General features: G+C 44.3%; 7 protein-coding genes across 10 annotated transcripts in view; 4 read left to right on the forward strand and 3 right to left on the reverse strand.

Annotated features, from left to right (window-relative positions):
• The window catches only part of col13a1 (collagen, type XIII, alpha 1), an 86,508-nt gene extending 83,674 nt beyond the window's left edge, over positions 1–2,834 (reverse strand). Inside the window, exon 1 of the mRNA XM_084470516.1 lies at positions 2,132–2,834. Within this exon, the coding sequence (XP_084326642.1) occupies positions 2,132–2,434 (303 nt within the window). The 5' untranslated portion in view covers positions 2,435–2,834. The remainder of the gene's footprint in view (positions 1–2,131) is intronic.
• A 44,989-nt stretch (positions 2,835–47,823) lies between these two features.
• macroh2a2 (macroH2A.2 histone) lies at positions 47,824–54,678 on the forward strand. 2 transcript variants are annotated; one of them, XM_084470517.1, is made up of 9 exons: positions 47,824–47,974; positions 49,536–49,734; positions 49,871–49,977; positions 51,185–51,379; positions 51,893–51,997; positions 52,501–52,600; positions 53,047–53,136; positions 53,491–53,665; positions 54,029–54,678. In XM_084470517.1, exons 2-9 carry the CDS (start codon positions 49,563–49,565, stop codon positions 54,192–54,194), a joined length of 1,110 nt encoding a protein of 369 aa, XP_084326643.1. In that variant the 5' UTR covers positions 47,824–47,974; positions 49,536–49,562; the 3' UTR covers positions 54,195–54,678. The 2 variants fall into 2 exon arrangements, with proteins under 2 accessions (XP_084326643.1, XP_084326644.1); XM_084470518.1 differs by having other exon boundaries at positions 47,831–48,041.
• A 158-nt stretch (positions 54,679–54,836) lies between these two features.
• gbf1 (golgi brefeldin A resistant guanine nucleotide exchange factor 1) lies at positions 54,837–136,960 on the reverse strand. 3 transcript variants are annotated; one of them, XM_084470511.1, is made up of 40 exons: positions 136,666–136,960; positions 135,645–135,745; positions 133,267–133,333; positions 103,046–103,177; positions 93,560–93,678; positions 93,068–93,176; positions 92,378–92,438; positions 89,772–89,826; positions 88,269–88,401; positions 87,786–87,985; positions 87,213–87,381; positions 86,584–86,795; positions 86,298–86,396; positions 85,725–85,919; positions 85,052–85,247; positions 84,649–84,795; positions 84,128–84,216; positions 83,695–83,897; positions 83,334–83,457; positions 81,814–81,939; positions 78,396–78,478; positions 77,343–77,579; positions 76,476–76,569; positions 75,730–75,906; positions 75,317–75,381; positions 75,018–75,141; positions 74,108–74,179; positions 73,755–73,849; positions 73,005–73,158; positions 70,901–71,126; positions 70,364–70,524; positions 69,765–70,041; positions 66,523–66,740; positions 64,758–64,905; positions 63,833–63,963; positions 63,514–63,615; positions 60,680–60,793; positions 59,776–59,953; positions 59,194–59,382; positions 54,837–57,176 (listed from the first exon to the last, which is right to left on the reverse strand). In XM_084470511.1, exons 2-40 carry the CDS (start codon positions 135,738–135,740, stop codon positions 56,920–56,922), a joined length of 5,634 nt encoding a protein of 1,877 aa, XP_084326637.1. In that variant the 5' UTR covers positions 135,741–135,745; positions 136,666–136,960; the 3' UTR covers positions 54,837–56,919. The 3 variants fall into 3 exon arrangements, with proteins under 3 accessions (XP_084326637.1, XP_084326638.1, XP_084326636.1); XM_084470512.1 differs by having other exon boundaries at positions 66,535–66,740; positions 135,645–135,748; XM_084470510.1 differs by having other exon boundaries at positions 135,645–135,748.
• Positions 136,961–140,106: 3,146 nt separating this feature from the next.
• pitx3 (paired-like homeodomain 3) lies at positions 140,107–154,318 on the forward strand (the record flags this gene model as incomplete). Its single annotated transcript, XM_084470519.1, has 4 exons — positions 140,107–140,252; positions 147,068–147,194; positions 150,640–150,845; positions 153,749–154,318. The coding sequence occupies exons 2-4, from the start codon at positions 147,086–147,088 to the stop codon at positions 154,316–154,318; spliced, it is 885 nt and encodes a 294-aa protein (XP_084326645.1). The 5' UTR covers positions 140,107–140,252; positions 147,068–147,085.
• Positions 154,319–161,175: 6,857 nt separating this feature from the next.
• LOC311350661 (inactive pancreatic lipase-related protein 1-like) lies at positions 161,176–169,173 on the forward strand (the record flags this gene model as incomplete). Its single annotated transcript, XM_084470722.1, has 12 exons — positions 161,176–161,230; positions 161,519–161,670; positions 162,063–162,185; positions 162,297–162,431; positions 163,450–163,558; positions 163,707–163,829; positions 164,316–164,432; positions 165,715–165,833; positions 167,175–167,304; positions 167,890–168,004; positions 168,355–168,519; positions 169,076–169,173. 12 exons carry the CDS (start codon positions 161,176–161,178, stop codon positions 169,143–169,145), a joined length of 1,413 nt encoding a protein of 470 aa, XP_084326848.1. The 3' UTR covers positions 169,146–169,173.
• Positions 169,174–176,482: 7,309 nt separating this feature from the next.
• Positions 176,483–206,853, reverse strand: hspa12a (heat shock protein 12A; the record flags this gene model as incomplete). The annotated part of the gene is made up of 12 exons (XM_084470090.1): positions 206,601–206,853; positions 192,558–192,634; positions 191,645–191,772; positions 188,144–188,330; positions 187,467–187,571; positions 187,088–187,204; positions 184,043–184,214; positions 179,314–179,400; positions 178,404–178,508; positions 177,779–178,037; positions 177,373–177,476; positions 176,483–177,114 (listed from the first exon to the last, which is right to left on the reverse strand). The coding sequence occupies exons 1-12, from the start codon at positions 206,638–206,640 to the stop codon at positions 176,483–176,485; spliced, it is 2,013 nt and encodes a 670-aa protein (XP_084326216.1). The 5' UTR covers positions 206,641–206,853.
• A 14,864-nt stretch (positions 206,854–221,717) lies between these two features.
• On the forward strand, positions 221,718–238,995 carry eno4 (enolase 4; the record flags this gene model as incomplete). The annotated part of the gene is made up of 12 exons (XM_084470196.1): positions 221,718–221,897; positions 222,216–222,344; positions 226,658–226,836; positions 228,176–228,315; positions 228,425–228,588; positions 229,197–229,319; positions 234,354–234,524; positions 235,143–235,268; positions 236,214–236,229; positions 236,511–236,572; positions 236,968–237,085; positions 238,919–238,995. 12 exons carry the CDS (start codon positions 221,718–221,720, stop codon positions 238,993–238,995), a joined length of 1,485 nt encoding a protein of 494 aa, XP_084326322.1.
• Positions 238,996–243,410: the final 4,415 nt, after the last annotated feature.

Genomic DNA, 243,410 nt, shown 5'->3' on the forward strand with positions numbered 1-243,410 from the left:
ATCATTCACATGTAGGAGATAAAAGAAGAGCCGTTTGATTTCACACGCTCTTTAGACGTACAGCCATGACAGATGCCTAATAATGGGAAACTAATTATATTGCTAAAGCATATTCTGGGAGGGGCAGTGGCTCATCCCGCTAGGGTGCTCACCAGGAAGGCAACATACCTGGTAGTGACCCAGGTTCGATTACAGCCTGCACTACATATCAGTATCTATTCACTTGCTCATTCCCTCTCTCTTTCAATTCCTGTATATTTTCACTGTCCTGTCCATGAAAGATGGACAACATTTATATTAAAAAATATATGTATTTAGCAGACCAAAAATCAACACTGTGTACTGTTGAGATGAATCATCTCACTTTTTTTTTTTTAAGAACTCAGGGAACGGCAATGAATAAGTTCTGAGAGTTGTGCCGAGAAATTGTGATTAAGAATTCTTCCCTCTTGACGAAATGATTCCACCAGGCAGAAATCAGGACTTCTGGTGCATCTATCTGAGAGCGAAGAAGAGACCATTCTCTTCGCAATGTCCTCATGACTCAGTGTGCTCTGACAGAGAGCAGAGCTGGTCTCTCTCTCCCTCTCCCCCTCTTTCCCACTCTCTCTCCCCATCTCTCTCTCTCCCTCCATCTCCCTCTCCCTCTCCCCCCCACTCTCTCTACCCCTCTCTCTTTACCCCTCTCTCTCCCTCCCTCCCCGCCCCCTCTCTCCCCCCAGAACATTCATTCTGCAGGATGCTATTGCAAGTTATTCCAGAGCAGAAAAATGCATTTGTCTGCATATTCCACCAAATGATACAGTGTTTCCCACTAGTGTTTCTGGGGCATGCGTGCCTGCTTTTATTGTTCAACACACTGGCCTGTGCAAGCATGCAGAGGTATCTGTCACTGAGAGTGGGGGAGCCACCCAAACGCATGCCGCAGGCTGTACAGGGCTGAGGGGTCTAGGGGGGTCTGCAGGGACCTGGGTGACGAAACCAGGACCGGGGGAGGCTGTATTTCTCCCCTTTCCACACCTCAGAGTCTGGCCGCTGCGCTGCACACACAGCTCCTGCTCTGGAAAATGCACAGCCAGTTCCCTGGCCATAGAGAGGGCCTATGGAGGGCCGTCGGCCTCATAGCTAATTGTGAATTCTCTCTTTTAAAAGCTTGAGCAACATTTAAGGATCAGAGTAGAGAATGTGGATTTCATGGAAACTGTATATTTTAGATGCTTGGTTGAGACATTAATTAACATTTATTAAGCTTTTTATTTTGATTTATTAACCATTTATTTAGGGTGAAATCCTAAACTCCCATTCCCCTCAGTGTGTAACATCTGACAGACTACAGAGCAGTGACAATCTGCACATTGTTGCAAAGTTTCCGTATAAACGTTTATGTAAGAGTAGAAATAGGTTTACTTTTGCCAATTGTTCTGACTTGATTGTATATTTTAATCAATTAATATCCAGTCAATGTATGATTTGTTTTGATGTTGTTTTGTTAAAAATCTCCCCCGCGTGAAGGCCGACGTTTAATATTAAAAAGGTCAATATTGTCACGGTGTTTCTGTTGCATGGAGTGGACTAACGCATATAGCTCCTCTTAATATTAGGAGATGCCCAAAGTGAAAGTGGAGGTGACTCAAAAGGTTGTGTCAAAGCAAACAAAAGGAAAGGAAAATAGGCTGCCTACGGACTTCAATCACCGTGGAAGAGGTTGTTAGTGTAGCTGTGGAAGTGGTCAATTAAAGGGCAAACCGGGGCCAAACAACTGTTTTACACAACAGATGGTAAAGGAGAGTGCGACTCAGGGTTATACCTACAAAGTAATGCAAAGTGAGTGGATCTGAAAACGGAATGCGTTGTTAAGGAGGAGACATCGTGCAGGTGTCCCTAAATACAAAAGTAAGAATGTATTTCTCGCCGTTTGTGTATGGGCCATATTGGTCATATAAAATTGCACCATGTCAACTGCAAGGGCTTCTCATGCCTGTTAACCTTTAAAAATATAAAAAAATAAGTCAAGACTTATAGAACGGACGAGTGCATAAAGTATTGCACAATTTATCATTAAAGTTGCACCTCCTGTGGCCCAGAATTTAATAAGTAGGCCTACTACATCTTTGCGACCATCGGCGCTTACCTCTTCCAGAATCCGGTCAAGACGGGCCAGGATAACGGGTTCCACCTGCTCCGAGGACATCCATGCGGTGACCTGCGAGTCCCGCTGCTGCTCCAGGCTGAATATCCGTGACTGCAATTCCGACGTCCGCAGAAAGACCGCCGTGCAAACTCCCAGAGACAAGAGGCTTAATATTATACAAATTGTTAGGCCGGCAGAATCTCCAAAGTTTCTCCAAAGCGGCTTCTTGCAAGCGTCCTTGTCGTCACAAGTCCTCCGCACTTTGGGGTGACCGGTAGCTCTCCACTGTTGTTCCTCTTCCATTTTTCATGCAGACCTACTATAACTTTAAGATATTTTCCCCCCCACAATGAAATCCAAATATGAATCAAGAAGAGTAAAAAAAAAAAAATACTACTTTTGGTAGTTAAAGTCTTGCAGTTGTCCTCCTTCCAAACTTTTTCTTGCTTGATATTCTCAAATAAATAAGTATTTATAACAAAATCAAAACACGACACAATCCTGTGGTGTTGAGCATCGTTCAAGTCGGTTAAGTAACAAAACCGAGTATAACAAAACCCAAGTCAACTCTCTGATCACTTTGCACCGAGTTGCAGCCGAGCCATCTGATGGTGCTGTCCGAGCGGTGTAGCTGCAGCTCTCTCTCTCTCTCTGTCCCTGTGTACTGGTCGATCAGCCGTCAGTGCGCGCGCTGAAATCTGAGCCGCTCTCTCTCTCTCTCTCTCTCTCTCTCTCTCTCTCTAGAGCGCCTTTACACTATGCGCCTTTTGCTAGGCTGCTGCGCAAGTGCACGCTCCTCCTATCACTAGGGTGTAGGGTTAGGCTAAACGTTGGGGTGGTAGGATGGGCTGGGATTCAGCGGCGGCGGCGGCGACGGCGTTGCCCCCTTTGATCCGTGCGCACTCGCGAGGGATATTTTTAGGGCGAGCGCTGCCAGTATGCAGAGTAGCCGCGCGCCGCACGAGCGATTGTGCTGTCTGAAGTATTCCAGCCCTCCTTCTCAGGCCTGATCCACGGGGCAAAATGAACATACATGAAAATAAAGATAAACGACGGATTGTATTTAGAGTAGTTAAAAAAACAACTTTACAGACTTTTTTTTATTGAACTTCTTTTGTCAGATTTTGTTGAATTACATCATATTCTTTGCAGTTTATTTAATACAATTCTCTTAAAGCAGTAGTCTTGAATCCATCATAGTGATAACATTAACATAGGCATACGAAATAGAGAGAGTGTGTGTGTGTGTGTGTGTGTGTGTGTGTGTGTGTGTGTGTGTGTGTGTGTGTGTGTGTGTGTGTGTGTGTGTGTGTGACATGTGTAAGTGTGTCAGTCTGTGCATGTGACATGTGTGATGTAGGAATAACTGACAGGCCTGATACCATAATTTAATAAATCAACCTGCCCAAGATAAATGACGAACAGCATGAAACTGGTTCTCAACCAAGGAACCAAATATTAATGCAGTCAGAGACTTAAACCGAGTCTGAACACTTTAAACACCACAATTTATAATCTGATCACTTCTCCTTCTTCCTTTTGCGGGAAAAGTCAAGATGTCCGCCCTCCCTGTGATCAGCTGTTAAATAACAGTTCTCAGGTCATCGCCGGTAGCCTTTGAAGTCCTCGTCTAGCACCTCATTAAAATAGCCGCCCCAGCCACACAGGATCAACATAGGCGTCCAAGCTGAACTCTTTGTTTGCTTCTTTGGCCCTCCCTTGTTTTTGTGTGTGCTTGTGTCTGTCTTAGTGGGCTATGTGTTCTTGTGTGTGCTTGTGTCTGTCTTAGTGTACTATGTGTTTTGGGGATTACTGTGATTGCATACTTGCGTTATGACTACAACTATCAATTGTTGAGGACTACAACTACGGACAGCTCTATTCCCATTTAAACATGTCAATCGCAGACAATCTGACTTAACTGACTTGCAAAGCACAAATATTGCTTCAAACATAGTTTCATATAAGCAGGTAAATTTCCAATCACATTCAGTAAAATGTTGGCTGTCGAATATTGTAGTATAAAATGAGTTACTTTTTACTTTTCTCATGTGTGTGGGGCATTCGGTTTGTCTGTGTGTACACTTGTGCATGTGTTCAAAGTTCACAGCACCTGTGACGGTGTGGTGTAATTAAATTTAACATCCACAGAAAAAGTCGTAGTTTGTCCATCACTGAGAAGCAAGACCCACTGTAAAGCAATGGAAAGTGCTGCTGTTCAACAGAACAAGCAGGCATTTTGTGCTATAGGGAAAGTGTATTAACATCTTTTACATACTCAACATTTGTTTTTGGCCAATCTTTACCATGTCCTTAAACTGTCAAACTGACACGTGTTACTTTAACGTCCAACGTCTGCCCCTCCATTTCATTCCCGCAGCTCGAGTCATTTTTGTAAAGTTCACCTTTAGTTGTAGAGAATTTACAGCTTGCTGATAGTTTAAGCATGTGTGCACTGTCGCCCATGCACAACACACACATTACTGGTATATTGGAATTACCTTTTAGGTGTAAGTAAAAATGTTTGGTTTTTTCCCACAACATGTATAACAGTACACAACATGACTTATAAACAGAGCTGTCAAATGATAGGCAACACTGGGTTTGTGAGAGTTTACGTCTAGTTTATCCAAGGTGTACTCAAAGGGAATGGGTTCCATTCTTAGCAACACTTTGGTTGAATTCAAGCATGGGCCAACTCATAAATGTCAGTACCTCCAACACAAGTACCCTCATCGCCACCCCCCAGCATATGAGCTGACTTGATGGCAGATGCAATCAGGAATCAAGATAGTTTAACTCAAGGGGATGGCTTGTTTAATTGGATTGACAAAACCACAAGAGTGGTTTCTATTATCATATACTGTTTTAGGGGCCAAAGCCGCAAACAGAGTTCAAATAATAACGGAGAATTTCCTTGCTTGTGTGTCTCTCTCGTTCTCTCTCGGCGCTGTAATTGCATTCAGAGCCAAAGTGACGGTCGCTCCGACGGCCGGCCACATCTTAAAAGACGTGAGACGTTACCAAAAGGCTTTATGACTATGGTGGGATGGGCTGGGATGGAGTGGTGATGAATGCCATGCGTTACCAGAACTTGTAATTACAAGTCAACCGTCTGTGTGGCCAGCTGGCGTTGTCATTCTCCAAGATGGAAAAAACACACATTTGGAAATGAGTCTTAAGAGGTCCAAGAGGTACATCGCCATCAGTCGGACTGAAGATCAAATCAAAAAGTTGCTATGACAGCTGTGATAAAAGTTGGAGTGGGAAAGTAGCGAGAATTGATTCCTCTCTCATTAAGTCACTCCAATACGAAATGGTAATCAAAATGAGATATTACGTATTTCTTTGCTAATTCCAGTCCCTTGTTTCCTATTGATCTATATATTACAGGTCATATAAGTAAATCAATGGTAATGTTAACAAACTTCTGCTCCAATATTTCGGTGTCTTTCTACTTTGTCTGTTTGGAATATTAGCCCGGCACTCGTAATAAAAGCAAGCCAACAGTGAAAACAGTAGGATACGGCCATTATTACCAGCCAATTTTAACAAAACAAAACAAGAAAAAAAGTATCCTATATGAAATGAGTAACATATGCCCCTAAACTTTATCACTCACAGAGCCCACACCAGGGCATCTGTCTTGTGGATAAGTGCATAGTAATCTTCCAGAGAGTTCAATAGCTCAACATGTGCTGTGGTTTGAACAAATCTATGTAGGCTCTACCATTTAATCTCAGAGAATTCAGCCCCCCCCAAAAAAGCAATCCTACTAACAGGCTTCATTGCACAGCTTAAATTGAGCAGCAGAATTGTTTGGACTCACGGACGAAGGAACACGTTTCAGCATTTGTCTTAAGTATGGTTCTAAATGCCCTGTAGTTCTTATCTGTAGCTGCCCGAGGGGCCCGACCAGGGCACAGGGTCACTTTAATAGTTCAGGGACCTGCAGTAGGCCCCTGAGATTTAAAAAACAACCATACAGCTTCTTACTGCAGTTGTCCTGGTGTTATAATCACCACACACATTTGTTACACATTAAAGTCAAGTTATCAGAGGAAGTAAGCAGTGTGTGTGGGTGTGTGTGTATACAACATGCTGACCAGGAATTGTCTGTAACCAATTAACGAACGCTCTGCTCTACAGTGATGGAGTGACGGTGGTATAGAGAGAATATGTGTGTGTGCGACCAATAAGAAGAGTAGGAAAATAATGACAAAGAAAGACTCTCTCTCCCCCTCTCTCTCCCTCCCTTTCTCCCTCTCCCTCTAACCAGTGTTTGAAGGTTAGTAAGATTTAGGATCTTCCAAATGAACGTGTCCGTCTGTGAGAGCCACCTTGGGTGGTAAGAGTGTAACAGAGAGGATGGAGGACACAAAGAATGAGGCAATTTCCACACTAAATGGTGGAACCCAATGCTAGTGCTGGGACCCAGGGTTAATAAAAACACACGACACATTCTGCCACCAGAAACACAGCTGGGAAGTGAGTTTGAGAGCCAGTGGCCGAGAGTATGCAGTGAAGGCGACTGTGTAGAACTTCATCTACTTGGGAGGCACACAATCACAGCATAGAAGCATACAAGTGTCCTACCACCTGGTCACACTTCACAGGGGTTTGTTCTATTGAATTTCATTTATAACCAACTATTTTATATCTTTGAACTCTTTGCACTCCTTTCTCCCTTTAAATGATGCCAATGCCAATTCAATTCTCCAGCCGTTTGGCAGGTAAGTATAGCTTAGCTGTGGAAAATCCTTTAAAAGTTTTAAAATACAGTAAGATCTATGATAGACACCAAGACCTCCGACTATGAACTATATTAATAGTGCCTAGAATAGAGAAGAGGCTTGTGTCGTGGTTCAGCTCTGTTATTGCTGAGCGGTGACTGAACGTATGGGAAAGGAGAGGGTAAATGTCTCAAGGTCAAAGAGCGAGAGAGAGAGAGGGATGTCCACGCTGGCCCAGGGCTAATCACTGGTAATTACCTGCAGGTGTGTCCGGAAAGGGGCCGTGTCCTTTGACAGAGTGGACAAATGTGTCTGTCGTATCACTTGAGGTCCATCAAGATCCGGCTGAATGAGATGGAAGCCATGCTGGTGGACCACCATGAAACCACCACAAGCATTTGACCCCGCCCTGGCCAATTAGGGTCCATACATTTTGGATAACGAGGTCAATTAATAATTTTTGTAGTGCTACTTAGTGAGTGTAATGGTATCCCTACTTAATTTTTATATGCTCGGCAGTTGTATGAAATGGAAATTTGAAATGGTCTCCTGTCAAACATCTGGATTAAGTTTTATCAAAAGGGCATTTATGTAAAAACATTAGAAGGCCGAGATGTGTACGTAAAGCAGATATTTTCTCAGCATACGGGTGCTGCTAGGCGTAACTTTGAGAGGTTTTGCCCTTTATTGTTCCATCTGGCATGACCTAGTGAAGTTTGGCTCAAACCTGCACTCCCACAGCCCACACAGTCAAACACCATCAACTTCTCCGCTGCGGGCATCCTTGTCTTTTCCATTAATCTGCTTCTAATCATCTCCAGAGCCAACAGAATAACGGTTTGGCACCAATTACTACAAAATCACCTAGCAGATATTTTTATCCAGAGCGGCTTAGAGTGAATTTATTTAGAATCATGTAATTAACAAGCTGGGTCACGGCTCAATGATGACTAACAGGTAGACTGTGAACATTGGGGCAGAAACCCAGAGCCTTTGGGTTGGGAGTTTGACACTTGCATCCCATAGACCATCCAGCCCTCCTCCTCACAGAACACAAATAACCTTCTAGAAGAAGAGCCAAATTGCTTCTTGCTCATCCCTCCCCCTCCATCTGGTGGACCACTGTATCAAGAAACGGTGGTTTCTAAAAGTCTAAATTATAACCTATGGGTTCCTCCACCGGGTGATTAGACGGTGAGGCTGCAGCAGGCTGCACTTGTTCAAAGCAACGCGTCGTGATGCTGGATGGCCATGAGCTTATCAGGTCTCGAGTTCCCGCTCTCTGCAGCCATGCGTGTCCACACTGTGTCAGGCACACGCGCATTCCCAAAACTGCACGTCAAACCTGCATGGTTCACTGCATGCGGCACGCCACACCTGCATGCAATCATAACACTCAGACTGTGCTACCCTACCCCATTTGAGAATCTGTGGCAATAATTTACAACAATATGGATAGTGTGTTCATAAGGCCTCAGGAGTGCCTTGTGTGTTTTCTTTTACTCTGTTCTTTGGTTCACAGCTTTCTGAATCTTGGATTCGTCGGGTAGGGGGGAGGGGGGAGGGGGTCCCTTTCTGGCAGCTTGTCCTTCTCATCCTAGTTCTCTCGAAAACTGTTTATGACACACACACACACACAGACACAGACACACACACGGATTGAGCACTGTCCCTCAGTGCTCACTCCTACACGTGCACGGCTGGCCTGCGCACGACTTCTGTGGTTTTCTCACTCTTCTATAATTAGGTAGCTCCACCCTCCATGTTATTTTCTTTGGGGAGATTAAATTATTACCGACATCCACGTCAGATAAATTACAGGCCGTGCTCTGCATTTATGGTCAGATCGTTTGGTTTGTGCTGCCCTTAAGCGAGGCGCTTGGCCCTGGTCTGGGCTCCCCGTGCACAGGGCCTGGCACCTGCCCCTACCCCTTGGCGTCTCCAGCGGGGCCATGAACACCAAGGCCTTTTTCCACTTTGGCACATCGTCTGTGGCCGGCCAGCTGTTGAAAGGGTATGGATGTTGGTTGCATGGCATTCACACTGGGCTGCACGTACGTTTACACCAGGCTACACTGGAGAACTGTTTACATTTGCACAGTTCCACTGAGACCAGTCCACTGAGCAGTTTAGACTCATCTACTGCTACTACAAGAGAACTATCTCAAAGCTGTTCTTTGGGAAGAATATCCTCTAAACAGAACTATAACATATGTGAAAAAAAAACTACAAAGGACCCTCTTCAAACTCCAAAAGGTCTTAAAAAACGACAAACATCCACTATAAGCTACAAAACATCCTCTACAAACTACCAAAGTGTTGTGCTCCTCCCCTGGCATCGGTGTGGCAGAGCGTAGAGCGGGTCTTCACTTCAGGCACAGCCCCACAAATACGATACCCTGCCGCTCCCTCTCTTCCTCTGACCTTCTCAAAGTAAGAGCCACATGGTCATTACACAGACAACTGTGTTGTCTTCCACGTGCCCCCCTACCCCCCCCCCACACACACACACACCCGCCCCACCCCGACCATCAACCTGGTGAGGCTCAACACTAATAATGTGCGAGCGAGAAACAAATTACAACCAGCATGCCTGAGGTTTTCTAGAAAGTGGAAGGAGTCGTTAAATGCAGATGTGCAGTAACAATCTCTTTAATGAAGAAAGAAAAACAAGCCAGGAGCCAAGCATGAGCGTATGTGTGTGTGTGTGTGTGTGTGTGTGTGTGTGTGTGTGTGTGTGTGTGTGCGTGCGTGCGTGCCTGTGTGCGTGCGTGCGTGTGTCTGTGTGGTGGTAGAGGTCGTTCTGATCTGAGCAGACTAATTAGCTGTCTAGTAGTGAAACATAAGTGCAGCGCTCTTACTCTCCGGCAGTCAAAGTTTGTGATTGAATTACACAGACTTTTTGGCCAGTATGCAGATGATATTCTGCTGATTCCCACAGTACAACCTCCTGGTCAAACATAGCTCCACATGGGACCATGTAATTGGGCCCGTAGCCCTGGAGCGGTCCCATGGCATCGTTGGTCACCACAACTCCATCCTATATTCCTCTTGTAGCATTCAAGTAATCCTCAAGGTCATAGATACACTCTCTGCAGCTCTGATGCAACCGGCCCGCTGGCAACATGGGTCCATAAAGCCTCATTAAAACACACTAATGCCTATGATCCAGGCCCTCTAGATAACTTCAACAAGATTCCCATAAAAGTGGCTGTGCAAAGCTTTGACCTGTCAGAGATCAACCAAGATTGATTGTATTATATTGACGGCTAAATTAAACAGGATGATATTTATGTGCTGCATGTATAGGAAAGCCAGCAAGGAGATGATGACCACAACCGCGCAGTTTAATCAGGCTGACCACAGCGGTGGATGACTTCATGAGATGGGGATTATGAGTGCAGAGAAGGACTTGATTCAAAGTGCTGTTTCAGCAGCCTGACATGATCGCTGACTTAGGGTTGTTATTTTTTCGCCAACACTTTTGTTCGGTCATACCCCTTGGCTGCAGGACGCTCGCCCGGACCCCAGTCAACAGACTCATTTAGATTCTGGGGTTTGGCCTAGGCTAGGGTTCTATATCCGAGGCACTGAACACTTAAGACGAACCAGATTCCACCACACCGGCTTGGCGTGGCTCAAATGGTCAAGATATCCGGCCTTGAACCACACTGAGGACATCTGTTGTGGAGCTGGTGAATGATTGGTTGTGTCACTAACTATAAACGCCTGCATCCACTCTAGCAGCAAGCGTCCTTGATTGGTTCTATTTTTCTGTATCAAAGTTGTTTCTGTGTGTATGCGTATGCTCACACATGGACATGTGCCATTTATCCACGTACATTTCCCATTCAAGCTCTGCCTGGGAGGTGCCTACGCGGTAGACGACCTGGGACCGTGCATGTCATATCTTCAGTCCCTAACTCCATACACATTGGACTGGAGTCGGCTGTATAGAAACCTGACCAAAGCAGAGCAGCAAGCAGCTGAGAACTGGTTTCTTAAGAGCCAGGCTGGGTTGCAGACCCTGAGCTCTGACAGCACAGCACCACAGGCCCGGAGTCTTAAAATAGAGGCCACTTACTGCATATCCGCTGGTAGACAAACAACTGCAGAGTCCTCTCATGCTGAACCACAGCTCTTCTCGTGTGAGGCCATGGGCATATCGGCGGCCACACTGGAATTCTGGGTAATATGAGAGCACGCAGCTGATGGCTGTGTCTTACTGAGAGCTGTCAGAGCCAAACAATACAAAAAGTACAGCCGCGCCCCTGTGGCATCACCGCCCGACACCAAATGCCGCCGGATTCGTGCCAGCAGATCTGGCAGTTGGGTGGGGGGGGGTTTGAACCAGGGGGGGCAAAAAGTTTGAATACGCCCACCAGAGGGGGTATATGATCATTGCACATTTTTATTCATATAATACTCATCTTGGAGTTTACCCAACTTTTTTAATGAATATTTTATTACATTTATGATAAATATTGTGATTTGGTTTTTGTAAATATTTGGGATCCGTAAAATATGGGCTATTTGTGCTCCACGGTCGGTTTATTTAAAGAAGAACCAGTGCGAAGATAATCTTGTGTGGAGACTGTGAGGGACTGTGCACATTTGCATGACCGCAGCGACAACAAGAACACGGAGATGGTACAAAACCCCTGCCGTTGTCAAACAAACACCCCCACATTATACAGCAGCCTGTCGAAACGGCAGTTTGTTCTACTGCGGTTTTGGGATTGCTGGTGCAAACATGCCAATTTAGAATTTGTTGCAAGCGTTCCGGGGCCTTAACCCTGTGGGTCTGGGTACTAACCCCATGTTAAGGATACTCAACCTGTGGGATCGCAGCATTTCTGTTTTACTCCTCAGCATCTGGAGAGAGGGTTAAAGGGAGGAGGAAGCTGTAGAAGATCCGCTGGTGCCCAAAGGCAACGTAAAGCATCTGCAGTCTGTCATGTCTCCTCTGTGCTTCTATACCCGAGTTCCAGATTTTTATGTTCTGGTTTCGCTCAGGATATTAATTATATAATTAACCAAAGAACATGTCTTGTCCATCTTGATTAGGTCATGTCGAAATAAATCGTTTTCACAGATGTTTTGCAGCGATACATTTAATTAACTTACATGTCAATATAATGCTTTTATTGAGAGGGGCCTCCCTGCTAACGTTATCTTGAAAAGCTGAAGTCTTTACCTGATTGATGTACCATACCGAAACACAGCAGGGAGCGAGAGAACGACAGAGAGTTAGCAGGGAAAGGAGAGAGAGAGAATAGGGGAAGTAGTTTGAAGTACTACACTCAAACTCAACCACAGCCACTTGAAGATTTGGGAAAACATGATGTCTCAAAAGCACATTCATAGCTTACTCTTGGCTTGACTGATTTTATTGCTACACATAGAAAATAAATGTAGTCACTTTTGTTTTGAAAAGGGGTGAATGCGAGTGCAATTCTCATCCACTTTGCAAAATGACAATTGTTTTCAATAAACTTTTACATCTTGTTTGCAATAAATGAATGTATGTTGTACTTGTATAAGTACAAGTATATTTTCTAAGTCATAAAATACAGTTACAAACTAAAAAAAAAAGTCACAAATGAAAACATGAAATTGCACTAGAAAAACAAATATATAAATGTAGATTTGTTATTATATTAACCTCCTATTGAACTATGACATCTACATATAAAAGCCTCACATAAAGCCTGCTACATGCTAATACGCTGGCTAGTGTGCTATCAAATCAACAAGAATCATATCCCATTCCTTCTACCTTTTGTTCGCAATATCCCCCCATTTTACTTGGAAACACTTAATAAAACACACTGTTGTCTTAAACTGTGGAGTTTGGCCACAGTCAACACCAATGGAATTTTCACACAAAATGCAATCAATTTAAATGGCAACAGTTGAGAAGGACAAAATCAAGCACGTTGAAAAGAACAACAGAACCAGAGCCTTCATTTACATGTGACCTCCGACAGCTCACAGATAGCATCTAAAGCAGTGGGGTTGTTTTACCTCTCACAGTCTTAATCACGACAGATTTGGGAGCATAAACAGCATAAGGTGACTGCCTTGGGCAGACCATCAGCTGAGAAAGCATCAAAGGCTGGCTAGCACAGTCATGGAAGGCCATTTCAGAAACCCCTAATGCTGACATACCTCTCCATCCACCTCCTCCAGCTCCTCCTTCTCTACTCAGCACTACATTACCTCCAATTCCCTAAGTTATCCATCATACATCGTTGATTGTTCTAGCTACGGCACCAGAAACCTTTCATCAAGCAAGTTGACTGACTTTCTGTACTGACTGACCTTCTGTTCCTGTAGATAAGACTGTAAAGAAGTAATTTTCAACAGTCTTCTGATCATCTACCGGCGCTAACTACCAACAGATTCCACTCATGTAATTTACATGACAATGTTAAATATACAATTTAAAAATTAACAAAAAACATAGGTAACCAGAAATTGCACTAACTAAATGTACGGCTAATTGTACGGTAACCATAGCAACATGTCCTTAACAATTAACCAAATAAATGGAAACTCAATCCACTGCATTGAATGCAGCCTTTTTGGAAGGCAGTTCTAACCTTTAACATGCAAGGTAATATTTTATTTAAGTTGTCTGATTGGTCCGTTGGGATCCAGGTGATCTCAGATTCTAGATTCCCATCTAGAGGCAGCTGTTCTGTTTGAGACACCACCAGTGGTGGATCTAATTAAGGTCCATGTGTCGGGGTTTCCTTGGCATAAATCATATCTTTAACGCACCCATCGCCACCCTCAGCTGTCTGTGTTTATATTTAGTATTGGAGAGGTGAAAATCTGGAACTCTGGTGTGAGTTTACGGTGAAACCCAACCTAAGCGTACATTCTTTGGTTAATCCACCCTAGGCGTTCCCCGTGCAGGGTGGCGGTCCCAGAACAGGAGCTGGTGGGTATCATGGTTCTTACCTTCCTACCCAATATGTTCTCCCCATGCCTTCGGTTAGACACGGCCAAGGAAAGGGAAGGTATCATATCTTTATTCCATCCCCCAGTTGCGGATGCTAGATTTTGTAGGATGCAATGTTTTAAATATCAAATGTCTTACTTTTTATTGTTAGTTTGCACATGCAATATTGATTCATTTCTCAATGAAAGGTTATGAATTGGATTGATAGCATGTAGGAAAAGAAAGGCAAAAACAAAATATAAATATTTGTTTGTTATATTTGAATTGTTTTTATAAAATACTCCATATCAATATTATTTGGCTTGGAAAAATACAAAATGTGATAGATGGAACAACGATCTGAAAAGGCCTACATCTTCAGAGAACAAAACACGAGAGTCACAAATGTTTTGTAAAAACAAACGTAGACATACGATACAATATAAAAATGTCCCCCCAGTCTCCTGTTGATATCAAACTGTCATCACAGCCCCTCCACAAGGTTGTTAAAAATAGACATCAGAGTATTTTAAGAATCACAATGGACCCTGAAAGTACAATAAAAGCCATAATTCATGAAAGTGTGAGTATCCAGAACTTCATAACAGGAAATGTGAAAGAACATACAGCACAGCGATTAAACAGGGGCGATATTCTGACCCCACCCTCCACTGATTTCACTCCTACCAACCAGACCACCATCTCCTCCTTCCTGAGACTGAGCCCCTTCAGGTCCTCAGTAGCACTGTTTCCTTCAGTAGGAAGAGCGGATCAGTTGCTCTGTAATACTATCTACAATATCCTCTTCCCACCGGGATAACCTTGCGGGCTCCTTGAACTTTATTCTTCAAGTTATCCCTGTCCATTCTGCTCGCATTTCCAGGGACATGACTTTAACACATTGCGATTAGATAGAAACGACACAAGTCACGGCCGAGTTACAATTACCATGTCACTAGGGAATACAGCTGTATAGATATGGAAAGGACTTCCATGGGAGATGTTTTGTCAAAGAAAATAATTTCTTTATGCTAAACAGAAATAGCGATCATGAAAGGCTTCTTTAAAATCAAATAAAAGTGTAAATATCGGCGCAATAGAATAATTTCCATCAATCATAATTTTTTCAGCTCATCGATATGTTAATGATGAGCCATCAGTGGCCTGTCAATAACTTGGCGAAGTTGTTGTGAAAGACAGAACAACATGTAAACATGTAAACTCTCAAACTGATTCTAATATACAGGGTGAGTGCTTTCCTATGTACATTCACTATTAATAATTAATCATTTACACGCTTTTATCAAAGTGATTTCCAGTGAATCTACGTTGGTACCATCTTGAAGCAGATGTGCAGTCTCATCAATAATCAGCTTCAAACTAGGATAAACTATATGCTTGCACAATGTTGTATGAAAGTAAACTGACACACTTGCATGGTAACGTAACACATTTCTATCCAGAAGACTTGTAACAGCAACAAAAAGTAACAGAACAGGAGGAGATCCAAACAATGAAAGCGAAATATCAGCAATATACATATACAGTACATCATTACCCATCAATGTACTATAAAATCAAACACCTAAAATAAACTGAAGCCCAATAAAATGTATCCTTATGATATGAGGTCTTCAGTGGACCATTCTAACAAAGTGTCACTGCCTGCTCTGGTGAAGTCCTCCCAGGATGACTCCAGATGAACTCCAGATTGCTGTGAACACAAAGTGGACCCTAAGAGGTTTAAACGATAGCAATGGTGGATCGGATCAGCCCAGACCAGACCCTGAGCCGGGTGGTCTGATGGGACACTTAGAACGGAGATCAGGGTCACTGAGCCTGGGTCCAACCACCGCCGTTGGGGTCAGGACAGGGTGGGTAGGGGGGTGAGGGGGGTTAACGCAGCAGGTTAAGTGTTTGAGGCAATAAAGCGAGAATGTCCACTTTGATCCGGGCGGTGTTGCTTCACCCACGGCGTGAAGCAACGCAGACAGCGCTGGACTCTGATGGGCCGCATGGGCAAGAATGGGGTGGAGGGGGGTTGTGCGTTTGTTTAGAAGGAGTGCATGAGAAGGGGTGGGGGGGGGGGGAGAGAGCGAGCGAGAGAGAGAGAGAGAGAGAGAGAGAGAGAGAGAGAGAGAGAGAGAGTGTGTGTGTGTGTGAACTGAATGTATGTATGGTTCTGTGTGTGCACACGTGCAACAGACACATGTCCAACCATCCTCAACATTAGCTTCAAAGACAAGAATTTGGTTAGCATCCCTGAACGGTCTCATCACTAGAAGGCACCAAGATCAACCAAATCAATATAGAATTCCTGGTGTATCCATAATACAAAACACATGTCTTAACAAGACAAGTTTTCAGAGATAGCCCCAACAAACACCAAACTATCTGACATATACTGACATATTGCACTACTTCACAGTTTAACACGGTTGTTAATCATTTTTTACAAGCAAAGTGCATATGAGTGAGAGCCTGACCAAACCACCCGCTACGGTTTCCGCAAGGTGGTTTTAAAGCCTGTGAGCCATGTTAGCCATCAGAGGTAGCAACACTATACCCCAGCGGAGGCTTGAGCAGTAGCCAGGCGCAGTAAGCAGAGACCTGTGCGACTAAGTGACTGTTAATCTCTCACTAATGAGCAATCTGTTATACGTTGAAAACTTAAAATCTGGGTTTTCACAGGACACGACCACGCATTTCTTATGCTCTCCAACACTGGAAATAACTTGCCTGAATCAGAATGATTCTGAAATCAAACAGATCAGATCAGATCAGATATGGGAACTTTTTCCCTTTCCCGGCAATCAAATCTGTAAATATTTGTAGGAAAATTAAAAGCATTTACAGCCGCAGAAGTTGCAGTCCCCGATACGGAAGGGAGGGGACACGTCAGAGAGTTGTCATGCGCGTCCTGCAGGGTCTGTTAACTGTTGCTTTCAATAAAAGCTGGATGAAGATTTCATTTCTGTTCCAAGGCCCGTCCTCCCAGAGCTGGGTTTTGTTGACTCAGGTGCGGATTGTCTCATTAATGACAAAGCCAGTAGCTTATGGGTGGTAATGATGGACGATTGAATCATTCGTCCTTTCAAAAGCCCCTCCACTTCAGTTATGTTTGTGCAGGGTATTTCTTCCTTGTTCAATGTTGTTCTCCAAAGAAAGCTTGTTGATATAAATGATTATGTGGTCAACAGATTTCTGCTGCGCACATTTAATGAAGGTAAATCTAAACAATACTTTGTTAAAAAATGTCGGATAACTATTCAAACCTCCAATCCATGCCTCATTGGTTGGTTGCAAGGAAATTATACATTTTTGTTTTCTCTGCTCTTGTTGAAGCAACAACGTGCAATACTTTCTGGGTAACATTCGCCGTTAACAGTGCGGAAACGGAAACGGTCTGCTAAGAGGCCAGGTCCCTGGGGAGCAAATATGTCACTATTCGTCAATCGCACACACATACACTCTGCATGTCACGGCCATGCATCCTGACATTTTGACAAAAACAAGAATTGGAAGCAACATGATATTTCCCTAATTACCATAACTGATGTTGAAGGCAGTTCATCAGCTGGATGTTAAACAGATTTTTGAGAATGCACTCATAATATATGAAATAGATATGATATATATTCCTTGACCTTTATCAACACCCCCAAACTGATCTTGGGGGGCCCGCTACAAGGAACTATTTCCTCTCCTCTCACGCCTCAATGCTAAACCACACAAATCTGTTCCAGCGTCAGCGACTTCCTACTGTTTGTGTTCCAATCGGAGGCCTGAGCGAGGGAGCCGGTGCTGTAGATAGCATCCGGACGATGACCCCACGCCAAACGACGTTACCAGGAACCCGTCGGTAAAACGCCAAGATAACGCCGGCCGAGACAGGGCCCGAAAGCTCAAATAAACACCTTTGTTAGTTTTGAAAACAGCGGTGCGACGTCGGTTTAACGTCGCAATAAATCTGTTAACATGCGGCTTAAGGCCGTTGCACGTTTTTCTCCAGGTGCTAAACATGTTTGTTTCGTGAAAATTCCTTCTATTTACACAATACAGATTTTATTTTAGACCGTAGGACTATCTTGCTGTCATCACAGCTATACGGAAAACAGATCTGCTTCAAATAACAAATATTAAAGTAACAGAAATTGCTCACAGGCTAATAAGCTACACTGATGGCAATCCGTGTAGCTTACAGGCTAAGCTACGCAGATGGCAATCAGTGTAGCTTAGAGGCTAAGCTACACTGATTGCCATCAATCAGTGCTATAGGCCCAAATTGACATGGGCTTTGTTGTGGGTGTAAAGTACCTCCACACTGAACAATACAAAACGGAAGACAATGATTACATACAGCTGGAACAGTGTAAATAGCAGAGAACGCTCTGTCTGTGACTTGCAGCATTGTAACAAAGAGAGATGTCGCCACCGCTGAGGAAAGGCCCGCCCAGAGCAGCGTCCCTGAGACGCCTGCTGAAAATGATCACCTCATTGTCCCTAAACAGACAAGAGGTTGCCGCCTTTTGTGTCTTGAAAATTGTAAATTGCGTACAGTAATGATATCGATTTTGTGGCGCAATCCAGGTGGCGTCGGGCCAGAGAAAATTCTATAAAAAGACGTGATGTGACGCACTGAAACACAATAAAATCCTTGGTACAACAAAGACAGAGCACATACACTTGTTTTGTGTGTTGATAGGGAGGAAATCCTGCTGATTTGGGTCTTCTGTCCTCACACCCAGTGATGGAAGTCCAGACCATCTCAAGGCCTTTCTATTTTGATCTGGTACATTTTCCAATCAAACACCTGCGATGATTATCTAGCCATGGCTCGACTCTGTCATTTCCCAAATTTGGATGAAGGAAAGAGGATGAGAAAGTTCATACAGCAGTGGTTGACGTCTGCATTGGCGGTGGTGTCAGTTTCTTAACAGCTAACAGGAACAGAAAATAGTGGCCAGGGTTTTCGACTCCCAGCTAAAAGGTATTGAGTCAAATCCCCAATGTCTCCATAGCCTACCTGTAGGCATCCAAGAGCAGGTTGCCTGCTCCTTAATTGCATAATAAAACATATCATCCCTACAGATACTGTATAAACATCTACTCCATGATCAGTCATGGTCTTAAAAACTCCTTTCAAACCCCTTACCCAAACTATAACAAGAATCTATAAAAAATAATAATATATAATCTGAACTCAAAATACTCACATTTCATATATATATATACATATATATATATATATATATATATATATATATATATAGGCACAATATTACTAGTTCAGAGAGAATAGTTATGAGAGAATAACTATTAATGTAATGTAATGAGAACCTAGTAATGAGAGAATATTGATGGCCATGACAAGATTGCTTGTTAAGTGGGAATATTACTAATCAAGTGAGAATATGATTGATTAATTGAGAACAATGGTAGTGAAGTGAAAATGTTCCCCTGAGCATGACATGACAATTATATCAACAGCAAATAGTAGCTTTTATTTGAGGTAAACTTTTTCCCTGTGTATGTCCCAGCCAGCCACCGAAAGCACATGGGGAAAGCATTACCCCTAAGCACTTACTAATGGCTGAATAGGCCAGCGCTCCTCGCCTTATTCTCTGCTACTCCTGCTCCAAGTCTTTCCTGCTTCCTCTGCAACAATTATCTGTGGATTTCTTGGCTTTTGCTGCTGGACAAAGTTCGACATCAAAGTAGCCCTACCTGGCACTCCAGCGATGGCTCTGCAGGTCGGAATCATCCGGAAGTATCAACATGACCTGGAAGATCACCGACTGCTGGTGGCCATGGTGACGGTCTCCTGGGCTACATGAGCGAGAGAGGGATACGTGTTGATTTATGGGTAAAACCTCAGCAGATGACAGGCTTACTGGCATCAACCTAATGCGGTTCATTCATCCCCCTAACATGGAGGATGTAACCAGGAGGTAAAAATATGAAATAAATGCACATGACTTTGCGCAACTTGGTGGATTTGGGGGGTGGGGGGGGGTGGGGTGGGGGATGGTCATGAAACACTTATTTTCCTCCTTGAGTTGGTTGTCTTTAATTAAGGGTAAATCCTATGAAATGTAAATTAAGTGGAACGCAAGTTGTTCTTGGTTTCCTCCATGCTAACATTACGGTTCAGCTAAAGTATTTAGCTCTTTTTAGCAGCAGTTTGGCTCGGTCCATTCAGTGTAGATGAAGCCCTCAGCCCATCTATGAAGTTTACCGCAACGATAAACACATTAAAATCATAATTTATTATAATGTATGTCAGTGCTGGCATATTTATTGTTTTGTAAGAAATACTTGTCTTTTATTCATGGTCTTTTAACTGTATTTCAACAGGATTCCTGCCTATGTAAAGCACTCTGAATATCCTTTGTGTTTGAAGGATGCTATAAAAATAAACGTAGTCATTTCCAGCAGTTGGGTCCATCAACATAATAGACTCAGTATTTGATCTTCAGGAGGAATATTAATACAATTAGCACAAGCCTGGGCTATGTTTTTCCTTTTGAGACCTTCAATGAAAAAGGTATTACTCATAAGCCTGCTGCAACAGAAACTGTGCTATATATACAAATCCATCAGCATTGGCTGAAATGTGGTTGTTATAATGAATCTGTCTTTAAATGGTCGTATTTCAATTGAAAGACAGGGTTGTAGTTTATGGTGGACAGAATTTTCCCTGACCATTTCCTCTGGCTCCTTAATCAATCCAACTGTAATCTATAACACCTGATGTACCATCTCACCTAACGGAAACCATACCAGGAATAGAAAGTCACACAACAGTAGCTTTCTGTTAACAACAGCAGCCTATTCAAAACGTTCCCACCAGAATCACCTTGGATGAGCCCGTCAAATTCTGAGATTTATTCTACCATCGCGGCGTAGAGAGAACCCAGACCCAGATTTTTCTCATAATCCTGTTAGGGAATCTGTTTACAGTCTCTGTGTGTGTGTGTGTGTGTGTGTGTGTGTGTGTGTGTATGTGTGTGTTTCCTGAGAGAAGGTCCAAGACAAACAGAGAGATGCAGTCATGGCTGGATAGGCTCAGAGCGCCTGGGAGTGGCGGTGTTCAGGCTGTGGAGCGCCAGCCAGGGGCGGATCACAGCAGGGGAGCAAGTGGACCGCGGGCCTCACAAAGTATGTGCTTGTCTGTTTGATTTGATCATTAGTATGTTTGAAGATGGAGAAGGACAATACTGTATTGATGAAGATATACACAGAGAAATGTATGTATTATAATGTCATATAATTACTATTAATTAAATAATTATCTCACTGTCATCCACCAGAAAAATACAATTATGCAAAGGCTCCCATCAATACAGAACATACAAAATTAATAAATAAGGACTTAAAGCATAGAGGGAATAATACAAACTAAAATCAATATAATATCTGTGTAATACACCCCGCCAGCCTCCCATTCACCACACACACACACACACACACACACACACACACACACACACACACACACACACACACACACACACACACACACACACACACACACACACACACACACACACACACACACACACACACACACACACAAATTATTTATTCTGGCAAGTCCGTAAATCTCTGAATTGGTCAATGAATGGCTGCCATTTGTTGAATAACCTTTGGGTGGAACCTCTCAATGTAAACTCAACTTTTTCAATTTTAATATTATATTAATATTAGATTATTATTTATGTTATTTCAAGACAGTCTGAGAAAGAGGGGCCCTTAGCGGAATTCCCTGCTCGTCTCACTTTTGGGACATGATAATGAGAACGCATTGCTTATTCAACTACACCAAATAATTGGAGGGTCCTGGGGACAGAAGTACCTCTAAACAGCATTAGAAAGTTTGGCAAAAACTGTCTTAGAGAACTTCCATGACCTGCCTGTGCTCCTGGTCCAGCCCTGCTCTGGGTTGTCTAAGGTGATGGGAGGGGGTCCAAGGCCCGGTCCAGATTCTAATGTTCTGAGACAAGGGAGAGGGGGTGTTCTGCAGGGTTTGGGGCGAGCAGGGAGCCCAGTGACAAGTAATTAGAGAACGAATTACGTTTTCTACAGAAGAGAAAAATAAATAATAATTTCCTGATGAACTTGGTGTAACAATTTTTCATATGGAAACATTACTCACGCATTTTCAATAATAAAACATTTGAACATCTAACCCTTTTACATAAGAAAAATACAGATAAACACTAGCAGCAGTTGTTGGCAAATACATGCTTGCATCCTTGAGACTAATGCTCACATTTACAGTAATGTGTTTAAAGCTATAACAGCCAGATATATAGATATACTGTACTTTGCATTCACATTGTCATGGATGGTGCTCGTCTTTAATCGTATATGAAGACATGTGCATTTAATAGTTCATACTCGTTGAGTTTAGGGCATCAACATTTCTTCAGAGGCCGAGGGCCTAGTAAAAACCACAGTAGGACCGGCAAAATAATTGAAAGTAAGCTGTCTGGAAAGGAATCTTCAAATGTTATTCCACGTCTTCATCGAGGTGTTGTAAAGCGTATTCCTCCTCAAGCGTTTAATGGGTCGAGCCGCTCGCTCGCATGCCAGATAGTCCCAATCTTCATCGTGTTACTCAGATCCAATATTATATAATCTACAAACAAACCCACACGGATGGGCTGCACATGAATGCATCACTGATTTCTCTTGACCGCTATCTGACCCTGGATCTTCACAGTTTTGGAGTGAAACCTCCATCTATAAAACATGATGTTATGAGCCTGCCTAGGGTAGCAACCGCAACATTAAATCGTCCACTTCCAACTCAGCCGCCAAGAACTTTTTAAGTTCCACACGAAAAATACATTGAAAGGATTACATGTCTTTACACTGCAAAATAAACCATAATTACCCAGGTCACTAAACAAAACGGACACATGCATGCACACACTCACTCGCACAAACACATCTTGTTTTCTTAGATGGCAACTGGTCCACTCTCTAGCCTTGATATAGTCCAGCTGCAACCTGGTAGAGCAATCAAGTGAACCAAACACATGCACACGCAATGACAACTCATCTAATTAACCAACTCAACCAACAGGAAAAGATGGGACAGAGGGAATCGAAGTCTCTAAACAAAACACAAGCAAACACATACAACTCGTGGGTCGTAACAACGTGTACACGAGTTGTTCAGTGTCAGTGTTGTGAAATACACCTTCCATATCTCTCTCTCTCTCTCTCTCTCTCTCTCTCTCTCTCTCTCTCTCTCTCTCTCTCTCTCTCTCTCTCTCTCTCTCTCTCTCTCTCTCTCTCTCTCTGTCTCTCTCTCTCTCTCTCTCTCTCTCTCTCTCTCTCCCCTTCACTTCACGGGCACTACAGAGAAGGTGTACCTACGGTCAGGGGACGGGCCCCTCTCGACCTCCCGGAGACAGGGCTAAGTGGAAATATACTGCTCTGACCCGAGGGCCGCGCATCTTCTGTGGAGTTCCCACAGCTAAGTAATGGCTTCCTGGTCATGCTCTCCCAGGCTCGCCGCCGCCTTTGAGAGGAGAGGCAGCGTGGTAATCCATTACAGGCCTACAACATGATACGTGTCATTCTACACTGCTTTACTGAATAGCATACCAGCTCGTGCGCAGGGGCACACACACACACACACACACGCACATGCACACACACACAAAAACACAAACCTTCCTCCATAAGGACAGACTGGAAGTATCTTCTAGCTAATCTGTTGAGTTGAACCAAAGATGTTCTTGCTTTGGTAATGCGTAAACCGAACACATTTGCATTATATCACAGCTAATTTCTATTTCCATTTTCCCAGATTAGATGTAAATATGAATATATATATGAATATGGCCAGGCTTTCGACAAATGTTTTAATACACGGCAGGAATCAGCAATAGTTAATTACCTTGGCTTTAATGACCATAGAAAATAATTTCCGCAGTGAAAGGTCGTTCCTATCGCAGGAGGATTTGATCTACGTTAGTGTTTGACGCACCCCAGCCGGGGCGCTCTGTGACTCAGAGGTTAAACCGTGACGTCAGGACCACGTCACTGATTGCCAAGCTTTTGGACCCGGGTTTCCCCCTGCTCGGGGTCCACCCTGCTGGGATAAACCTGTCCCGCCTGGGGCCCAAACAGTGAGCTGAGACATGGCAGCCTGACTCACAGACTCTCTCCTACACACACTGTGGAACTTTCCATCTCATACCCTGCACCACATAAGAAGCCTGAAGTCAGAAGCCTCTAGATCTGCGGTCGGGTCCACATCCAAAACTGAGACGTTCCAGAATTGATGAAATGATGGGGTGAATTATTATGTAGGAAGAGCGGTGGTGCAGAGCTCTCAGGGTCGAGCTGTCGTCTTGTGGTTTCTGAGTTTCCTGTGATTCCAACAGGAAGCGACAGAACAACAGTAGGAGATGATAATGCACGCACCACCTGACGCCCATCACTTCTGACAGTCCACTCCATGTGTAATGGTGATAGAGTACACCCTTTAAGCCTGGTGGAAAACCTGCAGAGAGGTCTTCGGCTTCAACCTGATGCGGTCATGATTGTTTGGTACAAACACGAAACAACGGCCCATTGGGATTAGAGAAGGCCTCTCCTCTGGACCTTCTCCCAGCAGTGAGTTCCTCAGGTTCTGCTCGTGTGTCTTCAGAACGAGCCTCCAGAGGACCGATGGGAGGTGGGATGAAGGCGGCCAGCCGCGGATATCTCCCATGACACAAAAAGGAAGTACAGGTCTCTCGACAGGAAAGGCTTTGTCCTTTTGCCCTACAGAGGAGACAGCCCGCAGAGCCCCGAACTCTGTCTGTCAGTCAGACCATCCGTCACCCCCGCCCCCTCCCCCCGTGTCTGGCAGTTATCAGGACGAATTACAACACCAAATGCTCTTCCGGGCATGTGTGTGTTGCCCTACTCATGTGTGTAGCGTGCGTGTGTCAGTCTGTCTTTCCGTCTGTGCGTGCATATGTATCTATATATATATATATATTTCCTAATGGGTGACATAGCAATTCACAAGCAAGAGAAATTAAACAAAGACCCTGAGAAACACTTAAAGGGGTTGGAAGGGGGGGGGGGCTGTTGTTCCCTCAAGGGTTTGGATCTATGACCCAGACAGACGGAAGAGGACCTGATAGGGGACTGGGGAGTCTGAACGAGATTCATTGAAACAAATCCCCCCTCTGTCTTCTGTCTACCTTCCTGCTGTACTCTTTCCGCGTTACGTATGTAGTGTCCACTTCCTGTGAGAATGCAGTATAGGAGCGATCAACCCACGTCTGTAGACTTATTGGTACCATGTTACCTAGTAACAACTAGGGGTCGTCTGCTTGACAATGACCTGACCCCGGTACATCCATCGCGCGCACACACACACGCGCACACACACACACACACACCCACATCCAAGCCAGTCCCAGATGTTCTTCGTCAAGTAGGACACAATAACATCCAATTTGATAAGCTATATTTTCAACCACAAAAAAAACATTAAACATTAAAATGTGATAAATATAAGGGACTAAATACACTCTAACCATACACTAATAAAATATGGATGGAGTGTTTGTGACGTCAATAATCGGCTTACACACAAATGTTATAAAGCCTTGATAATAAGATTTCAGGTTATGGGCGCCAACATTGCATGTAATGCACTGTTCTTTGGTTTACAGAACTCCACTTTGAAAAGCCTCCAGCTTGTGCAGAAGGCCGCTGCTACTCTCCTAACTAGAACCAGAAAATTGGACCACATCATTCCTATTCCCACCTACCACCACTGGTTCCAATAACTGCCAGATCTGATTTTGAGGTGCTACTGCTTACCTATAAAATCCTGCACGCTTTTAGCACCATCCTACCTGAAGGACCTTATTATTCCCAATTGTGCATTTCTGGCCTTCATTCAACTCTAAAAGTAAAAAAAATATGTGTTCTCTAATCGTGTGGTGTATCTGTGGGATAGTCTGCCACCTGTAACGAGGAGAGCGGGCTCCTATGAGCCCCTCAGTTCTCATTACAGCTAAATCAACCTGTTAGCCAGCAGCACTAGCCAAGATTCTTTGCTTTATAATTATGGATATGGAGTTTTTTATTTCCCTTTAGGTTGCTAGGTTTAGGGTGTGTCACAAATATATGGCATTTAAAGCCCTTTGAGACTGTAACTGTGTTAAAGGGTTTTACAAATGAAATTGGACTTTACTTGAAGGGCAGGAATTTAAACCACCCTTAAACCACCCTGCAGTAGTCCTTCGCCTAAACTCATTAATGCTCAATCTTTTACTGTAAAATGGGACCTCTCAAAATAAATAATATGTAATAATATGATAAACTATCCCCTGAGATTATAATCAAACGAAGAATAATGTATTCGCTTTAAATAAGGAGAATGCATCCAACCACCACCAGCCACCGAGACCATTAGATAACCTAGACTTAAGTTATAGCTTGTCATGTCACCCGCTTAACCCTAATCTAATATCTAGGGCAGTAATGGAAAACATTACCCATATTAAATCTAGTAAAACAATAAATGTTTTACAACTCTCACCTGCACTGAATCATGGACCTGTTAGGACATCACTTTCTCATGGGAAAAACAACGCTGTTAGCTAGCTCTGTCTAACTGCGGCGCTAAGCCCCATGAACTGAATTACGGAGAACAATAGAAGGACCAACTCTGAGATTTCACTACAAAAAACGGAGGGGTGCCCGTTTAATGGTGTGGAAGTAAACTGGGGTTACGTCTATGTGTTGCTATGATGGCTATCAGCTGTTCACCATGCTGGTCTAAAGCATGCATAGCGCAGTAGAAACCAGGGATGTATAATTAGAGTGCTATGAGATAGTGTGAGGAGAACAAGAAATATGCCTCAGAAGATTTCTATTCGCCACACAATCATAGGTTGCATCAAGATATGTTTGATTTTATGTAGGGATATAAGGGAAACCTCAACTTCAGTTTTGTTTTCACATGCAAGGCACTGGGGTTTCACAGTAGAGTACTGGGGTTTCTCTGAGCATCTTGATTGATGAAGGCAGGACTGACTACAGTGATTCTCAGTGTACAGCGTTGGGAACAAAGATCCAAGCCCCATATCATAATAATAAATCTTGCTTTCATAGGAGTAAATTTTCGGTCTGACCCCTGTTGAGCATGCCCACGTGGGACGTTCCTTTTGTTTTCATAAATATGCCAAACATGGGCTGTGAAAAAAGGTCTGAAATGTTTTCACAAAGATAAACAGCAGGGCCCGTCCAAGAATAGGCCGAGTGTTTGCTCTAAGTGTGTTTAAGATCTGGAGCGTTCTGAGGGCAGAGCCGTTTTCCCCGTCAGCCCACGGAGCAAGAACAAGGCCATATTTTGATAATGGAGATCAGATCTTGTTTGAGCCACGGTGGTCTCTTTTAACCACAGACCCTGAAGAACCTCCTCAACATTAACAAAGATAGAATGGAGAAATCTAAAAATGTTAATGAAACAGTCCAAGGCAACCTGATATCGCCTTTCTTGGGGGCCTACTGGAAATAATGTGATAACGCAAAGGAATAACGCAGAATTCCCAACGACTATTAGGTAAATAATCATTCCATACTGCACCGCAAGGCACTTAAGAAAAATCGCTTCCCTTTTAAGACAATAAGTCACCTTAATGCAAAGCATTAGGTTTATGACTCCCCTCAATCAGAGTGAAGTCTGTTTGAGTTTCAGAAACCCATATAACCAGTTTGAATCATGGTCTCCTCACACGAAAGCCAACCAGTAAAACCCTTCAATAGCAGCCGTGTGAGAGACATAAAGTGCACAGAAAAGAAGTAAAAGGCACATTTTGTATTCAACAGGGTGACGCAGCGTTGCCTTCTGATCCCCGCCGCTTTAGAGGGCTGGTGTTTTGCACCTGTGTTGAACTCTAATGTTACATTGTGACGACATTAACACATCTGCCAAGGACGGTGTTTACACCCCACATGGGGCACAGATGTTGGAGGCAGGCGCAGGTTCCTTCATATGTGGCGGAGGTGAGGGTAGCTGTGTGGCGGTAGTGGTGTTGATGTTCTTGGTAGGGGTGGTGCTGATGGTTGGGGTGTTGGGGTGTTGGGGGTGGGGTGAGGCTGGCAGCATTAGTGGTGTTGATGGGGGTTGGGGAAGTCGTAAGAGGGGTGGTGTTGGAAGCCAAAGTGTTTGTGGTAGTGGTGGAGGTGGTGACCTCAGAGATGTTGATGGGGGTGCAGTTGGTGACTGTAGAGGTGTTGTAGCGGTAGTGGTGTTGGAAGTCAAGATGATGGTTGTAGTGGTGGAGGTACAGACGTCAATGGTGGTGTTTGTGAAGTAGGGGTAATGTTGTGGTTACCGTAGTGGTGTTGGAAGCTGAGGTGTCGGTGGTGCGGGTTAAGGTGGTGGCGGTAGTGATGTTGATGGGGTCATGTTGGTGACCGCAGAGGTATTGTAGCGGTAATGGTAGCGGTGAGGTATGTGGAGTTGATGGTGGAAGTGAGGATGATGGTGATGATTACAGTAGCAGAGCTGTTAGTGGTAGTGGTGATTACATTAGTGGTGATGGTTGGTGTGTTTGATCAATAGGTAACATTAACACAACACAATAACATTGGTGAATTGTGGCTGTGCATAACTTGACACATTATTTCAGGTCACTCGTGTATGTGGTTCAATCAAGATAGAAGTTGAATGACATTACATGAAATGATGGGGTCAACACTGCAATATGTGATCCAGAAGTATTGATTCAATCCAGATGTTATCAGCTAATAATTAAAAGGAACAAGGAACATAAAAATATACAGAGAACATGGCTTTGACATTGCTGCTAGTATTATGACCTTGGCTAAGAACATTGCATCTAACAGAAGCGATTTGTCATCAGAATGTGGATGGAACATCAAATCCGTTTTCTGCAACATAATCCCTTAAAGGGATGGGGGAATATCAAGCCAAACATTCTAGGTTTAGTGAGGAACCTTGTGGTAAACCACAAGCAATGTGGCATTTTGTCAGGAGACCTTGTCCACGAAGAGGAAGAGTGCTTACTAAGGTAGTATTCTTAACCAATTTCAGACAGGCCCACTTTTCCAGCTGCTCAACGAGGATTTCATAGTCCACACGGAAGCCGGGAAACAGGTTTTATGTAAACAGGATTATTGCATCATACTTTCTAACCACCTAAACTAAAGTCACACCCATGCTATGAAACTGACAACAACATTTATGTGAATATGTCACAAACAGTTGATCAGTTCCACAAGGATTTAGCAGAAAAAGGAACTTGTGGACTGTTGTGGCGCCAGTTTTGACCTCATTCATGGCTTCAATATAAAAGTATTAGACTCGTTCAGGCTCTTACGACACACAGCAGATCGCTTCAACAAAGTGCTGTGCCTCTGGAGGAGCGAGGAGAGGGAGCAAGGGTGGGACCACGGCGACACACCGTGTCTGTGGAAAAAGCTTGTCACAGGCCTGTAAGGTGGTCCAAAAGCAGGCAGACGCGGTGCAAGATGGGCCACACTTGTGACACGGCACCGCCTTAAACAGAGCGAACGCCGCAGCAACAGCCAAGCGTGAGATTTACGGTAGCTCGCTGTGCCCCCCCCCCCCCCCCCTCGCCTCACCTCCCCCCTCTTTACCTGCTGACGTGTGTTATTACAAAGTGATTTATCAGCGCCTGTCTGAGGCTGCTTGATAGCTTTAGCAGTCTGACCCGCTCCCAGGCCTCGCAGGGCTGAGACAGAGCAAAGTGAAGACCCAGGACATGTTTCCCCTCTTCAGTTCCTCTCTCTTTCTTCGTTGCACGCATGAAACGCGCATGCACACACACACACACAAACAGATGTAGACAGACAAACACACTAATGGTGACACACACACACACACACACACACACACACAAACAGATGTAGACAGACAAACACACTAATGGTGACACACACACACACACACACACACACAGTGTGCTCCAACATAGCTCACACTGCCAGGCATGCAGTGTGAGTGACAAGTAGTGTTTGACCTAGCCCACAGAATACTATCTAGCTACTTGCATAAGTGATATAGCATATAGCATAATAAACATGCAAATTAACAATCAAAACAGTTGAAGAAATACTAACTTCCATCTCTGGACACAATACTTACTGTAGCAGTGTGACAATATAGCCAGTGTTGTGTAGCAAACATCATGCTAAAGTGCATTTGCACACCCATGGAACCAGGAAACACTGGGGAGTCAATGCAAACATCCCCTTCCAATGGCAGAGTTGTCGCGTACCGTGGTACACTTAAGCTCAAGCATGATTTATAGTTCCCGGGTCCATGCTAATGTAATGTTAAGGTACGGCCCAGGGCCCACCCATATAGTAGGAGCAGCAATGGTCCCACTGCACCGAGAGATACTTTCTTGAAAACACAAAACCCTGAGATGCATTTACTATTTAGTGATCCAGCCTACAATTGAACACAAAGCAACTTGGATTATTATTTTTGAGATCCGTGTCATTGAGCAGGTAGTTCGGGGTTAGGGCATCTTGCTCAAGGGGACGCAAGCAGGCTGAGGGCATTAGGGTTTGAACACAGTACCTTGGTCCTTGGTTGGGAGTTGAACACCCGGCCACTAGAATATCATAAATCCGTTCTTCTTTCATAAGATGATTATTGTACAAAAAAATGGTGTAAATGCCGCATATATTTTCTTTAAGAGTCGAAGATAAGCTATTGTGCTGCTCAGTTTTCGGCTGGACCCTGGCGGCCCCTGGTCAGATGGTCATCAGGAGCAGGGTTATTTTCAGAACCACTTCCTCTCGTGCTTATGTCGTCCTCCATCAACTTCAAGCGCTTCCTGACGCCGCACAATAGTATAGCCAAGCACTTAGAGTTTCTATTTAAAGGTATGTGGCGACACATCCACACCTCTATAAATGTATGGGCGTCTTGATACAGAGAGGGCACGACCTGGACTTGTTCAAATTAATCTGGACCCCCCTCCTTCCTCTGACCACCTGACCCCAACGCTGAACAAAGAACAGTCCCATAACATGGAAAAGGTTTGGCTTCACCCAGTATGTCTGACGGTTGCACATGTGCGGTTTGAGACCATGAGATATCTCACTGTCTGTTTTGGATATCAGATTCAGGGCAAAGAGACCGCACTGGGAGGACACACAACAGCCCTGTACTCTGGACTCTGTACAATATCCCTTTTACTGTGCAATATACAGTTTTACCCTCAATGTACCGTATATAGTATTGCTTTTGATTGTCTGTCCAAAAGGGGAAAATGAGATAATGTAACTTTTTAAATATAAAAAATGTCGAAGACAGCCAAAGGTGAAATTATTCTAAATATATAAAGAGAATATATATACACAATATAGTTGTTGGATTGCTTTCAACAAAACCCAAACATATGAAAATAAGACGAAATCTTTCATTTCCGTTGGAGAATCAAAAGTCCTGATTCTTCGTCTTCTCGGTCTTCAAACGTCCACGTTGACGACATGACGTTAATGTGTTCATTTTGACTCCCTGTCCTTGGCACGCCGAGACCCACCACATCTGCCCAAACACATGCTTCTCCTACATCCCAGGCTGGCCCTGAGCTGATGGGAAGACATCTGCCAAACCACTTGTTCTCCCGGGCTCCTGCGTCACGCACAACCCCCTCCGACCACCAGCCCGCCTCGGCTAATGCACTTCTATTATTTAAGATTGAAAAATAACCACGTTGTTTAAGAGCCATTCGTCAGAAAGTGCGGAGCAATGTACCGCGGCAGAGCCGACAGTTAGTGACAAAAATGATGAATGAGTTTGGGTTTCAAAAGTCATTTTGTTTTACCGTGTTCCTCTCGGAAGGGAAGTTGTTATTGCTGCTAAATTAATATATCTTGGTTGTTTAAATGTGCCATCAGGCAAGAGTAAATAACTGTGCATAATGACTCACTGGTGAATTAAAAAATGTCTGCAGGAAAATTGTATGCATTAAATTTGAAAAATGCGCCATAAAAAATGCTTCAGCTGTGCTTTATGATACATTGATTTCTATATCTGTGTAAAAGTCTGTGCAAATGTATTTATATATAGGCTTTTATATACATATACAGACAGTGTTTATACTGTGTGGGTACAGTATGTGTTGAAGCACTAAAGCTCTATATACAATGAGTTCTGTTGTACTTAAAGGGGCAGTGTGTAAAGCAGAATAGACTTGGCGAAGATGGAATATCATATCCATAAGTATGTTTCAATTGTGAAATTATCCTCCATTTTACACCGCCATCTTTCTACAGCAGCCCAGAATGGACAAATTTGGTTTCAATCCAGAACCTCACCACTAGATGCCACTAAAACCTCCACACTGCACTTTTAGCAGTAAGTCAAATCAACCACAAAATATAACACCTCAATTAAGCTCACAATCGTTTAGAATACTTTATTACTTAGCTTGATCTTTAAAAAATGCTAAAATGCTAAATGGTATGATGCTTCATTGCTAGGTCTTTCCTTCCTCTGGTTTCAGCCTGAAATGAGTAGTGGAGGCCTGCTTTTCTCCTCCATTCATTGGAGTAGCTATTCACGCCCTCCCTCAAGGACTTGTGTTCAATGCAAAGCATGCAAGACACGAATGGTCTTCAAAGTGAAGGGCTGGAGCTTAGCATTCTGCCTGCTGTCGCTAGCTGTCATGTATCCTGGAGACCCTGTTCCCTTAAGGCTTGGCTTACACAAGGACACCCATAAACCTGGTCCACTAGATCTATCTGTTCCCCTGCAACATACAAAAGGCCACCTCTGATATTTTCTACATTTTTGAGATTTACATTTTTTCCTAACCCCAGCCACTCTCCACTAACTAGTTATTTGGTATTCCAGTCCAACATTTGAAGCTCAGACTTGGGTAGAGCATGCTGTATAATTATCAAAACAGACATGTACAAATATTCGTTATTCAATGTTTATTCCACGTCTCTTCCACTAGCAAGAGAGGAGCAGCGTACAAGCTAGCCCCATTGAAGGTTATCAAAAATGTTGACATGCCAGACGTTCCCGGGGGGCCGACCATAGTGACGCCGAACGTGACCTATCAGGTTCTGAATGCCGTGAACTCGCCAACCGCTTGCCTGATCGTAATATGCTAATTAGAAATGCTGGTCACCACAATCATGCAGATGAAAACATGTTGGTAAAATTATCCTGAATAATGTAACACGACACCGCTTAGCATATCTACTCTATTTGAATGGTAAACAGCGGCACCAGTCCCAGAGCGTTTGGTTATAAATAGATCCCATGATCCCATGTTTCTACACTTTTCAACACTGGGGGAAATGCTGGGACACTTATTTAGGATTGTATTTTAAGTAAATCTGGGTATAAGAGCGGGACTTAACCTAGAAGAGATTGGAGGGGGGATGTGTATTGAGCTCTGACGGTGTTAACTTTCTTAGTTTCCGGAACAGGGTCACCAGAGCCAGGCCTGGCTTTTTATAGGGGTTAAGGCATGGGTCGCTTGGGGGGGGGGGGGGGGGGGGGTTGGGCCAGGAATGGACGCTATTCTACCCTACAGGCAACACAGGTTCTTTAAGTTGTTAAAAATAATTGTCGTCATGTTTAGTACTTTAGTAAAAAGTGAGTGATGTCTGATTGAATCCTAAAGATGGATTATCCTGACAAATAGGAAAGTAACTTGTTTGAAAGACAACAAATAACAAATAAACAAATAACAGTTAAGGTCAATTTTTTTTTTTTAAGTATTCAATTTAATTTATGCAATGATGGATTACAAGAATACAATTTTTTGGTGTCTACTGGTGAAAAGTGTGATCACTTTTGACAATCAATTTTCTTGGGGCGCTCCGGTGGTTCACCAGGTAGAGCACGTACCATTAAGGGCTAGTCCTTACCACAGCGACCGGGGTTCGATTCCAGCCTGTGGTCCTTTGCTGCATGTCTTCCCTTCTCTCTCTCATACCTCCCTGTCTTACTCTACAATAAAAAGGATAAAACCTTTCGGTCAACACTGCAATTGCAAAAGCCCCTTTACATTAGCTACATTAAAGTTTAAAATTATAGTGCATGATAAGAGCATTTGAAGCTAAGCCTAGATAGTGTAGCATGAGCCTCTCCAGAGGTGGACCCTCCTAGGCCACCACCTCCCTCTCCCCCTTAGGAGCAGAAGCAGCACAAGACAGGACCATATTTGATTTCAAAAGAAAAGGGGGGCTGGCTTTCAAGTGTGAGCACGTCCCCTGAATGGTTATGAAGAGGTAATTACAGTGTTGGGGGACGACTGGGGAGGTTCTGGAGATCTGCAGCGGGTCGTGTTAGGGGCTGGGATGGAGACCAGCGAGATCATGGCAGGAGACTTCTAGATTGGAAAAACTCATGTGGGAACAGGGAAGCAGGGTCGATATAGGTTTACAATTTACTATTTGGTCATTTAGCAGGAGCTCTTCACGGATCACGCCATGTTGCACCGCCATGTTTCTACAGTAGCAGAAGGGAGGACTTTAGCCATAAAAGGATACCACAATGCGGAACAATTAATAATCTTAATCGCTATCTTACTTACTTAATTACGCTTTGACCTGTAGTTTTACAGACTAAATATCTGATTACAATCTTTACATCTATCAAGGAATCACTTGATACTTGGCTACTCGATGCTGCCGTAGACAATGATATAATTTTCCAAGTGCATACTGGCACCTTACAAGCCATTACAGGCCCTCGTAGCTTCTCCTACATCGTTGGAAATGTAAGTGAGAGGGGAAGGGGGGATTCATAATGGGGTTCAAAGCCATAACCTTTTGGCTGAGAGACAAACACCCTGACCACTAGACAATCCTGTCTACTCTAATAAAGGTGTGGGTTCTGCTGCAGTTCAGCCCTCAAACGATTTAGTTTTTTCTCCCCCATCAAGGATCTTAATGCTTTGCTCACACACTGTGAGGGTCATGATATGGTTCATCTGCAAGGTTAAGTAGGACATGAAATCCTAACAGCGGAAACTGGCAGACGTAAAGACCAGCGTTGGTGCTCATGTGTATCTTGACTGTGAATCTTGAGCTGGGTCTGCAAAACTTTTTTTCTTTTTTTTTTCTTGGGCAAACCTCTTGAAAATTGTGGCTCAGATTAGTCATGTGCAAGGCCTCACCCACAAAGCCTTCTAACATCTGTGACCACTGATCTGCTTTCATGGTCGGATTGCAGGGTTTTAAAGCACATGTGTCCGATTGGACTGCTTTCAGAGTCACACACACGATATCTGGCAAATAAAACGGTACGCAAACCAAAATTGATAGGTCCAACTATCAATTATCGTAGTATGACTTTATTAAATCAAGTTGCTTCCACTTTAATTCATTCATTATCAAATAATGAAATAAGTAGTTGAAGCTGATTATCTACAGAAAATAATAAATTATTATTTACGTGGCAATTAAAAAGTCATGAACCTATATTAACCCTTCGAATATTTCCTTTCTTATCTGCACAGATGAATAATTCGGTAATTGTAGATAATTTATTGACAGAATGAGGTCAGGGTAGCCCAAAGTTCAAGCATTTTATTTCCTCAATGAGTCGGGGCCAAAATATACAAGCATGTGGTATGATATGAACTTTTTTGTACTTTGGGATACAACAGATTGTGTGAACACAATTTAACACCATCACTTGACAGTTATAGTGTTTATATTGTAAGCTGTTGGTTGTGCTCAGTTCTTGAGAAGCCCCACACAAACACACCATGACGGCTCCAAACTATTTAGGGTCCTCTCGACCTTAACCCTTGTGGCAAGAGGTCAACCGTTAAAAAATGAACCCTGCACTCTCACGACCATTCAATATCTCAGACCCAACTCGTAATCCTGCATATCAAAACACATTCAATCACATTCAATAATTATAAATAAATAATCCTTCATTCAGGGATGAATAAAGTAAAAATAAAGTATAAAGAATAAAGTATTGTGTCTGTTTTGAGAAGAGCCCCTACCATGGTCTATGTAATAAAAATGAACTCTAGCACTTCGGTGCAAGTCGTATACACTCCCCTCTCTGAGGTGAAAGAAGAGCAGAATCGGTTATTGCTAGCCAATCTATTAACACCTATCAAAGTGGTTCTCCAAACCCAGTTGGTGTGGTGTGTCCAGTCTTGGTGGCACCGAGGGGTGAGACGTCAGCACAGCTCCCTGGTTTTTATTTAGCCATGCTGGTGGTCCGCTGGTGGCAATGGTCACCATTTAACCTGAAACACCAAACCCTTCCACAAATCATGTGACCTCTGATCGCCGGCTGACATGGTGGCGGTAGAAAGGGACGAGAGTCTAGGCGGCCTGTCTTGTCGAATGCCAGGCAGAGAGAAGGTTCTCCTCCTCCTGTCAGTCCATGTGGCTTCAAAGAGCCAGACAGGTTTCTCATTGTTCTGGAACGTGCTCGCATGGATCAGGGAATGGATCATGCCATTTTGACTGGGCTGGTGTATAGAGCTTAGGACCATATGGTGTTGACACCATGGTGTTTGACTCGCGCTCGTGCTCTTGATAGCATTTCTCACTTGCCTCGCTACAAATCCCCCGTATTACTCTGGTTGACTGTGGTCAGATGATGGAGAACATATTTAGAGGGTTACTGCACACTTGGAGGACACTAGTGAGTTCCCTGCCACCTGAGGGTGAAAGGGATAAGAGGCTGTATTTATAAGAAAAGACATCAAAGTTTGTTCCCATCACAGAGAAGAAGGACGGCTCACAAGATGGATTCAAAACGATGGAACAATGACTCTTCTCATTTAAATAAATATGCCTTCAAAATAGACAGTAAAAAAAATTACAGTTCATTCACAACAAATTAACTTTTCGAACATTCACAGATTCACCACAGCGCTATCGTGTTCCTTTAGGTTTACAACACCGGATCGATGTGGCCGTTCAAATGTCAGCACGGTGACAAATGTAGTCGTGAACCCGTCCATCATCGCCCACGGCTCTCTAAGCAGTTGGCCGCCGCTCAGTAAATGTTGTGACTACAGACGAGTGTGCGTCAGCGCGGGGGCGTAGCGACGGGGGGAAGCAAGCGTAGCCACACAAGCCGCATCTCTGGAGAGCTGTCAGAGACACAGACACCCTGTGACCTCAGGGGTCCCCAAGGTGGCATTCCAGCCCAGGTTAGCACAAAGGCTCCTCGGCGTGGTGGAGGAAGTGCTGATGGGCCGCGGGACAGGTGTCTTCACCGCAAAACCTACAGCTGAATCCATAAATCAGGAGCGCTTCAACATGCCGGGGAACCAGAGCTTGCCAGGCCGGGCTGGAGCCACCACAGGTTTAGCACCAAACGCCAAAGGTGAACATCCCTGGGGGGGGGGGGGGTGGGGGGGGTTTGACCAGGGCGAAAATGTGCAAGGATGGCGATGGCCGTTCTATGACGCGGTGACCCGTGGTGACCCGCGGTGACATGAGAAACCGCAACATCACCGGCAGACGATGGTTGCCTTGGCGAGGCGTGAACGTGATAGTGCCAAGGGACAGGGTGCTTAGATTAAGCGGGGGCATACTTCATGTCATCCCTGTTTTACCTGACTCTCATGACGGTAGCGTTGATAATATGAGAGGGACTGTCAGTGAATTGTTTAATCGAAAGCTATTTTCACGCATCCTTCTTCATGGTGAAACTGGATTGGCTCCAGTCATATTTCACCAATGTGAAAGGTCAGTTATTCTTGTGAGCTCACAAGAGTAAACTCCACCACACAAAGGTGTTGGATAGCCCCCACCCATGAAGGAGAAAAGGCTTCACACGGATGACCCCTGAAGAGGAGCTTGGTGGTCCTGCACCCTGTCACCTTTGACCCCTGTCACCTTTGAACCCTATCCACATTGGGTCCATGACCGGGTTCCTGTTACCGATGGGTTCAGACACTGTATGAGTAGGACACTGTATCTTTGATTAACACGAGATTAACACGGTTCATATATTCAGCTATAGCATAAACAGTTTACTGGAATTCCGTGGTCGCTGAGGAGAGACATTGGATCATATGTGTTTCAGGTAACTGTAGGTCAGACTGGGGTAGGTGACAAGGAGAGAGAGAGGTTGGAAGAGGACTATAATTCCGGCTGTCTGTCTCTGAACACCACTCCACCATCTGCCTGCCAGACAGCAGGTTCAAATTCAAAGACAAAAAGGATGGGAGTTACCTTTAGAAAATAAAAGTATTTTAAGAGTTATGTTTCCAAAAAAAAATGGTACTTTGAACATGTGGATTCAACAAGCTGTAATTTACCACAATAAAGTATTGTCAAAAAATTAAACAACAATTTATGTTAACTTCCAAATGTAAAGGATTTTTAACAATACACCTGACAAGGATTGACTGAGACTCTCTTGCAAGTGAAAGGAAGCTACCTGCTTTAATTGTGAACCCACACACACACACAGACACACGTCCCTCTTGTTTCCCTACTGCACACAATCGCCTGGCGATTCCATCTCCATGCCAAGCAAATAAATTTCGCAGAACGCAATCGGACGCTGACGCATTTAACCTTGCAATCAGAACGGATCTGATTTAGAGCGCATAAGATTAGGGAGCACATTCAAACACACTCATTAGTGCTGAGAGAAGAGAGCGCAGAGGGCCGCGGGGGGTTGTGGTGGGGCCGCGGGGGGCATGACGTACGAGTCACGGCACCACATAACAGTGTTGGATTTCAAAGAACTCTTGGTCGGTCCACTGGGCCCTCTCATGTGGGCTCCCCTTTGAAGCCTGTCTGCTTCTGGATTCCAAAACAACCCCAGGTTAGCACGGGGTTAGCATGGATGCGTTCCAATGGCTTTTACCTGGACCCCAGGTCTCCATGGTAACCCCAGGTCCAGGGGCTAATACCTGGACCACAGGTCTCCATGGTAACCCCAGGTCCAGGGGCTAATACCTGGACCACAGGTCTCCATGGTAACCCCAGGTCCAGGGGCTAATACCTGGACCACAGGTCTCCATGGTAACCCCAGGTCCAGGGGCTAATACCTGGACCACAGGTCTCCATGGTAACCCCAGGTCCAGGGGCTAATACCTGGAGCTCCTCCTAACATCTCAACCCCTTCCATGTTGGCATGACGTTGCCCTAATCTTTAAAGCCTTTCCTGTCCTCTCTGGTCAAGTTCTGAACTATTTTAGATTCTTGTGCCTTCTTACGTTCAAGAGGAAACCTGACGAGAAGTTATTCTCCAGGTGGCACCAGGGGGACAGCTGAACATCTTCTATGAGGGCAACTCAATCTGTTGATGCAGTCAATTCTTGAGGAGTGTACAGCACCAGCGCATGCTGGAGCTGATAATTTACAACCATGACTTGTTTTCCAGATGAATGTGCAGGATGTTATCTACGTCCCCATGCGGCGCAGACCACTGCATGTGGCTCACAATATGGCTGGGGATGCAATGTGTTTGTGTGTGTGTGTGTGTGTGTGACTCTCGTTGTTTAGCTATGTACATGTTGGTGTGCATATGTGTGTCTATGTATCTAATCAGAATCTCATAATCGATCTAGTCAGTGTGTTTGTGTTCATATGGGTCACTGTTTATATTGATGGATATACATGCTCGTCTGTCTGTGTGCATACTGTATGTGGGCAAGTGCATATGCATGTGTCTTTCTGGATGTAGATCTGTGTGTGTGTGTGTGTGCATGTGCGTGTACGTGTGTGATTCTTACCTTACTGTGCTGCAGCGGTCCTCTGCAGAATGACTTACAGGTTGGCCAACATCAGAGAAGCAGCAGATCCCAGCAGATCCTCTGAACAGCACAGGAAGGAAAGGTGTTTGAAGAACAGATGCTAGAGCAGCCAGATGTGTCGTCATATTTACAGGACTATGAAGACAGGTATATCTCATGGACCCTAAACAAAAAAGGAGGGTGCCATTTTGAAATATTACAGCTGTTTGGGTCCCATATGCATTTATTTTTTTCATTTATTAACTACCCATGTAATTGAGTGCAAGATCAGACACATCCTGAATAGATATATCAAATAAAACTAAAAAGGACACATTGGCACAGGGAAATAAATAATCTCATTTTGATGTCTCAACTAAGGTTACATGAAGGTTGTTTTTTGGAAGGAAAAATGATGGTCTCTCTGACAGAAGAGAACGACACAAACCATAAAATCAACTCCATGGCTGCCGGAGGCTGCAAGCGCGCTTCATATCATCACTAATTACCGAGGGCAGCATAAACCAACGCAACTCGGAAACACACTTGTCATCACCTGAGCGCCTGCTCAACAGCCGGAGAAGCTTGCCAGTGAACACACTTTTCTAAAACCAGTCAGGGGTGTTGGAAGTGGTGTGGTTTTAGCATCGTTAGTGAGGAAAAATTCTGCAGGGTTTTTTTTAAGAGTTGCCACGAGCATTGGGACACGTGGTTAACCCATGACTAGAATGTGACCTGTGCTTTGTGTGTTGGTTGGAAAGAAGTGGCGACCACAGCGGACACGAATAACTCCACCTGGTTGCCAAATCGGACGTGCAGCAGCCACGGGCCTAACACTTACCGCTGAGGGAGCCATGGAAACTTCGATGCATTATCTAGTAAGCCTTATCTTGTGCTGATCGGAGGGGAGCATCCAATAATTTTCCTTTTCCTATGGTGAACAGGGAAAGAGATTAACGTGCTTTGCTAAACAGCAAAATATCAGACATTTTTTTGGTTCTTTTTTTATAGTTCATACTCTATCAGTCACCATTTTTTTGTGATTCAGTCGACCCAATGAATTTTTTGTGCATTTCAATCTCATATTAGTTACATAACCAAGCAGAATTTCATATTTGCAATAGAACTATTAAAAATTAAAAATATAAACTGAAGCTGAATTCTTCAAAGAGAATATATCTAGCAGCTTTCCAGAAGTCTCCTGGCTCTCCATCATCCTATGTAAGGGCTCTTGCAGATATACCTGACCATGTTGTTCATTGAAGTTGGAATTGTGAGGTAGTTCTGATCATCTTAAAGTGTTTATTTTCCCCATGCAATAAATAAGAAGTGGTTCATTGATTTCATCCAATCACAAATAACTGCAATAGCCTATCTTTGGCGCCGTGAATCTAGCACTTCACAAAAAGCACTAAAATGCTGTGTCAGCTTGTGTTTCTCATTTTTTTGATTTTTTTTTTTTTTCATTTTTTTGAATACAATTACACACTTTTCAACCAGCCTGTGAAGATGTGGGAACCCACTAATGTCTCAGTTTTGTTCCCCGGGGCGGACTGAGCAGCGCCACTGGACACTACAGCTCGCTCCGGTCGCTGGCGGGGGGTCAAGTTACATTGGTGAAATGATTGACATATCATAATGGCCGTTCTTATATGGTTTTCTGCATTCACTAACGTTACTGTATAGCTCGCACATAAAAAAACGCTTCTATCAAACCACCAGCGTATCCAGTGTGGTAGTCTTATGCACAAAAGCCATCAACAAAAACCTGAAGTTGATTCAAGCAACCAGCTGCTAACGATAATAAAACCAATTATTTATTTTATCTTGGTCGGCTCATTGTAATTATTAACCTTCATCTGTCACAGGAACAGGAAACGGTGCAGATGGTCCGGGTATGTGAACATCAAGTTTGGCCAAGTTTAAATGCCAGCAACTAAAAATACTCCACTGGAATGCAGGACTTTGGAGGGGGGTAGGAGGAGGGGAGAGGGTCCTGGTGGTATCGGACTTGGTCGACACAGTAAAGCCCATCTTTGAAGACTGGCATCTGAGGGGAAACCTGAACCACTGTGCTCCTTGGTTGAAATCCTCCTTTATCTCCTATTCTGTTGAAGTAGAGGGTGTGCTTACAACAGCCAGGGGCTTCAGGAGCTGATGCAGAGAGGGCTTTCGGGAGCCTATTCCTGGGTTCATTGGCAGAGTTCTGCTTCAGGCCTCTTTATATTTGTATTCTCAACAACCACTCCAACACCCACTCCGCCAATTGAAATGGATACATTTCAATTGGCGTCCACCAGAAGAAAACAAGAGCTCAAATGTAATGTTTCATGAATGGATACTGTAGGAGCTGCTCCTCACAATTCAATCCTGCATAGTCGTTGTTTTCTCAACCATGTCGTCGATAGACGAAAATAAAATATAGACGAAAATAAAATATCTTGCAAATATGCATATATCTATATTGCAAATATCTAAAGATTATCAGGTTTGCCCCTGTGCAACTGTGATTCAGGCCTATACAAATACATCAGACTACACTTGTGTGTCATTTCTTGGATAGTGATTGATTGGACTGATCAATTGTGACTGCTAAGTCACAAGATTTCTGACACGTTTCTTTCGTCTCAGTATGATTTTAAACTTCTCCCCCCTCCCCAGCTTGAACATTTCAATCACCAACAGCAACACAACCCCCCACAATCCCCCCCCCCATGTTGCTGAAAGTGCCTTCAGAGTAAATACATTAAACTATAGGAAGGCCTCAGGTGGGACAGTGTGGACAGTGTCCAGAGAAATGGACCAATGGCCAATAGAACCGCAGCAGTGATTCCAACACAAATACAGGTCCGGCCACAGAACAGCTCAGCATCTGGGCGGCTATGTCATTGGGGTTGTGCCTGCCGGGTAGTTTGGCTTGCGATGCGTTTCTTACAGCAGTCATCCTTGTGATTACATATTATTAAGAGACCTATAATGTCTTAGCCTGCTGCACATGCTCCACTCAATCACTCCCTAAATCATCTCAACGGATCAACCAGCTCAGCATTACACCTGGCACTGATTCGGATTCTATTTATACTATTTTAATTTAAAATTTTATTTTCCAACGATTCTCTCCCCAGTCATATATGTTATAGTGTAACCCCTGCATCGTTTCCACTAGGATCTCCAGGTTCATGTAAATAAACCAAAAGCCAAGATGGCAATATGTTTGGCAGTGGCTGTACACACTGATGAGTTTTCCAACCTGAAGCGGCCTCTATCATGGCTGTTCGCTCCTCAAAGCATACTGATCTCGAGGCTCTCGGTAATTACTTTTAAACGTTCACCGAGCAAAAGAAAAACGAAGACAATTTACAATTTATCAAGTAAACAATGAGCTATGTCTTTCTTTCATCTGGTGAAAAATAGGAGGTGTTTTTTGAAATCAAAATATGTCTGTGAGTTAGATAGAGTCGTGGGAAAAATAGTCTGGAAACAGACTATTGTCTGAAAGCACTTCGATGGCCTTTCCAGCTGTCTCCGAGTGGTGCCACCTGAGTGTGGTTTGGAAGTGTGGTTTAGGAACCAGAGGCGCTTTTAAAAAGGGATGTCTGTGTGTGAGTGAGTGTGCCAAGGGAGGCTCTTTGCTCGAAAAGGACTTGAACCCAGTCCCATTTGCCGTCACTGATGTGCTGCCATCCAGGCCTAAATCAACACACGAGGACAGCCAAAATGGCCGCCACTCATCTGCCTTTGCTAGGGAGCGAACATCACAACAAAAGCCCCAGGATGTTGACCAGATCAAATGAAAATGTTTCTCTGTCTCACAGAGCTGCTGACACATATTTATATATGTCTACTGGCGAGTCACCAAGGAAGGAAGGAAGGAGATCATGGATTTGACTCGTCTCTTCAAGGAGAGGAGCAAGGCAGAATGTTCCACTGCTTACAACTCTTTTGTTTTGAATGTTTCTATGGAAGCTACAGCCTCATGATCTACATTTCACTAACCTTTACCATGTCAAGTACCATTTTGGTTAAAGATAGATCTAGATACATGAATGAGGCCTCTTGACCATCAAAAAAAGTGTACACGACACAATTGATGAGATTCAGGGGCCTCCACTGAACACATTGCAGTTGACCCCTGGAGGGCCTGGTCAAGCACCTCCAAACACACAATCAAACACCTCCCTGTTCCTCTCTGACCACTGACACCAAAGTGTCGTCTCCTCTGCATGTGCAAGACAGTCCCACGTCATGTCCTTGACCTCTTTCCGAAGCTGCTCTATAAGCAGGGCGGACGAGACAGGCTGGGGGGAAATGGAGAGTTTCCCCTCTCCTGGCAGTTGATCGGTGGATGTTACTACCCGGTCCAGGGTGGGGTGGGGGGGGTACGGGGGGTGTGTGGATGGAGGGTTACCCAGGGCCAGATAGAGGAGGCAGTGTGCGTCAGCACCGAGTGAGAGATTGAGAACTGAATCTGCAAAGTGTTGCAAAGCGGGTGATGGTGGACCAAGGGAGGGAGGACAGGAGACGAATGGCTAAGTAAACAACCAAAGAGAGAACAAACAGTGTGAGACTATGGCAGGAAATGGAGTCAGATGTGATGATGCTCAAATGGTCATTGTGTCTAAGCAGACAGCGGCGCGGCCCAAAACGTCGCCATTGCAAAAATAAACAGGTTGTATGTTATCGCTTTTAAATGACCAGACCAAAGCCACAGAGGAATAATAGATTTCCACTGCGGACGTCCCAAAATGATATAGCGTGGAATCTTAATTTGAATGTTAGTGAAAGCAAACAGAAGCAGTGCTGTATCAATGCTAGTGCTTAATGATTCTTCCAGATAGCCGTAGGATGGGGGTGGGTTGAGGGTCACTGGGAATATCTTGTATCTAGGTCCCGTCAGGTTAAATGATTGAATTGCCCCCGTTTAGATGGCTGTTTGTTGGGATGGCTAAGGAATAAGTAATACTTTCAATTGCCTTCCGGACATACAGTATGTATTCACAGGTAAACCTGAGATACCAGGACAATCTATCAATACATGTCACCTGCTTTTATCCTCCCTCAAGCTAAAATAATAGATCTTCTATTTTAGTATATTATTTTAAGTTAAGAGGGCCATGAAGTAAAACATATTCAAACATATGTTAAATCTCTCATTTTCATGTCTGTTTCACAGTTTTTCTCAGTTATTTTTTCAGTGTCAAAGTCCTTCCACTTCCATTTGTGTGTTTGTGGTTCCTGGACTGCCTGCTTGATCAAACCAACTTCATCTCCGAATCAATTAGGTCTAGATCTAGGTCTTTGGCCTAGGATGGAGCTCTACTCTCATTTCACCTGAGTTACATAACTAATACCGTCATAAGTTGTTCTTGGCATGGAATGGGACATGCCGTATGGACCAAAGGAACATGGTTGAACATCTCGTTCCCATGTCCAGACCCCAAAGAGGAAGTGCTGCATGGTCCGGTCTTGGCATCAGGGGACACCGGTGTCTGTTTGGACTGCCGTGATCGGCAGTGCCAGCTGTTTTCATCATCTGGAGAGGATGCTAACTGGGACCGTATATGTCCTCCATCCAGTCAGAGGGGGAGAAAGCATCCCTCAGATGACAAGCAGGGATGGATAAGCCATCTCTGCTCTCTGCATCCCCCCCCCTCCGCTCTGCTAATCCCCTCCACCCCAACCACTATCTCACAGGGATGATGTGCACATGGGACAGTAGAGATATGGTGGTGGTTTGGTCTGTGGTCTGCAGGGCTGACCCAGTTTCAAAGCTATAGGGCGCTGAAGGGGATACAACATCTAGAAATGTGGGACCCCAACACTACCCTTGGTGGCCGATGCCCAAACATTACTTCTCCCACATATCTGAGCCATTTCTTTCCGATAGAGACTCATAATCTGGAGAGACTGTATACACTGAGAACGTCTAGACCAGAGCTCTAGACGTCTAGACCAGAGCTCCTCACTATTGTTGTGAGGCAACTATGATCTGGATAATTACCAGGATGATGTTATATTAAATTACATTGATTTATACTTGCAATGAGCTGGTGAATTGCAAACTATAAATTTACTTTATTGAATCTAAACCTCTTTACTTTTATAGTCCTGAGAGCTCATGTGAATGTTATTGTCAAAAGAGAGACCACAGGTGCATAATGGCAGCTGTTCCACAGTTTTGATATATTTATAGTATTTGTTTAATATTATGGTTTATAGATTCCGTTGTCTGTTTTTTTTGTTTTCAAAGTCTGCCTCATAAAGTGTGGAATTATATTTAAATAAGAAATCTGCGGCATAATTTAATGTCTATATTTGAAGGCTGAAATACTCGATTTCCCAAAAGGACGGAATTGGCTGCCTGTTAAAGCCCAGAGGGCAGACCAAGCAAGATATTCACTTTTGGTCTAAAAAAGCAGCAAATTCCATTATTCCAATTGTGCACCTCAACCAATCATGTTTAGTCTATAGTTTACCTGGCACTGCACTGCCAAACATGCTATAGCAGCACCCACCTGTTTTACTCTAAATTCCAAGGGATTTGGAGAACTATAATGGCAATACATGTCAACTCCATAAACGAAAAGCATGTTGTTTGCCCAATGTCAATGTTATGGTCACCCTATAATGAAAGTTTTCTAGGAACTGAAGAAAATTCAAATTTAATCTCTTAGATATTGATTTATGACTTTCAGATGTCTCGCAGTACTGTCTTTTCAATGTCATCAAAGAGTCGTCAATAGACTTCGCTGGGCTCTGGGTTAGAAATTATAATTATTTGCCAATCAAAGCAGTGGACAATGTACTTCCCTCTAGTGGTCAGCAAAGATAGATAAAGGAGAATATAAGCAAATACAATTACCTGAAAGAGACCACATAGTTTGACCTATTTGTGCCTTTGAAAGTATTTGAATAGATACAGATTGGTTGTATAGTCATTTAAACGCAGCCATTTGATATGTATAGCAAAAATGTTCTACGTGTACATTCAGAGGATTCTCTAAAATATGTTACTTTGCTGCCACCTCCTGACACTTTTAGGGACGTTGTTTATTTTTTCTCCTACTCGCCCATAACTCTATATGTAATAATACCTTAACACTCAATACCTATATGCCAAGTAAAGTAATCGGTTGTTTACTGTAAGTTACATTTTAACGTTTTGCATGCCATAATTGTAGCCTATGTGACCCAGTAAAGCGCTATGAATTGCAAATAAATATGCTATTGTTAATGTCCATGTGCTATAGGTGACCTGTTGTGATGCAGACAATGGAGTGCATAAGTGCTGTCTCTAATACCTGGAATTAGATCATTACAGTTAATTAGAATGAATTCCAAATTACATTAAATTCTAAAACATTCCATTCAAATGTATTAAATATTGGGTAAGATCTGCTAATTTATGTATTGAATACATCCATATTCAGGTATTACTCAACCACACAACCCCACCATTGAATATGAAAGGTTGGGACATTATTGAATTCACATGGGGCAGGTATAAAAAAGAAAAAAATATATATAGAGAAATAAAAATGTATATATTTGAACATTCATTGACACTGGAATTATCTATTAATGAATCAACTTATAGTTGAAAATAATGGTCAACTCAACAGGAGGTAATGGCTGTCATCACGCATTGTGTTAGATTTATGTCGTCTTTGACAGACCAAAGATGGAGTCAGCTCATCTGATTGGCTTTTATCTACCCTAGAGTCCCACGTGACCTGATTATGATCCATGAAGGATAGGAGATCCTTTGATGCTTTCTGTTTGAAAGACATCATTATTGCCCAAGGGGAAAAACGATTTGTAAAATAATCCGACATTATGCCTAACAGGTTGAAAGCCTGTTAAACTGATGAGGAAATATACCACATAAACAAACAGTGTACGTTTACTGGTATGACCATAGCCTGCCTTTTTCCAAATAATAAAAATCTCGCAGTGCCGTTACGCGCTGTCAAAACCCGGGTACGGAGTGGCATGTCTCGGGTTGCGGCCTGGATGGTTCACGAATACATGTTTTATTCTGTTGTGCTCCAAAGCCCCATCTCATATACCCTCCCTAAATATGTTCTGGTGTGCATGACGCACGAAATACCGTGCTGATGTGCAACATATAGGCCTATCTCACAGCACGTCGAATTCCCCTCTACCAACATCCATTGCCCACCGAAGCCATGTTAAGGGGGCGTTTTCATGCTTTTCCCAGTAAAGAATTTCCCCCCTTTGCAGCATCAGTAGCACAGCGCCAGCCTGCGTCCAATGTACGGTGGTTCGGCCTGTAGTTTTTTTGGTAACAGGATACGCACAAGGACCAGCAAATAAGGAAAACTACACACAGCCGTTGATCGGGGGATTTTTTTCAAGAGGGAATTGCAGGCCGACATCCAATCGTGTAAAAAGGAGGACAAGACAGGTATAAACTCGGAGTATTTCACGGCCGCGCATATCCGGATTCTTGGCTGTCGTGGCGTACCGCATTCGTAAGGAACGCTACTTTCCATGTCTGGTTAGATTACAGATTAAATACAGCAAAAACAAAATGGTTGCACTTTTACGGAGGATGAAGGTGGTTAAACTAAATGCCACGGCCCCAACGATCGTAACGCCTCTATTACAAAACGATCCGTTTTCCGGGCGAGCGACTGAAGAAAACATTGATGTGAGGCCCACTGATAAGAAAGGTGTGCATATTTAATCCCGTATACGCACATCCTATCCTGAAACGCACGTATACAGTATGGCTTTGGCTTTTTCTATGCACGGTTGCACGTCAATCCCCAAATCGAATTCCAGGATATTATAGTGGTGTGTGCAATGCATTTTCTCCTGCAACGTATGCTTGTTTTGGATGTTTTATTCAATGAGAAATTATCATATATCTCGCGCGTCGAAGTGATGTTGCAACGAAGATACAGTAGGTGGCACGAGCACACCCCCCTTCATCCATTTCACTCGCAGAGCAGTGTCCTTCGCGAGGGACGAGTGAGCAGTGGAGACACGATTCGACATCTATTCACGTTATTTAAAGTCCCATCATTTGCGCCTGCACAATCACGTCGCCATGCATTCCAGCGTGCGCACAGCGGAGACGTCAAAACCACGGCGGAGCGGGAAGTTGTTGGGGGGCAAAATAAAGTGGATTGTAAATCCATGAGTGGAATACACAAAACCTAGTGCCTGATTAATACGCGCTGGGCAAACCCATGTGCATTGTTGGACCACATATGGTTTGAATAAAAGTGTAGATTATGGCAACAGTTGGGACAACGCCCGCATACTTGACTGACCAGCATTCCTCTCTAGTCCACATTTACATAATGATCTGTAAACAACGTAGGCCTACGTTAAAAACATAGAGGTTACTCCAACACGATACATCAATAATATTGACCTTTTCTGTCTACCCTTTTAATCGCCACAACCTATCAGTGATTTCATGTAAATGGGTGTTTTGAAACGTTTTGCCACACTAACCTGTTGATTTGTGACACATGTTAAAACAGTGCGTAACATCGCATCCAAGAATAGATTTTTGGCATCTCAGGACTGCTCTTTTACTGGAGATCTGGCGAGGGGGAGGAAAACAATCTGTTTACCAGAGCGCGGGGACTTGTCTTAAAGACATGAGCAAACACATGTTAACATTATACAACGAAATACATTAACGTTAGTACAAAGGCTTGAATGTTGTTTCGTTTTTTTTAATCTATATTAAAAGGAGTTGATTTAATATTTTCTGAATGCTCGTTACAATTTAACCTTTAATAAATCAAACGTTGGCTGGTTGACTGACGCCGACAACACGCAGCTGCGACGGATGAAAACATAATGAGTAATAGACGTTTCTTCACTTCGTCCTCATACGGCTAGCCCTATTGACTTGCAACTAGTAACTAATATTTAGTTCACTTTATTTTCATGTTGCCAGCCCTAGCCAGGAGGTCATGACTTACGTTAACTGTTTATGTCCCCAGCTCTAGACTTCCACCAGCCGCGGCAGGATGTCAGCTCGAGGGGGAAAGAAGAAGGCCACCAAGATGTCCCGCTCGGCCAGGGCGGGGGTCATTTTCCCGGTGGGCCGGATGATGCGTTACCTGCGCACCAGCACGCACAAGTACCGCATCGGTATGGGCGCACCTGTCTACATGGCAGCCGTTATCGAATATCTGGCAGGTAAGACTACCGTGTGAATACTTAGCCTACGTTTACATAATGTACATAATCTATTTATTAAACAGCACTTATACACCCTGTGCAAGATATGCATATATCTGCCATCATCTTAATCATATGTACTGTCTTTTCCCAGCTGAGATCCTGGAATTGGCTGGGAACGCTGCACGAGACAATAAGAAGGGCAGAATCACCCCGAGGCACATCAAGCTAGCGGTGGCTAACGACGAGGAGCTCAACCAGGTACCCGATATATTTGTATTGATACAACACTCTAGGACGGAGGTCTTCAACGTTTTCCAGGCCAAGGACCCCTTGGCTGATAGTGACACGGTTGCCCCCCCCCCCCCATTACATATCGTGTACAACTGTGTTACATATTATGTGTAGTGTGTCCTAGAGTGCTGTGTGTAAAAGTGGCACAATGGCTTAACTTTGTAATACATACATAATTACTAAGTACATATTTACATTTTTGGAAGAAAACATTTTGGGATCAAATAATTTCAGTGACCCCCTGCAGTAACCTGTTGAAGATCTCTGGTTTAGGGGATTGCTCTATATCTGATAGCTGTATTTCATCACCCTCTACCTACGATCACCAACACTTAACCCCTCAGTCAGACAAAATGAAGTGAAAATCCGATATTTGTTTAGGACGGTAATGTGCACTGCGTGGAACACACACACAACATTCCCTTTATGTCACAACTGGAAATTAATTCTGTCATGCTCCCCGGAACATTCCCTCCAGGGTGCTCTCAGATTCACATCCTCCTCGGATTCAGTCGGGAAAGCGCTCCGTGCCAAGGCCTTGGCTTAAACCCGGGCACAATGTTCACAGATATGGATCGCATTAAACGCTCAGAGTGTTGGCACAACAAATTTGCTGTGTGGCCTCTGAGACAAGGTTATCGATATGTTGTAGCCACAGGCAGCAAGAGCAGTAGGGGTATATAGGAATAAAAACCAACATTGTTCTTATCATGGACTCAACAATTGAAGAGTTGACTGATAATCATTAAAGGCCGCTTGAGAGAGCGAAACTATTATCCATCCAGATGTAATTAAACCAAAGCATCATCTGCCAATGATTTCCCGGGGTGAACATCCTCAGAAATGTGCAAATGTGGTGCTCGGGGGGGCACATCTGTGCAATATGAAAGTGAAAGTAAAGGTTTGGCATAGTCAGAGTCAGGTGGCCCAGGAGTTGCACAGACTAAGACTGAACAGGCTCATCGAACCACAACACCCAGCCTTTGCAGATCTTTTATATGCCAGATTATGTAACGGTGGTACTCAGAGAGGCAAATCCAATTGTGTGGCCACAATTGGATTTGTGCGTGGGGCCACCCGGGGCCCCATAGATCCACCCGTTTCCCTTCTTAATAGCACCTCCATATTAAGTTTTCAGACGACCTCTTCACCACGATTCTCTGGCTCCCTCCAGCTCCTGCGGGGAGTCACCATCTCTAACGGAGGCGTCCTGCCTCGCATCCACCCGGAGCTGCTGTCCAAAAAGAGGGGCAACCGAGTGAAGGTGGACGCCCAGGTGGTGGTGCCGGAGAAGAGAGAGGCGCGCTCCAAGAGCGCAAAGAAGCCCGCCGTCAAGAAGGGCAAGGGGAAACCAGGCCGCAAGCCCAGGGTGAGTTTAACCTCTAGGGGGTGAAAGAGGACCAGGATGAGGAGCTTAACCAAGTAATTAGGATGAGGGGGGAATCATCTGATCTGACATTTCAACACTTGATTGTTTGAAGATTTTATTTGTATACACGATATTTCCGGTTGCTGATACTGTTGCCCTTCAACATTACCTTGTCGTCTACCCACAAGGAGCCCATTGATTTACTCAATGCAGAAGTGCTATTAACACAAATCAAAGTCTATAATGACTCCAGAGGTCTGCCATTGGGTCGAATGCCCTCTCGCGATTCGACGGAATTATAGTGGCTCCACAAAACATTAACGAAATTACTGGCTGGTTACCAAATGGACACACAGCTGCTTGGTCTCTAGGCCACAGAGACACTCCTAGCTCTGGAGTTTTGGCAAATGTAGTCGGCACTACCACTAAACTTCCTGTCATGTGTTATATGCACTATAAAATGCAGTAATTAACTATGTTTTAATTGAATACAACTTCTGCTTTCACTCAAAGAACACGGATAATGACAAAGAGGCGGTGCCAAACTCCACGGTAGAGGACGGCCCGGGAGACGGCTTCACCATCCTGTCTGCCAAGAGCCTCTTCCTGGGCCAGAAGGTACCGTCCGGGTCCCGGTCCCCCCTTTAATCCTCATCCACTTCTTTAGGTTACCAAACAGACTCTCTGTAGGGGCGAGTTGAAGCCAGCGTAGCATCTAGAAGTAGCCCTGAAGCATGTGCACCAGAAGGTGGACCAATCAAAACACACTTTGTTGGGAAAATACAGGCAAAAAGGGTATTTGTGGAGAGGCAATCATCAATTTACAATAGTGCTACTCTGTCCAGATTTGGTCCACATGGATTCAATGTTTTTCATTGAAGATGTCAGGACATTTTATCATTTCATGGCTACTGCTACTCTTTGTTCTCCAATGCACATATGAAGAATATCTTACTTTATTCTGGGTTTGCCTCAGCAAAAACATGTATTGTGTTGTGCCTGCTTGAGCCTTTACACACATAATAACCATATGTTATCTGATACAAGACAGGCAAACAAAACTGAGTTGCTCTGTTTAACATCATGACGGCATCACCCACCGACGCCTTGTTGTTCCCCAGCTCTCCCTCACAGAGAGTGAGATCAGCAAGATCGGCTCCATCAAGGTGGAGGGAATCATCAACCCCACCAACGCAGAGATGGACCTGAAAGAAGGAGTGGGTGAGGAGTACTGACTAGATTACAATGCTCATGAATAGTTCAATTCATTTATTTAAGGAGACCATAGGGTAGAAATATACTATGAACCCCTTCTTATAGTTACTATTGTAGTTATTTTACCTATGTTTCATGTTTTGTTAGTTATTTATTTTATTTGTATTATTCTTCCATCTAGAGATAAGATATTGATAAAGTACTCCCCCTCTCATTAATATGAAATTTTGGGGCAGTTGTATTTACACTTTTAAATCCACACGATAAAACCACACACTAATAATTATTACATTTATACAGCACTTTTGAGGACACACAAGCATTTGCCATAGTGAGTGTGTGTGGGGGATATTAAACCTAATCCACTACAGGATAAACCAACCCAGATGAATAGTCGATCCAAGCTACATAAACCTCCTCCACTCACCTGCGGTTCCTCTCCCCCTGAGCAGGTAGCGCCCTGGAGAAGGCTGGGGGTCGGGAGTTCCTGGATGGGGTGAAGGAGCTCCGGAAAGCCCAGGGGCCCCTGGAGGTAGCATCAGGTGAGGAGATGCACGTTGAGCTCCCTCAGATGAATGCACTCTGGCTTGAGACAGTTGAAAGGGGGGGGAGGAGACTTGTGTGGCTGGGGAGAAGTTGCATGTTGAACATGTTGAAAGTTGAACTTGCAATGTTCAACTTTCTACTAGTTATAACATTAGTGGAAGTTCACCCATGATAACATGATACTTTATTAATCCCTTTTGGGAAACACAGGTTTAAAAACTAAAAATAAATGAATATATTGGAACACACTATGAATAGTATTTCGCAGGACAAAAGTGATCATGACAAGGTGACATGCAGACCATAAAACCATTAAACCAGTAAAACCTTGACGTTCCTGTGTGTCCTAGTGGCTGTGAGCCAGGCCAGCGGTATGCCCGCCCGCTTCGTCATCCACTGCAATGTCCCCACGTGGGGCACGGACAAGTGTGAGGACCAGCTGGAAAAGACAGTGAAGAACTGCCTCTCCGCAGCCGAGGAGAAGAAACTCAAGTCTGTCGCCTTCCCATCACTGCCCACTGGACGGTGAGTCCACTTGGTCCACACGCACAAAGTTAGAGTCCCATGGAACTTTTCCTTTCTAGTCAAACTCAACTCAAAAGTGTATTTTACCTGAACACTTCAACACGTCAATCCTCATCCAGCATCCGCATGTTGGTATGCTGTGAGGCAATTTAACAATTATGCATTCAGACTTTTTTTTTACCATCAAAATAAGAACTATAGAAGGGTAAATGTGTCTTGGTTCCGTCAATAAGGTTTGAGGAATTTCTGCCCTTACATTAAAAGACCCATCATTGCAGGTTGGACTGCAGAATGGTGACTTTAAGATGTGTACATTTAATCAGCCTAGACCTTGATACTAAAGCACCTCTTCTCTGCCCACAGGAACGGATTTCCCAAGCAAACGGCGGCCCAGCTCATCCTGAAAGCCATCTCCAACCATTTTGTGTCGTCCAGTTCGTCCTCCCTGAAAAACATTTACTTTGTTCTGTTCGACAGCGAGAGCATCGGGATTTACCTTCAGGAAATGGCCAAGTTGGACGCCAAGTGAGGACCAAGCCGAAAGATTGCGCTTTGTCGTTTTTTCGACAGAGGGAAGATGTGTTTTTTTTTTTCTTACTGTTGTAGTCGTATTTTAAGATTGTTCCGGGAGGGGGATGGGTGTATTTTTCTTTTTTTCTTTTTTAACGGGGGTAGACATGTGGTGAGCGAATAGGCTTGATGAGGACTGCCTCAGTAGGTGTTAACAAGAAAAAAAAAAAAGTTTGTGAGTGGAATATTGTTCGCATTTATGTTTTCCTGTCGTTTTTTCAATCTTTATAGACTAGATAATTTTATCTGTAAACTTTATCATGGCACCCCCTCATTTAACTGACGTTTTTACATTCCATGTACGAAGACACTGGCAATGGTCTTTTTTCCCCCCCTTGGACAATTCTCTGTAGTTTCTGATACAGTTAGTTTAATACGAAAAAAAATAAAAGATTGTGTTTCTCATTCTGCTTTAAATAAAAATCCAGATGTTTTACACCAGAGCTCCGGCGCAGATGTAGACAAGTTGTCTCAATGATTAGATGGCATTTAGATTAAGAGCTCAATTGACTGCAGTATCTCAAGAGCTCAACAAGACTATGTTCAGCAATGAACATAACATACATGTAACAAAATGCAACCACGAGGTGAAGCATTGTCTTAACATATTTATTACATTGTAAAAAGTACATTAGCTCTCATTTATTTATATATATATGTATAGTTATATACACATAGTCATGTCCTGTTTCCACGCAATGATGGGCTCCGAAAGAAATGCAGAATGACCAATGAAGCCAGTGGAAGAATTGCATTGGGTTGTCTCTTCTGATGTAAGGCATGTTTACAATCCTACTGTTACCTGACCAAAACACAGACGCTGCTGTCAGCTGCGCTTCAAAACGGATGTACTCTCGCATTAGAAAAATATTCCTGAAAAACCAAAAGGTGAGTGGACTTGCCTTTCAGCCGAGAAGGTACAGCCCCTTAGGAGTTCCAACCACATCCATACCATAATAAGATCAATGTTCAATAAGTACGATTTCATTTCATACTATCGGAAATAAACTAAAATCACAAAACCACTGGCGAGTGGTTACCACAGAAATGTTTGCATCTACTTTGATAATGTTTCAGTGTAATTTTCGATGCATCAGAAATAAAGAATTTACACCATTATTTCTCTCCCATCCAAGGTTTTAGAAGAACTGGTCTCGTTTATGTCGGGAGCACGTTCAGTGTATGGATGTGGTTAAAACCGCTGAACTCAGCCAAGGTGTGAGGGCGTCTAGTAAGGGAGCTCTCACCCCCGTCCGTACTCACACAGAGCACGTTCTCAGGCCTGCTACCGTTGCTGTACAGAAGGCATCGACATGCAGAGAGTACCTTGTAGTGCGTTAGTGAGACGGAGAGCGCTCTATATCCAACCAATGCCTTCTTCTCCAGCCCCGAACTGTCAGTATACAAGGCTGCTTACCATCTACGGGAACGAGACCAACACAACAGTAATGATGAACAAGACTAAATTAACTCAGACTGTACCCTTTAAATAATCTCTTTGTTTTACCTTTAAAAATCTATTTGAATCAAGCCGATGTGGTGCTCACATCACACACACACACATACATACATACATACATGCATGCACACAGAGACGTACGTCTTCCCCATATAATGTAGGCCCAATCAATCCACCACCGTGCACGTCTACTAGGAATGTTTTGAAAGGCTTTCAGATCCGTCTTCCATGATCGCGGAACGTGGCGGTGGTCCAAGGTGCCCTAAGTGTACGTCCTCCTCCTCCTCCTTTGTTTGTTCTTAAGTATTTTTTATTTCTGAGCAATAATTAAAAACCACGACAGGCTGTAAAAATTTTACCCTCCTCCCCCCCCCCCCCATTCAAACGAGTCACGAGAATAGAGCACGGCCCTTCCACAAAACGAAACAAGACTGATTTATTTTCTATTGGATATGAATCTAAAATGTGCCGTCGTTGAGCTGTACAGTTAAATATGGCAGCCGACCCCTACTCCCCCCCGCCCCTCACCCAGCGTGGCCTGACATGGATATTTACACGTTGGTGCCAGTCTGGCCAAGACGCCCTGCCACTGGTGATGCACTGTACATCCTATTGGCTTGACAACATGCGGTACCAAACAAAAGGAACAGAAAAACAAAAAAAAATACACTTATTCACGGTCCTGTGTTGGAATTCACTAGATCATCTTTAAGCACAGATACACTAGCATGGTAGCGAGGGCCACTCTAGCAAAGCCCTCGCATTTTCCGGTACAAAACAAAAACTTCAAAAAGTGTGCGAGTGTCTTCAGAAGATGTAAAACCAGAATCATGTCAGCCTTCACCCCGCTCCCATCTTACATAATAATAACAATATGCATGATAATAATAAATAACTACTTCCCACAAGTAAAGGGCTCACCCATGACCATCGGCCGAACCAACAGCTGTCGAGATGAGTTCGACGCCAAGCTAGCTTTCTTATGTCGGTTGGTTTTCAGGGTGTTTATATTATGTCATTGGGTAGGGGGTGTGGCTTCACTTGTACCAGAGAGGATCCCGCGTCATCAGAAATTAAAATGGAGTCGTCGTTGTTAGACAGGAAAAAAGAAAATCGATGACAAAACAAACTGAAGGAGAGTGTGGAACCCCCCCTCCCTCCCTCACCGGCACGAGGCAATGGTGGCTAAGCGAAGAAGACGAGGACGCCTTGGGACAAGAGCGACTCATTTCTCCTCGTGGGAGGGGCTGGTGGGTCGGGGGGCGACAGGGAGGAGGGGCACGGGGGAGGAGGCCTCGATCAGGGCAGGGTTTAGGATGATTGGCAGGGACATGGGGGACCCGCCCACCTGCAGGGGCAAGGCCAGGGGCTGCAGGATGAGGGGCGACTGGCTGGTGGGGGAGGGGCCCCGCGACGGAGACACCTTGACAGGAGGCGGAGTCAGCGGTGAGGGGGAGGGCACCGGAGACGACCGCTCCGTACCTGGAGGTGAGGGGGAGGGGCATATGCATATTAAAAACTTCATGGGTCTTACTATAGTTTCAATGTTTAATCTATATTGATATTAAAACATATTAACCTTCATGGGTCTAACTAGAGTTTGACTGATTAATGTAGATTGATTTTAAAACATTCTTCATGGGTCTTACTATAGTTTGGCTGATGAATGTAGATTGATATTAAAACATATATTATACTTCATGGGTCTTACTATAGTTTGAATGATTAATGTAGATTGATAATAAAACACATGCTACATGTCATGGAACCATAGTTTAATGGTATGGTACATAATTTCTGCTGATAGAGTTCTCTCAATCAAAGCAATAACAAAAGGCGTAGTTTGATGACGTGTTACGTAGCGCGGGAGCATTGGAGTGGTTATCTGTCTTCACCCCCAGGTGAAATCTATCTGACGTAACTCAGGCAGAAGTCATGTTCACAAGCAAGTTCATGAGTTTAAGTTTTATAGACGTTACGTTTAGTCTTGTTTTTCCGCGTTTCCACATTTAGTTCATAAGAAATTGCCATGAAGTAACATAACGTTCACTTGCACTTACTTAAAATAAAAAAACATTAAATGAGTCCCAAACCAAACAGCTATATATGTTATCAGCCCAGCTCTTCATTCATGGTCAAAACAATCTTTTTGAGCGTTTTGAACGTTGTTGTAACTTTATAACGTTACAGCATTAGTGTTTCCCACATAATTTCATTCTACTAATGTTCAGTGTTTATTTTATGCAATCAAAGCGGAGATGTCTTGTGTATCAAACTCTTCCCAATGGATTTGTGTATCCTGCTAGCTCTCACGGTAAACAGCAGGTAAAGTACTGCTTGGCGAGTGAAGCTCCGTTGTGGGGCTAAGGCACATAGACTGTATACAATACAAATAAACATAGACTGTATATAATAGTGATCAACTGACTTTCGATATGTGTATAGTGGTGGAAGCTCTGACAGCGCCTACAAAACGAGTACACGAGTACCCTTGAGATTTCTGTGTATTCAATGTGTGTTGAACCACTTTTGCATCCGTAATACTGATTCTCATGACCATAATGACCATAATGACCCCTCATGACCTATGGTGATGACCGAAAGGACGAGATCGCGGATACAAGCGGCCAAGATGAGTTTTCTCAGGAGGGTGGCTGGCTTCTCCCTTAGGGATAGGGTGAGAAGTTCAGTCATCCGGGAGGAACTCGGATTAGAGCCGCTGCTCCTTTGCTTAGAAAGGAGTCAGTTGAGGTGGTTCGGGCATCTGGTAAGGATGCCCACTGGACGCCTCCCTTGGGAGGTGTTCCAGGCACGACCAGTGGGGAGGAGACCCCGGGGAAGACCCAGGACTAGGTGGAGAGATTATATCTCAACACTGAGCTGGTCAATGTGGCCCGGGAAAGGCAAGTCTGGGGCCCCCTGCTTGAGCTGCTGCCCCCGCGACCCGACCCCGGATAAGCGGACGACGATGAGGATGAGGATGAGGAATACTGATTCTATTACTGAATTTGGCAGAGCGAGCGAATCAATGTTTTTACCTATGGAAAAATACATAACATAGGTCTAATACATTTTTATTATTATATTATTATTATTTTAATTCAGAAATGGTAAATGGTAAATGGACTGCATTTATATAGCGCATTTTTTGTAAGCAGTGGCCACCCAAAGCGCTTTACTATATTGACTGACATTCACCCATTCATACACACATTCACACACCGGCGGCGGCGTCAGCCATGCAAGGTGACAGCCAGCTCGTCAGGAGCAGTTAGGGTTAGGTGCCTTGCTCAGGGACACCTCCACACCAGCAACCTTGCAGTTACCAGCCAATCCGCTCTACCCCCTGAGCTAATGCCGCCCCAGAAATGTTACATATTATACCTTTAACTGTTTAATATAGATTGATAATAAAACAGGTTTAAACTTCATGAGACCATGGTTTAACCGTTTCCTCTAGATTGATATCAAACTTCATTGGACTCTCGTTGGTACTCACCGTTGGCACTGGGTGAGGGCGGTCCCTGGGGGGTGGAGGGCCTGCTGGGGGTCTTTGGCTGGGCGGGGCTGCCCGGTACGCAGGAGGGGTTGTGGGGTACTGGCTGGGGGCCCTGGGGGGAACAAGGCTGACCCCCGGGGCCTGCTGGCTGAGGAGGATCCACCAGAAGGCTGTTGGGGGGGCCTGGATCTGGGAGGAGAGGGAGAGCAGGGTAGATCATGTGAGCTTCAAGGGCTCCAGTCTGTTTCATTTCCACAGCACCTGGTGTGTGAGTGTGAGTGTGAGAGTGAGAGTGAGAGAGAGTGTGAAAGTGAGAGTGAGTGTGAGAGTGAATGTGTGAGAGAGAGTGTGAGAGTGTGAGTGAGTGTGTGAGTAAGTGTGTGAATAAGTGAGTGTATGTGTGAGAGAGTGAAAGTGTGAGAGAGTGAATGTGTGAGAGTGAGTGAGTGAGTGAGTGAGTGAGTGAGTGAGTGAGTGAGTGAGTGAGTGAGTGAGTGAGTGAGTGAGTGAGTGAGTGAGTGAGTGAGTGAGTGAGAGAGAGAGAGAGAGAGAGAGCGTGCATGTGTGCGTGCGTGTCAGTACCAGCTATGACGGTCTGCTTGAAGAGCTCCTCTCTCAGGTTGGGCAGGAAGCAGACAATGCGCTCCCAGGTGATCTCCCACAGGTCAGAGTAGCCGGTCCGGGAGTCAGAGCAGTGGAAGATCCCTGCGGTGTCCATCACCAGCAGCATGTTCTTCAGGGACTCTGGGATGGCCTCCAGCTAGGAAGAAACCACACAGGGCGGGCAGGGGACCAGGGGGTGAGGGGTTAACCAAGGCAGGGTTGTAATATAGAAACTCAAATCCAAAGCACCTAACTGTGAACTCAGATACAGGGCCTGATGGAGCAGGTAGGGGGTTATGGCATCTCGCACAAGGATGCCTACAGTTGGACTGAGGGAATCAAACCCAGAACCTTTCGACTGGGGGTCACCCACCTTAACCTCAACAGTATCCATTCCCCTGCAGCCTCAATAGTATGTATCTGGAAGTCAGGGAACCCCCTATCAACACAAGGCTCGGAGCCAACTAGTAGATCAATATGTCAGTGGATGAGGCGGCTGAGCTGCTGGAGTCACGTAGTATTGACTCTCCAATCGCCACTCCTTCCTTCCCGCTCTCTAAGTTGTGGATTAAAAGATGCTGGCATCCATAATGAGGATGAAGCTGTTCAGACTCCACTGAGTGCCTGGCAGTAGATTAGGATCGTCATTAAATGAAAATTAAGCTACTTACCAATTACTTAACATCGGGAGATGTGTGTGAGCGGGATTTTGTGTTGAGATCTGAGTCTGTGGTTTATAAATTTAATTTTTGGGTCTCGGGTACTGGGTTTTATCCCCCAGCCGGCCGGATATGCCTTATCCACCTGCTCTTCAACATCCTGTATCTGCATCCTCAGTGCGAGTCTCTTACCAGTAAGTAAAGAGAGTGATTGTGCGACTCACCAGCAGGTCACTGGAGCCTGCATGCATGTACTTGTCCATGAAGTCCAGGATAGTGAGCCAGAGGGCAGCGAAGGTGGGCAGGGACAGTAGGGGGGACAGGTGCTGCAGGAACACCTGGGAACATCAAAACAATGTCACGCCTTATCGCACAGGAACTTTGAGACAAAGGTCGTTCTGGTGGTCAAGCCCGGGTGAACTAATGATCACCCGATAAGCCACATCATGACTCATGCAGTGGAGGTAGAATCTGTTATTTGCATATAGTAATCGTATAGTCATTTGGCTTTTGAGGCCGTCGTAGTTAACCAAATCTATTTCTATTATTTATTTGTTTTACCGGTTGCTTTATAATTGACTCGAGTGCAAGTGTGTATTTGGAATAAGGTGTGCATGATGGCTCTCAGTCTGTGTTTATGTGTGTCTACGCTCGACGTGACCTTGTTTAGAAGTAATTTAATATTGAGACAACAGTTTGAACTGAAATTGGTATGATTAAGAAGAACACAGAAGCTATACATTTACAATCCTGCGGTTGCTTGAGTGCGTGGATGCATGTGTATATATATGGGTATATGTCAGTGGCGGCTGGTGGTTTTTAAAGTGAGGGAGGAAGGACTGCGCGCTTGGTTGCCATTGGCCTGCTTGCACTGTTAGTGGCGTATGGTGGCATAAGAATGTGAGACTCAAGTTGTTTCAGGGTGTTTTGGTGAACTACAAAATAGCAGGGAGGGATAATTATGTGAATAAAATTGATACAAAGCCACTAGTGGCAGCATTGTAATTCGAAAGCTGGTGGGTAGCATGTCTTGGACTACAAGGGCAGAAGGAAAGGATGCAAAGCCATTAGTCAAATCAGGCCTACTCTTGATTTGTAAAACTAAATTAAAAAATCTGGGCCTATCATTGGGCCTATTGCCCTCAATGACTGAAGCTATTGGTTGTAATTTGGCTATGTTTATTTTCAGCTACAATTTTTTTAAGAAAAATTAAGACAAATTAAGACCAAATGTGATACCATTTAAAATGCATCATGCTATGAATTATTCACTAACATCCTTTCCACAATATCAAACCGAACGGTCAGAGTAACAAACAATTAAAAGAACAACAAGAACATAATTTCACAACTATTGACATGGGCTGTAAGCCTAACATTGTTTGAGTAAAATGTGGATGTTAATGACTGTTTCAGAATGTTGGACATGGTGTTAAACCAAATAAGATTGAGGGATTTCATTTATAGATCAAGTCAATCCTCCTCGCTGTTTGTGTTGCAATGATATCAGTGACCTGGTCATACCAAACAGGATATTTTTTAAGTGATTCCAAAATAATGGCAATTGTAACTCCACGTTTTCGCCACCCTTTCAGACGGCTTGGTAACCCAACGATGGAGTACCGAAAAATAGGTAGACTCAGCACGTTTATTTTGGCTGACTTTTGGCGGTGGAAACGGCAATATATGCGAACAGAGCCGCACTGTACCGCAACGAAGCGCACCGTGCTTTGAAACGAGGCTGCAGCGCGGGTTTGTTCTCGTAACCGAGACAGCGTTGCCAGATTGGGCACATTTTCCGCCCAATGATTATTTTTCCAACCTAACGTGGTTAAAAGTAGACCTGTAAATCACTCACAGGTGATGTAAACACTCAGTACGTTTACATGCACAGCTTAATTCGATTAAAGCCATAGCTCAATTATGCTCCTCAATTGGACAACTGCAATTGTCCGCGTATACATGGCGGTGAGTAAATCGATTCATTGGCCAAAGCGTGTCATGCCCCGGTACGATAGGTGGCGCTGTGCCCATTTCAACTAGTGGTAATAGAGCCACCGCTGTCAGTTCACTTCGGGTCTATATCATTTCTCCGACGCTCCATTGTTCCTCTCGGTCGTATGCCGACTCCTCCGGCTGCTCTGCCGGTAGAGCAGTCTACGGGTCTTAACTCGACTATGAGTAAGCCAATTCGATTCGAGTATAGCTCGACTAAGGTGTATACATGCATCTTAGTAATCCAATCATAGTTGGACTAAGCCAATAAGTCGACTTTCTTGAGTGTCATGTAAACGCACTGACTGAGCCTAGCCAGGGCTCCTGCTTATTGGTTCATAGCGCAGCGTGTATGAACCAACCACCGCGTAGTTGGCGCGATTTAATCCCTTAGCTAGTCCCACCCACTCAGAGGAGGACTTTCCTCCTCTCGCCCATTGACTCCCATGTAACTCACCGGCCGCCAGTAGTTCCCGAGAAATTAATGGGAGTCAATGGAGGCTGAGGGAGGAACGTCCTCCCCGAAGTAATATCTAATAGGCGATAGGGGGTGCTAATGTCCCTTTACCGAGGTAAACGAACATTACACGTACAAAGGCATTAAAGTAGTCATATTTAAGGGCATTAATTCATTACAGTAGTCTGGGCAATCTACATTTTTTATTCTCAACAATGTTAAGGAGGATCTTCCTCCCTCTCCTCACTGGAGAAGCCGCCACTGGTATATACGTATGTGTGTGAGGGATCTGTACGATTAGTCAGCTAGTTGTTGCTGTGCAATGCAAACACGTTACGTGAGAGCCGAATGCAATAATGCACGTCGCAAAATTAAAGATTTTTCTGCATATTTAAAACAGGGATTTTCTATAAGCTTTCATTATTTAAAATTCCTCTGATAATACACACATTTGTCTGTCCATGTTGTGCTGAGAGGATTGGGGGTGAGGTAGGGATTAGCAGGGATGAAGAGAGAGTGCGAGCGCCAGAATGGAAGTGCGTGTGTGTGTATTTGTGTGTGCCTGCCTGTGTGTTTGTGTGTGTTTAGTGTAACAGTGAGTGAGACCTTAGACAGCAGGGTGCAGGCCCTCATCCTAGTCTCCTCCATCCCTCCCACGTCTGCTGGGCTGATGTTGTCCAGGAGCTTGGTGAGCAAGGGGAACAGCACCTGGAGACACGCACATGCCCCCAGACACGCACACACACAGACATACAAACACAACATTGTTAACATTGACTGGTACAATGGGGCTATATCAATCACATCCATCCAAAGCCTTTAAGACACAGATACCGTAATGAATGAAGGAGCAGGTTTCTGCTGGGACCACAACCTTTCCCCCATATAACCACTACACTATGACAAAGAGGAAGAGGATGAGCACCTTGTTGAAGCAGGATTCCCACTCAGCTGCGTCCAGGGTCTGCAGGTCGTGCACCAGTAGTGCCCTCTGCAGGTAGGTGAGCGCCTGCATGCGCACCTGCCGCCGCGTGTCACAGCAAAGCCAGGCGATGCCTGCCAAAAGGAGGGGGAGGAGTTATCAACCATGGACAATCACTAGAAAATAAATGACAGTCAGCCTTATGATCTCAATAACCCATGAGCAACGTGTTGGACGCTTTCACATCTTACGCGGCCTCACTGACATGGTGCATTCCGCCACCAGGTATTTTCATTATTTAAATATTTAATCTGAATGTTGGAGCTTTTGCAATATGAGGCGCCGCTGTGCCCTTGGTGGGACCACGGGCGAGGTGTGACTCGTATGAACTCGTTTGCATCCCAAACAAATATGGGGGAGATTTACACCTATGCAAATGTGTTCATAGATTGTGATGCTGAAGCGTGACTAGATGGGGCGCTGGTCACAGGACCAACACAAATGTATGATCATTGTAGTGAAATGAATGCTCACAGCGCTTCACACAGATCCGCCTGTCCAATACAGATCCTCCAGGCAGCATAACTAGATTTCAATATAGGAAGTTTACCGGACCAAAACCCTCTTTTATTCTTTAGTGTTATTTGCATAACTTCGTTTCATATTTCATATAATACATTGCATAGCGTGTATGATGTGACGTATAATAATATGAAGTACTATGGTATATAAGTTATCCTACATATTAAAAGTAACAATATCCAGACCTCACAGCATGAATGTATGAATATGTATTCATATAGTAAGTACAAATATATTATATATATTATATAAAGTACTATCTAATATCTAGGCCTTGCAGCATATATATATATATATATATATATATATATATAATATGAATACTATGCAGTCCTCATATCCAGACCTTGCAGCAGGGGACACCAGCATCCGGTCCACAGGGTCTGTGAGTCGGCTGCTATCTTCTTGGTGCCCTCTAGGTGGTACTGTTCCTCCGCCCAGGAGCTGTAGATGCTGGCTGCTCTGGTGTGCAGCGTGTGCATCAGGTCCAGAAGCTGCAAGATAAAGACCACTGTAAGACTGTGGGATCCTCAGTCCCGTTCTAACCCTGTAAGGACCAGCTGGTCCAGGGGGACACGGGGAGGCTGCCCTCCCTCAGAGCTGAGGGACGGTGGGGAACGTTTCCATGGTTTATACTGGAGGATAACTTATTTTTTATAATAATATGTAGAAATTTTATATATATATTAATACTAGAGGGTCAAATATAGGCAGGGTTTACATTGCAACTGTATCCAAACCGTAGACATCAAACCAATGGCAAAATAATCAATAATAAGACGCATATTCAGGAGTCTAGAGATTATGAAGTTATTTCATAGTTTGAGTGAATGCTACAGTCTTCTTCCACTATGAGAAGATCATATACAAGAGGGGTTTGTTCATCTGAATCAATACAATTGAAAACCAATAGCAATAAAATAAATATTTAACTCTTATAAGTCTCTAGAATTTATGAATTTCAGAGCCATGTTCTCTGGGAATCTATGCCATGGAACATAAAACAATAAACAATAAACAATAAATAAATTCCTAAGACTCTTTCCCATCTTCATGCACATATGACAGTTTGAGCATATTTTACAGCCCTCATTGAATGAGTTGTTAATCAGAGACCATAACCACCGAGTAAGAAAGATGCAGTACATTAAGATATGAACCCGTCTTCCAGTAACATCCCACATGAGTCATGATGAGCCCCAGGTTACGGAAGTGACACCGTTGCCGTGGTAATCCCAGAAAATTGCTTTTCTTTATGATGTCTCCCCGCTAAAAAGCCAAAACACTTCATCGCCATAGAAACACACACGAAATAGCAGGTGTGTCTTTTTTTTTTGCGTCTGAAGAGAGGATGTCATAACAGAAATGTCATGTCAACCAGACTTGAGCAAACACAAACACACACACACATGCACACACCAACGAGCATGTACCACACAAAACACTCAATACACCATTCAAAGACAAAGTGGAACCAAACACCGGCACAATCGATGGTCAGAGGTCAGCACAATCAATGTTTCTGGCTAGAATGAGTTCAAGGTGCCAACCGTCTTCCAACCAATGGCAGGGCACATTGCACTTGTTTGAACCAATCACAAACAGCGATTGCAGAAGCTTTTAAAATGGCTCTCTTTGCCTTAATATCTGATATATCCGTTTTATCAGTTTTATCAGTTAATATCAGTTTTCCCAAAAGATCACCTTAAAGAAAATCACTAAACTTAATTTCAAACCAAACCTATTTCATATGAATTGGATTCAATGAAGAGCATTTACATGCACTTAACCTAGGGGAACACCAATTTAAGAGTACTGCTTCATCTACGTGATATGAAGAAATTGCGTCTGCAACATCAATCTTGCCTCTGCAGAAAAATCTCTGAAATTTGGAACATTGACGTCATTCGTCCGCATTTGCATTCTTTATTTTATTCATATTCTGAAAATTATGTAAATGGTCCAAGTTCTGTGATTTTTGCTGGAAACAGAGAAACTGCGAGTCCCAGACAGAAGAATAAGTGAATATATGGTACAAGTATAAATATATTTATACTTGTAAGGATAAAAGAGATAAGATATAGGAGGGTAAGGAGGGCTGTGGTACTTACATCCTGACTAACCTGTAAAGACACCGTGTGGTAGCTGGCAGGCACGCTGTCGTCCTCCTCCTCATCGCTATGTGAACGCGAGGGCCGATGGCCACCCCCCCTGGTCACTCCCTTCCGCCCGGCGCCGGACCCGCCATCTTTCTCTCGACCGCCCGCCTTCTTCCTTAGGCGAGACTTAGATGAGTCGTACTTCTTCTTCTTGTCGTGGCTACGGTAGCCTGGTATGGGACAAAAGACACGATGAGATAATACTACAAAGTACCTTGTTAACAGACGCCAATTAGTAAACACCCCTTCAGCAAACCAGCTGATTTAATGAACCAAGAGAGGGTAGTTCAGCAATGTCATCCGAGGCTGAAAGAAAACCAACGCAGTGAAAACACCTTGTCACTCTTACCAGCGCAAAATTGCGCTGTCAATTTTGAGTATGCTTTTTGATTGTTCCGAGCCTAGCTTGTAAGTCGCAGTGGATAAAAGTGCCTGCTTATGTCTTAATGTAAATGTAAACTAAACAAACGAAACAAAAGAATGTCATTATCTGTTTAAATAATCGTTCACAAAAAGCAATAGGCCGCAATGTAAGAAGTTACACGGTACAGTGTTGAAAGATAAACCATGCTTCTTAAATAAAGCAAACCCACACACAAGTCCCATCATGCTTTGGAGCTCTTCCCACTTAGAGCAGTTTTGGAACAGAAGACATGACAACACAAGGACTCCCAAAAAACAGAGCTAGTTTCTCGGTTTCCATTAGCGCTACGCTGAGCTTAGCAAGCCGCTTAGCTCGAGGCTTCCACAGGCCCCGTGCTTCATGTCTGAGCGTGTCGTAACACACGCGTGCGCGTACATGTGTGTGATGTGTAAGGCTGTGTTGACAGCTTGTATCCATCGCTGGGGGGGGTATGGGGTCTGAATAGCGGGAGTAGTCTGCGTAAAGCCAAAAAGTGTCATACTGCCATTCTCCGCAGAGTTTAATCCTGTCTTACAGTAAAGATCAGAGGCGGCGCACGGAGGGATGAATGAACAGAGGACGGATGAAGGATGGGAGAGAGATGGTTGGGGAGGGGGGGCTGAAACCTGGGAGGAGGGGAGAAGGTTGTAGGGAGAGAGAGGACAGGTTGAGAGAGCCGAGGAGAGACCTTTGACCTAAAGAACTATAGTGGACATTACTATTTTTATCATTATTAGGCAATTGTTATCTTATTGTATGCCAGGTTAATGAGATGAAGATGGTTTGCCTGGCGTCTGCTTTGTGATTGTCTACTATAAAAAAATATATATGCATATTTATAAAATGGGTGGCTTAAATCAAGCAATCTGATTGGTTCCTAACTGTTGTATAATGAGCGTATACACACAGCTATGACGCCCATTCAGTTTACGGAGTTCCGTATCACTCCGCGCCTAAATCAAACTGTTGTTTATTTATATATAAAAGCAATAGCATAGTTCACTGAAGCCTAAAAATATGTTGATTGATGGAGAGGGTGGAAATGTTGTAAAGCAATAGGCACACGGTGAGTGAACTGCTCGATAGTAGGCTAAATTGCCGGGCAAACCAAGCTACCGTCTCTAGCCTTCTCTCTGAAGGACGCTACAGTGTGTTGCATAGCAACCGCCGCACACTTTGCAGGCAGCCAAGAGGGACTACATTTTTGTATTTGTTAAAAAAATGCTTTTCCGACTTTCTCGTTTTTTCAAAATTGAGTGTCTGACTTTCATGGTTACTTACGTAACCATTTTATAAAAGCAATAGATCACAATGTGATCTATTGCTTTTATAAAACGGTTACGTAAGTATGGCTTAAATATATGCGAGATATATATAAATATCAAGTATTGTTTGCATATCTGAAAGATGGCTAAAATATTTTCCAGAACATGTGGACATCATGGAAAGAGATAGAGGACAGACTGGAAGGACAACACACACACACACACACACACACACACACACACACACACACACACACACACACACACACACACACACACACACACACACACACACACACACACACACACACACACAGAGAGCGATATAGAGACAGATGAGGAGGAGGACTTGTCGTGTAGTTTAAAATGTGCCTCTGCCATTTTAAATAAAAGCGAGGCTGGACTCGTGATTGGAGGAGACCCCCAGAGGTCCATGACTGAAGCGTGTTGGCATGGGCACGGCGTGGCCTGCCAGAACCCAAGGAGCATCAGAAGATCCGGAGGTCCGCTTTGAAGTGAGCTATTAATTACCCACAGGGCACCGTAGGAATAGTTCAGCGCCGACTCCCGGGACCCAAGGTCAACGCGGCGCCTAATGTCAAGGTCGTTCCCAGGGGGTGTTGAGCGGGGCTTCCCGCGGTTGCTAGCGCATTTGCTTTGACGACCATCTTATTTATTTACTTGAGAGCGGTAGACTCCTCTTAATGTCTTCACGCCACAGAGTACAGTCCCTTTGTGGTTCAAAATTCGACAATGAACTCATGGACTACATTCTGAAAATAAGTAGTAGTGGAAGTAGTGGCAGAGGTGGACCGAGGTGTGTGTGTGTCCGCTGTGTTCTCCACGAGGCTTATCAGCCGGGGGGGGGGGGGCTGGAGCACTGCCAGTGTCTGCTGGTGGGGGCGCATTTTACACGGTGGCTTTAAAAGGTTGAAACCCAGCGATAATGGGAGGTGGGATATGGATATCGATGTACATCCATACCGCGCATACCCAGGAGGAATGTTCATCAGAGGAGGTACGATTGTCACAGCTTAGGGGTTTTCTGTAGTTTACCGGACGAGACCAACAGATTTATTGGCTGTTTGGAAGGTTCTCGGAATTGTAGGACCTAAGTTGAGCACAAATATATATAGATATAGATATTTATATGTAATAGTCCTTAAATATTTATATGTTATATTTATATACATGTATATGTAATATTTATACGGAATATTTTGTTTTACTTAACCTGGTCATCACCTATTTATTGCATTATTATGACTACATAACCTAGTCTATTATTTGTATATATTTTTCCTATTATTACGCCTCATCAAGGAACCACTATGTGATTTGGGGGATGTGTCATTAAGGCACTGATAGGGCTTATGTATCTCACTCAATAACTTGGAAAAAGCATAACACAAAATACTACCACAAATATTATTCAACCTAGTTGTAATCCCGTCTTAAACATAGTCAGGAATCCACAGCCATGAAGGGATCAAACCCACAACCTCCCACCTCCTGGTCAATCTCACCTCCGTTGAGGCTGGCCTCCACGAACACACGGATGGCCTTGACGCACAGCTCAAAGTTGTCGGGGGTGACGTGGGCAGCGTCACGCACGATGAAGGACAGTGTCTCCACGCACTTGATGAGGGACTTGGTGTCATGCTGCCCCAGGTCCTGGCCCAGGGTCAAGCTGTACTGGTTCACCAGTGGGCTGTGCAGGGGGGCGGTGGTGGATGCTTTGGGGGGGATCAGGGTAGAGGAGCCTGCCTTGGTGGTCGCCAGCTCCAGGTCGTCCCTACCCACCTGCGAGCGGATAGGCCGAGGGGGGAGGGAGGGAACGTTTATACATGTCGCACCTTTCAGACACATAGGGCATTTACATTCTGTAATAACATGTTAAATAATAGGTGTTTTTAACCTATTATACAAATATGGATCATCATTAAATAGAATCGGTAGCATAATATAGAAAAATAAACCACAATGTATAGAAAAATATACCAAATTTGGTATTGGGTCACTATGTAAATGTCTTGTTTCTGATTAAGCGGTTACATTTAAGCAGATTTGCATACATTTCCACCACTGCTAAAGGGAAACTGCCTGACTTTCACTTTGCACTTACCACCAGCCAGCCGCTGCTGCCGGCGACGTCCACATCGGTGATGGAGCGAGGCATGCGGGCCCTGCCGTGGTCGGTGTACACCTCAGAGTCTGAGGTGTAGCCCCGGTCCCGGTTCACCTCGCTGGGCTGGTGGGATGACAGCTCGCTATCGGACAGGGCGCCTGCGGAGAGGTGGGGACAAACAGCAGCACTCTGAGCAAAACTGAAGTATCTGACATTTCAAGCAAGACACAAAGAGAGGAGGAGATAAAGAGTAAAAAGGTCAGAAAAAAGAAAATAATTAAAGAAAGCACGACAGTGAAAGAAAAGCCAGGAATGAAGAATGAGAGAAAGAAACAAGAAATAAGGGAAATAAAGGAAGAAGAGAAAGGAAGAGATGACAGAGAAAAAGTCTAACAAAAGATTAAGCAAAATGGCCCAAAAAAGAAAACCGTTTAAGAAAAAAAGACAATTATGAAAATAACTGACACAAAAAACAAAGGGAAAGGGATGAAACAATAACCAATCAAAACCCAGCCAGAGCAGCAGCAGTGTTACCGGTGTCGTGGTCCGAGCTGACAGAGGCCAGGCGGAAGGACGCGGGGGGTCTGACCCCAGCACCGATGCACTCCAGCAGGGAGAAAAGGGTGTACCAGTCCTCTGTACAGTGGATGTTGGCCGCGTTGGTCTTGAGCAGCTCGTGGAGGCCATAGGCCACCTCGCGGCTCACCCTGGCCAGGACGTGAGGCTTCATCATCAGTAGGAGACGCAGGGACAGCAGCACCTGAGCACCACAGAGGTGGACATTAGGAGGAGGACATGACATTTTCGGTCAATCCTGACAGACAAAAGAATCTGACCCTGAGTTTTACCTTTTACCTGTTCATGAGAATATTAAACTTAATGTTAGAGACGCTAGGTTGTCATTCAACGTGGTTCAGAAACGAAGAGAAGGAATGAGGAGAGGGAGGGTATCGCATCAGTTGCTGTCCTCTACAAAAATTATTTGAGCGTGTCAGCTAGCAGGGGCAGGACAGTGTAGTGGCTATTAGGCGGTCTCATAGCTAAAAGTACTGGGATGGTTCTTTCCCTCTCCGATCAAGATACTGCATCCTGTCAACCACATTGTGATATTGTATATAGTGAAGCGAGGGAGATACAAATCTAAGAAAGCGTTTAATTTGAGCTGAGAATGTTTTAGCATGTGTGTGACAGCTACTTGTATCCAAACTGTCCAAGCAATTCTGGTCCTGCGATCATCTTTTAACGACTAGAATCCATTCCGGGAATATTCCCTGAATATGACTCCATCTTGGCGCGGTTCAGTTGGAGTTCAGGCTCCCAATCGGAGGGAGGGGAGAGAAAGGACATGGAGGGAACACATGGTGGGGGGCGGGAACACACTGGCAGCAGTGGCCTCCACGGCGCCACGCCGACCATGAGATCCTATCACGGCCCTCTGTTCCATTCCAACTAGAGGTCAACAATAGATAACCTCCGCCCTGCCGCCTTACATAATCACCCCCTTCGACCCCACCCCCTCGCGCGGCTCAAACTACCAGATACGATAACTCTCGCAGACACGACTTTGTTTTGAAACGTTACACAATTTATTTTTTATAATAATAATAAACGCTTACTTTGCCGTATTATCTTCAAAGGAGATGGCCGGGGTGGGAGTTGTGTTTGGTTAATTAAACAACAGATCTATTAGGATAGCCTGCCGGGTTCTTAGGCACTACCAAAGGACAACAGAAGTGGGGCAATCAGCCAGCATTGCAGGATGTTGCATAACACCGTTGCTATCTCCGAGTCATAGATTGAGAAGAAAGACCTTTTCCTGACGCTACATTATTACACATGTAGCAAGGACATTAGCGCGCTACGATGTAGCAGGATGTTGGTGTATAACCCGACATAATAAGTCTTGCCGGGCCAAGCCGAAGGGCTTTTAACCAAAAACAACCGTTACACATCGATCTTTAGTCAAAACGAGCACATGGAAGACATCTCCCTATGCTGCGACTACAGCATGTACAATCAGGAGTTAGAGTCTTGGGAGTTAGTATCAGGGGTTAGTCTCAAGAGTTTGAGAGTCTCAGGAGTTACAGTCTCAGGAATTACAGTCTCAGTAGTTACAGTCTACGGGGTTACAGTCTCAGGGGTTACAGTCTCAGGGGTTACAGTCTCAAGGGTTACAGTCTCAAGGGTTACAGTCTCAAGGGTTACAGTCTCAAGGGTTACAGTCTCAGGAGTTACAGTCTCAGGGGTCACAGTCTCAGGGGTTACAGTCTCAGGGGTTACAGTCTCAGGGGTTACAGTCTCAGGGGTTACAGTCTCAGGGGTTACAGTCTCAGGGGTTACAGTCTCAGGGGTTACAGTCTCAGGGGTTACAGTCTCAGGGGTTACAGTCTCAGGGGTTACAGTCTCAGGAGTTATAGTCTAATCTAAGGTGTTACAGTCTAAGGTGTTACAGTCTGACCCAAAGACCAAATGTTATTCTTCATTTGGCTACATAAATTGAGTGCTGAGTCCATCAGTCTTTTTTTTTTTGCATCGTTTGCTACCCTTCTGATCTCTAGAAGGTCCCGAATGTGTTACGGTGTCAGGAGTAACAGTCTCAGGTGCTGTAGGGGTATGTGTTCGACGTCCGTCGGCGTACCTGTGAGCTGATATCGTCCCGCCGCAGCAGGCGGATGGCCAGGCGCAGCAGGCCTACGACGGCCCGCTCCACCAGGAAGCAGCTCTCGGTGGCGTGCACACACAGGTGGCACAGGTGCTCACGCACGGTCTGCCACACGCACGCCACACGGTCTCTGGTGAGGAGAGGGAAGGGGAGAGAGAGAGGGGGGAGAGAGAGTGAGACAGGGGGGAGAGAGAACGAGAAGGAAAGAAAGAGGGAATGGGGGAAGAGAGAGATAGAAGGAAAAACAAAGACAGACCAAGAGAGAGAGAGTGAGTCACAGGTTTTCATTGTTGGCATTGTTACAAAGGTGTCTCGCTGCCAAAGTTTTGACTTTGAACTTGAAAATGGTTGCCTCTAAAATTAACTGAACTGTTGATTTTGAACCACTTCCAGGTACTTGGTACAATCCCCAATGTCCACAGACTCAACTATAGTCATCATTGAGGGAGCTGCCCTAACCCACAACCTGCTCATTATTGATCTGAATTCATTAAGCATGTCCTATTGAAATAAAAAAATCTAACTGAAACTAATCATTAAATAGTTGAAAAGTATGTATATGAATATGAATGATCTATTCCTAGTCCTAAATCACATTTCCCATATTTATAAACATATTTTAAAAAATAGTTGGTTATTGCATTAAACATAAGTTCTAGATGCATACGTGTTGACCCTGGTTACCATTCAAGAAGACCTCAAACGTGTCAACCCATCGTGACTGACCTGTTCTCCATGACGATGCGGAGCAGCATCTCCAGACAGAAGGCCGCATCCTCCTCATCGTACGTCTCCTCGTCAGGAGTCACAGATATCAACGCCTAGGCGGGGAGGAAGGGTGGGGTTAAACAGCATTAATCTGCAAGGTGTTTTTCTGCCTTTCTGTCACTCAGAAAGGATTAACCAATGTAACGCGATCTTGTGATGTATTAAAGACCTTATGTTGTTTAGTTAGGCCAGTCATAGTTGTGCTTCGGTTTAACATATACCCATTCAACAGCTGTTGCACTGCTAACCATCCCTGGAGGAAGAATATACTGAAATAGGGGGCACCTTGAATGAGGCACATGGGTCAGTACCTTCATCAGTTCCTGCAGAGACTCCACCTGGAGGAATTTACTCTCCGTCATCAGTTTCTCTGGGTCGCATTGCTGGGGAAGAAGACAGGAGAGAAAGAAGAGATGAGACACCTTACAGAACAGAAAGAATCATTCAGTGAGTTTACATGCACATAGGAAACTCAATCGTAATCCTGTTTCTCCCCCCCAGAGGCAAACCAGCTTAAAGAGGTGGTATCATGCTTTACGACTTCCCTATGCTTTAGAATGTTATATGACGTATGTATACATGTTTTACGTTTGCTAAGCTATAAAAATCTAAGTCCAAGCTAGGGTGAGTATTCGTGCCCACTGAGAACGCCCCTCAATAAGTGCGTGATAACAAACTCAATAACAGCTTGTTTGCGCTCAAACTTTACTTCTATAATAGTGTGACATCAGACTCTGCAGTGCAGAAGATGCACCTCCCAGCTACCCGCAATGTTTACAACTTCTCGGGGTGTGAATTTGCCAACACACACGCAAAGCGTTTGACCAATTGCAACAGAGTATCCATGCTGACCAATCACAGCAGACTGGGCTACTCGGGGGGGGGCCTTAAAGCGACATGATTCAAAACAGAAGGTTTTTGAAAGATTCTAAAATTGTTTTTTTCAGAAATTAACAGTGTGAGAATAATAAGGGCTATTTAACATAAAGGCATGTAACCCTATTCTACTAGTACCCCCAAATGCAATTATTAACCCTAAAAAAAGCATGATATGGGATCTTTAAGACGCCTAGGTGAACAGATCCCTATCCAAAATTTGCCATGTTAACACTGTTACAGGTTTTCAGGCAGTTTGGTGTCCGTGTTGTTTAGCGGATGGGAAACAAAGCCAACGTAAACAACACAGCTAGCCGCTGTGTGCAAGCCTCTCCCACCCCTCACCTTGATGCAGAGGATGGCTGCCTGCTTGGCCTCCTGGTTCTCGGTGGAGGGGCCCCTGTGTCCGGACTGTTCGGCTCCGCTCAACGTGAGCCAGTTGACGAAACTCAACACGGCTGACTCACCGCTGTAGTGGAGAGGGTAGAAGACCATGATGCACTGATCAAGAGCACGAGCTATTTAGCTTTTGTCTTTCAGCTTTCTGCTGTCCTTCTGCTTTTGTCTTTCTCATTAGAAATCCTATTTTTTTTAGTTTAGAACAAAAATATATATAGGATTGTATGATGTATTGTATTAGTTACCGATTTGAAGGCGTTTCTACTCTCTGAAGGGAAATCTTTCCATTTGGCTCCACAAAGTCCTCAACCTGGGGGTTAAAATACACCATGCATTTCAGAACTGACCAGCAGGTGGCAGTATAACACACACAAACACCCATGGTTCCATCAGAAACAACTTTATAAGTATGCTATTTTGCAGACAGACTAGGTAACACCCCCCCCACCCCAGTTAACAACATGGCTAATACTAACAACAGAGTGCTAGCATCCTCCACCTCCACCATGCTATCAACTAAGCTAGCGCTACTGTCCCCCACCTCCATTATGCTCACACAGTTAATGCTTCTGTCCCACCCTCCACCATGATAACAAAGGAGCCAACGGTAGCATTACCACCTCAATCATGCTAACAGAGCTAATGCTAGTGTCCCCACCTCCACCATGGCCTTGGGCAGGAGCTCTGCCCTGAAGAGCTGCAGCATGGAGTCCATGATGTTCTTCCAGCCCTCCCGCAGGATATCGCCATGGCGATGGGCCAGGTGGAACACCGTCTTGGCGGCAAGCTGGGCCTTACCGTTGCTGCCAAACACCGTTGGAAGATTCTCCACCGACTAGGGTAACGACACACACACACAACGTTAATGCCATTTACTATTTTGTCATTTTACCGAAAGTGTTTTACAGTGATGAATACTTATACATCTTATTAAGGAGCAGGTAGGGGTGATGGGGTATCTTTCAAAGATGCCTAGTTAGACTGTGGACATTGGGGTTTGAATTCAGAACCTTTTACACATGCTAACTGTTAAATCTGATGCCCTCCACTACTGCATCGTTAAGAATAGTTACCATTATATGAAAATGTTAGTGTGACTCAACTGGTAGAGCCTGAGATTAATATTACAAGGGTTCAAATCATATTGAGGCCACCTCATGGCATCTATCACACATTATAACCATCTATTAATAAGTATTGTTGTTGCACAATAAAGTATATATATATATTTGTATTTATTCAAAAAATTCTCCAACTCATATTCAGTATTGGGAACCTGGGTCTCCCTCATCGGCTGGACAACCTTCAGACCTTCGCCTGTATAACCCTTTCCCTCAGTGCCATGATCCTTCTATTCCATGTATGTGGAACGTGAGTTCAGGTGGACGTGTTGGTCCCTCTCACCTCGCTGCTCAGAGTGGTGAACTTGCAGAGGGAGATGATCAGGTTGTCAAACACGTCGCTGAAGCCATAGTGAGCAGAGATCATCGCACATTTCCTACGAGACAACACGGACAAGGGAAATTATTAAAACTCAATAATGACGATGAACCGACTAGTCATTGTTATTAAAGGTGCAGTGTGTAGCATTTAGTGGCATCTAGAGCGGTGAGGTTGCAGATTGCAACCAACCGAGAAGTTACGGTGGCCTGTACTGGCCTGAAAGGTGCCAGGAGGAACCTCCAAAATTATGTCCTCATCATCTATGACAGCATTGGCTAGATATTTAATTATGTTAGTAAAACTATAGGTCAGAACTAACAAGTTAGATTAGTTAGTTATTTAGTCTGTAAAACTATGTAGTTTTAGTTTACAGGTATGATAGTGATAATGGGCTACTGTAGTTACATGGCATTGCACTGTAGAAACATGCCAGTGCAATATAGCAAAACTTACCCTCTGTGGAAGAGGACCCTGGTCATAAAACACTTATGACCATGATACTAAATTTCTGCCATTTCAAGTCCTTTCCGCTCGATGCCACTAATTTATATATACACATTACACCTCTTGCTACTGTGGGATTATTTTGTTAACTCACTGGAAATTATGTTAACAAACAAATTACTGTAATTGTACTGGAAGCAATGGGTTCAATGACAAATAGAGCTGGAACAATTGTATAATGTGGTATGATATTTGTGAGCGTGTTTGACACATACAGCATATTGAAAGGTATTCGTCAATACGGTCCGACTGGAGAATCTATGATCAGCGATCCAGCACACGTCAGCGGGCCCTGCGTAGACTACAACCAGTGGAGTTGGATACCTGAAGCCGGCGATGGCCTTCTGGATGATGGTGTCGTCCAGGCTCTTGTCGAACACGTAGGAGAGGGCGGCGATGGTGGGCCCCCAGGTCATGGAGAACAGATCGTGGTCGTAGCTCCCCGGGGGCAGCGACAGGAAGAGGCCCTCGGACGTGGCCCCCCTGTGGAGCAGCACGCTCCACACATAGTTCTCCTTCACCAGGCCAGACTGCTCGTCTGGCATCACGATCTCGTCCGTCCTGGGGGGGGGTGGGGGGGTGAACCGTGGAACAGGGTTAGGCGGTGGCTTACTGCATTTTTATATTAATTTATTTATTTATTATTACAACGCTTTTGGTTCCAAGCAACTTGTAAGTGAGGCTGAGAAGATCGGTGTGTGTGTGTGTGTGTGTGTGTGTGTGTGTGTGTGTGTTCATCTCATCCACTACCATACATAGCCACAACAAGCATACAATCAAAATTGGAGCAGCTTAAATAGAAGGTTTTGGTGCTGCACCACCTAGTTGGAAAAAAAACACAACTAGAGTGAGTGCAGAGCAGCACTAGGTATCAGAAGTAAAAGGTTAAGCAATTTACGACGTGTAGGCATAGGATTTCACTGACACGGATGATCTTTTATTGCGATGAAATACGGGATACGAGGTATCGCTGATACCGTATACATCCCAGGACTTCACAGATGAGAGAAAAGCTGATACCGTGAACTTAATTAAACGTGACAGATACAAGAGCCCTTCATGTAAAACTAAAACTGCAAGGGAACTTTGGGTTTCAGGGAACTCCATAAGAGAACAATTTCTGGTTTGGCCATGTTGTTCATGGACAGATGCTTTTAAAAATGTGGTTTTCCCCAGCACCTTTAAGTGACTTGGCCTGATAAAGGTTAAATCATGGAGAATCATCCGAGAGAAATACTTTATTTTATGACGCCACTCTGCTGGCACGATCAGGACATGCCCGACAGCGTTCTTGATACTTGGGTATCTTTATTGCACAGATATATTAGATAGCTATATCTTGTTTCATTGAGCTTTGGGTGTTCACTGTGGGCTTACTTGATGGCGTTGTAAATGTCCTCCAGCATATCCTGGTCAAAGTCCTTGTTCCCGTTCACGCCCTTCAGATTCTTCTTGAATTGCTGCAGATAAGAAGGAAAGATGAATGGAAAATTAAATGATAGAATTGGTACAATTTGCATTGATGATACCATGACAAAAATTAACTCCTCCCCTAGTCTTAAGAGATTGAGAGGGTGGGGCTAAGGGATAGCAGAGTTGAACCATTTAAACAAAAAACATAAATAACAATAATAAAATTAATGATTAATATTAAATAAAATCAATGGGCCTTCATCCAGAGACCTCGTACACTTAACACCACACCACCACCCTATACCCCCACTGTCTCGTGTGGTCACCTGATCTGCTTTAGCTGTGGTTTCAGAGGGGAAAAAACAACATGGGCAGGAGACAGGGACACCCCACCACCCCCTCCCTGTAAATAAACATAACTGGAGGGCGATGAGTGACAGCATCAAGGCTCTTCTTGATACTCTGGGGGGGAGGGGGGGGGCAAAAACACAAGGAGAGGGGGATCAAGGAAGAGAGGGGGCGGCAGTGGTGGGGGCAGTGCACGCATGGTATCGCTAACATACGAGCACGTTAATGAACACACACACACACACACACACACACACACACACACACACACACACACACACACACACACACACACACACACACACACACACACACACACACACACACACACACACACACACACACACACACACAGAGAGAGAGTGTGGCACAGAGGCTCGTGGAGCAGCCGATGGTAACAATAGCTGTGGCAGTGCGGCAGCAGCTGGACATACAGGCTGCCAAACACTCCTCCTGAGATGGAACGCAAACACATCGCTCATGCTGGTCTCCCCTCTGTCTCCCTCTCCCCTTCTGTCTCCCGTTCTCCCACTATGTCTCGCTCTCTCCCTGTCCGTCTGTCTCACCGTCTCTCTCTCTTTGTCTCGCTCGCCCTCCGTCTCTCTCTCCCCCTCTCCCTCACCCCCCCGTCTAAATTTACACAGACAGCGTATCGCACCAACCCACCATCCATCAAACCGTCCTCCTGCCCTGCCTCTGATCAAACTACATTATGAAAATAAAATCTAAGGGTTTAGGGTTGAGGATTGGATGTGCGTAAAACTGCGCGGCGCATACCTCGGCTAATACGTCGACCTGCGACCACGCTAACAAATGGCGCGGTTGCTGCTCCGCATGGCGAGACGCCAGGCCCGTAAAGAGCATGGCGCCGCTTTTATTGGGGCTGGATCTGGGCCTCGGCCCGGGGTTACGCTCTCTGTTGTCCGTCGGGGCTGGAATTCCCTGATCCCACTTGTCCAAATTACTATTAAGCCCCCGGGAATGGGCCGGGAATAGTTCAAACAGAACAGGGCAGTCGGCGCGGGTGCGAGATTGTTTGTTGTGTGCATGACCCTCTTTTAAGTGTCAATGTGCACATGTATGTTAAATACACCATGTGTCAAAAGTGCTGTGTGTGCGAGAGGTGGTAATGTGTGGTTCTATTTGAGAGAGTGAAAGAGAGAGAGAGCAAGAGAGAGAGCAAGAGAGAGACTTTCAGTGACAGTGGGCCACCCACAATGTCTTCTAAGGCCTGTCTTAAGGGACTCATGTTTAGTCTTCAGCATCTGTCACTCAAAAAACCAGAGGGAAAGAGACAGCCAATAAGACGCGAGGACAATCAAAACAGCCGGGAGCTAGAGAGAGTGACGAGTGAAGACGACACCCAGTCTTGTCAAATATTTTTGTGTTGTATATATTTATATAATAGTTTCGCAATTTTCATCCGGACCATATCAAAAGTGCACTCATTGTCATAGTCTCAGGCGTGCCTTCCTCCATATTCCACTTATTTGAAGTATACCTTTTTATGTACTATCAGGGGTGAAACCGTGAGTCTATTCGTATTGAAACGTTGATTTTAGGGTCCATGGTGCATGGATCGGTATGCACTGGAACATAAAAATACATGACTCAGTTATTGTACAGTCAAAACAAACTGTCTTAATATGGAGACACAAACCAAGGTGTGTTGACACGTGGTTGAACACTGAGCGTCACAAGGTAAGGCGCTGTGCTCTGGAGTACGGCAAGTTTAAAACACACACCACACCATCGGCTACGGCTCCAAACATTCTGGCCTGCTGAAAATCATTTTGAAGCAATACCCCTCGGCGGCACACTGGCACAAGGTCGGGCAAAGGTAAGGAATGGAGAGGGTCGCGCATGAGGTCCGACCGCGTCTCAAGTGAACACGGCAGTCAGCTGGACTAGGCAAACTAATTAAATGGAACAGAAAACTACTTCTCCCTGCAGCCTGCAGGCTGTGATATGCAACAAGGCCCTGCTGCGTGACTTTGCAGCAGTCGGTGTAATGCCGGTGCTCCTTTTTTATGGTGGTGTTACTATTTTGTTTATGTTTCCAAAGGGCGCTGGAAGCCAAGGCCTTAATGTTGTTGACTGCTATAATCAAATACGGAAAATCGTAATACATTAAAAAATATATATGTATTTGTACTTTTCGATGTATCAAAATATATGCAACCTATTCCCTATTCAAATAAATAAATGTTGATTACAAATGAAGCAAAGAATAAAACTTTGGTATTGTAAAAAACAACAACAGAAAATACATGAAATAAAGGTCCAAAGGAAATAAATAAATAAATAAATAAATAAATATATATACACACACACACACACACACATCATATGTATACATGTCATGGGAGAGTCAGACAGAGACAGACAGAGAGACAGATAACGCCACAGAGGCCATTAACAGCCCCCCACCCTCTCGTTCACATGGTGGTGGGTGAGATCACCAGACCACCTCTGGCCACAGCTGTTGTGGCCGGGGGCTTTGAGAGACGGCATCAAAGAGGAGGACAGGCCTGGAGTGGGGGTGGGGTGGTAGTGTTGGCACACATAGTAGAATGTCACTACAGACACTGACAAATGGTACGGCCTCTCCTCTGTCTCCAGCTCTGTCTGTGGCTGTCTGTGGTCTCGCGCCTCCCTCTCTCTCCCTGTTCCTCTCCCTCCCGCTCTCGCTCTCCGGATCTCTTCTGCCTGGTCCTTTTGCTCACCCCCTCTCTCTTCTTCTTTCACCCTCTCTCTCTTGCCCTCCATCGCTTCTCCCTCTCCGTTTTTTTGCTTTCTCAGTAGCCAAGTTTCAACTTTTTTGGGCTGTGTAATTAACAAATGAGTTTGTTTTTAATTAAGCTGTGTTTGTAAGAATAAATTAACCACGTGTTTTGAGAACAGAAAAGTAATTACACAGGAACAACAAATAAGCGCCATCGCAAGGACAGAGGAGAGGTTTAAGTGCGTGCGTGCAGGGTAGGGCACGTAGATGTTAGGTGTGTGTGTGTGTGTGTGTGTGTCCGCCACTCACCTCTGGTGTCATGGGGATGTTCTGCTTGCGCACGTTGTTGTTGTGTTGATCCGTGTTCAGCATGATGACGGCATAGGCCAGCGCGAAACCGGCGTCGTTGGTCATGAACGGAGACCCGTTGACTTTCTGTGACCGACCGACACAAACATAACACGTTATGATAGAGTTACATACAGGCTATTCCTTCATGGACACCAAACCAGAATGGATTTCTTTGAACGTTATATTATACTAATATAATTTAGCATTATAATATTGCACTGGAAAATATGGTTTACAATGGTAGAGGCTGAGGTGTGCTTCTTTTTCTGGTCATAGCTTTATTGACACAATCCGACACATATGGCAAATATGGTATGTGTTTGGAGTCACTGATTTAGCACACAGGACAACCACATCAATGCTCTACACCGACCTAAAAATCAAATGACCCCTCCCCATGAGTGGAATGGAATCAGAAGACATGTTCCACGCCATGCTCACCGTTACCAACACATGGCATTTCACCACGATGAAAAGACTGTCACCACACCGAGCGGAAAACTCATTTACCCATCTGTCACTGCTCTAAATAGCCCAATGAACTCACCCAAGGACTGTAGTGTGTGCATTTGGGTTTGTTGTGTGTGTGTGTGTGTGTGTGTGTGTGTGTATGTGTATGTGTATGTGTGTGTGTGTGTGTGTACGTGGTAGGTGTGTGTGCGTACGTGGTAGGTGTGTGCGTAGGTCTGTGTGTGTGTATGCGTCTCTCTGCGTCCCTCTGTGTGTCTGTCTGTGTGTTAGTGTGTGTTTGTGCATATGACTGAGTGCGTGTTTGTTTATGCACGCTTGTGTGTGTGTGTGTATGGACTATGAAAAGACCATCTCATAGTTTCCAGGTCACATGAGTCCCCTTGCTATTTTCAGAATCCACCGTATTCTAAATGTAGTCCTCCTTTATTCTACCATCATCTCATCCCTGTGTGTGTGTGGTTATGTCACACTGTTACCCCTCCTTCCCTTCTCCTCACACCCCATCCTTAGATAGCTGGTTTATTTATTGAGGTGATGATAGGGACGGTCGTGGCCAGCCATCCCCTGCTGTGTTACCGGCTGTGTGTGTGCATGTCTGTCTGTGTGTGTGTTTGTTGTGTCTGTGTGCTCGGGACGAGTGAGTAGAACGCTCATGGTACGTCTTTTAGTAACATTTCATCAATGCCGTGAAATGTTTTTAGTTGTACATGTATAAATACAATTATATGTAATATGTTGCAAATATATATGTGCATTCATTAAATGCATCTCATTTGGAGAGTTGTCTAATTGTATTGTGTAACATCGTGCTGTGACATACCTGAGCTGGAATACAAATACAAATTTAAATCATTATTAATTTTAAAAATCGATCTTATTCTGTGATACCTTTAATAACTCTCCTTAGGCAATCCAAGGTAACGATCCATGGAACCATACATAACACAGGGTTTATTTTGAGACGTGTGTGTCTAGGCTGAAGTGTGGTCACAAGACATTCTCCTTACATGCCAGTTGTCAGTGAAGGTCTCCAGGAGTCTCTGGATGACAGGGGCCTCCCCAGGCAGCCTGAAGGCCTCCAGGTACAGCCGCAGGGCCTCGTCAATGCGCAGGCCCTGGAAGGTGAACGTGCTGCAGAACAGGGGGAAGTCCTTAGTGGGCCTGTCATGTACTAGCTGTGATTGTAATGCCTGACCTAGCTATAGCCTTAAATTAGCTTAGCATCAGCCTAGAATAGCATTATCTTTGTATCACCCTAGCATTATCCTAGCATTAGCCTAGCATCAGCCTCTAATAGCATTACCCTAGCATTAGCCTTACACTAGCATTATCATTAGCTTAGCACTAGCTTAGTATCAGCCTACTTACTTGACGAAGCTATCGAGGAGCTCCATGTGCTTGCGGTCGCTGACAATCTCTCCAATCATCTTCTTGTCCAGGCGGGGGTTCTCGCGGAGCCACTGGGCCACCTCGTTGTTGTCCATTGGGCTGCTGAGCAGACCTTTCTCCTGCAGGAATTGGATGCCCTTCTTCGGCTTCTGGTTGAACTGCTCCGTGCCCGTGATCAGGAGCTGGAAGCAGATAACGCGTTGAGTGTTAAAGGGACAGTTTCAAGCTTGGGCCTGTATTATAAGTGTCAGTTTCCGCTGAAAGGTCCTTGAAAAGTTGGACCATTGACATCATTGTTTGATATGGAGAATGCAAATCCATGACCAATGATGTTGATGGTCCCAACTTTTCTGGGATTCTTTTCACAGAAACAGGGTTGAGTCAAGCATTGCTTTGAGCATGCGTCATTAACCTTCTTCTTGGTTTTGATGTCCATCAGCTCCTGGGATTCTGGTGAATACGAGGTGAAGCGCTGAGGTTTCTTCAGGCTCTTCTTCTCAGCTGGGATAAAAAGAGAAGTAGAATCCATGTTATTGTCGATCGCAGGATAGTGTCAAGGCTTGCGGTGTTTGACTCTCAGCCGAGAAGAGGCTTGGTTCGATCCCATTTGTAAACAGTGTATCTGTTGGTATCCTTTGGCAAGTGGTCTCCTAACCCCTACCAACTCCTCAGTGACAAATTGAATGCAGGTCTGTGTGGATAAAAGCTTCTGCTAAATGCCTACATTCAACATCCACATTAAAATACTACATTAAATAAAACCATCCAACTACACATCCAACATTAGAGACAGGACACCAAATGAGAATATCCAATGGCCTCATCCAATGACTCCAATGGTTACATCTCGTTTCCTTTAGCTGTATTATTTAACCCTGAGCTTCATGGTGTATTAGTGTGGAGTTCTACTCCTGTATCAGACCCTAGACTGACCCGTGTCGTTCTCCCCGTGGTCCTGCCGGCCCAGTCTCATCTTCTCAGCCATCAGGTGGCCGCTGGTTGGAGGACACACCAGCGTGATCTCTGCTTCTGGAGTGCTCTGACCCCCACCACCGCCGCCATTACCCAGTCTGTTAGGGTCTGGTCAGAAATACATACATACATAAGTGCATAAAAGCAATGATGACCAATACAAATAACTCCTTCCTCATTGACAGAACTTTGCACTTTAATATAGTGGATTTATTTGATCAGAATTTGTTTAATTGTCTGAACAGTTTTCCAATTTGTGGTATGGTGTGTCGGCTATCTCAAGAGAAGATAAAAAGTAATGAAATCATAAAAAGGTAACAAAAATATATAATCTGTAAAAAGAATGTGTTGAGTAAAGGCATACCTGTTGTTGTCTCTGTATTTTCATTGGTGGAGCTCTGCCCCTCTGCCAGGACTGTGTCTGTTGATTGGTCCTGCTCAGCAGCGCTGTTCAGAACCTTGGCCTGGCAGTGGGCCTCGGTGCTGTCAATCACGGTCAGCAGAGCCTCTAGGGAGAGCAGGTGGGTGGTGTACAGCTGTCCAGACACTGGGAATGCATTCTGTAGGGATGGAAGAGAATAAACTACAATGGAGACATCTCAACACAACGATGAGGTGTTACTGAGCTCTGAGTGTGATGGATAGTTGAGTCGTCACTGACATAAGCAATGTTAAAATATCAAAACAAAAGCACACATTTTTATACAAAAATGTATAATAAATGAAAACATAAAACAAACCAAACACAAGAAAGAAAATGTACTGTTTTAAAACTACGATGGGTCAACGTTGGGTCCTATCACTTGAGGCATAGGACAGCAGATTAGAATCCAACCTGGCTTACTGGACACATGGTTAGCGTACTAGTTGGATGAGCCAGTGAGCCGCCCGCAAATGGATTCATATTAATAAAGCTTTCAACACAGAGAAAATACATATATGACGACAACCCCAACAATCCCCATATGGTATCCTGGCTCAGATCCAGAAAGGGCCATGGTCATTGATCCAACAACAGGACTGGACCTCCGCCTCACCTTGGAGAGCAGCTTGGTGAGGTCTTCAAACAGGTTGGAGCAGTAGAAGTCACAGTCGTAGTTGATGTAGACCTCGGTGACAAAGCTGGGGATCCTCCACAGCTGCACCAGCGCCTCCAGGGCCATCTCCTTCATCTCGTAGGGCATCTTCACATTCTCTGACGTGATGATGTCCATCAGCTTCTTCAGGTACATCTGGAGGAGGAGGAGGTGGTTGTTTAAAGGGAGCCTGATTTTACTATCAGGTGGGATGTATTTTAGCCACCAACACGCCATTTCAAGATCTACCCTACAGGAACATCAAACATGACATTCCAGTTACAATTTTCATTTTATTGTTGTGTGCATTGAGCAGTGTGCAGTGCGTTGAAGGTGAACTATTCGAACCATCGTAACTGATTTTGATAAGCAGTTAGCAAGCCATTCAAAAAATCCACCCTTTAGTGACATCACAAGCATCAATGCTTTAATTTCACTTCAGGACATTGAACAAGAACCCAATACAAGAATTACAAGAATTCACAAATAAAAAGAATGTTGTAACTCAAAATGCAGTTCAAACGACCAAGTTACCTCGAGCTGGAACTTCAGATGACATCTCATGCTCTCGAAGAGCAGGAAGCAGCAGCGAATAGAGGCAGTGTACAGATTCATACGCTCCACATTTAGCAACTGCAACAGAGAGAAAAAATATGGATTAATTGACAATTACGAAATACACACACAAAAATTCACACAAAAAAAACATCCAAGAATAAATATACACCAAATGAGATTCAATGCATTTGTATTTGTATGTAAAAAATAACCACTATCCACTTGGACCATCGTACGGAGAGCGCTGACATGACGGACTGACCTGGAAGAGGTGTCTGCAGAGCTCGTCCTTGACCAGGCCCAGCAGGGACTGGTAGGGGGCGATGTGGGCAGACTCCAGGGCCACGGTGAGCAGCTGGAGGCCCATGTGCATCATGGCGTCCGTGTTGTGGCGGTCGTGGGGGTTGGTCAGCGAGATGAGGAAGCGGAAGAGCTCACGCAGGCAGGGCAGCCCGTAGGGGATGAGCGAAGCACCTGCAGGCGTTGAAGAAGAAGGAAATGGCATTCAGCTAAAAGAGCCCCTCAAGCCATGTTGACTTGTCAAGCCAACAAGTCTGGGTGTCCACCCAAAGGTATGACCGCCATACCATCATGGGTGGACTGAGTGAATGGGTGACTGGATGAATAAATGAATGGATGAATGGATGAAAAGATGAATAGTGAGAATCCAACAGGTTTAAGTAACTGCACCATCTCTCTGTGTGTTGACTGCTGGGAAAAGGGGGGACTGAGTGGGGTGAGGGGGTGAATGAATGAATGGATGACTGGACTACAGGTCTAGTTAATGATTGACTCGTTGAAGAAACGACAAGGTAAATGAGGGACAGAGTCAATAGATGAATAAGTGAATGAGGGGAATGAATGGGCAACAGGACCCACAGGTCTCCTCACCGTCTCTCTGTGTGGACTGGGTGAAGCGGACTCCTCTGGGGTTGACGTAGTCCATGTCATGGACGGAGGCGCTGTCCGAATTCTCCGTCAGAGAGTCCTTATCCTCCAACACCTCCGGGATGGACTCCACGGAGGTGGACTGACCACGCTCAGACCTCCTGCCGTCCGACTGGAACCGAGAGGGGAGCGGAGAGCAAGCAGTGATCAGATTACTACTCAGCGTCAAACCATTCGGGTTAAAAGACCCAGATTTAACCAACAGGCATCATATAGCTGTTAGCTGTATATAGCCGTTGAATAATCGACCCTCGGGTGATATCCCAAGTGAGAGTGTCCACCTAGATGTATGATGGACAGATTAACATAACACCTGGCTGATGAAATACCTGCCCTTTAACACAGCAAAACCGGGGAATCTAACTCCTAACCCATTAAGATGTTTTTATCTCTGGTACTATGGAGCGTCTGATTAAATATTTGTTAAATTATTTGTCTTATGGTTGCATAGTTCCAGGACTGTAATTCTCTATAGTTGAGCTACAGAGGATGAGTATCCTGTGTGGCTCATCGTACCGCTGCATCCAGCCGGGGGGTCTCTGTGCCGGGGGTGGTGGCGGCTGAGCTGGTCTGTTCCAGGTCGCTGAGGTCTTCCCTGGAGGTGGCCTTGGAGCCAGGGTCCAGCCCGCTGTCTGCAGTGGATGGGCTGGAGACTGAGGAACCCGCACTGTCCGAGGTAGGGAGGCTGGAGCCTGGCTCCATAAAGGGGACCCCACCTGCTCAGGTAGAGGAGGGGGGAGGAGTGAGTTAGGCTGTTGATTCTTCATCAAGACAGCTGGAAAGATCTCAGGCTTATAGAAGAAGTTGATTCTAATTTAAATTCCGAAGTCATACATATAACTCAAGTCAACTTGTTTTGATATTAAAACATTTCAATAAAGAATATTTAAAAATAACTAAAAAAGATTGCAGTCTTAAAATTTCTCATTCAAGCAAAACGTGTGCACGCTTGTGTGTATTGTGTGTGTGCATGTATGTGTGGATGTGTGCGTGTCTGACCAGAGAGGTTGTTGTTGCAGAGGTGGGCTGACTGGCTAGGGGACCCCCTCCCAGTGTGGCGCGGTGGTCTGGGCGAACGCTTCTGCTTCTTCCACTTGGAGGACTCGCTCATCCCTCCCGCACGCATCTTCAGCTGAGGGGAGGACACACAGCAGAGGAAGGGGTCAATGGACACACTCACTGGGTTAACGTGGTTCATGGAGCCATTGACGGGGCTGGAACTACTGTTGCACGTCCACGTTCGTTTACTAAGATGTGTTGACACGTAAACGCTGAATGACACAGTAAAACCTCCTCCAGTCTGAGGATGAGTTGAATGGTTCAGATACATCCCCAAATACGTCCCTCCTTCCTTCGTATTTAGGAAGTACTACTGTTGCAAAGATTGCGAACTATCAATAACTTAATGCATTATTTGAAACAGGTTGTTTTCATGCATCGGATAGCAACAACACAAAAACACAAAGTTTAGGTTTTATACAATGAACAAAAAAAACGTACGCGACCACAAAACGCATCTGCATTCCAATTCGATTTAAAAAAAAGATAATTAAAAAGCATTCGGGAGTGGGGTGGGGAGAGGGGAGCGTGGGCAGAGCAATCAACAACATGGAATCCCTCTCAGATCACACAAGGGAACACAAACAACTCTAGAGGGATGCTCCTCAGAGTTCCACTAACTCTTTTCCCTCTGACCTCGAGGGCAAAGAGCAACAGGGAGGAGAAAAGGATTAGTCGGGACGAGAATGAGTAAAAAAACAAAGAAAAGCGAGAGGAAGAGGAGTTACAGAGAGGGGTGAAGAAGAGGGGGAAAGGGAGGAGGAAGAGGAGGGCGGGGCATCTTCTTGGTCGGCCATCTTCCTTACCTGCACTCGTTTGTTTTTCCATAAGATATTGTAAGCCTCGAGGGAGAGAGAGGAGGAGGAGGGAGGCAGGGGGCAGGTGCCCGCGATTAGTGATGAAGATATGTCAGTCAGCACACGCATACAAACACACACACAGAAACACATGCACACACGCACGCACAGTCACATGCACACACACAGTCATGTGCATTCACCAATGGGGGGGGGGGGGGGGGGGGCATGCAACCTCCTTCAGGATGGAGATGGTGGATAAATAATACTGTACAAGATTTTACCTTCTTTGGTTAAAAATGGATAAATGTTTACGATTAAGGAATGTCAAGCCCTTTTTTTATCAACAAATCCAAAACAATTAATTGATATGTTAACTTTTCCAAATTCAGTGTAAATACTTTTATTTCAGTGAAGTCGCCGACTATTAACATGGGAAGTAGGGAAAAAACATTCTTGTTACTTTACATTTGCTATGTTTAGGGTTATGGAGACAAACATGGTGTAGGTTTAAGGTAACTAAAAAAGATGAAGGCAGTGAGGAGGAGGAAAAGGAGGTGGAGGAGCAGGCAGGAGGATCAGAGTGGAGGAGGAGGTGGAGGATCAGGAGGGAGCAGGTCTTGGTTCAACATCTAACTCCTGTTACCTTCTTCATGTTGGCTCCTACGAAGCTCTTGGCCTCCTCTTTGAACTGAGGGAGTCTAAAGGAAGACAAGAAACATTGAATGGTCAAATCAGAAATACTGCAGTAACAAAGCTGTGCTGAGAAACATAACATAATATTAAATCATGGGAGGTTTCTCATCAAAAAAATTCCCATTTCAAAATAGTTAAAAGCATGATTTATTTAAATCCCTCAGGAAAAATAATAATACCGTAAGAAAAAAAAAAAAAAAAAGTAAAGATATTTGCATAATAAACTCTCTAGGGTTTATCAATCTAGGGTTAGAAAAACTAAATTGGCTTATCATTTAAAAAAATCGTACTTGTGTAGTTCCCCACAAGCTAGCTTATCAGGGGCTATCACAAGCTGACACGCCTGGGGATGGGAGCTCTGATGAGACCAACGCTGGTTATCGAGTCCTCACACAAAATGCACGTGAGTGTGTGCATGTGTGTGTGTGTGCGTACGTGTGTTTTGGAAATTGAGAGGCAGTGAGTGTGAGAGAAAGAGAGCACCACTAGGTTTCTGTGGACTCTTAGGCTTTGCTGGAAAATGAGTTGTCAACGCCAGTTGTACGCACGTGCACACACACACACACACACACACACAGAGGATGATGCCAACGCACTACCCTCCAACATTACCTCAGTGTTAATAGAGTGTTGTGTTGCTAGCCTGATTATTGGATGATCTGTGGGTCCAACAGATTAACATGCCTAATACTTTGAGCAGCCAATCTAAGCTGCCTTCTGAGGACTTCAGCAGAGCTGCTGCTCATTATATACAGACAGATGGGGACACCACACACACACACACACACACACACACACACACACACACACACACACACACACACACACACACACACACACACACACACACACACACACACACACACACACACACCCCCCCTCTACAACCCAGGGGTTGTGGAGGTGAGGGTAAGTTGGGGGGGGGGGGGGGGGGCTTCCACGGTCAGTTAGATGCAAACATAATGAAATCTCTGTCTCTTTGTGTGTGTGTCAGGCATTGTGTGTGTGTGTGTAATTGAGATGGGTGACTGAGTGTCCATTTGTGATGGTGCGTGTGCGTAATTATTGCGGTTGTGATATTCCTGTGCGCCAGTGAGTATTAGAGGAGGCACGTCATAAAAATTGGTACTAAATATACATTGACGGCTCACCGGCAGGGATGCCTTCCTGTTGACCATGGTGGTCACCATGCTTTTTTATTTCCCTCGCCGCTGCCCTGAGCAGTAAAGTCCGGCTAGGGGTATACACGCTAACAAGGTGCCACGCAGTAGCTATAAACACACGTGGATCACAGCAGGGGAGGCAGTCCATGCTAACGGTGTGTTTATGTGTCTCTCTCTCTTTCAGGGACACACATAAACACACCGTCAGCTACCGTTAAGGGAGCGAGAGCCATCTTCATCTATATGCAGATTGTACAGTCTGCCGCTCAGGAGGCTCATCGCTGTCTGTATCTTGGATGTGACCAGCACCCTGATGCACACACGCGAGAACATGCATGCGCTATTGCATGCATGCCAACACACGACCATTAATACACACATGCCAACGCAAGCAGTTATGTTTGTGCATTAAAACACTATACACTAATAACACTAATAATGCATGTTCACTATTACACAAACGATAGTAGAGGCGCACTAACACACACTCGCTCGCTAATACACACACTCAATACATGCACACTGACTCATACGTGTTAATAAACACAGTAATGCATGCATGCCAATACATATGCATTAATGCAAATGTAGTAATGTATGCACGCAAACACACGCGCGATCTGGGGGAGAGAGACGTGTGAGGGAGAATGAGCTAAATGCCAGCAGGAAATCACAGTGAAGCTAATCACCAACCTGGCGGACCCTCCTTACAGTGCAGAAGGGAAGGCACAGGGCTAAACAGCTGTGATGTGTGCCCTGGAGCTCCAAGACCACAACACCTCCATGAAGGAATAAGCCTGCCATGGCATGAATTGGTGTGAATTGTGCAAACGGTTGCAGAGTATTATTTTGATTTAATGTAGCTTTTCATTAATATTATTATTTTTTTAATTCTTGCATAATATTTACATTGTAAAGCGTTTGAGTGTCTAGAAAACCTATATAAATAAAAAATAATTACGTTATTGCTCCTTTGATGTATAATGTTTTTTGTCAATGCAGCAGAGCTGAAGGTTTTGGCAAAGCAGCAATCCAAGTTGGCCGTGAATTTCCACTCGGGGGTGGAGTCGCTGTCCGTGTGTGGTGGTTTCATTAGGCTTATTGGTTCTCCAAACAAAACAGTCCCAAAATGAGCATGCATTTTTTATAAACCGCATTAAAGTCATCGTCTAGGAATGTAAGCCCTCACCAAACAAGACTCCAGATTCAAGTGGATTCTGGGTAGCGTAGTCCTATAGTCTCCCTCAACAGTACTTTACCATTCTGACTGTAGTGCAGCAAGGGTGAGCAAAGGGAATCACCTCTGTAAACACATACACAATTATCTGAGACCCGCAACCCTTCCTCTCCCCTGCCTCCCCTCCTTCTCCTGCACCCCCTTTCCCGGATTTACCTGGAAAATAGAAGCTGCACCATGTCCACCAGTGTGTGCTCAGCAGATTTCCTCAGGAGCTCTGTTGGAGAGAGAGATAGAGAGAGACAGAGAGACAGAGATAGAGAGATAAAGAGACAGAGACAGAGAGACAGAAAGAAGGAGAGAAAGAGATAATGAGTTAAAGAAAGATTAAGACCGGAAGAGAGTGTGAGAAAGAGAGCAAGAGAGAGAAGAAGAAACAATAGGAGAGAGCAACAGAGAGAGATAGAGAGAGAAAAGAGAGGATGAGAAGGAGAGCAAAACAGATGAGGTGAGGTGAACATCCCAGTGAGGGAGATTGCGTTGAGGATACAAACAACACAGACGAACAGAGCTGGAGAGCAGCTCTGCTAGTGTCTTGTTTGGTCAGGCTGGAACCAGGGAGTCTTATTAAGGTCTTGGACCAACAGTGGCAGGCCAGAAGATCTCTGTGTTCATAAACCAGTAGCCGTTAAATCTGGAGGGATGTGAGAACACTGGCTCTATCTTAGTGTTGGGCTTGTATTCCAGAGTTACGAGAACGAGCACAAACACACGTGTTAGAGAACTCCCTTTGTAATTCAATGGCAAACAAAGATAATGATTTAAACCCAAAGTAGTTTTAGTTTAAGAAATGGCCAAGTAATGTAGTACAAGCCACATGTCTAAGATTTAAATATCTATGCTCACCACTAAGACGTATCTCGAAGCAGATTCGGAAGCAAGACTGCATGATCTCACACACGGACTCGTTGGTCAGGTGGGCTCCTACAGGTGTCAGCAGCAATGTCCTCAACACCTGGAGCAAGGAACAAAGAACCGGATGAAACCTGTTCACTACAATGCAAGGTTGGATTTAAAAATAATGATTTGTTCCTCAGGAGCTTCATTGGGGATGGAAAAAACAACTAATAAAAAATACTAGAAATGTTAAAGTCAGGTACGTACAGAAAACTAAATTTGTTAATTAAACCCCACAAATTGAGCGCAATCGCAAACAAATAAAGGAAAATAAGCTATATGTAAGCTAACTTTTACGAGCAGGCAGATTTGAATAAATGCAAAAACCCAATTGTAAAATGTGATTGTTTCCTTTAATTTAGAAACGGCAAACAAATAAATACACAGCTGTGTTCACACAAGTTGAAACTGTACTTTTGCCTCGATGCATGGGGAACATACCTGCAGGATTTTCATGAGGACCACCTCATCGCTGGCAGGGTCCGTCCCCACAAACCTAGCGTGTGTGACGGCGTCCGCCATGTTTTCGATCGCCTCAGCCGCTGCCTCATGGTTGGCATCTGACGAAACAACCAGAACAACATAACCCGGCAGTTAAAGCAATGAAGCGATAGTCCTGGGGATGATTCTGCTCCCTCTATTACAGTTTTACACATTTACGTTTACATTTAGCAGACGCTTTTATCCAAAGCGACTTACAATAAGTACATTTGTCATAAGAAGTAAAACAATATATCGCCGTCGGTACAGTAAAGACATTCATAGAACCAAGTGCAAGTACTAACAATCGCCAGGCTAACCCCATTCTCCGTATACAGCAGTGATAGCTAGCTACTGCAGATGCTACACAACTAAGTACATGCTACACAACATGCATATTGGCTTGCGGGATACTCTGTTTATTCTATCGGTCACAGACCTGCTTAATGTCTGTGCAGCCTCTAGTGGTTTATTCAATTTGAGTTGTTTTACAACATTAATTTGTTTGATATGAAGTAGCTATGAGTTAGGACTTGTTTTAGTTGTCTTTCCATCATGTCAGTCATTTTATATTTGTAGCCTTTAAGACGGTATCGTCTATATTATGTATCCAAGTTAATTCAGTTATATAAGATATGACTTAATTGTTGTGAAATTAGCTCTGTATTCGAGTTCGCCAGACTGTTAGTATTTTCACCCAGCGACTTGGCATGCTAACTTTATTTGTTTTAGTTAGGCTACTATCACCAGCTATTCCATGTACGTTGTTGATACGTCCATTGCTGATGAAATACCACCCTTAGGCCCCACCTACCTTGTTTTGTTAGGGAGGGACATGCTGCAGGTTCACAAAGTGTGCAAGCAGTTTAACAGACCCAACAATGACGCATTTGCACAAAAGCTGTATCTAGAGTGAGTCATCATAGGTGATGTTTGCTTCTGCAGTGCTCACAAGCCAACAACATTGAGTGTTATGAAGAAATGCATCTTGGAGAATGGACGCCCCAATCATCTGAGCCCATGTGAGAACCATTTAAGAGTGAAGGAGAATTTCAGTTGTAAAAAAAAAAGTACAGCTGCTCTTCCCAGTGGCTTCCCACACAAAAGGTCTTTGGATTGTGGAGGGCAGCAAGAGGCAAAGAAACAATCTTAAGCAGCGATGCAAGATGGTTTATAGAGAGAGATCTCTCAGGCTCCACAAGCTTCAAACAAAACAGAAGTAATGGATTCCTTTCCTGCAGATGGTTGAGTCAAAGATATAGATCTGAATCTGTCTGTGGATGATCTCCCTGTTCAGTGCAGCCTGAGAGTGAGCTGGGACATCATGTCAGATACATTCACGTTCCATGTTTCGGAGAGCTGTAAGCCTTCAGGAACATGTAAACTAAGTGTGCTCCTAGCCCCAGTGACTTTTCAAGGAAGATTTATTCTCAGGGAGCCCTTCTCAATCCACAGATTGGGACACATCTATCACGAATGACAAGCATGAAGATTGGAGAAGATGGCAAGCTTTGCTACAGGCTTACCTACCTTTGCATCCTTCTCCTCCTCACAAGCCTGATATACAGAACTGTCGTCTGAGACGCTTCAAAGCAATAGCTGCAGTTATCCATCTGAAGCCCACAGATCGGGATGGTCTCAGTGAGGTAGGTTTTGTCCTCGGTAAGGCCAACTAGCCCTATAGCCCAAACTCACAATATCAAGACTGTAGCTATGTACCGCAGTGTTGGCTGTGGAGGTTGCAGAACTCATTGTAGAAGGAAATGGACTTATCGCGATCAGACGATCACAGATCACGCAATGACAGCAAAGTAGTACAATAACTGTGTGCGGTGCATAAGGCAGTCTACCCAACTACAACAATGGGGATATGTTTCCACAGAGCACAACTCAGCAGACCACGGTTCAAGGTACGTACCAGCAGCAAGCTTAGCTAGTACTACAGTCTGGACCAGCCTTCCTATGTAAACCCAAAACACCAGTCTCCAAAGACAAAGAACTGTACAACCTAGTTGACCATGACATCCATTCCAAGGTAACAACTCTTACAACCCAGGTCTCTGAGACACAGACAATTTCAAAGTGCTTTGAGAATTGCTCAACCACTCTCCCAGCCATCAGTCCCAGCCAGTCATCCACATTTATAATCATATTTACCACAGTGCTTATAGCATCCGCTATAAGCACTATGATACTTGCATTGGATAGCTGTCCTCAGTTTGTCTATGTATACTGTATCTGTCCCTAGCAAATGAACCATAAATAAATAAGATATTTCACTGCATTTTAAAGAAGAAAAGTCAATGTTCTAATGACACACAAAAAACCCTAAGCCCTTCAGTTGGGACACAGGGATATTAAACAGCCCGGGGAGCTAATGGTGTTGACAATAACAAGGTCTTTAGCACACAAACACCAATATCCCCAACACATCCACACACCAAATTAAACACATGTGACCCCCTTCCCATCCACAACCGCCTGTCTTCAAAGTCACCAGATGTGGGCCCTTCTCACCGAAGAGGAGGGGGGCCCTGGACACAGTGGCTGCCACGGTAACAGGGGCCTCTGTTTTTGAAACCCGAGTGGTGAGGAGGAGCCACGGAGCTGACCCTGTTTCCCTGGTTTACTTTCCCAGAGCCCTTCAGGAGCAACCAATTCATTAGCTAATAAGGAGCAGGGCGCCTGAGCAACAACAGACTCAGGCAGAGAGAAAGAGGAGGGGAGGGGGACAGAGCGAGGGGGAGACAGATAGGAAGGGAGATGGGAAGAGAGTGAGGAAGTGAGGAAAAGAGAGAGTGAAAGCAAGTGGTGGGGGGGGGGGGGGTGGCTAGAGAGAGAAGGCGTGTAGGTCAGAGGGACCAGGGCTAGGCAGGTGAAGCCACCATGCAGATTGGTGTTAAGGTGACGGAAAAAAGGAGTCCATTGTCTTTAAGGACAATACTAGGTAAGATTTGTACTGTGCGTGAGGACGATTGTCACCCCTCCCCACTCAGCCTTCACATCAGCCTTGTCTACTCAGACACAGTAGATAAACACCAAGTTGGTTTGCCAAAGGAAAATAAACACAAAGAGAAGAGTACAGTTTGCATATGTTTATTTCGTTGCTCCAGTGTAGAAAAGCGCACAGATTGCAAGATCCTGAGCCCATACAATGGAGCCGACCCTCTCACCATGCCTACTGTCATTGATATTTTGGAGACGATGTCGAGAACGAAATGGGGGGGAAAGGGTACCCTGATCCAGGCCAGAGTCCCTGATGTCAAACCCCCCCTAAGGTTTTACAGCAGTGCTGAAATTGACATTTTAAGTGTATGATAATTAGGGCCGTGCATTGGAAGAACAGCAGAATATGAAGTCATGTATAATATCGACCGATAGCCAGTGGTGAATTAAGGGTGGACAACTGTATCCATAGCGTTCAATATATTCTTAGAGTGGCCCCGTTGTGAAAATCAATATTGGCAAAATGAAATTATTGTAAATCAGCACAGTATTGTAAATCAGGGAATCCCAATTCAATCTCATAACTAGGATCATCTTGCCATTAATAAAACAAAATTATCTGTAAAAAATAATAAATATTCCATTTAAAAATGAAGAAGAACTACAGTGCAGTGAATGGTAACAGGAAGAGGTTGAGGTAGTGTGCACGTTGCTCATGCGCACATGTGCGTGTGAGCACAAGTCAGCCGAGGCCAGTGACGCTGAGCAGCACCGCAGTGCCTGCCGAGGGAAGGGCCACAACAAGCGTGGAAGTTGCGCTGAAGACAAAAAGAAACTAAAAGAGGCGGCCATGTCGGCACCGGGGAAACCAGAGCCCTGTGGGTGAGGGGTGGGAGGGGGAGGAGGGGTGAGGTGGGGGGCTGTCCAGCAGAAAGGAGTGATATAAAACACTAATCCTTCTGCTGGCACCAAGACCCCACAGACCACATCAGCACAGGGGAGGACCATTGTTAAAATAACACTGCGGAAAAAGACTGAGTGTGTGTGTGTGTGTGTGTGTGTGTGTGTGTGTGTGTGTGTGTGTGTGTGTGTGTGTGTGTGTGTGTGTGTACATACGTAAGGTCGCTCTCCCAAATACTGTGCGTGTTTATTAGGGAAGGGGGGCTGTGTGTGTGTGTGTGTGTGTGTGTGTTAAAGTCAGCACGGGCTGGGGTGTGTGGGGTTGCAGTGGTGGAGGGAAAAGGGGGGGGGGTAGAAACAGCTGTCACATCAGCCAGTTGAAGTGTATCAAAGTCCTCCATAAAAATCAAAGATGTGGCGTGAGAGAAAGAGAAAGAGAGCAGACAGGACACGGTAGTTTTTTTGCGTGTGCATGTTTTCCGTTTAAAGTAGGACACACACACACACACACACACACACACACGCATGCAACAAAAGCACTCTCACAAGCCACGCTCTCCCCTTAAGGGCCAATACATCTTTAGAAGCCAAACAAAGGGACGGCCATCCCTCCCATGTCAGGGTTCAGATGGAGTTTGCTCACCTGTTCCGTCTGCTGAATGGTACACACACCGTCACAGTGTGACACACGTATACATTGAAAATGTACCATCATGAATAAAAAACACGACAACCACTCAAGAACCTTTTAACTTTTAGAAAGCGGATACACAACAATTCCGTATCCAGCTCGTATCGTATTACACACGCACGCACACACACATACACACCAGTGAGCAAGCGTCAACAGTTGCCATGAACGTAGTTTATCCAGTGGTGAGTTTGCGTGTCGCTGGAAAACATGCATTCTAGGTTAAAGACACAACAACAATGATGAGGCTACCTAGCAAGGTTGATGACGCATCAACGGAAGACTGATCTATTGTAGTCGTGTATTGAATTAAATCCTTACTAAAGGGTCTGTGTGTGATCTGTTATCAAGGATATAATCTACATACACATAAACCATCTTGTTAACTTAAAACATTTCTTAAATTAAAACATATTATATATTGTTATATTGTATTATTTTGTCTCCTTAAGAGCAGAGTAAAAGCTCCCCAGGCCAGAGACATTCAGGCGCTACTATGCTCCATTAAACTCATGTCCTCTAACGGAGGCTAATGCTGGTTGAGCCTCAGCTCAGCCTTAGCGTTAAGAGCTAAGGGCTAAGGGCTAAGGGCTAGGAGCAGCCATAGGTTAGCACTGAGCCTTGCTAACATGCCAGTAAGGAGGAGAGGTAAGCTGGGTAAAGACAGATCGGTTGGTATGAAAAAAATGGACAGCCCGAGAACCGACAGACTCAGTGCTGGGGGTCCGTGGATGGGGGGGGGGGGGGGGGGGGGGGGGGCTGGAACTCCTTGAGCCAGTCTCCTCTGCCTCCATGCCAGCAGGCCTCAGGCCACAGATTCAGAGGAATTAACTCACTTAATGAAAGAGGGGGCGAGCAAGGTCGCTTGTGTGTGTGTGTGTGTGTGTGTGTGTGTGTGTGTGTGTGTGTGTGTGTGTGTGTGTGTGTGTGTGTGTGTGTGTGTGTGTGTGTGTGTGTGTGTGTGTGTGTGTGTGTGTGTGTGTGTGTGTGATAACGAGAGAGCCTGAGAGAGGGGATTGCCTGCCTACCTCTCTCTCTCTGGTTCTGTTGAGTGAGCAGAGAGGAGAGGGGGGGACAGGGGGGACGGACAGAAAAGACATGGAGGAGGAACAAAGGTTGCAACATTGTGCAGCACACGCTCAACTCTCCACACGCACAATAGTGGGGGGAAGGAGTTTAGTGCGACACCCGGGGTAAAGAGGAACAGGACAGCCTGCTGGGAGTGCCACTTGAGGGGATGGAAGCGTAATGTGTGCAAACTTGCACTGAACACCCCAACCCCCCAAACCACCCACATCAGAGGCTCCATAGACATGCCGCTCCAATCAAAAGAAGAGAGAATTCCTGTTTTGGCTCACAACAAAAGGACAGACTTGTTAACTGGGGGCTTTTCAAGCCCACAGATAATTATTTGCCATAATGTTTCGTGGGGGGAAAGACTGGTTTCTATTGCAGTTGCCATCTGCTCTTTTATTTCAATATAATTATTGCGTTGGCCTTCATACGATTTTTATTAAAACATTTCAGTTGGGAAACAATAGTGACTTCCTAGTTATGTGAATGAAACAAAATGCTTCAGGCGACGGTGAACTTAAAAAAAATAAAAGCAATATTTAATTGAAGGAGGGGGAGGTTAAAACAGTTGTTTAACAAAAGCGCGTCACAGTCATAGCTCCAAGCAGATCCATGAGCAGCCAGACAGGTGCATATGTGCTGTTGAAATGCATCCATGAGTTTAACAAAATGTAATGAATGAGTTATGGCTGTTTATTTGACAGGCCACATCGGGTCATATCACAGCATTGCAAGTCATTGTTGGATAAAACTGGATCTAGTGTGGGAGTGTCAAACGATAGTGTATACCATGTTTCATTCTGATAGGGCAATAAATCAAAGCCTTATAGCACTAAACATTTTTCAACCCTCAGCATTATTTCTTAATATCCAAGAGCGGCGATTAAGTCCCATCAACGGACCCCGTAGTTAAAAGTTGACACAGAGGAGAATGATTTAACAAGCGGTGGCCAGCCCAATGGGATTAAACTCATTTCCTTACCTCAGTACCAATGCAGAGACACTTTCTATGATTCTGTGTTAAAGCTTGCTACTGAAACATGGACTCCAGTGTGTTTGAATGAAGCCAGGAGGTGGCAGTACTTGACAGGACCGCTGCTACACTCTCATCACGGAGTCACAGGTCTTCTCTCGGTTTACTATAAAAAACATCCCTATTCAAGCTTCACCCAGTGTGCTGTACCGGGTTCATACGACCCGGGAACAGGCTTGTAATGATACCCCGTTCTACATCCTAGGGGAGCACTTGGGAGGGAAACTTCCAAGAGTGAGAGCCCAAAAAGACAGATCTGAGAAGCTGATGTCATAACAATCAAAAGTGATGTCTTGCTCTGCATTAAACTTCTTTCTCCTGTCAAAGGAGAGTTCCCTCACTAATCAAGAAAGTTAAATCACCATAATGAGTATTGTTTAAACATCCAATCGTACCACTTTATTAAAAAAAGAAAAAATACCAGGAGCTTTAGGAGATATTTATAGGCTGTTAGAGAAAGCAGTTTGGGCAAACTCAACATTTGATTGGAGTGCTAAAAACGTCTGACACGGCTATGTAAAAAGTACTGTGGTGTTTACCTGTAATTAATATTAAGCCTCTCTGCGTATTTAATTAATATTAGATTAGCAGATAAAAGCACATATCACAGCCGTGTACAATGGGGTCTTCAGCTTTGGCTTCAAACATAATTTAACTCTTTCAAATAACTATAAAGGAACATGTCCATGTTCCCATGTATGATGAATGATATAAAATGTAATATAAATCAAATAAAGAAATAATGTGATAAAAACATTGACATGTATCAAGGACAGCATACTTATAATGTATATACATCATATACGTTATATCCTATTTTCTTTAAACTAAAAAAATAATTATATATAAATAATAATAATGCACTACATGTCATTCCATTCCATTTTTGATATTGATTGATTTAATGGTGTTTTTATATTAACCCAAGACAAAATAACAATACACTTACTTACTTGATTACAACTCCTGAGTTAAGCCCGGGCGATACAGGAAATGTTCCAACTGCACTAATCTCTATCAAATCACGGACATCAACTATTTTATCAGTTGAAAGCAAACATCCTTACCAAACAACTTCAGATAATTAACCAGTCCGGATAAGTCTAGGGAGGCTCTGCTAAGGAAGTCATAATATAATAACGATATTTATAACATGGTCTCTAATTAAAGAGGATTGATCCATATAGGTTTGGATGTCGGGGCACCATGGGAAATGTATTTAGTATGCGGTAGTCGCTCCTGACACATTCTACAGCTCATGTTGCAATGCTCCTTGAAGTTGCTTTCAGTGTCTCTGGCCGCCATAGCGTCCAGCTGGCCCCCGCCACACCAGCACCAGATGCAGACACAAATTAGAGCGGAGGAGGAAGAGGGAGGCTGAATTAGGCAGAAGGGGTGGTAATAATCTGAACAGGCCCCGTGGAGAACGCCCTGTATTCCAGCCCGGGCCGCTGCTGTCCCGGTGCATTCATGCCGACAAGAGAGGACCGGAGGGTTTGAAGAAATATGTAGAAAGCGGCTGTGGGGACCGTTGCACCATATTGCCATGGATACGCCGTCCCTTTGAGCCGCGCTGATGAGATGCGGTGGTCGAGGAGACGGGGGAGGGGAGGGAGGGATTATGGGGGCTACCGTCAGGTCTGGAACGATGGAGGGAGAGTAGGGGGGGATGTCTGAGGCGACCTATGCGGAATGTCGGCGCTCCTTCAATACGTTTTTCAGTTAATTTCATAAAAATATTTGTTTCCATACAAATTACACTATCATTAAATGAAGCAAATGCATGTTTTTATGGAAGTAGTCCATTTTCATTCCCCAATTCAAGGGGTACCTTTTTAAAACCTTGTTGTAACATTTAGCAATACAATATTATCCCCTACTTATATATAATAGCAAAAAAATAAACATGCCCTAAATCTGACATGGGACTTTCTAGCTTATGCTGGTATTAGAGTGCTAATGCACCACTTATATTTGTGACAGTAAAGTGCTGTATCAAGTACATCGGTGCTATGAGTGTATGAGTGGTATGCCATGGTATCTAACCAGAAAATTGTTTGGCACAGGCCAGTCAAACTTTACTACTCAATATTATTACATATACTAAAGTTCTATTGTCCTGAAGCTTGGCCCCCCGAACAGGACACCACAGCCCCCCTTCTCTTCCACATGAACCAACTTGATCATCGCAGTTTAGACTCTCAGCGAGCCATGTGTTCCCATTTCACACTGCTCTGCTAAACACGGCGGGCGAGACCACCGGGCCGCGGCAGTGTTATGACGCGCGGGCTGTGCCGTCCGTACGGAGTGACGACTGCGACCACATCGCTGGTGAGAATAGCGCATTCCCCGCATTCCGCGAGTGCGCTAGCAATGAGCAGCACCCCCAGCACTCATTAGTCACAAAGGAAAACTCTGACCTTTATAAATTGCCAACATGAAACATAATCCTGCAGAATCAATAGCAACCTCACGCGCCCTCCGACGCTAGCTTAAGCCTATATGCAATCAACTGTTTAATCATTCCGTCGCTAAATTTAATTTCCACGGATACATACGGGTGTGTGGGAATGCGTGTGTGGGTGTGCGAATGAAATGTAATTTAAGAGCATTGCAGCAAAATAAAGAAGCAAAACTAATAATGCACACAATTAGCGGTCCACTAATCCACTCCTCGGGCTTGTAAAGTTGTTTATCTTATTTATGACGAACTGTGAACGGTTCTTAATGTTGTTAAGGTATGAATAAGAAATTGATTGAACCCCCTTGTAACTCATCTAAGGGATGGTGGTGGAGGACTCACCTATGAGGCCATAGGAGAGGAACTTGTTGACGGAGGTGAGAGCCAGGCCCGTGATTGGTCCAGTGGTGTCCTCGGACCGCACCACTTCCAGGAACGGCCGCAGGAACACGTTGGGCTCCACATCTGCCAACTCTGTAGAGAGAGACAGAGACAGAGAGAAAAAATAAAAAGAACAAAAAGAGGGGGAGAGAGAAAGACAAAAGGAAGCTTAAACACAGAGGGACCATCGATTTGACAATTGGATTGAAAAAGTTTTACCCTTCATTTGTATAGCAGTTTTTCTACAATAACTACAAACGTGTCTTTACTTAACAACCATGGCAGATGGCAACAGAAAGTCAACATTAAACATGTTTGTAAATATACGGGAGCAATGGGAAACTTCAATATTTTAACAAACATCTTCGGTCAACAAACATCTTTAGATTCAAGTACCAAATTGCCAGCTCTGAAAAGTAAAGAAAAACTCATGTGGCTTTCATAAAAAGCATTTTCAAATAATAATACATGATGTGCACTCGTCTCCACACACACACCAAAAAAATTAAACATCACTTTCAAATATCCTTAATGCCCCAGTGATCCCCTCCACTTATTGTGGTGGAGGTTTCTGCTTAAATCGCCCTTCTCTCACGGCGCAATCCTCTGCAAGACCTTAGCCCTGAAAATGTGTTTGGCACACAAACAAGGCCTGACAGAGGCGGTGGACAGAGTTTAATATACTCTCCCTCCCTGCTCTATAAAGGTCTGTGTAAACAGCCCCTGGTGCCCTCTGGGAGCAGATCAGGGGGGAATTAGCCACGCTAGAGGTTGTAACCCCCTCTCTCTCTATCGGCTGCTGGGGTGAATAGGAGATGGAAACGGGGGGAGATGGGTGTGGAGGGTGTAGGGATTGGATAAAATATATAAATAAAAGTGAGGACTAGGAGCATGTGATGGGATGGCTAAAGAAGGCCGACTGAGGCAGTGTTTTACAGTTTATATTTCTTAATACAAAGAATAGATGATCATGTTTTCAAGAATAGTAGTAGCAGCTTTCACACGGACAACCATTTCTGATTAATTGAGAAGAGGCATGGAACACTTTGAACATGAGTATTAAAAACAGAATGTGTCTCGACTTGATTGAAGTACTTCAATAAAGATTGCCATACAAAACATTCCCATGCATTAAAATAGAAACAATAATGTGCAGCTCAACTGGTAGAGCATGGCAGTAAACCAGGGTTAGGATAGGTTCCCAATGGGGTCATCCTTGCCATGAATGTATGTACACTATTGTATACCGTTATTTGAAAAAATGTCACCAAATGGCATAGATGTACTTTAAATAACAATTGCTTCATCTCACTAGGTCTCTTGCCCTGTGAAATCATCTAGCCAACCAAACACCCAATCATCCCTCTCTCACGCTCTTTCCCTTCCACCTTTATTGTCTCCCTCCCCTTCATCTAGAGGATGGAGAGGGAGAGAAGAAAGGGGGTTGGGGGAGAAGAGAAAAACAAGAAACAGGTAAAGACAACAACAGGCCAAATTACTGGAGTCACGCACACCTCCCTGAGCCGCTGCAGCGAGGTAGTGCTGGCCACAGCAATACCACGAGGATTAGGGCTTGCTTGAGAACAGCCCCACTCCAAACGGAGGGAAGAAAGGACTTCAAAAGGCGTCCAAGGAGAGAGTCCAACCAATTTTAAAAAGTGCACATGTGACCGCCCAGCATTAATGTGTGATACCAGATACCCCTGCGGCTTGTTTGGAAATCAAATATGAAATAATTTCGGAAAGATCAGAACTCTCCTTTATCGGGCGCCAGGTCGCGTTTTCAAACCATCTTACGAATGCATATCTTTGGGTTTATGAAAAATCTGTTTTTGGGATCTGGTACTTTCCATGTATCAGGGAGAAGTCTAAATTTGTTTTAAGTCTTCAGGGTTGCAAGGGAGCGTTTAAATCTTGTGACAATCGCATCCAATACGACCTCGGGAGAAATATACGTGCGTGTGACTCTTTCAAAAGAACCGCCAGTCCACGATACGACCCTTGAGGAACTCAATGTTCACCACTAGACACAAAAACAATACGATAGAAAAATACATTTAACCATGAATGACACCAAGAGTGCATTGAAGACAGCAGAAGTGATGTTGGTCCAATCATTTGATAAGCTGGCAGAAAACTTTTCGAGAAGGGGGTCTTAGTGTCCTATTACGTTACAGTGGAGATAAAAACATTTGGGAAGGGGAAGCAGGGAGCTGAAATGAATCTGTCAATAGATCATGATGAAGACTTCATCAAAGGTGATCACCCTGTAAGTGCCTTCTCAACAACTCAGATTGGAAAACTCAATTGTGTTTTATTGATCCGGCTGTGAACACAGTACTGGACTGGAGACGTTTTACTACGGCAACCACAGCCACCAAACCCACCAGCAATCTCCAATCCCCTAAAATACAGGCCCTGTACTTCAGATCAATCTTCTGAAATATAATAGTAATGATGATGATGGACACAGCCGTAGCGCAGCAATCAAACGATAACCATGTTGACCCTCGGTTGTCATTGACGCTATATTTTTCTATAAAAAGTGGGATCAGAGCCACGAGCCTCGCCACAATGTTATGTCAGGTCTGCGTTGGTGGAGTGCAATGCAAACAATTAAAGAGGGCACCAGTCTAAATCAACCTCCTCGTAATTGGTCGAAGACGGGTTTGAAAAATGGGGCCCCAACAGGACTCACCAAAGGTCTAATCCTATGTACCTTTAGCACTCTGCGGCCCCCATTCAACTGCTGTACACTTTGGAGCGCGGAGCTAGCCATGTGTGGCTTACCTCTCACCAACTAACCCCAGCAGAGGGAGGGCAGGAGGGGAGGGGGGTGGAGGGAATGGACCTTTGCCTCCCTGGAGAGCCAGCCAGGATGAGGAGTGATGCACTGACAACGTGAAGCTCTAACACATGCACATCCATTGGCAGTGGACCAGAAAGGACTTAAAACATGGGGAGCTGCAGGGCGAGCTCCCATTCTGTATATCAACTGTAATGGAGACCAATAACAAGCAAAAACACAAGATACAGTACAGAGAACATCGACACAAGGGAAACACAAAAACACCATTTACACTTGATCCAACCTATTACTTTTTAGGAAATATGAAATGATACCAATTGTTAAATTCATTCCCACCAGAGGTCCATGAAGTCCTTCAAGTCCTTCAAAGAGACAAAATGAGGCCTGAGTATAATACAGCTATGACTAAGGAATGGTAGAGTAGTGCAAGTGAAAGGTCGAAGAGCCAAGGGCAGCGGATATACAGTATCAAAGAACTGGAGGATTACAACACTGAAGTTGGCACCACATCTAACAAACCTTCTCGTCTTCACACACCATACATTAAAAATCGAGCAAGTTGAATGGCATCCAACAGGATAAACACATGCAAACTTTAATGTAGTAAATTAGACCTAGACAAAAAGTCAAGTCTAAGAATATGAGGCAGATTGCATTCAAGCTTAAAGGGGTAGTTCGGAATTTTTTTTTTTTTTTTTTTTTTTCGGAATCAGACCTTATTCCCAAGTGAGCCAGTGTGTTATTTATCATTGGAGACCGTTTAACACGTTTCATTCAGTCCTTCTAGTTGCAGAAATCGCTGGTGCTAAGCTAGTGCAAGTCGAGGTTTTACCCACTCCAAAGTACACCCAAGGCAAACCAATTATAACGCCCGATTATCGATGTAAATGTCTGTGTTGATAGAATAATATTAGAAATAAAACTATCCTTGTATCGCAATGATCGCATTACATTTCGGATTACATTTTGGGGGACTACAGCAGCGGCGGAATTTCACTTTGCTCCTGTGTAGCAACCAATTCACTACAGCAGAAGGTAAACAGAAGCGCACTCCAGGTAATATCAGTCCGCCGCTGCCGTAGCCTGCTTCCAACTACAAGAATTATAAACTAAATGCAATGCGATGCAAGGGTCATTTTATTTCTGACATTATTCTATCAACACAGACATTTAAATAGATAGTCTGGCGTTATAATTGGTTTGCCTCTGTGTACTTTGGAGTGGGTAAAACTCTTTATTGGCAGGCTAGCAGTTCCCCTCGACTTGCGCTAGCCTAGCACCAGTGATTTATGCAACTAGAAGGACTGAATGAAACATGTTGAAAACGGTCTCCAATGATAAATAACACACTGGCTCACTTGGAAATGTGATCCAATGTCCAAAATTCCTAACTACCCCTTTAATTGTGAAACTTTGATTCCATTCTAAAGGAAATGTATTTGATAATTGGAAAGTGTTTTGGTAAATCAAAATACCCAAGGATATGAGATCTAGCTGGATTCACCTCAACAGTTCATGACCGGGAAAAGAGGGTGCAACAAAAAAAATCATGATTCTACGCATGTTTTACACATCACACTCTACAAACAAGAAGCCCATTTCATAACTTTACAGGGTGACCACATAATTATGTGAGTGAAAAACAGAGCACCCAAGAGCAAGAGACACGAGACAGACCGAGGGAGAGAGGGCAGGAATGGTGTAGTCTGGTGTAAAGTTTGGGAAGGGGAAGAGGGCCTGAGGCTATTCAGACCACCACATGATGACCACTAGAAACACAAACGGTGGTCGACTGCGGGCCCTGGGGCCGACGGGCCCTTTGTGATTGCTTAATTATATCACAAAGGGCTGAAGGACTAAATTTGTTTGCCTCCCGTGCCACATATTTAAAGTTATACAAGCCACTGGTGCAATGTTTTTTAGGTAATTGACAGCATTACCCATTTACACATTCCAATATTCAAAATTATCTAATGATTTGAAAGCCATTCATCAACATATTTTATCAGGCAAAAAGTGAGATTGAGAATATGATTAAAAAAGCTAAAATGTGTTATTTTCAGTTTACAATACTGAAATGATTTTCATGAATGAACTTTGTCTGCAACTGGAAGCAGAAATTGGTGTGGGCTTTCTTTTTACGATTTATCAACATTTACAAATTTCAATCAAGAATTTATAAAACAGAACTAATCCGTAAAAGAAAAGTAAAATACTATATTATTGTCTGATTAGGTTTTGACTTGTTTGCATGCTTTTTTCAAAAACAAACTAAGAGTTAAATCCCATTGACGAGAATAACTTTGGACGGTATCTAGGTAAAGATGTATAATCTTGAGTGAGCCGGGCCGTCGGCCTTGTGGCCGAGGCAACACAGGCGCTGACTGACTGACGGGCCTGGCGTCATTTCACCCACGCTGCCTAGTCTAGCTGCTGTTTGTGGGCATGACCTATGGCATTGAACAATCCACTAACATATGATGTTCTCTTAACACAAAAATGATTGTTTTCTGGGAATCACGTAATGTAAACCATATTGTCTGTGTGAAGTACATGTGCTTAGGAAAAGTATATTTGGCGATGGCTATTGGAAATAATCGACTGTCTTAGTTGCTATCACGCATGCCCGGGCGTGTCCTGTGAATCATTGTAAACTTGTTATACAGAGAATCACTAATTCACCCAGATGTGAAACAACTTGCGCAGAAGATGTAATAATAATTAAAACTGCGCGCAGTGATGAACGGGACCTCGTAACATGTGCGCTGCCACGAGGTCCCGTTCATCACTGCGCGCAGTTTTAATTTTAATTTTTAGCGAATTCATGTAATCTGTAGAAGCAGATGAGATACATTCCCTAGGAGGAGTTTGTTGAAATACAAGGCGAAAAAGTGAAAAAATTCCATTCAAAATGGCCAACTTTGACGGCACGCCACGGACACGCCCTTCAACGTACAGTCACAAATAACACGGCGTTGGTTCAGCTCCATTTCATGACTGTACTGACCAATTGTGAAGCAGGTCCGATAAATTCCCTAGGAGGAGTTCGTTCAAATACAAGGCGAAAAAGTGAAATTTGCCGGTAAAAAAGTTAAATTTGCCGGTAAAAGTGCAAATTTAAAAAAGAAAACAGCCGACTTCCGGTGGCTTTTGGGGCATGGGTCCAAGAGGCTTTTCTGTAGGTATTGTCATGTTGTACGTGCCTACCGAGTTTCATACATATTGGTGAAACGTGGCGCAGGGGCTGCTTTTTAAAGATCCTGTAGGGGGCGCTACAAACATGACAACCACGATTTTTGGTATGTGAGGTACAGGCAACAGTCTACACGTGTCCTGTGAATTTCATATTCATAACTATTACGGTCTCCGCAGTGTGATTTACCCTCCTCTGGCGGCCATGTTGTTTTTCCAATCGACGTCATTTTACTTGAGCAGTTAGAACTTTGGTCCCCAAAGGCCACTGAGTTGGTCCCGCTCAAATCAAACATTGCGTCTATGAACTGTGGCTATTTTAGTAACAGGCCACGCCCATTTTGAAGCCACGCCCCATAATTTTTTTTTTTTACTCTATGTTGTTCAGAATTTGATTCTGAACAACTTTTGTATCTGGGTCAACATCATAGGAGTGAAAGTTGATGTTGATATGAGCAATTAAAGATTTTAGCGTTTTTAACCACACACCTTTTGGCTCATGGGTGCTTTAAACTTTATTGTACAGACTAATCCTTATGTCAGATTGAAGATAATGGGCCATAGATGATATGTGCCAAAGGATTTTTGTCAAAGTCGAAAAACCTGGGATCCTTGGGCAATTTGCTGTTTTTAACAAAATTCAAAATGGCGGAAAATCTGGCAACCCGGAAATTTTCAGTTCAAGAGACTTTTTTGTTCAACATGAGGATTTGCATGTGTGTGCAAAGTTTCATGAGTGTAGGTCAAACCAGTGACGCGTGCTGCTAGTGCGAAGTTTGCACTTTTGAACAGTTGGTATAGCGCCACCTTGGGGCGAATGTGAATTTGACGGCTAGAATATGAAAGTTTTCACCAGTCCCCACAAATGCAACAAGTAAAATTGAGTTTTCGTATATGTTCAGGGGGGGAAAAATGCAGTCGAGTGTAAAGGAAAAGAAGAAGAAGAAGAATAATAATCAGACCAAAAACAATAGGGACCTTGCAGGTTCTGCTCGGTCCCTAATAATCGGACCAAAAACAATAGGGACCTTGCCAGTTCTGGCTCGGTCCCTAATAATTGTCTCCTAATTATGCTCCAGCTGGCGACAATCCATTCGTCACTCACTAATGCCGCTTTTCCACCGACAGTATCAGCTTGACTCGACTCAACTTGCCTCGACTCGGTTCCAGGCGCGTTTCCATCTAAAAAAGTACCTCTTCAATGTGGGCGGGTCGTAGAAAAGAACCTCTCCACCATGGGCGGGTCGTCATTAGGTTTTAATCACGGGAGACACGATTCCCGGGAAATCTGAATCTGATCAAGACTATTTCCTGATTTCCGGGAAAGGTTATGATGGGAAATAAAATAAAATAAAAAGCGCAATGACGGCACGTCTATTGTTGTCATACGGTAACGTTGATGGAGGCGAAACTCGAGCCCTAGGAAAGGAACGACACTAAAACGAAACAGCGAAACTCTGATCCTCCAGAGCCGGTCTGTGGACTCCAGCCACGCCGGACACACACAACCACGCCCGACACACACAACCACGTGCAGCCTAACTCTAGCCCCGGGAAAGGAGCGACACACACGGCGAAACGCTGATCAGTGTCCCCCTCGGGAGCGGGTTCGTGGACTCCAACCACGCCGGACACAACTTAACCTTGAGTGATTATTCCCATTTACAGCCGCTGGCCAAACAGTTACCAGCAGCCTGTTTACGTCACACAAAAGTACCTACTCCGCTCGCTTGGAACCTCGACGGAGGTAGTACTAAAAAAAAAAAGTACCCGGTACTAGGTACCAGGTACTGTACTTTTTTTGCTTTTACCCGGTACTAGGTACCAGGTACTTTCTTTGCCAATGGAAACGCAAAAAAGGCGTGGCGAGGCGAGTCGAGTCGAGACGAGCTGGTACTGGCGGTGGAAAAGCAGCATATATCTTTAATAGAAGCAGGAAAATGTTGCCCCATTTGACTTTATCTTGAGATGACTTCTTCCAACTACAAATAAGGGGAAGGGGGGGGGTCAAATCCCTCAATGCGGCACAAAACCAAACACTGATGGTTATTGATCCGGGGGAGAAGGGGAGAGGGATGCTTGGTTATCAACATCCCAGGTCCTGGAAGAGAGAGACGTCGTTTTAACAAGTACACCAAGGCCAAATTATTTCCACAGGGCCCCAAAGGGGACGTTACCGCCCGTACGTCTTGTCCAAGTAGTTAGACACAACATCTTCTACCATGTCCAACAGGGTTTTTTATGTATGTCAAATTCACTCCCCCCCCCCCGCCTCCCCACGCAAATTAATTTATCCCTTTTCCCCCAATTCACCCCACTCCTTCCATCACTCTGGAAGGAAATTGGCACTTGTCGAAGAGGCAATTAGGATGTAGCAATGCTATGGAGCTCCATATGGGGGTGGGCTTTCTGGCCACAGTGGTATTTTATAGATGCCTTGTACAATGCTCCTGAACGACCAAAACAGGCAATTTGAAAAGCCCCCGGAGAAATTAAAAGTTTTCCAATAGCTTGAAAGGGATGGCTGGCTCTCGGTAAGGGCGACTACAGGGGAGCATCTCTGAGAGGCTGGGTGGAATATAGTTTGCATGTATATACAGTGTGTACACACACACACACACACACACACACACACACACACACACACACACACACACACACACACACACACACACACACACACACACACACACACACACACACACTATACTGTTCAGGGAACAAGATAAACTAGTGTGCAGAAATGCAACATGGGACAAAGAATGATTGACAGGCTTGTGGCGACCCTTGAGAGCCCCTACGTTTCCCTGAGATCTCATGAGAAAGGGTTTCTATTGTCTTGTTAAAGTGGCAATTTTGTCAATTTCCATTTTGTTCTCTTTGGCGACACCTATGGTGTCACAGCTGTATGTGTTTCCTGTGTGGTTGTGTTCCCAGTAGTGTTTGTCCCTGTTCTGTTTGCATGTCTCTGCCCATGCTCAGGTGTGCTGCATCAGTGGAGCTGATTAGGAGCACCTGGACGGCTCGTCAAGACTTGAGTTAAAAGCCACAGATTCCCGTTCCCATGGGGAGGCTTTTGTTCATGGGACTGCTGGCTGGTCATGCTGCCTCTCTGGGATTTGTCTTGTCTTCATGATTTGGACTTTGTTGTGTGTCTTAATGTCATGTCCTTTTCATATGTTTATCTAAATAAATCTCACTGGTTGGGTCCTTTAAAAAGGTGTTGTTTCATATTTGGGGTCAAGGGTGGTTTGTTGTTAGCCCCAGTTGGGCCAACTAGAGGTGGGGCGTAACAATGGCGATAAGTGGTAATTGCAGATGTTTGGGAGCACACTTCCCAGAGAACCGAACATACTATACATGTTTTCATCTATGAATATGGTCATTTTTATGTTTTTGATTTTGTTAGATTTTGTTCACATGTTATTATAGTGCCGTTGCTTAATGTCAATCCAATGACACACCATGCGCAACTGTTTCCGTTTCTGTAGTCTTGTCCCTTGGCGATACGTCATTGGTGAGCTCTGCTTCAGCTAGACGTGGACCGAACACACACACACACACACACACACACACACACACACACACACACACACACACACACACACACACACACACACACACACACACACACACACACACACACACACACACACACACACACACACACACACACACACACACGTTTTGTTGACTATGAATCTATGGTGCCTTCAGATTAAAGTTAACATGGACTGGGCCTCAGGGCAGTGTTCAAACTGCCCTTTGGCTTCCATATTGATTATTAACACAAACTAAAGGCATGTCCCCCGGGGCCCAGTGTGTGAGTCTGTGTCCGAGAGAGAATTTAGAAATACATTGTATTACAGTTCAAACAAAAGGTCTTAGGTTATGAGCTTTAAAGCACAACCCCGGGGAATTTTAATGTAAAATAATGGGACTAGCATTCACATGTGTCTAATAGGCTAGCTATTCAGTGTAATCCTTAAAAAAACTTAACTATAATCCGGTCAAAGCAAAGCAGGTGCATTCGAAAAAGCATGACTTTATTAGCACATATTTCCAGTGTCGGGGGCACTGGCAGGGGGGCATATATGTGCTATATGTTGCACCTGTTATCCTGTACATAAAATGTGTTCTCTATGCCGCATACTTTTCACACACAGACCATGAAATCTGGACGGCGGTGGTGGCAAAGAAGGGGGGTTAATGTTTTCCCCAGGCCCCCCCATTGCCGTGGTGATGGATGGACATGCTTCACGCTCGATCTTCGTATGAACAACCGGATGTCATTTCATGCAGGAAAGAAAATAAAACTGCTGAGCTAGCGAACGGGAAGAAAATATCTCCCCTTCACTTCAAAGTGTGTGGAAACCAACACTTTGGGTCGAGTGTGCGTATGTCTAGGTCAATGTGTATGGTAAGTATAAGCAATTAAAGATTGAGGAAAAATAATTGATGCACAGAAATAAAAAGGTAATTCTTGCACCTAAATAAATTATAAAACACTAAATGGCTGATTATCGTCTTCATCAATATTGTTTCCAATTCAGTTCTGAGGTATTGTATTATTAGGCAGGAAGACAATTATATTCTGGTAAAAACATGATCGCAATTTTCAGTTACGGGTTCACAGGCTCCTATTTTGACCAAGTTCCTTGAAATCTAAACATAATAGGTCAATGTACATTTCCATCAGAGTTGGCACGCTCTTATTCTGACAAACACCTCAGCGTTAAACAGCGGCCCTCTGATCCAATCAGCCACATTTCATTTATAATGCTCAACCATTTGCTCCCAACTGTCAATCGTTCTGCGGGTGCCCTTCAGACGAGGTGCCATCAAATTATCGCCTCTATTTCCAGAAAAACAAACACAGGAGCAAGACAAGATATTTCCATTTGTTCCTGTGACCATATAACCTTGCATACATCAGTCGCGTCTTGGGAGAGATGGTGGGGGGTGTGGAGGGTGGTGGGGGGTGGGAATGAGTTTGAGACTGGGGTGAGGAGAGAGGAGGGGGTATGGCTCAGTATTGAATACCGTTAGGGAGAGGAGGGGGTTCGGCTCAGTAGTGCGTACAGTTAAAGAGAGGAGGGGGTACGGCTCAGTATTGGATACAGTTAGGGGGTGGAGGGGGTATGGCTCAGTAGTGGTTACATTTAGGGGGAGGAGGGGGTACGGCTCAGTATTGGGTACAGCTAGGGGGTACGGCTCAGTATAGGGTAACATTAGGGGGTGAAGGGGGTACGGCTCAGTATTGGGTACAGTTAGGGAGTGAAGGGGGTACGGCTCAGTATTGGGTACAGTTAGGGGGTGAAGGGGGTACGGCTCAGTATTGGGTACAGTTAGGGGGTGAAGGGGGTACGGCTCAGTATTGGGTACAGTTAGGGGGTGAAGGGGGTACGGCTCAGTATTGGGTACAGTTAGGGAGTGAAGGGGGTATGGCTCAGTATTGGGTAACGTTAGGGGGTGAAGGGGGTACAGCTCAGTATTGGGTACTAGGGATGTCACGAGAACCGATACTTCGGTACCAAGTCGATACCAAAATTCAAAAAACGTGACGGTACTCGTTTTTCTTAGTACCGTAGGTACAGAGGATGCAATTCCTCCGGACGTCACGTGGGCAGCATATACACCTACACGGGAACATGGAAGACGGCAACTGCAGCTGCAGCGAGTGCGACGGCTCCGCCTCGACTCGTCGATAAAAAGAATAGCAAGAGTCGTGTCTGGAAGTACTTTGCGTTTGGAATGCTGTGCCGCGCGACTGTTTCAGACGGGACCCATTTCAATGTTGCGCTTCTATACACGCATGGTACGACTGCGTTCGGCATCACTTACTTGATGTTGTTTTGATTGAAGATCGGCAGGTTGTAGTGGGTGCGGCGGTGAATGTGTGCGTGCGTGTGCGCGTGTGTTGCGAGCGTATGCAATTTCAAAGTAAACAAACCAACTCAAAGCCGATGCATGCATCCAACACTATTCGTTCAAAACCAAATAAACAAATCAAAACAGTGTTGCTTATTCGCTTCAAATACTTTTTCTTTTCAAAATTTGGTAATTAATACGGCGTGGTACAGAGCGGTTGAAAACAATGTTGGCGTCTCCTGTGGCTGCCTTGCGCACTTGCGTTATATTACTTAATATTAGGTTGGAAGTTATGTTTTAAACCCCACCATGCACGCAAGTGTAAACGCGAGCCGCATAGCTGCATGACTGCTTTCAACAAGTTTTTTTTTATTTATTATTATTATTACTTGAACGCTACATGCCACTGTTCTTTTTTTGTAATGTTAATAGTGGTTTATTTTTATTCATTACTTGAAGGCTACATGCCAGTGCCACTGTTTTTTGTAATGTTTAAATGTTTTTAATAAATAAAGTACATGGGATTTATTGTTTTGTTTTTGACCGTGGTATCGAATTGGGTATCGAGAATCATGGAATTTCACTGGTATTGGTATCGACTACTAAATTTCTGGTATCGTGACATCCCTATTGGGTACAGTTAGGGGGTGAAGGGGGTATGGCTCAGTATTGGGTACAGTTAGGGGGTGAAGGGGGTACGGCTCAGTATTGGGTACAGTTAGGGGGTGAAGGGGGTACGGCTCAGTATTGGGTACAGTTAGGGGGTGAAGGGGATATGGCTCAGTATTGGTAGTTAGGGGGTGGAGGGTGTACGGCTCAGTATTGGGTACAGTTAGGGGGTGGAGGAGGTACGGCTCAGTATTGGGTACAGTTAGGGGGTGAAGGGGGTACGGCTCAGTATTGGGTACAGTTAGGGGGTACGGCTCAGTATAGGGTAACATTAGGGGGTGAAGGGGGTACGGCTCAGTATTGGGTACAGTTAGGGGGTGAAGGAGGTATGGCTCAGTATTGGTAGTGGAGGGAGTCGATCAACAGAGAGCCGCCTCGGGATCCATCAACACACACACACACAACTTTGATGAGCAATGCTATCCTCAACCAAGCTATCCTTAAAACAGCATGAAGCGAGAAAGGAGGTGAGAAGGAGGGAGACGGGGACAATTGACAAGGGGGTTTAAAATGAAGGCGGTGGTGGTGTCTGCATGCTCACAAGCAGGGACAACAGACAGGATGGTTGTGGGGGCATGGGGGGGGTGGGGTCGGAATGGACGACAGAAACAGGATAGGGAAGGGGCAGGGGATGGTGGCAGCAGTCTGGATGCTTAGAAGCAGGGACGACAGACAGGGTAGGGGTTGGTGGAGGAGTTGGTGGGGGTCTGGACGTACAGAAGGAGGGACGTCAGACAGGGGATGGGGTGGTGGAGGCTGGGGGTCTGGATGCACAGAGCCGGTGCCCTCATTCATCTCACCTGCTGTGCTCCTTCAGCACTCCACTAATGGCATTCTCGGGGGTATGAGGGAATCCTACAACCACGCACCGTAGACTTTCACAACAGGCTCGGGGGGCCCCTGTCTGTTCGTAAAAGACAATACAAGGCCGGCACGCAGGCACACTGGCGCTCGCGCCGCAACTGTGGCGTACCTCAAAGTGCTGCTCCAACAGAGAGGATGCCAGGAGACACCAACAGGGTTTATTTTTATTTGGACTTGAATGCGGTGAACACAAGAGAGCGAGTCAATCAAACAGGAGGAAAAATGTGAAGGCAACCGTGGTAGCCGAGCCTCTAGGAAAACAAACATGAGATGATTTAGGCACTTATGTAATGGATGGCACTCGCACTGGTGTAAATCTCTCACCTCAAAATGGGTCTGTTATGATTAGGATTCCAATGAGATTTAGATTCTTTGGAGGGAAAAAAATATGACGCAATACATGATTTCATCCTAACACCAACACTTGTTTACACAAAGTACACAACTATGACTGAAGACGACAATTGGAAATAAAACACAATAGAGAAACCTCTTATTTTTTAAGTGCCGTATTATAATGAATGCGAACATGAATCACAACCATAATTCTACTAAAGCACTACTACTACTACTACTACAACGAGTAGCATAAGCACACACTACAGCACGTTAAAAATATAGGCATAACATCATGGTAACCTAGTTTCATATAGCTGTGATATTTTATGAGCTACACACTTAATAAGTTTTATTTACCATTTACAAGTCATTAAGCAGATTCTTTCATCCAGAGCCAATTGCAGTGATTTATTTTAAGTACATAGCAAGTAGGGATTTTCTTTGCTCAGTGACGCCTGTAGGAAAACTGTGGACATCAGCAGACTGGGAAGTCAAGCCCCCTTACCACTACAGTATCCTGACCCCTCTTTAAGTTTTATAGCCCAGGACCATCAAACCAAGAGAGAGTGGTGTGGACAGGAAAGGGCCCATATGCCAAAGCCATGATGTGATGCATGACAACAAACCACCATGGCCTCACAGCATGAGCCGGTCAGGGCACGTTGGTGGATGATGAGCCCTGAACCTCTGGCAACGCTCCGGGGGTAAATCCTCCAAGTGAGACCCCCTGCCAAGTCATCCCAGGGGCAGGCTCATCTTCACCCTCCTCATCTACCTTGACATGACACCCGACGCCAGCTGTTCTGCAGCCCCTGCTGGTGTTCTAAGCTGCCCGTCTGTGTTGCAGTGGCTTTTCCAGACCAAGAGATAATAAAGGATAAATCAATTTTGAAGACTCACCAACCTGCGTCAAGTAATAAATGTGTGAAGAACTGCGCCATCTTTGGTGAAACCGTAGCATGGAATTATAACTCAATGGGCCAGCTAAGTTACACTTTCACATGCTGATTGTCAATCGAATTGAAAGAGCTTGTTTTGATCTTGACAAAACAAGAAGCGTTAGTTGTCGTTTGACTTAAAAATGACTCTTTGTTTTTGTGCATTTTACAAGTGTTTTTGTATCCAGCAGCTATAAAAAAGTTACGGCAAACAATGTTCATGGCTGGTTCGAATTGAGCCGATCAAAAATACAAACTGTGACACACCAGTAAATACAAACTAAATCAACTGTGCTTGTTACGTCATAATTTTGGAGATCTGAGTTATTAATGAATTAACTTAATTAAATAGCACATGTTGATCCAATCAGATATAAGCAATTTACTGTAAGGGGCATGGCCAGTGTAATCCCCAAGTCAGGGATGGAAAGGCGTGAGTGGAAAGGCCTCTTCTCCTCCACTTCATCCCTGCCTCAGAGCAGTACAAGCCCCTCATTTGAATGTTACCATTCAGCAGGCAAGCCCATCAGTATTAATAGGCCGATACCACTGTATTTAGACGTGATGCTCCCTTTATTCCCACCCTGCATTGACAGCAAATCCTCTGTGTGTGTTTAATAAATCACAGCGGTTAGGTGCGCGGGCTTAGTCTCAAGTCACCCTAATGACTATATTATGAGCCGCAGCATTAGGAAGGATTAATACTAATCTGGGCTGTTTCAGTTTACCCTGGGCTGTAGGGCCTGGAGGGTCGACAGGACAACAGATCAGCACGTGCCCTCTGCACAGAAACATCCGTCCGCCCACAGCTCCGGAGAACATTAATGAGCTGGTTTTACATGGAGGTTATCTGCTCGGGGAGAAGAGGGGAAAATAAAAAGAGCAGCCCATCTCGATGCCTCCCTCCCCCACCACCACCACCACCACCAGCAGCACCAGCGATCTCTGGGGGTATCTCTGGTTACTTTGCAAGCTTTAGTCTGGGAAGCACACTCGGAGAATAACCCCTAGTGGTCCCCTCACAAGCCCTGTACAGCTGGGATAAACACCCAAACAAATAGTTGTTGGGACTAGATATACAGAGCTGAAAGCCTGCCTGGTCCATCTGGAGGGCTGGTGGGTTGAGCCAGCACAAGCCCCGGCTGCTCCAGCCCGAGGTTGACTACAGTCTACAAGCAACACTTTCTATAGACAGTGGAGAATATAGAGAGAAATGTGCATGGAATAAAGCTTGGGTTGTCAAGTGGAAAATGGTTCTGCAAGAGAATGATTGGAGCTAACTTTTACTGTAAAGAATGTAGATTGCAGAACAGTAACAGTCAGGATTTTCAACTGTAAAACAATGCAGGTTTAAGTAAATGAGAATATTGCCAATGTTTGTTCCCTTCTCATATTAATAATAAAAAATAATCTGTACCAAAGGGTTAATAATGAGATAAAATATAACTTTACTTTAAAACGTCCATCAATTCTTAATGTTATTAGAGGTCAAAATGTATCGGTATGACGTTCAGTATACATGTGGCACACGGCGCTATCCATAGCTCCACTGGCGAGATACATTTGTAACACTGATGCCACACAGGATCCATGGATGTGTGCGTGTTGGGAGCGGGGGGCATTAAAGCCTATCAGGTTTACCCCCACTGGGGCTCTAAAATACCCCAAGCTGAGTGGCCAGAGATGCCCCTGGTCGGCTTAGCAGACCAAGGCGACAACTGTCATAAATGACTCCCCTGTGGACCGGCGTGTCTGCCATACTATAACAAGCTGCAGGGGTAAAGGCATGGCACATCATGATGGAGTACCAGGGAGGGCAGCAGGCCAAACGCCTGCCGCCCTCCCGCAGTGGACATCTCGCCACAGCACACGACTGTTCACTCAAGTTTTAGTTTGGGTTTCTTTTCCCAAACGGACATGTCAACAGGACAACAGGATGTGATGTGTCAATATCCGAGGTTCTTGTATTTGGTGACCCTTGCCTACCCCGGGCCCCTGGCTTCTGGGAGACCCGGGGATCCTTCCTTCGGCACGTCAACCGGAGACGGACGCAGAGTGGCTGGAGGAGGCCTGGAGAGTCCACCTCCTCCAGACCACTTCACTGTGGTTCACATGGCAGCTCGCTTCCAGTGATGTATAAAGTGCACTTCCCTGGGGCTTGCTGTTTGTCATAAAACATCTCTCAGCACATCATTTAACCAAACTGGAGAGGCAGAAAGGGGGGGTGGGGAGGCAGTGGAACCCAAAAAAAAAGAAAAGAGAATACAAACATAATTTACAAAAGTGCCGTTGGAGTCTAATAGTGGGGCTGGTTGCCAGAAGTGCAGTAACTCTAAACCGTGGCGTGGTAAGTGGCTTCTCAGAGAATACTGTTGGGTAATGTCAGACAGCTGAGCAAATGGGAATGGGTCCAGGGAGTGCATTATCCTTATGAATTCATGACAAAAATCTTCCAACGGACACGGAGGTGTTTGTAAACACTTCGCTGTGCTTTCGCTCAAGAAACTGTGGAAGAGCAAAAAGGAAATTCTACATTGTGTGTGGAGAGCTACTTGAGTTTTCAAGATTTATTATGTGCACTCCTCTCTTGTCGTATTTACCTCACGCCGGCGGCGCTGAGGTCATCCGGCGAGCTGCTGGGTTTATTGTATGCTTGAGTGTTGCTCCTCAACCTCCTAATTTGGGGTCATTTTATGAGGATTTGAGAGTTTTCAGCAGTGTTCATTTTCTTGTACTGTGTTCAGGGCCGTTCCAAAAAAACATTGATAGGAAAAATGGAGATTGGTCACTAAGAAAGTATTGTGTTTCAAATATATTTGGCATTGCTGGGAGATTATATCCAGTTTACAACTGAATTCTTGGTTGTGACAACTGTGCTTATGCTGCAGGCTTCGTCGTTATTAGCCCAGAACCACAAGTGGTGGGCCTCATGCACTACGCCACTTTAAAGCCATTGGAAACAGAGTGAAAGTGTGCCAACACCAAGGCTGAAAACCGACAGCGTATCAGGTTAAAAGCATTAGCCACCACAACGGCCACTTATTTGCATTTAGAATTTTCCCCCTGATTTCAACATGGTTTTAAAACATCTAAACCCTCTTTGTTTGTTGTTGTTTGCCCTCTTAAAACATCACAGAGGGGAGGAAAAAAAACCTTTCCCGTTTACCAGATTTTTTTCTGCAGCGCCATGCGTCTCCATCGCACCCAGCTCGTTCTGCACACGCAAGGCTGCGTCCATCCACTCCCACTGGCATCACGGCCATGGAATGCTGAACTCCACATTTTTCCATTCAGCAAGGAAAAGCAAGCCTTTCAAAGCCAATCAGCTAGAAATGTTGCTTTGTTTTTATTTTCGACTGAACTTCCTGGAACCTATTATGTGGCTGTCAGGGATGTATATTTAGCTATGGTAACACGGGGCCTCTTCGTCCCCTTGCGCCACTGGTCATGTCACCTCGGATAAACAGAAAAAGTATTGGTTATCCCTTTTGTCACCTTAAAAGAAGGCTGCCGTGGGTATTGTGTGTGTGTGTCTGTGTGTTTAAGAGAGAGAGAGGCATGGCCCGGGTGAGAGACAATAAAGGATGGGATGGCTGTGGACATCACACCAGTGAGGTGGCTTATGCTAGTATACCGGGTGGTTTGCCAAACATTACCTTTACACACAGGATGGGATGCAAATAGAGCATTTATCGTTGTTGTTTATTACCCCATAAGTGACGGCGCACAAACACATTAAGTCACACAGATCTGTGTTAATCAGGAATGTAAACACTTTCACAATGAAAATAAAACTAAAAACATGTCGAACTCATGACCATTCATCAAATGTCCACTCACTAGTTCATCAAACATCCACTCACTCACTAGAGTAGTAGTTTCTCGATTGGTCGAGGTAATCCACTAATTGCGAGGAGCTCTAGACAGCACACAGAACCATTTGTTGAGCTGAAAACCCTTTGGTATGAAGGGACACGGAGCGGACATGCCCCTTTAGTCTGTTGATCTTCTACTGGATGACGCGATTAGCATTTGAAACTTTGATGTCACTCGAGAAGAGCTCTTGTTTAATCAATCCCATAATGGCCTAACAAGTCTGCTGAGAGAGAGAGTGAATCTTGGTGGATTATTCTCGATACCACCGTACAACTGCGGTTCAAGGGTCAAAGTCATTCAAAGCTGATATGTTCAAAAAGGACAAACAACCGGAGGATGCACTGTCAAAATGTTAACCTCCACAGGACAAAGGACGCTCAATATGCAGCCATCATATTCCCAATTTATAAATCCACCAGTTTTCTGAACAAAGATTTATCCAGATTTACGTGATAGCCTTTGCTATTTTTGGCGAATACAGTAATTCAGAGGCACATTTGACCTCTAGACATCTAAAAGGGGAAAACTAGAAAAACTACACTAACAGACTTTAGCTTTATTCTGCTGACAATCAACACCGGCCTCTCTTGACATTTACAGGGGTGAGGATTAGTGAAAAGTCAAGGCCTGCAGTCCATTGCCTTCTCCTTTCAAATCTTCAGACATTTATTTTCCTTGGGATCGAACGGGGTGGACGGCCGGCCCGCTGTTTCTTCTATATAAAGAGCAGTCCTATACATCTGAGGTGTTGAGTTCATAGGAATGTGCGCCTTGAGCCCTGGATTAGCGTGACCTATACTTGACTCAACAGTAACAGTGATGCCCACTGGTTCACAAGTTCACTGGCCTGCTGACCGTGGTGTCTGAGATACACAGCCCAGCCCCAAACCTCCCCTACCCTCAAAACATCCCCCCCCCCCCCCCCACCACCACCACCACCACCACCACCGCCCCCCAGCCCACGCCATCTGAATGCTGTCCCCCTCACTCAGATCCAGGGGCAGCTCAGGCCCTCACCCTCCGAACAAACAAGACGCATGGCAACGGTTGTTCCACAAGTGTCGGACCCCTGGTCGTAAATCCAGCCTGGGCATTTCAGCACTCATAAACTGCTCAGCTCCAGCAAGTCCAGCCGGAATTTTTACTGTTTAAAACCAACAAGGACTTATCGGCATAGCTGGGATGGCTGGAGATGGCCTCGTATGGCCAAAATATGGTACGAGCTGGGGGGGGGGGGGTGGTGTTGGCGAGAAGGAGCACGCCAAGAGGGGTCGTAATTAACCAACACACAAATCACGGTGTTAACATCACAAGATGCTTCATGACAGGATTAACAAGTTTAATCGGGGGCTAGAACAGGGCTTCAAATGAAACAACCATACGAATAAAAACTAAACAGCACAGTGATTTGATAAAAATATAAAATAAACAGGCAGTTTCAATATCAGAGCTTAGAGATGCTAAATTTGTCACGTTGGGAAAAATAAAGCATCAAATCAATAGAGTGTGTGTGTGTGTGTGTGTGTGTGTGTGTGTGTGTGTGTGTGTGTGTGTGTGTGTGTGTGTGTGTGTGTGTGTGTGTGTGTGTGTGTGTGTGTGTGTGTGTGGTGCTCTTGAATGTATCGTCAGGTCTATTTTGCTTGCGGGCCAATCAACACCTTCCCGCAGCGGGGGTTGTTAGCGTGTCTGCTGGTCAGCTGCATGGGGCGGTCGCAGCCAGGGCGGCTCGCTCCGCTGTCAGCGGGGAAGCTTTTGTCAAAATTTGTAATGGGCGGCACTGATCCACATGCTATTTAAGACAGGCCGCATCAACGGCTTTAAAAGGGCCCCCGCCGCAGTAAGTCACCTCTTGCTCCCCCTGATTCAATATTTACGCCCCGCAATGCAGACAGTTGTTTAATCAGCCTGTGTAGTGGACATGCCTGCCCACTAGGTCTGCTCCGCCAGCTGCCAGCTTACTACCCACCCCCCCTCACCGCCGCCCCCCCCGTCCCTGGACACGACAGTACTTTGACCTATGTCACCTCCACTACGCACGCTGCCTTCAAACAACCCAGCTGCAGACCAGAAATAGGACATCTTTTTTTAATGCCAACCTCTACTCAGAAGACCCCAATGGAACTTCTCCCCTCCCTCTGCATCGGCGTGAAACAGAGGGGAGGGTAAGGAGGGGGTGAGGGAGGAGAGAGACAACAGCAGCCACTCACTGTATTGTACTGAGACAACAACAACAGCAGCAGCAAGTGGGCTGGGGTCCAAGTTCAATGAACATGGTGGTGCAGCCAACCCTGTCCCCCTAAACACATGCACTCTACAATTAAACATTAAGAAATGGATTCATACACCATTGTACTATTCTGTTATTTAGCTGACTTTGTGAAGTGAAATTGGATAAAAGCAGACTTTTATCCAAAGTGGCTTTGACAAGGGAATTCAGACACAGGTCATTAAGGAGCAGGTATGGGTTGTATTAAACTATTTAGAATTTAGCAAGTGTTTTACAAAGTCTTCACAATAACCAGATTCATGTGATCATGAGTTTGACCAACAAAGAGAAATAACAGGACTGTTTTAATAATTATATTAAGTTAAACATAATTATTACCCGGACAGCTGCAAGAAGTATTGATTTGACTGCCACATTGAAAATCATCCATATAATTTTTTAAATGTTGTATATTCTGCAACCAAATATTCTGTAGATGCAACAATGACCAAATGCAATACATCTGAAAATGAGAACCGCCGCATTGAGGAACATTGCTTATGGTTCCCAGCTGAATGTCTGCATTCCACCACACATAAGGTTGTTAGATCACAGTAACAACCTCATAACAAGATTTGGCCAACAGTAGTGGCAGGACCAGATTTTCATGAGGATATTTCCTCCACACGTTTTCAACGTCAATGGCATTGAACACAATGCCGTAAGGAAGCGGGGGGGAAGAATAAAACACCCATCGTTTTATACAGCTATGCACAGAACCTTTGTTAAAGACAGGGTGAATCTCCAGCCATGCCGATAAATCAAAAATCACTCCTGGTCCAGTCCTTCAAATACATGCGTTACCAACAACTGCGCGCCAGCCGCAATGTTCCCGGTCAAGTGTGTATCTGTGTACGTACGTTCACGCATCTGTGAGAATATCAGTTTGAAACTAATGTGCAATGCAGAGCTTATCCGATTGGATATGTGAATTACAATGTCCGTGGTCACAGCATCCTTATGGACCATGAAATAACAAGCAGCTGTGTGCATGTGTGTCAAGAGACACTGTGAATGTGTGCGTGCGTGCGTGCGTGTGAATACATGTATGTGGGGGGGGTGTGGTGGGCAGTGCTGCCGAGAGGTTTGTTAACCCCGTCCATCAATGCAGTCTGGGAATCACAGTGGGGCGCGGGAGGCTTAAGGAGGTGAGCGCCACACAAGACAGTCCATCCCAGCAATACTAATATTGGCCCTTATTTTCTACAACAACAAAAAGCACTGCACCCCCACCCGCAAGCTTCTCCACACCGCCACCGTCTAGAGAGCTGGTGGACTGTGCGTTTTGATTTGGCCGGCTTTGCCGCTATACTGAGGAGATTACTGAGGGTAGCCCCCACGATGCGTTCCTGCAGACCTTCTATTGTAATCACGCAGTAAGCAATGCATGTTCATGTTCCCCCTAATCAATAGGTCACACAGGGTGGACTGTGGTACGACCTTAGTCAAAATTATTATCATCATTATTATGTATTATAGGTCCTTGGATAAATAAGGGGGGGGGGCCAAATTGAGGTGACTGGTGACTAATGCTATGATTGAAGGATGTTAACTGAAGATTGGAGCCAAGGATGGAGGGTCGTGCTAGCTTTGGACGATGAATTATGGGCTGTCCAACCAACACAACTGTCTGACCCACCCCATGACCTATAAACCCTGGCACCACGCCAAGGCTCATTTACATGCAGCCGAGTTCAAGCCGGGACTTGACGTTGTCTTCCAAATCATAACTTAACGCCAAATGTTTCAAGACAGTAAATCACGTCAAAATGAAACTTGGTGCTGTGTGGCCTCTGACAGCATCTAATCCCATCGACCACCCAAATATGGAAACAAACAACAATATGGAAAATGTTATTCAAATACATCTCCCCCTAGGTAGTCAGTACAAAGAACAAAAGTGTAGCAAGTGCTGCCATTGTAAACCGCCTCCCTTTGTCTCAGACACGCTGAAGCTAAACTTGCATGCTGAAAACAAACACTTAGCACCTCCAAAAATTGCCAATGCCAGGCTGTATTGTCAATCTGTACTATGCAGTCCGGCCCGCCAAAGTGTCACCACGTGCCGCCCGCCCTGGGGCTGTTTATAGACCGGACCTCCAGCGGGTAGTATCTGGCATGGGGCGTCCAAGGTGTTGAAACGTCCCAAACCCTACCTAAATACCCCCTGCTCTTTATTGGTGTTCCATGCGCACAGTGTGAAGTCATTAAAGAGGAACTCTGAACCAAAACCCTTGTTGACCCCCGGGCCAACTGCAGTGTGGTGGGCCTCATGCCAAACGTCAATAACCACCTCATAAGAATATCCTTAACTGGGCATTACGACACAATCCAGGTAGTGCGGAGATTAAACATTAGCATGCAACAAAGTGGACAAAACATTAGCAAAGAGTCTTGACCAGTATTCAAGAATGTGTCGTAGACCATGAGTAAGAGAGGAGAGGGGGGGGCTTTTGATTTTGTTTGGGGGCCTACTGTGCACTTCCAAAGCATAACAAAACTTCAGTTTTATACTATATTGTTGTTTAGAATAAATAATAGTACAAAGAAGGAATCAACAACGCAGAAGGTGAGGAATTTTAGGTCACACAGGGTACATTTCAGGGTATTTTCCCTGTGAATCCGTGATGAACACAAGGTTCTCCCAGACCAGTTTAGTTTAGGACCATCATCGAAGAAGGCATCATTGTGGATCTGAAGACCATCCCTGTAGCCCATACTGCCTTTATTCGTCAAACCCCCCAGGAGTTTGTTTTCCCCTGGGGCCTTGTCCACCGTTTCAGTCATCACATCCAAATCCTCTAGCCCAGAGACCTGGGACCAGACCACCACCACCACCAACCCAGTCCCACCTACCACCCTGCACAGACACCCTGGAGCACTGTGATTAATGGCCCTCTGCTGGGACCCTCCATCCACTCAGCACATTGTTGAGAGGCTCTGAAACAGGACAACAGTTGCATCCCCTTTTCACACTAGGCCTAAGCCCTGCCTGTCAGGCCCCGGTTAGGACACTGTTAACTGGCTAGATTTACAGCTACTAACCAGCGCTAGGTGGCAGGCTGTCTGGTGAAGGGAACCCCCCCATTAAATCAAGTGACATTTGATGGGCACTATTACCACAGCGTGGGCCAGGGGATTATCTCACTGGCTTACTTGCAACACTAGCATAATTTGAGATGGCACACATCAAATGCTCGTTATTCAATGAGTGGCTCCCCGTTTATCTCCTAGTTGGTTGCATTAATGTGGGCCATGTGTTTTCCTGATCACCTCAATGTGAATCAAGGCACTCTCGTACCAAGGGCCAAGTGAGAAGACTTGGAGGCTCATCGCTGATCGTCTCGCCAACTTATTAACCTTGCCAAGCGGACGTGTCCCTGGGCTATCATTCCTCCTTGACATGGAGGGATATGAAGACAAGGGGAGCCGCAGACAGGATACTTTCCAATCCAGGGCAATGGAAACTCTGCTCTTCCCATTTAGCAGCTATGCAACACCTCTTAACTCAGGTTGCTCTTTGGTGGACAGTTGATGTCAAGTCCTGCCTGTGCAAACCACATGTCCTGTGAGCTCTATCCCTCTTAGACATCCAATAACCACCAACACCTTCTCAGTATCTGTGTGACTCCAATTTCAAACACAAACGTCAGCATTATTACTAAAATGTATAAAAAATGTAATATGACAGCTTATTGAACATTTAATTCACCAAACAAGTAAATAAACTATGTGTTAAGCTAAGAACCCAAGGATTTCAAAAGGAAATAGATTTTTTCTTTGGTCATATTTTCTAAGCACATGTACAACTATATTCTATCTACGTTAAAATAAGTACACATATGTATACTTTTCTAGGTCAGAGTATTCAACATATTTGCTTTGTTGTTGTTTTTTACAGCAACTTTTACATTTATTTGAAAACAAATGTATGTGGGTCTCGTACTTGAAAGTCTTCATAGCTTTGATTTGCAACATCCTCTATAAATAACATTTGTTATAATAATTAGGACTAAACATGCAGGCCATTGACGTGACACTGCAGACATGCAGAGAGTTTACATAAGCCAGATTCTCCTTAAGCCAAAATACTTTTGTGTGTGTAAACATATTTTCTTTAGTGGCTGACCGATATGACTTATGGGTCTTCTTCATCTGGCATCCGCCAGCTGCACTCCGGCACCTCAATTGGAGTGATATATGTCCCAATATCAGGTGGCACAGGGGAGGGAGCAGAATTGGGGCGGTCGAAGAGGGAGGTGAAAAGGGCACGGAGGGTTTTCCAAGTGCACAGGGCCAAAGCCTGGACAAGGCTGGCTGAACACAGCTGGGGGAAGGGGTGATTTGGGGGGGGGGGGGGAGGCCACGCACTTGACCTTGAAATAAGACAGAGACAGACAGAGACAGAGCGAGAAGCGTGCAGGCTCGCTCATGTTGACGGACATGACAGAAATATTAGATGAATTAGGACAGGTCCTAAGTTATGGGACGGTTTAGTTCAACTAAAAACAAAAAGGGTTTTTTTTAGATTGCAAAAATGTGAGACTACAAGAATGTGACTGAGCTTAAGTCATGCCCTTACATGGTGGATGTGATAAAACGTAATGATTAAGCCCAAATCTACTGAATGAAAATAATACAAATAAAAATCGAGAAAATTGCCTTCAAAGATTCCTTGCACCCTTATAGTCACTTATCCGGGTTCTGAATTGCCTCTTGCCAGGAGGTCAGTGAGATAATTACTTGAAAGGGTCAGTAATAAGGTCAGCCTCCATGCTTTTCATTTGCCAAACCCACTGCCATTGTGGCCCCCACCCCCTCCCGTTTGCACCCCCCCCCTTCTTGAACGGCGCCTCTTGTGCCTTGCAGGTGATTCCAGTCAATTAGAGGTGTGCTTGTGAATTTCGTTAGTGTTGGGTGAAAAAATAAAAAGGAATGAAGGAAGCTGTCAGTCAAAGGGCCACTCTGGCTTGGAATCTGGCCGGTGTCTGAATCTCTAAACCTGTATTTGTATGAATAAAAATGAAGGGATTTAGGGGAGGACTGCTTCCTAGACAGACTCACCTTCACTATAGACTGAGCAAGGGTTGGTGGGGGAGGAAGAGAAATAGATTTCAAAGAAGAAAAAAAACCTAAAAACCCTGGGACTGAAGCAGACTTCTGCATAACAAAAGGGAAGCAAAGGAAGGAAAGATGTTGGGCATGGGAGTGAATACAATGTATGACTGAAAGAATCACTATTTCTATCCTACTCTCCAGAGGCATCAAGAGCGGCCGCAACACAAATCCACCGAATTATTCAACAGGGGATTCATACAGATTTGTCTGTTTGATGTGGATCCCACACACTATACCTCAGGGTCAATGTCTTGCAGGAGGCAGAAGACTCAATCTACAGCTCAGTAATAAAAAAATAAAAAACAATGCAAAGAAAACGTTATGGCATCACAAAATGCTCATGTCCTGCATGGGTTAAGAGATTTGGGTCTCGCTGTGCGGCCCGAACCACACCTCAGAGCCAATTTGTATCTACTAGTTATTTGTTAACAATTCCAATGTTGTGACGGGATTAGGCAGACCATGCAGGTCCACATAGCAGTGGTTGTCATCGGCATACGATGCATTCTGTCCCAAGCCCTCCTACTCATGGACAGTAGAAGTTTCACATGAACGGAAGGGAAAGGATTTAACAGCTATAACGAATATTAAGTACATGGAAATAAAATAAATGATACATTAATAATGTATAAGTAAGTAAAGTTGAGCTCATATCATTAATACAAACCCCGTCTGTGAATAAACAGTCCCTCCTGAACTCAGATCATGAGTCAAGCATACATATAAAAGAAGAAAACATCCAACTGGGATACGTCATGTATATTCTCTAAATATTTTAAGATAAGTATTTTGGGGACTTATATTGGTCACCAAACAGTGGTGGGGGCTAAAACTGATTACGAGAATATACTTCTGGAAGAATACTAGAAAGCTGCCCTAAGCTGAGACATGCCATTTAAAGAGGAGCCCTAAGCCCATCTTCATCTGCTATGACTTTATAGAGGAGCGAGGCAGCGCTGAGCCACTGCAACACATGTTCCCTGGCTGCCCATAACTGGGGTTTCTTTGTTTAGAAGAAGAAAAAAAAAAGATATCCACCCCGCCACCACCACCACCACTGCTGCTCGAATCAAGGAAAAGTCTTCAGTCTTCCAGGACTTTATTTTTTATCGTATGAGACAACACTTCCTTTCCCAGAACAATTTATCTCTCTGCTTGACAAGACCGCTAGCTATATTTACCCAACTAAAATTGCAGATGATACACCTCCAGCTGTATCGCTCTGCTAGCACACTGCCACATGCCCCTGTCAGTCAGACAGAAACAGGACCTTCAACAATGGAATGAGAATATATATATATATTAAAAAAAAAAAAAAAAAAAGAGAAAGAGAGAGAGAGAGAGAGAGAGAGAGAGAGAGAGAGAGAGAGAGAGAGAGAGAGAGAGAGAGAGAGAGAGAGAGAGAGAGAGAGAGAGAGAGAGAGTAAACAACAAAATCAAAAAGAGAAAGAAAAAAAGAAGAGACAGAATGCAGTCAAAAAGAGAGTGTGAATCAGAGAGAGAGAAAAAGCCAAAAGTCAAAATGAACGTCAGACTGAGACGATGGAGAATGAGAGAAGAGAGGGATGCTGAGGAACCTGGTGGGGTCTAATCCATATTTTCCTTCGCTGGTTCTGGCTTGTGTTGTGAGAGGGAGCTAAGGTACACAACAGACCAAACGGAATTACTGGGCTTTCAATAAGCCGACAGCTGGGCCCGGGAGTAACACAGCCCACCCTGAAGACTTCACACAGAAACATCACACACACAGTGTGTGTGTGTGTGTGTGTGTGTGTGTGTGTGTGTGTGTACTCCCACCAAGTAGACGTGGGTGAGTGGGGTTGAAAGAGGGAAAGTGAGAGAGGAAGACCTAGTGCAATTTTGTTTTGCTTTACAAAAAAAATGAAAGTCTGGCCAAGCACAGAATTCAGACTCGCCTTCGTTCTGTCTCTGTTGAGTCTTCCAGTCACGCCAAAGTGCATGTACATGGCGATTGAGAGACATTGAGACAAGGAGTGCTTGAAAGTACGGTGCCTCAATATTCGTCCTGGATTTTGCCATTTTATCAAGTCTTTTTGACTTGATATTCAGGATGTCGTTTCACCCACAGAATGCGGGTGAGAATAAGGGTTGATGTCAAAGATATGAGCAACGCAGGCTGCTCAGTTGAAGTCATGATTCACTGGCAAGGTTTTGGTTGTTTTTTGGCACAGAGTAAAGGTTGGGTGAGGGGAGGGGTACGGTGGCGGTAGTGTGGGTGGAGGAGGAGGAAGGGTGAAAATGTGTAGCAGATTCCTCTCAGGCCCCTGGAGCAGCAGTGCCTGTCCATCTCTTCCGTCGGTGGAGGCATTCCCAGGAGGAGGCCACACACACACACACACACACACACACACACACACACACACACACACACACACACACACACACACACACACACACACACACACACACACACACACACACACACACACACACACACACACACACACAGAAAGAGAGAGAAGACCGTGGAGGTCCATGTGTTGCATCTCTCCTCTGGCTGCCGGCTGCTACTGCCGCTGGGCTGCCCAGCTTCTCTGGCCCCGTCCAAGCGCTCTCATTGCAAAGCCATGACGACATACAGGGTTAACCGCCGATCTGGACTGACTGCCTGGCCCCCCAGGGACTGAGGACTAGCGGCGCTCAGTTTACACACACGCGCTGGAGCTCGCACGAGATCAATCACCGTAACCACGGTTACACCGCGAGTAGCTCAGATCTTCAGTCCTCTACAACCAGAGAAACAAGTATAGAAACTACACAAACGACAAGTATAGAGACGAGAGGTCCTTGTCTATATCAACTGGTAGAGCAAGGCGTTAACACTGCCATGGTCAGGGGTTATATTCCCACTGGGGGCCACCCTTGCCAAGAATGTATGCACTCAGGGTATTGCAAGACATAAAAGCATCCACCAAATGGCATATATATAGAGAGAGATGTGGAATGCTTTGATACAATTTGAAGCAATCACCCTAAAGACAAAATATATTTCAGGAAAGGTGATTTGGGACTAAGGGGACCAAGGCAGACTAATACAAGACCAATTAAGAAAATGTTAAATAGTGGTTCGAGAGATAGAAAATATTTCCATTATATTTTTTTATAAATGACAAGAATTCTACCTCATTCATATGGATGCAGCAAGGCTGTAATGAGTTCTTCACTTGTTGTCGGCATGCTTCCTTGTGTCGTTTGTCTTGTAATATTTTTTTAATGTTTAAATCTGTAGAAATGAATTTACTTTTTGAACATCACTGTACATTATGCTCCATCCAATGAATATTCAAACATTGCAGTACCTCTCCAAGTAGGCAAATCAAATAAATAAAAAAATTCTCCTCCCACAGAGCACTGCTTCACCTAGAAACATCTGTACAACAGTCGTACCACTCCCTACAACCTCGTCCGCTACACCGCCGTGTCACTCAAATTTGGATAAAGATGAGCAAACAGCAATCCTGTTTCGTTGGGACTCCCGTATGATTCAGCAGCCACAAGACAGCCCCATGCACGGCGAGACACAGTGAGGAATAATATTGACAATGCGAAAGGCCACAACGTTTCTCCATGGAAATATACACCGCACACCTGATTAAATATCACATTACTCCTCAGACACGGGATAACCCGACTCTTTACAATAGCAAATCTGAATATGTTCAACCTCGGGGTCTCAGCTATCTAAGATTTACCCAAGTGATGTATTGAAACAAGAGAGATTTGGCAGGGAATAAGCCACTGCTGAAACAGGAGGATCAGAAGAGAGGAATATAGTACATGGTTGCTATCTGGCGCTAGGAGCTGGTGAATGGTATTACAGAAGACGGATATATTTATGGATATTATTATAATTAAAACTGATCAGATTTTTACACTAATTTGATGGGCCTAACTAACATAAAATGTGTGTTAATAATTCAGAAACTATTTTATTGTTGTCATTTTTCAATCTAATTCATTGGCTCAATGTGGTCAACTGTTTAAAAATCATAAAATTAATAATTGTGAATGTATAGCAGATAGCTTAGGGATATGCAAATGTGTAAGAGGGCTGAGGGTTATAATGTGGGTATAATGTGGTCGTTGAAGCCCATGGAGACCTTGGGAGACCTGTGATCAAGGGCTGCACAACTCATCCAATTGAGTGGATTTGAAACCGTGTTCTGAGTAACATGTTGGTTATACATCTGATTGACGTGTGATGTGTGGATGAACTTACCTTTAATGGAGTTGAGGATGTCCTTGAGTTGGGCGAAGCTGTTGAGCAAAGGGTCTTGTTCTTCATCCTGGTCATAGGGTAAAAAAAGGACACACGGTTTGCACCATTCAAGATCATGAGGACATCTGAGGACAAGCTGTGCAAATCCAATTCTCAGGTTTGCATAGCATTTGAATAAAGAAGGCCCAATCTTTTAGAAGGAGAGACAATATCTGGGAAGATTCTTATTCTTCCTAATTTTGTACCTGGGTATTTAGAATTTATATTTTCATTAGAAACATGAAGCCAAAAAGCGGCAGAAAATGTCCAAATTTAAGTCTGCACGGTCTCACTCTATGTCCACTAGAGACTTTAGTTTTGTCGCCGTTTAGTCGACAGACCAAACAGGTTTAGTAAGAAAAAGAATCGAATTAGAGTTCCAGTGAAGTGTTACTAATGTTGAAACAAGAGTGTATTAGTGCAGGATTTAAGTATAACACTCCTTAAATACAGTATTACATACATACCATACTGTGTATACAGATGTAAATGTGACTATTGACAATATTGACTCCTCTGCACTACTACTACATATTTAAAAACATAATTACACACAAAGTAAATCTAAACTACATCTACAGATTGCAGGGTTTCCCACAGCTGTCCATAGACAAAGCGGTTAATTACCAACCGCCTCTACAAAAAAATTCACTTCACAAAATAAATGGCTGTGAAAAAACTATATGGTGATGATGATGTGCGTGTCCGTTCTTAATATAATATGCTATAATACAGGCTGATATAATATACCCTAACAAATAGAAAACATATGAAATCAAACAGGGGCAGGACTCTGTGGAGACGGAGAGCTCCGATCTACCCGATTATGCACGGTATTCACTCAGGGTGCAACGGTTCTATTCAAAAGTTTGGGAAGGATTGAAATACAGTCGGCAAAGAAAAAAAGACAACACCTAATGTAAGCTAATTTTGGAGTAACAGACATATTAAGTATTACTGTTTCTAATAATTATATCAGGGGGACTTTGTTACTGGCTGGGTATATAATAAAGTATAACAATGACCACTATCAAATCGTCAGTGATTGCGTTGCAAGTGTTCGTTGGTCAGAAGATAACATCAAGATAGGGTTAAATATGCTGGATCCTGTGACATTGATGTTGGGGCTCGGAGAAGGAACAGAGCATTTGATGACATAGAGAGCCTACCCTGGGTTTATAAAGGTAAAACAAACTGAACCATCAAACCCCTGGTATTCACAGAAGGAGTTTAGAAGCATTCCTCTGATTAATCCAGGGGTGGAAGGACAGGTGGTGGGGAGGGGGGGGGGGACCAACAGGAATTGGTCGGTAGTGAAAAATAAGGCTTTTTATTCATACAACTCTAGAGGAGAACATTTAAATGGCTTGGCTATTAATTTAGAATAACTAACAAGGTTTTTAGTTGTAGATCTTTCTCTTTTTAGATATGTCATAGCCAACCATTGGCTATTAGTGAGTTAAATGGGAGAATATCTAGTTGGCGGCTGTATGAGACAATTTGACATCTAGACCGCTCCAAGATCATGTTGACCAATCAGGGCATCTCTTCTCTGATTGGTTTGGGGAATCCAACTTGCCTGTCAATGACGTGCGAAAAGAATGTCAACAAAGCTCAACCACAGGAGTGTGGATGCAATATTTCTTAACGCCAGATATTTTTAGGGATGTTTTCTTTCAAAAACGTACTTTCTTCTGCTCTCTCTTTCCAACTCTCAAATATTGCCGACAGCAGCCTCTATATCTGGTTTAATTGGTTAGGATAATGCTCTTTTTCAGGGTACAGACCTATACGCCTGCTTGCCTCTATCTCCGAAGCACTTGCCCCTCCACTAAACATTTTTTGGTGGATTTGTATTGGCCCCTCTTAAAGTCATCAAATGTAAGATTGAGGCCCTCCAGAATAGTAGGCAGGAGACATTCAGAACAGAGTTCTGTCCACTTCAACTGTCTGTGCAGCTGTATGACACGACCTACCGTAGCTCGGCTGCCTGGGTGGAGTGGTGAGTGGGAGGGGTTTTGGGGTAGTTGATTTATGATGAGTGTTAACAAATAGTGAGCCAAATGCTTTTTCTTCCTTTGTAGAATATATTAGTTATAGGATGGGATCATCATTGATTACAGATGCAGCAAGATAATTTTAAGCTAGGAGCTAGTTGAAATGTTACACATTGGGACTTTGATATAACAAAAAGATACTTCAAAAATAAAAATCAGCAGAAGTCAGCGTTTCATAACAGCGAAAATCATTGCCATTGCAACACGATACAGCCATCTCAACTTCAGAAAGGTCAGGGTAAAAACAAATATGATTTGAGATTGAGAGTGTTATGAAAGTACCAGTGGAGTGTGGGTGTTCCATCTAGAGTTCCTCTTGATTGCTCCAACCACAGTACCGATCTCTCCTTGGACGATGTAGATGTTCTTGTCCACCATCCTGCCTTCTGAAATTAAAACAAAGTTTTCTTTGGATAATTGGTTCGTCCGCAGTACATTTTCAGAAAAACATGTACCTCAGAAAATCACATTATACATTCACTGTTTGTCACATGCTGTTGTGATATCCAAAGCACCTCAGAGTGAATGTCTTTAGATAAATGTCATTAAGAAGGAGGTAGGGTTAGGAATCTTGCTCAGGTAGATTGCAGACATTGAGGTTCGAACCCAGAACCTGTGAAATAAATGGTATCATTGTTTGTAATGACGCAGTCCCCTTGGCTTGCACTCCACCCAACAGGTTAACCATCATATTGAAAGGATGAAACACCTGCTCTTGGGAATAAACTTTAAAAAATAACAGTTTAAAGACTATACCGGTACACACAAATCCCTAACAAAAACATATAGATTACACAGGCCTAGAATACATTGACCAATCATTATGAAACAAAATATATTGATCCATTGGTAGAATGCATTGAATTGTTATGGCAATTCTCGTAGACACACGCAGACATTAATACCTAGTCCTTATTTCAAGGCAGAATAGAGATCTGGAGAACTGTCTTCCCGAGTTTACCTGCATTAACTGGTTAATCAGCTGATCAGTAAAATGACGATGCTAACCACGTAGGTCCATTACCATCCCTGCTTACACATATAATACGACATAAACTACACTGAACAGGAGACACACTCCTCTAATGTGTAAAAAAAATGCGTTTAGTGTGTAGTAATTGCAAAACTGCGATGTACAACCAATAAAACCGGCTGTGTTCCTGTGGTCAAGTTGGCATAACATGCTAGCTTGATATCCACGTCATATTAGCCTCAATTTCCGCCTCTTTCTTTCTACGGCACAATGAGTAAAACATCAACATCCACAGTGCAGGTTTGGTGGTGTCAAGATTAAATAACTTACCTGTGTGTGGTTAAATTACCAACTTCAACACAAGATGGAGTCCTGCAGGCGAACCTCTGGGCTAACTGGCTAGGCTAATTGAACAGGCTAGCCGGCTAACAGTGAATAGATAGACCAATAGGAAGTTCAATATGCGACAACAGACCCAGGGAAACTACAGTTTACGGACATTTACACCATGTGAAATACATTCTCGGTAGAAATTTATTTATAGTTTTGATTACAGGAAATAAAAGTTTGTAATGTGTTAAATTTAAGCAGCTGTCAGTCTTCTTGGTAAACACACTGACGTGGAAAACCCTCTGCGCTCTCAGCCTAGCATGATTCCTGCGTTTGATTGACCGGCAAGGAAACCAATCGCATTCGACGTAATCTTTAATGCACTATGTTGCTATGACTATATAAAATATTATTTGTATGAAATTTTAAAATTCGTGCTATCAATTTAAATTGAAACCATTTTACAGTATAAAGTATAGCGTTCACTACGGGAATTCGGTCATTAAGGCGGGATAATGTAGCAGTGTTGTACGACTCGTTTCGTGGTTGGTTGAGCGTGTTGATGACGACATTAAAGAGGGTTGTTTATGCTAGGGCGTTTACATGGATTTGCATCATGGATGTATCACATCGGCGAGTCCATGCAGTGTTTCAGCTGTCAAGAACGGAGAGATATAAAAAATAAATAAAAATGCTTGATTAGATATTCTAATAATTACTTTCACCAGTGTTTATTAGTATTTTACTATTTGGTCACACTTTTATCCAAAGGGATACATAATGAGATCATTAATGAGCATTAATGAGCATCAATTGGGACTATGACCATGGGGGATTGAACCAAGAACCTTTCAACTCTGAGTCAAACACTACAAGACTGTCCGTCCTTTTGAATGTGTCCATAAAATCAACACATGGACATATGGGACAATTACCTATCCATATTCATTCCACCTAAGGCAGATTCAACATCAAAAACGAAAACTAAAGACAAACAATCATAATTTTGATCACATTTATATAGTTCATATATTGACACATCTATTAACCCCAGATCTGCCATCATAATCCAATCTTTTTTTGGTTTGGTTTCCCAAATCACAAATAAATCTTCTAATCCATAGTAAATGTAAACCCCTCATCCCATATGTAAAGATGAAGAAGGCTAAAGTCTGCCGGCTGGACATGTAAACTGAAGAGGAAGTCAAAGATGACACTCATGGACGATGGTACTATAACCCCCCGCCCCCCCCCCCCCCCGCCCCCCCGCCCCTCCTCCCATCCCCATCCGCCCTGCTTATAATATTGACAATACATAGTTCAATGTCGCCATTCTCTATGCAAATGACCTTTTTTCTTATTATCAGCAAAAAGGATGACCTTGGTTGGATTAGCACAACATTTTGGCGTTCCACCCACGTTTGCATCTTTCAAATTCATGGAGGCGATAGAGACAGGGGATCGGAGACTGCCTCATCCTCCTTTGAATGTGGAAGTCCAAGGGTCTTAATATTGTCTGACTATTGTCTCACTATTGCAGGGGCCGACGCCTTTTACTCAAAGCAGCCCCGGAATGTGCACGCGGCACTGCGGGACATGTGTAGCTGAGAGTGTAAATCGTCTCTTGTCTCGTGACTGTTTGTCTGTGTGTAGAGGTATGGTGGTGGTAGTGGTGGTGGTGGGGGTCAGGGTGGGTAGGGGGGTGTGTTGGGGGGTGTTATGATTGCATAGCTGCTAGTCTACAGTCCCTTATCTTCCCCAGTAGATATCAAGCTGTATACCGAAAGTCCTGCTCTGTGTTTCCAACATGTACCACCACCATCTCTTGCCAGATCTCTGTTTGCTCTTTTGCAAAGTGTTTGATCACCTGTGCTATATGTTTTTCTCAACGTTTCATACACAGACAAAGAAAGGCAACACTCACCATCCCCAGAACTCAACTCACTGAACTGAACTGATTTCACTGAGATTTGTAGAGCAAACTAATTCCTTATAGCCATGAAGTGTTACTTTTAAATTGCATGTGTAATCAGGGAAATCACTTTTCTTTGTTGGACTGCAGTACTACTGAGATAATGACATAACTACATTTATTACAAAGAAAAAAACACATTTAATAACCACAATGTTGCTTCCCTAACATCCCCCGACAAGCAGCAATCTATCCTTCTGTATGAAACATCTGGAGGCCTCTTGATTACATTTACATCATCGAAGCTGGAAATATTTATGTAAGGTTGCATCTTGGAAGTAAGTGTGCTCATTAGTCACCGCACACTGAAGAATAAGGAGAGAAAGATTCAAGCTTCCATTTCACTACCCTCGCCCTGAATCCTGTGTGTGTTCAAATAAAAGCCATTTTTTCTGGATTTTGTTACCATCATATTTAATAGAACACATTTTGCTTTGTAATTAACTTGAAATGGACTCAATCCACATTATACAATGCAATGACCTTTGTGTAGCTAAATAAAAGATGCCTAAATATCTGTTCAAAGCCACTTGACTTCATGTTACACAAGTTGACACTGTGCTAAAATGTGTACTGTAACTGTTTAACTGTTTATGAAAACTGTATTCTTACTTTATATGATCATGATTTTTTACACAAATTTCAATTTTGAACTAAACATGAAATGTAAATAATAATAAAAAAAAAAAACGAAAAAGCCACTGTGGGTCACATAACCTACATGTGTGTACAATCACATAATAGTTTCATATTTCGCAATTTACGCATTTGAGGCATGCATGTGATAGAGGGAAATACATGAGGAACAATCTATCTAACCAAAAGCACTATGTTGTGATTGTGAAAGGAATGAAACAACTGATTCATCATATCAAAAATAATTAGCATGAATGAGAACATTGGAGACCAACATAAATGCTGTACACACTACACAATACTACACAATAAGCAAGACCGTCAACAAACAACAAACACGATGAGATAACGATCAGAAAATACAACACAACAAAAGAGTGGAAGGAAAATGTGTGGTGCCCATACTGACATGGAGCAGCAAGTAAGGTAAAGTGAGATGTATTGTTGCGAACAAAACCCTAACAGTCACGGCGGACGGTGGACGCTGCGTGCCCAGGCGTTGTGGGGAGTGAAAGAGAAATAGACAGATAGAGAGAGAGATTGCGCGTCTGTGCGTCCGCGTGCGGGGAAATCGGTGGCAAACTGCTGCACGGACCAGCAGGAGGAGGACTTTCTTTTATCCGTGCGTGCTTTTTTATACGTGCCGTGCGTGTGTTTGTGTGCGCTCGTAACACGGGCCGAAAGGGGCGGTAAGGGGCAAGTAAAAGCTGTAAAGTGGGCAGTCCTTCCTACAGCGGACCTGTCGCGCACAATATTAAGCATGAAGTCAGTCCCTCTATGTGCGGGGATCAAACCTGTCCTCCACTACTGCTGCTTTCATCCATGATCGCGCGCCGAGGAGCAAACTGACCGCTTTTTTCACTCCACACACGCGGGGAACTTTGTGGATGTCACCAGAAAACAACAGTCCTAGGACAATCATTACGCAACAACTACCTTGCTTTTTTCCACGGATTAATTTCTCAACACCAGGATTGATGTAAGTCCTGTCCGCGAAATGTCAGATACTTGTTGTAGTCAGTTTTTTTTTATCTTCGATCCGTTGTGTTTATTTGTGACTCTATGCCTATTAGTCTATTGGTATACTAGCCTACTTAGATGACGGTGTGGGCTAGATCTCTAGATCTGATGCTCCACACACAACAACATGACAGAGTTAAAACCAGCATCACCCGCACGAATGGAAACGTGGACATCCTTCCCGATCAATACCCGGTATCTATCACTGTTTCCACTGGTCTGCCTTTAGCTCGGAGGAAGTTTAACTTACTTAGTCCTTACTCTTGATCTTCCTATTTTCGATTTATAGCCTAGGCCTACTGCACATATCCCTTCGCGAATTTGGGGGATTGCGACAGGCCTAACTAGATTATGACTGTAATCCTGTATTCATATCCTCCTGTTATGTTGGATTACGAGACGGGAATGGATAGAAAATGTTACGTTATTTTATTTTATTTAGTTATATTTTTGAACACATTGGTATTTTAAAACAACGAAAAACGAGTTGCGCCCTCCCTTGCCCTAAGCCCGGCCCAAATGTTAAACAATACAGACGTGTCTCTGGTTCGGTGGAAATGTTAGGAAGGGTTTTATGTAAGATCATGTCACAACAAAAACTACAGCCCAAAAAAGTAGTTTGCTCCTCAAAGGAAATTCATTCCATTGGAATAGCCGATCACTCAGGGATGTAGGCCTATTTCATTTCACTTTTCATGTCATGTTCCACACACACACACACACACACACACACACACACACACACACACACACACACACACACACACACACACACACACACACACACACACACACACACACACACACACACATCCCACTGGAGTGCCGCTGCGAAAACATCTCAGAGGTCAAAAATATTTGGAGATCCTTTTGACATTGATAGGTGGCAGGTGTTCCCCGCCACAGAGACCTCCAATAGAAAAAACAGTACCCCCCCCCCCCACACACACACACACACACACACACACACACACACACACACACACACACACACACACACACGCACACACCTCCTCGGTACAAAGACAGGCCTTCTATTTACAACACGGCCGGTCGGAAGGACACATAAATTCTGGTGTCATTTGCACATAATGCAATACAATATATAGGCTTATTGGTACGCTGCTATTTATTTAGTTAGGCCTGGTTATTGATTTATTTTAAGTGATAAGCCTGAACAACACAATGTCAAATTACCGTTAAGTGGTAGTCCAGAATTAATCATGACAGGAGGCCAAAGGAGGACAATAACGTTCAATTAAAATGCCAAATTGTGCTCCAAAAATGCAATTAACCCTGGAAAAAATAATGAAAGAAAAAAATAAAATAAAATACATAGAAATATAGGCCTAGTAGGCTATATATTTATAGGCTAGGCCTTTTAGCCATAACACATGTAGGCTTGGCCTATATTTTCATATATAGGCCTATTCTATATTTTTTATAAAAATGTAACTGTAAAGCATATAGGCAACGTAAATATAATCTGCCAATTTACAAACATTCAAGAATTCTCCTTCCAAATATTGGTAGATTAAACTGATTAATTCCATAATATCCATCGATGCTAAAATAACCAAATAATATCAGAATTATGAAAGGTACGTGTCATCGAGTTTTCCACTGAGTCTCACATCGTCGTAATCGTAATAAAATAAAATGTAATGTAAACTATTTCAACAATAACCCTTGCTTCACATGAAGGCCTATTCTGCAACGTTTAAAATGTAGTGTTTTATGTTGTTATTTTTTTCTAATAAAATAGGAAGAACATCCATATTATTCGTCTAGCATTCAAGCACTGAAATGTTTTTTTTGATTTGGTTATATCAAATATGTCAAAAGTAGTGCCACCAAAACAAATGCAAAGGCCAACGGCCTACAGGCTCGCCTACTTACCGGTTTGCGCATGTGCGTGTAGGATATTGTTTATCCCCATCTAATTAAAAGCTGACATTTGAAGAACATAGGCTAATTGCGCATTTCTGCATGCATCGCATCCATGATATGCACAAATATGCTATTCAAAATGTGTTCAGATTGTTAATAAACAAAATATCCAAATAATTACATTATTTAGTGTTAACCAGTTACAGCATATCACAGTCCATACCGAGAGATCGAAACCAGACAGCCGTTATAGGGCCCAAAAGTCCTCGTCCCTAAAAGATAGATCTTTCAACTTGATATTGTTGTGGGGGCTCACACACACTCCCGTCTGTGTGTGTGTGTGTGTGTGTGTGTGTGTGTGTGTGTGTGTGTGTGTGTGTGTGTGTGTGTGTGTGTGTGTGTGTGTGTGTGTGTGTGTGTGTGTGTGTGTGTGTGTGTGTGTGTGTTATGGATGTGTGCGTGTGTGTGTGTTATGGATGTGTGTGCGCGTGTGCATGTGTGTTATTTATTTTTTCCTGCCGTTGTGGAAAAAGCTCGACCCGACTCACTCCTTCAATCATATGCAAATGGCTGTTATAGGAGGGGAGAAATTAACATCTACAAACACCGGAGTGAAATTCCATCTGCCGCCATCTCGAGCAGCCGCCTAATAAGTTCTCAGACAGCAAAGTGACACACATCTTAATCAACTCTTAATCCTGGGAATTAATTCTCCACGCGTTTATGAATAATTCCGGGGCTAATGCTCACGAGTCCGTGGAAATGCAAGCAGACTTCCTGCATGCGCCACCAACAGATGGACGGGCCAATCTTCCTCAGGAAAAAATGAACGGATCTGCCGCTCCGCCGCCCCACCACCCCCTCCCCCGCTTCCATTATTTTATTATTATTATTTTTATGAGACATCTTTTTTAATGAGATCAATGTAATCGAGCCACTGCGCATGCAAAGCGGCCCATCTTATGCAAACAGGCGCCTCTCATATTGTGCGTCGGTCTCCGATCATTTGCCTTTATTGTTGAACATGCTGGCCTATATGAATTCAGGGGCGCCACGTTCATTTGCCGAATCACTACACGAGGCCGATTCCGCCGCAGGAAGCGCTTTCCGAAAGACAGATGTCGTGTAGGGAGTGATGTAAAACCACAGGCCAGGCATATATTGCGCCATATTGCGGTCTTGTCAGGACACATGATCATACATCAAAGCAACAGTTCAAATATACCTGCGGAGATAAAAGGGTGGCATTACAGCTGGTATGATGCGAGTCTGACAGGAACCCGTTCTGTAACATTTTACAATGGCGGGTAAGAGCAGCACAACACATCCGAACAGCAGGTTATCAACCCAAAGGTCATCTCAAATGTCACATTCACATTATGAGACCGGAGAGGCCATCATCCTCCATCCCCCGAATAGCACGACAATGAACCACCCTCACATCGACATATCATACATAATCCCGAATCCAGTCTTTAAAGCATTCCAAATATTAATTTGATTAATCGTGCGCCTATATATCATCACTTAAAACCACCCATGCGCGCATATTTCCGTAGGCTACGTGGGGTTTTGTGAGTGATATTTAAAGGTTACCTCATCAGATTTTCAGACCTACACTTATATGACACTGATTACGAGCATGAGGGGTCGGGTGGCCCATAGATCACCGCGCGCTCCTTCATAAACCTGATTGACATACTAAAGTTCCGCAAGGTTTTCCGCGTGCGCTCGTTAGTCTCTCTGATAGCTTGTTGGCCATATTGAGCTCCTAGGGGTTGGGGGGGGGAGGGTGGGGTGAGGGATGGCTGTACTCGATTTGGAAATATAATCATGTCGCGCCTATGAAGAGGGCCACTGACACCTTGTACCACCCCCACACACACACACAGGCACGCACTCGCACTCGCGCGAGCGCGCGCACGCACACACGCGCGCGCACACACACACACACACACACACACACACACACACACACACACCACACACACACACACACACACACACACACACACACACACACACACGTGTGCTCACACTCTCTTCATCCCTGCCAATCCCTACCTCGCCCCCGATCCTCTCAGCACCGCATGCACACAGCGGCATCAATCACTGTCCTGATCGGCACCAGCAGTCACTCATGATACACATCTCTGGTGAGTCGTAAAGACGCGGCTTAGATAGTCGTAAAGAAAAGACCGCTTTACCGCGGGGCCAGGAGCTGCCGCTGCTGCAGGTCGATCTGACGGCACTGCGGAGGAGGCGCTCGGATTAAGTGTGTTTGCAAAGTACCAACAGCCAAGGCGGTGTATCTTTGTCTGTCTTTAGATTCCAAGAGGGCCGAAAGTACACAGAAAATGTAAACTACTTATATATTACATCATCGGCTGTTGGTTTTGCCTCAGCCCTCACGCTGCTGATTGGCCGCGATACTTTACAGCAATGGGGATTTTTTTTTTTTTTGACTAAGGAAAACTGAGCTTTTTGACCCGCAAGTCAACTTTAACCCACAAACCCATATAGGGGGGGGGGGGGGGGGGGAGGGTGGTCATTAATACAAAACCACAACATAGAGCGGGATGGGCCCCCTCAACACCGACTTGACCTTATCCTTAATCTCAGACTGCCTTTCCCATCGACACGTAGCCCCGAGCAGATAAAGGAAAGGAGAAAATAACAATTTTCCTGTCAGTTTAATCTTTTTTTAAAACACTCCGGATTTTTTTTTCTCAGGGAGCTCAAACAGAAAGCAGATGGATTTTCCCTTTTAAGATTTCAACGGTTGTCTTTTTTTTGACTCGGTGAATATATTGATCGAAGAACCAAAGCAACAAACTAAACATAGTTTAACTTTATTTAATAAGAGTTATTATGTTGACTAAATTACAAGCTTGGTTGCATGAAGAAGAAAACTCGAAAAATAATCGGTTGTCAAACCAAAGTGGTTATAACTTTGCAACAGGCCTAGAAAAAATGATAAAAACACAACAGGTGTTTTAACACATTTCTCAGGGAAATAAATGCTATGTATTTGATTCAGCCACCATTAAATAGGAAACGAAGTACTGAATAATCGATTAGAAAATAAACAACAACAAGAGACCGTCTGTTGATTCACTATTTAGCCTAGTGACTTAGGCCTACTATTTACTTTCAACTATTTGGTTTACAATAACAATTAGATATTATTAATTTATAACCACTCGCTATAAATCTGAAATCTGAATAGGCCTACACCCTAAACTATTTAATCCGTCATCAATCCTTTCCGTGCTTTTAATTTGGATTACAAATCGTTGGCTACATGTTTTCAGACACAATTAATTATTGTTCGTTTTTTGTTTTGTTTGGTAATACCATTTAAGTGCTGTTATTTTAAAAAGAGTGGTACAATATGGAACACTGAACTTATTTCGCTTAAGTTATCATATAAAAATACTTCACAGTAGGCCTATACTGGGAAGTGCCCAGTAGACGCAAAGTAGGCTACTGCAAAGATAACTAAATTCGTTTCATCTGTGTGTTTTAATACATCGTATTGCATACAGTAAAAAGGATAGTCAAGGCTATTGTATATTAACACAGGCATACATCAACTCCAAACAGCTAAATATAATTATACTATTAATATAATGGACGCTGTGGTCTTTAGATTGCAGTCTGCCCGAGGTGCTGTCGTGGTGGGGAGAGCAGGGTGTGGTGTTACTGCTGCACACAAAGCTTGGCACGCAACCTGCCGTCTCACACACACACACACACACACACACACACACACACACACACACACACACACACACACACACACACACACACACACACACCATGGCTAGCACAGAGATTTACGCATGGGGAGTTAAGCTTTATACGTTTTATACTTCCTAATTAACTAACTTTGACAAGACAGCCACGATTACTAACAAATGGGACATCGTCGTACCGTGAGTAATGCACGTGTGCAGCTGGACAAGGCGAAATGAATGGTCGAGAGTTACCTGTACATGAATGATTGTCAACAGTATAAACATTTTTAAATCCTTCCTAAAACCTGTGTGTCTATTTGGACAGAAATACAGAACAGACGACACAACATACCACAGAAACATGTGAATACGTTCAGGCCCATCTATTTTGCTACTCTAGCCAACTTGATTTAAGCATTATATGTGGATTCAATTTGTATTCAATATAACGACATTGTAAGGCTTCATCTTACTTCTGCAATCTCCACTGTGATTGGCCAAAGCTTAATTGGATGTCGCGACCGACCTGACTCTCCAAGGCCCAAATGGATGTCGCGAACGACTTGAGGAGCCACGTGATTGGCCCATGCCTAAGTGGATTTTCTAAATTAAGCCAAGCCATCATAAATCTCTTGCTCCGAATGAGTGATTGTGCCTCACATCTCCTATGTGTTAACGACGCTCGTATAAATAAAACCGCCATTTATTCTCGGCTCGATTCCGTCTCGGTCTTGTCTGGTTGCTATTTTGGCTGAGGACGAGTTACAGGAATACATGTGTTGCTCTGAAACGATGCGCGGGAGACGGATTTATAGCCGAATTTATATAGTCAGATCCTCGTCCATAACACACAGACCTATATTTTGCTTTTTCGTGTCAACAAAAATATTGTTATTTTTAAAAACGGTATTCGTGGGACATTCCTTATTTCCTTTAGTAGCTAAATCCCGGTGTTTAGGCCTACCCGGTGTTTTATTGATAATTATATTATAGGTGATTAATTCCGTTCACTTCTTGTAAGCCTATGATAATATATATTTTGGAATAAATTGATTGAAAAAGATTGACGATTGAAATAGTTGAGTCAAAGTGGTGTGTAGGCCTTACTGTTGGCTAAACGACACCGCACCTTGCTGTTTCCCAGAGCCTGGCAGGCGGGGTGATGGATTTTAACCTTCTGGCGGACAGCGAGGCCCGCAGCCCGGCGCTCTCCCTCTCCGACTCCGGGACGCCGCAGCACGATCAGGGATGCAAAGGCCAGGACCACAGCGGTGAGTGCTGTTGAATGTTTCTCCTGTTTCTGAAACAGGGTATAATGATAAAGTAAGAAGGTGGCGATCGCCTGGATGCAGCAACACTGATAAATGTTAAGGTCCTATCGCTCAAAAAAATGTAAAGATTATATATTTTTTGCATTGGCTGTCGATAATAATTATATACTAAGAATAATCCTAACCATTTTCATTATACTCATAATAATTATAATTGTTATGATTATAAATATGATTATGCTTGTCATTATGAATATTATTTTAACCTATTGATACCTTATTTAGGTTATCGTTAGGTATTTTTTCCTACTTATACACGTTATTAAAAATATACTTGGTGACTATGGACAGTTTTAAACATAGAAGCACCCCAGGCCATGTGATCCGTCCTATTAAATACACAAACCAGGAGGTCGGCCTGCTATGTTTGTTTTGGATGAAGGGGGCATATACCAAATCGAGACACGGTGGTTTTGTCATCCAGAGGAGGTGAACAGAGAGAGGTTAGGCCTATTATAAATTATGACATCCTGCTCAATCGCAAAAGCAGGGCGAAATCAACCAGCGTTCATCTGCATATGCTTTGAATCCCCGCCCGATAATAAAAAAGCAAACCAAGTAGCTGCATAATGTGACGCGTAAAAGACACGAGCACGAAGCGCCGTGGCTGGCGTAAATCGACCTTCTGCATTAGTAGGCTATGATAATAATTACTCGAATGAATAGAACAAAAGTAGACTACTAGACTCATTCAGAAGGAGGATAAAAAAAACAAGCTTTCTATTGTCTACCCGGTTTAACTTGAAAGCGTCATAGACGCTGTGCTTCAGGAGGGTTTTTAATGCGGAGCCAATGCAGATTGTGATGTAAAAGCCTGCAACCGCGCTGCACCACGCAGGCTCGCCCGCCGATGAAGCCAGTGGTTAAAGTCTTCAGATGCTTGTGTGGCAGACATGATGATTTAAAGAGATGTCTGCGCTCTGCGGCTAATTCACTGCCATGAAGTCCTTTACCTGATCAGCTGATGTTATCCAACAGGGAGCCATTCTAGGCACACTGCGGTGTACATTTCTATGATAAACTATCTTAAAAAATATGTATTTTAGAGACAAAATACTGACTAATAAGACTTTTATTTTGTATATCCCACAAATAAATAGGATGGAGAAACAGACAAACAGACAGACAGGGACAGACAGATGGGCAGATAGACAGTCAGTCGGAAGGACACACACACACATGCACAGACAGACAGTGTGTGTGTCACTCCGTGCTGAAGCGGTCCTCTCATTGTCTGGTCCAGCTTACACAGAGAGGTTGACCTCGGCGGAGGTCCCTCCGTGTAGCCAGACCCCCAGAGTCAGATTGCTCCCTATTGTTCCACTGCCCTCTCCTCCCCTGCATTGTGTCCCCGACTTTGGGCCCAATAAGTGGACTAAGAGTACTAACGCGGTGTCGGTTTACCAGCAGCCGCAGATAACAAGATAACGGAGGAGGAGGAGGAGGAGGAGGAGGAGGTTAGGTCCCTCTTATTGGTTTTCTGGTCGGGGCGGGTTGCTTCCTCGGCTCGTCTCCGCGGCTGTCTCCCGGTGGCTCTGAGAGGGGGCTAAGCCGTCACCAAACACAGACCAACCTGCCGGCCCACAATGAGCCCTGATCTCCGGGATTAGAACAGCAGGCTCATTTAGCTGCTCTCTGTGAGGTCCTCAGCACAGTGCGGAAGAGAGGGCTGTTGGGGGGGTGTGAACAGACACACAACTGTGTGGTCCTGTGTGTGTGTGTGTGTGTGTGTGTGTGTGTGTGTGTGTGTGTGTGTGTGTGTATGTGTGTGTGCGTGCATGCGTGCATGCGTGTGCGTGCGTGTGTAGGTGGTGGGTGTCTATGTTTATGCATAAGTTTGCATGTGTGTATGTGTGTGTGTGAAGTTGTCTGGAGTTCGTGTGTGTGTGTGTGTGTGTGTGTGTGTGTGTGTGTGTGTGTGTGTGTGTGTGTGTGTGTGTTTGTGGTGGGGTTCTATGTGTGTATGCATGGCTGTTTGCATGTTCGTGTGTGGGTGAGTATGTGCGTAGAAGTCTATACATGTGTGTGGTTATATGAATGTAAATGTACAGGTGGTGGAGGTCTATGTATGTGTGTGTAGTTGTCTGGAGTTTGTGTGTGTGTGTGTGTGTGTGTGTGTGTGTGTGTGTGTGTGTGTGTCCTTCATCCGTCCTCAGCCTCAGCTGCCATCTTCCCTAACCTTGTAAAAAGACGATTCATCCTGGACACGACTAATCCGGGTTAATTGCTATGTGTGTGTGTTAGAGTCAGACTACAGAATAATCCCTTGCACGGCTGTCTACCAGTCACAACAGACATGGATACAATTTACAATAATCAGGGATGTTCCTCACACCCATGTCCCGAGGGCACAGAAAACACATTCTGCATTTCAGGTATGCATCACCAAATACATCAAGTTCAACCAATTAAGATATTAGGGATTCGTACTCGCCCCCTCCACCCCTTACTGTGTTTTACATCTCAGGGGAATTTCCCTCCAGCTCCGCTTCGTTTCAATTCCTAAATCAAACGTTCAAGTTAGTGTTAGTGTTAGTGTATTGTGCTGAGGGTGTAGTATGGGAGGAATTTGACATTTATCCAACACGCAAATCCAAATTTGGACTCAACGGTGAGCTTTGTGCAGGGCGTGCCAAAGAAGTTTGATTTGTGACACGTGCATGTGTTGTCACATACATTCCGGGGAGAAAGTATGTGTAATGTATGTCATCGACCTTAAAGGGTGAAAGTGTGTGATGTTGTTTGGTACTACACATATTGGGATGATAGAGGCAGTTCTTGTTTTGTACTTTATACAACCAGGGAAAGGGTATGTCCAATTAGAAATCATTGCATGTGAATGAAAGCCTTTAAACAAGGTGTGTTTGAAGCAAACAATCCTTTTCTTGCCTCCATATCATGCTAATATAATATACTTCACTGTACTACATGGTACTATATACCAGTTTAATCATTATCAGAATATTATAATATTATTAGAATATTATAATAGTTGATATCAATAGTTGATTGATATTTTCAGAGAAAGTATCAAGAATCCCTGTCCCTGCCTTAATAATATACACATCTTGATTGTTATTAACTATTAAATAATTTTCTGTGTGTGTGTACGTTTGGGTGTGGGGGGAGTAATTTTGAGTGTATTTATTTCATATGAAGAATATTCAATTATATTAAAAATTTTCAATGACCAAAAATGTACTTCAAGAAACTTTGGATAAGAGAGTCCACCAAAGGACAAAATCGTATTTAACAACACGTATCAGAATTCACCTTTAGCCACTTTCTATAAAATCATCTGCTAAACACATTGGAAAGGCACATGTTGTAAAACATGAGACCCGGGCACTAAACGCCCCCCCCTCCCCGCCCTTCCTCTCTCCAGACACAGAGAAGACCCACCAGAACCAGCTGGATGAGTCCAGTGCAGAGGACGGCTCCCTGAAGAAGAAGCAACGGCGGCAGCGGACCCACTTCACCAGCCAGCAGCTGCAGGAGCTGGAGGCCACCTTCCAGAGGAACCGCTACCCAGACATGAGCACCCGTGAGGAGATCGCCGTCTGGACCAACCTCACAGAGGCCCGCGTCAGGGTGGGTGACCGACCCCGCCCCTCTGTCCTCTCCATCCACCTGTCTCGTAGTGGTCAGGCCCCTCCCCCCACCCTGTTATCTCATGATTGGTTGCCCTCCCCGCTGTTGTCTGTCTCGTAATTGGTCCCTACACAATTGGTAATTAATCTCCGAACATTGCCTTGTGATCGAGTAGAGTGCTTTGTGAGCAATGCAACGACTTTGCAGAGGTGGCCCCCTGACTTGACGCTGAGTGAAAACCTGAATTGGTTTTGATCAGGAGGTCAAGAAAAGTCTGGGTAAAAGTTTGGTCAGATATTCAAAACAAAGTAGTTATTTAGAGACAACATGATGGTGAGTGCTTACCCTGCGACATTCAAAAATGCTGAATCATCAATGAGGAAATTCCAGTCAATAGTCAATAGTTGAAGCCCTGATGACACTACAGCCAGGTAGAATGGTATAGTTTACAATAATATCCCTCTTGTGGTTTGAGGCTGGGTATCGATGTATTTAAGATTTAATTTCTGTTTATTCATATTTATTTATTAATATTGTTTATCTACAGAATATTGTTGGATCAATTAGATGATACCTTTACATGGTCTGATCCGGTTGTTTTTTATAGTTAACTGATCACATGTTGTGATCATCTAAATTATTTGGCCATTGAATGGGCTCATTTGACCATCTCATTATTCTCCAAACTACTATTCTTTCTCAGCCCTTGAGATAAGTTTGGTTTCTCTTCTAAAAGACAAAAAGCAGCGCAGTTTCAAAGTGAAAGTAAAAAAATGGCAAGCAAATCCTTACAAACGTGAACAAACTGTGGTCAGACCATTTGTAAACCGGGGGTAGTTCAGAAGCCTCTGCTGACCAGAGGCGGACAGGTTCCAGTCCAGTGGCCTAAATGTCAGAGGTACATGGGCCACGACCTGCTGTCGTGCTGTCACTCGCTCTCAGCTCACACGTCCACACTGATTTTGTCACTGTGGCTAAATAGAGTGGGAGCGGCCGCATTCTAGCAGATGACAATATGGTGGGCCACCTTGACAAGCAATGAATCACATTAATGTTGGCCAGGCGAAAGGTCACATAGCTGCCATGGCTGGTTGTTATTTTGAAGGGACAACAGACCACACACACCACTCACACAATGTCGACCTATCCATGGCCCACTGGCATTTTCAATCTGATCAAGCCCCTCTCTGTAAGACCCCAATGGCCTTCTCTGACCAAGCCCCTCTCTGTAAGACCCCAATGTTCTCTGACCAAGACCCTCTCTGTAAGACCCCAATGTTCTCTGACCAAGACCCTCTCTGTAAGACCCCAATGGCCAAGCCCCTCTCTGTAAGACCCCTATGGCCTTCTCTGACCAAGACCCTCTCTGTAAGACCCATATGGCCTTCTCTGACCAAGTTCCTCTCTGTAAGACCCCTATGGCCTTCTCTTCTTATCCTCTCTGGAAAACCCAGTTCTCGGACCAAAGGCATGTAAACTGATGTGATTGCGGATGCATTTACACTCTGCATGAGGACTTCTTTAAAGGCCCACTACAGACAATGTTGACAGAGATTCTCATAATGAGGAGATCAAAATAATCAATAGGTTTGCTTTTGAGTATGTAGATTAAGGTGAGGATGTTGCATGGGTGCAGGGAAGGGTCAGGGAAACAAGCACAATAATGCGTTTTCAAACTGGTTTTCCTTGTTTTTAATCCAAACAAACATATCCCAGACTGAGCGACTTTTCCTGACGCCTCTTTCCATTCATCTTTAATCCCCAGCCACTTTGTTTCCCCTAAATGAAAGGGACTATGCATGACCGTAGTACTATTATAAGTAATTGATAGTTCCAAGAAAAGATACTGAACAATAGCTCAGGGCAAGTTCACATGCACGTAAACACCAGAACACTCGACCAAACCATGGCAGGGAAGTCAGTTGAGTTCAGAGAGCCGTGGCGTAACCTTGGCCCTCTGACTTCTCTGCTTTGATGTGTTTCACCCTCCGTGCTTTCAGCATGAGAGACCCAATCTGGGGGAACAGTAACCCTCGATAGTGGGGTAACTGTTAGTTCTCTCTCTCTCTCTCTCTCTCTCTCTCTCTCTCTCTCTCTCTCTCTCTCTCTCCTGGAAAAAGCAGTGTGTAACCGACACCCTCATCTGGCATTAGTGTTCAATAGCATTTTGTTACAACCATAACAAACGCAGCCGGTGCTGTCTGGCCTGTTCGCTGTAATGTAAAGACGATAGTCCTCACTGGACAGGTCTTTATTTAAACCCTGAATACATATTTGCACTGCTACTTTTGGGGTTATTATGCCGTAGGTCAAGGGAAAAGTTTGGAGGATTCTGTATGATTGTGATTCTGTACGATTGTGAAGATTTTCAAAACTCTTAATTTAGATTTGCACTTCATCTTTAATCTGTCTCATAGCTTCTGAATATAGAACATACAAGTGACAAAATGTGAAAATTGCCGTTCTCTGACATTTCTTTCATTGGGATTCAACTACTCAAATAATGAGGTTTAATTACACTTGCTGAATATGACTGTTTGATAATACTCAAAGTTAGTTTCTGGGATCATTGCGTCTTTTAAAAAGTCTGCATACATTCTCAAGTATATTCAAAACAATTTCGGCAGTCAGCTGTCACCGGATATTCTGATAAATTAAAAAGTAATTTCAAAAAGTTTAATTAACATGAAACTCATCTTGTTCGATTTCTGTTTGTTCAGAAACACCCTTGATTAGAGATTCTCCAAACCATTTCCAAAAATTTCAAACCTTTCAAAATACCTCACGTACAAATCACATTTCACTAGTGAAAACCTCCATACCGACTGCGCCCCATGACCCATGCACTTCCTCCATCGGACCTCAGCATGCAATGAACTCTCCTCCCCCTTCCTGTTCCCCAGGTGTGGTTCAAGAACCGGCGTGCCAAGTGGAGGAAGCGAGAGAGGAACCAGCAGGCGGAGCTGTGCAAGAACGGCTTTGGCGCCCAGTTCAACGGGCTGATGCAGCCCTACGACGACATGTACACAGGCTACTCTTACAACAACTGGGCCACCAAGAGCCTGGCGGCCAGCAGCCCCCTCTCGGCCAAGAGCTTCCCCTTCTTCAACTCCATGAACGTCAGCCCGCTGAGCTCACAGCCCATGTTCTCCCCGCCCAGCTCCCTGCCCTCCATGAACATGCCCCCCAGCATGGTGCCGTCGTCCGTGGCCGGCGTTCCCTCTGGGGGCCTCAACAACCTCGGCAACCTCAACAACCTCAACGGGCCGTCCGGGCTCAACTCGGCGGTGTCGGCTGCCACCTGCCCCTACGCCAGCTCAGCCAGCCCCTACATGTACAGAGACACCTGCAACTCCAGCCTGGCCAGCCTGCGGCTAAAGGCCAAGCAGCACGCCACCTTCGCCTACCCCACCGTGCAGAACCCAGTGTCCAACCTGAGCCCATGTCAGTACGCCGTGGACCGGCCCGTATGAAGCACGGGGCCGGAGCCACTGGTCCACCACCACCACCACCGCCACCGCTACAACCCCCGCCCTTACCCTCTTCACCTCACCACCCTTCACCACCACCCCCCTCCCCCCTGACTAACATCCCATCCACCCACCCACCTGGATGTCTCAATGTCGTTGTCCCCCCCCCCCCCCCCCCCCCCCAGGAGTCTCCCAGCTTTACAGAGGAAAAAACAACAACACTATTCTTACCCATGATGGCTCACTCTGAGTGGGACGAGGGATCACTGATGAATGGATTGTGCATGACATGAATAATCTCCAGAACCCAAACTTCCCCCCCCTCCCTGCCCCCGCCCCCCCCCCCCTCCTGGACGGACCACTGATAATTATTCTCAGACGTGCTCCGAAGACATTGTGGCTCGGTTCCACAGACTGTTTTCATGGATCTCTGAAGTCAAACGCTGCCATCGTCTCCTGTTCCTCAGCTGCATGATACCAGTAAATATTGAAGGCAAGGTTTGGTAAAAAAAATTATATGAAAAACACAAAAACATGTTGGAGGTTTGGAGGCTGACTGACGGTCATGTGATCTCTGCCGCTGCGTTTCCAGGACCAGGGGTTTGGACGTTGGCGCAACAGGAAGATGTATATAATGGACTTTTTTTTGTTTTGTATGTGACTAAAAAACTAAACAAACTATGAATCTATGAGAAAGCGTAGTACTTTGAAGGCGAGGGACGCATGTGGCGGCAGCATCCCTTGGATTGATGCACCGTGCGCACCACACATAGGAACTTCAAATCTTTGTTGTGAATTCCACTCACCTCCGAAGGTCATAAGTTAAAGGTCAACCAATGAGGCCAAGTGGAGGCCACCCAACATAGTCTTGGAAAGTAAAAATATCCTTGAGAGACACACACGCACGCACACACACATACATACATACACACACACACACACACACACACACACACTCACATTCAAACACACACACAGAAACCCACCCAGCCACACACATATATTCACACACACACACACACACACACACACACACACACACACACACACACAGATACAAGCAAGCACACACAAAGAGAACATTAGCTACCTTTCTAAAGTTCACTCTAAAGAAGCCATTGAGTTTATAGATTTGTGTGGTGTTATACAAAGGGAGTCTGTGAAATGACTGTAAAAAATGTATGTAAGAGTGCAGTTGTTATAACAAAAAATAAGCTTTTCTTTCTGGTGTAGCCTGCTTTGTCCCATTAAAGAACAATAAAATGATCTGTTTTTATGAATTATGAAATATACTTTGATGTGGAGCAGTGCAGAACGACCCCTTCCACTCTACCTCCCCTCTATCTATATCTAAAAACCATCTCTAACCCATGGTGGTCGCTACGACCGCAGGTCAAAACACACTGTGTTCCTGCAAGATGACCGGTGCCATGGAAACCCTGTTTCACCGCCATGGCAACGATTACGCAAAATGAGCAGTAGAGAGAAGGAGGAGTAATGGATGGAGACAGAGATTGAGATGTTCTCGGCCCGGGTTGCGTTACAGATATGTTTGACCTACACTCTATGAACGATGACCGCGGCAGGGGGGGGGGGCAATATCTAGTAACGCCGCAGGAACTCGGAGAGCTGGTCATGCAGCCGTTGCCAGGTTTTTATTTAGGAAGTGGAGGGAAAACCAGACAGCTTTGTGTTGACACAAATACGGAGCAGTTTTCAAAAAAAGGAAGACATTCTAATCCCCCCCCCCCCCCCCCCCCCCCCATTTATTTATTGATATAATTGTATTCATTTTCGTTTTGACCTAAAAGCTTTCAGTTGACATTAAGGCAATTTCTTATGTATTTGATGATGTAGGCCTAGGCCTACCAAACTCTAAAATAATGTATTTCAAATCCAAATCACAGCATAGCATAACTAGTTTGTAAGTGAGAGATATTGCATGGTGAATAGGTAGGCTATCTGGTGCACCCCATCGAAATAAAACGTTTTGGGGCCACACAATTAAATAACAACATGCCCAACTATTCACGTGGGAGGGCTGTTCCAGTGCAGTGGTCTTGGAGAGAATACACAGTTCAACTCTTTGGATTATTTATATTATATTTATTCCTTACAGCAATAATGCGAGCTGCGATTATTCGAGAATAATATATAATTTGAGGGAGGGAGATTGGACCTAATATGTTTACGAACATGTGTTGTTATTATTGAATTGTGAGAATAGAGGTGGTTATATCAATAGGATAAATATTATTTGGTTTATTAAAATATCGTTTAATGCGTTACGACGCAGATACAGACGCCTTCCTATTAGGCCTAGTGTATAGGCCGCCTACCGACAATTCCGACTGCCCTCGTGCAGGTCTACTTTGGCCATCTGTCTGCACTCTAATGTGTCCTTTCCAGTCACATGTCCCTTAGTGGTCCTCGTGGTTAATCAGTATGGCGCTCAAGTGATTACACGTGAAACGCTTTGAAAAGGGGTAAAATATAATAAACTCGTTGCTATGTGTGACTAGAATTTTTTCTTTCTTATTTTATTACTGTGATTTAATTTGCAGACGGAGATTAAGACACATTAGAGCGACCGACGTTTTACACTCGATTGAAAAGGGGAATGATTTCGCATCACCAAGAAGCCGTTTAAAGCCGTTTATTAATCAGCAGCGCACTGCATGTAATCTACGCAGCATCAGCACCGCTCTCCATTAGCCCAGTCTCACTACACCATGTGGAATACTGATGCCAACACCCAATGGCGAGGTCTCATGTTTTATTAAAACTAGCAGATTTCTCATTTAATATTCAATCTCTTCGCATAAGACTTATTATCAGTGACCTGACCCAACGCATTTGTTAATTACAAATAATTCCTGGTTATATTTTGGGGAACATATAGCATCTATTAGCACTTCATTATTCATCTTGGATATGATAAATCACTGCCACGACGAGGGATTTTCTAATAAATATAATTGGGACTCGAGCAGAAAACGTCTTCATGGCAATTAGTGTTAGAATACAAACAGAATTATTCTAGTTTATTAGCAGACTTTTTCATATTTGTTCCCGATTGAGGATTAGAGGAAATTAGAGTTGTCTGTGTGGCTTGGCTAAAAGTTATTCACAAGACCAAATTACTTTTTGGGATTGGCTACTTCTTTGTCTGTTGTTTGCGCTAATAATTTAAAATAGGATAAATCGCTTGTCAATTTTAAGCTTTGAATCTTTTTTTTTTTCTTAGGAAAGAAAATGTATGCATGATGTATTCACCATCATACCATCATACGGTGGTAAAAACAAAAAGTATGTGTTCAATAATTATGAGCTCTAGGGCCTAGGCTACAATAAACATGCACCACATTACATGGTAGCTACAGGTTTTAAAGACGTCCACAGAAATGCGACGATGCTCGTCTCTAGGCTACACAGTTGACCTGTTTAGGCCTACCGAAGCGCCTATAGGCGTCACTAGATATATATTTGTATTGTTTAGGCTTGTCTATAAATATATAGGCCTATGTCTATACATTATATGAAAGGGTTATGATTAATAACAAATATATGTAATAAAAAAGGTTTATACTATACATATATATATATATATATATATATATATATATATATATATATATATATATATGTATAGTATAAAACACATATATATGTGTTATATATATATATGGTATAAAACACACATAATAATTTAATAATCATAACCCTTTCATTCTCGCGGCAGGGTGGATAAGCAGGGGGACCCCCACCGCATAATAAAGAAACACTATGAGGTCCAGCGGGTCCTTCTCCCTCTGGCTGCTCGGACCACACATGCGCGCTTATCCCCCGCAAGCTGCACGCTTGCACGCACGACCCTTATTTCCTCGGCCTCACTCCAACAACACTGTAACAGGGGGGTATTCGAGTAAAATACTAAGTTCGGGTAACGTTTAAAAATATAACCGCTGCTAGCCTAGGCAATACGATATAGCCTACTTAACGTGGAACAAAATATCGTCACGTCTCCTATTGTTTTAGCGGCTTTATAGGAGTTGAGTTGTCCTCCGCTCTGACCCCTCTCCACCTCCTCCTCCTCCTCTCGGTCCCCAGATGCGGAGCCCGAAGGCCCGCGCAGCCTCTCCAACTGTAGTCCAATATATTAGGAGGATTAACATTCCGGCGGTAAGCCACCACGGCGCAGACCCAATGTCGTCTCTTTTTTGTGTGTATTTATTTCCTTATCGTGGCTCAAATCTGGTTCGCACTGTCCACGGCGTAATTTCCCTTTCGTCTTTCGGTTCTACAAACACACCGCGCTGTTCCTTCACACGCACGCACCCCATGCGTAAAATGGGAATAGAAAACATAACGTGTGAGTAATGTGAGTATAAAGAGATGCAGGCCCATGAGTTCAACTGTCCAAGCTGAGCCATTTTTGAGTGTTTAAAGCACATTTATTTGTCTCACGTTTCCATGGTCGCTGCACGCATCATTGTGATTAAAGCCCAACTCTAACTTATATACCAAAAAAACTAGAGAGAGAGAGAGAGAGAGAGAGAGAGAGAGAGAGAGAGAGAGGGGGGGGGGAGAGGGAGAGAGAGAGAGAGAGAGAGAGAGAGAGAGAGAGAGAGAGAGAAAGTGAGAGAGAGAGAGAGAGAGAGAGAGAGAGATAGAGAGAGAGAGAGAGAGAGAGAGAGAGAGAGAGAGAGAGAGAGAGAGAGAGAGAGAGAAATAAGCCGCGATCCTCTTTTTAGAAACCTCCCTCCCAGCCAGACACCTATAATGGACCAGTATTTATCAAGCGGCCCGGGAGAGGAGTGTGCACCTAGGGCTGTTTTCGCATGGGATTAGCCGGGGTCCAGAGCCCGATGCTCTCACTGGATCATCTGGTAGAGATTAGTCTCTGGCTGTTTACCCAGCTCCCGCGGTCCACTCATTGATCTGAAATTAAACTTCTCCCCACAAGTCCATGTGGGTCAATGTTTTGAGGCTTATCAGGTAGACGCTCCGTTAAATATTTTATGTTTTTACAGCGACTCTGTGTATTTAACATCTTTCTGTTCCGTGTGGAGGCGTTAATGCGCAGATACCTAGATGATAAGACATCCCAATAATGTAGTTTCATGACACCACCAACTAGACGCGTATGCATTAAGCCTACAAACTGGATTTTCCTTCTCACAAAGATATAGCCCTTAAATAGTGACTCCATTTTAATGGAGGCTATTAAAGGTAGAATGATTCACTGAGGGAAGAGCGAAAGGGGAACGGCATTGCTTGCTGTCTGACGCCATCTGTTGGACTCAACGCAAAAAAACATTTAGCAGCGTCGTGTCCGGACTCCTGCTGAAGGGGGCCCAGGTGGGCAACACAATAGACCAACAGCAGGCAAAACCACCTTGGACAAGCGCCGCAGAGAATCTATACTTCGCAAAATGTAGGCCTACATATTTTGTCCAATAGCCTATAGTGGCCCCGATTCAACAGATGCAACTGAACTATTGTAGCCTACCATGAAACCGCAGTAGGCTACTGTTATAGCCTAGTTATTAAAAATGTTCACCTACCACCTGCCACCTGCCACCTGCCAAATGAGGGAGGAGGGTGGATTAGTGAAAATCGGTTAAAAAAAGTTGTGATTTCTTTATCACAAGGTGAGACAGGTTTAAGGTGAGACAGAAAGCTAAGTGATTGTTAGCCCGTATTAACTAATGGACCATTAACTCGGTAAAGTTAGGTTAACGGTTAAACGGACAGCCCGCGCTGTTGTCCCGGTGCGAGTTGTGTTCCCGTCCCAGCAAAACTACAACTAGGCCTATTACGAGGCTTCTACTATTATAACTTTCAACGTGCAACATTTTCGCTATAGCCATACCAACTTCTACGACACATTGCAAGGTTAAGAATAATGAAGTTGTAGCCTATTTGTATATTTTATTTGTTGGCATCGTAATCCGTGCATTGAGATAGCCTATGTTAAATTAAACAAAAAAATATTGCGTTATTACTTGGTTATTATTCCTTACCGCAGGTGAAGCTCGAGGCTAGGTGGTTGGGATGTACCATGTTGGTCGGGGTGATATTGGTCAATATAAAAATAATTATTAAATCTATACAAAATATATATTCATATTTTATAATGCATGAGTGTGCGTTTCTTTAACCATAGTGCAAAGAAAGTGTCAGGTCAAATGTCTGTTTGATCAGTTCTCTCATCCACTATACACAGGGTCTGCACCAGAAAGGTTTTATTCCCATACTGTACATGATGTAATGTACATGACCCTGATAATGGATAGATACACAGAGGGGCCTATGATTGTGCACCTGTGTGCAATTTTGTGCAACATCCTTTGATTCAGATCAAACCATGAGAAAAACAACAAGATTTGCCAACAAATAAAACGCTTCGAACCTTGGGGACAACAGGCCATTCATATATATATACTGTACATGAAGTACATACAAGGCTCTTTTAAAAACACATTACACACAACATGTAACTAATCAAATGTCTCCACCGCGAACAAGTGATAAGTGATAAGACAACAGGTCACATACATGAACTGTACATGAAGGCCTTTTCTAAAACACATATGTAACTAATCAAATGTCTCCACCGCAAACAAGTGATAAGTGACGTGTCCCTGACACCAACACAGCTGTTGGTTTCCCATTCTCGTTTGGGGGGGCAAACACCTGGTTGCTCTATAAAAAGGTGCTCCCCTGCTTATATTCAGAGTGTTGGATCTATTGCTCAGAGGTAAGTCCTCGATACGGGTTCATCTTAATGATGGGATTTGGTGTTGATATTCCTGTCTTTGTTTTATAATGGCATGTTTCCCCTTTTTTTTCACCAGATGACGCAGATTTGGGTTCTTGGTGCAGTCCTCTGCCTGTTTGGCGTGGCATATGGCAAGTTATCTCAATATTTTGCATAATTGTAACATTAAGTTGTGACCTGTATAAAATAAATAATCAGATGAACATACTAGGCAGGTCACAAATCTGTACAGGACTTTCATAAAAAGTGAATTATTAATTAAATTAAAATAATAGTCATATTTTGTGTTAATATAATTTACAAATAAACAATTTCTCAAATGATGTATGAAGTATATTCTTGAAAATGTATGCACATTTTGTAAAACCGAAATGCATCCAATTGTACCATCCTGAACAACTCGTGGATGTCGTCCACAGCGGATGAGGTTTGTTACGATGACTTGGGGTGCTTTAACGACCTGCCGCCATGGGGGGGCACCAAAGAGCGCCCCATCGCCAAACTGCCCTGGGCGCCGAGCATGATCGAAACGCGCTTCCTCCTCTTCACCCCGAAGAACAAGTTCTACCACGTGAGCATTCGAATTAAAATCACAAAAAACAGATGCAAGTTTTATTCTTCCATTGTCTTTGGTACAAGAAATAGATTTGCCCAAGGAATACAAGGCAGATTAGTATACATAGGCTTTAAAAACAAAATAAATGACTTACAAACAGACTCTTTGATTCCACAATTTAGTGTCAATTCCACAGCCAGATAAGAGTCGCCTCCGATTCTGATATTTATTTTGAAACGATTCTCAACGATAACGACTGATTTTGAGACATCCCTTTTTTGTTTTTCTAAATTTGGTACGATGAACTATTTTCTAATTTAGCAGACGATTGTAACTGCTTTATAACTAAATAGACTAAAAAGTAGATAGCATTATAAACCAACTGAATCCTGGATTTACCCTGGCAGGAGATCACGGCAGATGCAAAAATAATGAAGGTCACCAACTACAACAAGCTCAAGGAAACACGCTTCATCATCCCAGGATACCTGGAGGCTAAGGACGAGGACTGGGCCCAGGATATGTGCAAGGTATGTAGAACCTCTGCTGGCAGGAACATCTACTAACACCTTCTTACACAGCACAGGCGTTGGCCTCACTGCGGTTCATGGGGCCGTTCTAATACATGATGTGACCACCAGGACATGCTCAAGTGGGATGGTGTGAACTGCATTGCAATGGAGTGGAAGGTTGGCGTGAAGGCGCCATACGCCCAGGCCGCCAACAACGCCAGGGTGGTGGCAGCCCAGGTGGCCCACATGATCAACTTCCTCATGGTGAGCCTGTTAGCAGAGTTACAGATGCCCTGCAGGGTAGAACCTCACTCACAGCGCCTAAGAGGGGGCCCTCAAGCTTGTCTACTTTCTAGTATAGTCAAGCATGGCTTCATACGCAATTGGGAGATTCAGCTGCAACATAAACTCTGTTCCTTGGACATGTATGTGACCGTTAATAAGACAATAAGACAATAAGACAATTTTTGGTGGCCGATTTCCCATTTGTTGCTCTGGTCAGATTATAGATTGTACTGTGTCGTTGAGTATGTTAAGATTGGAGTTTACTTCCCAAACCTGATCGGGGCCACACAGATTCTAAATGTAAATATTTTACGATCCGATATCCTGCAGTGTGCAGGGAACCCTGAGGTCAGCCGAGTACTCAGTGTATGAATTGTCACATGGGAAAGATAATAGCCAATTGGGATCCACCCTGATCGGTAATCACTACAGAAGCCATGGCAGAAAAAGCTAAAATGATAAGGATTTGGGAAACAGATTAGTCCAACTCCCATTGGAACCTTTACAGTCAATTATCACAATGTCTCCATAGCTTCGTCCATAGTGTTTTAGGAGGTCTGCCATGTTTGCTTATGCTTAAGACATGTTTATAAATGCGAGATTGTGATTGCGATTTGCGAGAGTCTTGGTTTTGAGAATCAGGACTGTTTGGGAATGGAGTCGGTTAGTGTGTGGTGTGCTGTGCTGGCAAAATCGTTTCCTTTCACATACTTAATGACCAAACTTTTGAATGTATCTTCATCTATAGTTAGGTGTGTGGTCTCCAATGTTTTCAAAAATTTAAAAAGTGGCTATTGTTTGCCAGCAAGATTAAAGGAGGATAACGTAAAAAAAAATCCAGGTAAATTCTAGTTGATGTGTATAGGCTACACAAAGTATTACACATAGAATCATCTCCAACCTTGGGGTAAAATTCAGCTACAGTCAATATCAGAAACAAAGCTTCCTAGCATGATTGGTGTTTGACCTTATCTTTGTACTTGGTGGCGTGACATAGGGCTACTACAAGCAGACGGCCGATAAGTTCCACGTTATCGGACACAGCCTGGGCGCACACGCCGCTGGCGAGGTCGGCAGACTGGTCCCCAATCTCGCACGCATCACCGGTATGTCACACAGCATGTCTGTCAAGAACTGCCCAAAACTCCTCAAGGACTGACAGTTTGTGTGTTCTGAACATGGAATTTGGATGTTACTAGCTGGACGAGACAGACTCCATTAATTAGTTCTCTGTCCCCCTTACCGCCCGGACAGGTTTGGATCCCGTGGAGCCATACTTCCAGGGAGCTAGCCGCGACGTGCGCCTGGATACTAGCGATGCCGCCTTCGTAGATGTGATTCACACAGATTCACTCCCGTTCACTAAAAACAAGCTTGGTAAACACTTGGTTGGTTCACATGTTCTACATGCTTGCTACATGCAAGCCATCATGTGAAGGCACGATGATGAGTCGCCAAAAATACCTGACGGACATCTCTGAACACAAAGCCACATGACTCTGATATACTCTGGTTTGTACAGAAAGTGGCTAGCACTTTTGCAGTCATTGAGAAAAATCCCACGCTTTGAACCCTGATATGTTAGTTTAATAATTACATATAAGGCCAAAAACGTAATATAAAACATTAAAACCAGAGACATAAACCTAACTATATAAACAACCAACATTTATACAGCCAATATTGGGGTTTAAGAGATTCATTACTACAAAGAGAAATTGTCCATTCTGAGGATTTAATTTGAAACCTTGCTGATCAATGCCATTCACTTTAACAAATGATCTCATGAAGACTTGTAGATCAAAAGGTACCGCATTGTGTCATTGTTCCTCAACATAATTCATTTGATCCTGCCAACTGCAGGTCTAGGGATGGCTGAGAACATGGGCCATATTGACTTCTACCCCAACGGAGGGGAGCTAATGCCTGGCTGCAGCAAGAACAGCGGCAGCCCCAGCAATCTTGACGGCATCTGGGAAGGTGAGCTGGCCCAGGGAGATGGTTGGAACCGACAGAAAGATTCCCGAAAAGTTGTACCATTGACATAGTTCAGATTTGGAGGCTGCAAATCCCGGACCAATGACAATTAATCAATGTGAATGGTCCACGTTTTCCGTTTTTTTTTTTCAGGAATGGGAATTGATAATGCAGTCCAAAGCTGCACAACCCACAACCCATAATTACCATTAACCCATTATCTTCTATAAAAAAAAATATAATGACTTGACCATTCCCCTTTAAAACAATTTGATGCATCTAATAAGTAAGATGCCATTTGGTGAGCGCTTTTATCCAATATCGCTTACAATACTGTGAGTTATAGCCCAATATTCCTATCATGGGTGGCCCCCCTGGGGGAATGAATCCCTAGCAGGGTGAGGGTTTTAATGCCCTGATCCACCAGTGAGGCTAGACAGGACCGTTTGAATGTCACCAGCCACAGATCTTCCAGTCCAGACGCAAGTTTTTCCAGTTGGAGATATTCCCAAAGATGGAACAGTGGGTTTTGTTTGGAATGTACCACGGAGGCGTCGTAGGGATCAAGTAGCATGAGTCTGTAGCTACAAAGGAGGGGGAGGAGGATGGTAATGGGGATTATGCACAGCTGAGTCCTCCATCTTTGATCTCCCAGATAAGGAGGGGGGGGGGGGGGAAGCAAGTGTTGCATAGCTGAGGGTCTGCTGGTGGACCCTCGCTGGGAGAAAAAACAACACGCTGTTATAATGTCATCTGTCTCCCTCCCTCCAGCACACTCTCCTCCTCACTCCTCCTCGATCCAACACACACTCCCTCTCCCCCAAGCTTCGAAACACTCTCTCCTCACTCCTCCACCCAGCATCCCCTCACATGCCCACCTCCTCCTTGCTTCAACATCTTCCTGCTCCTCCTCCTCACTCCTTGTTCCTTTCTCTAACCCAATACTCATTCCTGCTCCTCCCCTCATCACTCCTCTGCACGCTCTTAATCTTCTCCAACCCACATACCACAATCCTCCTCTCCTCCACCTCCTCTTCTCTTCTCTTGGACTCACAACTCCTTTACATCTTCCTAAACATAGTATGTTACATAACATATATAGTATGCAACATAGTAACATTTGGTTACCAAAATGTACTGTGACTTTAAGTCAAATGGACTCTAGTTGGCTAGTGTGCGTCAAAACAACTATCCCTCCATCCATCCATCCTCACCCTCTCTTCCCTCTCCACCCCCCTTTTCATCCCCAATCTCTCCTCCCGCCTCCTTCTCCTCCTCAATCCAGGCAACGTGAACTTTGACGGGTGTAACCACATGCGGGCTTACCAGTACTACAGCGAGAGCACGGTGAAGGCCCAGGGCTTTGTGGCGTACCCCTGCCCCGACAAGGAGAGCTTCGCCGCTGTGAGTGTTTCACCGTGTGTTGGTGTTAGAATTTAGTATTTCATTATTTAGGGAGCAAAGGAGCTTATCCAAACCGACTAACAGTTAATTCAGCCTGGTCATGTAAGGAACAAGTACATGTGAGATCCTGATAATTTCACGATCAGTCATATAAGGAACGAGTACCCATACTTAGGCCTCTGGCTCCAGGATTCCAGTACAGGCTGCGGGTATGGGGGGATTGAACCCAAAGCTATTATTCTTGGGCACGTTTATATGTGTGAGCAAAGTACGTGTATGCGGGCAAGGAGCGGAACTATAGGGATGGCTGTGTGTTTGAGTTTGTCTAAATTATAGCTATGTGTGTGTGTGTGTGTGTGTGTGTGTGTGTGTGTTTCTACTGGGGGGAGTGAGGGGCTGGTACGGGTAGGGAATGGGGGGGTTGTAGGAGAAATTGGCCCCAGCTCTGTGACCACAGGGGCCGCATGCATGAAGCAGGGGCCACCACCTGTCACCCAGGACACCGATATGGCTGTGAACCACTGATTTAGTTATCCAAGTTAGCTCGCCCATGCCACCACGGCGACAACAAGCCCCGCCCCCCCCCCCCCCCCCCCCGCCTGCAGCTGTTGCCGTTGGTAACGACAGTTCATCCTGCTCCGGGACCAGGGCCCAGGCAAACATTCAGTGGAGCCCTCTCTAGAACCCATCCGGGCCCTCTGGGCTCGCTCAGAGCCTGGTAAACATGAGGGGTCGGTGTCTCTGACGCAGCCATGAACAGTCCCACACTGAGCAGCACTTTGAATTTTGAAATTGCTTTATGTGTTCTTCATACAAGATAACTGTTAGGCTTTACTGTATGAATAAAGTTCCAAAGACGCTTGGACCAATATGACGTAAAACGAGTATGCTTAAATAATGCCTTTGGGTATATTCCATCTACAAAGTTGGTCATTAATATAAAATATTTGTTGAAAAAGTGAAAAGCAGCACTTTTGATTGGTTTAGATATTATTTTGTTGTAAAAGTGTGCTGCATGTCCGGTGAAGAAGTCTATTCAAATATGATCATGGCACCCTCAGGAAATGAAATGCCATGATCATAGTTTAATAAATATGACTTCATAACCAGACGGTTTGCGTGTTAAAATAACACAACACAAATGTATGCTTCTAAACACCATTGTAGAATGGCGTTACGTTTTTTTTACCCTCATCTAATTCACAATGTGCAGAATAGCTGTGTAGTTTGTGTAGTGCAGACTGTAACTGTAATCTTACTGTCTTTTGTTTTTGTAAGCCACTCCAATGAAGTGGTTCTCAGTATGAACTATATGTCTCCTCGGGTCTCTGTGTTCTGCAGGGAATGTGCTTCCCATGTACCGAGGCCTCCTGTCCCCTGATGGGTCAGTCAGCTATCAAGTTCAACCTCACCTCTGTCCCCGCTGGGACCAAGTTCTTCCTCACCACCGGCAAAGAAGAGCCTTTTGGTCGTAAGTACCAATGCATGAATGTAATACCTAGTTACCCAAAGTGACTCACAGTGAATATAATTACATGTCATTATGGAGCAAAGACTAAGATATACCTTTTGGTATTAAGTACTATTACATAAAAGTTTATTACTTTAGTAGTTGCACAAAATTAGCATTAGCATTTTGGCAGTTAGGATTATGTGTGGATTCTGTGTGTACAAAGATGTACAAACAGATCAGGAAGGGTTTTTTTTTTTAGTTTTTTTAATGCGGCCTAAGCATTCACTTCTGAATCAAAATGAAGGGCTTACTTCCTGGTTGTTTGAGTGAGGATAGAACAAGATTGTCAACTGAACACAAATTTCACTTTTCCCCCACTGAGCAAGTCCATTGCAAGCAGTGTGTCCAGAACAACAACAACAAAAAAAAAATAAAATAAATAAATCTTGACATAGACAATGTTAACAATGAACATATAATTTCTTCCTTGCACCAACGCACCAAGGCAGATTTCTTGTATAACCTATAACCTTTTCTTGGTAACCTACTGAAATCACACCACTTCTGATTCTGAAACCACCCGTTTCTATTGTGTGTTTCCAGGGTTCAGCTACAGAGCCAAGGTTCTGCTGGAGGGATCCTCCTGGCCCAACCCCGGCTTCATGTATATCTCACTGAAGGGAGACCGCGAAGAGTCAGAGTCTTTCCAACTCCACGTGTAAGATGCTCAACCAAACAACTAAAGGACTAAAAAAATACAACCATTTTTGTAGTCTATTCCAAATTGGAAGAGATGAAAATGTCTGAGCCTCTGTACATATAGCCATGGCGTCTACTGATAGAAATGTATAAATACAACTCAAATCTAAAGGTTTTGTACTCATTTAGATTTAACTGCACTGAAACCTTCATGTACAGTTGTGGTTATAGTTATTATTGTGCCACCTCATCCTGGTGCCAGCACCTCATAAAATATAACAAACATTTGTGTTGAGTTAATTTGAGCTTTACATCTACCCATAAAGACATTTGGTGTCCCCAAGCCTAACATTGAGCCTCCACCCCCAGGGGCCTGCTGTCTCCAGGGTTCTATGAGTTGCTCATGAACACCGACAAGGATGTAGGCGAGGTCAAGGAGATGACCTTCCAGTGGAACAACCATATCTTCAACCCCATTATGCCCAAATACAGCGCCTCCAGGATCGAGCTGGTGCGCGGGAAGGACAATAAGACGTAAGCCAAGAATCATTCTCGTTTTCTACATTCCGGAATCATTCATTCATCATTCATTAGTATAGAACCTTTACATCAGGAAAGTTCCTATTTTAAAATCTTCACATACTCTTTTAGAATACTGGATGGTTCTAGGACTGTATTGACGCTCAGAGCGAGAGTTTAAAGGGCTCACCACTAGAGGGCACCATGAGACTAGGTGTGAACGACTGCGTAAACATGGCTCTGGAAGCAATCCGTTGCTATGGGGATTAGGAAGGAGGTTGCCCTCAGGAAAGATCACATAACCTTAATTGTGAATTAAAAGTTCAAGTGCATACATTGAAATGCAAAGTCACGATTAGAGACAAATTAAATGATTAATGAAAATTGTATTATAAGGAGAAAGTGTCTTTTGCTAATGAAATACAAATTGTAACCCTCCTTCCTCTCTCTCTCTCTCTCTCTCTCTCTCTCTCTCTCTCTCTCTCTCTCTCTCTCTCTCTCTCTCTCTCTCTCTCTCTCTCTCTCTCTCTCTCTCTCTCTCTCTCTCTCTCTCTCTCTCTCTCTCTCTCAGTTACAACTTCTGTGGCGTAGGTACGGTGGGGGAAAAGGTCATCCAGTCCGTGCTGCCATGCAAGCCATAGTCTGCCACTACAACCTTTACAATAAAACCATCTTCATGTTGAATATCTTGTGAAAATCTTTTCATACGTTTGCTCAAATATTCTGTGAGGGGAGAGGGTTTTATGACGTCATTTAAATAGGATGTGGTGAATGAAGAAGATGTAGCCCTTCTTTATTTGTTCTATCCAGCAAATGCATTTCACACCTAATTGTTTTTGTTTGATGACATACCATCTATGAAAGTAAACAGATTTAACAATGTACTACCACAGTCACAGTGTTAACCCATTCATTTGCAAACAGTTAAGTGTTGAGTGTATTGCCTAACAACAAGCAACCAAATCAGCAGTAAATTACATGGTTAGAGTCCTATTCCCACCGCCTCGTTTGGATATAAAATTCGTCCAGACCGATTTACTTGTAATGTGTCTGTGATATATATGTATATCTGTGATTCCATCAGAGAGAGTGTGTGCACGTGTGTGTGTGTGTGTGTGTGTGTGTGTGTGTGTGTGTGTGTGTGTGTGTGTGTGTGTGTGTGTGTGTGTCTCCCCCTGGCACTGAGAAGAACCCTCATTAATTTGTCTGTGGCCTTTTCACCAGTTTATGAAGTCCTGATTGCGTGCCATTGTTTTGGCTGTATTTATCTGAACACAAACCCCATAATCACTCCTGCCAAAATATGGCTTGGAGAAAAAAAGGAGAAAGAGCTGCCATTTTTTCATAAAAAAAAGGGCATTTGTATTCTCTGCAAAGAATCCATCAGGGCACACAATACCAATCAGAGGATAAACCCCGAGGACTTTATTAATAAAACCACCGTGTGGGCTGCTGCCAGTGTCTTTAAGTCCTCCAAAAGACGACATCACTCTTTTGTCTTTCACTCTCGGTTGTGCATGTGTGTGCGTGTGTGTGTGTGTGTGTGTGTTCGCTCACACGCATGTGTTTTTATTCATTATGGGCTCATTGGAAATGAAGGCTGGAGACAAAACACAGGCTAATGTCTGTAATTACCGCTGTTTGTCTGGGTGTCAACTTCTCTGATCTCTGAGCGGGGGTCTTCTCTTAGGGCTGGGAGGGGACCTTAAACAAAGAGTGATTAGACAGGTTTTGAATTAAGAGTTGTATTTTTACAGATAGATGGGGGGGGGGGTACAAGTTAATCCGTAACCATGTAATGGTAACTTATAGGAATTACGCTGAAAGATACAATGACGGCATACATACAGTCTTTATATAACCTTGTGTTGCTTTATATTTTTATCCAATCAAACTCACTACAAGATATGCGTGTGTTTCCTGATATTCACTGGCTCCTATAATATATTCATCAGTATACTGTTCATTACTTCATACTGTACTGAACACTATTCACCACTGCACCAGGGAACTGTGAAGTGCCCTTCAGAGAGAGAGTGTGTGTGTGTGTGTGTGTGTGTGTGTGTGTGTGTGTGTGTGTGTGTGTTCTGTGTGTGTGTGTGTGTGTGTGTGTGTGTGTGTGTGTGTGTGTGTGTGTGTGTGTGTGTGTGTGTGTGTGTGTGTGTGCCTTTCTATACGTGCGTGTCTATAACTGTGTGATGGTCTACATCTGTGTGTCTTTGTGTGTATGTGGGGAGGTCATCTGCACACCTGGCCACTTGTTTCAGGGTTACACAAACACGACTCTTTGTCATCACCAATTATTGAAGCTGAGCGTCTGCAAGGTAAACAAACGTTTACAAACTGTAATAAACGTTAAACGCCGCCGCCGGGGGGCGGGGGGAGCGTGCACGGAACCACCAATGTGGCACGTGCGCTCTCTCCCTGCCGTTCGCTTTTAACATGCGCTCTATTGAAGGAGCCCTTCGACGGAGCTGTCGCCGCTGATCGCCGTAGCAACGGCCCCTCTTCAGAGCCATTTCACAGGAAATAGAACATGACCTCTTCCTTCCCCCCTGATGTCCCGCCCCCTCACACACAACCACACATGTGCAGATACAGACACATGGCAGATACACACAGATAGGCGCGGGCGCGGACACACACACACACACACACACACACACACACACACACACACACCAATAGACAAACACACACAGCTAGATCACACACACACACACACACACACACACACACACACACACACACACACACACACACACACACACAGATAGTGATAGACAGACAGACACACACACACACACACACACACACACACACACACACACACACACACACACACACACACACACTCAAACACGCAGATAGGGACCCTCACACACAGAGCTAAAACACGGCGGGTGAGAAGGGTTGAGTGGTGCTTCAGTAGTACTTGTTAGGAATAACTGGGCTCCTAAATGTTGGCTGTTATTAAATAACAAGAGGCGCGTTTAGGTTCAGATTCCACTCGTTCAACTAGGGTGCGTGACTTCTTGGAAATGCGCGTTTTAAAATTGGGCTCCTAAATGTTGGCTGTTATTAAATAACAAGAGGCGCGTTTAGGTTCAGATTCCACTCGTTCAACTAGGGTGCGTGACTTCTTGGAAATGCGCGTTTTAAAATATTTAAAATATCTGATGATCATTACAATATTGTAGCTACTGTGGATCCATCTGCAATGTTATTTCCACCCGTCTATTTTATTATTATCCCAACTATTTAGGTTATTTAGTACTTTGTGAGTTTAGATAAAGGTAATTAATGAGCAGGTATGGGTTCGGGCATCTTGCTCAAGGATAACTCCAAGTAGAATGTGGACATGTGTCATAGTATTATTGCATGGTGTTGTTATAAATGGCCCTTTTTGATTGATAGGTCAGGGCTTCAATCAAATCATGAAACATGTTATAGGTCCATTATCCTTCTAAATTTCTTCTATAACTGAAAAGCTGTTTTTCCACGTTTTAGGCCTACTTTATTTATTGTTTGGCGTTTTTTTTATTTATTACTCACGTCGGTCGATTTCTTCTGGGTCCAGTTGATGAAAGCACTTCCGTGCAGGTAAGTTAGTGCATGTGCGCATGTGCGTTATTATACTGCACACACGTGCACACATCACAGGCGATCTACCGAACAGGATCACTGACAGCTACATCAAACAACTTAGTCAAACCGTGTAGGCCTACCCTTACCTAACTCTACTTTAACAAAAATGTAAATGAATCAAATGTAAAAAAAAAAAAAAAAAACGGACTCTCTTCATAAGTATAATGATAAATCTTGAATAACTTTGTATAGGCTCTTGACAGTTTACATTTTAAATTACATTGGCACAAGGTCCTACTCTTTGTGTCCCATAATATCAGTTAAGGACATGAAGAATATTCATAAAAAATTGCATAACCACATTAACCTTTTGCTTAGGTTGATAAAAAGCATAGGCCTACTGCTTTCTGAAAAAAGAAAATGGTGAGAAATGTGTCGTTTGAGGTCTTCATATCGGATTTCTTTAATCTTAATATTGAATATTTGTATCCCAAATATAGGCCAAGTAAACACATTATAAATAATTTGATGATTTTAGTTTTCAACATGTTATTCTTTTTTACTCCGCTTGGTAGCAATGTTCCTTCACAAAAGTTCTTGGACCGAAGGGAGGCGACATCTCTTCATTTGGAGGGACAGAGATGGTTTTCAGACTCAGAACATTGAGGCCTTTGAGGTGAGTGAGCATTCGAAGAGCATTAAAATGTTTCTTAATCTATTCAGGAAACAGTGTGAATAGTATAGGCCTATTCTTATAGTAAATTCGTATATGATAATGTAGACACTTTGATAGAGTGTCTCAAGTCTACCACACATTTGAAATTAAACAAATTGGCCCTACCGCACTATTTTTTTGCAAGCTTTAGATTCTAGTGTAATGAAAAGATTTGATGTCTTGTGAATAAATGTGGGAAATCAACCATAAAACACAGAAATTATGTTCTTTGAAATACACATTTTATTGGTGAAACAGTGTCCATGGATAGCACCTCGGTGTGCCCGAGGTGGAAGGTTAAAGGTGTTTAACTTCACATGAGTGTTATCTGTTACAGGTTAGGCAGAAGAGATAAGATTCGCGATCTGACAGCGAGGAAATTCCAGTTTTGTAACTATACTGCTAGTTTTGAACGGCATTAAGCATTTTTTCTTTACTTTTGCAAGCTAAATAGATCTAATCCACTCTGATATTCCTAATCTGCCTCCTTCAAATTCAAGTGTTTACGCGTCCTGGCGACTGTGTCGCCTTCCAGTCTTTACGCCCAGAGGATACGCGCGTCTTCATATCACCGTGAGTTATTTTAGCGCCAAGCAGCTACATCCGAACATCTTGTAGATCATAGAATGGCAAAAAATAATAATAATAAAAAAAGGCTACACAATATACACCGTAATCAGATAACAACAAGTACATCTACTGAGTGTTGCGGTCATTTCCTTCAACGTAAAAACCTGTGTTCCGTCGCGCCGCGGTCTACAGTGGGCTACAACGGAGTGAGACGGTTCGAGTGCAGCAAAGGTGCTCCGGCACATTCACAATTCTGTGATTGGTGAATTATTTCAAGTGGTTGAGATGGTGTTCAGGACCCCTGCGGTGACAAAGCAATTTTACAGCACCCTGTGCATGGTTTCAATGCAGAATGCATGCATGAATACACCCGCAAATAACCAAAAAAAACACCATATGGAACGTGAATCCTACGAATCTCTCGGATGTATCGGCTATCTGGGTGACGTTCCTCTCATCCAGAAGAGACATGGACCGTGGTGCCGGGACAAACAGATCGCTTGTATGCCTGCTCATTCCTTTAAGCGACGCATGCTGAGACATGCACGAGGTCAGAGTTCAGCACAGAGGACAAGAATAGGCATGGTGCATGACACTTACGCAAGGCCAGCATCCATTCACAGCTTTAAAGTAAATTATATGTGTACACATTTATATGTAAAACAAGAAAGTGAATCATTATAACTCCTTTATAATATGTGGGCTCGTTGGCTTCCTATAAATAGGCGAAATAATATAACATAAGATCGTTTGCAACCTATACAAATACAAACGAAGGGGTTGCTTGAGAATGATTTAGGTTTTGATTGTTGAGAAGGGCCGACCCCAACTCAAACACACAAACTGTCAGAAATCTGTGTTTGTATAGAAACAGTGACATCTGTTTTATATACGTTAGGCACTAACTTCATTAAAACTCATTCACTCCAGTCTTTCACACTCCAAACATCCAAACGGCATACTCAGCACTAGAGTGGGGGTGTTAACGTATGACAATGTCAAAGATGACTATAGTATAGTTTATATAAAGTATACTATACATAGTAAAGAGGTTAAGTGTGAATTTCATTAATAAATGTGGCTACTAATACAGATACAACTTTGAGTTTGTATAAGAGGATAGACGCCTCTGATTGGTCTAGGGGTTGGGATCACGGGTCATGAGGTCGCCCTCAACAGGTATTTAATAAACGTAATGATGGCCTGTGTGGAGAATGGGATTCAACTTGATGCGCAAAGGAATAACCCATGGAAGTGTTTCAATGCCAGCACAGACATCCCATAATAACCTGGGAGTGAATACAGCAATCAGAGCCTTTCTGGACCCCTGCGGATACAGCTGGAAAAAAAAAATAAATGTGACAGATGTCCACAGGAAACACACACACGTGCACTCATGCTCACTCACACACATGTGCGCACGTGCACACACACCCACACAAATGCCTCAAGTGAACACACACACACACACACACACACACACACACACACACACACACACACACACACACACACACACACACACACACACATTCCCCTTCTCGGCTCAAAAGCATTAAAAATGATAGCGCTAAAAATCTGTACATTTAAATACCGTATTTACAGAAACAAACACAAAAGCCCAGCAAATGGGAGTGCACCGTTCCTTATGATCAGAAAATAAAAACTAAAACCTATTTCACATATTTCCAAAATAAACATCATACTACGGTAGCGTAACACATGGATGAATAAAAGGCAACACTTTCGCTATTGGATGGCTATTATGTGGTGTTTTCCTGGCTATACTGGTGGTGGTTCATGGCTTAACTGGTGGTGGTTTCATGAAGCTAGCAGTACGGTCCACTGGCCTGACGTACAAAGACATGTTCACATTCTAGCGTTGGCTTTATTCCGGCCCTGCAATGTTTGTGAGGATGAAACGGGACACCAGGTGAAGCTAGGACTCGCTAACTAACCTGAAATGATCAAACCAAAAAAAACTAAAGTCTTCCTCCTGAACTTTACGAAGCTCCTCACATGTGGAAATGTCTGCAGAGCTAAAATATATCAAAACGTTTCACATCTAGCAGCGGTCGGTAGATACAGCTTATGGCATAGTAGGGGGCATGATAAAAAACATTTCTTCAAGTGTGTATGCGCCCTCCAGTTTTTAAGCAATAATCTTTATATAATTACAGTATACACCGTGTACACATGCCAAATACTGCCGCAAATATGAATCCCTGGAATACCTGATACTTCGGTCAAACCATTTCTTTCGATAATCCTCCCGTTCCTAAATAACTCAAACCCCAACCAGCGAACCAAGCTTCAAAGTAAAGGCGCAGAAACCAGGGGTACGTGAGGGGTCCGATAGTGGAAGCGCTGGATAAACATGCGAGGAATAACCGCTTTGCTTTTACACGCGTGCGCAAGGAATAAAGAGCGTGTCAGAGGTTTAACATGATTAAAGTACCGACTGCCTGGATTAGACAGACATTAGACAGTACAGCACCCTCTATGGTCTAATATCTTCCTATTACTGGGTGGTTGAACTGGGTGCACACGCCCCAGTAGCACCTCACCACACTCACAAAGCACATATCAACCAGCTAAGCTCCAAGAGTCAACGATCGCAAGACCATTCAGCTCAAGAATATACCAAGAAATGCCACTGGACAGTATTGTGTGTATATTAATGTGTGTATATGTATGTATGTATGTATGTATGTATGTATGTATGTATGTATGTATGTATGTATGTATGTATGTATGTATGTATGTATGTATGTATGTATGTACGTACGTACGTGTGTATGTGTGTGTGTGTGCGTGTATATATGTGTATGTGTACTGTGTAAGCTGTAAGACGGATCAACTTCTATTCATTTAACTTAAACCTCTCCCCCTGCCCCTCTCTCTTTCCCTCTCCCCCAGCTCCCATCTCTCGCCCCCGTCTCCCTCCCTACTGGCTGAGGAAGTAAATGATGGCCCGCTCCTCTCTTTCTCTCTCCCCCGTCTCCCTCCCTACTGGCTGAGGAAGTAAATGATGGCCCACTCTTCTCTCTCTCTCTCCCTCCCTCTCTGTCTCTCTCCCCCATCTCTCTCCCCTCGTCTCCCTCCCTAGTGGCTGAGGAAGTCAATGCTGGCGCGCACGGTGCGCTGCGTGGCCACGTCCACCGCCATGGCGCGGATCTCCGTGTCCCCGAACTGCATGAGCGTCTGGATCTCCCGGCGGGCGGCGCCACTCTCCGTGCCGCTCACGTCCAGCCGCAGCGTGCCGCACTTGCGCACGCCGGGCTCGCTGATGAAGGCGGCGTTCTCGCGCTCCGAGCAGTACACGTGGATGACGATGACCTGCTGCGTGGGCCGCGCCGGCGTGTAGCTGCGCTTCACCAGCTCGCCCAGCGCCACCGACTGGTCGGCCACGATGAAGGTGTCCAGCACGTCCGTGCACCAGCGCGTGCCGTCCTTCACCAGCAGCTTCTCCGGCGGGTGCTTGCCCTCCACGAAGCGGTTGAGCACGCCCACGCCGTAGGTGAGCGGCGAGCGGCGCACCTTGATGATGCCGGGGTCCAGGCCGAACAGCACCGCCCCCTTCAGGATGGTCAGCCCCACGTCGTGCGGGATGATGATGCGGCTGCGGCCCTGCAGCATGACCTGCACCGCCTGCTGCAGCAGGGGGGACTCGGCGAAGCCCCCCACCAGGAAGAGGAACTTGATGTTGCTCACCTCGGGCCGCTCAAACAGCTCATCTGCAGGGGGAGGGGGGGGGGTGGGGGGGAGAGAAAGGTTTGAAATATGAAATATGCCATTTGGCTTAGAATGCACGGGTGGCTATAAATAGAGAGGACCTCCATTTAATTGGAAGTTGGGATGTTCCTTGACTAATTTCCCTGACGGTTAACTTGACGTTCTGGGGGAGACTAGTTGACTAGTCTAAAAAAAGAAAATCCCTAGAAATCTGTCACAATTGAGCAGAGTGTGTGCATGTGTGTGTGTGTCTGGCTCACTGAGATGCTGGATGATGTGGTCGATGGTGGGCTTGAAGAGGGCATTCATGGCGTCGGGGTTCATCCTCAACATGCCCTGAGAAGACCACTTCACAAAGTCCACACTGAGGAGGAGGAGGAGAACAGGGTTGAGAGGAGGAGGAGGAAGAGGAGGAGAAGAGAGGGCTGTGAAGGAGAGAGGAGCAGTGGACGAGGAGAGGAAAGGAGAGGAGGAAGATAAAGAAGTAAGAGAGAAGAAGAGAGGGTAGCGGAGAAGAGAGGCCGCCAGCTTTAAGGATAATGCAATGACATCATGATCTCCCTGTTCGCCGATGGCCCCACTATGGCCACAATCAAAACCTTCACATCACCATCATGTGGTGTAAAAGGCACACCCAGATACGGACAAAGACACATAGATGCTCACTTGCTCTTGCGCAGCGCATGTTCGACGCTGTGCCCTCTGAACTTCTTGTAGTAGTCGATGAAGGAGAAGGGCAGGTTGATGTTGAGCGGGTTGGTCCGGTCCGGCGCCGCTGCACGCTTGCGGGACTCAAAGGCGATCATGAGGTCCACCCAGGCGGCCGGGCGCTTCACCTTGAACTGGTCCACGAAGTCCTGGCCGAAGATCTTGCACAGCAGCTTCTCAAACTCGTAGTCGATGCCGATGGAGCCGTACGGACCGCCTGGGACCAGGGAGGAAGGATAAGTTGGGAACGATGGGTAAACTAAACCAGGAAAGGGATGATCTCCACTGCAGATGTGATTGGCTGATTTTGATTAAAAGAGTTGAAGGTGAATTGTTTCTTTAAAACGAAGGTTGTTGCTATGTTCTGGTTCAATGGGGAGTTAAAACAGCACATTACTATATACGTGTAGTTATCATTGTTTCACACCAAAGAAGTATAAAAAGCAGATCAATTCCATTGTCAATCAATTCTCTTGTGATTTGTTTGAATTGTGATTCCATGTGCTGGCAGTGATCTCAGTGTGATCCGACTGAGTGGCGTCTTAGTGTGACGTGTAGAAGGCCTGAGCCAAGGCGCTGGTACCTGAGGCCTTGTAGAGCTCCTTCAGGTGTCCCTCTGGGAGACGGATCTGGTGCACCGTCAGGTCAACGGTACCGCCACCGCAGTCCACCACCACATAGCGATCACCTTCACACACAGAAAGCGAAACACATAAAAAATGGTGTACATCTGGAAATTCAACCTTAATCCTGTGTTTTTATTTTTTTAGCACTCCTATAGCAGGTAGCATCAGACAACCAAAGCCTTTCCACCACATGTAGACCAGATGCTGAGAAGCTGCAGATGGATCGCTTGCTAGCGACCTACATCTAAGCCAGAAAGATGGAGAGAGAGGGGGAGGGAGGGAGGGAGGGGGACGGTGTAGGGGAGGAAAGGAAACTATCTGGTCTTCTACTTTAGGGTAAAGTTTCACATTTCATTCAGGTTTCATTATTATAATAAACGCATGCATGTCGTGTCTTCATGGTATTTATTTAGTTAAGCATATATGATTCAAGATGCGTCTCAATTTTGTTTGCCAAATACAAATAATCGATATTAAATTATAATACATCACCTATTTTTTCAAAACAAAAAAGATCTATAAACGGTATGTGTTGGATGTTGGGCCCAAGTGTACTTGTATTGAGTTAAAACGTATTAACAAATCTTTGTGTTACGGCTACATTTGTTTTGATTGACCCCGTGCAGTCACAGGAGTCGTCTTCAACAGTCAACCCACATGCATCCAACAACAACAACAACAATTCCCCCCTTCTCCATCATCCAACATCATCAGTCACGCACACTTTCTAGCATGTAGCAAAGCATAGACAAGCATGGGGACAACATAGAGCGACAGAAGTTACCATGCAATGTAAAACAAAACGTGGGCAAACATTTGTAACGTGCAGAAGCAAAAAGGGGAATAAAAGGAAGGCAAAGACTCTACCTTCCTCCAGCTCCGACCAAAGCTCTCCTATGACATTTTCCACCATAAATGTGCGGCTCTGCCGGTTGCGCCGACCATGCTCCTTCGCTGGTTAATGAGAGACAGAGAGGTCCCCGTAAGTGGGGAGAAACAGAAAGCGTGTGTGAAGCCTTCATTACATTACAATGGAGGGAAGCAGGCGGCTCAGCCAGACAACAACAGCTTGGGTTCTCACTATTCACAGCTTTCATTTTTAATAATAAATATTTCTCAGTCAGTCACAACAGCATCCATATCCCTATCATTAGCTGATCCCGGTCTGGTTAAACGTGTGCTAATAATGAGGGAATGGAGGCTGCACGGCAGTTAGTTGGCATGGAAAATGGTTTATACATACTTAACCCTTGGAAACGTTTTATAAGCCACACTCGTAAGTTGTGGTTGTGTAAGTATTTGCCCTCATCCTCGTTATCTTTGGTCAAAGCAGTTTCAACTAACGTATTGCAGAAAAAGATCACTAGTACCAGAACAATGATTATGGTCGTAAATACATTTGACACTTCATGGCAACCATACCCTATTCTTCCATTGGTGACCTCTATCTGTGGTTACATTTAAAACCGCTGGATATGAAGCTAGGACATATCGCATTGTTGCAGGATATCACGAATACATTGGATTATTTCCACAACCAGTAAAGTGACTGGGTGTGACAGGGCACATGGCCAACGGAGGACTCGGTGGGACAGAATTCTGGGAAAGGTGAAGTCCTGGTCATCACTTAACAGCAGGAAGAAACTTGTTGTCATTGGCTTGTCTACAGCGACAGATGTCGTTATGATCATTTCCTGTAACATGGTGGACCACAATATAAAAGGTGGAAACAAGACGTCCCAGTAAATATTACAACGGTCAGGCTAATGATGTTTGAATAGAATAACCAAACACTCAAACCAAGAGTACAGAACTCATGATATGCAAATAAATGCTTCTGATTGGACAGAATTAGACTAAATTTAGGCCAATTTCCATTTGACAAGCCACATCATCTGGCCTTAATTATTATAGATTTAACATAGAAAAACATTGCTGTTCTTACCATTTGATTTGAGTTTGGTCATAGCCGGAAAATTACGAATAGTCAATAAACTGTTAGATAGCCTTGATGGAGGCTGCTTGGTTTGGAATGACCAGGGGCAAGGTATTGATGGGATTCAATGAGGAAGGGCGTGGGCTGGTTGGAAAGTTCAGCAGCTGGGCAGAACCAAGAGCTTTCCTGTGGAATTCCCACAGAGCACCAGAAGATGTAAATGTATTTGAACTTCCTGGAACACTGGGCGTGAAGCATCAGACCTCATCTTCATCTGCCGCTTTATTTTGAGTTGCGAAAAAGTGTGAAGTTGCCAGGATGTTGGAGTTAGTTAAAACGTGTACTGGATATTATTAAATAAATGAATGTCCTTAATTTGTATTTGTTGAGAAATATTTTTAAAAGTAATGTATTCTTGGGATAATCAAGTCAAAATCAAACAAAAAAAGGATTTAGAGCAAATGTTTGATTGAGATATGTGGTTCATATTCTTACATTTTTAATTCAAGCCTGAATATAAACAGTATGTCCTATAAATCTTCAAGTCGATTCAAACACTGGAAACAGTAATATCATTAAAATAAATGTAAACAGGATTAACTGACACTATCAGTAGTGGGACTTGCTGAATGTAAACCTGTAATCTCATCATTGTTCATACAATCCAATGACCGATAAAGAGAATAGGACTAGTAACAGGACACTGATGGCTGTCCCGGCATAGCAACATTTACTGGTACAAATCTGATCATGCTTCTATTAATAGAGACCATTGAGGCATAAGATGCATGGCTAACGTCAGATTTCAAAGAGGCTGGGACATTACAGAGTCACCATCGACGTAAAATTGTACTTAGTAAAAAATTGTATTTAGTAAATATCAATATCATCCTATTGAGACGTAAATCACATGCTATTTCACTACTAAAAGTTGTTAATTTTACTCAGGGTAGGCACTGTTTAAAGAGAACAGTGCTATGGACCCCAATATAAAGGCACGATTTAAGAGTAACGCTTCATAAGCTTGTGCTGAGAAAAACCGACAATAACATTCCACCAACTATCACCTTGTACCTTGCTCTATTGATCTAAGTGTCCTGACGACTACTGTACTTGGCTTCAGAGGTAGACATTCACCCATGTGAACACAGAGAAAACATTCTAAGGCCACAAAGAAAGACCTGTCAGGTCTGAACCCACTCGTTATTGAACACAAGCCGTTGTTTAAAAGGGAATTGATTCCGATCTAAAAACAGGAATGATAGTATGACCTCCTATCTGAAAGACAGACAATCTCCTTCAAATCAATACCACCTTATCTCTTTCATTTCACCACAAGGGCAACACATGCACAAGATCTAACTGTGTGCAGCATCAGTATAGAATCAATGGTGCTTTTCAAACGTGTTGTGAAAGCCTCAACAGAGGACAATGAACTTTTCCCAGGAGTAACGCTTTGATTGCCTTTAGAAAAGAGATGACATTGACGTTTCTTTAGTGGACACATTTGTTTTGTTCTATTATTGACCAAGTGGCCCCATTGCTCTGACATGAACAAGGAGGAATAATACGCTTATGGTGAGCAGAACATGTTTCAATAATTCAGAGTCTGTATGTACACAATAACCTGTATTGTAAATGATGACATCCCATGCTTATACACTATTAAACCGATGTGGAATATAATAAACAACCAGCTGGGGTATCTAGTACTGGGAACTGAAAAAGTGAGGGCCCTTGAAATAGTATCAGAGTTTCTGCAGAGGATGTTGTAGAATTGCAAAAATAAAGAAAAGGAAAACAACTTGCAAACCCAAACATGTTGAGAATAACTGTGGTGCAAGAACTACCAAAACACACAAAAACAAGTATGCACTAGTTTGCACAAATAACATTTTGGCATGGTCAAACCACAGTAATTACATAGTACCCACTTCTAAATGTGCTTTATAAGCCTAGCTAGCAGGGATTTTCACAAGTAGTTGACTGGTCAACAAGTCGCTGCTGCACTTGCTAGTCGAAAAAAATTCCCCAGAGAAAAGCATTCCGGTCATGATATGAATCGTGAAAGCCTGCAATACACTGAATTAGACCAGTATTTTATTAATGTAATGATCTAACGTTAAACAGCATGTTGTTTCCCAATCATTTATCTAACTAGGCCATTTCATTGGATCTGGTTCACAATCTGCTTTCTGGTCTCCACAGCCCTCTTCAACCCACTCCGTTACTGTGGTCAGGTGTGTTGCCGTTTGCAATCAGTTGGTCTTTTCATTACTGCAATCAAAAACCTTGCTCTACTTAGCTATATAATATTATCAACAGTTAGTTCTGACAAAGTCATTTCATTGGACAAGAGTGTTGCTGCATAGTATAACAGCAGTGGGTCTTTTCTATTCTCTCTGATTTATGATGGTAAATAAACCTACCAGTTGCTACATTCCACTGGGTGGGCTGGTATACTGATCTAGCATATATCAAGGTGGATACCCCCACTTGGGATGTCACCAAGTCACAGGGCATCGTAGTGAAATGGCTTGTAGTGGCCATTTACTCACACCTGGTGGTAAAATAGGGGACATTTGTTTTCTTATTGGAGCCACTAAAGCGATAAATGTACATGATAACAAAGTAGCTGACGTGCGGTAAGGTGTAGACCTACACAAAGTTAGTTGCAAGCTTGTTTGGAGGAAAATGTTTGTGTTGCTTGGAAACAGTCTCAGTCCAGTTGCAGATCTATTTGTGTTGGTGGAGCGAAATAAATGATTAAACAACAAATCATTAACTCTTTGGGCTTGATATCGTAACAAATAAATGGCGCTTGTTGAACTGTTAGCTGTATTAAAACATAAGCAGCCTAAATATAAATCAGGAGGATCATTAGAAGGCATGTTGAGGATTTCAGTCTGTTTCACAGTAAAGAAAGCGTGAACAACCTGATGATATTGAGGCTCCTTATGTCTTCACCTCTAAGTGCGTTGGACTGAACAGTGGCTCACTTGCTCACAGTAATCAGTAAGGTGATGGATCAAATACATCTAATGACGAGCATTGTTATCACGTCTTGACAGACGACTAATTTTGGATGATTATTTAGATTGAAACTTCCAAAGCTAGGCAACTCATAACTACTTGGTCCCTGCCTGACAACCGTCAAATTGGTGCGAGGCTGAACACTTTTCATCCAGGAGAGCCGACTGCAATGAAGTACATTGGAAATGTCATCCTTTTCAGTCTCATTTGAAAACAGGATTTGTTCCAAAACAAAAATTGTATTACGCGTTTCAAATGGTTCTTATAATAAAATCTTTTTTTCATTAATTATTTTCTCATTCACAAAAGGTCAGGTCAGGAAAATGAGGAACATCCAGTCTAGCTAGCATTAGAATAAGCAAATCCAGCTACCTTACAACTACCTTACCTAGCTAGCAAACTATTGGGTGAGCCTAGTTAGCTTACATGTATGTATACCTAGCTAGCCTACAAATATCTTAGCATAGTTTACCTCTGATTAGGTGAGCCTAGCTATTCAACAAATGGGAAAGCTTAGCTATCCTTAAAGTAACAAAGGCTAGCTAGCCTACAAATAGCTATGCTATAGCTAGCCTATGACTAGCGTAGCCTAGCTAGCCTACAGACAGGTACGGGTTCGGGTCCTACCTGGGGTCATCTGTCCCCCTACGTTGTCGGTGGGGCTGTGGCCGTTCTGAGTGGTCCGAGTGCCCAAGTCAATCATCTGGTGGAGGCGGAGCTTGCGGCAGTAGATGGACGCTGCTTCGGGTTCCAGAGCAATGATCAGCTGCTCTGGGTTGTCACGGGTAACCAGGCCAGACTAAACGATGAGCAGGAAACAGAAATCCATTACGGCTTTTTAGAGAAGTCAGGGTTCAGGATTACTTGAAATATTACAAACGTTATTCCAAATGTAAAAGGGGTTTCCATTAAAATCCAGGAGGGGAATCACCAGCCGGGAACCCATGATAAAAAACTATTTACTTACTTTGCCCTTATCATCAGAAAACAAGGACAAAGACCTGTCTTTGTCCTTTGATTGCCATCATATCCATAATGGAAATGCTTAATGGCATATTTAAAATAAATCATTTTAGAATGGTTAAGCAAGAATTTCTGAAGCAATGTCCCAACTGGCTTCCCATACACACATTCACACATCCATTAACAGCAATGCAAGAGTCCCTGTGGCAAGGTAATAATATAACCACCATACTATTATATTCCAACTCATTCATGAAATAATGAACTACAGCTCTCTGACATTGCTTTCATGGTTGTATGTTGATTGTTACCCACACACACACACACACACACACACACACACACACACACACACACACACACACACACACACACACACACACACACACACACACACACACACACACACACACACACACACACACACTCCTGTTATTTCTCAGCTGCTAGCTAGGGTCATCTCGATTTAATAGGCTGCTAATTGGACTGTGAGGACCCCAAAGGAAACCGACTCGGCAAGTCACTCCGTAGAGGTGAAGTGACTCGGTCGTATGTGGACTGCTCCACCGGCAGAGCAGCCGGAGGAGTCGGCATACGACCGAGAGGTCGGAACAATGGAGCGTCGGAGAAATTATATATACCCGAAATGAACTGACAGCTGTCTGCTGAAACATCGCTTTCTCGAATGAGTTTGTTGTTGCTGGTGACGTAAAGAGGTCAACCGGTGGCTCTATTACCACTAGTTGAAATGGGCACAGCGCCACCTATCGTACCGGGGCATGACACGCTTCGGCCAATGAATCGATTTACTCACCGCCATGTATACGTGGACAATTGCAGTTGTCCATTTGAGGAGCATAATCGAGCTATGGCTTTAATCGAATTAAGCTGTGCATGTAAACGTACTGAGTGAGATAAATAGAGAGATGTAGAAAGAGATAGAATGAAAAGAGCGAGCGAGAGAGTATAGGAGTGCACAGCGAGAGAGCGAGAGAGAGAGAGAGAGAATATTCGCCAGGTGGGTGGGATACCAGGTCGCTGGGTCGTAAACATTTACTTAATGCAGAGTCACTGCCGAGAGCCTCCGTTAACCCCCTCTGGGTCTCTCCACCACAGTCCTGTCGTCTCTTCTTCTACACTACCCTCCTTCTACTCCAAATATCCGCTTCTCTCTCCCTTCTTTCCTTCTCCTAATCTCCTTTTCCCCCCTCATCATCATCCGTCTTTGTCTCTTGTTTCCTGTAGTCTCTCTCTCTCTCTCTCTCCCTCTATCGTCCACGTTCTGTAGCCCGTGATCTGCTCCTCTTTTCTCTCTATATCCCATTACAACCCCCCCCTCTCTCAGTCTCTAGTCTAAACCCTCCATCACAACCCCTCCCCCCCGTCGTCCCTCTTTCCTCTCCCTCTCTCCTCACTTGCTCTCTCTCCCTCTCTCATCATTGCTCTCTCTCCCACTCTTTCTCTATTACTCTCCGTCTCCCCCTGCTCTCTCGCCCTCTGTCCCACTGCAGATATCAGGTGACCAGGGCGTCTCTTCCCCCCCCCTCCCCCCCCCCGCCCCCCAGTTCTGTCTACTGTTCTCTGGTGTTATGGTAAAAGCACACACACACACACACACACACACACACACACACACACACACACACACACACACACACACACACACACACACACACACACACACACACACACACACACACACACACACACACACACACACACAGTTTTGTGTTGTTTTTTTTTCACAGTTCCCTGTTGTGTCGTTTTTCGAGCATGGGAGGTCCAGGCGGACGTTATGATCCGGCCACAGCGATCGATGCTGCGATCGTTTGTCTTGTAGTACGTCTGCAGGCAGCGCTCAGCTGATTTAAGAGCCAGTAACTCCCCCAGCGCTCTGCAGGGGAATGCACCTCGCCCTCTGAAACACTCATCAGCCTGCTTTTATTCCTTCCTTTGGTTCATCTCAGTGTCCTTGGGACTAAACCATCGTGGCGTCTCTACAGGGGTCCTGGAGATGAAACGGCTGAGTCACCGCATGCTTCATCGTGTCATAACAGCCCGACAACAGCGAGGGGTTCACCAGAGTACCAGGCTGAGGGAGGATTCACGAATCGTGTGAGCGTGAGACCTGCGTGAGACCTGCAGCCACACCCTGGACAGACTCACACACACCAGGACAGACTCTCACTCACACACACACACACACACACACACACACACACACACACACACACACACACACACACACACACACACACACACACACACACACACACACACACACACACACACACACACACCGGCCATTACATGACATTACATCTCAGTTTTAGTCTCTCTATCTCTCTGTCCTCCACCACACAGTGTAGGTCAAAGCAATGCCAAGTGCATCTGCAGGAGACCGCGCAGGCATGTACCTCCCACCACATTGTTTGCATGCGAGTCTGGATTAATGACTGTTGGACCGATAGCATCTTCACGCTCTCTAACGCGCATCTCTCCCCCTTTCTCCCTCTCTTTTCCCCTCCCCCGCTCTCCCTCCCTGTCTCTGGGAGAGAATTATTGCAGGGAAACTGCACGGTAAGCATTCTTCAGCTGTGTGGGTGTGTGCGTCTGTGTCTGTCTGTGTCTGTGTCTGTGTCTGTGTGTGTGTGTGTGTGTGTGTGTGTGTGTGTGTGTGTGTGTGTGTGTGTGTGTGTGTGTGTGTACCTTGTAGGCCGCCTCCCTCATGAACTGCTTGGCGGGCATCTTCCAGATGGCGGGCACTGTGATGACCCATCTCACGTCGTTGTTGTCGAAGTCTCCGCCCGTCTGGTCGCTCAGCTCCTGAAAACCCATATAGTTTGTGTTAAATCCAGTAACACAAACTATTCATTTAACACAACAACATGTTATATAACACTCCTAAAACTCTTAAAAACATTTATTTTAACCAATAAAAACATTGCGTTTCTATCACATTCAGATCTTCGTTATGACGAAGGTGAAGGTGAAGTCAAGTTTTCAGTGAAACGTTGAGATAGGTAGTGGAGAGAATGATTAGGAGAAGGACAGAACGCAGATCCAGGATCAGTGTGGACGGTTCTACCTTCAGAGCCTGCTCCTTGAAGAAGGCCAAGGCGTATGCAAAGATGTCCAGGGCCTTCACTCTCTTCCCATTGGCTGCCTGGATGTCTGTCTCGGTGGACAGGTTCTGATTGGATTAGGAGAAGAGGGAGGCGTGTAAATTAATAATGTTATGGATAACATGTTAGAGCACTATTTGACGTAAAAATATATATATTTCTGACCCCAGCAGAGTCTTGTGGAAAAAATATCATGGTAGTACTTTCATTCATAATGGTATGGTCACAGGATGTGACCACATTTGGATTTGAATGTGCTTTAATCATGGTAAAGTGCACTCTCGTGAGATTTCTTATTCATTTATGTATTATATATACTGTAGTTCTACATTTCACATGATATTCCCCTCACCAAATTAAACCTTTCTCTCAAGGCTGCCTCCTCCCTTGACCTAGATAGTGTGTGTGTGTGTGTGTGTGTGTGTGTGTGTGTGTGTGTGTGTGTGTGTGTGTGTGTGTGTGTGTGTGTGTGTGTGTGTGTGTGTGTGTGCATGCATGCATGCATGCATGCATGATCCACAGTGCATATAGTATTAGTGCATGTGGTGTGTGTGTGTGTTTGTATGATGTATGAAGGTGAGTGAGTGAGACCAAGATTGAGTGAATGAGTGAGTGAGTGAGTGAGTGAGTGAGGTATTACCGCGGTGGTGTGGAGCTTCATCTTAAACTTCTCCAGGTAGAGCCACTGTTTGGACTCGGACGGGTCGAGGTCGTGGTAGAAGTCGCGCGCCGCGTAGCCAAAGCTGTGGAACTTCCTGTCTGGCATCAGCAGGATGGTGGTCGGGGTCTTCTGATTGGATACGCCGGGGTCGCCACCTTCCCAGCGTCTGATTGGTGGACAGGTGAGAGGGAATACTGAGACAAAGAAGAAGCCACACCCACTGTTGAAAAGACTAAAACGTCTACTAAAGAGGGGGTTTGGTTTTAAAATGAGTTGCAGTCATAGAACCGGACGTCTGGAGACCTCTTCCTTTGACCATACATGAAATGGACTCAGGGCAGTTAAAGACACCTTTGTACCAGCACTGCTTTGTGTTTTTATGCCACGGTCATTTACTGTCTTCGAGTAATACTGCTGTAAAGCACTGTGACATCCTGTCTGTGCTATTTAAATAAACGTTTCTTACTTACTGAGAAAGCAGGATGGATACGACATACCGACAGTTATATGCAGCATTGAAGAAATACAAATTTGAAGCAATCAATATGCTAAGAATATGAGTGTTGTGTATCGTTCTATTCTCTATCTCTATCGTTCTGTTCATTTAAAAATACCCAAATGGCTGTTCTGGTAGTAGAGAAGTTTATTGACTTTCTGTTCGTGCTTTTGCATGTATCAAGTCTGATTAACAGTGACAACACGAGACTCCATTTACAGCATGTACCAACAGAAAACACCTACTCTTAACGTCAGCCTATATTTGGCTGTGACTACAAGGCGATGTCCAGTCTTATAAATGCGTATAAAAAATGTCACTTAAAATGCCTTCTAAATACTCTTTCAAGGATTTCAATTTTTTTGTTTGTTAGTAGAATTCACTCTTGACTATTTAAAAAATACTCAAAAATGCATGCTACAAAGAGTATTTAAATACCCTCCCTCATCCACCAGGTGAAGAGGTAACCATATAGCCCCCCAATGCCCATTGAGAGTAAATCTACTCTTAACATGGTTAGAGGGCATTTGAAATCATGTCAAATCATGTTCCTTAGGAGAAAGGCCATCTCAGCTCCGGTCTCCAGGCTAATTGAGCTAAGCTGCTGCATTTCCTGAATAATGAGGGCCAGCTATTATTGGCGTTCGCCACAATCGTGCTTCTATTATTAGCAAAAGCACATCTCCTTTGGACAGTAGTATCTGCTTAATGTGGGGAGTGTGTGTGAAGCCATGATGGCAGTCATTAAAACATAATTTATAGTCGCCCTGCATGAGCTGCTAGTGCCTGCGCCTAACAAAAAAGTCATCATTGTGGCTATCGTGCATGCTACATATGTCGGTTTGTAATGCGTTGCACACCTCGGAAACGTTTATTAACATGGGAGAATAAAACGTTTTATGTAACAAAACGATTTTATGACTTCAAAAACCCTTTTATATCTGACTTACAAATGAACATGCATACTGTACATTAACCTGGGTAATATGGGCTTGTTAACTGATTTAAAATAATTCCTGGTGTATTGGGTTTGGCATGTCCATTGGAACCTCACTGATAATGAATGATAGTAGTTCCCAAAAGAAAGTGTGGCTGCAGACAAAGACGGGTTTGGGTCAGAAGGTTTCGAGACTGCTCCCCTTAACAGAGTCATTTTTTCTAATGGACGGGCGTTTGGAGAGGACTCAGTCCATGAAAAGCCGTTAGAAACACTTTTTGTTGTGTGTTGTTGTCGTGTTGAAACCTCACAGCCGTCACTGTGGCCATGGGAACAACTATTGGGACAATACTGTCAATACTGCGACACATCCCTGAATACATAATTGAGAAAATATCTAGCTTTGATTCAAAATCTTTCAATGGTTATCAACGTATTTAAATAGATATTTTGAATGCCGGTCAAAATATTTCAATGTATATCAAAGTTAACCAAATTCTTTGGAAGGTTATCAACACTTTTAAACAGTTATCAAAGTCTTAAAAGAAAATTTTAAAAAAAGAAAATCAATGTCCTCCAGAAATACCCTTTACTATTCAGAAGTAAAAGAAACAGTTTCCTAAATCAAGACCATGTGTAACTGCATTTTCTTAACTTTGAGCTCATAATGGTGAAATGTGAAGTGCAGCTGTCTGATAACTGCTTATTCGTCTTTCCAAAAGAAAAGAACGGAATGTGCCGGACCCCACGAGGGGGGGTGGCTGAAACACCTGTCGTCTGATGACATGGGGCTGCTACCTCATGCTATGCTGACCTCCCCCACCCACCCCCCAGCGTGGGTCAGGGGTCGTGGAATTGTTCGGTGGAAGTGCCCAAGAGGGAAGCGCCACTAAAACTCTGTTTCTGATGTCACCTGTTAAGCTGTACCATCTAGCAATCCATGAATCACACCGTTCATCTTGCATGCCATACATCTTCTAGCTCGCTTGTCATCCATTATTCACTGCACCGTTATAAGGATTGTTCTATCCTTCGTCCTAGTACTCCATCTTTATCCATCTCTTCCATCGTTTGGCTGTAAAATAGTATTTCATGACATCGCCACTTGGAGAGAAAGTCAAACAGATCATTGTCAAGCATCCCTAATGAAGCCTACCATGTTATTATGTGGAACGAAAACTAACACTAAAATGCATGAAGGGAAACTAGTAGACATTTGGAAACACTGGGTGTGTATTTGTATTTGTTTTGTTTGAAGGAGTAGTGCAGGCTAAAGCACACAGACCTGCTGTTTGTATCTCTGTGTTAAAACACCGCCTGTAGTGTTAACCAATAGGTCGCCTAGAGCCCCATTGGTTGCCGGGTAACGTTAACAATGATTACACTCGGAGGTCAGAGGTCGTACGCTAGCGAGTCAATGAGGCAGTTAATTGATGGTGGGGCCAAACATGGCTTGAGTCTGACCTTGGACATAAGGGAGGATGAAGTGTGCCATTATGGCTCCATCTGTCTCCACGTACAACACGGTGCACTGGCCTCATGGAGGAAGCTACTGATGGAAGGCCGACTGACATCCCAGGGATCCACAATGGCCGACCCGGAGCCAAAGCTATAATTATAGGCTTCTTCAAGGAGGGCACACTCACTAACCGGTATCCTTAAAGCCCACCTTCAGGCATGTCTGCTTCCTGCTGTTGTCAGCGCATCACAGGTGTGTTTAAATAACTGAACATGAAGTAACCATAGCAGCAACCATAGCACCACAAGGGTGACGGTTGATAGAGGCAAAGAGTTGGAAAGATTGTTGAGTTATTGTTGAGTTAAGATTGTTGAATTAATTATATTTAAATGATAGATTTAGCTTGGAATTTCTGGCCAAAGTGATTATTTTTATCTAGTAAGGTAAGGCTAAATTTAAGTTGAATTAGTTTTAGTAGGGTCGAGGGTCGAGACAGACAGAAACACACAGAGACCGACAGGCATGCTGACCAGTCACAGACGGACAGACGGGCGTAGCGGTTGTCACAGACAGAGACAGACAGATCACCTCATGGTGTGGATGCACTCCGGCTCCTTGGTGAAGGCGTAGGCATAGCCACTGGAGGTGGTGCCGAAGTCGATGGCCACCACCACCACGAAGGAGGGGCCTGAGGGGACCTGGTCCGTGTCCTCCTGCTGGGGGGGGGGGCACACAGAGGGACCGGGTTCAACCCGGTGTAGGGGGGTGGGGAGAAGGGTTATCTCAGGTGGATGTGAGGGTGAGGGTAAAAGGGGTGAGGGTTAAGGCCAAAGTATACTACTCCGTATCCATAATCCGAATCTGTAACTACGGCGACCCTTCGCGCATTCCAAGTTCTCCGTCGGGATGTCGGATACGCAATGCAATTCGCCGCCCGATTGATCTTATATGCTGACTACTAACCATGCAAATAGTGTTGAAAATAAACTTCCAAAGCATTTCAAATCTTATTTGGTGTTTTATTGGTCCTTTAATGTGCAAAGTAAACAATGTACAAAGTAAATTTTGTTAGAGGACCAATCACAGCCCTTGCCGTCTCCGTCCGTCTCCGTTGCCTCAACGGATTGTTAAAAAATATTGGATGCGCACGTAAAGCTACAGAGAGGGTCTCCGACAGGCTCTCCATCATGGGAGAGGGCTCTCCGTGTCTACGTACAGAACATTACGGAGGACTATAAGTCCAACTTCAGGGTGTTTCTCACCTGGATGTGTGAGGGTTAGGGTAAAGGGGTGAGGGTTAGGGTAAAGGGGTGAGGGTTAGGGTAAAGGGGTGAGGGTTAGGCGTTTCTCACCTGGATGTGTAAGGGTTAGGGTAAAGGGGTGAGGGCTAGGCGTTTCTCACCTGGATGTGTGAGGGTTAGGGTAAAGGGGTGAGGGTTAGGCGTTTCTCACCTGGGTGTGTGAGAGTTAGGGTAAAGGGGTAAGGGCTAGCATTTCTCACCTGGATGTGTGAGGGAGACAGAGGGGTGATTCCAGGCTCACCCATACTTTTGGCAGGAGAAGGAGTCGCCATTGCATCTGAAGATGGATAATAAAAAAAACAGAAGACACAAGAAGACCAGATTAACACAGTATCAGATAAACACAGTTCAGCCGAAAAGGCACAAGTGGACCAGATAGACAGGGTCCAGTCCAGAAAATACACATAGCTGTTGACACACATTTTAATCTCGATTTCTGTGTTTTTTGGGTTCCTTTACAAGTGTTGAGAATGACAAATGACAAGGATAAAGGAAAAGGCAGCCAACCGCACAGACACAGACTTATCATATTCATAACTACACAAAATAACATTGGAAAACATTTGTTCATTCGGATATTTTAGAAAATCTGCCGATTTCAGTTTTTTTCACACCCAGGAGGTCAAGAGCCCTGAGATTTGGATTCATCCAGACACATCACTTAAGACTGGCCATACAAAAGTTGGTAAAAGGAGAAATGTCTTCTGAAGAAGGGAATGAGGCATAACACACACACGTGTGAAGATATATAGAGCAGACATTTAGGACCCATTTTCTAGCAATATGAGGATAAATCTTGTGCTTTTCACAATTGTGGCTCCAAAGTGACAATGTGTTTTCCACCCCCCTCTCTTTTGGAACATTTCAGGACAAATGATCAAAGTGATTTCAGCTGAAACTTCGAGTCCATTCAAAACAGGAATAAATGAACCTGTGTCACCTGCCTTTTAAAAGAGAGACACATACAATGACATTTCAATTGAATTAAAGATTAAACCACTCAATTCTTCCCGGGCTCCATCATCTTCATTAGTGGATCTTAATGGCGCTGGCAGAAAGAGGCGCGTCCCACACAACACAACAATCACGGTATTCCCGCCATGTGCAGTAAGTGTCCGGGGGAACGGTCTCGCCGCGGGATGCTGCGTTATCCCTCCCATTTTCCGCAGCGCTCGCTCAACCTCTTTCTGTGGTCCCAGAGCCCCCCGCCGTGCGGATGAGTAGTCTAGGCGCACGTAAATACACTTTACAAGGCAATTACCGCCACAGAATTACCAGACCACCTGTGGTTGGGCTTTATTCGGCCACGACAACCCACACGCCCGTCTGTCCGTCCATCCTCGGATAACGCCCAATCCCAAAAAAAAAGATGAATCAATGAAATAAATAAAATCAACACCATAACAAAACAAAAAAATCCCGCTCGCTCAGCCTTGAGTTTATTCCCCAAACAAAAATTTAATTTGAATAGAGGAGGTCTACAGCAGAATCATCTCGTAAATGAGATTGACATCTCATGTTTCTACCTCTTTGTCAGCGACAAAGATGTCAGATTCTTCCTTTGTGTCGTATTCAGCACCAGCGGTTTGTGCTTGAAAAATGTAATTACCGGGATGTTGTGTTCCAGTAATCAAAGCAAACAGACTTTCAACTTTCAAATTAGTTCTCTTAAAAATAAAAAATAAAACACTTGCAAATGTTCAATAGGACACAAACAACAACATTGAAACATAAAGTCTGATCTCAACACCCTTATTGTGCGATAAGAATGTATACAACACGGTGCGGGTTGGATGTCGGGTATTTGAGGACGGCAACGTTTCTAGTCCCTTAGAGCACATACCAGAAATGGAACATACCCCATTGTGTCCTCTGTGTTTTCTGTCCTGATGAAGGGCCTTCAGCCTCAAAAAGAGATTATCTGAAGTTTTCTTCATTTTAAGACAATGCAGTATGTGTGTGTGTGTGTGTGTGTGTGTGTGTGTGTGTGTGTGTGTGTGTGTGTGTGTGTGTGTGTGTGTGTGTGTGTGTGTGTGTGTGTGTGTGTGTGTTTGTTTATGGGCAGAGTGAAACCATATACAAGGACATATTGAGAGGAAAAGAGGCAGCCTAGAATTAACCTGACTCTCGCCAGATGAATTTCGTTCCGCCTGGCTCCACTCATCCATCTGGGATCACTCCCGTTGGGAGGTATTTGGGGACTACCAGAAAATGGTAGAGCCAATCAGGACCGCCGGGCGGGATTTTTATAGATGTGACGTAGCAAGCGACGTAGAAGTGAGAAGTGACGTAGAAGCGACTGTTTTGATTCAGACAACAATGGCGGCTCGCATCGAGGAAGCAAGCATCACGGGTTGGTTTCGTTGTGAGTGGTTGAAGTAGCACGTCAATAAATATGACAGACAAGTGGTTTATCCAATCATATGCAAGGATTTTTGATAAGGCCCAGCCTTCTAAAGCACCTCTTCAATGGAGCGATCCCAGATGGATGAGTGGAGCTAGGCGGAACGAAATTCATCTGGCGAGAGTCATTATACACACACACACACACACACACACACACACTTTAAGCGAGTCACACTTTATGTGCTCGCACGCCGCATGCACAAACACACTCCAACCGATTACCCAGAGACACACACACACACACACACACACACACACACACACACACACACACACACACACACACACACACACACACACACACACACACACACACACACACACACACACACACACACACACACACACACACACACACACACAAGATCCCACTGTCACAAACATATACAGTGAGGATTTCCTTGGTGATATTCACTTCCTGTCCTGCCTAGCAACCGCAGGGCCGACTGACATCCTGACAGGAAGTGGAGGAATTTATTCTCCTCAGACAGGAAGTCGATCTTCCTGCATTTCTCCAGCGTCCCTGAAAACGTTTTGTCGTCACCATGAAAATCTGTGCACCAGGCCAGGTTACCATGTTTACAATTGGGGTACCGGTCCAGTAACCACGGGAATGGCCAGACCCAAATACAGGTTGAGTTTTGCTGTTGTGTTTACGGCTACACCTTGACACACTTGCATCACGCCAAGTATTTGTATCATCGGTGTTGGGTGAAACTTAAGAAGTCCGATTTATTTCTTTAAACACAAGATGCATTTTGTGTGCAAAGTACAGTATAACAGGATTTTTCTTTTTTTTGGAGAATTGGTCTGCATGCGTGTTTCCTATATACATTTGTATAATTTTTTTTTATATCAAAACAACAGAGAGCAGCTCCCTAATATTTTTACAGAAAAGCTAAATCGTAGGCAGTCTGATGTGTTTTGTCTGACGTCCTTTGTTAGTAACTCAAACAGACTACAGGGACCAAGCAGAGTTTAGGTTAAAAAAACGGTTCCCAACAACACTTTCATCCACCGCCACCTTGAAGCAAAGGAGAATGGAGATATTCTAATAAAGTGGCTGCCATCTTGTCAGTGAACCCCTCCCCACATCACTCTCCTTTATTGAAATCTTAAAAAAAGGAGAGAGAGGGGTAGCTAATCCAATCCATGCTTTTAACCCCTGGCCCCTGAGCACTTCAGGAAGCAATGACATCACCACTGCCACCACCCCTCTCCGTCGCCAAGGCAGCAGACACAGACGGTGGTCTGCACTCCAGGAATGGGGAGAGAGGGCAAGAGAGAGCAAATGAGGAGAGAGCGAGGGAGGAGTGAGATAAAGAGAAGGGAGGGAGATGGAGGGCTGGAGGCCCACAGGCAGTGAATAATAAAAAGGAGTGACAGGAGGGTTTATAATATGACAGAGAGGAAAGTGAGGGAGACTGTCGCCTTCTTCAAATGGTTTACGAAGAGCTCTGCCTTTCTTTTGAGTGTCAATCTTTTTTAAAGGAACAGCTGAAATGTCCAGCTTTTCCAGAATTGAACACCTTGATCGGCGTTTAAACCTTCTTCAATGTCGACAACATTCCCACAGGAGAACAAGTCATATCAGAGTGTGTGTGCAAACATGTGCGTGTGTGGAGTGTGTTGAAGTGTGCATGCATGCGTCTGTGTGTCTAGGTAAACCACAAAAAAACAAAAACAGAGCTGTGTGTGTGTGTGTGTGTGTGTGTGTGTGTGTGTGTGTGTGTGTGTGTGTGTGTGTGTGTGTGTGTGTGTGTGTGTGTGTGTGTGTGTGTGTGTGTGTGGGTGTGTGTGTGTGTGTGTGTGGGGGGGGCATCTAAAAGTGCCACTAATTTGTGTGAGCCGTTTGAAAGAGACTTCTGGAAAATGTTCAAGGACCAACAACAGCGGCTTGTTCCAGGACACACTGGCAGCTCACATGAAGAGCAACCGGGCGGACACAATGAGGGGCCCCACTCAGCACCTACAAAGACCACTGAGGAATCGGGGATACACACATATGAAAACTCTCTCATGTCACACACACACCAACACAGTAACACACACACACACACACACACACACACACACACACACACACACACACACACACACACTCTCCATAAACTCTCTCTCACACTCACCCCCTCCCCACATACACACAAGCAGACCATCAAAGGCCCACATTCATGGTGAGGTTGTGAAGTTAAAGTGAACGTCTCTTTTTCTCTAGGGGAGAACGTCCCATTCCTCCCGGCCAATCACAGGTTCCGTTCAGGTCACTTAACCACACAGCAAGTGGCCTGACACAGGAGAGGGAAAGAGCAAGCGAGAGCGAGAGCGAGAGAGAGCGGGAGAGACTGTAGACAGACAGACTCCAGTTGGCAGTCATCCCATACATACACAGACAATTTCAGCCTTGACAACAGCTGGGGCCACTAGAGAGAGACACACACACAGACCTAATAATTGTTGGTGCTGTAGACCAGAGATACGCTTGATGGTTAAGTGGGATAAATAACCTCTGCGGATAGTGTGTGTGTGCGTGTGTGTATTCCGTTTTTGTTTTATATATGTATTGTCAATTGTATCAGACTCTTCTATCCACACTTACCACAGCGTTTTAGGTAACTTTAAGGAACAGGTAGGGGGTATCTCTCTAACTTATGCCTACAGGTGGACTGTAGACCTTGGGGTAGAAACACAGAAGCCTTCAACCAACACCCTAAGACTGTCCTGTTACTGGGCAAAGGCAGTTCTTAAAGTTTGGCTAGCTTTGTAGATAAGGTTGGAACAGGTGAAGAAAGGGCGGTTACCCGTCTTGTGTGACTGTGTTTACATGAGTACATGTTATCTCATCAGAAGACACCTATTTCTGGTTTGAAAAGAACAAGCAAGCCACTGTGTTACGGGGCACAAATACAATGGTTTAAACAGAAGAAATTATGTAAAAAAAAAGTTTTTCACACAAAAAAAAGAGTGGAAAATAATGAGGAAGAAGCGAGTACACCAGAGCATAACTTCCTGGACCAAAGTGCAGATTTTGACATCTGTCACCAGGAAGACTTAACACCTGCGTCAACTCTAGTAAGTCACTCAGATAAGGAAAAAGTCCTATGGCTACCCAGGAATCATCGGCAACAATGGCACAAGCCCCGGGAAATGGCGGTCCTATGATGTAATGGAGACGACAAGACCTCTAAAAGGGGTTTGTTTGAGCCGGTTGTTGAGTCATTTCTATAAGGAGAAACAAATAAGGAAACGTAAATTAGCACTTTTCTTAGGAAGCAGTGGTGAAGCTACTTGCACCCAGCGGCGCTAGCATGTCGGAAGTTGCGCCGCAACGGATTTACGATCGTTTTTATGTGGGCGGGAAAAAACTAGACAATAAACTGGCCCAGAGTGGCTCTGACGACGGAGTAAGCGTGGCCGAGTACAATGAAGCGGCTGGCAAGAGGAACAAAGAGCAGATATCCAAGGAGGTCGAATGGCGGGAGGAACCGGGAGAAGAGCGTCAGACAATGGACTTCCTTCCTTCTTCTCCGTCTTCCTTCTCTTCTTCTGCGTTGGAGAGGCCGATAACGAGGGCCCGCCAAAACGTCACGCAGAGGTTAAGACCCTTCGTGTCAACATGAACTTGATAAATATAGACCACCATTGTGTTGGACCTGTCACCGCATCACAGACACTGACCTCTAAAACATCAATGGACGATTGTATATTTCACAGCATTTCAAAAACAAATGCGGTCCCATTCAGTCTTCACTCACACCTTTAACTATTAAACTTGCAAAATCGATATCTATCGAGGAGTGATTTACCATTGAAGAAAACACAGAATAAAGTATGATTGTCGTATGCTATGGGAACTAAAAATCCAAGTTTTCACTTGTCTATGTATGTCTACATTAACCCAATCAGATAATTGATATAGCAGACAAAATTAGTGAATGCCCTTATTTCAATCTGAATCCTTCACAACACTTTAGCATCCATTTACTGCGTATTGCAAAAAGTGTTTTCTGTCCAATAGGAATATTGTTTGGAGTTCAAATAAAGTTGTTACCAGTGTGATTGGCAGTTTGATTGGCAAACAAGGACAATTTAGTTTTCAGTTTTCAGTAACACAGATGTAACCAAGATAGAGCGGTGTGGGGAAGGGAAATACATTTCATCCAGTGGGGCTTCCTTGGCTACACTACAGCAGCCCAGCCTTATCACTCCCTTGTGGGGGGTGGGGGGGTGGGAGGTAGGGTGGTAGGTGTGTATCCTATTTACCAGCCGGCTTCAGTCAATCCTCCCACACCTACATGACACTGGCATGTGTACAAACTCCAGAAAAACTATGAAGTGAAGTAAATAAGCAAGTCTGTTTACATACTGTGAATACCGCAGGCTACACATGCAACCAATTATCATCTCATTGGGAGGACACATCACCCTCTCGCTGTGCTTACTCAACCCCAGTAACCCACAACTTAGGTGGGAGTCAACCTTGTACTGAACATGTGGGAGTACATTTCGCCTCTATGTGTTAAAGACGACCAGTGGACAGGCTGACCCGTGTTCCTTATGAGGAGAACGATGAGAGAAAACATCTGCTCGCCTGCAAAACAACCAGTACCTCCTCTGTCCTGAAGATGAAAGTACTTAGTCATCTCAACGTCTCTGTGCCTTCCGTCTTCCTTCTCCCACCCTGGGCTGGTATTACATTAGTAGTGAGATAATTCACTTTGGAAGTGAGATCATATACTGCAGTAGTGTGCGATAATATATTTTGGTAGCGATAACCTAATATTGTTCACTACACACTCTACATATCGTCATATGTGGGCTTCTCTACTCTGCATTCATCAAGTTTCATAGCATTTTATGGTGTATTAACAAATACCTAGCCGTTGTGTGCTCGAACCCCAATATTGGTAGCAAACTCAAAGTCTCACTCAAGAAGAAGTCTCTCCAGAGTTTAGTTGAACAGAGAAGAGCTTGTGTACAGAAAGCATAGCTCAGTGTTAATTAAAAGATTTTGGTGAATGAGAGTTGAGATAGTACAATAGGACGCAGTGTGCAAAATACGGGGGGTCCCGCCCCCCCGATTAACCCATGAGACCCCCTGAAAGCCTCAAAAGCAAAATTTGAAGGGGGTCTCAAATTTCGTCAAAAAAAAAAATATATATATATATTTTATTGTCACTAATGGACATTTAAATGTGTTTAAGCTCACCATGTCCAGTACTCAGAATTTTAAACATTTATTCACAAATATGTTCAATTTTTTGCCAAGCGGAGCCAGCCAGTCCTGTGCATGTATGCAAATTAGCCATGTGCGCCAAACAGAAGAAGGGCCCTATCTTGCGCCCGGCGCAATAGACTTTCTACATCGACGCATATGTCGTTGCTAGTTTGCACCCGGCGCAAAGCTGATTTTCCCCCGCCGCAACCAGGCACCACTACACTTGCGGCTGGAGAGGCGTGTCGGTGAAAAGCAGGGGCGTGTTCCGGCGCAATTGGTACTTGGTGCTATTTTAGTGATCTAAAAAAAGCGCCAATGCAATTGCGCCACTGACCGAAAAATACCTGGTCTATAGTGGATAGCGCAGTTGTTGTTGCTATTTTGACGTGCCATGGCAGGTCGGAACTACAACATAGCCTACGCTTACACACACGTAGGCTATACACAGCACAAACATGTAAACTATTAACCTGATTTAAATATTATGATGTCAAAGATTATTCATATGTGTGAAACTGCATAGAAATAGCGTGTGGATTGTGGAAACATTTTTTTCCATAGGGCTGCATGAATGAACATGAATGAAGTATAGTAGGCTATGCCATGCGTTAAAATAATAATAATAACAATAATACATTCGAGCAAAGTATATTCCAGGCTTCCAAAACAAAATCTAGTTTTAGGGTAAATGATTGGTTAAATTATTTGGGAAAGAACAGCTGATACAACGGAAAGTTGTACTTTTAAATCAATGCATTTGAAGCGGAGACTGCAAACGCGATGTCAAAATATCAACTTGTCAAGTCAAAATGCGCTGGATCTTAAAGGGGATGGGAGATGCCAGATGTCACTCTCATTGGTTTATTGCATGTTACGCCCAAAACACACCTACGGGTTTCAGCCCAACCTATTTTAGATTTGCGCCGGGCGCAAAGCTAATTTATCTCGCCGTTATAATAGCTAGTGGTGGATTTTATGATTCGTTTGAATGAATCAGTTTGCGTCGGTCAGTTCTCCAAGAAGAGTCGTTCATTCGTTTGTTCGTTCGTTCGCATTTCCGTTAGCGGTGAATCATGATTCTCAGTCACTGAGTCGGTCAGACTCGGCTCCTCCCTCGTTCTCGTTCAAACGAATCGTGAATGCACGTTCTCAGCCAAGTCGGTCAGACTCGGCTCCTCCCTCGTTCTCGTTCAAACAAATCGCGAATGCACGTTCTCAGCCGAGTCGGTCAGACTCAGCTCCTCCCTCGTTCTCATTCTCAAACGAATCACGATCGTGCAATGGTGCAAACGGTCATCAATCAACACAACATTAACTAAGTTCCTTTTAGCTGAGGAGTGCTTCATGTTCGGAATCGGGATGTTGTTGCCTGGCTGGCTGACTCTTGTGACTTCTCAGTCCTCGAGTCTTCACCACTAAACACAGTCAGTGAATGAACGGCGACTCGCGAGTCAGCGACTAGTGGGTGGAGCTGGGAGTCGAGTCTCGGAGAACGAACGAGACGAACGACGACGAACGAGAGCGGCGAATCAGGTCGGTTTGTTCGTTTTAATGAGTCGTTCATTTTAACTGATTCGTTCGCGAATGAGCCACCACTAATAATAGCAACAGCACCATAGAACCACCCACAAAGTACTTTGACTTTGCGCCTTGACGTTTGCGTTTTAGACCGTCTAACTAGGGCCCGAAAGACATAAATGTTGAGAAATCACACTAAAAATGGCTAGCAAGCGAAAGCTAAACCAGAGTGTTTCACTCACACACTTTGGGTTCACATCCAAAAAGGTGGCACTCAGAGATGAAGACGATGCTGGTGCAGCTAGCACAGTGGGTCCACTCGTTACCAGAGGATCCTCTCTCATCCAGTGACAACTATAATGAACGTTGTTAAAATTATCTATGATAATACTGGGGTCGACTCATGTAGCCCCATTATCGCACACGGCCACTTTGAAGGTTTTTTGTCGTGCCGGTGAGTGTTCCATGCTGAAATGCTGTGTTTTATATTGATAAGTAAGGTGTACAGAGCCCATTTTTGGCATACTTGTAGCTTGAATACCTTTCTTGTATGAGAACCTTTATCCTTTCTTTTGTCTGTTGCTGGTTGGTCGCAATCGTATGATAAACCAGAAATTGTGCAATAGTAGGGGTCGTGCGATAATAGGCGTTAAGTATGCTATAGGCCTACTGCATGAGAAAATTTAGATCGATATTGCGCAACAATCGGGAGATGGGGACCCCCCCCAAATATTGAAGGGGATTTCGCACACTGATAGGATGTCTTCCTTGAGTGGGACTTGGTTGAACACAATAACAAGCATACCAGGATCAAGCAAAGCGTACTATTTCTCTGTAGGCATGCTTTCCATAATGTTAGAATATAATCTGAGCCTGTCAGTAGCAAATATGAGCACATTAATAGGACATACATTGACAGTAGGCTATTGCCCCAAAGGATTACATTGCAGTCTGTTTTCGCAGATTATGGCGAAAGCATCTTCTCACACAATACTGGACCAATTAAACTATAGCTGTTTCATTAGTTCCCAATACCCAAAATGGTCAGAAAATAGGGTCCAGGTTGAAAAATAGTTTTCCTGTAATGATGATCTGTTCATTCAATAATAATAGGTAATGGTGAAATTTGATACTGCAGAACATGAAAGAGGAGGTTTATTTGCTCTAAATGAAGCGGTACATTGGACAGTTGCTGGTTCCTTTAGAAGCACTGGGCCAACGTGCGTTTTGGTTGGAGACTTTGACCCGAACAACCTATTGGCCCTCACACTGATAACTTCCTGGACATTGGCGAGCACACACACACACACACACACACACACACACACACACACACACACACACACACACACACACACACACACACACACACACACACACACACACACACACACACACACACACACACACACACACACACGGTAAATTAATGAATTGTATCAAGTGCTAGTGCTAATTCTAAAAGGCCTCCCTTCATTACTGTGAGTCTATATTCCTTCAGCACAGACGTGAATAATGTCACATCTGTGCTGTGTCACAATGGGGTCTGGTTGTATAAGAGACATGACAGCCCCGGGACAGACAGAGCTGTTTGTCAGCCCAGAGAGAAAGAGACACATTCACCAGGCTCTTCAAACGGCGAACACAAAGTACAATTAGGAATTCTAATTGTAATTCTATGTTGGAGGCGTTGGTAGGCAAACTGGTGCTGTACGGCATAAGCAATTTGTTAAACTTGGTTGTTAGGAATATAAGTATATTGTATTTTTTTTAAAGTCTATATATATCTGTGATTTGTACTTAAAACAAGAACTCTACAACAATTAAATATATCATGATTACAGATAGCAGAACATGATTCAATACAGACATTCTTATACACAGCTGGAAAAGGACTCAGAATGCCATGCTCCCCCCCCTACTTTATTTACTATAAAGTAGAAAAGTAGTAGTTTAATAGTTTAATAGAGAAGCATACGATTCATACTTTTCCATTCTATACCAAATGAGCATGAGCAGGATAATTCAGTGTGACTACATGCAGAAGGGGGCTTTGAGCTAAAATACAGTCTGGATCTCATCTCTAAACTCCAGGAAGAAGAGACTGTTGAAATAGCTTGTTCTAAAAGAGTCTCACATTGCCTTTGATTGAATTATTTCCACTTTCACAATTGTCATTTCCAATACCAAAACGATCAGTTAGTTCAGCTATAAATTAAAAAAGACAATTCTTCCTTTTCTTATGTTCAGATATTTGTCCTCGGTTTGTTCCTGTAGCCATCAGGTGTTTCCTCCGAATGTGGGTGCTAGCCCACTCCATTTGACTCTTCTGAACATGTATTGAGAACTACTCCCCTACACACGGACCTACTCGTGTACCAACACCACCTTATTAAGATGTTTCACTACAAGTCCACACCTCAAGATCTCCACCTGGAGTTCAGCGTCTTGACTCGTAATGAACAAACTCATTAGAAGCCCTGGAGCCCTTGATGGGTCGATTTCTGGCCACTTCGAAGAACAAGCAGTCCTTGCAGTTCAAGTAATTCAGTTGAGTGTTGCTGGAATAAACTTGTTTACTATGTTTCCATCTCTAGCTACATCAGACCGGGGACACCCAGTGATTCAGAAAGATGCAAACTTTACAGCAACAGGGTCGCATCACATTTTCAAAAGAGCGCATTTTAGTTTGATGAAACTATGAATCACTAGCACTTGCTAGCCTTGCTAATCTTTTGTTCCTATAACTAGGGTACACTCTCTCCAACGAGTTACTACAAGTGTCTATAAATGTAATGTGTCTCCTAGGCTTGGATTCTGCAGTAATGAGGGAAGTATATCACAGGGCTTTACATGGAAATACATTAATTGGGTCGTTATCATACAACCAATCATCTTCAACCTAAAATAATCATGACCCCGCCCCTCCAGCACTGGATGGGGCGGAGAAGCTGTGTCTACCAATGACAAATGGCTTGTCGGCTGACTTATAATATAATTTCAGCTAAACTCATTAATATAAATGAAAGTCTTAAAATGGTATTTCATATAGTGGACAGCATAGACCTAATGATACATCGATCACATTAGACAGACTATAGTTAGTTCCAAAGTTTCCCTATTCAAGAAGACTTGTTATGTACTTGTTTCCCGTTTGGCCACATAGAAACTGAAAGATAGGTCATCTTTGTGTTGGCCAAAAGTGGGGCACAGCTGAGGTTCCACAACTTGCTGTTCGCTACAGAGGAGAAGCTATGAATTATTAATGTCCTGAGTGTGTATCCCTGCATACACACAGTCCAGCTACATCTCTTCTCTACCATTTCTCCCTCTGAGAGATGAGAACAGTGACCACTGAGAATGTCTCCAAAATATTTAAAATATTTTTATGCAATAGTCTTGAAAGCATCTTCCAACTGGATAGAAAACACATGCAACATAAATACAACCTCAAGTCACAGATCTGACTTATTGGATGTCTGATCATAACGTACACATGACTCTAGTCCTGGGCGAATCTGGCCCCTAACAAAGAACGTCTTCTCCTCAACACCAGAGCACTAGCCCACAGAATGAGTATTTCATTTAAATATAATTTGCCAGCCAGGCCACACAAACAAACATTTGTGTCAGAAGTGGTTTACTACTAACTGGTCATTCTGAAGATTTGTCTGCACTATAACTGTCAATTGTCTGAGATAAGATAAGAAATAAGATAATGGTACTTAATTAATCCCAGATTGGAAATATGATGTGTCACAGGCTTCTGTACAGGACAGAAGTAGGTTTAAAAAGATTTTTTTTTAAAAAGCAAGACTAGAATTACAAAAAAAAGATACAGAAAATATGTCTGTAAAGACAACAATCGTAGTAGAAGTGTAGATTTCCGTTTTTCTATGGAGTGAGTCATCAAGTTTGGGCTGCAACACAGTATACTCTCCTCCACAGGTTCTCGGGAGGGGAGGGAAGGTCAATGGCTCGGAGCCCAGACTGAGTTGAAAAGAACGATCAGTATATTTGAATGCTGAGCCGGTGAGAGTGGAGCTATACTGCAGAAGTCTCCCACTCCCTCCCAGCATTAAAGAAAGAGTCTAGTAGTGTGATGATACAGATGGAGGTGTGAGACCGAAGAGGTGATGTTACTGGAATGTGGTTGGGGGGAGGGGGTGCATCATGCATGTGCTGCTAGCTTTTCATGCTAACGCGAGATGTAGCAGTTGAGAGGACTTCAGGTGTGAATGGGGAGGGGGGATTCAAACAGGACCCACCCTCCCCCCAAGCCAAAAGGCCCACACTCGACCACCGCTCCCGGAGTCCCATGTACAACAGGCTATGCTAGGCTAGGCTAGACACTTTGATGAGTCAGGAGTATATCACTTTGTTTGGACATCAGGGAATCACATTAGCAGCTAACTCCACTTGCCTTGCAGGGCCTTCTTGGAAAACATTAGGCAGTGCCTGGTCAACTCAAGTCTGCATAAATACACATCACTATACATAAATAAAAAGGTCTGGATAACTGGAAAAACATCCATTCGTTGGTTTAGGGTTATCGGGGCATTGAACCTGGTTCCGGGACCAGATCTCCCAGTCACCTGAGTAGTGATGAGGCAGGCAGACTTTTGCTGCATTGAGTCAAGCCTCCTGTGGGACGGAACCACGTGACCAAACTGCACCGTTATGGAGGAGCTGAAGTGCGCTGCGATGCAGGAGGCAGACATGGTGGACATCGGCCACATTTACACCACGTTTGGAATAATTAAATAACACAAATAACCTACATGTCGAATACACGGCCAGATGAGATGTGAACGAGCCGTTGCGTAACCACGGATGCACATCAAACTATCCTCCATTGGAGGTAACGTTAGGCGAGGCTTTATTGCAATGCGGCTAGGCGGGGAATGCCAGCGATTCTCACACGCAGCCTTGTGCTGCAGCAAAGGTCACAATAAACATTTAAGGCATTTACAATCACAGCGTTAATAGTAGCCTAATATTCACACAGCACTCGCATCCTGGGTCCCAGTCGTGTCTACGCATTGACTGCGGAAAGCACATTTCCCTATGCATACCCAAAGTTATGGTGTTGAGTCTTTACCTGATATAAGGTTTTCAGTTGCCGATTCTTTCTCACTCATTATATCCCGCCGGGTCTCCTCCTCTTGTGCCTTCTCTGCTATGCAGCCACACCAAGCAATGTTTGGCTCTTATTCGGAATACCCTATTACACGAGAAAAAAAAGTGAAAAACACCCACTATGCGTTAGTTCCTCCGTACCCCGTTAAACCTCTTCTCCTGTTTTTTGTGATTCCCCCCTCTTATCTCAGAAGAAGAGCGGATTGTTTAGCAGCATCAGCTGTCTGCAGGCGGCTACGGCTGGGCGTTTTTTAAAAGACGGAGGGAATGTGAGGATTTGCGCTAAATTCTCTGCACCATTTGAAGAGAGTGAGAGAGGAGGATGTCGTGAACCCCAAGCTTCCACTTCCACCAAAGTGTTGGCTGCCCCGCCCCTCCAGTCGCTGGCGCGGCTGTCCTGGCCAAGAATGTGAGCCCTTCCACCAGCTTTGTTATGGACAGCAGGCAGCAGGGATGCAGGCTCGCCGGAACAGTATTAGCAAACTATCCGACAACTCTACTGCTGCTGCTGCTGCACACACCCTTTGATCAGAAGACCAAGCCGTACTGCGCACTGTTCAACGACCGATCAATTGATCAGACGACCAATGGTGATGCCATTGGTTGATAGGATAAATACTTTGGGAAATATGTAGACGGTTCATTTTAGATAGTTATGTTTACTTCAGCGACTGAAAGAATACGGGAAGCTAGTATTACCACTACTTTATGAGAAGGAACATGGTATTATGAATGATCAATTTCCCTGATTGGAATTCCAAAGAGTAGCTTTTTCCTTAAGCATCATATCAGTTTACCAGACTGGTCGATATGACTGCTGTGCTGCTATGCTAAAGTAGGCCTATAGGAGGTGGGAGGATAGTCAAGTTTAAGGCGGTCTGACCCCCAGCTACAAGGTTATTGGTGCGACATACAATGTCCTCAATCGAGCGGTCAGCGTCCTTGAACTGCACGGCTTACCGCTTCATCGGTATATTCACAGCGCCTCCGAAACTAGCTGTTGCATTTATTTGCTGAGTCACAGATGCCCCGGTGTAGCATCACAAGCATTGCTGTGTCAGCGAGAAAAATATGTTGATTGTGATTTCAGACGCACAAACACGTACGCGCGCACGCACGCTAGCACGCACACACACGCACGCTAGCACGCACACACACGCACGCACGCCTGCATGCACACAATGGCCTCCTGAAGAAGAACTATTGTGGAAAAATAATTAAATTCTAAAACTGCAAAGTCCACAGTGCCCTCGAAATAAACACAGTTGAAGGTTTGTCTGTGGGACTATGAGTTTCTGATGAGTTTGTTATTCCAACAGTTTTCAGGGTTTTAATTTTACTGCTGCAACCAGCCCTTCCAACTCATTAGTTGAGATCCAGTAAGCAGGAAACGTAATCTGTGACAGATCAGTCGTTTCTGGGTACAGCGGTCTGGTTGGCCGTAATGAGCTCCCACAAACCAACACATGCTGGGATTCAGGTTAGCTTCCACCACAGGTTTTCTCCAAACATCTGCTACATCACTGCTTCACAAAAACACCCCTGGCTCCAGAATGATGACTGAATGAATACTGTTTACTATTAGTCATTGAGGAGACGCTTCTGTCCAAAGCACTCATTAAGGGACGAGTAAGGGTGAGGGGGCATCTTACTCAAGGATGCCTACAGGTAGACTGTGGTCATTGGGGTTCAAACCCAGAACCTTACAACTAGGAGTCAAAACAACCTAACCACTAGATTATCCTGCTCTTTAAACACGTTTTATTAGCTAAGAGTCTTTCAAGTTGCTTTCAGGACAATATACATATACTGTAATATAGTGTAAACAATGGGGTTAATCTGTTGTTAATAATAGTTTGCATCCCCTCCGTTACCATGGTTACATCGAGGCTGATGCGTTGCGTCCATCATTACCACATTAACAGTATGTCCTGGTGGTCATGGACCACAGGGACATGGTGTGGACCTGTGCAGAACACTACCAAGCCCTCTGGTCAGAACACAATGGCTTTATTTGTTATAAAAGGTAAGTTAAATGGTTACAGTATTACTCAAAATGAAACATTTGCGTATGATATGTAAATCATAAAATTTTTACATATCACAAGGATACAAATGAAGTATGTTCAAAAGATGGCCCGTAACCTCAATCGATGTACAGAGGGTGACACAGCACTAAACCGGAGACATCTGAATTCACTACAGGGTCTGTACCCAGACAATACAGCAGTATTGTCAGTACTGGCCCATTCACCCTGGGAAGAAATAATGCAACGTATTGTTTTTACACAGCTGTCAGAAAACACTACAGGAGCATTGTTTATTTACTATACTCAATATTCATGTTTTATTTTTTATAGCGGTAATTTGATTTAAAAAATACATATATCAACGTTTTTCAAAAAGTTAAAAGAGTTGTCTTGTACACACAAGAACTATGCAAAGAGTTGCTTTATCATTTTCCTATGAAGAAAGATGGTGGGAATGGTTGAAACATCACTAAAGAATGCCGCACAGCGTCTATGTGGAGCGAAATAGGAGAAAACAGACTCCAGTAAGATAAGGGCAGCTGATAAGATATTTCTGATAAGGTCATTCTTCAAATAGTTGTGCAAATGAAACATGAAAACTTATTTAAGGTTTATTTCAGTCCAAAGGGCGGTGGAGGTGAACTACAGGGTGGGAGGTCTTAGTCCTACACTGCCTCACAATCCCCAATTCAGGGGTTGCATCCTTCGAAGGATGCATTTGAAGACCGCATACGTCACAGCGGCGCGTCAAGTGCTGTCCCATTTCAAAGGGTCCTTCGAATGCGGCCGAGATATGCAGCCTTCTCGTTTCCCGGATTTGAAGGACGCATCGAATGCATCCTTCACGGCCCAACGTATCCCAACATTCATTGCATGTTGGATATTTTTTCAGAAATGGCGCAGAGAGAGCGGAAGCAGCAGCTGCAGCGAATACATATTTAATGACAAAACTATGTAAAAACATTTTTTTTATATAAAAGTAAGGTTGGGACCATTTTAAATATGTAACTTTATTGTCAAAGTTCAATGACATTAACACTAGACATATAACGTTAAACTAATTAACGTTAAGCCAACGTCCTCTCTTCCTCTTCACCCGGCGGTGAATCTTCTCCCACTCCTCCAATAAAAGATAAAACAACCAATACAATTATGATTTCTGGCTCCATATTTCTCCTCCGCTGTCCGGTTTGAACCGCAGCTGTCAGGGTTGCTAGGAGACAGGAGTGGCGCGTGGTCACGCAAGGTAAAGGACGTTAACGGCTGGTTACGCAATCCGGAAATGCTTGTTCGGCCCTCGATGCAGCCTTCGCGGTCTACGAAGGCTGCATCCTTCGAAGGACGCGTCCTTCGAAGGATGCAGCCCCTGAATTGGGACACAGTTTTCATTTGCTGTGTTTATGACAATTTGTAATGCTATTTACTATCCATTTTTCACAGACACTTTCATCCAAAGTGATTTACAGTCACTTGAGAAGCAGGTAGAGGACCCCTTGAATGCTAGGCCATCTTTCAGGGATGCCTACAGGCTGAGTATGGGACATCGAACCAAGTGCCCATGTTGCTGGGAGTGGACCACCCTAGCCTACCCCAACCCCCTCTTTAATCGCTTTACTTTCCCATTCTTTTAGATGTGACCAGCAGTGGAAACCACTGTCCTGTCAGATCATTTCATGTCTCTGTAATATAATGTGACCTGTTCTGACCAGCTCTATTAGACTGTACCAGTGATTGATGGCTACCTACACAACAGAGTGATAGCACCTGTTTGGAGCTACATTGCCCCAAGACTAAGGTGATGTTGGTGGCTTTCAGCAATGCTCATGGAGTGGGAAGCACTGCGACTATATTTCATGGAGAACTAATGGAAGTTGTACACCGGTACAAAAACCAGTCATTGATGACAAAGTAAATTTATAAGCCAAAGTCATAATGAAAAAGTTCCAACAGCGTCAGTATGGTGTGAGTAAGCTAAACTCCTTTGGGGTAAGCAGGGACCAATAGCATAGCAACCTTCTCGTTCATCTGCCGGATCCAATCTCTCACAATCCTGGTAAAGAAGTTCCTCCAGAATCCTATGAAACCCTGCTCACCCAATGAACAAAGAGCAAGCAACAATGTAGGATGTCCAAGAAGGACGGCAAACTTTTGCGCGGCATTTTCTTCAAGAAACTAAGCTTTCGCCGTTGTCCAGAAATATCTTGTGGGTACTGTGTTTGTTTGTTATTATCCCCCTGTCACACGGAAGTGATTCTGTCGAACAATGAAAGGACGGTGTGTGTAGCTCAAACTTGCTGGGACCCTTTCAGACGTCTCAGTACTTCAACGGAGTAGTACTGTGACGAGTACGGCTCAGTCCGGGTCACGCCCACTTTTGGCAGTGGAAACGCGACCCGTGCTGCACCTTTGCAGTCTGATTGGTGTCTGCGCTGCCAGCTAGGACTAACCGGTTCCTAAACTCCAGTCTGCCCCCGGCCACCTCTTCCTCCCTCGCCAGGATCATCACTGACTGGTGATTGTGAAGCTGTGATTGCAAGTTTGATGGAGGCGGTCTTGATGTTATTCATCACATAATTTTGGAGTCAATTACTTTTTATTTTCATTCATCAGGATTAATTTGTTCTAATTTGCTAACAGGTCTATTTCAAACTCTTCAAAATTAGTCTCAACCACATGTGGATAGCTGACATTTGAAACTGCAGCTGTAGCCCCTCCCTATTGTAAAAAATGCAACAAAAGCAAATTAAATATATTAACAATGTCACTTGGCACTTTCTAGGAAGTAAGCTGTATTTCGCTAAATGGGGACTCTAAAGAAGGGGTTCTAGAACATTTTCATATACCCCCAAAAGGTCCCCAAAAGACAATTTCAGCTGTCAGTGTGACCCAACTGCCAACACACAAAAAGCCAGATCACCACAAATGCTGGTCGCTGAGTGAACGGATCACCAATTCCAGTGTGCCCAAAGGGATGTCAGGCCCATTTGGATTCCAGCTGTTAAAGAAAGCCATAGAAACTCTGCTCAGAAGAACGATCTCTAAACTAGTTAACCCATACCCCAGTGGTTAACTAGGTGCTGCCACCATGTAATCCTCATCCTCATCGTCATCTGCTTATCCGGGGTCAGGTCATGGGGGCAGCAGCTCAAGCAGGGGGCCCCAGACTTCCCTTTCCCGGGCCACATTGACCAGCTCTGACAGGGGGATCCCGAGGCATTCCCAGGCCAGAGATATGTTGAGATATAATCTCTCCACCTAGTCCTAGTCTTCCCCGGGGTCTCCTCCCCACTGGTCGTGCCTGGAACACCTCCCAAGGAAGGCATCCAGTGGGCATCCTTACCAGATGCCCGAACCACCTCAACTGACTCCTTTCTAAGCAGAGGAGTAGCGGCTCTAATCCGAGATCCTCCCGGATGGCTGAACTTCTCATCCTATCCCTAAGGGAGAAGCCAGCCACCCTCCTAAGAAAACTCATCTCGGCCGCTTGTATCCGTAATCTCGTCCTTTCAGTCATTACCCATCCCTCATGACCATAGGTCAGGATAGGAACGAAGATCGACCGGTAGATCGAGAGCTTTGCCTTACAGCTCAGCTCTCTTTTCGTCACAACGCGAGTGAACGCAATACCGCCCCCGCTGCTCCGATTCTCCGGCCAATCTCACACTCCATCGTACCCTCACTCGCGATCAAGGCCCCCGAGGTACTTGAACTCCTTCACTTGGGCTAAGGACTCATTTCCTACCCGGAGAAGGCAATCCACCGGTTTCCTGCTAAGAGTCATGGCCTCAGATTTAGTGGTGCTAATCCTCATCCCAGCCGCTTCACACTCGGCTGCCAGCCCTTCCAGTGAGTGCTGAAGGTCATAGGCCGATGATGCCATCAGGACCACATCATCTGCAAAGAGCAGTGTTGAGATCCTCAGATCACCGAACTGCAACCCCTCCCCACCACGACTACGCCTCGATATCCTGTCCATGAATATCACAAACAGGATTGGTGACAAAGCGTAGCCCTGGCGGAGGCCAACACCCACCGGGAACGGAACTGACTGGCTGCTGAGGACGCGGACACAGCTCTCGCTTTGGGAATACAGAGATTGGATGGCCCTGCCATACTCACCTCCCACAGTTTCTCCCGGGGGACCCGATCATATGCCTTCTCCAAATTCACAAAACACATGTAGACCGGATGGGCATACTCCCAGGCCCCCTCCAGGATCCTTGCGAGAGTGAAGAGCTGGTCCGTAGTTCCACGTCCAGGGCGGAATCTGCATTGTTCCTCTTCAATCTGAGGTTCGACAATCGGCCGAACCCTCCTTTCCAGCACCTTAGAGTAGACTTTCCCAGGGAGGCTGAGAAGTGTGATACCCCGGTAATTGGCACACACTCTCTGGTCCCCCTTTTTGAACAGGGGAACCACCACCCCGGTTTGCCACTCCTTTGGCACTGTACCAGACTCCCACGCAATGTTGAATAGGCATGTCAACCATGACAGCCCCTCAACACCCAGAGCTTTTAGCATTTCTGGCTGGATCTCATCAATCCCTGGGGCTTTGCCACTGCGGAGATGTTTAACTACCTCAGTGACTTCCACCAGGGAAATTGACGACGAACCACCATCAACCTCAAGCTCTGCCTCCATCATAGAGGGCGTGTTAGTCGGATTCAGGAGTTCCTTCCAACGTTCAACTACCTCCTCAGTCGAGGTCAACAGAGTCCCACCCTTACTGTACACAGCTTGGATGTTTTCCCCTTCTGAGGTGTCGGATGGTCTTCCAGAAACACTTTGGTGCCGACCGAAAGTCCTTCTCCATGTCCTCTCCGAAATTCTCCCACACCCGCTGCTTAGCCTCCGACACGGCAGTGGCTGCAGCCCTTCGAGCCCGCCGGTACCCTGCAACTGCGTCAGGAGTCCTCCGAGATAACATACCCCGGAAGGCCTTCTTCAGTCGGACGGCTTCCCTGACCACCGGTGTCCACCACGGTGTCCGAGGGTTACCACCCCTTGAGGAACCTAAGACCCTGAGGCCACAGCTCACCGCCGCAGCTTCAGCAATGGAGGCTTTGAACACCGCCCACTCCGGCTCAACGCCCCCAACCTCCACAGGAATGCTAGGAATGCTAGAAAAGCTCCGCCGGAGGTGTGAGTTGAAGATCTCTAGGACGGGGGCCTCCTCCAGACGTTCCCAATTCACCCGCACTACCCGTTTGGGCTTACCAGGTCTTGTCCAGAATCTTCCCCCATTCCCTGATCCAACTCACCACCAGATGGTGGTCGGTTGACAGTTCCGCCCCTCTCTTCACCAGAGTGTCCAAAACATAAGGCCTCAGATCAGCTGACACGATCACGAATCGAGAACTACGGAGTCTCCTACTGGAGTCCCATGCAGGACTCCAAGAAGGGTCTCCAAGAAGGCTGAGTACTCTGAACTGCTGTTCGGTGCATACGTACAAACAACAGTCAGAGTTTCCCCCCCCCACCACCCTTAGGCGTAGGGAGGCGACCCTCTCGTCCACCAGGGAAAACTCCAACACCGCGGCGCTCAGCTGGGGATTTATGAGTATCCCCACACCTGCCCGGCGCCTCACGCCCTAGGCAACTCCGGAGAAGAATAGAGTCCAACCCCTATCCAGGAGTACGGTACCAGAGCTGAGACTGTGCATAGAGGTAAGCCCCACCAGATCTAACTGGTAGCGCTCCACCTCCCTCACAAGCTCCAGTTCGTTTCCCCAGTGAGGTGACGTTCCACGTCCCCAGAGCCAGCTTCTGCCGCCCGGGTCTGGTCCGTCGGGACCCCTGACTTTCACTGCCACCCATGTGGCAGTGCACCCGACCCCAGTGGGTCCCCCTGCAGGTGGTGGGCCCACAGGACGAAGAGGGGGGGGGTGCCACGTAGCTCATTCAGGATGTGCCCGGCCGGGCTCCGTGGCCAACCCGGCCACCAGGTGCTCGCCGACGAGCCCTCCGTCTGGGCCTGGCTCCAGACGGGGGCCCCAGGCTTCCTCCGGGCAGGGTCTCTCCTCCTCTATTACGTTTTTTCATGGGGTCTTCTTGAACCATTCTTAGTCTGGCCCCTCACCTGAGACCACTCTGCCATGGGAGACCCTACCAGGAGCACATGGCTCCAGACAAAACAACCCTCAGGTTCACAGGGACACGCAAACCTCTCCACCACGATAACGTGACGGTTCCAGGAGAGGCCACCATGTAATGATAAAGATAAACCAGATCAGAAACTCATATTTACTTATCATATTACTTATCATTTTATCAAATACTGAGTCATAACATATTTTTCTTTTCTTATATAGGCCCTTTATGAATGATATTGTTTCAAGGATTACTTTTGAATTGAAACAAAACAAAAGTTGGTGAAAAAAAAAAAGAAGCTGGGAGATGACTGCTTACCAGAGATTACTCTCCGGTAACTGCTTGTTTCTACCTACTTATCACTCATGGTAGGTTTACCTATGGTAGAGGCCCAGTAGTTCTGGTACCATAGCAACCGTTATGGGTGACTCTGGTGAGGTCAGTATAGTGTGCCATCTAGTGGCCAGCGCTTTCTATCTCTCTGTCTCTGTGTGTGTGTGTGTGTGTGTGTGTGTGTGTGTGTGTGTGTCTCTCTCTCTCTCTCTCTCTCTCTCTCTCTCTCTCTCTCTCTCTCTCTCCAACTTCCTCCCTCCAACTCCAGCTTGTGTTATGTGCTATTAAGACTGCCTATTAATAATAAAAAATCTTAGCAGTAAATTGCTGTTTATGAAAACGAATTAGGAAATGATATGCAGTTAACTCATAATCTCTTAATTACATTTTGATTTCATGTCACAAAGGAGGGTGTAGTCTTGGTAGAAGCTTATGTTTAGGAACAACGTCAATATTATTAGATGCTTAATAGATTATATTGAAGAACACCGTTTTAAATACAAAACTTTCTGAGATGATAACAAAATACAGTATTTATTCGTCAGGAAATTAGTCAATATGCTGTGGTGCTACTCTTCTGACTGAACAGTTAATGTTTACTAGGATGGAATATAATATAGAACAGAACCGAATGGAATAAAACACAATAGAACACAATACAGCAGACCAAAACAGTAGATCATTTGGTCCTATTTTGCAATAGGACCAAATGAACGTTACTACAATTTAAAATGTAACATAACAGAATCGAATATTAAAGAATCCAAAATGACAAAACAGAAACGAATGGAACAGAACAGAATGTAATACAACTGATAGAAAACCACAGACTAGAATTGATGGATAGCATAATGGAATAGACCATGAACAGAACAGAATATAACATATAGGTTTATAACATACGGCTCACATTTTACTTAAAATACACAAAATAAAGAATAAATACAAATACGATGTAGATATTCTACAATATATAATAAATATCTATGTCATTTAAAAAAAAGATGTTGACGCTATCGTTCATCAGTCTGTATGTAAGAGTGCAGTAATCCCCACCAGCCGCCAGAGGGAGCCTACGGGCCTCAAACCCCCAACAGACTTTTCTTCACCTCTGATCTCTGGATAGAATCCCAGAGACCAGGGTTGAGACGATGCGTGTGGAGATCTACTGAGTATATTCCCACAGACCCCGACGCTCTGTCTACACACAGGCTCATGATGTCATAGAAAACGCAGAAAGAGAGAAGGTAGACTTAAGGAAAGACGGAAGCGGCAGAGGAAGTCGTTTTTGGTTTAATTTCTGAGGGGAGATTAGATGAATCCACCGTAGGCCTAGCCTAGCCAACATTTCCCACGAGTGATTGTTACTTTTTAAGGAGAGGTCAGACGGCAATTGTTAGTGATTTATTCATTATGTAGTGATAGACTTGTACCCTTTATTCCCTTTTTATTTCTGTATGTTATCGTTTTTTCTGTAAACGAATCACCTTGCATGTGGGCCTACGACGCATTTGGACAGCAAAATGAATACTTCACTGTCGATGAATATGATTGAGGCGCTTATATTGATTGTTTTTTTTCATGTGTTAGACATGTAAATAATACAACAATTTGTTCGCTTATTTAAAAAAATTAACTTAATGGGTCAAAAACGGTTTGTTACAGACACTAATGCTTGACATTACGTGCTCCACTATTCGTGCGAATAATAATTGTAATTTGTTGACTAATATGTTGTGCTTTTGGCTTAATTGATAAAGACTTACCTGTTCATTTATCTAAACCCGTCTCTCTACAACCGACTCGCTGTGGGCATATATATATATATATAGAACACTCATAAATAAAGACAGAATATTTTGTCTATCAGTATATGTTTTGTAGTTTTCGAAAAAAAAAACGTATGGTAGGACTGCCGTGGCTAAAATAGTGCTGTGATTAGGCTGACTACTGTGAGCTACAACATATTTTAAATATAATGGAGGCTTTAGTGCCTCCCGACAAATCCGAAACAAAGAGATTATGGGTTCAGTGTAAAGCACACACACTCCCAAAACCGCTCATAATTAGGGGCCTATATGCGTCTTGCTTAAGTACGTCTCTTAAACCTGTTCAGAGAGGGTTCACGGGCAGGTCGCAGGGTTATTATGGGTGCCCACAGGTTCAAGCATAACGGAGACGAGAGCTTGGCTATACCTTGACATGTTTTCGTGTTTCCAAGCCATGTTATGTCCGCTCTTTCCTCGCCTTTAGAGGTGAAGAAAAACGTCCCCCTCTCTCTCGGCCAGCTGTCAAAACAACACATAGAAGGTGAAAGAGGAACGAACTGAAACCTGCTGAAACCATATTGGGCTATACTGGTTTGGATACCATTATGTGTTTCAATATCCTGCACTTGAAGTCATTGAAGTCAAGACATTGAAGTCCATTGGAGTTGATTATGGCAATAATCATCATAAAAATATTCTGACTCCATTCAATGTCTACCCATAAACAGAATAAACTGAATAAAGGATTGTTGAGGGTGAAACATATATGATTTATATAAGACCAAGTAACTTTGACAACAGGGGCCCATAACAATTGGAGAGCGGTGTAAGGTTTCTTGGGACATGATGAACGGGTTATAATATATACTATAAACACTGCCGTTAAGGGGTTGATACATATCGCAGGCCTACCCACTGTGAGACAGGGACCCCGATCCAGTCACAATATCCTTCTCTGGGTTTTCTAGTTGGCCTGATAGTCTCGTGACAGTTGGAAGGTTTCCGAGTCCCAGGAGTAAATGGGCCTTTTGAAGAGCAGTGCTCCCATTGACACGACACCTGGCGAAGTTTGAAAACAAGACGAGCACATTTTAATTAGGCATTGACGATGACAACTAAGTGACCATGTGCCCCCCCGCCCCCCCCCTCACACACGTCCCAAGCTGGAACACGTCATTAATAAACAATCACAACGTGTGAACCGAAGTGAATGGGCCCTCGCTTCTTGAAGCAAACACACGCACGCCTACTATTTGACGTGTTGTGCAAATAAAACCCGATCACAAACAATCGATCGTTTCTCATTGGTCGAACGTTTCTAGAAAACACAAGACTTTTCTACCAAAGTCTACGTTTTCCAAACCTGCAGCTTCATGTGTCTAGGTAATAACGTTCTGGTCTGGAGGAGACTCGATTAACTATTTTATACGCCATGTTTTTGTGACCTTATTACCAACATCATATGTTATTGGCGTCAATTTGTGTCCCAACTCCAAGCATGTCTTTCTTGTCGGATTCTGATGACTACTTTTTCCTCGTACTATCGGAGCCCCGCTGCTTTAATTCACCGTCCTAATGTGGTCTATAAATTATGTCTCCAGTGGAAACTAACAGCAGTTTGGCTAAAAGGAGGTTTTCTCCGCAGGAGTTATCTTCATTGTCTGCAACTGCACGTTCCTGCTTCCCTGTATCAAAAACAACAACTCACAACTCACAAAACACACACACACACACACACACACACACACACACACACACACACACACACACACACACACACACACACACCACACACCACACAAAACATCGAAAACATCAGTGTGGTAACGATTCATCAAATTATGGCTTTATACGCCCATTCCTGCTGATTTCACTATAAGCTCCACATAGACCATTGTGCTTTTTTTATCCTAATAATAATAACCATGCAAAAACAATTTGTAGTTCATAGTTAATCGGTTCATCGTAACGGCTCGTTCATTTCAAACACTAAATCAGTCGATTTGACGCGCGCCCTATTAAACTACGTTTAGGCCAGTATTTTGAGTGACGTTCCTCCAGCGGCCAGGTGGGGGCGATATTACGCACGTATTCAGGGGCCGTGACAATCAAAATGTGGACCGACCTACACGTTCGTAATTAAACATTTATATTGATTTCCGTGGCGTATGCACATATACAATGATCGGCATAATCAGTGTTACACTGTTGAGAATTTATAGGCCCACATATTGAATTGTAAATCGTAGGATATAATGTTAGGAGAAAAAATGATGTATTTAATACGGGCCCATTTGCCTGGAATGCTGTTTTCTATGTGGGTCAGATATGAAGAGTACAATATCATACACACAGAAACACAATATGGACTATGAGCCAATGAATGCGCTCGACTTGTGATGACGCGGCCGGGACTGGTTGCCCTCTTGTTGACTTCCTGTCCCGGAGCGAACTGACCTCAGGGTGAACCCGAGCACGAGCCTTATCGACCTTCATCCGATAGGTTTTTTTATGCAAAGAAAGAATGGTTGTTAAAAAAAAAGGCTGAGAGAGACGCCACACGCGCACGCGCACACGCACACGCACACACACGCACGCACGCGCACGCACACGCACACACACATTTTCCAAATTATACTTAAGTAAGCCCACTACACTAGGCTAATCCCTTACACGTTATTTGTGTTAACATTGTCGTGTGAGTCTTTCCTTAAGGGACCATCTAAATAGCCTAATTCTAAATCATAAATAACTCAAAAATGTAACCTAAACAACATGGTCCATGTTTTTAGTCACATGTTGAACGGTAGCCTACATTTGACCCACTTAAATGAATAACCTCTCCTAATTGGTTTACATGACGGAGTGCAGGTATTTCTGCATTTCGGACGCAGAATTTTGAGGCTCGTTGATCCGTTTTTTTTTACCAAATGTGATAAATAAAGAGGCTGAATTGATAGTCTCATGGTTGCCCGCGAGATTACTTTGTGCGACGGTATTGAATGGTATTGCGAGGCAATACCTGAGCCATTATATTCTATAAAAACAAACCCTGGCTGTGTGTGTTTGTGTGTGTGTGTGTGTGTGTGTGTGTGTGTGTGTGTGTGTGTGTGTGTGTGTGTGTGTGTGTGTGTGTGTGTGTGTGTGTGTGTGTGTGTGTGTGTGTGCGCGCACTGAGCCCATTGGCTGTTGGCAAACGGCTGCAGTGTGTTTCATGGACATGATGAAGGCTTCCATCAAGGCTCCCTCGCTCATTAACACAAATGAAAATAAATAATAATAATACTGTCCAAAAGGCCTATTTTTTTAAATGCTTTCCCACCGGGACTATTTTATTTAGGCTATTTAAAACTTGAATGAGTGCATTGCACAAATAGTGGCGATTATGGCCGATTGATGAAGGTTTAGAAAGGATTCAATGAAATTCTATAGGCCTACGTTATAAAATCCAGATTTAGACAACGTCAGAAACTGTCGGAGAAAAAAGGGAATGGTTTAAATATGATTTTTGCGTTTAAGCTCAGACCAAATTCAATTTAAATCCCAATGCCAGAAACTATCGGGTTGTTTTAACATCTCCCACCGAAATTAAGTGGAATTATTTCGATTTAGGCCTATCCTGTGAATTAATTATTATTATTATTATTATTATTAGGCTATTTTAGACATAATTTAACAAAATATTATTTGCACGCCTAGGTCTACTGTTTCCAAATGTCTGCCTCCGCTATTTAAAGCTTCAAACTCAAAACAATTAACGAAGTAGGGCCTAGTTAAATAAATGCGTAATATGACTAAAACAGTCAGCAAACAATAGTAGGAGGACGTACTAGACTAAGTAATCCTAGGCTCGATTACCATTACGATTACCATTTTTAACTAGAAATATATGACAACTAATAAAAAAAAGGGATGGAAATGCTTATTTAGATGTAGGCCTACCTATCTTAAACTATTAACTACAGGCCTACGTTATCTTGAATGAAATATCTGAAGATTTCACATAACGTCAAAAACCTCAATCTAGGCCTAGGTTAAAAGTAGCCTACGATTTTTCTTTATTGTCAGAGAGGTTGCGAAGTTTATATTAAAACTTAGGCTACTGGATGTGTCCTCTGCATGCTCTATAGGTCTAGGTCTCCGAAGGACGCGCCGGGTTTCGAGAGATGCGGCTAGCCCTACTGCAGTGTCTACGGAGAGGAGTAGGCTTGGGAATTAATTGAACACTAATTCTAATTCAATGTCATATTATTTGGTATAATATAGGCTATATTGCTATTATTAATTTATATTTGTATTATAATGATTATTGTTATTATAATATTACCATAGGCTATTATAATAATATTATTCGTAGGCTGTAGGCTACAAAATAAACAACGTGACAAAATGTAGTCTTATTTTCCTCTATAAGACAAATAATGTACAATTAATTAATACGGTATGTATTTAATTGAAATGTAGGCCTATCACAGAAAATGTAGATCTATATATATCGTTAGTTTATTTTTACAATAATCGTCGCTATCGCATTATAATATACTGCATAGTCCTACTAATGGAGCTATCAGCATCAGATTAATTCTGAAATTAACGCAAAGAAAGCGTTCCCGCGAGCTGAAGAAAGCCCAATCGCGAGCCTCTCTCTGGCTCTGGGCCCGTCGCATTCAGTTGCCGGGCAACCGCTGTAGGCCTACAGTACTGTCAGCGCGCCCGTTCCCCAAAGCAACCACTGTGCACCATCGGGCCGTCTCCCGTAGCAACCACTGTACACAATCGCGCCGTATACCATAGCAACCAGTGTAAACAGTGCTCTCATTCCTAACAACACCGCTCCGTTAAGGTTAAGAATAAACCATGGCGTCTAATAAAGGATATCCGCGCTGTGACGTGAAGGTGTCTGAGGAGGAGCGGGACTTCTACGAGATGAAGAATAGAGCTTGCGAGTTTTATAACCGTAACAAAGTTCCCCAGCAGATAGAGAACGTGTTGAACGAAATTTTCTTCGCCAAACCCGACGACATTTACGGCTACCTGGTATGAACGTTGACATTTAATGGTATCAATTAACGAGCACGACGCTTTCACGTTGATCTGCGTTAGATATGCGTCGTGAATGGTAGGTAGTAGCTAGTTATCATGTATAATGTGTGTGGTGTGGCTCATAAGTGTTACCTAACTTAAGGCAGGGTAATCATTTGCAGATAGACCTGTGTGCAGTTTTGATCACCTTTGAGTTCCCTAATATGTAATGATCCAGAGATAATCAATAATTAATTTATCAGAAGTTGACATAATAAATGAATGGTATTTGACTTGGGGTTTTAAAAACGCTGTGTAATGTTGTTACTTTAGGCCAATTTCTTTATGAAACTGTCAGCCCCGCCGAGGATCAGCGGGCTGAAAGGCAGGGAGGTCTACGATTCTCAAGGACAGCTGTCCGTCCAAGTAGAGCTGATGTGCACCATCCGGAACGAACAAAAGGTACAACTCTTTCAGCTCCCCCTGAACCCCGGCAAGAACAACGTGCCTTGTCATCCCAGATGTTGTTATCTATGGTGAATGTTACATTTTAAAATGTAATATGTCAATAGTACACATTCCTCATGTCCTAAAGAAGAAAAATGAATGGGTTTGTTAAGTGAGTCCCAACATTTTCCATTAGCTCAAATGGTTAAAAACAGTAACAGAAAAAACGGTATGATCTATAATAATGCCAATGAGCAAAGTACTGTAAGGCAAATTAAAGCATAACCCAAAATGGAAACCATAGATAGATAGATAGCCATGACAGAATTTGGTCAGAATTGCCCCCAGATTAATTGTTGACATTATATATGTTGAGATGTAAATCAGCCATGATTTTTGTTGAACTCTTTGTTGCCCCTCTCGCGGTTTACTATAATTCTGAAATTTGGCAACGAGCCATTGACACCCATTCTATTCCAAACAAGTGTCTAGCCTCTCCAATAGCTGTTTCTTTGTTTTTTCCAGAAAAAGTAAACACAAACAAACTGCCCTGGCTAGGAAGTTTTCTGCAATAGTGCCCACAAACAAACAAATCAACAAGTTTGTGTTTCCATGCCGCCATGCAAGCTCACAGACTTAGGACTGAGGGCGCCTTCACATCTGTAGTTTATTAGACTCTGTCCGATTCATGGTTGGAGTGGATACCTTTTTGCATTTTTGTCTGGTACGGTTAGCATTCACACAGGAATTTGTAGACAAAAGTGTCCTGATTGCACCTCATTTTAATCTAGGAAAGGTTCCTGGCTGAATAGTTTTATTATTTTTAGTTTGCGGCAAAAGTGTACATTCAACGTACAATGCATTTTTTCTTTGTTGGCCTCCCATAGTTGGGTTAGATCACGTTCACACCTTAAGAATACCTAACCAAAGTTCCCTTGAAGGTGGACCAGGACCCCGGTTTTCGAGCAGACCAGTTTTTTTTTTTGTAGTATGCACCAGAGTTTGAATGACCTCAAACTAGCCATACTATCCGGTTATTTTCTCCAGGGTCAATTGAAACCGACATCTAACATCTAAGGTGTGGATGCCCCTGAGAGGCGCGCAGTTACAATTCTGACTGAATATGGTGACTGGGTTTTAGAAAGTGTAATAATTCTGAATTCTGAGTGCATACAACATTTCAAGAAGTCACAAGGGTAAGTGTAGGAGGGGGAGGTTTTTAATGCAGCCTAAGCCTTCACTTCTGAATCAAAACAACGTCCTCAATTCGTGTTTGTATTAATGAAGGTGGAACTAGACTGTCCACCAACTGCTCCTCGCTGATTAAACTGCTCAGTGTCACTGAGTAAGACGTTCTGAAATTAGGAAATGGCTGAATTCTTAATAAAGCATTCAGTTTGTAGTCTAACACACAGCCACTATCTTTGTAAATAATTCTAACTGTGTGCCTCTCAGTCTCAAGTAAGTGAGCATACGCAGTGGCGCATGAACACAGGATCGAAACTTGTCGATTTGTTCATTTGTGGGCTCTGTTATAGAAAAAGACCTAGCCAGGGCAGTACGTATGTGCGTACATGTGTTGGACAAAACAAAAATACTGCTATTAGAGCTTCTCAAAACTTGTTTGGAGGAGAATGGATTTCAATGGCCTGCCAACAGCCCAAATTTGGAATGTGTGTACACAGCGAGAGGGGGTGAGTTGAGCCAAAATCATGGCTAACATAAACAATGGAAATAATCTACCTGGGGTCTTAGCAAACAAGTGAAATACTTTAAGCAGAATCCACCTAATGTAAAGGAGGCAGGGGTGGTGGTGCTGATGGTGTGTGTGAGTCTGACCCAGCTAACAATGGGCATAAAGACAGGAGAGACATCCTTTCTGGGATGTTGGTCCATTCCAGGGTCACACACCCACACACACCCACATTCAGATGGGAAAGGGGGCTAGGTTCCTCTAATTAGCCAGGGTCCGCGTCGTGTCTTGGGCCGGAGGAAGCCAGGAGGAGGAGAGAGGAGGTGAATGCTAACAAGAGAACAATAGGCCCTATGCAGGAGCCTCGCATGGCTCTCCAAGCCCCCCCCCCCCCCACACACACACACACACACACACACATACACTCACACACACACATACACATAGAAACACACACACACACACACACACACACACAGGAGACAGGCAGCGCTTAATGGAACGTTAGTTAACTCACACTACGTGGCCCAGTCACTGATAGACATAGGCCTGATGAACAATAACATAAGCGATCCAATTCACTACAGAGCCCAATGCTACCAGTGACCTCAGAGATCAGACAAGGTCTCCAAGAATGTCTTATGAATCAGTTGCAAGTGTCCATCAAGTGCCCATTCATCAACACCTTCAAACTAATATTCAACTTTTTTTCATTTAGCGCAAGTGGAAGAAGCTAGTTCAATTTCTGGTCTTAACTTAATTGATCAGAAACAATCTATATATTTATGTCCTCAATTCAGTTAGAACTATGCAAAGTCTAAATATTTCCATTTCCATTCATTTCCATACCGTGGCTCAGCTGTGGAAGTACTTTTGGCCCAGGAGACACACAATATTTTGCACAGTAAAATAAATAATACAGCCTCATTGGATCACCTAATAAAAGTGAGATGTTTAACAATGTTTTTAAAGTCCCTCCACCCGATCTGCCCCTAGCTGCAACCCACTAATGGGCCATGACCCTCCGATCTTAAAACCCTTTCCTAGGGCGCACGTACCACACATTGGGAACCCCTCAGTAACGTGACGCTGGAGATGATCTGGGGTCGCCCGTCAGTCCACCAAGGGGCCCTAATGCGCGGGGGCAAGGTGGGGTCTGCCACTGGCTCGGGGGGCCAGAGCCATCAGATAACGGGACACATTGACCCGTGACCTCCCGACGCGTACAATATGACAGAAGGGTGAAAGAATCTGATGTGACACGCTGTTCTGTAGGTCCCTGCGAGGTCAACGAGTGCATGGCTAAACATTCCCCCCGGAGATAATTCTCCATAGCAGCTGTGAATCATAATCCTCATGTATTGTTCTTGAGAACTCACAAGGTCTCGATGAACCCACAATGGGTTCTCAAGGGATGTCAAATATCTGTTTGTACGGGTATTGTTGGTACAGATATTATTTATCAGTAGTTGGTACACAAGGTGCAACCAATCCACCCTTACGTTCAGTATATATTCCAACAGACATGTAACTGGGCTGACAAAACAACTGCACCGATTAGCCCCTGCAGACACCAGTATTAGCCTTGAGGCTAATACTAAGGAGTGTAAGCAACACTGAATACCTCCAATTAAAAAAGATCATACCAACAACCCACACCAAACCAACAATGCTGTCAATAGATATCAATAATAAATGTTACAGATATAAACAGCAGCTTGATTTCCCTTGTTTTCTGAAGAACAGGAGCTGTTTTTTATGGGGTACTCCAGTCCATATCAATTAACTACTACTAGATAGACAAATAGATCCTTTACGGCAGAGGGGAGAGGGGAGGTGTAGAGGGGTGGTGGAAGTTAAGTGAGTGACCCCCCCCCCCCCCCCTTAGATATGGGCTACTTTACGCTATTCTGAAACAATGGTGATTAAGCGATGGTAAACAGCGAATGACGAGTGCAAGACGTTGAGGGAGAGAGAGATTAGAGAGATATAGAGAGGAAGGGCCATTTTAAGGGTATGGGAGGAAGAGAGCTGAGCAAGGGATGATGGAGAGAGGATGGAGGAGAGATCAGTGTGAGAGAGAGAAAGATGAAAAGAGAGAGAGACAAGAGAGCGATGATGAGCGGCAGGGCCAGATGGAAAGGGTAGGGTGGACGAAGCGACCTGAAGAGAGACACATCTGAGCAAGGGATAGAAAATGAGTATAAAGATGGAGGGATTGTGGACAGTGACTAAGAGGGATCAGAGAAGGGAGATAGCTTAAGACAAGAGATTCGATTACATATTATCTCAGAGTCACTGTTCCCTGTAGCTGGTTTGACTGAAGAAAAGATACACTAAGATGGTACTAATCCCAGATGAAAAAATTCAAGTTCACTTGAATGAGGCTTGCTCTTCATTCATACCACAACAGTGCTAATCTCTGGAGGTTGGAATGTGTTTGTGTTCTTCACTTTTTGTGTGGAAAGTCATGTTGTAGCGTACTTCAGAGATCATTACATAATGATCTCTAACTACCTAATCAATGATTAGGTAGCCAATCTCACACATTCCTCAGCTAATAATGTCCTCATCATCCTGCTCCTTTCAACGCAACACATCAAAGTAGAAATACGTCTATCTTTTTGCGGTTCAGCTGACGTCGTCCGCTGGCGTCCCGGCTGGCAACGGTCAGTGGAGCATGTGGGGGCCCGACTTGGGGAAGGGGAGGGCCCACCACGTCACCACGGGCCTTGAGTGGATCAACGGGCCCCTGAGCGAGTTGCTCAAGGGCTGCGACCCCTGCGATCAGACGGGGGTCGATAACATACTCAGGTACTACTATTTAACCCTATACTATAATATCAAGTCCTTAAACACTACACTATACTATTTATACATAAAATACATTCAGGAATGTCTTGTCATCTTGTCAATTAAATATTTCAGATGTTTTTGATCGATGGCCAGTCCTCTTCCAAGGAATGGAGATTAAGTTGAAACATGTCCATGTGAGCCCCCACCAGCCAGTTGGTGGTGAAAAAAAAGATTTTTCTTTTAAACCAAGGACCACTTCTTTCAGCCAGTAAAAGATGTTGTTATGAACATTGCAGACATGAAACTTCAATGTCAGTTTGACGAGGAGCTCATTCGAAATGGCGTCATACCGCCATGGGGACGGCTACCAGGACAACAATAAAAACATCTTCCTTTATGGCGCAGACCACTGTCTTAGAACTATACTTCTCAGCTCAATAAACACCACATTATTAAGACGGTCTGTGTATAACCATATGGGGAACATAGTGTCTGAAAGCACACAGTGATGAAAATAGCAGGACAACATTACCAGTACAATGCAAGTATAGCTGGAGGACACTATCTCAGGTGTGCTGGGCTCCGAGCAGGCATTCATGCAATAAACACAGGGATGTTTTGAATTTGCAACCGCATGTTTCCACAAAAGAGCCCCTATCCTCCCCCACCCACCCACACATGAAACATACTATTGCCACTGTGCCACGCACTCGCATACAATTGGGTCAGGCACCAGAGTTGACCTTCCCTGACAGGGTCAGGTGGATGTCAAGCCGTGTTTTTGTTTGTCATGTGTCACATCCCATCACCGTCGTCATATCATGGTGACACGCCCGGGTCTCTGTGATTGCCACTGGGGTACGATACTGTTCTGTTCTAAGCCGTGGGGGAGGGTTTATCTGTTCCATACACTTACCCTGGTAGTGTGTTTTAGATCATGAACGACACGTTAGCTTAGGATAAATACTGTCAAACACAATGACACCAACAGGCACATGGGGATAAATGCCCATGGGAAAAACAACAGATGGAAGACTTCAGAGACGCCTGGTCCATGAGGCTTTTGTTTGCTGAATCAACACTGAATGTCTGAGCCACAGACTGTTAGGTCTCTTTACAATTGTTAGACTATTGAAGACTGCAGGTGTGAGAATGAATCCCATGAGTTAGCCTTTTGTTGACCATAGCGCTAGTTAATGTATGTGCTTGTAGATCCTGAGTGGAAACTTGTAAGTGGCAGGCAACCATCGGACATCTTATTACTGCAGTGATTTGCTAAGAAACCTACTTCTGAAGAGAGTACTACATGCGTTTGTGGGGTTCCCCATGGTCAACGTGTTTTGCGTGTTTCGGACAGTGACTTCTTCTCAGCACGTCACCAGGAGGACAAGGAGACCAGGAGGTTGCAGGAAGAGGAGAACAAGGAGGCTGAGCAGGAGGCTCCTCCACCACCACCACCACCTGTCTCCAGCAAAGGCAAGAAGGCTGGGGAGACAGGTAGCACCACCCATCACACTTACAGCACACTGTTCCTGGAGGTCCACACCAGTGATATATATGATATATATATATATATATTGATATATATGCAACAATGTTGTTCCAGCTACAAAGGGCGCCAGTGTAGAGAAGCTCCCTCCATGTGTGCCGCCAGAGCCGGAGGTCCCTGGAAGCCTGGCCGTGGGTGCCGTGTCCCTGGCCGTGGCTAAAAGTGGTGCACTGATACGGGACGTTCCTCTCTACAAACACATCTTCGCTCTGAGCAGTCAGGTGGGTCAGAGAGGAGGTTATGAGCAGCACTGTTCATGTGTTCGATCCCCCGGTTAATCGCTTCACTGTTTAGTCATTTAGCAGGTATTTCATTAAGGAGCAGGTGGTCATTGGGGCATCTTGATTACGACCATGGGGGATCCAACCCATAACATTGCGGCTAGGATTTGGACACCCTAGCCCAGGTGTCGGCAACCTTCACCATCAAAAGGGTTTTTTCTGGTTTATCCCACAAAACCTATTTGACCCCTAAAATATAACGATAACACGGATAACACAGAATCTCACGTTTTATATATAGTTCTACAACATATAAAACAACCAATGGCCTATAGTTTGTTGCCTTTATGAAATGTGTCGGTGTAGGACGTGATGTTTATTTTAGTTAAAAAATAAATAATTAAAAGCTACTTTGAGCAACTTCAGAGAGGTGAAGAACCTCATTCGGCTCCAGAGCCGCGGTTTGCTGACCCCTGCCCTAACCATTGCACTTTTAACATCAGAGAGACACACACAGGAACAGAACAAATACATGATGCACACATGCACAGAAAAGTTAAGAGGGACAGGCTGAATGTAGTGAAGGACGCTGTGTTCCTTTTTAATAGAGTGAGTTCCGGGTACCAGTGCCCTTGGTTACGTTGCTGAGTTGCGGTAAATCCTCTCCAGGCAAACTGAACTTGTTGGAGGAAGTCATCCTCATCCCCAGACCAGGACAACGCATCAAACAAGTACCCCCGCAATCTGTCACTTTTCTTCGTCTTCACCCATAGCTTTTGTTGCCATACATGAATGTTCAATGTCACACCTTGCAACCCTACGACAGCACAGATCCTCCATTTTTGGTTGCCATGGTGCATTGGGTTTTGATGCAGTTTCAATGTGTTTACAGCCAAGGTTAACACTGAAGTCATCCCTAGAGGGACGGTAAACAAACACGCAGCAAACGTAAAGCGATGACTTTCTGACGATTGGCTCATATAAGTGGCAAGTGAATAGTTGGCACCAAGGGTGGACTGGGACAAAAATTCAGCCCTGGCATTTTCTGTCCAGACCAGCCCACTACATTATCTTCAGACACTACATAGAAGTCCACAAATCTCGCAGCATCTCCTCTCATGCATACTACAAAGGAGAGTCATATTCCTTGATAGCAGTTAACAAATAAAGCACATAACTCAAGGACTAAAATTGACAGCTATAGCAATCAATCAATCAATCCGTCTTTATTCCAGGGTTCCTACAGGTTTCTTCAAGTCAAATTCAAGTCTTAAGTCTTAAGACCTTTTTAAGACCATTTATATAAAAACGTAATACCTATTTCACGGCCTATTTCACAGACCTACCGGCAAAGAATTTTTTTTTTTTATTATTTGTTCATTTATTTCTCAAACAAATGTGAAAATGTGTTGGGAACGTTACTTCGAAAAAGTAATTAGTTATAGTTACTCACTACTTGTTCCAAAAAGTAACTATTTACCAGGGAAAGTAATTATTTGCGTTACCGTAAAAAAAAAAAAAGTAGCTTTATAGATGCGTGTGTCGTTGGGAGATGCTTCATTAAATGCGTCGACAAAGTCTTCGCTCCTGGACATAATGTACACTTTACATGCACGTTCTTGCCTTTGACCTCAATGAATTAGTGCTTATATCTCCACCTTGAAAATGACAACTTTTCATCGGATTGCTCCGGACTCGCCATTTCTACTGCTTCATTGAATCTGTTTGGTGTTTGTGTGTGCGTGTGCGTGTGGCACGCGTATCCTGGCTTGTGTGTAAAAACACTGGCTCCGATTGGCTACCATGAAACATGACTCTGCCTTAGCCAATCATAATCGCTTATCTCGTTGTTAACCCACCCGGTCTTCTCACTAGCAGTTTATGTATGGAGACAGGGGTGCGTTCGGATTACCCAGTTTATTCAATTAATTCATAGTAACGCACCGCATTTAACGTTCAGTAACGATAACGGCGTGGTAACAACGGAAACAGTAATTAGTTAGATTACCCCGCTACTGAAAAAATAACGGCGTTACCTAATGCTGTTCTTTTAAACTGCGTTATTCCAAACACTTACTAAAGCATTATGGAAGAATGATGTAACATTGCAGCATAGTAGTGAGTACTTACGCTACATCACCACAGCACAGACACAGACCACAGACTTTCTTGTGTTCTGCTTAGATTTTCTTTGATTTTTCTCGCTTCTGCTTGGCTTGTTGCTTGTGGTCTGTGTTGTAGTGCTGTAACAAAGTGACGTGTTCGGACCCGGGGCAGCGTTGCGTTCTCAATTATTGGTTCCGCCACTCTTTATTTAGGCTACATTATTTAATGAAAATAATAGTGGTTGACAAATGAAACTTTTGAGGAGAATGCGATACGGAGAAGTTACATACTGCACAAATTTTAAGACCCAGATATCAAAATTCAAGACTTTTTCAAGTGTTTTTAAGGTATTATTTCCAAATTCATAAATTCGATGCTTTTAAGACTTTTTAAGACCCCGCGGGAACCCTGTTATTCATTATAGTGTCAAGTCACAACAGAATCCTGACAAATAATCTGAATAGAAACATATTACAGACAGTAGCAGCATTAGAGCTGAAACTAATTTGTTTTAACTGTGAGTTATTATTTTTATGAAACCATAAATAGAGAATTGAAAAAAAAAAAAGATCTATAGCTGTGTGAAAAAGTCTAAGACATGAATTACAGGTCTGAATAGATATGCATTCTCATATACGTGTATGTGCACATGTATATATTGCCCTACTTCCTCGTCCGCAGCCAGCCAGCTACACTCCTCACCAAATTAATGACCTGCAAGAAACAGCAAACAGAACTTGTACTCAGTATCTGTGTACTGACAAGTATATGTAGCCATGTAGCCTTTTTGTGATGTAGTGACACTTAGTGAACAAATTTATCTGTCATGAAGGATGACTTAAGTCTCAAAAGAGCCCTAAGGCCTACCTGCATAACTGTTAATTGAACTTAAAAGATATGCAGATGTTTGAAATTAAAATCATCAATATAAAAATCTTCAACCAGGAAATAATCATAATCAAATCTTTTGTTTCAATCTGAGACAAAACAAGTTGCATAATAAACTCACAAAGTCAAGACGAAGCTCCCTCCCTCTCTCTCAAGCATCATAGAAGAACTTCTAGCAGGTCAGGAAAACCTGTTTGACAGGAGACGATGGTAGCAGAGAATATAAAGAGACATTTATGAATTACCAATTGTCATTTTATCACACATATAGTATGTTTCTTCACATAAACCTTTAAACATACACATATTGCATTCCTCTCACCACATGAAATAAGCTCAGGAACCCAAAAGTGGCCCAGTGAATGATGGAGGAGACAAAGCAGGTCCTCAAAAGGGGACAGAGGGAAAAGAACTCCTTAGACTCTCATATATAGGGTGGTCAACCTAAAAGAGACATGGAAACATTATTAAGTCATCATCACAAATGAAGTATGAATTCATATAACATTATAAGACACATACTCAACAAATCAGAGATGCCTCAGTAGCCAAAAAGTGGTGAAGTGGAGGCAGTAAGAGAGCAAGTCCTTGAAAATGGACGGAGGGGGAACAACTCCTCAGGCTCTCACATGTCAAGTGGTCAACCTGAGAGGGACATACATTATTAAATAATGTACAAGATAAAAGATTAGTTCATATTGAACTAAACGTTCACAAGCGTAACAACACTAATGGCTTTGTCATGTTTTCATTATGACACTAGTGTTTTCCAATGCAAAAAAGTCAGATCTTTGTGACAATACCTAAAAATGCTCAAGACAGCACTATACACAGCCATTTGAAAACTACAGTAAAAGTAACACATTTACACAGAAATTAAAGTTACACACAAATTATACCTACGAAATAGTTATCACCTCAGTAAACAATAAATTAATTGAAAGATTACAATAAATTCAATGGCAAATATTGCAAATTAAACTAATTATTTCCTATAGGTTTACTTGTATTTTGTGCTAAAATTCAAAGTATCTCATCTGTATTTACAATACAGCTTGATTCTGCATCTCTATTTACAGCTCATTAGTCCATGTCAATGTTTACTGTTGCTATGGCAACAAGAGACTGCTGACGTTAGCAGCTGTTAGCTAGCTTAGCTAAATCATCTGAACAATAATAACCCATAATATTACAATTCAGCATATTTAAACAAAATCAACCACAACTACCAACAATCACAGCCCTTCAACTCTGGGCTAATATGTTGTCACAAGTATGCAGTTAATTAGGTCACATCACATTCAATGTAAAAACGTCTTCTACTTTGTTTTGGACATGTTTCAAAATATAGCCTAGCTAGCCCCAGGCTAACGTTACTTACCATGCCTCCACTCGCTCGTCTCCCGGCGCAGCAGCACCTGCTGGGGTGGTGACCCCGGCACCAAATAGGTCTGTCAATTTTGAACATTTAGCAGCTCCCACCTCCAGAGACTTGAGCTTTTTAAGTCTCAGTTTTTAAGCTCCACCCGGGAGTTTCTTACGCTTATCCATTTTCAGCTCCGTCCCGCGACTCCGGCCCATGCCATGAGGTCCCGCCACCCTGGTTTGTGTTGTGATTGACAGCAATGTCAGGGCTCTCTGAGCCTGTCAGCCCATGATTGATTGACAATGACAAACATAGACCAATAAAATGTGTTGATGCTGGCAACACACTGCTAGCCCGCTGTAGCCAATTGGCCGGCTCAATTGGAGGGAATTTAGAGAGAGAGAAAAAAAAAAAACATAGCGGACCGGACCGGCCCACATTGGGTCAACGGCCCACCGGGACAATGCCCGTATGCCAGATGGCCAGTCCACCCCTGGTTGGCGCCAAACCATTGGCAGAAGTTCCATGTTTCACCAGAGGAGGCGCCTCTGTCCCCTGTGGGTGGATGCTATGTTAGTTGTTGGTTGTAGTCTTCACATGAAACTCATTGAATGTCTCATTGAACAGGTGATCTCAACGGCCCTCCAGATCCACGAAGAGTTGATGAGAATAATGAATAGCAGTACGTCAAAAGCTGGGGTGAGGGTCATCTGCCAACGCTTTCACTCGCACAGGCCGGGGTAGCACAGATGAGCAGTTCGGTGTTGGAATGAATTCAGTTGGGTTCTCTGAGAATATTTGGGGGATCCTCCATCCTGAAGTCGACCACCTTTTTCTGGGTTCTCCAAGAACGCTGGAATGAACCTCTATCCGGCAGTCGACCACTTTCAGTTGGGATCTTCAGATCTTTCTCGAGAACCCAGCTGAATGCAGTCGGCTTCTGTATGGAGGCTACAAAATAAAGCACTGAGGTAGGCTAAGGGGGTTAAACATGTGCATTGCTCAACAACTTCAAATCCTCTCGAAAGCCTAGACAGATGCATGGCCCCCTGCAAGGTTACCCAGATGAGACCATAGAAGCCTGCAGAGGACACCTCAGCTCACCTTCAGTGAATAGTGAATTGCGTAGACCTTCTCCTCCTCCTCTTCCCCCACCTCTGAAAATTTAAAGCAAGCGAAGAGTGGAATGCTGCGCACTCAGACTTAATAAACTCGGCAGAGACGGCAGCTCCTTCTCCATCTAAAGCCACACGTAGTTATCATTCATGGGAATTATTAGCTCTCAGACATATACACGCACACACGCACACCTTTTCTACCTATACATCCTCAACGCGGCGGTAAAGTTGTGGAGGATGAGCGGTGACATTGGAGAGTTTAAATAGATGGGCCTTTTATTCCCCAGCAACCCACGCAGGTAGGCCGACCGAGCGGGGCGGGCGCACCTGTCCTGGTTTGCGAGCGGCCAGAGCAGGCCCTGGATCTTGTGGCGGAGGCGTGCCGCGTCCTTGGGCTGACGCCGGGCGAAGAGATCCGTCTGGCGTTGAACTGCGCGGCTCATCGGCTCATGGACTACGTAAGATCAACACGGCCCCTCGCTGCCATGTTATCTGGGTGATGTCAGATAGGTGTGGTGAACTAATGAGGCAAATGGGAAAGCGGTTGTATTTAAGACTCATTTAAAAACCCAATGTGATTTTAAATGTGGTCTTAAATGCATATTTTCCAACTAAAGCCGGGTGATTTTGCCAAAATCTTTATTTAATATCTCCATAACGATATATATCATGATATGGCATGTTTTCTGGTAATTCAATTGATATAATTGTATAAAAAATAACCTCATGGGGAAGCCTTCTTTGTATACTTCTGTGTGTGATTTAATCCTTAGCATGCGTAACAGTTTCAAGTGAAACTTGAAAATTTCATAATTTTTTGGGGGATGAATCTAGGCCTTTAATATGAAAATGTAAAATATCAAAAGTAAACATTAATTAATGTCAAGTAAAGCAGCGGTAAAGGTTTGGAGATATGGACAAAATCTAATTTAGATATTTTTGACCCAATTCCTTGACGTTGATCTTGATCACGACAATATCATAGGGATCTATTGGTGCTTGTATCCATCAGGAACTTTTATTTTATAGTTGTTACGAACACGCAGAGACTCACGTCCTGTTCCTGCTCCTTTCAGTCCAGGGGGAAGTATGAGGTGATCGCCGGGAGCCTCAAGTCTCCAGATGAACTGGTGGATATGTACCAGGCTCTGCTCCTCAAATACCCAGCTGTGGCGGCCCTCATCCAGCCCCTCAGGAAGGAGGTACCCCCTCGTCCATCACCAACACTTCTGGCCCACTGTGTCTTGTTAATAGTTTCTTCCTGAGACCTGAAACAGCATGAAACAGAAGGTGTTTTTAGCCAGAGAATAACCAAATATATCGAAACATATTTCAGTAATGTAAATATCACAAGATGTTCCCATGGTTTGACTATTACATTAATATATACCCATCAAGTGATATTGTCTACTTTCTACTTCCACCAGATCTTAACATAATGTGTGTGTGTGTGTGTGTGTGTGTGTGTGTGTATTTTCCCTCTGATCAGGATGTGGACCAATGGGAGAGGCTGAGCTCTGTTATTGGAGCATCCTGCTCCCTACTCTGTGACATGAGTGGTTTGCCAGCCTCACAAGCCCCGCCCCCTACCCTCCCAGGGGTCAAAGGTCAAGTCCTGCAGCAGGTGAATGGGACCAAAGTGAGCGACCTCATTTGCATCACGACAGAAAACCCTGGTAGGTGCTTAGTGCGTGTGTGCATGTGTGTTTGCTAGTGTGTGTAGTGCAGTGTGTGTGTGGTTTGGGATCATCATTCATCATCATCAACATTATCATTATTTTTTGCACTTCTTTCTTCTACCCTTTTTCTCCATCCTTAACTCCAGTATTTTATTTATTCTTTAAGTTGAACGACATTTGACATTTGAGCACAACAATTTTCAATACTGATAAATTATGATTTATGAGTACATGATAAATAAAACTTGAAACTTGAAACTTGAAACTAACAACATGAAACAAAAAAAAAAACATGTAGAGCTATGCACAATAGAACACAACACGTTTAGTGCAAGGACATCTCCACATTTTGAATCAAAATCTTTTTGAGAAATTCTGGGTTCGTATGGGTGTTAAACTTTTTGTTTGTATGCATGTTTGTGCCTGTTTGTGTACATGTGTGTTTATATGACTGTGTCCCTGCTCAAGGGACTCAACAGAGACAGTGTGAGTTGGAGTCGAAAATTCCTTAATGTGATGGATGTATTATTCATGGCTTGTGCTGTGCTGTCAATAGGCTGTTGTGTTACTGAGCTGTAAGGTTGTGGTGAGTTTGTAGAAAACAGTGGGCTGCATCAACACTGTTAGTAGTACTCAGGCCGTTCACAAATAATAGAATATTACAAAAAGTGTTTAACAGATTTTACAAACCGTAGTGGTGTGGAAAGCTGTGGTATTGGTTGAAGAGATGGTGATTGTGTGTGTGTGTGTGTGTGTGTCTACCAGATGCAGTGATCCTGTCGAGCTCACACAGCGAGCCGTGCGGCGAGGACTGTCTCTCAGACCTAGTGAGTCTCTGTCTCCTAGTCCTGTCCCATTGTTTCAGCTGTCCTCTCCTCATCCTCATAGTCGTCCTATTTCCTTGCCTCTCCTAATCTTCATAGTCCTGTCCTATTTCCTTTCCTCCCTCATCCTCCTAGTCCTGTCCTATTTCCTTTCCTCTCCTCGTCCTTCTAGCCCTGTCCTATTTCCTCTCCTCATCCTCATAGTCCGGTCCTATTTATTTTCCTCTCCTCGTCCTCCTGTTCCATACATAGTTTATACACAATCTACTTGACCTCGATGTTGCCCTGACATTATGGTACAGAAATACCTTGAATTCAACGGTTGAGTGGCTTGGCACTCACTTCCTGTCCTGAGTGTGATGTCACCAACCTATGTGTTGTGCTTCCTTCCTGTTGAGGCGGTGGGCCTGGGCGTGGCCTACGTCAGACTGGGAGGTCTGCTGGGTGGACAGCGGCTCGCTAAATACAACCGCCTGATTGCCATAGAAGAAGAGCTAGCGCAGCAGGGAATCCTGGGTAGGGGCCCACTCACTCACTGCCCTCACCTCCCCATATTCCCCCTCCCTGCTTCCCCCTTGTGTTTCCCCATTTGAGCGTTGACATATAAAAGGAGGCTAGACAAAGATAGATAGATAGAGGGAAAAGGGAGATGGGGAGACAGAGGGGGGAGGGAAAGAGGGAGAATGAGAGAAGGAAGGAAGCGAGAGAGAGAGCGAGAGCGAGAGAGAGAGGGGGGGGGGGGGGTTTGGGGGGTAAAAGACTGTCTAGGGAGGGCACATCTCTGTTGGAACGTGAAAAGAAACTGTCATGAATCATAGAAAACAGTTGTGTGTCTGTGTGTGTGTGAATGGACCAGGGTGAAATACCTTGGATCTGTTAATTGGCCAACTAATTATAAACAGACACACACACACAAACAGAAATGCATGGCCTTTGGACCATCTCTGAATGGGGAGTTCATCTTTGTGGTACAATCAGCCGGCAGCTGAATAAGTTTTGTGAAAAGTTCTCATTCTCTTTTTATTGATTTGTTTGTGGGTTGTATTCAGTGGGGAGCGGGGGAGGGGGAAGCATTCACAGTACAGATAAGTACTTCAGATGGTGCTGGAATACAGAGACGGACTGGAAGAGGGGAGGCTGAGAGAGAGAGGGGAGAGGAGAGGAAGCCGGACAGAGCTGGTGGAAGAGGGTAGAGGAGACTGGAGAGACCTGAAGAGACCCAGAGAGAGATGGGGGTAGAGGGGACAGGAGAGACCGGAAGAGACCCAGAGAGAGGGGGTGGAAGAGGGTAGAGGAGACACAGTTGACCCAGACAGAGGTGATGGTAAAGGGGACATGAGAGACCTGAAGAGACCCAGAGAGAGCTGGTGGAGGAGGGTGGAGGAGAGACTCAGAGAGAGGTGGTGGTAGAGGGTAGAGGAGAGACCCAGAGAGAGGTGGTGGTAGAGGGTAGAGGAGAGACCCAGAGAGAGGTGGTGGTAGAGGGTAGAGGAGAGACCCAGAGAGAGGTGGTGGTAGAGGGTAGAGAGAGACCCAGAGAGAGGTGGTGGTAGAGGAGAGAGGAGCGACCCAGAGAGAGGTTGGAGTAGAGGGGAGACCCAGAGGGAGGTGGTAGAGGGGAGACCCAGAGAGAGGTGGGAGTAGAGGGGAGACCCAGAGAGCGGTGGTAGAGGGGAGACCCAGAGAGAGGTGGGAGTAGAGGGGAGACCCAGAGAGCGGTGGTAGAGGGGAGACCCAGAGAGAGGTGGGAGTAGAGGGGAGACCCAGAGAGCGGTGGTGGTAGAGGGTAGAGGAGAGACCCAGAGAGAGGTGGTGGTAGAGGGTAGAGGAGAGACCCAGAGAGAGGTGGTGGTAGAGGGTAGAGGAGAGACCCAGAGAGAGGTGGTGGTAGAGGGTAGAGGAGAGACCCAGAGAGAGGTGGTGGTAGAGGAGAGAGGGGAGACCCAGAGAGAGGTGGGAGTGGAGGGGAGACCCAGAGGGAGGTGGTAGAGGGGAGACCCAGAGAGAGGTGGGAGTAGAGGGGAGACCCAGAGAGCGGTGGTAGAGGGGAGACCCAGAGAGAGGTGGGAGTGGAGGGGAGACCCAGAGAGCGGTGGTAGAGGGGAGACCCAGAGAGAGGTGGGAGTAGAGGGGAGACCCAGAGGGAGGTGGTAGAGGGGAGACCCAGAGAGAGGTGGGAGTAGAGGGGAGACCCAGAGAGCGGTGGTAGAGGGGAGACCCAGAGAGAGGTGGGAGTAGAGGGGAGACCCAGAGAGCGGTGGTAGAGGGGAGACCCAGAGAGAGGTGGATGTATGCTGTAAAAATGTTTGTTCATCCCTTAAACCTTCCGTATTCATCTGTTGTCTGCAGTGTCCCGGACCACACTCACTGCTCCCCTGTGTGTAGGAGATACCCTGGCAGATGCAGTCATCAGTGAGGAGGTTTAACGAGGACGGGTCCTCTCCTTTTATGTGTTTGCACAAAATACATTACGCCAGATTCATATTAAAATGCACCATTTCTCAATACATGTGATTATTTGTTTTGTGCAAGGAAAATACCATAGTTATGCAGTTAAGTGCAAGTGTAGGTCAAGCGCTCCTTTTAGAAACGCGAGTGCATTTCATTATATGACCAATCTCTTTTTTTTGGTTGCGAGAAATTAATGTATTTTACACTTACAAACACACAACACACACAACGGCTTTTTCAAAGATTTCCTATGAAATAGGGTAAGTGAAGCGCCGACAAACCTGTGCTTAACAGCAACTTATGAGTGTGTGTTGAACACCTGTGTGCACCTTGGCCTTGTGGAGAGACAGACAGACAGACAGACAAACAGTCAGAGAGAGACAGACAGATAGACAGAGACAGACAGACAGAGAGAGAGACAGACCGACAGAGAGACAGAGCCAGAGATGATCGATGCCCCAGCAGGTGCGGAGCCATCGGCTGATGACTGCAGACAATCAAAGGCTCTCCAGGGGGCCAAGCTGGGAGTGCTGAACAAGTGGTCGGCCATTTGTTATCTGCCTTCTTTTTACTCCCCTCTCTCCCCCTTTCTACCCTCCCACTAGCATAACATATACAGTATTATTAGTATTGAAACATTGCTATTAAATATTCACATAATTTGATAAATGATATAATTCAAACCGGTTGAAAGCATTATTAGAAAAAAAATATATATATATATATAAATAACTGATTGAAAGTGTTGTGATACAGTGGTGAAATCAAAGTGGATACAAAATAATACAATTGAACGGGTAAGAACGATAAAGATATAAATGGCTAGAAAGTACCATTGGAAAGTATTGAGGTATAAATGGTTAGAAAGTATTACAAATAAATATAGTAAGATATAAGATAAGGTATGTAAGAAAGATAGGTTAGAAAGAGAGTTGAAAGAGTGTTAAAAAAGGGACTACGATCTAATTGATTGACAGACAATATTTAAATCTTTAACAGTGTGACTCATATGTGTGAGCTTTATTATGAGAAGAGGGAAATGTCCTGGTGTAGACATGTGGACTGAGAAGATAATAGGAGGCCACACCCACACATATGCACACACACCCACACACACTCTCACAAAGACATACATGCATTTGATCTCCCGTTTACACACACTCTCTCATGCACATTCTTTCCTTTCTCACAGACACACACCCAATCTGTCTTACACATACACGCTCTCACACACACACACACACACACACACACACACACACACACACACACACACACACACACACAGACACAGAGCTCTTCAATGTGGCCCAACAAACAGAGGCCGGTCATTGTGTGTGTGTGTGTGTGTGTGTGTGTGTGTGTGTGTGTGTGTGTGTGTGTGTGTGTGTGTGTGTGTGTGTGTGTGTGTGTGTGTGTGTGTGTGTGTGTTCCTGGAGGAAGTAATTATGAGAGAGTGTAGGACTGGAGGAATAAAGGTCCATTCCTCAGCCCTGGGAGAGACCAGAGGAGACACAAGGAGCTCAGCTGTATGGATACAGTGGAGAGGACACACACACACACGCACACACACACACACACACACACACACACACACACACACACACACACACACACACACACACACACACACACACACACACACACACACACACACACACACACACACACACACACACACAGAGAGAACAATGGTGTGGCCTTACACAGGCAGCCTTCAGCCTGTCAGGGAGGTTGTCCTCTTGTTAGGTCTCTTATTTACTATCTTCCTCTCCCTGTGTGACACTGGAGGCCTTCCTCTGTTATTCCCATGGACAAACCAATACAATACCAATACAATCTCCTCTGCATTTGTTTTCATGCAGATCAGTTGCCGGGAAGACCTGACGAGAGAGCTCATTATTTAACAAGTGACAGTTATATATTTATATAGAACCGCCCAAATGGCTGCAATTAACCTCGTTAGACACACAGGCCTTTCTGCTCTTTTTGATTCACTTTGATCAGCCTGGTTGGATGCTGCGGCTTGACATCAATTGTGTACACACTATGTGCATGCACAGACACACACACACACACACACACACACACACACACACACACACACACACACACACATACACACACACACACACACACAAAGGCAGCATCTTTTTCAGAGCATTTGTGCCCCCCTACCAGGCAATTACTTTGTTTTGAAAATAAAAACGAAACAAGAAAATAGTTCAAATTAAAGTGTTGCACAAACATGCAGAAAAAGAGCCCTCTAATTGGCCGGTCCATAAAGACTCAGGAACACTCCACATGGAAAACACGCCATTGTGGCGCCCCAACAAGGCCGCACGCCGCCAGCAGCTTTAGAAAATAAAAGCGTTTGCCTTGTCGCAAATAATTACATGTTGCACGGCAATCAGCGGCGATCCCATCCCCCCCCCCCCGCCCCCCCTTACCTATACCCGCGGCCCTTACATATGGAATAACGTACCGCTGCCGTGACCTCACTTCCTTAGAGCACAGGAAACACAATGGTTAAATAGCGCACACAAAGTCGGCCGGCAGTATTAGGAACAGTAAAAAAGTTGATCAAGGTTTCTAATCAACTTTGTGTAATCCAGCCCCTGTAGAAATACACTGATTACATCCCCTTAGGAAAGCCTAATGAGTATTCCTCAGTAGAATAAGTCCATAACTTAACAAGGAAACTAGCATGGCTAGCTCTTTCCCTTGCAGATTTTGTTTGTGTTTGCACAATGCAACAGCCTTAAAGCTGAATGATCGCTCATTGACATGGGAGGATATAAGGATATACAGAGAGGCCGATGACATAAATCAATACCGTGGACCCTCTCTTCAACTCGTCAGGTGCTTGATTGTCGAGTAGGGCTCACTCTCACCACGTTATCTGAGCTCCTCCGGCGTAAGAGTATAGTTACTGCACCGAGAAAAAAAAAAAACTAAACCGAAGGCCAGGCGACAACCGTTAATTTGGGAGTCCTGTAAGTCTGCCGAAATCCATTCACAGATGACTGCTTTGTCCACCGAGAGGCCTATTGTGGCGGCCTAAGTCTGCCATTAAACACAATTAAAGAGTGTGACTTCCTCTCTAATTGCTGCCGCAGTCAGTCAAGGTGCCGGAAGATGAATTTTCGGACGATAGAGGAGGCGATGCATTGAACAGGGCCAAGTTTAGAGCTCAGAGCTGGGGGAGGCTCGGCGGCGTTGAAGCCCTCAACAGGGCTGGACTCAAGCTCTTTATCTGGCCTGGACTCAAGCTCTTTATCTGGCCTAGAAATTGCAGCTAATTGCTAAATGAACCCTAAAGCCTTAATTAGTGGCGGACACAAAGGGTGATGGACAGAGCCCTCGGCGGATGGCTCTCACGTTTCACTCCCTCACTGAAGCAGCCGTCTGGGAACCGTGGCCAGGTGTCCATGAAAGAGCCAGCCAAACAAAAAGCCCACCATCGTAGCTAACTGACCATGGCGGCCATTGTAAATACATTTGGAGGGCGCTGGTTGATCCCACCGCCCGAACCCCACCTCCCCTCCACCCTCCATCGCCTCGTAGTTAAAGACACACCTTTAACGACGGCTTAACCTCGGGGTGACGCGGTCAAATGCTGGTGTGTATTCTAAAGAGGCCGGTTTAGCTGGTCTAAGCCCTGCTTTGCGCTCTGAAACTCTGGCTAATGTTAAAGCTCTCACTTGCTCCCACACACACACACACACGCACGCACGCAGGCACGCAAAGGAAGCGGCACAGTGGCCAAAACAAAATGGTGGGGAATATATTGACCACCATTTTGTGGATTGAGGGGTATTTGGGAAGAGAGTAATTGGGGTGAGAGAGTAATCAGGGGAGAGAGAGATGGGGATTGGGGGAGAAAGATTGGGAGAGAAAGAGAGAGGGATTGGGAGAGAGAGAGAGAAAGTAAATTAAGGCGTAAAAGAGCGCAAGAGAGTAATTTGGGGAGAGAGAGAGAGACAGGAATGGGGGAGAGAGACAGGAATGGGGTAGAGAGGAGAATTGGCAATGTGTTCTTCAACCTCAACAACAGAATAGGTTGTTTGTCAATGTGACCCAAAAACACACACATGAGCATTCGCTGGTCTATTGACGATTGACTGGGCAAAAACAAGCAATACACAACATATGTCAAGTTTGTGTCTGCCAAAACTAAATGGATGATATTCAATTTATTAACTGCAAAATGTTAACACAGCAGTAAAGTGAATTTTGATAACATTTCTAGCAATACATGTGCATTTATTTTCATAATCTTCGTTCACTGAATGTATATGATGTTAAGTTTGTTAGTTAAAGCAATGTTTTCTATAGTAACCATGGTGATTGATATGGATGCAGCTATCACACAGCTTGCATGTTATTT

Source organism: Micromesistius poutassou, assembly GCF_964030765.1.
Source record: "Micromesistius poutassou genome assembly, chromosome: 7".
NCBI classification, from domain to species: Eukaryota; Metazoa; Chordata; class Actinopteri; order Gadiformes; family Gadidae; genus Micromesistius; species Micromesistius poutassou.

Bases quoted from the DNA above. Each gene is read 5' to 3' on its own strand.
- gbf1 (XM_084470511.1), bottom strand. From the start codon at position 135,740: ATGGTGGACAAGAACATCTACATCGTCCAAGGAGAGATCGGTACTGTG. The intron at 70,525-70,900 runs GTAACACTGCTG...ACCTCTCCGCAG, and splicing joins CAGCTCGGACCACGACACCG to GCGCCCTGTCCGATAGCGAG. The intron at 59,383-59,775 runs GTACTGACACGC...CTCTCCTCCCAG, and splicing joins CAAGCAGACCGTCATAGCTG to ATCCAGGCCCCCCCAACAGC.
- macroh2a2 (XM_084470517.1), top strand. From the start codon at position 49,563: ATGTCAGCTCGAGGGGGAAAGAAGAAGGCCACCAAGATGTCCCGCTCG. The intron at 49,978-51,184 runs GTACCCGATATA...GGCTCCCTCCAG, and splicing joins ACGACGAGGAGCTCAACCAG to CTCCTGCGGGGAGTCACCAT. The intron at 51,380-51,892 runs GTGAGTTTAACC...TTTCACTCAAAG, and splicing joins AACCAGGCCGCAAGCCCAGG to AACACGGATAATGACAAAGA.